This window comes from Lissotriton vulgaris, chromosome 4_1 (genome assembly GCF_964263255.1).
Source record: "Lissotriton vulgaris chromosome 4_1, aLisVul1.2, whole genome shotgun sequence".
In the NCBI taxonomy this organism is placed as follows: Eukaryota; Metazoa; Chordata; class Amphibia; order Caudata; family Salamandridae; genus Lissotriton; species Lissotriton vulgaris.
This window is the reverse complement of record NC_141691.1, coordinates 2,017,578,345-2,017,866,702: the sequence shown is the minus strand read 5'-3', so window position 1 is coordinate 2,017,866,702 and position 288,358 is coordinate 2,017,578,345. Positions and strand designations below refer to the sequence as shown.

The following is a 288,358-nucleotide window of genomic DNA, read 5'->3' as shown; positions in this document are numbered from 1 at the left end:
CGAAACCATATTGTTCAATATCGACTGGCCACACCGAACCCCAAGACATTTTGTATTAGAATGTTGTAGATTGGCCCTTATGGAAAAAATTTTCCAATACAAAAACACCCACTACCTCCAGCAACATGGAACATCTATGGGCAGCACCTTTGCGCCTAGCGTAGCGGGTCTGTACGTGAGCACCTTCGAACGGACCTACGTACACAACGCTCACAACCCCTTCTCTCGTCATATACTCTTTTGGAAGAGATATATTGACGACATTTTCCTAATCTGGAGAGGGGATAATACGTCACTAACAGATTTCCATAGGTGGCTGAACAATCAGGATGAATGCCTCAAGTTCACATTCACATCCAATGCACAGAGTCTTGACTTCTTGGACATCACCATTTTTGCCAAGGAAAACAGCTTACAAACAAGAACGTTTTTCAAGTCCACTGCAAAAAATAGTCTACTATCCTTCAACAGTTTTCACCCCCGCCCGCTAAGAGAGAACCTTCCGTACAGCCAGTTTTTACGGCTAAGAAGAAATTGCAGCTCCATAAAAGACTACAAAGTTCAAGCAACAGAGCTCTGTGAAAAACTAACAGCCAGAGACTACCCAAAAAGGATAATCAACTCCTGTGCGAAACGAGCCAGAAACCAACCGAGGGAATCCCTCCTCGAAAGTCACCCAAAACAGACTGAAGACAGGACTACGTGTGTAACAACCTATAGCCCAATAACAAATCAGGTGAAGAAAATAATCAACCGCAACTGGAAGATTATAACATCAAACACCCTGACTTGGCCAAAACCAAGATTTGCGAATAAAAGGAGTACCAATATCAAGGATCTGCTGGTCCATACCAGACCTCCACCAAGAAAAAAGAAACAACAACTAGGCTTATGGAACAATCCTCCAATTACTGGACACTACCCTTGTGGTTCCTGCGTAGTCTGTGCCACCACAAAACCAACAAAAGAATTGCAATTACTTCCAAACCTGTTATGGAAATTGAAAAAACACACCAACTGCAATACCAGTCACGTGGTGTATATGATTACATGCCCTTGCAATATGAGATATATTGGGATGACATGTCGAAAAGCGAAACAAAGACTCGGTGAACACAGGAGTAATGTTAACTGTCAAAAAGTACAACAAAGATGTCATCACACTATAAAGAAAAACAACACACTGCCAATGACCTCCATTGGGTGATCCTGGAAAGCCTTGAGACAATCGACAGAAACGCGGAAAACATACTGTTCGAGAAGGAACAACGTTGGGTCCATAGGTTAAAAACAGACACCCTAGGCCTGAACGACTCTGTTCCATGGTTATCTCTCAACAGATGATCTGAGACTTCAACTCCCGATAATCCGCCTTAAATAAGGTACCCCAACGGCCTATTATCTCTGTTCATCTTTGGTGATCACCAAATATGCCCAAAAACCAAGCCCATTACAAAATAAAATCTCTGCATTCTCTCTAAAGCGCAACAATCTATGCGCCCACTCTAGCCCTTCTCATTAGATCAGACAACTGAAAACAAAATAACCATGTTTTCTTTATATACACAAACAACCCCATCTCATCAATTATGAACTGTTTACTAATACCGATTTGCACTCCCCCCTTTTTAATTACTAATAGAATGGTGAGTGTAATCTAAAAGAAACCTTCTACACTACACCTGAAGTATTTCTTTCCTTTCTAACGCCATGGAGTAAAAGTCGACCCGGAACCGCATCACGCTGTAGTTCCGGGTGAGGACAGGCAGAGTCAGCACATGCTGCCAGGACCGAGTAAGAAGGCACTAAGGTATTGGGTAAACCTAGGCACATTCAACACACGGAAAACCGTAAGTAAAAAAGCGCACTCGATAACTCCCCCTTTCTAATACCTTTTTAGTAAGGCCTCTCTCGATCAGCCTAAATCCCCGAGGGAGCAATTTCCAAAAAAAGACTAGGTACGCGTTTTTTAAGAGCGCACGCAGCGTATTGAGCACGAATGCAGCCACGTTAAACTAGCGACTCGTGGAAAACCTCTGTTGCACTATAAGCATGCTTATATTCCTAAAAACCACACACTTGGAATATTCGGAATGTCTGCAGTGCCTCTAGATAAAAACACAAAACGACCGCACTGTTGAGCATATTCCACTATAGATCACGCACAGTGATATTGTCAGAATTATGGGCACCTCACTACAGTATTATTGTCAGAAATATGGGCACCTCAGCATAAGTCGAACCGAAGCATGAGAATGGAAGAGTTGACGCCCGAAATGAGTATGACGGGAAGTATTGCCATTTTCTAGTTCCTTACAAAAACTAAGGTACTATTGTACATAATTATGTGTTTCTCCATACCCCATCTCCCTATTTGTCGTTGTCTGTGTGCGTGTTTTCTATTTTTGCAGGTACAATGAAACCTTAAAGTCACGAAGAATCAGGTCAATAACCCTTTATTCTTCTCACAATCTTCTCACTATTCACTAACCCCCATTGGTCCAGACGAAAGCCTATAGATCTGTTGACTACCAAGGGCTGAAACATGTTGACCTCTTTTTAACAATACTCTATATAATGCACTAGAATCCCTTACCAATTCGCAGAGTGCATCCGTAATTTTTAGCTTTAGTCCGAACCCAGACCTATTAAATTGTTTTTTGTCTGGCCGTCCGGATTTTTAATAATCACACCACCACCCCCCACTTTCCACGATCACTACTGCCTTAAACCTTAAGGCAAACCTCCTGGTGGAGGGTGCACAAGACAAAAAATGACTCCATGATTACGCACACACGTGTAGAAAAGCGGGGACACAGTATATACCGCAAAAGAGAGACTATCACTATCAATATACACGTGTATGAGAGTCATATATGTTTGGGAGATACCAGGTCCTTGACTTGTGAACCCAAGGTTTAAGCAGGACCAGTGATCCTTTCCCCCTTCTGATTATAAAAATGCTTATACTTTACAACTACAATCATGACTGTGAGACTGGGAATGATACAGTATTTTCCCTCTCTTAAACGTGCATTGTTTCCGTTGTGCGCTCACAATACGCCCAGGGGCAGCCTTAGGCATGTGCAAGCTGTGCACCTGCACAGGGCCACCAAACCCCAGGGGCAACCACACCAATATATATCCTTAATATATTAATCCTCTGAGGATGGATACATATTTGCGTGGCGGCCCCTAGCAGGGATTTGGCAGCCTCCGGCTCTGTTCCACTTCCAAACACCCAGACCCCCCCCCAATCCCCCTCTTCACTGGCCTCTGCGCTCCGCTCCGCCCTGCATGGACCCCCTCTTCCGGGGCCCCCTACCTACGCTCCCTGCCCAGGGCCGCCATGAGCCTAGAGCCGCCCCTGATACACCTTTCCACTTGAGCAATCCCATCTAGATCATCTAGCAGATTTACATCTCTCTCTTCCTGCCCAACACGCCCCTCAAGCACCCATTGGTTGAGGGCATGACGAGCCCCCTAGCAACCATCGAGCGGCTGCACCTCACGGTGCACGCACGCTGTGGTTTTCACTACTCCTAGCGTGAGACAGCGGGCGGAGGCTCAGTCTTCGAGCAACTCTGCTGCCTGACAAAGGTAAGAACGGAGCTGTTACATGGCCCCGTACCCTGATCACACTTAATTTAATCTTTGTTCAGGTCCCACATAGGCACCCTTTTCCTTGTTTAAATGTATGATATTCTATCTTCCATTTTCACTCGAGGTCGGTTGGCATCCACGTGTTTCTCTTGGCGCAGCTAAATCCCTGTGGATTTCTTTTATACATTTTGAGAGACCCCATTGAGAATCTAAATGCACTTTTTACACTGACGCTGGCCTATTTTCTCATCCATTTTTTTCGCCCACAATTTTGCTTTTTCATTCCTCTGCCTTGAGCCTGTTTTTATGTATCAACGGTACACACGCCGATCAGCGAGCATTATTTTACATGCAGTGCACCTATTACATGTAGTCTCCTGCACACTGTGCCTAATGAATACTCCACATCCCCACTTTGGGGGGCCTCTTGGTCCCCCACAGCAGGCATGACGACCTCTGAATAACGGAACTCCTTCACTTGTCCGTTGTTTGTAACACATCAATGATTCTGGCTGCCAGCAATCTTCCTTAGTTAATTTTCCTAATGTGTTTAACCTGTTAGACAGTACCTGACCCACACTGGGTTCTTCCCCACCATGATTGAATAGATATCCCTTCCTCCCTCAGACTCTTAGTCTAGTCTAGTCTAGTCTGGATATTTGTATTGCGCAGACATATCACATCCCGTGAGGGAGTCTCATGGCGCATGCGGACAGTCCCAGAAAAAAATGGTGAGTGATCCTGTAAAAGAAGGCCTAGCTAAAAAGCCATGTTTTCAACAACTTTCGAAAACTCATGTGTTCGATAGTTGCACGGATATTTAGGTGAAGTTTGTTCCATAGGAGTGGTGCCATATGGGAGAAAGCACGTCCACCATTTCTAGCTGTTTGAACTCTAGATGGCGTGAGTTGGAACTTAGAGCTAGATCTCAGTTCTCGGCCAGGCTGGTACCATGTCAATTTTCGGTTCCAGTATTTTGGTCCTGTGCCGTGCATATGTTTATGCACCAGACACATGGTTTTAAAAATGGCTCTTTTTTTTATAGGGAGCCAGTGTAGACTTTTTAGGCATGGCAGGGAAGGGGATCGTTTTGGAAGTCCCAAAATCAGACGAGCAGCAGTGTTTTGAACAACTTGTAATTTCTTGATATGGCACTCATTTATGGCAAGCAAAAGGGAGTTGCCATAATCTAACCTATTTATTATGAGGCCCTGAACTAGAACTCTGCGTGCTTCTTTTGGTATCCATTTGAAAGCTCTACGTAAGCTTCGCATGATTCCAAAACAGGTTCCAACAGTGTGGTTTACATGGTCCTTCATGGATAATTTATTATCCATGTGGATTCCAAGGTTGCAGACGGATTCTTTTGGGACAGGACATTCCCCCATTTCCGGGGGCCACCAGTCCTGGGTCCAGTGTACACTGGCTTGACCAAATGTCATTAATTCAGATTTTGCACCATTCAGTTGTAGGTGATTCAGACTCATCCAGTTTTTTACCTCTATCAAACATTTTTTGAAACGCTTTTTGGTATCGTTTATGTCATGGCCAAGGGTGACTAGTAGTTGCGTGTCATCAGCATATGATAACACGTCAAATCCATATGCCCTAATAAGATTGGCCAAAGTGGCCATATAAACATTAAAAAGTGAAGGGCTGAGGATAGAGCCCTGAGGCACACCCCTTGTAACTGGCCGTGTGCTGGCTAAGGTGTCATCTGTTTGCAGTGTGGTTGTTCGATTTGACAGATAGCTGATAAACCACCTTAAAACCTGCCCTTTGACACCATACTCCCACAGTCGTCTGACCAAGATGTGATGGGAGATGGTGTCAAAGGCAGCCGATAGGTCTAAAAGTACCAGAATGCATGACTGACGTTTGTCAAGGGCAAATCTGATGTTGTCAGTAACCTCGATCAGGGCTGTCTCCGTGCTGTGTGCAGCACGGAAACCTGACTGAGAGGTGTCGAGTAGATTGTTCCTCTCGAGATAGCCTATCAGCTGCTCATTTACAAATGCCTCCAACACTTTCCCTGAGAAGGGTAACAAGGAAATGGGGCGGTAGTTTGAGAAAGTGTTTACATCCGCACCGGGCTTTTTTAATAGTGGTTTTACTCTAGCCGCTTTCCAGATTTTAGGGAATTCCGCTTCTATCAGGGATGTGTTTAGAAGGCAAGAGAGGGGATGAACCAACACTGGAGCAAGGGTGGAAAATAGTTCAGATGTTAGGTGATCGCAAGGAGAGCCTGATTTAATTTTCCGTCCTAGACGTATAGTTTTTTCGTCGTCCAACAACTCAAAGGTGGACCAGTTAAAGGAAGAGACATTTATATGTATATCTTGATTCGTGTGTAACTTTTTTTCCAGGTGTTGAAGAGATATATTTTCTTTTTTGAACGGTTGACATATTTTTGTGATTTTATCGTCTAAGAACATAGAAAGGTCTTCCGTCCATTCCTTAGTTTTTGGGGTCTCTTGCGGACTTTTAACGGACGTAAGTTCTTTCAGAATGTGATGGAGCTCTTTGGACGAGTTTTCAGCTTTATTTATTCGTTCAGCTATATGAGTTCTTTTAGCTGCTTTTTTTCCCTCATATATTTGGTGTGTAGGGTTTGGTAAATTTTACGATCATTGGGGTTTTTAGTTTTTCGCCAGGTTTTTTCGGCATTTCTTGTTTGAGTTTTAAGATGTTTTAGTTGGTCAGTAAACCATGGTGAGGTTTTTTCCCTACAGTACACCTTTCGTATAGGGGCTATCTTGTCTAGTGTCTTATGGATGGCAGACTCCAGATGTATAGCTCCAAGATGTACATTTTCCTTAAGGTTTATATGATCTGTTATGAAGTTCTCAGAAAAAGAGGCCAGAGTAATTTTTTTCATGTTTCTACATGCTTTTTGCTTTTTGTTTATTATGGTTTTAAATCTATGGCTACTTATAGAGAATTTCACGAGAAAATGGTCGGTCCATAATAATGGAATGGGAGTCATTAGTGTGACATTTGGCGAATTTGTGAATAAAAGATCAAGCGTGTGACCTGCTTGGTGGGTGGGGCCGGTAACCTTTTGTATCAGGTTGAGGGTGTTCATTGCAGAGATCAATTTTTCTGTGTCAGCATTGGACTGATCGTTCACGTGGTAGTTAAAATCACCTAATAATAGAAAATAGTCTGACGTCAGTACATGCGAAGCGATAATTTCTAATAGGGTGTTGGCAAAGTCTCCTTTATTTCCTGGAGGGCGATATAATAAGGCCCCTTTCCAGATGTCTTCTTTTTCTGGCTCGCTAATTTTAAAAATTAGAATTTCTGAATCATTTACCGCTAGGCTGTCTATAATTTGAACATTTATGTTCTTTGTAGCTGCTATGAGTACTCCACCACCTTTTCCTCCTATTCTATCACGTCTGATTATGGAGTATTGTGGGGGAAAGGCTATGTGGAGATCAGGGGTCGCATGTTCATGCAACCATGTTTCCGTTATAAAGCACAGTTCTGGTTCTTCAAAATTAAGGAGACTCCATATCTCCAAAGCATGTTTTGGAATAGATCTGGCATTTAAATATATAGAGGTATATTTTCCCAATGTGGAACTAAGTTTGGTTTGGACACCAGCCGTCTTAATGCAGTCATTGGGAGCTTTTAAAAGATCGGTTTTTAGTTTTTCTGATAGTACCAGGGGGAGCAGTTAAAAGCCAACAAATCATGTCGTGCATACCTGATGGGGGTCGGAGTGCATGAAGCCATTTTCGGAACCAGGGAGAGTGTAGAGTCCGGTATAGGCAGAGGATAGTGACCGGGCAGCCGGCAGCGGTCTGGCGCGGACGGGTGCAGCGTGTCCGCGCCTCCCTTGCTATTAAGTAGGGAAAGGAGCCGGGTACATTAGCACGCTAACCTCTGCTTCCGTTTATGAAACCGGAAGTGAGTATACCTGCCGAGCGACCCTCCGCGTCAAACGGCATAAGCCGCGGCGGACCGGGGTCTGGCAGAGTTACCAAAAGACACTTTTAAAATCAGTGGCGATAGCAGTGCAAACTACAATTTAAAATATGTACTTTCCACACTGTCAGTGTTGTGAGGCAGAACAAACAAAGACCAGGTGAAAATTTTTAAAAAATGCAGGCGTTTTGGTAAATAGGTCAGCAGTTATATTTAAACCTTCAGCAGTTTTGATTTCGTTATAAAGAGATAGCAGCCTTCCAAAGATGACTCACCCTCTTAGTCAGGGTGCCGCTGCGCGCGTCCGCGCCTCCCTTGCTATTAAGTAGGGAAAGGAGCCGGGTACACTAGCACGCTAACCTCTGCTTCCGTGTATGAAACCGGAAGTGAGTATACCTGCCGAGCGACCCTCCGCGTCAAACGGCATAAGCCGCGGCGGACCGGGGTCTGGCAAAGTTACCAAAAGACACTTTTAAAATCAGTGGTGATAGCAGTGCAAATTACAATTTAAAATATGTACTTTCCACACTGTCAGTGTTGTGAGGCAGAACAAACAAAGACCAGGTGAAAAATTTTAAAAAATGCAGGCGTTTTGGTAAATAGGTCAGCAGTTATATTTAAACCTTCAGCAGTTTTGATTTCGCTTATCTGGATTCACCAGTGCCTGCATCGGGAGATGGATTCCACATGCCCTGCTAGACCATTAATCTATGCGAGTACACTACCACTCGGACTTTCCTATGCTTTGGAAATCCTGTCTTGACATGTACACTCACACACCATGTCTTTCTTTTAGTGAGACAGGAGCTTCATGAAAACCCATTAGGGATTGAAAGTTGCCCGTCCTTCCTATACACAAGTAGGTGACAGTCATTCCTACCTACTGTAGACTTTTCACCACACACAAGTGTATCAGTATTAGGTACTGAATTCTATCTATTACCCATAGGTGCTCATCTGTCCTGATGAAGACCCCGTTGTGAGTCAACCATTAACCCTCTTCGCCACTAGGGTCGAAACCTAGACCGTCTTACCAAACCTCCACATGCTCATGGATCAAAATGTTTGACTGAAGATGTACCTATGAGCAATGTATATAGGAACTAACTGACCTTTTACAGTCTGGAAAGGCCAATTTGTATATATTGTGTATTGTATTGATGTCACAAACACCTTACCCTGTCCCTCGCTCGTCAGCTCACTACCACTACCATAATTTCCACTTTCTTGCTTCCTACACCTATGAGCACTATCAATAAGTAATGCATATTGACCCATTAATGCTTTGACTGACAATTGCATTGAATGCTGGTGCTATATTGAAAATTACATTTCTGCTCTTTTTGTTTTCATGTGTTCTGTTTGCACTTTGATGAATATTTGATTTTTCTAACTACTCCGACCATTTGTGTAAACGTACTGTACCATGACCCAGGCCGGGTAGTTTTTACTTGGGCATAACCCTGTAAAAACTCAACATGTGCTTTAATAACAGCAGTTGGTGCCGGAACCTCGGGGGGCTCCGCCATATCCTCCCCCAGTAAGTCCCTGAGAGCATGTCTAAGTCTGTGAAATTGAAATTGTGCCAGGGGCGTCTGTACTACACCCCCCTCTGAAACATCCTCCCAGGAACGGGCAGTGCCCTCCGCAAAGAGGTCTCCCACGGTATGTGCGTTTAGTGTCGGTAATGCGGTTATGACTCCCCTGTCCTTACACGGAGCAAGCCAGTGGCACCAATCAAGATGGGCTATTGGAGCATACAGTATATTACCGACTTGAGCGCCCAGTATATAATGCCAAGCGTGTATGACCGAGTTTATAGAGTCTATTATGCCTTTGCGTCTATCCCGAGGCGCGAACAGCAGGGCTGGAAGAGGCCTGGGGCCAGCAACTATGGTTTCAATCCGTATGTGCGGAATGTCTGGGCGTCTGTGTATCCAGTGATATGCGTGAGAGCATTGAGCAGCTCTGTAATATAATTCCAAGTCGGGAGCTCCAAGGCCCCCCATCACATATGGCAAAGTCAATATCTTCTAAGCAACCCGTGGCTGCTTACCCGCCCAGGCCAGGCGCACCATTAGGGAGTGAAGGCGCTGAAAGAATATCCTGGACAGAACCATGGGTATGTTCGTAAAGAAAAAGAGAAAGCGTGGTAGCACAATCATTTTCATAAGGGAAACTCTGCTCATCAGTGATAAAGGGAGGCACACCCATCTGTCAACTTCCTTCTCAAGCTTGGAGATAGCAACTCCATAGCTCTCCCTGAGGACAACCTCTGAGTCAGTATGCAACCGAATCCCCAAGTATCGCACAGCTTCTGTGGTGCACTGCAGGGGGTATTCCGGCTTAAAGCGGACCATGGCTGGGGTAAGGGGGAACATGATGGACTTGTTCTAGTTTACTTTTATACCGGACAGGGAACCGAAAAGAACAACTTCACGCAAGACCGGAGAGAGGTTGGTCTCAGGTTCTCTAACATAGATAAGCGTGTCTTCCGCATACGTAGAGACAGTTAAACAATAGTTTGGGAAACGTATACCCCTCTGCCCGTGATATTCCCGTAGGGCGCAGGCCAAGGGCTCTGCCATCAGGGCGTATTGTATTGGTGATAGGGGGCAGCCCTGTCTCGTGCCCCTGCAAACTGGTATGGAGTCAGTGACCAGGGAGCCAATCAAGATGCGCGCAGTGGAAGAGAAGTACAATGTCGCGAGGAAAACCGCCCGACTCCTATGCGGTCAAGGGCCTGTCTCATGAAGGGCCACTCGGCCGAGTCGAAGGCCTTTTCCATGTCCAAAAAGAACGCAATAAGCAGAACCTCCGGTTGTGTGTGCTGTAGGGCAGCAAAAATGGTTCTCAGATTATACATTAAATTCCTGCTAGGCACAAAGTCAGCTTGCTCCGTTGCTACCAAGGTAGGGACAAGTGGGGCTAAATGATTGGCGAGCAGCTTCGCGGAGATTTTTCATCCACGTTCATGAGGGACAGAGGTCAATACGAGGCACACTCACCCAGATGCTTCCCCGGCTAGAGTATAGCCACGAGAATCGCCTCTCTTATAGTCGGGGGCATCGTTCCTCAAACAATGTAAATAAGTGTGGTAGTAGTAGGTCCATGAATGCCTTATAGAAGGCGACAGTAAGACCGTCACTCCCCGGCGCGCTCCCCGCTCTCATATCAGAGAGGACTAGGACTATTTCTTCCTGCTCGATCGGTCGCATCAGGAACTCACGGTGCAATTTGGACAGCCACGGAAGCTCAATGTGAGTCAGGTAGTCCAGTATGTGGTCGTCTGGGCTGTAGCCGCGGGAGTGGTAGAGCTCCGTGGCTGTGGGATGGTCGGAAGCAGAAGCGAGGAGGCCATATGGGGTCAATAGTGAGGCTTTTATTTGACTTTCAAACTATAATAGTGAGGAATACAGTCAGGACAAAGTATCACTGGAATGGTAAAAGCAGGAGGGCGTAGTAGATAGTCCTGAGGTGGGGACTCCTTTCTTCAGAGTGCTAGGAGTCTGTTATGGGCTTCTGAAACCTATTACGGGTTTCTGGTGGTCTATTCCGTCTGGAGAAACCTATTACGGGTTTCAGGTGTTCCACCCGGTTTCCGGAGGCACCTCAAATAAAAGAGAGTGGCGTCAGGGTCTATCCTTTTAACACTAGTGGATACCGTCACCAAAACCACGTGAGTAATAAAAAAAAAATAGTTTGAGTAGGGTGTTCTGGCAGGGAAGGCTCTAGGGGATAGTAGGGTTACTAGTCTGAGCACGGGCATGTGCTGAAAGCAGTGAAGTCTTTTATTCAGGCCAAATATCGGGAGACGTGTCAGGGAGAGGAGCGAGGCAGTTTATGCAGTTTGGACTTATGGCAATTATCAGTGTAAGGCAGAAACATAAAGAAACTTGCAGCCAAAACCCACCCTCTTAGCTATCTAGCCACTGCAGCATCCCTCCCCTTCCCTAAACCCTTGTCCCGCCACGTACTGCTAGTAGCCACAACTCTCCGGAGTTCTGGCGGCTCGTGCGTCCTCCGGGCTCCACCAGTGTTCGCTCCAGCTCTCTTCGTCTTCTTCGGTTTCTTCGTCTCGGCGTTGGCGTTCTTCCTCTGCAGCTTCAGGGTCTTCCGGTAATCTCCTTTAGGAAAAGGGGATTAGTTTCTTGGGAGAAGCAAGTGTCAATACTAGTGGTGAATTATCAGAGTAGGTGCGTGAAAGGATCGTGCATGTATGAATGTACTGGGATAAGTGTCGCAAAGCAAACCAGTAGTCATTTCTGGTGTGGATATTATGATATGCAGAATAATGCGTATACCCACCTTGGCTTGTATTCTGTGCCGCCACACATCACACATGTCTAACCGTATCAGGGACATCTCCACCACTCTAGCTGAGGAGGAGGGACGTCTGTCTGGGCTGTCCGACCTGTCTAAAGCCGGGTTCCTGACAAAATTAACCCCCCCCCCCCCCAAGATATGCTCCTGAGCGTATGGCTGGGTCAGAATTGTCAAGTTAGGATAGAAGTCTGGATGGTCAAAATTAGGGCCAGAGACATGTAAAAGAAAAAGTTCCAGTCCCTTCCCACAACATTTAGATAAGACAAACCTACCCTCTCTGTCTGTTTTCAAGGGCGTCAGCGTGATCGATGTCTTCGGATTTACTCATGTCAAGACCCCCCTAGCATGAGTAGTGAAGTAGTGAAGCCCGCAGCATGCACATTGCCCAGCAAAACTGGACTACCTGGGTGTAGGTGAGTCTCCTAGGTGAATCTCCTGTAGGAGGGCCACGTCAATGTTATGTCTGTAAAGATAGCTCCGAATTTTACAGACCTTCCTGTGGTCATTAAGGCCGCATACATTCCAAGTGAACAGGACCATCGAGTCAAGAGTGTTGTCAAGGCTAGTAAGCGGTGTATCTGTCATGAGAGAGTATGTAGTTAAGAGGCAGCAAGGTTGATCCCATCGGGACTACGTCACGGTAAAGCCTCATATGATGAAATGTTACAGCAGGGAAACCTTTCTGTACAAAAATAATCACAAGAGGCTTTTCCTTTTTCTAGGTGTGCTGCAGAATGCAGCACACCTAGAAAAAGGAAAAACAAGGAGAAATAAAGATATTTCTCCCAGTAGCGCCTCCCTTACGCCTCCCCTGAGGATGCGTAGGCTTTTGGCACTGCCTCAGATTTACGATTTCTTGTAAATCTGGGGCAGTGTCTAAAGGCCATGAATATTGATGGGAACACCCATTGCAGAACACTGCGTTAAAGGGACTGATATTTATCACTTTATCAAAAAGAGGGACAGTGGGGCTTTTTAAAGGGGTCCACCACCACCACCTACCTGTTGGCGGTTGGTCAACATACCTAAGTTAACTAGGCACCACGATTAGAGGAACAGCATCCACTTTTGCTTGAAGGAACTTATATTTATCAGGCAGCATTAAGCCAAAAAAAGGTGCCTGATAAATACCACGCAGGCTTCTGCGCCACGGAACGTCACAAAAAATGATGTTACGATGGTGCAAGGGCCTCATAAATGAGGCACTCTCTGCCTGGAGAACATAGCATTTTGGGCTATAAAAAGTGGGGCCAAACCCCTGAACTTCAGTACTCTTTTGGACCAAGAAGACTACTAAGAAGAAGAGCTAGTGAAGCTTCGAGGAGGAACTACCACTTTGCTGAGTGCTTTGTTATGTTGGCCTGCAATGGCTGCTTCTGTCTAGGACAGGGAAAGAACTGGACTGAACTCTCTGCAACCTACTTTAGAGAGTTTCTCCAAGGGCTTGAGGTAGAGCTTGCCCTCTGTTTAAGAAGTCAAGTTCTTCTGTCCTCAGCACCGGGGACTGTGTGTTTTGTGCTGCAACAGTATAAAAAGCAACTTGACGCCGTCTACGATGCCGCTGCTGACTCTGTGCCCTGAAGGTACCGCAGACAACACCGCCACGATGCGACACTGCAACCCTGGTCTCACCGACAATGCCTGCTGACGCCACCACCAAGCCGCTGCTCGCACGCGACCTGTGGGCACCACACTCTGCATCACCTTGCTTCGGGTGTTCCCGACGACAACGCTCCACGCTGAAATTGATGGCGCTGCTTGCACCGTGGTTCGAGGGCACCACTCATAAAGTCACACGAAGCACCGACCTCATCACGCACCGCAGCCTTGGCCTACCGATGCTGGCGACATCGACTCCAGTTCGCCAGCTGACGACAGCACTTCAGCAACAACAACGCCGCTGCTTGCACTGTGACGTGCCAGCATCGCAACGAGAACCACATCACTTCACACTCCCTCCCTGGTCTCACCGATGACACCATCTTACGCTGCCACCGAGCTGCTGCTTGCACCGCCACTTGAGGGCATCGCACGCCACACCGCTTCAATTCGCACTGCAGCGCACAACGCCTGCCAACGCCAGCACTCCTGACTTCAACCGTGAGGAGTTCGATCTGCAATGCGTGTGACTTCAAGGGCCCTACATCTCCTGCACCGACTTCTGGAACCAACGCCTGTTTTGCCGGTCTTCCCGACACTGTTGCTGGCCTGCAACGCCAGGGTCAGCCAGTGCTGTTTGGATTTGTTTGTTCATGACGCTGTGATGGCCCCAGAAGGAGCTATCAACTTCAAGGAACTGTTTTTCAAGGTCATTTTGTTAACTTAAGAGTTCTAAGTACTGTATTGTGGATTTTTAACATTTTTGGTCTTGTCTTAAGTCTATAAAAATATTGGATTTTTTTCTAAACTGGTATGGTATCCTTTTGTAGTGCTTACTCTGTATTACTGTTGGTTATGTGCAAATGCTTTACACACTGCCTCTAGAATAAGCCTGACTGCTTGTGCCTAGCTACCAAGGGGGCGATTGGGGGTTATTTTAGGAGTATAACTTCCTTGTCCTGATTAGGAAGAAAGGTCTCTACTTGGACAAAGGTGCAAGCCCTTGCCAACTAGAAACCCCAATTTCTAACATTGGTTGTCCGCGGTGAGGATAGGAGTTGTGTTTGCACTTGACTTATAGTGATTGGTGTGCACTACTACCATATCGCAGATCATCACCTACCACTACTTTGGTGGAGAAGTGTGGCTCACTGGTTAGAGTGGCAGACCCTGATGCAGAGATCTGACCCGGGACCAGGGTTCAATTCCCGTCGCGGCAGGGTCTTGGGCTCAATGTCCGCGGACCGAATAATTCTCGCCACGGTGCCTACTCTAATCATGGGTCCCACTTTGCAACTCTGGGCAATAGCTTGCTTAATCTCCACACCGGCCCTAATCGCGAAGGATGCCTGGCTTCACCTTGGGGTGCCCAGGAGTGGGCGCCTCACAGGACCAGGCCAGGATGGGTTCCTCAGTGGTACAGCGCGGGGACACACTGGCTAGTGTAACCAGGCGCTTTATAAGCTCAGTTACTTACTTACTACTTACATACTGTTTTTGCTGGTCTAATTTTGCGATCCTATTGTTTTGGATCTTTAACTTCCTACTGCATCATGCCTGACACAGCAGCATCATCACTTGCATCCCTAGAGGTGGCCTTTTAAGAGGACAGGTTGGAAGCCTACAACGTCAAGGAGTTGAAAGCCATTTGTAAAAACCTAAAGGTCCAAGTCAGAGGCCTCACCAGGAAGGAAGAGCTACAAAAGGCGCTGATGGCCTGGGTGGCAGCCAGACATGTCAGCGAGCTAGCAGTGGTTTGCCCCCAGAGGAGCTGGAGGACAGAAGGGAAACTGGGAGACATATGATAGAGCTTGAGAGGCTCAAGATGGAGTCACAAAGGATGGTTTTAGACAATTAGCGCGGGCTCAAGGAGCTGGAATTGAGGAGCAAATCCTGCACGGATGGTGGCAGCAACTCTTCAGTGCAGGCAGATAGGATTGTGTACATCCACAAGAATGAAGGTAAAGAGTACAAGAAGGGGGATGACATACAGAGGTGGTTTCAAGGGTACGAGTCGTCTATTCACATGAATGAGGTCCCTGAAAGGAATTGGGGGGCAGTGTTATGCCCTCTCTTTCAAGAGGAAGCAAGGGATACCCAGATAGCTTTGGGTAAGGGGCAGACCCTCACCTGTGCTGACATGAAGGACGCTCTCCTCACTAGGTATGGACTCACTCCTGAAAAGTACAGGAATCAGTTTAGGTCCAGTAAAAAGTCTGATGCCAACACTTGGTTGGAATGTGTAGATTCGTTCTGCAGGTCTCTGGATGACTGGATGAAGGGCAGTAATGTAACAGATTTTCAGGGGCTCTATAATTTGATTGCATGGGAGCACTTGTCTAGACTATGTTTTGCAGATCTGCGCCAGCACTTGGTTGATAGTAAGCTAACTGGCCCCAGGAAGCTTGCTATGGAGGCGGACCGCTGGGTGTGTAGCCAGGTCCACAAGAAAGCGTTTGGAGGAGACTCCGCCAAAGGTGGGCAGGGTACCCAGCAGAAAAGTTGTGGGGGACAAGGGTAAAGCACAGGAGTTCTCTAAAGGGCCCCAAACTAACACCCAGGGTAAAGGTTCCCATCCCCAGGAGATAAGAAAGCCGTGGTCTCTTCCGGAAAGCCTGCTGAGACCCTCTGCAAGTGTTTTGCATGTGATCAGGTGGTTCACTTGAAATGGGGTCCCAAGTGCCCCAAGAGGGCACAGCCACCCACCGGTGGGCAGTCCAAGGTTTTGGCTAGTGTAGAGCTTGGGGAGGAGGGGTGCCCACAGGAGGGCTGGGATCCTTTGTCTCACTAGGGGACAGTGAGATGGTCCCAGGAAACCAGGTGCCCGCCCCCTAACACAAAGAAATACAGCACCTCGGTGACCATCAATGGTAAAAAGGGAGAGGCTTTCAGAGATACTGGAGTACTGGAGCCAGCGTGACCTCAGTCCAGTGTCACCTGGTCTCTGAAGAGCAGGTAGTCCCAGGGGCATTCCACCAAGTAGTTGCTGTGGACAACTCGGAGCGCCAGTGTATGGTGGCGCAGGTTCCCTTTGAATGGGGGGGGGGGTATCAGGTCCCTTGTTATGTTATGTTAGGCGGATTTGTAAAGGGCACGGCTGCCCCAGCAAAGGGGGGTCCCAGCGCTGAAACCAGATTAGTGTCGCTGAAGACAACAGAATAACTTATAACAAAGGGAACAGGCAGATACAGCTGTAGACCACGCATGGAGAAGGGAAGGGAATTCCAAAGTCTAGATGCCAGCACTTGAAAGGAGCGGCCGCCAGCACGCGTCCTCCTCATCCTAGGGACAACCACCAGGTTCTGTCCCATGGAACGGGGTTGACGGGAGGCGGTATAGAAAGAAAGCAGGTCAGACAGAATGCTGGGTGATGAGGAGTTGAGAATTTTAAAAGTGATAAAAAGGGCCTTAAATTCAATACGTCTAGCAACGGGCAGCTGGTGAATAGCATTTGAAGTAGAGCAACGCTTTGGCAGGCCATGGAGCGCTCGGGCAGCTGCGTTCTGAACCCTTTGGGGTCTAGCAATCTCAGTCTGGTTCACCCTGATGTAGAGGGAGCTGGCATTGTCCAATCTGGACAAAACCAGAGCCTGGACAACAACCTGCCTGACTGAGGGATCAAAGAAGCCCAGAAGGGATTTAAGCCCCCGCAGCAGCCCAAAGCAAATCCCAGCCACCTTCTTAGTTTGAGTTCTGAAGTTAAGGGCAGTGTCCAGCCAGACCCCCAGGTTCTTTACTGCCTGTTTGGGGGCGGGTGCCACCCCCAAAGCAGTGGGCCACCAATGTTTACACCACAACTCTGGGTCTCTCCCCACCAAGAGAACCTTGGACTTACTAGCGTTAAGTTGTAGACAGTTTGCAGTCATCCACCCAGCGACAGCCTCGAGATCGCTGCGAAACTTGCAGGTGTCTCGAGTAGTATCGTTGGTGAGAGTGACTACCAACTGGGTATCGTCTGCATACGACACCACCGTGAGCCCTCTGTTCGTGGCCACCGCTGCCAATGGTTGCATATACAGATTGAACAGGGTGGGGCTCAAAGCCGAACCCTGAGGGACCCCCTGCTTGACGGCAGAGACTCTAGATGAGAAAGGAGGGGCGATCAGCTGGAAAGTCCACCCGGACAGAAAGGAGGCGAACCAAGCCAGCGCGCCATTGGCTATGCCAGCCTCCTCCAAGCGCCTGAGCAGAATCTCATGAGAGACCGTGTCGAACGCGGCACTGAGGTCAAGCAATATCAGTGCTGACGTGCGACCGGCATCTAAGGCCTATCTCAGATGTTCAGTCACTGCTAGCAGAGCAGACTCCGTGCTGTGACCAGGATGGAATCCGTTCTGAGAAGGGTCTAGAAGAATATTAACCTCCAGGTATTCTGTCAGAATAACATTGACGTGGACTTCAGAGATTTTCGAGACCCAGGGCAGGAGGGAGATGGGGCAGAAACTCTCCAACTTAGTGACATCTAAGTTAGGTTTCTTTAATAAAGGAACCACTTTAGCAAGTTTCCAAGTGCAAGGCACAGTCGCTGTGGAGAGAGAAAGGTTGATCACGTGGCACACCAGGGAGATGAGCACAGGAAGGATTCTCAACGCGTATGCCGGCATCAGAGGGTCAGACAGGGAACCAGACTTGACCTTCCTGCAGATGACTGAAAGCTTCTCCTGAGAGATGGCGGAAGAGTAGTCAGCAAGCATGAAGTAGAGGACCGGGCCATGGAGGCAGTAACTGATACGACCTGGGAGAAGGATTGGTAAATCTTCTCCACCTTCTCCACAAAGAAGAGGGCCAGGGCATCACATTGATCATAAATGACAACAAAGTTGCAGTCGAAACAATAGGTGATTGCAGAGCTCTCAGTATCGAAAAGATACTTTTCGATGGATTAGTGCTGCACTTGATCTCCTCCGCATAATAGATGGCCTGTTCTACTTGGATAGATCCATGGTATTGCTTAATAGCTGCACCATACAGTTTTTCCAGATTTGGGTCATAATTCCTTCTCCTTGCTCTCTCCAGCTACTTACACTCTTTATGCAAGAAAGCGAGCTTCGTGTTATACCAGAGACTGGGTCTGGTGCTGTGACCTTTAGTCCATTTTACTGGGACGAGTTGATCAAGTGCATCAGAGATCTAGACCGACACAGATTTATCAGCTCAATCACAGTCAGCTGGGAGATGAGGTAGAGTAGAGGAGAGAAGCTCTTGAAGATGCACAGCATCAAGTTTGTGCCAAGGCCACCTGAGAACAGGCTTACGAGGCATCCTGCATGCTGGTGCCACACCAGATAGTGTCATCACTATGAGATAGTGGTCTGACCAATGCAAGGGGTGGGGGGGGTGGACCGTCAGGAGGGCCAAGTTAGTGAGAACAGGGTCCAGCAAGTGCCCTGCAGAATGAGTAGACCCCAGCACCAAAATGCGCAGCTTCACACCGTGCCAGAGATTCCCTCCTTGAGGGTGGTTGTGAGCCCTACCATGCCTGTAGATTGTCTGCTCTGTAGCAAACTTAAACAGTCCTTATGGAAGGATGTATAGCTCAGGTATCACTTGGAGATGCTTGGGTTGCCAGAGTGGGCATGTGTGTCCACTTGGTCAAAGGTGGCCAGAAAGGGTGAACAAAAGGAACTGGAGCCTGAAACAGTGGCCCAGGTTCCTGCCAAGAGAAAGCCCCCTGACGTTCCCACAGACCAGGAGCAGCCTGACCTTGAGGGGGATGCCCGGGTACCTTCAGGGAAACAGGTAGCTGAACGGGGGGACATCTCTGAGCTGACCCATTGGCAGCAAGAAGGGGGTCCCACCAGGGAAGAATTCTGCAGGGAGCAAAAAGAGTGCCCTTATCTGGAGGGTCTGCGGCTGCAGGCTGCAGACCAGGCAGCTGGTGATCAGTCCGGATCACATTGGATCTACTGGGAGAGTGGTCTCCTGTATAGTGAGCCTAAGGTTTCTGAGCCTGGGTCAGCCTGTGTGCTGGTGGTACCCCAGTGCTTCAGGACCTTACTTCTGGGCCTGGCTCATGACGTGCCTTTGGCAGGACATTTGGGGTGGGACAAGACCTTTGACAGGCTTGTCACTTACTTTTTCTGGCCCCAAATGCAAAGGCTGTCGGATGGATATTGTAGGTCTTGCCAAATTTGCCAGGCAAGTGGTAAGAGTGGGAGGAAGGTAAAAGCTCCTCTCCAACCTTTTCCAGTTCTTGGAACACCCTTTGGAAGGGTGGGAATGGACATTGTGGGACCACTGGATCCCAAGACAGCGATGGGCAACAGGTACATCCTGGTCTTGGTGGACCAAGCCACCTGGTACTTGAAGGCCATCCCTCTCAGGACAACGGCGGAGCTAGTGGTGGGCCAGGCGTTAATGGGGATCTTTTTTCCTAACGTGAGGTTCCCCAGAGAGGTTGTTTCTGACACGGGAACCAATTTCATATCCAAGTATATGACATCCCTGTGGAAGGAGTGTGGTGTAGCCTACAAGTTCACCACTCCTTACCACCCAAAAGATAACGGTCCGGTGGAGAGATTCAACTAGGTTCAACTAGACCTTGAAGGGCATGATTAAGGGTCTAACAACCCATGAGGCGTAAGTGGGATGTCCTCTTGGAATACCTTCTCTTTGCATATAGGGAGGTGCAACAGAAGTCTCTTTGGTTCAGTCCCTTTGAGATTCTGTTTGATCATAATGTGAGAGGACCTCTGAGTTTGTTGAAGGAAGGCTGGGAGGCAGCTCCCAGGAAAACTCCCCAGGATGTTTTAGTTACATGCTGGCCTTCAGAAACCAAACTGCCCGCTCCAGGAAACTTGCTTAAGCAAACCTAGAAGCAAGCCAGGAAGAAATAAAGAAGTGGTATGACCAGAATGCCATTCTAGTTGAATTTCAACCTGGGCAAAAAGTGTGGGTCATGGCCCTAGTGGAACCTTGTGCCTTGCAGGACAAGTGGACTGGGCCGTTTGAGGTGGTGGAGCGCAAAAGTGATTCACCAATCTGGTGGATTTGCGGACTCCCAGGAACCCTTTGAGGGTCCTGCATGTGAACCGCCTCAAGCCCCACTTCGAGAGGTCTGAAGTAAGCATGCTCTTGGTGACAGATGATGGGGTGAAAGAGGAGAATGAACCTCTCCCTGACCTCCTGTCTACCAAGGAGCACAATGGGTCAGTGGAAGGTGTGATCCTCTCCCTCACACTGACTCCAGAGTAGCAGCGCGATTGTCACCAGTTGTTGGGACAGTTTGCCCCACTGTTCTCTCTGACCCCAGGTGTTACTCACTGGTGCACCAATGACATGGACACTGAAGACAGCCCTCCTGTGAAGCACAAGATTTACATGTTGACTGACTGGATCAGGGCCAGCCTCAAAGACGAGGTCTTTAAGATGTTGGCGTTAGGGGTGATAAAGCCCTCCAACAGTCCTTGGGCCAGCCCAGTGGTTTTGATCCCAAAGGCTGCTGCACCCGGTGCCACTCCAGAACTGCGGTTCTGTGTGTACTACCGTGGACTCAATGCCGTCATCAGGACTGTAGCGCACCCCATTCCCAGAGCCGATGATCTTATTCATCGGTTGGGAGCTGCCAGGTTCCTCAGCACGTTTGATTTAACGTCTGGGTACTGACAGATTGCCTTAACCGATGGGGCCAAGGAGAGGTCAGCATCTTCAACCCCAGAAGGACATTACCAGTTCCGGGTAATGCCCTTTGGGTTGAAAAATGCCCCTGCCACCTTTCAGAGGTTGGTCACTCAGGTGTTGGCTGGACTGGAGGATTTCAGTGCCCCCTACCTAGATGACATTGCAGTGTTCAGTTACAGCTGGGAAGAACACTTGCAGCACCTCAGGGAAGTGTTGAGGATACTGCAGAAGGCAGGCCTCATGATCAAGGACAGTAAGTGCCAGATTGGGCAGGGCTCTGTGGTGTACTTGGGACACCTGGTAGGAAGCGGCCAGGTGGTGCCCCTACATTCCAAAATTGACACCATTCTGGTTTGGGAGCCCCCCAATGACCCAAACGGAGGTGAGAGCCTTCTTAGATCTCAACAGGCACTACTGGAGGTTTGTTAAGGTCTACGGCACGATTGTTGCCCCCTTAACAGAGCTGACTTCCAAGAAGCAGCCCAAGAAGATGATCTGACCTGAGTCCTGCCAGAAAGTTTTTGATGCCCTGAAGGCAGCCATGTGCACGGTGCCCGTGCTCAAGGTACCCAACTTCTCCAAGGAATTTGTCATGCAGACTGACGCTTCAGAGCATGGTGTGGGAGTGTTGCTCTCACAACTGAATGATGAGGGCCTAGACCAGCATGTAGTCTTCCTTAGCAGGAGACTACTTCCCCGGAAACAGAGGTGGAGTGCCATAGAAAGAGAGGCTTTTGCTGTGGTCGGGGCACTGAAGAAGCTAAGACCCTATCTGTTTGGGACTCACTTCCGAGTTCAGACAGACCACATGCCCCACCGGTTGTTGATGTAAATGAGGGGTGAGAACCCATAACTGTTAGGGTGGTCCATCTCCCCACACGGAATGGACTTTATGGTGGAACACCTCCCTGGCACAGAAAACGCCAATGCAGATGGTCTGTCCAGGTTCTTCCGCCTTAGTGAAGAGATCCCCATGGAGGTTGGGTAGTTCTTTCTACTTTCAGCTAGAGAGGACATCTGTTAGACTTGACAAATTGTGGTGTGTTTCTTCTGCCTTTTTGCTTTCTTACCTCCTGGTTTTGACTCTGTTTTTGCTGGTTTAGTGTCTCTGCACACTTCCTCACTGCTGTTCATTGTTAAAGTGCAATTGCTCCTTTTGTAAATTGTGTTATGGATTGGTGTTTCCATGATTGGCATATTGGATTTACTGGTAAGTCCCTAGTCAAGTGCCTAGTAAAGTGCATTCAGTGATAAGGTCAGCTGTCATCAGAAGCTAACCTCTTTGTTTTTAGCTGCTTTTAAAATCATGTTTATTTCGTGCATTGCGCCATGGTTTCTACTTATTTGGGGGGGCTAGTTAATTGCAAAGGTAACTGAGTTTCAACTGTGTATTTTTATGCTTTTGAAAGGGTGACATAGGGAAGATCTAGAACGCCTACCTTATTCTTTGTCCGGAAGCTTTAGCATTTCCTGCGTCTGCTCCTCAGTCCACCACAGCATTTGCTGATTGTGTGGAGGGAGCGCTGACGCAATGTTTCCCCCACTTCTGGTGGGACAGTCTCGCCCGCCATTTCCGCTCAAGAGACGGTCTAGTCTCCGGACATAGCGCATAATAACTCGCCATAAATGTAGGGACGGGCGTTGATGCACTGCTGGACGCACCAGAAGCGCACTAAAGGCAAGCCCGTCTGCGCCCGAAATGCGACCAGCGCCAGACACGCTGCCTGTTTACAGCCAGGTAGTATGCTTCCAGCGAAGTATTTGCATGTACTAAATCTCAATAAAGATTGTGAACATTATATGGATGTGGATAGAATTAAGGGTCCCATATCATGTTATAAATGCAAATTTCAGATATCATTCTGTGAGTCGAATAAAGTAAAAGAAGAAGCAAAGGGAGACGGATACCGGACGCATATTAGGGGAGGTTTAATTAACTCACGATCATTAGGCCAACATGCCTTAGATGTTAAGGAATTGATTATGGATAATGACTTAGACTTTCTATGTGTAACAGAATCCTGGTTAAAAGAGGATTCCCATCCAGATATTGCGGTTGCCTTGCTACCCCATTTACAATATGTAAGGGAGACAGAGAGAGCGGCATGGGGGGAGGGGTAGCCATATTATATAGAAAGACTTTACAATGGAAAGTCTTTAAACTACCTGGACTTAGAGGAGCAGAACACATGGGGTTTTGCTGTACTATCAATATTTCCTTTTCCTTTTCCGAGGTTTTGATATATCGCCCTCCATGCAACAGTAAGGCATTCCTGGACACAATTGGAGATGCACTTAGCAAAGCTATGCTTAGATATGCAAACTTTTCGCTACTTGGCGATGTCAATCTCCATTTAGAATGCTGTGACAGCCCAGGGGTTACATCCTTCCTGGAAACGGTTAACTTGCTGGGTCTGAAGCAAATAGTCCAGGGACCAACACACAGGGCAGTGCATACCCTGGTTGCTGTTTGTACCAACTTTAGCCCACTTCAATCAGGAAATCCAATTCCACAGGTCTGGTCTGACCACTGCTTCATTCTATTAGACGTTCCGATTCCCGATACGGATAGTAGGGCAAGGAAGACAGAAGTAGGGGCCCCAAGGAAGGAGTGGCATTGTCTAATTACTAATTCCTCTTTGCAAACAGTTGCACAAGATAAGGTCCCAATTCTCATAAGAGAACCAGGAGAGTACTCTCGCGGGTTTCACAGTTGGATATTGTCTATAGGCGAAGAACTGCTCCCAACTGAGCGTCCGGTCAGATTGAGCAAAAGGAAAATTCATAAGGACCCTTGGTTCTCAAAAGAACTAGAAGGACTTCATCTGCAGTATAAACAGTTGGAACGCAGATGGAGAAAGGGATATGATGCATCTAACCTACAGACTTTACATTTTTTTTGTAAAAGATACCATCAGCTATTAAATCAGCAAAAAAAGAATATTTTCATAATCAAATAATCCTGGCAAAGCATAATCAAAAAGAGATTTTTACAATGGTAAAATCCTTTACAGATCCCAAGGGCGTACATATAGAAATCCCTCCCTCCCAGAAGCTATGTGATGAATTTGCAACATACTTCGTAGATGAGATCAAGGCCATTCAAAAGAACTTTGTGACTCAGGACTACTCGAAGCTTATTGAGGGACAGGTGTCTGAAAAAGGAGATGATAGACCTGGCTTTCAAGCCTTTCAACTGGCAACGCTCCTCCAGAGCAAGGAGGCAATATTGGCCTGTATATCGGGCTCTCCACTGGACGCCTGCCCTCCAATGTTATTACACCATATCATTGACATTGTCAACCCGGTGATCAATGTTATTGTGACGTTATCACTTGATATGGGGGCTGTGCCAGATGAGTGGAAAACCCTTGAAGAAAAAATTGAACATCGATCCCTAAAATCTTACTAATTACAGGCCCATATCTCTCTTACCTAATAGTATACAAGGAACTTTCTAGTTACTCAGAGTCAGCACAGATTTTCCATCCCTGACAATCCGGTTTTCGACCAAAACATTCGACCGAGTCTGCGTTACTTGAGATATCAGACACCATTACATTTATAATTGATAGTGGCAAGAAGGCAGTCTTAATCCTTCTAGACTTGTCTGCCGCGTTTGATTCCATCTCACATAACAATCTGCTTGCCAGATTGAGATCTTGCAGCATATCTGATTTTGCATTGGCATGGATTACATCTTTCCTGTCAAATAGGAAGCAGGTGATTTCGCTGGGATCCTTCCTGTCACCTGCACGAGCCATCTTCACTGGTTTGCCACAGAGGGCTTCTTTAAGTCCTCTCTTATTTAACATCTATATGGCCCCTCTTATCTCGTTGTTTTTGAACTATGGGATCGAAATCACGTCGTATGCCTATGATACCCAATTGATCCTGTCTTTAGACAAGAATTCTACCGATGTGGAAGAAAACTTCAAATTGTGTTTTACAGCAGTAATAAAATGGATGAATGATAACCATCTCTGCTGTAACGCTGATAAAACAGGAATAATACAATCTTTTTCAGCCAAAGGACTGGTGTCCAGATAATACCACAGACCCCCCATCAATGGTGGAAGTTGCAAAAAATCTAGGCATGTGGTTTGATTCTGCCCTCTCATTTAAACCCCATGTCCTGAAAATAACCGGGACCTGTTTCAGGCTTATAAAAATTTTGAGAAAGTTTTTCAATCTGATCCCACTGGCCGCTAAGAAGACAGTGGGGGTGGCTCTCATATTATCGTGTCTGAACTACTATAATAGTCTCCTTGCAGAAATTAATAAAACCGTCCTCAGGAGACTACAGGTAGTCCAGCACGCTGCAGCTAGACTGCTCCATGGGCTGCATTGAAGACCCTTCATTGGCTCCCAGTCCATAAAAGAATTCTGTTTAAACTTTTACTGACGTCTTTTAGAGCTCATTGTCATCTGTGCCTAACATATCTTTCAGTAAGATTTAGGCCTTATACCACTGTAAGAACATTGAGATCCAGCACTAAAAGCCTGCTCAAGGTCCCGGGCTCTAAATTAGCTACCAGAGGCGGAAGATCAGCCACTGTTCTGGGAGCAAAGGCCTGGAATTGTATGCCAAAGGAACTTAGAGTAATTGAACAGTAGGGGCAGTTCAGAAAAGCATTAAAGAAGTGGATCTTTGGAATATCTGATGCCTGCTGTCTAGACCTTATCAAGGTCTTGTTCTATACCGCTGATTCTTGTCACTTACCGCGCCAGGAGACTCCGGTGGAGTGGCAGTTGCGCTATAGAAAATCCACTTTTCATTTAATTTCATGAGATTGCCAGGTCCTGTAAACCCAATGCTATTAGTGGGCTTGCAGCACGGATTGTGCCACCCACAGAAGTAGCTGGTAAAAAGGTAACTCAGACCTGCCACCGCAGAGTCTGCACGCAGTTTGTAACTGCCAAGTCGACCTGGCAAGTGCACCCACTTGCCAGGCACTAAACCTTTCCTTTACTACATGTTAGTCACCCCTAAGGTAAGCCCAAGGTACCCCTGTGGGCAGGGTGCATTGTATGTGAAAGGTAGGACATGCCCTGATGTGTGTGGCATGTCCTGATAGTGAATTACCGCCAATTTCGTTTTTCAAAATTGAAAGGCTACCTCTTCCCATAGGAAAGAATGGGGAGTTTGTTTATAGCATCTTATAAACATAACTGGTCAGTGGGAACTAGGTAGAGAAATAAAGTTTAGTATGCCTGAACTCAGAATCTAAAGATGCATCTTTTAGTGAAGGTGATTTTTACATTCTGGGTGTGAAAATACCACTTTTAGTAGGTATTTTCTTGCTCAGCCATCCAGTAGGCCTCTGCTGGGTTTGTGGATTGGCAGTCTGGGTTTTGGATGACAGGGGCTGGAGAGCAACAGTGGCACCAGAAGTCTCAGTCAGGGCAGAGCTGAATAGACTTGGGCTGCATTTAGAGTAGAGGGAAGAGATTTCCTGAAACCTGAAAGGGCCTGGTCTGCCTCTGACAATGCCGTCTCCACCCCCTGCCAGGAAGCTACATCCGAGAGGAAAGAACTGGTTCTGGCTGGGCACAGACACTCTCTGCCTGAGAGGGGAAAGGAGTTTGGGCTATAAAAAGTGAGACCTAGACCCCCTGAACTTCAGAACACTTTTGGACCAAGAAGACTGCCAAGAAGAAGAGCTGGAGCAGCTGTGAGGAGGAACTACCACTTTGCTGAGTGCTTTGCTGTGTTGGCCTGCAGTGGCTGCTTCTGTCTTGGGCAGTGAAAGGACTGGACTGAACGTTCTGCAATCTAGTTTTGTGAGCTTCTCCAAGGGCTTGAGGTGGAGCTTGCCTCCTGTTCAAGAAGTCTCAGGAACAGCAAAGACTTCAAGTTCTTCTGCCCACAGCACTGGGGACTGTGTGTTTTGTGTTGCAACAGAAGAAAAAGCAACCCGAAGCCGTCTACAACGCCCCTGCCGACTCTGTGTCCTGAAGGCACTGCAGACCAGGGTCGGTGTGACCCTGGTCTCACGGACGATGCCTGCTGATGCTGCCACGAGCCGCTGCTTGAACTGCAACCTGTGGGCACCACACTCCACATCGCCTCGCTTCACGATGCAGCCTTGGTATTCCCGACTACGCCGCTCCAGGCCTAAATCGGTGTCGCTGCTTGCACCGTGGTTCAAGGGCACTGGTCGTAAAGTTTCACGACGCACCGCCCTAATCCCACACAGCAGCCTTGGCCTACTGACGCCGCCGCCATCGACTCCAGTTCATCAGCCGACGACCGCTTCAGCAACGACGACGACGCTGCTTGTACCTTAATCTGCCAGTACCGCTACTAACACCGCATCACTTCGCACTGTGACCCTGGTCTCACCGACGACGCTATCTTACGCCGCCATCGACCCGCTGCTCGCACTGCGAACTGGGGGCATTGCACACCGTACCCCAGCACCTGACGCCTGCCGACGCCAGTGCTCCTGACTTCAACAGCGAGGAGTTTGATCTGCAACGCCAGTGACTTCAAGGGCCCGGCAACTCCTGCACCGACCTCCGGGAACCAATGCATGCGGACGTCGTGCTTTCAGAAGCTCAATGAGAGGTCGCCGACGCCCTGCATTTCTAAAGGTACTGCTTTGGGGGTGTTCCCGACACTGTTGCTGGCCCACAACCCCGCGGTCAGCCAGAACTGTTTGGATTTGTTTGTTCATGACGCTTTGATGGCCCCAAAGGGAGCGATCAACTTCAAGGAACTGTTTTTCAAGGTTATTTTGATAACTGAAGATTTCTAAGTACTGTATTGTGGGTTTTTATCATTTTTGGTCTGGGCTTAAGTATACAAAAATATTGGATATTTTTCTAAACTGGTGTGGTGTCCTTTTGTAGAGCTTACACTATTTTACTATTGGTTATGTGCACATGCTTTACAGACTGCCTCTAGAATAAGCCTGATTGCTTGTGCCAAGCTACCAAGGGGTGCACAGGTGTTATTTTAGGAGTGTAGCTCCCTTGTCCTGACTAGCAAGAAGGGTCCCTACTTGGACAAAGGTGCAAGCCCTTGCCAATATGTCAATGACATTTACTTGACAGATGATGAGTTAAATCCTCATCTTGCATGGGTAGATTGTATTATCACACGTTTTGCCACTTTGGGTTACAAATTCAACTTTGTACAATCTCATATCTAATTTTTGGCTATTCTTTTCCTTGGTTATGAGTTGAACAACGAGGCAGGGGGTTGGCACCCCACGCTTTGGAGAAGTGCGCTCAATTGCAACCTCTCACTAACCTCAAGAAATTACAATCATTGCTGGGTTTCTTGACTTTTGGCAGGACTTAAATTCCAGATTATGGTCAACATATCAAACCGATATATGCTTTGATATATCCTACTTTTTCACCTTCCATTTGGCTCAAGGAACACACCGCAGTACTGCGCTCTTTGTAGTCTGACTTGCTTGCAACACAATAGTTACATACTAGAGCGAATACTACCAATTTGGTCCATATGGATTGCTCCAGGAGAAATTGGATTCACTTACGTGACTGTTCCGATTGCATATAAATCGCATTTATATACACCCGCTGTGGTACGGTAGGATCGTTCTGCATGGTTACCCCCACAATGTACCTGGTGCTAAGCTGTTTTTGACTAGTCTGACTGTGATCTTGCTAATCAGGATCCCAGTCTCTCTGCTTTTTCACTTAAATTGTTGTGTTCAGTACTTAGGTACATCCCAGATTGGATACTGGGGTAGCCTGATCAGTCCCTAGTATATGGTACTAAAGTAGCCCGGGCAAAGGTCCCCCAGAGGTCCCCCATGGGCTGAAGCATGCATTATGCCACCCATGGGAGACCATTCAAAATGGAACAACAGGCCTGCCATTGCAGCCAGCGTAAGCTGGTGCGAGCACCACTTACTACAGATATTGGTATCCTATAACTGGGGGTCACTTCACTTAAAACCTATAAGCACCCCTATAGCAGGCCTTATCAATCCTGAAGGCGGGGTGCTTGGTTCGAAGTGTGAGGGTGCCCCTGCATGAGCAGAACACCCCTACAGCCTATGGAGTCCATTCTCCAAGGTTGCAAGTGAAGCAGCCATATACTATACAGAGAGGCACCACGTAATTACGGGACTGACCATCTCAAAAATGGCTACAACTAATCCTATCATGTTTGGTATCAAACATGTTGGAATCATACCTCCCACACCATAAACGGTGTGGGAGGTATGATTCTAGGCACTGGAATAGCCCTTAATTAGGCTCTCAGTAATCCCGGTACCAGTCTTCTTGACTCAGACAGCACAGAATGGTTGCTGCCGACCTGAGACCCGATTCTGCCCTTCTGCTGCTGAGCCAAGCTCGAGCAGGGGAAGGCAAAACAATAGGCATCCTGTCAAAGAGAGGTGTGACCACCTCTCAGACCGGATTTATTGTTTCGGGCAGGGTGGGTGATCTTGTCAGCGCCACTCAGTCGGCATGAGGGCCACATTTGGTATCTCCATGCATAGTCCAATTCAAACCAGCCCTGGGAGCTGTTGGCTCTTGCTCTGGTGCGAAAATAGACTAAGTACATGGGAGTAACCTCCCTTGGGAGGGTCCACTGAACTGTCCCAACCCTTTCCTGTGGGCACTTAAGGGCTTACCTGTGGGTGGGTCCCTAGAATCGCAGTGGGAAAAGATTCAGATCAGACACCACTTCTTTTACCGTCTGGGCACTCTGGACATCACTGGACTTTGTTTAGGCTCGACTTTGTCCCCCTTCTTGTCTGCTGCATCCTCTGTGCCTGTGCACCAAACAGGAACCTTCCAAGGCGCGTGGGCATCAAAGACACCTGAAGGAAGCTCCCTTGGAGTGAAGAAGTCACTCCCCTGCATTACCAGGCACTGCAACTAAGTCAACAGGTCTGCTGATCCTGAGCTCCTCCGGACTTTGTAAGGTTATGCAACACAGATAGTAGTTTTCCACAGCTTCCGAGGCCAGCCCTATTGTCTCACCAAGTTTGAGGCCATTATCCCTCGTGGGGGTTGCAATAATCAAACCACTATGCACCGCGTCAACTTGCAGTTGCAAAGGCTTGTTGGCATTCGTCCAAGAAGATCTTCTGGCTCCAAGTAGCCCCAACCTTGAGCACCTCCAGTGACCAGAATCTTCAGCTACACCGCATCGTGTGCATCATGGTCTGCATCTTTTGGTGAGCTGCTTTAGGTCCTCTCGCAACTTCAGTGCCTACGGCCGGTGGGTCCATTTGAGGATCATCTTTGTTTTTGGTGGGCTCCTCAGATTTCTCTGGGCCTGCCCTGACTCCCCTGCTTGTGGTGAGTCCCCTGGACCTTGCTGGTCCCGACGTTGCTCCTCCTTCAATTCCTGCATTGGTTGCATTTGCCAAGGCCTGTTGGTGCGCCTGCTGAACAACGACCCCTAAGCACGTGACATACTTTGTGGGACAGCTTGTGCATGTCTCCTGGGCATCTTCAGCATCGCCTGTTCCTCACAGCTGCAGAGTCAAGGTCATCGTCATCCATCCTGCAACACACGACATCGGAGGGCATTCGTCTTCCAAGTCTCTTGGTCACTCCTGAGTGACATACTGTCCCCTCTGCTTGCAGGTACCTCTCATCTAGAATCCATCCTCGGATTCCACCGGACACTTTCTCCTTCTTCAGCAGCAGCACTCTCCTGAAGTCCTCCATTGCGTTTGACAGCGGTTTCTGATACCACTTCACACCTATGAACCCGGCTTCCCTGGTGTAAGTAACGTGGGTACTAGGGTATCCACAGGTGGGGTGGCTCTCCAACCTTCTGTTGCCCATGGGGTTTCTTCAGGGTCCACTGGGAAGGGTCCTTAATCTTTAAAATTCCAACTGGGACTTACATGTACAGTTGTACGGAGCATGCAGTCGTGTGCCCACACTGCACGCGCTCTCCATGGGGTACCTATCTACTCACCTTAGGTGGTTCCTTGCATCCTCTCGAACTTGTCTTGACCAGAGTTCTGGTTCTTATACCTTTCTTAGTATATGGTTTGCCCTCCCCCCCAGGGTCCACTGTGTATTCTGTGCTATTTGCTTTGTTTCTTTGCAAAGTATTGTATGCATTGTGATTATCTCCGGGTAGGAGATATCTAAACATGTAAGAGAGTATTATATAATAAATACATATTTTTATAAATAGCTTGTGTGGTTCTTTTTCACTTAATCTATACTATAAGCTTGCATTCTGGTAAAACAAGCTGCTTTACACTCTTCCTGAACTAAGCCTGAAGGCTGCTCTCCACAGCTACCACTTATAGAGCTTTCTAAGGTTGTCTAAGACCTCTTAAATCACCATGAGGTTTGTCTGGACTGGTGCAAGGTGCCCACTGACATTAGAGGACATCATAAACCAGGCCAGCTTCTCACACTGTCAGAGTTGCGTTTTTCTTGCACTGAAAAATATTAATGGCTGGGCAGATGGCGATTCTGAAGGAACGTCCTCTAGCTGAAGGTAAACGCATTTTTGTTGTCTCACCGGTGCCTGCCTTAGAGGCAGTAATGAAGGAAAGCATACCAAATTCTAAAGCTCTACATCCTTGATGGATACAATGGGCTACTTTCTTAACATCGGCTGATGTAAATTTTGTTTTTGATCCTTCTTTTCAAACATAAGAATTTCTTCAATATGAACATGTTCATCCTCTTCCTTTTTCAGTTCTTCCGTTGCACCAGCATAAATGTAGAATTTACACTGATGGTTCAGCTCTAAACAAGCTTATTCTGCAGCTTGTGCAATTGTGGCAGGTATAATTGTGAATGGTGAATTTCAGTCTTCGTTGGTTCACATGAAGTCCCTCATGGATTGCACAGCACAATTAGCCGAGTTACAAGCTCTACTTTTAGCTCTTGAATATGCTGATCCTGAGTTGGCTACACTTGTTGTGTGCAACTCTTTTTTCTATGTACAGTCTTTTAATGACAATTTGTTATTTTCAACACAAAATGATTATCGAGATTCTGTAGGGAATAGCCCTTAATTAGGCTCTCAGTAATCCCGGTACCAGTCTTCTTGACTCAGACAGCACAGAATGGTTGCTGCCGACCTGAGACCCGATTCTGCCCTTCTGCTGCTGAGCCAAGCTCGAGCAGGGGAAGGCAAAACAATAGGCATCCTGTCAAAGAGAGGTGTGACCACCTCTCAGACCGGATTTATTGTTTCGGGCAGGGTGGGTGATCTTGTCAGCGCCACTCAGTCGGCATGAGGGCCACATTTGGTATCTCCATGCATAGTCCAATTCAAACCAGCCCTGGGAGCTGTTGGCTCTTGCTCTGGTGCGAAAATAGACTAAGTACATGGGAGTAACCTCCCTTGGGAGGGTCCACTGAACTGTCCCAACCCTTTCCTGTGGGCACTTAAGGGCTTACCTGTGGGTGGGTCCCTAGAATCGCAGTGGGAAAAGATTCAGATCAGACACCACTTCTTTTACCGTCTGGGCACTCTGGACATCACTGGACTTTGTTTAGGCTCGACTTTGTCCCCCTTCTTGTCTGCTGCATCCTCTGTGCCTGTGCACCAAACAGGAACCTTCCAAGGCGCGTGGGCATCAAAGACACCTGAAGGAAGCTCCCTTGGAGTGAAGAAGTCACTCCCCTGCATTACCAGGCACTGCAACTAAGTCAACAGGTCTGCTGATCCTGAGCTCCTCCGGACTTTGTAAGGTTATGCAACACAGATAGTAGTTTTCTACAGCTTCCGAGGCCAGCCCTATTGTCTCACCAAGTTTGAGGCCATTATCCCTCGTGGGGGTTGCAATAATCAAACCACTATGCACCGCGTCAACTTGCAGTTGCAAAGGCTTGTTGGCATTCGTCCAAGAAGATCTTCTGGCTCCAAGTAGCCCCAACCTTGAGCACCTCCAGTGACCAGAATCTTCAGCTACACCGCATCGTGTGCATCATGGTCTGCATCTTTTGGTGAGCTGCTTTAGGTCCTCTCGCAACTTCAGTGCCTACGGCCGGTGGGTCCATTTGAGGATCATCTTTGTTTTTGGTGGGCTCCTCTGATTTCTCTGGGCCTGCCCTGACTCCCCTGCTTGTGGTGAGTCCCCTGGACCTTGCTGGTCCCGACGTTGCTCCTCCTTCAATTCCTGCATTGGTTGCATTTGCCAAGGCCTGTTGGTGCGCCTGCTGAACAACGACCCCTAAGCACGTGACATACTTTGTGGGACAGCTTGTGCATGTCTCCTGGGCATCTTCAGCATCGCCTGTTCCTCACAGCTGCAGAGTCAAGGTCATCGTCATCCATCCTGCAACACACGACATCGGAGGGCATTCGTCTTCCAAGTCTCTTGGTCACTCCTGAGTGACATACTGTCCCCTCTGCTTGCAGGTACCTCTCATCTAGAATCCATCCTCGGATTCCACCGGACACTTTCTCCTTCTTCAGCAGCAGCACTCTCCTGAAGTCCTCCATTGCGTTTGACAGCGGTTTCTGATACCACTTCACACCTATGAACCCGGCTTCCCTGGTGTAAGTAACGTGGGTACTAGGGTATCCACAGGTGGGGTGGCTCTCCAACCTTCTGTTGCCCATGGGGTTTCTTCAGGGTCCACTGGGAAGGGTCCTTAATCTTTAAAATTCCAACTGGGACTTACATGTACAGTTGTACGGAGCATGCAGTCGTGTGCCCACACTGCACGCGCTCTCCATGGGGTACCTATCTACTCACCTTAGGTGGTTCCTTGCATCCTCTCGAACTTGTCTTGACCAGAGTTCTGGTTCTTATACCTTTCTTAGTATATGGTTTGCCCTCCCCCCCAGGGTCCACTGTGTATTCTGTGCTATTTGCTTTGTTTCTTTGCAAAGTATTGTATGCATTGTGATTATCTCCGGGTAGGAGATATCTAAACATGTAAGAGAGTATTATATAATAAATACATATTTTTATAAATAGCTTGTGTGGTTCTTTTTCACTTAATCTATACTATAAGCTTGCATTCTGGTAAAACAAGCTGCTTTACACTCTTCCTGAACTAAGCCTGAAGGCTGCTCTCCACAGCTACCACTTATAGAGCTTTCTAAGGTTGTCTAAGACCTCTTAAATCACCATGAGGTTTGTCTGGACTGGTGCAAGGTGCCCACTGACATTAGAGGACATCATAAACCAGGCCAGCTTCTCACACTGTCAGAGTTGCGTTTTTCTTGCACTGAAAAATATTAATGGCTGGGCAGATGGCGATTCTGAAGGAACGTCCTCTAGCTGAAGGTAAACGCATTTTTGTTGTCTCACCGGTGCCTGCCTTAGAGGCAGTAATGAAGGAAAGCATACCAAATTCTAAAGCTCTACATCCTTGATGGATACAATGGGCTACTTTCTTAACATCGGCTGATGTAAATTTTGTTTTTGATCCTTCTTTTCAAACACAAGAATTTCTTCAATATGAACATGTTCATCCTCTTCCTTTTTCAGTTCTTCCGTTGCACCAGCATAAATGTAGAATTTACACTGATGGTTCAGCTCTAAACAAGCTTATTCTGCAGCTTGTGCAATTGTGGCAGGTATAATTGTGAATGGTGAATTTCAGTCTTCGTTGGTTCACATGAAGTCCCTCATGGATTGCACAGCACAATTAGCCGAGTTACAAGCTCTACTTTTAGCTCTTGAATATGCTGATCCTGAGTTGGCTACACTTGTTGTGTGCAACTCTTTTTTCTATGTACAGTCTTTTAATGACAATTTGTTATTTTCAACACAAAATGATTATCGAGATTCTGTAGGTAGCACGATTAAGCATAAAATGCTTTGGGTCCAGGTGGCCGCTCTTAAGGACCGTTTGCCACTAACACATGTTATCCATACACTAGGACATCAGCGTGAGGGAGCACACGCTGTTGGTAATTCTATGGACCATGAAGCTGCCAAATCTGCAGTAGCCACGTGTAAAGTTGCAGCTTTTACAAGGTTTGTGAGTAAGATTGATGGTGATATTTTGGTAGCTATAGCCGCAACGAAGGAGGGTACGTCATTTCCCCAGGGTTTCCCTTCACATTTTACGTATCAGTTGACTACTGACAAGCGCCCTTTGTAACTATTTCTACAGTTGGTGATCGTTTGATTCCCAACAAAGACCGCAGATGTTCACTAATTGTGGCCAACTATGAAGGCATGGCTTCTGCTCATGCAGGAGTGTTAGCTACAGTTTAACTTTTACAACAACGCTATTGGTGGCGCGGTTTATACCAACAGACTTGCAAATATGTGTTTTCATGTGACATTTGTCAACAAATCAAGTGTTCTACTGTTCCGCGCCCACCGCAGACTCATCTCTTCATTTCCAATCATCATTGATCATTTCAGTTCCTTAACATCCGATAATGCTTTGAAATTTATTTTGGTTGTAATGGATTCATGCACTAGGTTCCTCTGGGTTTGGCTGCAGCGCTCTGCTGACACTCTTACTGTTATAAAAGATTTGCATGCCGTTGTAGGAACTTATGCCTGTGGCACCTTCCATTCAGACCAAGGTCTGGCTTTTGCCTCTAAGGCTTACAGTGATTCAATGAAGTCTATGGGAATATAGGTGCATTTCTCGTCTCCATAGAGGCCCGAGGGCAACTCTGTTGTGGAGCGGATGAACCGTGACTTAAAGCAGTCTTTAACAGCAAGGGTATTTGGTACGAGTCGTGGCTGGTTCACTCACCTCTATGGGGTTCACCGTGCACTAAATAATCTCCCTCTAAGATCGCTGGATGGGCAGACCTCGTACAAAATGCTCTTTGGCATTAAGATGTTTGTGCCAGACCTTGACAGTCTAGACGATGTGGTGGCTGCCACAACATTTGATGTAGATAACCACTGTGCTATGTTACAGCAACTACAAAAGCAACAAGATGCTCTGGCAAAAGCTCATTTGCCCTCACCTATGGATGCAGCTGGGCTGATTCCTATTGCTGACTGGCTATCGAAAATTGGTGATCTGGTCCAGGAGAAAGTGGCCAACAAGAAAGAATTTGGTCCCTCATACCGTGCTCCGGTACCTATCCTTGACCTTAAGGGCACCAGAACTGTGATTTTATCTCCACTACCTGGATCTAAAGGCAATCGATTTATTTCCATTGAGCATGTCAAGTTACACAATATGGCTGATACTCAACAGTAAGCCTGCAAATATCCCACCTCAGGATGTTTCATTACAGCTTATGAACTCTGTTAGTACTGATTCTCCCAAGCTTCCAGAAGGGGAGGTCGAGTCTTCAGTTGACCAATGATCAATTTTACCTTCTGCATATTCGACCATGGAAAGAATTATACTTCCCCGCCTGTGGAATTCCCATATATGCAACTCCATTCAACTTCTAATAGTGAATAGTTCCCATTGTTTCACCTCATTCCAGAGGTTATTATATCGACCGAGATAATTTTTCTTCAGACACCTCTTTGTTGTCTTCAGTTATCTCATTGCCTCCTGTACGGATTTGTGTTTTCATCACTGGTTAAAACAAATGTATCTAGTCCCGCCATGGACTTACATCTGGATAATTTTTTTGTTTCGATTGTGTTCCTCTTCATGTGGATTGGATTTGTGACTGTGTTTTTCCTTTTGAATAATGGCCACTACCTACCCGAACGCTCTCCAGTGGAACTGGTCAACTGAGTATTTGCTCCACATTCTCCCTCCCACAAAATGAAAAGAGACCAAGCCCTTGTTATCATTTCAGCAGTCAAAGTCACTGATGGCATTGTTTGGGATAAAGTGCCATTGGATGTATATGGTCCTACTGAGTCCCTACAGATACCATATGTCTTCCATGTTTCTTTAGGTGATGTTATTATACCTGGATTGCATTCAGATGATTGGGATATTAATGCTGTCAATTTGTTGTTTTCTGATTTGCAATATTACACTGTCTTTGATACTGAGGATTTATACATGAATTCAGCTAATACGCAGCTTTATTTTGTTACCAACATTATGGCATCACTTTCTTCATAAAACAAGCACTCAGCATCCAGCTTTTAATTATAAACAATGGGAATATTGCCTTACTCCATCTAAGCGAAGTTCTAAAACACAAAAAAGGAAATATACATACTTCACTGGTTACAACCTTTCAGACCAAACGTCTTATTACTTCAAATTGAATATCTCTAAATTGAACAAATACATGCTTACTAAGTTAGTTTATTCTTCATCCTTCACTGCAGACTTGGCACTGAGATGTTATGATTATTGGAGGGAGAGTATTGAGTTGAAATCTATATGGGGCAGTAAGTTTTGGCAAGTGCAGGAAATTGAGTCCTTCACCGTGCTTGTCTGATACCTACCCAAATTATATTTCTTAATCAGATGGTCCAACAAACTAATTGCTTTGGAATGGCAACAGTTAAAAATTTGAATACAACCACTAATCCGTCCTAGCCTTTAATGAGACATGGCAAACAGATACCAACTACACTACAAATCACTTGACTTGAATGATAAACCAGCATTTACAATGCAACGGTTTCGCCTTTGGAAAAGTTAGAGCTATTGGCATTGTAAATGACAAAATTTGTATTTATGTGTTGGTTTTGAAAACGGCCTTTCTGGCCTACCACCAACCGTCCCTTTATTATTGTCTTTATCACTAGGACAACCTATTGGTTTCCTCTTCAGCAGTACAAAAGAGTCTGCACTAAGAGAAATACCATTATAAAAGCCAGTATGACCGTGAAAAATACAAATCATGCGGTTATAAGAACACTCATGCAGTAACAGAAATTTATTTGTTTAGTAGATATTTAAGCTGAGCAACTAGCGTGATTAGTCAAACTTTTAAGGGACTTTTCTATATACAGAGCACAACGTACTTTTTAAATAAACGATCAATGCTCGCTTAAAGAAACCCATAATAAGAACAGTTCTTGAGACACCACCAAGAGTTTTCTATTTATGTAACAACATTTTGTATTATGCATACATTAAACAAGAGAAGCAGAGAACCTCACCCTGGCCATTCTATACATCACAGACCCCTCCATATAAGATTCATCCATTCAAACATCTATCCTATCTTCCCCCACTAGAGCACCATGGTTAGACTCTACCAGAGTCAAGCGTCACTCCCTCAGCCCCTTCCCTACCCAGCCTCTCCCCACACTGTACAGGATCTCCCCCATTAGACTGCTTCCTCCCAAACCTTCTGATCCACGAGCTCACTGTCAAGAGTTGCTCACTGTACTTCGTCCTTCCGAATCCTCATATTCCAGCCTCTCCCACTCAGACCCAGACTGTCAGTCCCTCCCTGCCAGACCCCTTACAGTCCAGTCCCTCCCTCCCAGACCCCTTACAGTCCAGCCTCTCCCTCCCAGACCCCTTACTGACCAGTCTCTCCCTCCCAGACCCCTTACAGTCCAGCCTCTCCCTTCCAGACCCCTTACTGTCCAGCCTTGCCCTCTAAGTCCCCTTACAGACCAGTCTCTCCCTCCCAGACCCCTTACAGTCCAGCCTCTCGCTTCCAGACCCCTTACTGTCCAGCCTCCCCCTCCCAGTCCCCTTACTGTCCAGCCTCGCCCTCCAAGACCCCTTACTGTCCAGCCTCGCCCTCCCAGACCCCTTACTGTCCAGCCTCTCCCTCCCAGATCCCTTACGGTTCAGACTCTCCCTTCCAGACCCCTTACTGTCCAGCCTCCCCCTCCAATCCCCTTACTGTCCAGTCTCACCCTCCCACAACCCTTACTGTCCAGTCTCTCCCTCCCACAACCCTTACTGTCCAGTCTCTCCCTCCCACAACCCTTACTGTCCAGCCTCTCCCTCCCAGACCCCTTACTGTCCATCCTCTCCCTCCCAGACCCCTTACTGTCCATCCTCTCCCTCCCAGACCCCTTACTGTCCAGTCTCTCCCCCAATACCTCTTACTGTCCAGTCTCTCCCCCAAGACCTACTACTGTCCAATCTCTCCCCCAAGACCTCCTACTGTCCAGTCTCTCCCCATCACACCCCTTACTGTCCAGTCTCTCCCCAAGACCTCCTACGGTCCAGTCTCTCCCCCAAGACCTCCTACTGGCCAGTCTCTCCTTATCACACCTCTTACTGTCCAGTCTCTCCCTATCACACCTCTTACTGCTCGGTTTCTAGCTCACTGTTCAATCTCTCCTTCTCAGACAGCTTACTGTTCAGTCTCTCCCTCCTAGACTCCTGCCTGCAGTCCCCTAACGACTCTCCACTGTTCAGCCTTAGTATCCATCTCAGTTCATTTTCTCTCCTCGTACCTCACTGTCCATTCTTTTCCTCTCAGATTCCTCCTAATCCAGTCTATATGTCTCAGGCACCTCCCTGTCCAGTGACTCCCAGGTCGCCAACTGTACACTCTCATCCTGTCGGGCCCCACTACCTCTGCCTCAAAACCCCTCACTGTCCAGCCTTTCCTTGTTCCGCCCCCGGAAGAAACCTAAAGGTACTGCCACGCGAAGGTAAGTCCACTACCATAAACCCATAGTTGACCAGTCCACCCCTCACACCACACCTTATGACACTACTCCTCATGCCCCGCTGTCTAGTCACTCCACCCTGAGAATGCTGTCAGGCCATCACACCTCAGCCAGCCACTCCTCTCCAGACTAATCCATGGCCAGCCTCAGGTCCTGTAACCCTGTTTATCCCTTGGGAGCCACTCTTATCCCGTCTCTTCCTCCCACAGTACCAGAAGAGGTGTCCGCAGAGACTGATCACCGCGTCCCGGGCCCTGTCCAGGCAGATATTGCATTCGAAGGTGGCTCCCGCGCTGCCACCCGCGGCCCCGGCCCATCCGGGCTCTCGCTCCCCTGGCTGCCCATCACGCTCGGTTCCCGACTCCATCTGACCAGACTGATATCTCGGTTCCAGTAGCTTCGCCCACTGTTACCGAGTGTTTGTGTCATTGGACGTATCACAACGATCATGCCCCTAGTGCCGTTCTACGACGAATAGGAATGCACGCTCATTGAAATGAGAGTGAATAAAGCATCTTGATTGGTATAGTCACAAGTCGGCCTTCTCCGCCACTGTCCAATTAAAGACACACCGACGCGGCCCTTGGACGTATGGTCTCGCCCTCTGATGCACGGGCGCAGTAGGCCCAAAACAAACCTGTGGCTCTGTCAATCAGTCGCGTAGGCACTCCCACCGGAACCCATCGCTACCTGCACTGGCTTTCTCTCCAGAGGCCCCGCCCACGTGACGTCACCCGCCACACAGCGGGCTGGTAAAAGATGTTCAGATGGTAGAGGTGGAGAGAGGACAATGCGTGTGGGGGTCAAAGGTAGGTTTGGAAATACAAGGCAACAGTTGCGCCATCCTTTGATGGAAAATGTAATATTTCCCAAGTCACATGAAAGTAATTTACAAAGCTACTAAGGACACACAGCACAAGGAGGGAGGGACGGACGGAGAGTGGGAGAGGGAGAGAGATCCGCTGCGGCAGCCAGCCCTGGAGGGATTCGGGGGCGTGTTTTTCGTGCTCTCCCCTTCCCATTGGCTGGAAGGTAAAATTCCAGCCAATGGGAAGAGGAGAGGGTGGGACTTAAAAGACCCAGAAACACCCCCGAATCAAGTTCCGACGGGGAAATAGTGACGGCCAATCTCTTCCAATGGCTAGCCTCCATTTATGGAGCTAGCCAATGGAAGACAGAGGCGGGACTAAGCCCCACACTGTAGGGACATAAGATTTCGCCTGGGCGGAGCTAGTGCTCCGGCCCAGGCGAAACCTAAAAATGGTACCTTTACTTCTTCTAGGATTAATCCAGAAGGGTGGGTATCATGGCTGACTGACACAAATGCTTGTCATTTGCGTTTGATGAATACTAAGAGTGGGTTTACACAAATTAGACCAGATCCACGCTAGGCCACATTTAAATATAGTTATCACTTATTCAGTTGGTAAATTGTGCCAACAATGGTTGTAACATTCCACACTGTCTTCTGTAAAAATACCATCTTTCCTTTTTATCAGGCGGTATAGACCTTTCCGACTTACTTCTCAGGGCCCAAGGTCCCCTTGTGCTAATTCTTTTGTTTATGCAGCCTATAATGAATTTTGGAAATGATCACAAATGGAGGCTGCTGTATGCTTACGTAAAATAGATCAAGATAATTGGGAAAAATGTTCTTGCTGTTGTTGATAAAAGTACAAACTCGTTATCATCTCGTGTATATACACCTTGGATAACATTGTGTCCTCTGTTATGATATTGATCAGAATGAAGTGTCTACTTCGATCTTTTATGCAATTTGGATGGACGCTACAAACACTTAAAACGGAAGGGTACCATGGGATTACTTTTATGCATCAGCATTATTTTTACCCCTTAATTTGACGGACAAACAAAAATGAATGGCCATGAAAGATGCTACTTACACTAAACTACACATCGAAAAACTAGAATAGTTACCATTCACTGTGGCAGAGACAGATTCAGCGGTATGGTTAATATGGGGTTATTTCATTACCAATTTCACCGTTCCTATTTACAGCTTGCATGAAACATTATCCAGTGGGTAGATATGAACCGGTTGGGAGCAGTTACATGCGTTAGTTATGGTCCTTGCAATTCGCCTTTCATTGTCAGCGTGCAGAGAAAGAGGTGTTTCTTACAGGAGAGGATTGTTATTCGACCATCGACCATTCCCTTGTATGCCGGCAAGTGAAGGTTTATGGGGCCTGCAATGTTTCTGCACGTAATTTGGCTTGTTTTTTTAAAGGAACCCCTGTTCCATCTATTATTCCAACTCTTAGTTTTCTTTCCAATGGCAGTAATTTCATCCTTAATAATCAGAACGGCTGCGGTTTGCCGGAAGGCATCCCGTACATTGTAACCGTTTCACAACAAGTTACTTGTTGCAGCAACGTCCTGTTACACCCCCCACCCCCCACACCATGGGAGTGTAGATAGTTCACTGTGGCCTTCCATTCCAACTTTGAAAGCAGATTTCAACAAGCTAACAAGCTAAGCAGACTCTAAGCATTATTGTTTCAAGAAGAAGTGACTCTCTTGTCAGCTTGTGAGACCTTCGAATTGCAGGTGGTGAGAACATCAAGTTAAATACAATCAATGTGAAACACAAATCTCCTCCTGCGCTTTGGAGAATTTATTCACCAAATATTCAATGCTTCTTATATGGCGGGCCTAGCCCACTTTTTCAAACTTGTGGGATCCGGCCTTGTGACTTCTTTTCAAACTATTTTTGGAGTAATACCTGCCTTTATTCATTCCATTTTTCCTGTGTTTTTAGAGGGTTCCCTCTGCTGCTCTTCCTGGTTTGTGGCATTCTTATTCTACTACTAGTTTTCCGCAATGGATGCTCAGTCTTTGGTTCTACCAAGCCTAGAACAGCTGCAGCTGAACCGTGATCAGATGCGACAGCTCTTTGGTTTGGTGCAATTGGGAGCTCTAGAAGTCGATTTATGGCTAACCTTCTGTTATGCCTACTTCACCTGGGTGCAACCTGTGTTTTACTGCATCCAGTGCCCCTTTCAGTGGGCCCTGGATGTCTGTCTTGCTACCACGTTACACACTCCCCTGGATTTTGAACAGTTGATGGGTCTGTTGATGTCCCATAGCCAGGACTGTACCCTGATATGCAGCTTGTGTACAATACTTCACAGGGGCCATCGGCTGAAGCGGGAACTTGTGCTTGTGCACAGCGCCTCTTGGATCTGAGCTTCATCGAAATAGACACAGGCTGTCCGGGAATGCTCCTAACGCACTCTGGATATGAGGAGCATGTCTGTTCATTTGAACTGCTTAATTGGATGCCAATACTTTTCACTTTGGTAGGTTCCAATGCCTTGTTGGAGCTCATGGCATTCCATTTGGCGAGCTATATATTGGGCCCTAAGGATATGCTGTAATTGGATCTATTTTTAAGTACAACATTTTTTCGACCTGACCAAAGGGAGGGTGTTATATACGGGCATTCTCATTTTCCCTATGTTAGCATGAGCACATTGCAGACTGTCTGCTGCTTTGCGGATGTTACTACATAAATTAATTTTGCTTGTGCTATTCTGAAACTTTCACATAGAACCTACAGTTGTTATATTTTTTGCTCTTTCCTGGGATTTAGTCTGAACATTGTGAACAAGGTTGAACAACAATGCCCCTTGTTATTCTGTTATGGTCATGCCCTAGCACCTAGACAAAACATGCAGATGCAGTAGTTATTTGGGAACACGTACATTATTCATATGAGGGTACACGGATAGGTAACACACACTTGGAGAGGGATCTTTCCAGGGAGAAGAGCATGATAGCACCTGTGATGTAAATCTACCATCTATTAGACCTTCTAATATATAATCTGTAGGAGAGTAGGGTCTGCAATCCTATGATCACCCAGATTTTTTGCTTTTGTTTCACTGGTTTACGACTTTCTCTGGCTGTGGGCCTGCCAATCAGACCCACAGCCTGGCTGTTCTCTTTCTAAATTACAACATGTGCCCTAGGTGCATTTACCAATTGGTACTGGGCCACCTTATCAGACCCTGTAACTCAGGGCATAGGTGTACCCAGGGCCGCCAGGGGCTGCAGCATGTATTATGCCACCCCTGACTGGCCTCCTAAATTTGACACAACTGGCTGCATGACAGCTGGGGCAAAGTCGTGTAATCACCCTTTGCTTTAGGTATAGTAGCTCTATATCTAACCATCCAATGGACACCCGAGTTCCTATCAGTCACTCCTATGGCAGGCCTTGACAATCCTGAAGGCAGAGTGCATGGGCTCGTGTGAACTGTGTTCTGGCCCGAGCCGAGCCGGTTGCAGCTTGCGGAGAAAAGACCCAATGGCTGTTCCATGATAACGCGTGCCACATCGGTAACTTCGGTGTCGCGTTATCAAGACATGTCGAGTAAGGTGTCATACGGATCGGGATGCTGCCCTCTCACCAACTCTGGCGACGAGGTTAGCATTCCGCCCTTCTAGAGGGACACGACATGTACGTAACTGTGAACCCCGGTTAAAGTTAACGAAAGCCTCAGCTCCACAAAATGGATGCTGCCACCACAGACACGAGTCTGACCTCCTGCTGCTGGGAGTCCTTCCAGCGAGGAGCACTTGGACAAAGGGTTTCCTGTCGAGGGCGGTGTTCGCACCGTCCCAGACAGGGTTTGTGTATTCTGGGTAGGTAGGGCTTTTGCGAGAAGGTGACTGCGGAGTGGCACCCCGGTGCTCACTACGCATCTGCCGGTTAGAACCAGTTCCAGGGGCGACAGCCCTGGCCTGGGGAAAGTCCGGCAGGGGAGAGGGGTGTAACTACCCCCCTTCCTGGTCCAACCCTTAGGGCAGGACCTAGTCATGTAACCGCCCCTTTCTTTAGGATAAAGGCCGGAGCGGGGACCCTTCCAAATTAGATCATCTTTGAATCAAGAATACTTTCTACGAAAGGACTTCAAGACTCTTCTCAAGATTTCTCCCTTGTGGCTAAGGAGTAGTCACCCTGCATCAGCGGGCACCATCTAAGAACTCTGCGGTTTGCTGTAAGTCCTTCCTCAAGGAATCCGACGGCCCAGCTCGACGAGAACCGGCTTCCCTGGCACCTCTGACCTCTACCCACGTCATCAGCTCAGCTGTGATCTGTGGGTGCGACGAGACCTCGAGGGACCGGCCATCATCAGAACCTGCACGCTCTTAAAAACCAGCACGACCATCGAGGTAACTCTCTGGTGAGTGCTCTGGGGTCCGAGAAGCCCCGACCCTGAGCCGCTCCAGCACCGAAGTGCAGTCTCCCAGCATCTCCACGATCTGCGTGGGGCCCTTCTGCTCGCTGCTCAGCACGTTGTCTGGTCACTAGCCGCTGGCTTGTGTCCTTCTGTGACGACATCCGAGAATCATCACTGCCGGTCTGGTTGCTCCAGACTGGCCCTTGCTTCCATCTTCTCGAGAAGCACCCCGGACCCTCCTGGTCCACTCAAGACGCCGACAGCGACATCCGTCGTGGGACAGCTCGCACCTCCACCGTGGTCGCCGACAACGCCTCCTGGTCCGGGAGACTGCAGAGCCTAGCGTCGCCCACTCACCTGGTCGAGGTGACGGCCAACCGGTGCCTTCCTGGTACCCTCTGACTACTGGCTAGTAGTACGAACTTGGTCCCCTCTGCTTTCAGGTTTTATCAATCTCCGATCCAGGCTTGGATCTCTACGAACTATTCAGCACTGGTCGCCGGCCAGCAACTCCTTTTCTTCCGGCTCCTGGCTCGTCAGCGAAGACCCCGACGCCTGTAAGACTTGTGCAGCCGCAGCCCTCGTGGCTAGGTAACTTGGCATTTCAGTGCCCGCATAGCCTCCTTACTCTAGGGTCCCGAGTCCCTCGCTTCCGACTTGCCTTAACCTTTCCGTGTCCTCGGACACTTGTTTTAACTGTGCACTTAAAGTATTTGCTAAAGAGATTTGGTTTGTGCTAAGTACCCTGTCCTCATAAAGAGTACAGGGCTGTTGTGATTCTTAATAAATATACTGTTTATTTTCATAACACTTGTGTGGTGTCCTTTCACTGGGTGTTCAAGGGGTACATGTGTGGTAAACAGCTGGCTTAACACGCCCTCTCGAGTCTTGAGCCTTAGACTGCTCGTATCCACGCTACTAGGATAGCTGGTCTATAGGTTGACTTACAACCAAACACCATAAGGGTCGTTGGAACGATACATAGCGGTCGCTAGAATAGCGAACGTTGCATATCGGGCCAACTTCTCACATTGGTGGCAGCGGTGGGATTTGAGCTTGCTGTTGTTTTACCACACGTATCCTAAGAATATCTTGTTGAAAGATCGCGCAAGTACTGTTAGTACATATAACTAAAGCTTAGAATACTCTGAGTTCTACTGAACCAGCTGTTGTAGCTCCTCAAGGCTTAGCACACCTTGGCTACAACTCTTAGCAAGGGATCAGTAGGAAAACACATAGTGTAGGTAGGTGCATCACTTACACCACACTAGAAACAGTATGTCGGGCCAAGGAGGAAACTCTGAGTCTCCCCTTGTGTCAGTTGACCCTCCACAGGTCATCCCTTCAGGATATACTGTGCTGAGCTTCAAGGAGTTAAGACGATTGTGTCACTCCCGGAAGATTCAGCAGGGGTCTAACCCCACAACGTCCTTTCTGATTGGTCTCTTGGAGACTTATGATGCCAGGAGAGCTGAGAAACTTCGTAGCTCTTCTAATCCAGAAGGAGACATGCCTCCCCTCGAGGGAACCCGGGACGATCCTGACCTCATTCACCTCGCAACCGAGAACGAGGATGTGGAGGAGGATGAGGATGAGGATCTCTCTGGGGACGAGGCAGATAAGGGACAGGTAGAAGTCGTCAGACTAACACGGTCCAACTTAAGCAGACACGATAGTGGTACTGGGGGAACCCCGGCGCTGCTGTCGGTTCCGCTTAACCTGGGGAATGGACGAGCCCGATCTCTGTCAAGAGACTCTGGCAGATCCCTTCATACCAACGGCTCTCACAACTCTTCTCAAAGAGGGATGACGTCCCCTCAGAGGAGAGTGTACGAAGCAAAAGAAAGGGCAGCTAATCTAAGGATCGAAAGGGAAGAACTTGCCCTGGCCAAGGAAAAGCTTGCTTTCGCTAGAGAGCAACAGTTAAGTGGGGCAATCCCCACTGGTGGCAGCAATGTACCTAGTAATAGGGAAAAGAGTTTCGATACGAAACACCTTGGGAAGATAGTGCCCCCCTTTAAGCAAGGGGACGACATCCACAAATGGATTACTGCTTTGGAGAGGGCCTGCACTGTGCAAGGCGTTCCCCAGAGTCAGTGGGCAGCTATCTTGTGGCTCTCCTTTGAAGGAAAAGGAAGAGACAAGCTCCTCACCACAAGGGTAGAGGACGCTAATAATTACCAAGTCTTGAAGAATACACTCGTTGAAGGGTTCGGCCTAACCACTGAGCAGTACAGGGTGCTGTTCAGGGATACCCAGAAAACGCAGGCTCAAGACTGGTCTGATTTTGTCGATTGTGCCACTAAGGCTTTTGAGGGCTGGTTGCTGGGCAGTAAGGTTACTGATTACAAAGGATTGTATAATTTGATGATGAGAGAACAAATTTTAAACAATTGTCAGAACCAGTTGTTGCATCAGCATCTTGTCGACTCGGATCTGACCTCTCCCCAAGAATTGGGACAGAAGGCAGACAAATGGGTTCGTACGAGAGTTAAACAGAACCAGGGCCAGAATCAAGGTGGTCAGAAGAAAGCAGACCAGAAGGGTAAAGATTCTAAAGGGGAACAAAATGACCAGAAGTCTTCGACAGGTCCCCAACAACCCAAAGAGGGTGGGGGTCAGGCTCCCCAAAAGAAGAAAGAAGGCCAATCCAAAAGATGGTGCCAGTACTGTAAAAGTAAATCTCACTGGTTTAGTGAGTGCACCAAGAAAGGAGGAGGGCAGACTCCTGCCACTGCAGCCCCTAAGGCACCTGTGCCCCCTAGTACAGTCAGCAGTGGTAGTGCGCCTCCCAAGGGTTTAGTAGGGTTAACCCTGGGTTCTGAGGGGCGTGACAACTTAGTTGGCACACTCACTCAGGCTGTCCTTGTCAGTACGGGGGACGCGGACGTGTCCCCTGACATAAGTCCCAATACGCTGGGCAAATACCGACAGACGCCTTTCATAAATGGAAAGATGGCTCAGGCCTATAGGGACACTTGTGCCAGCGTCACCATGGTGACGCCTAACTTTGTGGACCCTGGACAGATCATGCCAGGTACAGAATTCCTGGTGACCAATGCAAGCAATGTCACTACCAATCACAGTATGGCAATTGTAGCTTTCTCCTGGGGAGGGGTAACTGGCCAAAAGAAGGTTGTAGTTAGTCCAGACCTCCCAGTGGATTGTTTGTTGGGCAATGATTTGGAGTCGTCACAATGGTCAGAAGTGGAGCACCGGACTCACATGGAAATGTTAGGTTTGCCAGCACATGTGTTCGCTGTGACTAGGTCACAGGTCAGGAAATGCCCCACTGAACAGGTGCTGGATCCTGGAACAACGGACCAGACACCTCCCAAGAAAAAGAGCAGTAGGGTTAAGGCTGCGCCTTCCCCCTTGCCCCAGGTCGAGGATCAAGTCTCAGAGGAGGCTGACCTACAGGAATTGAGGGAAACTGAGCCTCGGGAGTTCGAACTTGATCAAGTTGAATTCTTGGGCTCAGGGGGACCCTCAAGGGAAGACCTGGGGAAGGACCAGTTAGACTGCCCTTCTCTTGAACCCCTCAGACAGCAGGCTGCTGCTGAGGCTGCTGGGAACGCCACAGGTACCCACAAGGTATACTGGGAAGATGGACTCCTGTACACTGAGTCAAGAGACCCCAAGCCTGGCATGACCAGGAGGCTGGTCGTCCCCTTGTCTCAGCGTGGTTTCCTACTTACCTTGGCCCACGAGATTCCCTTAGCAGGTCACTTAGGCCAGACGAAAACGTGGGACAGGCTTGTCTCGCACTTTCACTGGCCTCACATGAATGAAGATACCAAGGAGTTTTGCCGCTCCTGTTTCACTTGCCAAGCCAGTGGTAAGTCAGGTGGCACGACAAAGGCCCCCCTTATACCAATGCCTGTGGTGGGGGTGCCCTTTGAACAGGTGGGGATCGACATCGTCGGTCCCATGGAACCACCAACAGCATCAGGGCACAAGTTTATACTGGTGGTAGTGGATCATGCCACCAGGTACCCTGAAGCTATTCCCCTTAGGACCACTACAGCACCTGTTGTGGCAAGAGCCCTAGTTGGAGTATTCTCCAGAGTGGGCTTCCCTAAGGAGGTCGTCTCCGACAGAGGTGCAAACTTTATGTCGAGCTACTTAACTGCTATGTGGAAGGAATGTGGTGTCAACTACAAGTTCACCACACCCTATCATCCACAATGCAATGGGCTTGTTGAGAGATTCAACAGGACCCTAAAAGGGATGATTCATGGACTACCGGAAAAGCTTCGGCGTAGATGGGACGTCCTGATCCCCTGCCTCTTGTTCGCCTACAGAGAAGTCCCACAGAAGGGGGTTGGCTACAGCCCTTTTGAACTTTTGTACGGGCATCCTGTAAGAGGACCCCTGTGTTTGGTGAAGGAAGGATGGGAGAGACCTCTCAAAAAGCCAGCAACCAACATAGTGGACTATGTGCTCGGCCTCCGCTCGCGGATGGCTGAATACATGGAGAAGGCATCCGAAAACCTTAAGGCCAGCCAAGAACTCCAAAAAGCTTGGCATGACCAAAAGGCTGTCTTGACTGTTTACCAGCCCGGACAGAAGGTGTGGGTGTTGGAGCCAGTGGCCCCAGCAGCACTCAAGGACAAATGGTCCGGGCCCCACACCATCCTGGAGAAGAAGGGAGAGGTCACCTACCTGGTCGACCTGGGAACTCCCCGGAGCCCCCACAGGGTGCTTCATGTCAACAGGCTAAAAGCATATGTCGACAGGAAGGACATGAGTTTGCTCATGGCCCTAGATGAGGGACAGGAAGAGGAGAGTGACCCTCTCCCCGACCTGCTCACTCAGAATCCTGACGATGGCTCGGTAGATGGTGTTGTCTTTTGTGGCAGCCTCTCCGAACATCAACAGAGCGACTGTAAACAGGTTCTTCAGTCGTTCCGACATCTGTTTTCTCTGACACCCAGTCAGACCGATTGGTGCACCCATGAGGTCGACACTGGTGACAGCTTGCCCGTAAAGAGTAAGATCTACAGGCAGCCTGATCACGTTAGAGACTGCATCAAAAGTGAAGTGCAGAAAATGTTGGAGCTGGGAGTCATTGAACCCTCGGATAGCCCTTGGGCTAGTCCCGTAGTTCTAGTGCCGAAACCTCACACCCAGGGTGGTAAGAGAGAGATGAGGTTCTGCGTAGACTACAGGGGTCTCAATGCAGTCACTAAGACTGACGCCCACCCAATACCAAGGGCAGACGAGCTTATTGATAGGCTGGCTTCGGCCAACTACTTAAGTACGTTTGACCTGACAGCTGGGTATTGGCAAATCAGGTTAGCTGAGGACGCCAAGCCTAAAACAGCATTTTCAACCCCTGGTGGGCATTATCAGTTTGTGGTGATGCCCTTTGGTCTGAAAAATGCACCTGCCACCTTCCAACGGTTGGTGAATCACGTCCTTACTGGGCTGGATGACTTCTGTGCGGCGTATCTTGACGATATTGCTGTCTTTAGCTCCACCTGGGAGGATCACCTGGTCCACCTGCGGAAGACATTGGAGGCGCTGCAAGCAGCAGGCCTCACTATCAAGGCCACCAAGTGCCAGATAGGGCAGACACAGGTTGTATACCTGGGCCACCTTGTAGGTGGAGGTCAGGTTCAGCCACTGGAGAGCAAGATACAGTCAATCAGGGACTGGGCTCCTCCAACCACCCAGACTCAGGTTCGAGCTTTCTTGGGCCTGACTGGTTACTATAGGAAGTTTGTCAGGAACTATGGTTCCATCGTGACACCATTAAATGAACTGACAAGTAAGAAAATGCCAAAAAAGGTTCAGTGGACAGCGAGCTGTCAAAAAGCATTCGATGACCTAAAGCAGGCCATGTGCACGGCGCCTATCCTCAAGAGTCCGGACTACTCCAAACCATTCATTGTCCAAACAGATGCTTCTGAGTTGGGTGTGGGAGCTGTTCTTTCTCAACTGAATTTTGATGGTCAAGACCAGCCCATTGCTTTCATAAGCAGAAGGCTGACCCCTAGAGAGAAGAATTGGTCAGCTATCGAGAGGGAGGCCTTTGCTGTGGTTTGGGCCCTGAAGAAGCTGAGGCCATACTTGTTTGGCACTCACTTCAAGATTCAGACCGACCATAAGCCCCTCTTGTGGCTAAATCAGATGAAGGGTGAAAACCCCAAACTGCTTAGGTGGTCCATTTCCCTACAGGGGATGGACTTCACAGTGGAACATAGACCTGGTACTGATCATGGCAATGCCGATGGGCTCTCCAGATATTTCCACTTAGAACAAGAAGACTTACCTGGTCAAGGTTAGCTAGTTGTTCCGACGTTTGGGGGGGGGGTCATGTAGGAGAGTAGGGTCTGCAATCCTATGATCACCCAGATTTTTTGCTTTTGTTTCACTGGTTTACGACTTTCTCTGGCTGTGGGCCTGCCAATCAGACCCACAGCCTGGCTGTTCTCTTTCTAAATTACAACATGTACCCTAGGTGCATTTACCAATTGGTACTGGGCCACCTTATCAGACCCTGTAACTCAGGGCATAGGTGTACCCAGGGCCGCCAGGGGCTGCAGCATGTATTATGCCACCCCTGACTGGCCTCCTAAATTTGACACAACTGGCTGCATGACAGCTGGGGCAAAGTCGTGTAATCACCCTTTGCTTTAGGTATAGTAGCTCTATATCTAACCATCCAATGGACACCCGAGTTCCTATCAGTCACTCCTATGGCAGGCCTTGACAATCCTGAAGGCAGAGTGCATGGGCTCGTGTGAACTGTGTTCTGGCCCGAGCCGAGCCGGTTGCAGCTTGCGGAGAAAAGACCCAATGGCTGTTCCATGATAACGCGTGCCACATCGGTAACTTCGGTGTCGCGTTATCAAGACATGTCGAGTAAGGTGTCATACGGATCGGGATGCTGCCCTCTCACCAACTCTGGCGACGAGGTTAGCATTCCGCCCTTCTAGAGGGACACGACATGTACGTAACTGTGAACCCCGGTTAAAGTTAACGAAAGCCTCAGCTCCACAAAATGGATGCTGCCACCACAGACACGAGTCTGACCTCCTGCTGCTGGGAGTCCTTCCAGCGAGGAGCACTTGGACAAAGGGTTTCCTGTCGAGGGCGGTGTTCGCACCGTCCCAGACAGGGTTTGTGTATTCTGGGTAGGTAGGGCTTTTGCGAGAAGGTGACTGCGGAGTGGCACCCCGGTGCTCACTACGCATCTGCCGGTTAGAACCAGTTCCAGGGGCGACAGCCCTGGCCTGGGGAAAGTCCGGCAGGGGAGAGGGGTGTAACTACCCCCCTTCCTGGTCCAACCCTTAGGGCAGGACCTAGTCATGTAACCGCCCCTTTCTTTAGGATAAAGGCCGGAGCGGGGACCCTTCCAAATTAGATCATCTTTGAATCAAGAATACTTTCTACGAAAGGACTTCAAGACTCTTCTCAAGATTTCTCCCTTGTGGCTAAGGAGTAGTCACCCTGCATCAGCGGGCACCATCTAAGAACTCTGCGGTTTGCTGTAAGTCCTTCCTCAAGGAATCCGACGGCCCAGCTCGACGAGAACCGGCTTCCCTGGCACCTCTGACCTCTACCCACGTCATCAGCTCAGCTGTGATCTGTGGGTGCGACGAGACCTCGAGGGACCGGCCATCATCAGAACCTGCACGCTCTTAAAAACCAGCACGACCATCGAGGTAACTCTCTGGTGAGTGCTCTGGGGTCCGAGAAGCCCCGACCCTGAGCCGCTCCAGCACCGAAGTGCAGTCTCCCAGCATCTCCACGATCTGCGTGGGGCCCTTCTGCTCGCTGCTCAGCACGTTGTCTGGTCACTAGCCGCTGGCTTGTGTCCTTCTGTGACGACATCCGAGAATCATCACTGCCGGTCTGGTTGCTCCAGACTGGCCCTTGCTTCCATCTTCTCGAGAAGCACCCCGGACCCTCCTGGTCCACTCAAGACGCCGACAGCGACATCCGTCGTGGGACAGCTCGCACCTCCACCGTGGTCGCCGACAACTCCTCCTGGTCCGGGAGACTGCAGAGCCTAGCGTCGCCCACTCACCTGGTCGAGGTGACGGCCAACCGGTGCCTTCCTGGTACCCTCTGACTACTGGCTAGTAGTACGAACTTGGTCCCCTCTGCTTTCAGGTTTTATCAATCTCCGATCCAGGCTTGGATCTCTACGAACTATTCAGCACTGGTCGCCGGCCAGCAACTCCTTTTCTTCCGGCTCCTGGCTCGTCAGCGAAGACCCCGACGCCTGTAAGACTTGTGCAGCCGCAGCCCTCGTGGCTAGGTAACTTGGCATTTCAGTGCCCGCATAGCCTCCTTACTCTAGGGTCCCGAGTCCCTCGCTTCCGACTTGCCTTAACCTTTCCGTGTCCTCGGACACTTGTTTTAACTGTGCACTTAAAGTATTTGCTAAAGAGATTTGGTTTGTACTAAGTACCCTGTCCTCATAAAGAGTACAGGGCTGTTGTGATTCTTAATAAATATACTGTTTATTTTCATAACACTTGTGTGGTGTCCTTTCACTGGGTGTTCAAGGGGTACATGTGTGGTAAACAGCTGGCTTAACACGCCCTCTCGAGTCTTGAGCCTTAGACTGCTCGTATCCACGCTACTAGGATAGCTGGTCTATAGGTTGACTTACAACCAAACACCATAAGGGTCGTTGGAACGATACATAGCGGTCGCTAGAATAGCGAACGTTGCATATCGGGCCAACTTCTCACATAATCATCTTGCTTCTAAACAAGGGGAGGGAGGTTAGGCTACACTACATTCACCATGACAGCTCCTTTTATGATTTACGGACTGCTTGCTATGCTGACCGTATTTGTGTTAGGCATTTTGCTGATGATTGTGGCACATATACTGCATACTAGAGCAGATTAGTTAAAATAAATATTTTAAACTTGTTTGTGTCTCTGTCAGATTTTATTGTGGATGAGTACAAGAGCGTGAGCGAAAGGGTGTGTCTTGCAACTGCGATTCCTGAGAGAGTCGGGAGTGTTGTGTTCTTGGGTGTCTAATCACTTGTTCCTCTGAGTGAGTAGGAGGGCAAGTGAGGCACTATAGCTAGTTGGTCCCGGGCTCATGGGCACGAAGGTGGTAGTTCCTGCCTACTGAGGTCCCATAATCCCAAGCATTGTTCTGTGTTGGCGCAGAATCCCTGCAACACCACTCCTTCCCTATCTCAAGAAGACTGCTTCAGGGCTGTCTACAGGAGGCGGAGAGCCTGGGAGCACCCGAAGTCGAACCATGTGGGGTGACCAGCCGCAGAAGTCATGAGTAGTCCGGAGACCGACCGGGCGATAAGGCACAGGAGCTTAAAACCTCCTCGCCAGGCGCTAAAGGGTCCAGGAAAGTTAGTAGCTCCTGCTGGCAATCTGCATCTATTTGCGACCAGTGTAAGCTCCTCTCCATATCAATTGGAGATAAAGTTCTCGGGGGCTTATGAGAACCCTCCGAGTTGTTCCCTACCCCCTCCATGGTCACAGACTAAGGGTTATGGTCACTGAAGGGGCTATGTAAGATATTAAAGGAAGCAGGGGGCCAACCTATGTAAGCTGAAACAGAGATGAAATCAATGATCGTGGTGCACCCCCTTCCATTGTATGTGGGGGGGTTGGTATTTAGACGGGTTAATCAGCTTGCCTAAAGTAAAAACCTGATTGTGAGTGTGAAGGAAGCTATTTATTTCAGCATGTTCTATAGCATGCTTCATTAGCATGTCCTCGGAGATTGAGCAAGATTGTATACTGGGTGATGAGTGTAGAAAGTTTGGGCACAGGTGACAGTTAAAATCCCTGGTGAAAATAAGGTTCTCGTGACTGAGGCCCCCCCCCCCTCTTTAATAAGACCAAGGCAACCCTTAAGGCTACAGAATTTGAGGACCGGCAGTGCCCCCTTTCTGCATCATAGAAATTGATTAGTACCAGAGGGAGAGATCTCCTGACATGCAGTTTTAGGCCTGGAACACAGGGGATTCACACTTCATGGTCTTCATGGAGCCACAATACCCAAGAGCTACAAAAATAATAAGCCCCCTCCCTCGATCTACCAGTGCTAGAACCCACCAATGGACAGAAGATGGTGTTGTACCCCTCAAGAAAAAAAATGTTCTACACTTGCCTCATCTCTTGTGTTGGACCCGGCCCATTAGGCAGGTTCACCCCTAGACTTTTTGCGTTTTCCTAGCCTATTTATGGAACCTGGTATTGGTGATTTTAGGCCTCTGCGCACTTTTTCACTGTGGTACAGTGTAAAGTGCTTGAGCTCTCTGTGGATGAATGGTGAGTGACCTGCCCTCCCATAGGAATGAATGGGGAATCTGTATGCCCATGGTAGTTCCTGATGCGTGGGGAGTGCAGGGGCGAGTTTGGTATGAGAGAACTCGTGAGAATGAATGCTGCAAAATGATGTATGCAGCATGGCTGTGTCTAGTCTAGAAGTCCTACTTTTGGAAGTTGGCATATTTGTGCAAGTTGGTGCTAGCGTGTGATTGGCTGGTGAGCCTGGCCCAGAGTGCATGGGCCTGCTTGTGGATTGACTGTCTGGTTTGAGGATGACAGGGGCTGGAGAGCCCAGGAGGTTGTCTGAAGTCAGCCCATGGATGAAAGGCAGCATCTGCTGCCAGGGAAGTGGGAGGAGATGGCACCTGATAGTGAAGGGCTGTTCCTGTGTAACTACAAAGCTGGCTCCACCTCCCGCTGGGCGACTGACACCTCTGTCCCTGATACTGAAGGGGACTTCCCTCTAAACCAGTCCAGCTGGTTCTCACACTGCCTGCTTCAAAGGACTTCAAAGGTTTTGCACTGTATAAAAAGGGGTTGTATCCCCTTCCAAATTGTTCTTGTTTTCAACTTGAATCTGCCAGGGGCTGCTGCTGCTTGAGCTCAGGGGAATCCCTGGCTCTGCCCAGCCCTGGGCACCTGATGGACTTTCCTGGACTCCTGGGGGACCCCTCTGCCTTGCTGGGCTGATGGGGGGGACTTTGCTTTGCCCCCTGGGACTCTCTGGACCTTTGTGCAGCATGGTGGAGCTGCATTGCTGGAAGGACCCTTTGTACTTTTTATTCTAGCGCTTTGGGAGCGCTTTATTGCCCATAGCGCTTTTGAGCGCTTTATTTTTGATTATAGCGCTGAGGAGCGCTTTGCCAGCCTGGCGAGTGCCCACCTCGCTTATTTGCGACTATATTTAAATTTCGGCTGCCCACGCCGATATCTTTAATGCCTGCCCGCCTGCCTGCCTAAAGGAGAAGGGCCGCTGCGCTGCCCGCAGCGACCCGGAAGTACCTGGCCGGCCGGCCAATCTCAGCACGGCCGGCCGGAAGTCCCGCCCCCGCAGCCCGGGTGCCGAGGAGTGGCGACCGCGAGGGGAGAGAGAGAGAGGAGGCAGCATGGCGGTCGGATCGCAGGGCTCCCGTGATGCGAGGGAGCCCTGCTGCAGGAGGAAGACCGGCAGCAAGGAGAAGCCTGGCGGTGCGAGGAGGAGGGCAGCTGCAGGCGGGGCTCCGGTGTCATGGAGAACCCCGCGCTGCCTCACGAAGAGCCTGCCGACACCAGAGGAAGATTGCCGGTGAGTGGGGCAGACGAGGGGGAGGGGCGCCGGGACACATTGTCGGTGTCCGCCCCCCCCCCTTCGCAGTAGCGGGAGCTTGCGCTCTTGCGGGTGTGAAGCCACGAGGGCTTCAAGGGCGGCCCCAGATGGCAGTGGGCCGCCCCAACGTTGCAGAGTGCCAGCAGGAAGCCATGAAGGCTTCATGGGCGGCCCCGGTTGGCAGTGGGTCGCCCCAACGTGCACGGAGCCCGGAGAGGCTCCCCGCCCCATTTGTGGTTGTATTTCGTGCCCTGAGAGGCGCTGGGGGCATTCTATGAAGTGACTGGAGAGTCAGGGCGGCCCCGGATGGCAGTGGGTCGCCCCAACGCTGAGAGAGCCTGTGTGGCTCAGAGGGGCCATATGTGTTTTTAAGAGCCTGTGTGGCTCCAACGTGCACAGTGTATGTGTTTTAGAGCCTGTGTGGCTCCAGCCTGGGCGCAGTTTGCTCCTAAGGGCCAGTGAGGGCCCTGGCGCAGTTCTTTTGTTCTCCAGGTGCCCAGCACTTAGTGGGCACCTGCCACGTTTAGGCTTTTTGAACTTTAAGACTGGCGCTGCATGGCAGCGCAACCCTGACACTGAGACTCAGGGCGTCTGAGCCCCAACAAGGCCCTTGGCCTAGGGACTGCCACAGGTGGTGGCTTATGGGAGTCTGCGCAATGGTATGGTTATTGCACCTCTGAATGTGATCTTTTGCATCATGTGGTATTCCTGCACCTCTGAAGGTTCTTAGGCCTCATGTGATTTTTGCGCTATTGCTTTACTCTTGACACCTCTGAATGTTTGATGCATTATGTGTCTTCCTTTCCATGCGCTGCACCTCTGAATGTTTAGTCATCATGTGTCTTCTTGCGCTGCACCCCTGAATGTATTTTATTGCATCATGTGCCCTATTCTTAACACCTCTGAATGTGTTACTGCATCATGTGTCTTCCTTTCCATGCGCTGCACCTCTGAATGTTTAGTCATCATGTGTCTTCTTGCGCTGCACCCCTGAATGTGATTTTATTGCATCATGTGCTCTATTCTTAACACCTCTGAATGTTTAGTCATCATGTGTTTCTCCTTATTACTCCTCTGAATGTGTTCATGCATCATGGGTAAGGTGTTCTGGTTTATGCCCCTAAAGGTGGTTATTCTTAGGTGGTTGTCTTTTCTACTCCTCTGAATGTAGGTTTATTGCATCATGAGTAATGTACTCTTTCTTAGACCCCTAAATGCTGTGTGATACTTAGGTGGTTCTTCTTTCTTAGTACAGGTGGTCCTAGTAAGGTCCTGGTTCCTGTTACCAGTGGTTACTGGTTGTTATCTTTGTGATTACCATTTTATGTTTTACTATTTCATTCTAGAAGTGATTTTATATTCTACATTTTATCTAGAAGTGCTATATCTGAATCTGACAGTGGCCCTTGTGGCCCTGTCTTGTGTACATAATCCCTGTGAATATTGCCTGTGCCAGTTGGCACAATGTATATGTGTGATTTTATCTGATGTGTTTTTACAATACAAAAGTTATTTTTATAATAACCTTGTGTGGAGTCTCTTCTGTGGTGTGCCTAGTATGTTGTTGCTGTTGTGCGCTGGCGCAAATGCTTTACACATTGCCTCCGAGTTTAGCCTTACTGCTTGAGCCAAGCTACCAAGGGGGTGAGCAGAGGTTATCTTGGCGTGTGACTTCCTTGCCCTGACTAGAATGGTGGTTTCTGCCTGGCTTTGGCGTCAGCCTTAGCCTACCAGAAATAGCCAGTTCTAACATTGTTGGTCAGCGGTGCGGATTTTGGACTTGTGTTTGCGCAGTGCCATAGCGACAACTGGCTACATTACAAAACTCTGCAATTGTTTTTTTTTTCAGATAGTCACATGTTTGGGATTATTGTTTTTGATTTTTTTCCTCAAGAGTGTCATTTTCAAATGTGTTTCTGCGCTTTATGGGTAGTGGCAGATGAGAGAAAGTGACAGGGCGGGACGCCATTAGAGGGGAAAGGTTCCCATAGATTAGGAATCCCTTGCTGGGTCCAATGTCCAATCCCAAATCCTGTCCCTGTGTGGGTAGATGGAAGAGAGGGAGTGTGAGGAGAAATGACTTGCTCAGGAGGGTGGTTGTTCCCTGAGTGTAGTGTGTGTCTGGATTCCCCAGTGTGGTAGGATCCAGTGGTGGCAGCTTAAATGTGTCCAGTGTATTTATTCCCATTCCCCGCTCCCAGAGTTTGGTACCTGTGTCACGTGTGGTCAGGTTGAGTGATCAGGGGTGGTGGAAACTGCCTTACCAGTCCGAGGGGGGGGAGTGTGCGAATGAGTGATGTGCTGAACTGGAGGAGTTGGTGTGAGTTTTCTTTTTGTTAAAGAGCTTGCATGAGAGGTGTACCTCTGGTGGTGTGCAGGAGGTCCTGCAGAGGCACTGGACAGGAAGGTGGATGTCTGGCGGTGTGCTAGATGTCTTGCAGAGGCATTAGGGAGTGGTTCCAAAAGGAGTGGCTTGTGTATCTGATGATCCTGTAAAGGGGAAGAGGTTCATGTGTAACCCAGCTTGGTCCCAGTAGTATGGTAGGGGTGTAGGGGCTCACGCCTGTCTCAGTGGAGGCGGAGTGAGTGTGGGACGGTGTGTCCCACGTTGGCCTGAAACCCTATCTCAGGGCCTGGAGGGTTCCTTAAGGGAGCGCCAGGTCAGGGGCCTAAGCTGTACATAGGTCATTTGAGGAGGATCTTCCTGTGTCTAGAGGACGGGGAGTGTCTGTAACCAGAACTCCGGCGGTCCTAGTGTTGGGCAGTACCGCTTCTAAGTGGAGGGTGCAGAAGTCCTGGCTCGCTGAGCATTTGACCGTCTAGAGTGCTTGACCATTTGTGGGGCCTCTGGAGGTCGTTCCCCGAGGAGGGGGGAAAGCCGGGTTGGGGTGTGGCCTGACCTGGAAGGAGTACTGGAGGAGAGTGTGTCGCTGATACGCCGCTGGCGTGTGCTCTGTCTAGCCTGAGTCATACTGGAACTGGAAGGGGGTGCAGAGGGACGGTGTCCTTACTTCTGACCCCGGTGTAACCTGAGGGTTTAGATCTTAGGTTGGGAGATTAGGAAACTTCTAGGTCAAGAGGAATCTCTACCAAAGTGGATCAGCTGAAGAGACTGAGGGGGCTGCCCTTGCTGTGTGTTCTGGGGCTCACCTGCAGTTTGTTGTTTCCACCAAGGTAGAGGAAAGGGGGCTTTGCTGTGTGCAGTGTCCCCCCACCTGCTTGAAGAGTAACTGTGCTGTGTGCTTTTACCTCAGAAGTGGAATAGTTTCCAGGTGGTAGACCAGTGATGGAGTGAGGTCCTGATCTGGTAGGAGAATTGTGTTCTGGTGAAGTGCTTTTCTGTGAGGGTGCGGAAACCCAGAAGTAGAGGTAGGGTGGGGCATTCTTGCCCGTGACCTCTGGTCAGCTTGAGGGTATGGTCCCTAGGTTGTTGGATCAGTGGTGGTTGTAGCTACACTGAGAGAGAGAGTGGAGAATGGCTATTGTATGCCAGGGGTTACTACCCCCCACTCTGTGGATTAGTTAGGACCTGTGATTTGGATGGCCTATGGCCTGGTCTTGGCTGTGGATGACTAGTGTGTACCAGTGGGGTACCCTAGTTGAGTCAGAGAGTTATTATTTGGAGGAAACCATGTAGGTTCAGAGTGGCGCAAAACTGGACGGTGTCCCTGCTGTGCGAGGCCGTGTCCGTGGTTTTGTCGCCCAAAGCAGTGAAGCCCATCAGTGGTGTGATTGGTCTACCCTGCGTTTTGGCTGGAAGGGGGTTGTGTTGGACCCGGCCCATTAGGCAGGTTCACCCCTAGACTTTTTGCGTTTTCCTAGCCTATTTATGGAACCTGGTATTGGTGATTTTAGGCCTCTGCGCACTTTTTCACTGTGGTACAGTGTAAAGTGCTTGAGCTCTCTGTGGATGAATGGTGAGTGACCTGCCCTCCCATAGGAATGAATGGGGAATCTGTATGCCCATGGTAGTTCCTGATGCGTGGGGAGTGCAGGGGCGAGTTTGGTATGAGAGAACTCGTGAGAATGAATGCTGCAAAATGATGTATGCAGCATGGCTGTGTCTAGTCTAGAAGTCCTACTTTTGGAAGTTGGCATATTTGTGCAAGTTGGTGCTAGCGTGTGATTGGCTGGTGAGCCTGGCCCAGAGTGCATGGGCCTGCTTGTGGATTGACTGTCTGGTTTGAGGATGACAGGGGCTGGAGAGCCCAGGAGGTTGTCTGAAGTCAGCCCATGGATGAAAGGCAGCATCTGCTGCCAGGGAAGTGGGAGGAGATGGCACCTGATAGTGAAGGGCTGTTCCTGTGTAACTACAAAGCTGGCTCCACCTCCCGCTGGGCGACTGACACCTCTGTCCCTGATACTGAAGGGGACTTCCCTCTAAACCAGTCCAGCTGGTTCTCACACTGCCTGCTTCAAAGGACTTCAAAGGTTTTGCACTGTATAAAAAGGGGTTGTATCCCCTTCCAAATTGTTCTTGTTTTCAACTTGAATCTGCCAGGGGCTGCTGCTGCTTGAGCTCAGGGGAATCCCTGGCTCTGCCCAGCCCTGGGCACCTGATGGACTTTCCTGGACTCCTGGGGGACCCCTCTGCCTTGCTGGGCTGATGGGGGGGACTTTGCTTTGCCCCCTGGGACTCTCTGGACCTTTGTGCAGCATGGTGGAGCTGCATTGCTGGAAGGACCCTTTGTACTTTTTATTCTAGCGCTTTGGGAGCGCTTTATTGCCCATAGCGCTTTCGAGCGCTTTATTTTTGATTATAGCGCTGAGGAGCGCTTTGCCAGCCTGGCGAGTGCCCACCTCGCTTATTTGCGACTATATTTAAATTTCGGCTGCCCACGCCGATATCTTTAATGCCTGCCCGCCTGCCTGCCTAAAGGAGAAGGGCCGCTGCGCTGCCCGCAGCGACCCGGAAGTACCTGGCCGGCCGGCCAATCTCAGCACGGCCGGCCGGAAGTCCCGCCCCCGCAGCCCGGGTGCCGAGGAGTGGCGACCGCGAGGGGAGAGAGAGAGAGGAGGCAGCATGGCGGTCGGATCGCAGGGCTCCCGTGATGCGAGGGAGCCCTGCTGCAGGAGGAAGACCGGCAGCAAGGAGAAGCCTGGCGGTGCGAGGAGGAGGGCAGCTGCAGGCGGGGCTCCGGTGTCATGGAGAACCCCGCGCTGCCTCACGAAGAGCCTGCCGACACCAGAGGAAGATTGCCGGTGAGTGGGGCAGACGAGGGGGAGGGGCGCCGGGACACATTGTCGGTGTCCGCCCCCCCCCCCCCTCGCAGTAGCGGGAGCTTGCGCTCTTGCGGGTGTGAAGCCACGAGGGCTTCAAGGGCGGCCCCAGATGGCAGTGGGCCGCCCCAACGTTGCAGAGTGCCAGCAGGAAGCCATGAAGGCTTCATGGGCGGCCCCGGTTGGCAGTGGGTCGCCCCAACGTGCACGGAGCCCGGAGAGGCTCCCCGCCCCATTTGTGGTTGTATTTCGTGCCCTGAGAGGCGCTGGGGGCATTCTATGAAGTGACTGGAGAGTCAGGGCGGCCCCGGATGGCAGTGGGTCGCCCCAACGCTGAGAGAGCCTGTGTGGCTCAGAGGGGCCATATGTGTTTTTAAGAGCCTGTGTGGCTCCAACGTGCACAGTGTATGTGTTTTAGAGCCTGTGTGGCTCCAGCCTGGGCGCAGTTTGCTCCTAAGGGCCAGTGAGGGCCCTGGCGCAGTTCTTTTGTTCTCCAGGTGCCCAGCACTTAGTGGGCACCTGCCACGTTTAGGCTTTTTGAACTTTAAGACTGGCGCTGCATGGCAGCGCAACCCTGACACTGAGACTCAGGGCGTCTGAGCCCCAACAAGGCCCTTGGCCTAGGGACTGCCACAGGTGGTGGCTTATGGGAGTCTGCGCAATGGTATGGTTATTGCACCTCTGAATGTGATCTTTTGCATCATGTGGTATTCCTGCACCTCTGAAGGTTCTTAGGCCTCATGTGATTTTTGCGCTATTGCTTTACTCTTGACACCTCTGAATGTTTGATGCATTATGTGTCTTCCTTTCCATGCGCTGCACCTCTGAATGTTTAGTCATCATGTGTCTTCTTGCGCTGCACCCCTGAATGTATTTTATTGCATCATGTGCCCTATTCTTAACACCTCTGAATGTGTTACTGCATCATGTGTCTTCCTTTCCATGCGCTGCACCTCTGAATGTTTAGTCATCATGTGTCTTCTTGCGCTGCACCCCTGAATGTGATTTTATTGCATCATGTGCTCTATTCTTAACACCTCTGAATGTTTAGTCATCATGTGTTTCTCCTTATTACTCCTCTGAATGTGTTCATGCATCATGGGTAAGGTGTTCTGGTTTATGCCCCTAAAGGTGGTTATTCTTAGGTGGTTGTCTTTTCTACTCCTCTGAATGTAGGTTTATTGCATCATGAGTAATGTACTCTTTCTTAGACCCCTAAATGCTGTGTGATACTTAGGTGGTTCTTCTTTCTTAGTACAGGTGGTCCTAGTAAGGTCCTGGTTCCTGTTACCAGTGGTTACTGGTTGTTATCTTTGTGATTACCATTTTATGTTTTACTATTTCATTCTAGAAGTGATTTTATATTCTACATTTTATCTAGAAGTGCTATATCTGAATCTGACAGTGGCCCTTGTGGCCCTGTCTTGTGTACATAATCCCTGTGAATATTGCCTGTGCCAGTTGGCACAATGTATATGTGTGATTTTATCTGATGTGTTTTTACAATACAAAAGTTATTTTTATAATAACCTTGTGTGGAGTCTCTTCTGTGGTGTGCCTAGTATGTTGTTGCTGTTGTGCGCTGGCGCAAATGCTTTACACATTGCCTCCGAGTTTAGCCTTACTGCTTGAGCCAAGCTACCAAGGGGGTGAGCAGAGGTTATCTTGGCGTGTGACTTCCTTGCCCTGACTAGAATGGTGGTTTCTGCCTGGCTTTGGCGTCAGCCTTAGCCTACCAGAAATAGCCAGTTCTAACATCTTGTAGTCAAATGATGTTAAAAGACTTGATAAACAGTATCCACAGTGCGTCAATGAAGTTAGCGGACAAGCCTGTCACATTCCAGAGACAAGTCTGAGGTCCATCCTGGGTCTTTGTGTGGAGCCTAAGAGGGAAGTTCTATTCACAGCTGGCTGGCAAATTAGAAATCCGCAAGATATGTGAACTACCTCGGCAATGTTTTGAACTTGAGGGAGACAGGTTAGCTTTGAGGGGGTAAATCCCCGTTATCTACTGAACCCTTTGATGGTGTGCCCAATTGATGGGCTCACAGAATGTTTTTCCAATCTGTCTCTAGGAGTCAATCCAGATCATTAAGATTCGCTATGGGGGCATATCAGTTTAACCCAATTCGCTTTCTGCGCCACCATGGCCCAACACTTAGGGCACCCAGGAGGGGGGCCTGTAAAAGAAGCCCAAGGGGACTGGTTTTATACAAGTGTATGGAAGGTAGTATTTAGAAAAACAACTCAAAATCCTCTGTGCCTTTTCAGAGTATCTGACACTAATGATTACACAATCTCCCTCAAATGGTTTCCTAGAGGGCTTTATCTATGAGACCCTCCATGCCGTCAGAATATTTTTATGGTCCCACACATTATATCTTGGGTAATTACCTAACCAATGAGATACCTTGTTAATCAATTGGCCTGTGGTTTCCAGATTGTAAGAGGTGAGCCTAGGGACCCCAGTCAAGACTACAGTGTAGGGAAAGCAAGCTGGAGGAAGATGATTATTGTTAAAGGGGAGCCGGTGTCTGCCGGAGTACCAGGTTGTGCTACGCAAACAAATGATGGATAGAATGCTGAATGAATCATACATTCACCCCCAGTCAAGAGATCTGCATTAAATCCATTGTTCTTTTGCTCATCCTGCCACCCAAATTTTGAAAAAGCCATAAGCAAATCAGTCTTGACCCTGTGCCTCATGGGAACAGTCCAGGCCAAACTGCCAAGCCAGGTCTTCACTGGACCGGAAACAAGCATCCTGGGAACGGTTTCTGGGTATTACCCTTCATCAGCCAAGCTAGCTTGAATCCAATGGCACAGTGAGCAAGGGACCTACGTCTGGGCATACCCATCCCACTTAGGGTGAAAAGTGCTACGCAAACAAATGATTGACGGAATACTGGGAGAACCTGGCCTGGCAGTTCGGGCTGGATTGTTCTCATTGGGCGCAGGGTCAAGACTGATTTGCATATGGCTGGGTCCAAACTGGAATGGCATGGTGTTAGAATTGGAGGTCTCTGGTTAGCATAGGTAGGTACTTGTGACAAGCAGGGACCCTCTCCTCTAGACAGGGCAAAGGAATTACTCTTTCAAAATAACCCCTGCTCACCCTCTAGGCGGCATGGCGCGAGCAGTCAAGGCTTATTTCAGAGGCAATGTAAGTTAAGCAGTTGTGACCACATACAGTAACCCAGTGACAACACTACAAATGGACTCCACACAGGTTTTATATAAAAAATAAGTTATATTTTATATAGAGTTACCACAAGACCAATAAACGACAAAAGGAATCCACAGTACTATCAAATTTCAAGAGTTCAGGTTTAAAAAGCTTAGTTGAAGGTTCTGTGCGAGTCGGTAGCCTTGTCCGGCTACAGCATTGCTGAAAAGAACACAGAGTCTAACAAATCCAATGGACCGTGGCGGTCCGGGTCCATTCAAATATCGACAGACTCCGTCACAGTACCTTTTCCTTGGGGTGGCCGGCACGGATGTGTGAGCCGGTTCCGGGGTTCATCGCGGTGTAGGAAAAGAAAGCGTTGCAGGTCACGGTGTCCTTCCAGTCGCGGTGCAGGCTACGGCTCATTGATGGAGTCGGTGAGCTCAGAGCTTGTGTTGTTCGAGGCGCATGCTGCTCGTTGCGCTGCTTCCAGCTTTACGGTGCGGCGAACGAGCAGGAGTTCAGTAGCCGGCGTCCATCAGTCCGGACAGCGATGAGAGTCTGGCTGTGCGTCGCAAAGCGTGCGAGGCGGTGGCCAACTCCGGTGCGGTCACAGGACTCGAAATCAGCAGCTGGGACCACATCGGTCAGACTAGTTTGATTTGGTGTAGCGAGGCGTTGCACGTTGCGGTGTCCTTCCAGTCGCAGTGCAGGCTACGGCTCGTTGACAGCGTCGAGACGGAGTCGGTGAGCGCAGAGCTTGTGTTGTTCGAGGCGGACGTTGCTCAATGCGGTGCCTACAGGACACCAGGCCGGTGGTGAGAGTCGGTCACAGCTCCCTGCCACTGTAGCCACTGAAACAGCAGCAATTCACAAAGGCTGGTGAAGTCCACTGGTCCTGGGACTTCAGTCAGGGGGCAAGCTCTCTTCCAAGCCCTTGGAGAGCTTTGTACAAGTTGAAAATTAAAGGTAAAGTCCACAAAGTTCTTTCTCCTCTCTTTTGCAGTCAAGCAACCACAAAAGGCCAATCCCCAAGCAGCACTTCAGCTTTGGAATAGTCTCTCCCCAGTTTCTTCAGGTTCCTTCTCCTCAGCAGAGGTTTCGTCTTGTCAGTTCCAGGAGTGATCTAATTTCTTGGGATCATGGTCCTAATATTTATACCCCCAAATCCTTTGTTCTCTGAGGGGAAAGAGGCCTGTGCCCAGTCAAAACCAGTTCTGAAGCACTCTGTTTACCAGACTTCTTCTTTCCTTTCACAGTGCAGGGCAGGCACATCAGACGCCCCACAGGAGGTGGAGCCAGCATTGTGGAAGGCAAGTACAGTCCTGGAGCACTTTGTTGACAGACTTCCTTCTCTTCTTTCAGTGTAAAGGGCAGAGACATCAGACCCACCACAGGGGGTGGAGCCAGCACTGTGGAGGGCGGGCACAGTCCTATTCAGGTCCCAGGTGCAACTCCTCCCTCCCATCTAGATGCAGATCTCTCTATTCACCACAGGTCTGCCCTAGCCTGTCTCCTGGAATTCCCCAGCCCTGTCACACACAAACCCAGACAAGGAATACACAACCTCGCAGAGGCAGGCTCAAATGGTTAAGCAAGCAAATACCTACTTTCTAAAAGTGGTATTTGCAAACACAGAATATTAAAATAATCTTTACTAAAAGATGTATTTTATTATTCTGAGTCCAGGCACACTAAACTCGAATTTCTACCATGTTCTCAGAGTCTGCTAGGATTATAAACATGTAACAATCCAGTAGCCTTTCTGGCTAATGGAGAACAGGTAGCCTTGCAATAGTGAAAAATGAAAATTAGGCCCTGATGTCCTAATGCCACACACATCAGGGCTTGTCCTACCTTATACTTATAATGCACCCTGCCCTTGGGCCTACCATAGGGGTGACTAATATGAAGAAAAGGGAAGGTTTAGGGACTGGCAAGTAGGTGCACTTGCCCAGTCAGCATGACAGAACCAGACTGCACGCAGGCTCTGCAATGGCAGACCTTAGACACATTTTACAAGGCTGCTTCTGTGGGTGGTACAATCAGTGCTGCAGGTCCACCAGCAGCATTTGGATTTACACGCCCTGGGCACACTCAGTGCACTGCACTAGGGTCTGACAAGTAAACCAAATATCCAATCATGGAACCACTAATCAATACATACATTAATTTACAGTAGGGAGAGCATATACACTTTAGCACTGATCAGCAGTGGTAAAGTGCCCAGAGTCATAAAATAGCCAACAACAGGTCAGAAAAAATAGAGGAGGAAGGCAAAAAGTTCAGGGATGACCCTCTAAAAAGGACCAAGTCCAGCACACAGTGAGCAAAAACACTATGGATTTAGACCCAGATCTCTGTGCTGGGGTGAATGTATGACATTGTTCTGCATCCTGTCCATCAATTGTTCTTTTTGCATTTGTCACCCCGAGTGGGACAGGTATGCCCAGACGTGGGTCCTGTGCTCTCCATGCCACTGGAGTCATGCTATCCTGGATGATGACGGCTGAAAGCCCGAAACCAGTCCTAGGATGCTTGTTTCCAATCCTGGGAGGACCTGGCCTGGCATTTCGGGCTGGACTGCTCCCATTGGGCGCAGGCTCAAGACTGATTTGCATATGGCTGAGTCCAAACTGGAATGGCATGGTGAGCAAAAAAACGATGGATTTAGGCCCAGATCTCTGTACTGGGGTGAATGTATGACATTGTTCCGCATTCTGTCCATCAATTGTTCTTTTTGCATTGGACTACCAGGTTGGGAATCTACTATGGGGCGGCTGCGTACGAGGGGAGGCTGGTTAGTGGAGGCTAAATCATTGGCAAAGTGGTGGGGTTCAGGGTGCCCAGTGAGAGTATTATGTCTTGTTGCAGCCAGGGACATAGAGCTAGCAGTACAAGCTGTCTACAACTAGGGCGATCAGAGATAGGAATATCAGTAGGCGTGGCCTGGATCTTTGGGAGTAGGGAGGGGGAACTCTATCTGTGGCGACTAAAATTCTCCCAGTTCTACTTAACAGTTCCCTAGAAACTGCCTCCAAATGATCAAGTCTGTCCTAAATAGGGGACAATAAATCATTAACTCCATGGCTGCTAAGGCAATTCCCCTCCTGTGCTGGGAATTGCTATTTTCCTTATTTTATGACGAGCTGGGCTCGTCATCAGTGTATGAGGAGGCTACACCATGACGAGCCCAGCTCGTCATGAGTGTGGAAGGGGTTAAAAGAGACTATGGGGCATATTATCAAGAAAAGGTGTTAAAATTATCGCTGCTTTAGCGGCAGGAAACTACCGCTAAAGCTGCGATAATGGGCTTGATAATATGCCCTTGTGAATTCCCATAGAAGCCCATGTTCTGGTGTGAACATGGGCTTCTATTGGAATTCTCAATGGCATATTATCAAGCCCATTGTCGCCGCTTTAGCGGCAGTTTCCTGCCGCTAAAGCAGCGATAATTTTAACGCCGTTCTTGATAATATGCCCTTGTGAATTCCCATAGAAGCCCATGTTCTGGTGTGAACATGGGCTTCTATTGGAATTCTCAATGGCATATTATCAAGCCCATTATCGCCGCTTCAGCGGCAGTTTCCTGCCGCCAAAGCGGCGATAATTTTACCGCCGTTCTTGATAATATGCCCCTATGATTTCTTGTAGTACAGGAGCCAGATAGCCCTCAGGGCACTTGCTCGCAAATGCACCCTGAATCCCCTTCCGTGTGTCCGGTACGTCATCTGACTTTTTAGCCTTCCGCTTCGGTTTGAGTGCTGGAGGGATCACCACGTCAGTGCTGGGAGATAGAGGTAGGGGGGCCTGGATGTAGAAGGACCTGGATGAATGATCCTCAGGAGATGGAACCACTGGCTCAGACCACTTTACCAATAGTGCGTCCGTCATCAGAACCTCCGAGGGCAAAGGCAATGAGCCTCCAGATCCGACAGAAAGTCGCCTTTCAGCCACGTCGATTTCTTAAGAGATGGTCCCCCATGGCTTTTTCCGAAAATTAGTCAATGGTTGTGAGGCTGGGGCCCAGGTAAGGCTTTCCTTTTCCACATGGGTGCAATATGGTGAAAACAACAAGAAAAAACAGGGGGCAGTGCACAGGCTTCACAGGACTACAATAATGGAAGTAGACATCAATAAGGCAATTACTTACTGCGCTGACCCTTGAGCACGATATGCTTCTAGTGCTGCGAGCACCGGATTTAATATGCAAAAGAAACAATTGATGGACGGAATGCTGGACAATGCAAACATTCACCCCCAGTCACAAGGATCTGGGTTTAATCCATCATTCTTTTGCTCACCACACCACCCTAGTTTGGACCCAGCTATATGCAAATCAGCCTTGAACCCTGTTCCTTGTGGGAACAGTCCAGCTGAACTGCCAAGCCAGGTTCTCCATGGACCAGAAACAAATATCCTGGGACCGGTATCAGGGCATCACCCTTCATCAGCCAGGCTACCTTGAATCCAGTGGCGTAGTGAGCACAGGACTCACGTCTAGGCATACCCTTCCCACTTAGGGCAACATATGCAACAGAAACAATTGGTGGACGGAATCCTGGACAATGCAAACATTCACCCCCAGTCACAAGGATCAGGATTTAGGCCCAGATGTCTGTACTGGGGTGAGTGTATGGCATTTTCCTGCATTCTGTCCATCAATTGTTCTTTTTTCAGTTGTCTGGGATGGAGCACTGAAAGCTTTGTGGTTACTGAATTTGTACTGTACTTTTAGTTATTCTATGAAGTCTATACAGCATCCTGAATCCCTCCCAGGAGAATTCATACTGCGCTGCTTCTTATTCATTGATGTCTATACAGAATCAGACCTCATGCGCTTACCAGCGTTCATGCTTGTCACAAAGCGAACAACCCTCTTACAATGCAGCCGGCTCATGAGTGAACTTTTAGTCCAACACATTTTACACTTGACTACAAATGGATCAATGTGAAACTCTTACAAAACATACTTAAGCCTCCTGATGCTCTGTTTACCTGCTATGCAAACAACAGAAAAAAACAGACGGCTCTCCCGGTAAGGCCACTATACCAATTATACTCAAAGAGGAGAAGAATTGTCTAGAAATAAAAAATGATCATCCCATTTCACTTATAAATATTGACTGCAAGAATTACCCAACAATATTAGCAAAAATATTAGAAAAACTGCTACATCTTCTAAACTATTCTGTGCAAACAGGGTTCTCAAAAAGGAAGAATGATTTGTGACACTATAAGTCTATTATGCCATGTTCTGGAAAAGGCAAAACTTATACACATCTTTTCAGGCTGACAAATTCAGTGGTCAATGAGGTCGCAGCTGTGTCAGGTTACTCACTGAACAAAGAAATAAAGCTAAGTGTTCCCCCCTAAACAATCTTTGTTCCTTCTACATACGAGGCTCAACTGGTGTAAAATGGCAACATACTCACTTGGGCATTTGGTCTGGTAGCGGCTTCATGGAATAAGAAGCATACAATGAAATAAAAACAAGGATCAGAATAAAAGAAGCAATAACACTATGGTCTTCATATTCACGACTTGATGGGGAAGAACAGAGACCATCAAGATGAGGGGGGACACCCTTAAATAACCTTTTTACTGATATGATCTCAATCTCCCCAGCTCCAAACTTCGGCAAAATGATAAATAACTAAATTGCAGAGTTCCTTTGGAATACAACCTCTAGAATATGTTTATCAAAACTAAGACTAAATAAAAATAAAAATCTCCCAGACGACTTTAAGTGATCCCAATTGGTCTTCTTCATCAAACAAGAGGCACGGTGATTCAAAGAGGATATGGAAGCGAGGGCCACATGTATGTAGTGACTTTTTCGATTTGCTGTTAGGAAATTGTAAACACCTATGTACAAATGTGTCCTTGATACATTTAGCGATTCCAAATGGGGTTGCAATTGATCTACCTCATTTATATTCATGAGGGGGGTCGCAATCCATTGGGAGTCGCTAACCAGCATTGGCATAGCCAATAGGTCTCGCATTTGGGACCTTATAAATGTTTAACCATGCAACAGTTGATATTGTTGCACCAAGGATTTTGTGCTGGGTAACTAAACACTTATAAGACCCCAAAGGCGAGACCTATTGGCTATGCCAATGCTTGTTTTCAAGATGTAGTTTACAACTTAGCTCATGAAAGGACAAAAGCGTACAGAACTTGGTCTACACAAATATTAGTGGTGTGATGGAGTTCTGCCAAGGAGAATCATGCCATATGAGGTGGGCAACAAGCTACTTTAATGAAGTTCCTACAGAGTAGCCATGCACACCCCACAATGTGATGATTGGTTGCCACAGCAATTGTTCTATATTTCATAAGCTTTTAGGAGCGACAAAGCAGGTCATATCCCCAGTCTGAATGATGGATTCCAGCATCCATTGAGGTTGGAATGAAACGTGTGCTTGTTGTTTGCTTTGACGATCCCGAGAACAGGATTTATTTGAGGCTCATTACAGGCCAGGTTCTGCCATTTGCAGGCCTAGGCATGTTCTCTACGACACTGCCTGTGTCATGTATGAAGTCTCACAGACTGTCCGTCCCAGTCCTGGCAGTTAAGTTGGCAGTAGCAAGGTGGGAGGTAAGGTGAAGGGAACTGTATGGGCCAAGTTAACATGAGTCAATACTTCAGGAAAGCTCAATTTGTTTGCATATTTTGTGTTTTTATTTTTTTATGGACCCAACCAGGTGATTTCCAAAGGCACTGCTGCTGAAGGATAGGACACATTTTACTGTACTAGGATTCCCAGGTTTCATTCCAGTTCCCTGTATTGAGTTCACGGTCTACACAGTGATAATTTGCATATTCGAAGATCTTCCTAGTCAATAACCAACGCGCCACCGCAGTCGGGAAGTAGCACCTCCTTTCCCAGGTGTGTATGGTCCACCAAACAAAACTAGCAAGGCTGTATTCCTGCAGGAGGAAGCTGTAGGACAAAGGGGGCAGCGCAGAAAAGAGCTAGGGTGGCACTAAATCATGGAAGGGAGGACGCTGAGGCCTCAAGAGAACAGTGTAGGAGATGATAAAACGTGATGAGCCGATCGAGGGGAGTCTAAAGTGAAACCAGTGCTTGAAATGGGAAAATAGAAGTGCAGGTACTCTGTAGCAGAGTACCTGCTTGTTTCTGAGAAGTACCGGTACTCTCCCTCTCAAAATAAAGAAGTACCGGTACTCAGTAGCGGACAGTACCGCCTCATTTAAAGCACTAGTGAAACTATTTCGAGAATAACCATAGGGGGATTTGAGAGCGCACCAACAAGAATGCAGGTGCTGACCCTGAAACGTTGAACAAAGGGGCGTGAACTGTACTGATGAGTGCACTGAGAGGCTCCCTGGGCGACAGCCTATGGTACCAGGGCAAGAGGATCGTCTTCTGAAGGGCACGTGGTGCCTCTCAGCATGCATGCCCAAGGGGGTGATCCGTTGTCAGAGTTCAGAACTGAGGCCTCCTTTGGAACTTCGCCTGCTCTCAGCGCGTGGAAAGACCACCCAGTGACCTAGAGCAGTCTAATGTCACTGGGACTTGTAAATACCTAGAGCCGCCAGGTATCAGCTTTTACTGCCTGTTGGGTGCAGATCCCACTCTCAAAGGTGAAACGTGCTGAAATTATTGTTCTACATCTACAGGGCGTCTGTGTATGTGATCAATAAATCAATATCTTGAGAAAATAGAGAAAACCTTATGGGTTTCTAATGCTTCTAGAGCTAGTGCGCTGTCTCTACCAAGGTAAACAGAGTCAGACTGTCTCTGAAAGCATTGTGAGGAAGGAAATGACTTGACGCGGAGGTTCCTAGTGGAATGCCACACATTCCTCATGCACCAACAGTAAAAACAGATCGATGATCCTGACAGGAGGTGCCCGGCTCCGGGACAGCCTCCGATGCCATTCACTAACCATTACAGACTTTTACTATCATGGCGTGGCCTACACGAGAACATGAATTATACAACAACACTATTTAGAAGCGCTGTAGTAGATGTTTAACACGCTCCGGATATTTGAAACCGCTTATTATTGGCTCATGTGTAAGCCTCAATCCACTGCAGTCTATTCACTGAAGCCTTTACTAACCAGGTTAGAGGCGCTCCGTAGATACCGACTGTAAAAAACAAGAGGTGATAATGCGATCTTGTATTATCGGGTATGAAGTGAGACCTGCAGTAAACGCACACTGAAACGATAAAAAGAGAAAGGAAAGTCAAGAGATGTAGAAAGATGTATAGAGAGAGGCATGTAGAGAGCCATGGGATGCGTGTGAACTAGAGGTATAGATGAGGGCATGAGGAGATGCACTGTTATCCGCATGTCATGCGCACATGCAAATGCAGACCTGGTGTAGGAGCGAGAGACGCTTAAGAAAGATAACAAGCATTGGCTGCGCGACCTGGCGGAGAGTTGTGTGCGCGTGCAACAATTAAATAAAAATAAAAAAACATGAGTGGTGACGCTAGTGGTGCGCACGGGAAAAAGTGCTGTGCAAGTCGGCGCACCTGTGCTCGTAATAGCAAGCTGGTGGCCGGCCGGGTAGTACTTTTGAACCTCCTACTAAATTTCTCACCAGACAGCGCATGCGCTGGCTCTAGCGAGACCTAAAAACACAGGGAACACTATCTGCTCTTACAAAATGTTTTCACAACCATTCAGAAAGGGTAAAGAGTGGCCTGGGGACCCCTTCCAGTTTGCGACTGGATTACCACCCTCAATGTTTTGCGACAGCATTTTGGTCTCAAAACATTTGTACATAGCACTGCAAGTTGCTATTAGGAAGGGACGTTCATTACACGCCCCTTCCTAATACCAAATCGCAAACTAATTTAGTGATCCAGTAGTAGTTTACTGTATCGGGAAATAGGGTTCTGTACATACAAAAAGGCATTTTTGTTTGGGGAAACTGCCCGATTCTGCGAATCAAGCCATTTGCGACAACAAAAAAGCTGCGTACATGTGGCCCCAAGTCCCTTATGGTTTCCCATAGTATACAAACTCTTATTACCACTCACTCCTTGTTCCTCCCCGACTTCCAAACACATCAAAGTTGATCACTCATACATCAGAATTAGTAACCCTGTGAACGTTCTTAATAACTAGATAAAAAGCTTGAATATAGAATTACTAAATTGAGGTATGCCTCTTCATGGAACAACCATAACATCAAATAGACAGGAAAACACTCTTCTGGAATGAGTGGGCAGAAGAAGCCATTTTATCAATCAAAGACACAAAAAACGGGGACATATGTTGAAATTCAACCTAAATACAAGCCTTCCCAACTAGAATTTTTGTAACTTCATTAATCCAAAGCCACCCTAATTGAAATGGGGAAAACACATAGATCAGATGTACCCACTTTACTTATTACGTTTGTAAAATCAGGTCATGTAGCGCCTACAGCATACAATGTACTAGCATCAATTAAATCCTCTCTAAACTGTGCAACAACAAACAAATGGTAAACCTACTAAATTGAAGATAACCTACCAGTTCCTCCAACCAAATGACCTAACATCTGGAACTCTTCTTTTATTGCCAAAATTCCCACCATTACCTGAATCTAGATTCTGGATCCCAATACACTAAACAAATTGTGCCTACTCAAACCAAACAAATGCTGGAACTGTGGGGATGCGAAAGCTGGCTTGAGCCGTATGCTATACAAATGAGTCCAAGTTAACCCATTCTGAGATGAAGTACAACGCTTGATGCAACAAATCTTTCACATAAAACTTGGGTTAAGCATTATTGTAGTAGCTCTAGGCATATTTGTGACAACTCCTACCCCAACTTTAAAACAACCACACCTCCTCCTAACTGATACATTCCATGCCTCGGACTTTAAAAAAACATAACTTTCCAAATGTAAGTACTTACCAGCCCACACTTGGCTGACCTGTGCTTTGCAAGGAATACTGACAGTATTCTCCCACTGCAAAAACTCACTTGATTCACTCATCTAGACAATTCTGGAACAAACTCTACCTATATCTATGGAAGGACAAACCACTATGAATACATCATGAATCAAATACATTTACACCGTTCGCTCCTATCCAGCCAAACACCTTTTCTACACCCACCTCTTCTATTGAATCAAATGAGGATCTTAAGGGGGCCCTAGAAGTGACTCCTTTCACTGTCCACACAGACCATGACCTTGCGGCATTTCAGTACTACAAGTGGCTCGTAACCGAACGGGATAGTATTGAACCTATGAAATCTGTTCGGGCCCACAGAAATAAAGCACTGGTCCCTCAGTTCCCTGAAAATCTCAGGTTAGTCATCAACAGGAATGTCAGTGGCGTTTTGAGCTGGATCTGTTTGAAAAGACTAAACACAGCCTATTATTGCTGGACTATATACATGGTATTTTCAAAGTTAAATTGGAATACTTCACTTTTAAGAACAAATTCGCTAAGGCACTTTTTGAAACGGTCATTGACCTGTTGAGTCCGCTGAGTACGTCTTATGGTGATAATACTCAATCTACCTGCAACAACAATGTAGCCTTTTTTCAATCTACAGTTCTTAAGGTATACTCTGAATTCTCCAGTTCTCTTGAATATGGGCACTCTCATCTGACGCCCAACACCAATATATACTATTATGTTTCCGGTTGCTCCTCTTTTCCCTCTTTGTCGGTGTCAGTATCACAGGTGGATAAGCTTCTATCAGGGATTAAATCTGGGTCCCCCTTGGACCTCTGTCCCCTAACAATTCTACAGAATGTCTCAGACGCAGTGGTGGAGCAGCTCACACAGATGTGCAATGCGGCAATTAAAGCGGGTCGCTCCCTAGTACTTGGAAATAAGCGATTCTCATTCCTTTACCGAAGAAGCCCAATCTTGACCCGAAAGATCTTAAAAACTATCGGCCCACCTCACTCTTGCCCACCCTGGAAAAGACTTTAGAAAAACATCTAAATCATTGCCTTATGGTGTTTATTGAGAGACAGGAGCTCTTGGATCCATCGAAGGTAGGTTTTAGAAGCGAACATAGTACGGAATCAGCCTTGGTATCAGCAATGAATGATATTAGATCGGTAGTGGAAGGTGGGAAGGCAGGCGCTCTAGTCATGCTGGAACTGTCAGCTGTCTCCCCATCTCCCCTGACATCTTGCCTTGCCCAGTCTGCTGAGGTCTCTTATGGGTGACAGACGTCAGGTGGTTAGGAGTGGACACAGTGGTGTAACACAGGCCCCTGCAGCCCCTGTGGTGCAGGGGGGGTCGAGCTGCAGGGGGCCCCCTGAGCACAGTACTCTGATCCCAGAGCTCCTGATTAAATCCAGAGTAGGGGCCTCTCTATGCACCTTGCAGGAGAACCCTTCAAGTTTTGTTACGCCACTGTGTGGACAGCTACTGCTGAATCTTTTCATCTTCCCTGTGGGGTTCCACAGGGCTCTTCTCTAAGCCCCACACTCTTTAATCTGTATTTGTCATCTCTAGGTAAACTGATTCAATTGTTTTGTTTTTGGGTGTTATCATATGCTGACAAAACACAGATTATTGTTACCTTGACAGATGATGTCTTGTCAATTTCTTCCAGTTTCGATCTTGCCTGCCAGAAGTTAGCTGGTGGATGAAGAACAACTGCCAGGAAGTTGAATGCTGATACAACCGAGGTCTTTGGCACTCACCACTCAGTGTGGGCTTCAATAGGGTGGCCGGAAGAGCTGGGTCATCTTCTATCTCCAGTCCGCTAGGCCAGGAATCTTGGGGTGACCTGGATGATCAGCTCATTTGTCCGACCAGCAACTCTTGTTTAAAAGTCATTTGATCTTTTAACACCTTCCATGCTCATCACGAGCTGAGCTCGTCATGCAGTACACTGCTTGTGTGCTCATGACGAGCTGAGCTCGTCATGAACAAGGGGATTCAAGGGAGTTCAGCACCCAGGGAGAATTGCTGTAGCATTGAAGGTGTTAAAAAGGTGGTTCCTTTCATTCTCGTTGATCTGCTTCAAGTGGTTGTTCTCGCCTTGCTATCCTCACATCTGGAATACTGCAACCCGTTGTATCTTAGCATCAACAAAGTCTCCATTATTAGATTACAGGTAACCCAGAATGAGGTGGCCTGACTCAAACTTTCAGTCAGTAGCTGAGAAGCCTGCGTTGGCTTACCATCAGGAAAACAATTATGTTTAAAGCCCTTTGCATAGACCTTCAGGCTCTTTAGAAGCAGGCCTGGCTTTCTTAGGGCTATGTTCTACTGGCATGTACTCCAAAGGGTGCTGCGATCTGTCAACAACAGATCTGTTGTGCCCAAAATTCAGAAAAGTAGATGGATGGCAGATCTTTCTTTACCACAGCTGGACTGTGGAATAAGCTGCCTGCCACATTGCATGGTTTGAAGATCATTACCTATTTCAAAGAGATCTCAAGACGTGTCTTTTTTCTGCTGACTTTGGGTAGGGTTTTTCACTCTTTTATATTACCTCCCAATCACCCTCCCCCCGCTTCCACTCATTGCTTGTTTTGGGCTTTTTAGCGCCTTAACACATTTGGGTATTCAGCGCTTTATAAATTCTGTGACACCACACTAAAACTAATTTACTACTGTCCGATAAGCATCAGATCTTCTTTTTCTCTCTTTCTCTGTTCCCATTTCCATCTTTATCTCTTCAGTACTATCGAAACCATCTTTCTTTCTTTTAGAGACATTAGACCTTTAAAACCATCACATCAGAATACTTTTCAAGCACAAAAGGAGATGTTTTATACAAGCCACCACACTGTCACACCACCACTGCTCCCAATATTACTTACACTATAGACTGTTCTGACTAATTGTACAAGCAAGTACGAGATTACTAAAATGGTTCTTAACTTATAGACTGGCACACCATAAAACACTGCCTTTGTACCACCATGTTATACAACAGAGAAGTCATGTCGATCTATACATCTGTCTTGGTTCCTCTTCTGCCATCTCTACTTTTTGGAAAAGAATAAAAAATGTATGAAAGAAAAAAAGAACGGTCAAACGCTCAGCAACATAAAGTGTAAATGTATGTTTTTTTTAAATGTTCATTTGATGTTTAGTATGTCGAGGACTAGACCAGATGAGTGTCAGAGTGCATTACATTAGAACAGATTCAATACAATTTCATCTTGTTACATCCGTATTACTGGTGATACATTTAATGTTACAAGTTACAGTCCAGCAGGTTACGTTACTTTAATGCAGCTTCTGTAGCTTCCATGCCCTTTCTTCTAGATCTTTGGCCTCTCCATAGTAAACCAGTTGGTTCCTCCAGATTTGACACAAACTCTGAGAGGCTGTAGTTTTTTTAGGCACAATGTACTTTAATGTAGGTCTGAGCAAGAACGATGGTCCACCTGTGTGGGATGCACTGCAATGATGTACGGCCTCACTGAGCTGGTTTTTATTCCCTGCTCCACTCCTTTTCGACTGGACCCACTGAGCAGGGGTGTTGATGGGGGCGATAATGCTGGCTAAAAAATAAAGAATGAGGGTGTCCAGGCATTCAGCCTGCCTCCTTGCTTGGTGGGTGCACCTGTCATCATGGGACCACCGCCAGTCCTTCCCCGGCTCACCTGCCACATGAGCAGACATACAATACCCCTGGGTCCAGTAGAGTCACATTCCACATTTCCATAGTGCCAGGCTTTTCAGGAGCATCATGTCAAAATGACATTTCTTAATTGACCTGTTTACCTTCTCAAATAAAAGTTGTCACTAATAATGCTGGTGATTTTTCAAATACTGATATTTAGGAGTTGCCACCACAATTTAAATCAGAAGGAAAGGATCTGGGGTCACGGCCAGACCTCTTGAATTTGGAATTGGGGCGCCAGGTTTGAATCTCCAGGGGTGCTACAAGGGACTTATTTGAAACAGATTTCAATTCATTAATGAGTTGTACATATGTAACACACTCTTATGTATCCACAGGATAACCGTCTTGTTTCAACTGTAACAAATATATTGGTGGAAGGCGAAAGGAACATATAGAGCAAGAATCGTATTCAGTGTTCAAAAAATTCTTTATATTGCAACAGAAGTAGGGAGACAAATACAAATAAAGTAAAGCAAAAAAGGTCATGAACAGAGATCAATCAAATTTTCACTACAGTTCATAACTCAAAACATCAACTCCAGATATTTAAAGACACAACCAAAATTAATTAATAAAGAAGGGTTGCGAATTGGTGACAGGGCAACAAAACAGGAGATGATGGAGTGTCGACGTTTCGGTCTAGGTAGCAGTCGTCAGATAGACCATCATCAGGACGGTGTTTTTTATGCAGGAAAAACTCCCTTGAATCCTCAAGTGGATTTTTTATGAGCACGGAAACAGCAGTGGCATATGGAAAAGATGTCGCATATGAGTGCGGGAACAGCAATGGCGTGTGGCAAGGATGTCCGACACGGAGCTTCAACTTAAATTTAAAAGAATACGCGTTAAGGCTGGTTGCCAGATTTCACGTAAGGATATAACTTCAAAAGTTCTTGAAACAGCGTTGAGAGCCGGCAGAAGGACGCGTCGTCGTCAGTTGTTTGGTAAACATTCGTCGTTTACCAAACAACTGACGACGACGCGTCCTTCTGCCGTCTCTCAACGCTGTTTCAAGAACTTTTGAAGTTATATCCTTACGTGAAATCTGGCAACCAGCCTTAACGCGTATTCTTTTAAATTTAAGTTGAAGCTCCGTGTCGGACATCCTTGCCACACGCCATTGCTGTTCCCGCACTCATATGCGACATCTTTTCCATATGCCACTGCTGTTTCCGTGCTCATAAAAAATCCACTTGAGGATTCAAGGGAGTTTTTCCTGCATAAAAAACACCGTCCTGATGATGGTCTATCTGACGACTGCTACCTAGACCGAAACGTCGACACTCCATCATCTCCTGTTTTGTTGCCCTGTCACCAATTCGCAACCCTTCTTTATTAATTAATTTTGGTTGTGTCTTTAAATATCTGGAGTTGATGTTTTGAGTTATGAACTGTAGTGAAAATTTGATTGATCTCTGTTCATGACCTTTTTTGCTTTACTTTATTTGTATTTGTCTCCCTACTTCTGTTGCAATATAAAGAATTTTTTGAACACTGAATACGATTCTTGCTCTATATGTTCCTTTCGCCTTCCACCAATATATTTGTTACAGTTGAAACAAGACGGTTATCCTGTGGATACATAAGAGTGTGTTACATATGTACAACTCATTAATGAATTGAAATCTGTTTCAAATAAGTCCCTTGTAGCACCCCTGGACCTTAATTACTTTGTGCCCAAGCCTACAAGGGTTTATTGGGTTTCCCCTGCCTTTAACAAGGTTTGAATCTCGGCGGCAGCTCAACAACCTGTGATTTTGGGCAAATCACTTAATCTCCCCGTGCCCAAAAACAATGAATGTGACCGCATATAACGGAACTGGTGCCCATGAAAAGCACGCCGATACCTTCGGGTCAAGTTCACAGGGTATAAAACTGCAACAACAACAACAAAAATCCACAAAAAACATGTTTTTGCTCAAAGCAAAAATGCACTTGCCAGTCAATCAATAGTTGGCAGACAGATCAGGTATATTGCCTTCTTCCATGTCTACTTCAATAAAGTTACCTCTATCTTCCACCCAAATAAAGTGCACTGAGGATGGAAATCAAAGCTTCCGGATAGAGTGCTAGGGCCCCTCCATTTGAGCCTACTGCATCTCACAGCAGCTTTACAAACCAGTAAAGGTAGAGCCTGCAAAGGGCTGTAAAATAAATCCTAGGCAGCATTACTGCCATTGATGTAACATGCAGAGGACATTTTAATTAGATAAATTATTGAATTACTTGGAAAGGTTACCTCACAGCGACGGGGAGGTTTTGTCCTCCCTGCACCTGCTGCTTAAAGTAACAAAAGCTTAACCACGTCACTGTATTCTAGAAGCTTCCAATAATATCTATAAATGTGTTTTCTGCTGAGCCTCAGTGAGATGCTCTGGGGAGGAGGGGAAGACAGCCAGTCTTACATTTCACATAAAGCTTCGACCTGCCCAAAATGCCGTATTTGATTGCGGCGTTACTTCATAACTTCATCATGATTCGTTTGGACCCCACTGGTTCCAAGTTGTCAGAATGAAGGCACGTGATGTAATAACCCTAATATTACCTATCTAAGGGTCCCAGCAAGAAAAATGATCTTAGATTAGAAATATAGGGGCATATTAACAAGGGATTTATCTCCGCTTTTTTGGCTTTAAAAGCGAAAGAAGCGGAGATAAAAATATCGCCCTATCAACAACAGGGTGCTAACATGCAAAATCGCATGTTAGCTCCCTTTTCCACTACGCTTCCCTTTGCATCTCTAATGAGATGCAAAGTGGGCGTTTCAGAGCAAAATAATAGGACATTTCTCCTATTATCAAGCTTCACACTAACCGTGTTAGAGACAAAAAAAGCAGCACTAACCACAGTTAACGCAGCTTTTTTCCTCTGCTAATTTTCAGACTTAGCCATGTAATCCAATAGGAGGTGGATTACATGGCTAAGTCCACCATGGGCTACCAACAAGGATATCCCTATCCTTGTAGTTTTATCGCTGCGTTACCAGCGATAACCTCCCAAAATGCCGCTATCGCTGGATTTTTTATCGCCTAGGCGGTTAGCATTGTTAACGCGATAACCAGGCGACATATACAGCAATAGCGGGCATTACAAAAATTAACGCTAGACACCCTTACCATTAATTTTCCCTGTTCTTTGTTTATATCCCCTATAGTGCTATGCACATCATGGGCTTTGGAGAGGAGCAAGTGAGGAGTCTCTGCCTGGACTCTTTATTATATCAAATGCCACAAGGATGGGTACACCAGAGAGCGCTCCTTCTTCATATCTTGTATAAATCGGTCTGTGTGCCTCCTCTTGCTATTATCGGCAAGTTTTACAAGGCGGCCATTTTTGCACCTAGAACAGTCTACCATATCCCACAGTTTGTTTGTCTCCAACACAATTTCTGACATCTTCCTGAGAGTGTGCTGCCTTTTCTAGGTCACTGGTCCTCTCACACACCTTCATCGTCTTCCCTCCTACATGTCCATCCTCTGTAGCTATTTTGGGTCCAAGGATATCCCCACCAGTGATGCTGCAGGCTTTTTCAGCATGGCCACTGAGTCCTTTCTTCCACTGCTGGTAAGAGGGTAGGTACTGCTCGTTTCTGGGTCTGGGTAGCAGCAAGCTAGCAGAATTTACTTCAACACCAGCAAGAGTGAGCTACTGGGCTGACAAACTGGTGTTGATGCACTCGAGCCCAGTAAGTGGTACAGACACCTGAGAAGACTTTGGGCCTCATTTCCAGCACTCCCAAAATGACTTGTTGCGCTCTGATTTATTTTTGTAAACAATAAAATACTGTAGCAGTGCAAATTTAGTTTCATTTGTCCATTCCTGACCATGGCTTACAGTTAGATACCACACAACAGTAAAGCACCCAGTTGTATAATCCAATGTCTTAGTTTCATTTACTTACTTGTAACTCTACAGCTCATATATAGCAATGTAAACTATCCCCAACTGTTCCTCCCCACCATGCTCTCCCACCCAGGCGTGTCACATTTAGTCCCTTATCTATCTTGCTGATTCAAAGACATTCCACTCCTAATTTTGTTGATCACTGGTACAGAACTCAATTAGTATCTTCACAATTAAAAGGGGTATGCCAATCATGGGCCCACTGCTTCTGTTAAGTTTGGTACAGGGGAATCAATCATCCGTATCGTGGACCTCTCCCACTTGGTCTACCTCTCCCATATTTTCCATGTTCTTTAACAAGTCCAGCAACACTACCTATACAGACGGGACCGCCTTAAAAGTGCCAGCCGCGGAGACCATATACTGGCATCCCGTCAAAGTCCCTGGCTCTGAGATTCCCTCCATTCAATGTTTTCTTATTGCTGCTGTAAGGGCTGTGTGTAATAGAAAGTCTCCTCCCAGTATATCTTAGCGTTCCCTAAGATCGTTAAATGGGATCAAATTGCCCTCTTCAGAGGTCTCCCATTGTAGATATTCCTAGGTCTCCCCAAGCTTCTAATCTACGCCAGTCACCTCCATGAGGGAGTGCCTCACACATAATCAACTGAATTTCTGGTGCGTAGGGGAGTCTAATCGTGGATCGTCTCAGGCTCCTGTTCCAGTATTTACGTGCTGTCCTCATGTCCGTGGGGATGTCTCGGTCTTTGTAAGGAAGTCTCTCGATAGAAGTCGCAAGCTTGGGGTCCCATTCCTCCGCTCTCCTGGCCCTCTAAGTTTGTCCGCCACCCAGTTTGTGAGCCACTGCAATTGTGCTGCTATGTAGTAGTTTTCAATATCGGCAACTGCTAACCCTCCCTCTGCTCTCGGACTCATAAGGGTGGTGAGTGCTACCCCAATGAACATCTTCACCAGCGATTTAAGTTGGTTAAACATTCGCGCTGGGATCCAAACCAGCTGCACTCCGTAATAATACAGTAGCCTTGGGAGCATCATCATCTTCAGGAGGGCAACTCTACCCACCACCGACAGAGGCAGGAACCCCCAGAAGTCAAAGCTTCTCTTAACTCCTCTCATGGCTCTCCCTACATTCCCTTCCAATAAGTCTCCTTGAGAGTGATATATTTGGGTGCCTAGGTAAGTCAAGCAGTGAGATTCCCACCATACTCTTGTGGGCCAGCTCTATCCGCTCTGACAGGAAAGAGAGATGACTTTGCCCAGTTTACTTTTAGGCCCGCCACTCGCCCCAGCCATGAAGAGGTTCTTTCTCCCCTCTAAGCACTTCTCCCGCATCTGCCAGGAATAATAGCACATCATCCGTGTATAATGCAATATGATGAATCCGACCAGCCTCCTCTAAACCCTGGAAATATTAACCCATACGGGCTCTGGCTTGTTGCGCTCTACTGATGAAGGAATGAATCTAGAAAAACTTGTCTAGAGTTAGACAGTACAGGCTGCACCAACAAGGGTGGAAATTAAAGACTACTACTGAGAGTGTTTTCATACTCTGCATTTACCATGATACATCGGGGACAAATTGAGTGCTGGGATGTGAGACAGTGTGCTCCCACTCTCCTACCAGCAAGGGTATAGTGTTGATTAATCCTCAAGATGCAAGTTGTATTAGAAGATTTATTTAATGCAACCTGGGCACCCGTCCAGATGTGACCCTAATGCCCAACTGACCTTTAAACATTCCAAACACGAAATAAAGTGCACACAACACAGAAAATGGAAGAAACCACAGTTTTAAGAAGACAGGTTATGGTGGAACTTGCAAAGCATGAAAAACACACTGCAACATCATCCTCCTTAACCTCATGCGCGCTAGCGGAATTCCGCTCGTACGCTGAGATTTTTAAAAGCGCATGTTACGTGACGAGCTGGGCTCGTCATCAGCGTGCGAGGAGGCTACGCCATGACGAGCCCAGCTCGTCATCAGCGTGGAAGGGGTTAAAGGAACATGAATGTCTCAAGAACATAAAGAATAAACATAGTATGCCAAGAATTCCAAACAGTAGAGGCAATGCAATTACAAAAACCTCTACAGAGTATAGGTCAATCTAATTACATAAAAGAAGAGAGAAGATCATAGACACAGAACTACCATGAATTAAATAAACTAGATTAGATAGGTAAATAATTATATATGTTCAGGATGAAATGTACTTCCAATAAGGACTGTATGTAAATGGTGTCTAGAACGGCTATGCACACTTAATCACACACCATCAACAAATCTTTTGGGTGGCCTTATCTTTGTCTCACGATCAACCATCCCTTCTGTATCACAAATCAATGTATTGTTACTCTCATCCTCCTCCTACTGAACTATACCACTAGACAAAATCTTCATCCACAACATCACCAACACCACTACCAAGTTCACTATGTCCATGTACATCCATGATCTTACGCTTGACATCCTTCCCCACATTTCAGCAGCACTCTTAAACCACTGTCAGTATTTGCTACATCACTTTTAACCATTTCTCTCACTAGTTAACTATTTTTTTACTTTTTTATACTCCAGTTGGATGTACATTCAAAATCCTCATTGTTAAGACTAACATGATTGCACAAGATAACGTGATTCAAGTGCCAGCTTTTGCCTCATTTAACTGGAGTATTCCACCAAATTTTACAAGGTCTATAGAACTTACTTTTATCCCCAGGCACCTTGCTAGCTTTCTTCACCCATTGGCCAACTATAAAGGCCACATCCTGAGTCTTGATTCTTGTATAAAAGTAGTTGTCAACAGCCTGGTGCTTCCAAAAGTACAAATGATCCGCACACACTGGCAAGAACCTCTCTGCTCATCAAGGTGGTGACATCTTTTTTGGTTTTGTAGAACTAACCACCTACTTGGGCCATCTTCCTAAGGCGGTTTCTCTCATAATCCAATCGAAGCACAGGTGTGAGGGTCACAGCTCTAGTGTTCCAACGGTCGACAGCAGAGGTCATATTGTTGCAAGTTGACAACCAACGATACCTTACCCTACACGAGTACACATAAACCATTGTGCTTTTCATAAAACAGAGCACCTAGCAAGGAACTTTATTGTTGGCACCATACATAGAACCCTTCATAATACAATGAAGCAAGTACTGCGCGAAGTAACCCGACATTCCTGCAAGAATATTATAAAGAGGCAGATAAACCTAGAAGTGGTGCCAAAGCCCCTTTCTCTATCTTATCATGTTCTCCTTTTCTCTGCTATGCTTCCAGCTCCAGCATCAGTTAAAGATGTCTGTTGCCAAACCTTAGAAGAGGGTGTGAGGGGCAGCGGGATCTCCCACAAGTGTAAAAGAAACCACAAAGAGTGGGTTGAAAAAAGCTAAACACAGGTATGGTGCTTTGCAAGGAGCAGTAAACCACATTCCCTATGTTTAAATTCCCAAAAGGGATCATTTTTATTTTAAGCGCTGCATTTAGAAAAAAAACGTTTTCTTTTTGGCTCATAAAATGAATTTAGAAGATAAATAAAGCTCTTTGTGGTTGGTATTTGTGATTTTGTGAATCAATGGGTTTCCAACTGCAGAATGCCTCTGTATATCTGGCACTATGTCAGCTAACCCACTTGTCCCCCTCTCCGGTGACAGATCACTGTGCAGGCACAGGAAGATTTCCTGCTCATCCAAATGGATTAAATAACACGCTTGGCTTCATAATTGTGTATTACCATCTCTACATGCCTTTCCTGCCAATGGCAAACACAAGATGGGTTATAACCAACAGTGCAGCATCACCAATAACTCAGCTCCCAGTGGTGTACTGCTTGGTCTTTGGCTTGGTAGCTCTAATAAGAATTTAGCAGGCAGACTCCTACGTCACCATATTGTGTGGACTGCCATCGGCCAGGCGGCAACCTTAGGTGTGTAAATGTGCCTCTTCAACAAACAGGAAGTCAACGAGTGTGGAAAGGCTTTCAGTTCGCCCATGCACATGTGCAATGTCGGTCAGAAAGCAGAAGGCCATCTTGGTGAGGTGGTTTCTCTCCTGATCCATTGGGAGCACAGATAAGAGGGTCACAACTCTAGTGTTCAAACGGTCCATAGCAGCATTACATTGTTGCAAGTTGACAACCAACGATGGCTTACCCTGTGCGAGCACTCGCAAACCATCGCTCCTCTCACAAACAAGGCGCCCAGCTAGAAACTGGAATGACTGCACTTTACATAGAACCTTCATAATACACTGGGGCAAGTACTGGGCGAAGTAATACAACACTTTCCATCTAGGCTGCTATAAAGAGGCAGACACATCTATAAGTGCTGCCAAAGTCCCTTTCTCTATTCTATCATTTTCTCCTTTCTCGTGCCTTGACTCCAGCTCTGGCGAGAGCAAAAGATATCTCTAGCTCAACCAAAAAAGAGGTACGAGGGACAAAATACTGAAATATGTATGGACAGGGTTATAAAGTGCACGGGATGAGCGTGAGGGAAGATCCCGGATCGGGCTGTCGAATGCTACCTTGAGTGGAGCCGCAGGATGTCTGTCTGTACAGCAATTTGAGTTGCAGTCTACTGAGCCCTACAGACTGCCTGCAGTGGGAAGGAGGGTCCTCGGTGTGGGGGGGGGGGGGAGGGGGGGGGGGGTTTGTGCTGTGTGAACGGAGCACTCCTGTGCACGGTGATGGGCATTGGAGCCGGCGGCGGAGGGGGGAGGGAAAGTGAAAGTAAGCAGCAGGCTTGCAGTGGAGACAGGAGATGGGTGTGCGCACGTGTGTTTCAGGCATGCTGTCTGCGCGTGGTCCGTGCCGATCCGATTGCTGAGCCTGCGCGTGCCCGTCTCCTGGGAAGCAGAGCTGGCGACTACAGGTCTCTGGCGAGACAGCGCTTTCGCGCTGCAATCGCCACGAGACCTAAAAAGGCATAAAAATGACCCGCCATCTCCCATTCATTCATCTCAGAATTCTGTTTTAGACTATCTTGGAAGAAGTTTGTGGTCTTCAACCCTTTATGTCTGCAACTAATGAGAAGCTAATACAAATTGAGGACAGATGGATTATTATGGAAGGCAAGGTGTCGGAATTGGAACAACGTGTCAGCAATCTACAGGATGTACCAACAAAAATTCCATTACTAGAACAGGAAATTCATAAACTAAAACTCCACACTGAGGATCTTGAAAATCGTAATCATAGAAATAATCTACGCCTTTATGGTTTACCGGAAAACGTTGAAGGCCCGGATCTGGTGTAATTTTTACAAAAATTCCTTCCAGAACTTCTGGACCTTCAACCATCAATAAGCCCACTTAACTTACAGAGAGCTCATCGTCTGGGTCGTCTAAATACTAACGCTACAAAACCTCGTGGAATTATAATGCTCTTTCTAGAATTTACTGAACTAATGCAAGTTTTGAAGGCTGGTAGACTCAAACGCCGTCTCATTTGGTCTGGTCATAATCTCTTCATCTCTCAAGATATATCCAATGCAACAAATCCTCGTCGCAAAGAATTTCTTGCCCTACGTCCTCAGATGAGACACTTAAACATCCAATATGGCATCCTCCATCCATGTCTCTGCAAGATAACTCATAATGGTAGATCACGTTCATTTGAGGATCCGGAAAAACGTACACTTTATCTGCAACATTTTTCATCACCTGGAATGGACACTAAAGTTTGATAGTTTTTATTTATTTTTAGGATTGTTCCTTTATCCTTGCTAACCATGCTAATTCTTTGTTCTTAAAGTTTGTGCTTTTTCTCCTCATTATGAGGTTCCTTTTTCTCGTTGCTTTTATCTCTTGAGGTCCATGCCCTCTGGCGTCACTGTGTCCTACCTCTTTTGATTTCTGTTTACTCGCAGATCTGGATATTTTTCCTTGATCGGTTTTCTTATTTGTTCTTTCTTCTTCTTTTCTCTTATCTCTTTCTTTCTCCGCTTTCCTTTTCTCTACCTGGTTCACTCTTCCTCTTTCCATGTGGTAACCTTCTTGCTCTCCCTCTTCTCTTAACTTGTTATTTAACTTTTGTCATTTACTTACTGTTAATATATCTCAGTATTGTGGGTCTTTTTGTAGTTTTTTCATTATGTAATGTTTTCTTGTGTTTTCTCTTGTAGTTTTATCCTTGAAGTGTATCTGCTCCAAATGTGCTGTTCCCTCCCTTCCCTCCATTATGTGTAACTTTGTCACGTGGAACGTTTGTGGTCTTGGGAGTCCAGTCAAAAGGCAAAAGGTAAAAGGTAATGTCTCATCTTTCAAAACTCAACTATCAGATTGCTTTTCTTCAAGAAACTCATTGTCATGATGTGGAGTCTCTTAAGTTGAAACGGCAGTAGGTGGGTCAAGTTGTTTTTTCTCCTGCATCCCATAGAAAGGGGGTGTAGCTATATTGTTTCATAAAGCTTTGGCAGTACAAAATTTATCCACACAAAATGACTATGATGGACGATGGGTAATGGCAAAGATTGTGCTACAAAAGAAAACTTTAGTCCTGTTAAATATTTATGGTCCTGTGAAGCCAGATCCTAAATTTTGGAATTACATTAAAATTCTACTTTCCTCAATTGATTGCCCTAATAATATTGTTGCTAGCGATTTTAACCAATGGTTAGACCCTTTTTCCGATAGATTGTCCAATTGTACATTTCAACCTGATAAATCTCATAAAGCTTTTCAATCGGCCATTGCCTCTCGTTCATTGTATGATGTTTGGAAGACTTGTAATCCTGACTTGCTTGACTTTACTTTTTTTCCAATGTTCATCACACCCGTTCTAGGATTGACTATATTTTGGTCAGTAAATCTTTGCTTCCCTCTATCCAAAAATCTGAAATTGGATCCATTTTCATATCAGATCATGCCCCTGTTCACGCTGTTTTGGACCTTTCCCTTACCTCCTCTCAATTTAGTCGATGGAAATGTAATACTTTTTTGTTATCTGACATGATTTTTATCAAAGAAGCTACCACTTTTATTAATGAATGTTTTAGTAATATCAATGACCCATTGGACACTTCTATTCCTAATAATTGGGATGCTTTCAAGGCTACTTTTCGTGCCTTCACCATTTCTTATGTATCAAAAAAAAAGAAAACCATAAAGAAAAAGGATGATGATCAGCTACAAAAATGTAAAGATTTAGAACATACATATTTTACTTCTCACTCATCTACTACCCTTCGCGGTTTGATTACAGCAAAAGCTGAACTCAACAAATTAGCAACGATCGAAGCTTGTAATATTTTGCCTAAAATTAAATCCAAATACCATGGAGGTCAGAATAAAGCGGGCAAGATATTAGCTAACTATTTAAAAATTAGGTCCGAACGTAAGAACATTGGCCCTATTCTTAATGAATCCACTAAACAACTAGTCTCATCGGATAAGGACATTGCTGAAGTCTTTCATGAATATTATAATTCTCTTTACTCTGATGACACACTCCCCACCAACCAAAATTTAAACACCTTCTTTTCAGGCCTCCCTTCACCTCCATCTCTCCCTGATGAATTTAATGCATTAGAGAAAGACATCACTCTTCAAGAGGTCCCCGATGCTATCAAATCTCTAAAAACATCAAAAGCCCCGGGACCCGATGGTTTATCTGTCGAGTTTTATAACACCTTTAATTCCATTTTTGTCCCCAAGCTTCTCCAACTCTTTAACTCCTTTATTGCTGATGCCAAAGCATCTGGTTCCTTTATGGATGCCTTAATTGTTATAATACCTAAACCTGATAAAGACCACTCTTATTGTAAAAATTACCATCCCATATCATTAATTAATTATGATTGTAAAATGTTTGCCAAGCTTCTTGCATCCCGACTTGAAACTATCATTCCTCTTCTAATCAAAACTGATCAAGTTGGTTTCATAAAAGGCAGATTGGCATCTGACAATGCTCAGATGTTTGCTAATATAATTTCTTATGGCAAAAAATATTAAATCTCCCCCTAGCAGCCTTATCTTTAGATGCGGAAAAGGCATTTGACCGTATTAATTGGCAATTTATGTTTCAAACTCTCCAATGGTTTGTTTTTGGGCCCTCTTTTATTTCTTATATTAAAATTCTATACTCTTGCCCTCGAGCCAGTATTTTTGTTAATAATCATTTCTCCAAGTCTTTCTCTTTGTCCAGAAGCACAAGGCAGGGTTGTCCTCTCTCCCCTTTATTATTTATTCTATGCCTTGCACCATTTCTAGAATATATTCGTATTAATTCCCAGATCAGTGGTTTCAAACATAACTCTGTAGAAACTAAAATATCTGCCTATGCAGATGATATATTGATTTATATGTCTAATCCGGTTTAATATCTCCCTCATTTTATGAATGAAGTTCAATTATACCCTAGTATTTCTGGTTACAAACTCAACCTTTCAAAGACAGAAGTCTTGCCCTTAAATTCTATATGCTACCAATTTATGTTTAATGATACTAATTTTGCTTGGTGTCCTTCAAAAATTAAATACCTTGGAATTTGGTTCTCCTCATCTTTAAATGATACAATAAAATTCACGTTTACTGCATTAACAAATAAAATCAAATCACTCCTCCTTACCTGGTCCCCCTTGTATCTTTCTTGGTGGGGCAGGTCAGATACTATTAAAATTATGATTGTACCTCATGTTTTATATACATTGTCTATGCTTCCTATCAGAATTCCCAATGCATATTTTTATCGAATTAACTCTACATGTATAATTTTTTTGTGGAATAATAAACACCCACGTATTGCATTAAACAAACTCATTCGTCCTAAGAATGAAGGTGATGTGCGTTTCCCAAACTTTAAAGCTTCTCACTCAGCTTTTTTGATTAAAAAATCTTTTGCATTAGCTTATGATTTTGTGGACATTCCTGCCCCAGATGGATCCTTTTTGAACGCTCCTTATTAAAAGATTTTTCTTTTGAACATATAATTTTTATGTCAAACTGCTCCTTTTTGTCCACTAATCCGGTTTTAAAATACTCCCAAACCTTATTATATAACACATTTTCTAAGGATTTTACTCCACTTCAATGTTTTTTATCCTCCACTGTATGGTATAACACATTTCTTAAATATAAAGGCAAATCTTTTTATTACAAATACTGGAAAGAAAAGGGTGTTATTTTTGTTCATCAGTTACTTCACAACTACTCTATTATTCCCTTTCATGCCTTACAAACTCGTTATCCATAACCTGACTCTTTTCTCAATGAATATAGTATTTTTGTTAATGCCATACAATCTCATCTAACTACTTTTCCCCTTCCTCCTCACACACCATCTATATCCCCTTCTACTCCTCTGTGCCCCTTATTTTCAACCCACAGACCTAAAGCCGCTCTTGAATATAAGTTACTGTTATCAAATATTTGTTATTGAAAGAACTAAGTCCCATAATGAACTTGCATGGGAAACAGATTTGTCCGTTTCTTTTCATATAACAACATGGGATAATCTGTGGTCCAAGCTCTTTAAAACTTCTGCTGCCCGTATAACCCAATCTTGTATTTTATTTACCATAGAGCTATTATTACTCCAGTTAGTATTTACAAATTCTCACCAACTTCTTCTCCACTATGTTGGTCATGTTCCACTGAAAGGGGCATGTTAATGTTTTATCCTTTTGTAACTCTGTATGGACCATTTGCATGGACATTTTTAAATTCAATTCTATTTTAACGTTACAAAATGTTTTTCTAGGTTCCTTATCACCTGATGTAGATGTTTTATCTTCTTTTTCTAGACTGCTTGATCTTTTTATAGCATTAGCTTTTAAAGTTATTTTATCATCCTGGAAAAACAATTCTGAAATATCTCTACTAACCTGGCGGAATTTTATTTGTGATGAACACAGGATTGCCACTGTTTCCTCCTCTTCTATTTCTCAAAAAATGTAATCTGATCTTCTTTGGCTTCTTTTCACTACATATCTTTCTTCTCACCCTCTTATACATTAATTATTTTTCTATATATAATCTACTACTCCATTTTGGTTCTTCCTCTCATTTCCTTCTCTTTGTCTTACTTCTTCCTCTTTCTCTCTTTCCTACTTCCCTTTTCTTCCTCTCTCTCTTTAATTATGATATTTCTATTTTATCATTGGTTTCTTACCTGATTGTATTATTTTACCAATGTTAGCTATGTTTTATTATGACTCCTACCCCTTCCACATTTTATTGTTCCCATGTTTTCTCTTCTATTCTTATGTATTTGAAAAACGTAATAAAAATTTCTTAAACACAAAAAAAGTGGGTGGGATGGCAGAGCGGAAAATGAGGTGGGGGGGGGGGGGGGGAGTTCATCATCTAGTAAGGAAAAAAGGCAGCAAACAATAAGACAAAAAGAGGAGAGAGATGTAGGGAAAACCATGGAACGGAAAACTGTCTTAAAAATAAAAAGGTACTCAAGTCCCTGAAAGCAAGATGGGATGAATGGGTGGGACCACTAAACAACAGTGGCTGGATGGATGCGCACATGTCCCCGATGGTGTTGGTAATCTCCTTAAGACTTCGTCTTATCCAACTAAAATATTGAAACAGGTCACAAATGACACACCTGTGCCTGGGGTAGGCAGGTATGCACACAACACCTACTTGCTGCCCGGAGACACATGGCAATTTCTTCCACATGATCTGGTGCTGTCCAGTCATCACAGAGTACTGGGGAAAGCTTTTCAAACCTTATGTATAGTTATTAGAGGAGTCTGGGAGCCCTCACCTAAGGTGGCACTATTGGGCATCGCAGATAACACGAGAGGGAGCCGGGGAGACCACAGTTTGGTGGGGATGCCAAATGGGACATAGCCAGACACTGGACGTGGGCATGCCCCCTGAGGTTGAAGACCAGGCAAGCCATAAGGCACTGGTGTGCTAAGCTGGAGGAGCCAACATAGGCTGCCAAGGGCTGCCTGCAAATATATAGGACAACATGGGGGAAATTGTGGTCCCTAAGAGACGTATCATAACATATCCCTGGATCATGTTGTAACTTGTATGCGTCGCTCAGGATGGAACATGTTTTATATTGTAAAGGTACATGTGCTCTAAAGTGTATTTGTTGTTCACATAATATAAATAATGAAATTTGTTTATTACAATAAATAAAGATACTCACTGTGAAAAGAAATATCAAAAGAGTAAAACAATGTATAAAAATAGAAGTCCAAATTAGAAGTAAATCAAATATGGAGTGGAAAATTCACGAGGCACATTTATCAACACTGTCTGATGACAGCGTTTAGGAGATTTCTGTAGAGTACAGATATAACAGAATAGGAACACTTAATCCATCAAGGATGATGTATCACTCATGCACTCCACTCTGGAGCCAAACTTTATCGCACACTCAGAAATAGGTTTATGGGCGACTAAGAGAACCATCGCTCAAGGAACTTCATTTAGCCATCTACAGAGGGCTGGCTCCCTTGTTTTCACCCCTGAAACACTGTTTTCTCACACACCGGGTCTACCATGGAGACAAAGTGGCTGACCCGTCCGTGTCTGACCAACCTTTAAAGCATAATTCATGCAAGTATTATAGCCCTGCAGTGAATGCCAGCTGACCTTGAAAGAGTCTCCCATGTGTAAACATTAGTGTAATGAGCATTCTGCAGTCAGTGACCTAAATATGTGCTGTTGTTCAAACTGGGGTGGTTACTACTATGCCATATTACTTTAGCACAGGTGTTTTGGCTGGCACCACAGACTGGGGTGAATACAACTACCCAACAGTCCCTTTTGTTGGAGGTTGTGGGTTAAGAAAGTGCAACACCCTATGTGGATGACGGTGCATGTGGTGGTCGCAGCTCATAACTGGTAAGGGATTAAACCTGTGCCATGCACTCGTCTTAGTGTACCTTCATGAGCAATGTACAAACATTTAGGTCCTTGATCACGGCTCAGTTTGCTAAAGTTGGGCTATAACGAAGGACTTTTAGGCAGAAGCCTTGGTTCTGTGGTAGCCCTGTATTAAATACTGATGCAAGAGGCATCCATTAGCCACAAAAGCAACAGGGGCTACTGCAGATGTCACATAAATGCTTCCTGTGGCGTCTAAATAGGAATAACTGGCCATATTTTTAATAAATGGATGCAAGGAATGGATACGCGATGCCAGCGTCAAAAATTTCGAGATTGTTAGATGAAATAACACCATTTTTTCGATATGGTCATAACTCGGTAGTAAAATGACTGAGCACAACAGGTGGATGCAGTGTCTTCGAGCCAGGGTTGCGCTTTGTGCCAACAAGACAGGATTGCTCAAACTCTCAGATAAACGGTATTTTATAGCCACTGGAGGACACGAGCAAGCACCTAGTGCTCTGTCTTAACTCTGGTGTTCATGCTACTCCGGAGGGCACTATCAAGTCTGGAGGGCACCCAACTCTGGTGAACAGTATGGGTGATGGAAAAACTCAAGTATGGAGGATTCTACCAGGTGTATGATGTCTGGTGTTTACACACTAACCGGGAGGGCATGAGCAAGTCTGGTAGACGCACGCAAGTCCAGAGGACATTACTAAGTGTATGATGGACAAGCAAGTCTGGTGGAGCAGGTCTGGTCCTCACAAGCAAGTATGATGTTCACATGCATGTCTGGAGGGCACTAGCAAGACTGGTGCACACACGCATGTTTAGAGGGCCCTAGTAAGTCTGAGGGACCCTACAAGGTGTATGATAGACAAATAAGTCAGGTGGAGCAAGTATGGTCTTCACAAGCAAGTATGGTGTTTACATGCAAGTCTGGAGGGCACTTACAAGGCTGATGGACACACGCATGTCCGGAGGGCACTAGCAAGTCTGAAGGACCCTACCAGATGTATGATGGACACGTAAGTCAAGTGGAGCAAGTATAGGCTTCACAAGCAAGATTGGTGTTTATACGCAAGCCTGGAGGGCACTAACAAGGCTGGTAGACGCACTGAAGTCTGGTGGAAGAAGAACTGTGTCTGCTATTGGTAGCTATCACTCTTTACTGTTGCACTGTATGGAAGAAAAACAAGGCCAAATGACCTGAATTCCAATATGTGAATACGGCCTCACAAACAAGAAAAGCTAAGCCCAGTGAGGCTTCAGGGCTGCACTCATTCTGTAAAGATATGCTGGCTACGTCACTGGTGGCCAAAACGCCACATAAGCCAAAAAAGTTAAGACGACAAATGGAAGTGGTAGTATGATTTGGGAATTTGTTTACGCTTATGACGACATGAAGAGAACAGCTGGAGGGTCACCTTGACAGGCTAACTTAACACAGCTGTTTGCCATCACAAATTCTAGAAGCCCCGAGCAAATTGCTGGCAAACCGGCAATGAAAATTGAGTAACGTGCCAATGACAAGCAAATGATACTCCAAGTTCTCTAACATTAACACCCACAGGTTGTAGCAGAAAGCTACAAAACCACAACTAAAGTCTTCCAGGTTTTGTCATGTACAGACGCGCACACACACAGAAAAGAATGGTAAAATCAGAAGCCCACTTACTAGTCTGGATGATTTCACTAATGGTCAGAAGACCTCGGTCACCAAAGGAAAATCCTAACTTATTTCCAAAGGTTGCACTGCAATCAGGTGGTTTGATATCCACCATATTTAACACGCTATAACCAACCAGAAACAAGTGTGTCAAAAGCGACCCCATAACCTATGCCAGCATAAATTGTGGTTCTCCAGAAGCATCAACTCAAGACATCTGAACATAGGCAAGTGGTCCATATATTCAGCTACTTCTTTCAGATATCAGACATTCTTTAAGCAAGCTTTTCCAGTAATTCAATACAATAATTGAAAAGGTACGGGGTGACCTGACTTGCCTCTTGTCCATTGTTTACTTAGTTACTATTTCTCTATATCCCCCCCACACAACCTCTTCCATCAGAGTGCCCTCAGAAAGTGCTTGACCACACGCTTTGAGGCCTTCAACACATACGACAGAACATGACACGACACATGCAGGAACTTCTTTAAAGACCACCGCATCACAATGAAGTACCAAGCCATCTCCGTTCTCAGAACTTAGCTACTCCACCAATTACTCATTGACTGCATCTTTGCCGTTGACTTAATAAAACGGCAAAGATGCAGCCTCACCACTCCCACCTTCACCCGCAAGAAGCACGGTGGTCTCAGATTCTCTTTCCTTGCCCCCTCCTTTTGGAACTCCCTCCCCTTGGAACTAAGATCAACCACGTCCTAACCCCATTTCAGATCCCGCCTGAAAACCTTCTTGTTCTGCCAGGCCTTTAAGTAACCCCTCGCTTTCCTTTCACTTTTCTCCGCTGCCTCCCGTTCACAGCGCCATAAAAACCGTCTGGTGTAAGTGCGCTCTAAAAGTAATTTAACATAACATAACACATACAGGGCTTTGTGGCCTTTTGGCTAGGTTCACTCTACACAAACACAACATATTCATATACATACATGAAAAGGCTCCTCTCTAGGGCAGAGACATGGACAATAACACACCAAAAATGCCAGAGGGTAGTTAAAATCAAATCACACAGCCCAACGACATCTGAGACTTGACGTTTTGTCCCACTCCTTATGCCTCAACAGATTATTATTTCCTGAGGGGTGGAAAGCACGGAAAGTGAATAAGACTCATAGTGCGAAGTTCGTTTTCTGGTCTTGCTACTGCTTTCCTAATACCGGACACTAGGGCGGTCCCAAAGGGCAAGCAAGGGTTGTAGCTGCTAAGCCTATAGTTGCTACTATTCTTGCTATGTTGCATGTGATTTCTCTTATAAACAGGCTGATGCCTCTATATGGTATTGTTCTTAGAACGAGGCTTGTACAGTTTTGCTATGTGTTCTAATCTTGAACTCTTCTCCTCATTGCTAGAATGTATGTTGGTATTCCAGCTAGACTCTCTAACTCTACAAGGACCAATGATTGGTAATCATTGTTGCAACAAAAAACAAATTGGCAACAGGGACAGGATTGGCAGTACCTTCAAGACGCTTTCCAGGTCTGGCACCAGCACCTGTACTAGTGTTTGTTCTAGCAATGTCGGAGTGAACCTAATCAGACCCCAGCGCCTCGTGCTCACCATGGTCGTATTCCTTGCAGTGGGCACGGAGAGAAATGCATCCGCGGTCCAAGTAGTTCCACCAACATATTCTGGTGAGAGTCCAAGGAGAACATCAGTGCATAGACATGAGGATGCGGGACCCTCTCTGACAGTGGTATTTGTAAGAGCTCGCATATGCATGCAGATGCTTGCATGAGTGATGCAGGACCCTCCCTAACAGTGGTATTTGTAGGAGCTCGCATGTGCATGCAGATGTTTGCATGAGTGATGCAGGACCCTCCCTAACAGTGGTATTTGTAAGAGCTCGCATGTGTATGCAGGTGCCTGCATGAGTGATGCAGGACCCTCCCTAACAGTGGTATTTGTAAGAGCTCGCATGTGCATGCAGAGGTTTGCAGGAGTGATGCGGGACCCTCACTGACAGCGGTATTTGTAGGAGCTCGCATGTGCATGCAGATGTTTGCATGAGTGATGCAGGACCCTCCCTAACAGTGGTATTTGTAAGAGCTCGCATGTGTATGCAGGTGCCTGCATGAGTGATGCAGGACCCTCCCTAACAGTGGTATTTGTAAGAGCTCGCATGTGCATGCAGAGGTTTGCAGGAGTGCTGCGGGACCCTCACTGACAGCGGTATTTGTAAGAGCTTGAATGTGTATGCAGGTGCCTGCATGAGTGATGAAGGACCCTCTCTGACAGCTGTATTTGTAAGAGCTCGCATGTGCATGCAGAGGTTTGCAGGAGTGATGCGGGACCCTCACTGACAGCGGTATTTGTAAGAGCTTGCATGTGCATGCAGATGTTTGCATGAGTGATGCAGGACCCTCCCTAACAGTGGTATTTGTAAGAGCTCGCATGTGTATGCAGGTGCCTGCATGAGTGATGCAGGACCCTCCCTAACAGTGGTATTTGTAAGAGCTCGCATGTGTATGCAGGTGCCTGCATGAGTGATGAAGGACCCGCTCTGACAGCGGTATTTGTAAGAGCTTGCATGTGCATGCAGATGTTTGCATGAGTGATGCAAGACCCTCCCTAACAGTGGTATTTGTAAGAGCTTGCATGTGTATGCAGGTGCCTGCATGAGTGATGAAGGACCCTCTCTGACAGCGGTATTTGTAAGAGCTCGCATGTGCATGCAGAGGTTTTCAGGAGTGATGCGGGACCCTCACTGACAGCGGTATTTGTAAGAGCTTGCATGTGCATGCAGATGTTTGCATGAGTGATGCGGGACCCTCTCTGACAGTGGTATTTGTAAGAGCGCGCATGTGCATGCAGATGTTTGCATGAGTGATGCGGGACCCTCTCTGAGAGCAGTATTTGTAAGAGCTTGCATGTGTATGCAGGTGCCTGCATGAGTGATGAAGGACCCTCTCTGACAGCTGTATTTGTAAGAGCTCGCATGTGCATGCAGAGGTTTGCAGGAGTTATGCGGGACCCTCGCTGACAGCGGTATTTGCAAGAGCTCACATGTGCATGCAGATGCTTGCATGAGTGATGCAGGACACTCTCTAACAGTGGTATTTGTAAGAGCTCGCATGTGCATGCAGATGTTTGCATGAGTGATGCGGGACCTTCTCTGACAGTTATTTGTAAGAGCTCGCATGTGCATGCAGATGTTTGCATGAGTGATGAAGGACCCTCTCTGACAGCTGTATTTGTAAGAGCTCGCATGTGCATGCAGAGGTTTGCAGGAGTGATGCGGGACCCTCGCTGACAGCGGTATTTGCAAGAGCTCACATGTGCATGCAGATGCTTGCATGAGTGATGCAGGACACTCTCTAACAGTGGTATTTGTAAGAGCTCGCATGTGCATGCAGATGTTTGCATGAGTGATGCGGGACCTTCTCTGACCGTTATTTGTAAGAGCTCGCATGTGCATGCAGATGTTTGCATGAGTGATGCGGGACCCTCTCTGACAGTGGTATTTGTAAGAGCTTGCATGTGCATGCAGATGCTTGCATGAGTGATGCAGGACCCTCCCTAACAGTGGTATTTGTAAGAGCTCGCATGTGCATGCAGATGCTTGCATGAGATGCAGGACCCTCCCTAACAGTGGTATTTGTAAGAGCTCGCATGTGCATGCAGATGTTTGCATGAGTGATGCGGAACCCTCTCTGACAGTGGTATTTGTAAGAGCTCACATGTGCATGCTGATGTTTGCATTAGCGATGTGGGACCCTCTCTGACAGTTATTTGTAAGAGCTCGCATGTGCATGCAGATGTTTGCATGAGTGATGCAGGACCCTCCCTAACAGTGGTATTTGTAAGAGCTCGCATGTGTATGCAGGTGCCTGCATGAGTGATGCGGGACCCTCTCTGACAGTGGTATTTGTAAGAGCGCGCATGTGCATGCAGATGTTTGCATGAGTGATGCGGGACCCTCTCTGAGAGCAGTATTTGTAAGAGCTTGCATGTGCATGCAGATGTTTGCATGAGTGATGAAGGACCCTCTCTGACAGCTGTATTTGTAAGAGCTCGCATGTGCATGCAGAGGTTTGCAGGAGTGATGCGGGACCCTCGCTGACAGCGGTATTTGCAAGAGCTCACATGTGCATGCAGATGCTTGCATGAGTGATGCAGGACACTCTCTAACAGTGGTATTTTTAAGAACTCGCATGTGCATGCAGATGTTTGCATGAGTGATGCGGGACCTTCTCTGACAGTTATTTGTAAGAGCTCGCATGTTCATGCAGATGTTTGCATGAGTGATGCGGGACCCTCTCTGACAGTGGTATTTGTAAGAGCTTGCATGTGCATGCAGATGCTTGCATGAGTGATGCAGGACCCTCCCTAACAGTGATATTTGTAAGAGCTCGCATGTGCATGCAGATGCTTGCATGAGATGCAGGACCCTCCCTAACAGTGGTATTTGTAAGAGCTCACATGTGCATGCAGATGTTTGCATGAGTGATGCAAGACCCTCCCTAACAGTGGTATTTGTAAGAGCTTGCATGTGTATGCAGGTGCCTGCATGAGTGATGAAGGACCTTCTCTGACAGCGGTATTTGTAAGAGCTCACCTGTGCATGCAGATGTTTGCATGAGCGATGTGGGACCCTCTCTGACAGTTATTTGTAAGAGCTTGCATGTGCATGCAGAGGTTTGCATGAGTGATGAGGGACCCTCCCTGACAGCGTATTTGTGAGAGCTTGCCTGTGCATGCAGATGTTTGCATGAGTGATGCAGGACCCTCCCTGACAGTAGTATTTGTAAGAGCTCGCATGTGCATGCAGATGTTTGCATGAGTGATGCGGGACCGTCCCTGATAGCGGTATTTTTAAGTGCTCGCATGTGAATGCAGATGTTTGCATGAGTGATGCTGGACCCTCTCTGACTAGTATTTATAAGAGCTCGCATGTGCATGCAGATGTTTGCATGAGTGATGCGGGACCCTCTCTGACAGTTATTTGTAAGAGCTTGCATGTGCATGCTGATTTTTGCTTGAGTGATGCGGGACCCTCTCTGACAGTTATTTGTAAGAGCTCGCATGTGCACGTAGATGTTTGCATGAGTGATGTGGGACCCTGTCTGACAGCAGTATTTGTAAGAGCTCACATGTGCATGCAGTTGCTTGTATGAGTGACGTGGGAGCCATTCCTCGACCACCGAAGCATAACAGGGCTGACTGAAGGAGTAGTGATATCACTACTGGGTGTCCATGTGGACTACAACTTTAGAGTAGTAGTATTCATAGTGACAGTTTAAAAAAAATACCAAAACAAATATTTATTTAAACAGACATACAGCAGGCTGATCAAAAGGTGAAATATTGTATCTGCAGCACAACATACTTAAAGGAAAGGCACTCTTTACTCTGATGCTCCAGGGCCGACTTACTAAGGATCCTGAGTAACTGGGTCAGGAGCCCCTTCTGCACTTGACTCTCAGGGCATGCGTAGCCCGAGCAGTCCAAGGCTCCTTAGGCGAGGTGGAAAGGCTACAGATTAGTGAACACGGGCTCACAGCTCAAAATGCATGCAGCAGCAATAAATCATTGTCAAGTCAATGCTCACTTTTATGAAAAAAGAGAAGTTTTTCAATTCTTGGGGCTTTTCCTGCAGTGTAAGTGTTCTTCTGTCCCCTCCCATGGGGGAGTTGGCTACCACAATCCTATTCTGGGTCCCACCCTTGGGTTGCGGTGCCTATGACATCCAAGGTCACCACTGCTTACTATCCACAGGCTCTGGCCCAGTCAACACAGCAAAGTAATCCACAGCTGCCCCTACTGAAAAAGGCGTCAGCTTCTTACTGCACTGCAGTCTTTGTCACAGTGCCCCTCTTGGCATACGGGGTTGCTGCACCACCATTGCACATGGCTTCAGCCTTTACCGCATGGCAATCTTTCAGACTGCCATCTCCTGGCATACAACGGTCGCCAACTCCGTCCTGCACATGAGCAACGACCAGATCAGTATAACGGCTGTTTCTTGACACCTTCCACAGGGCTCCCCACTGGACCTTGCTCCCTCCAACGCTCTCCACTTCTTGACAGGGCACACTGGTCTTGGCAAGAAGGCAGGCAGTCTTGGATTCCCTGGGTGATGTCCCCTCTTCCAGTAAGGAGAGTAGCAGGCCTTGGGTCCTCACTCAGCCGGTCTGGCTGCTTGGCATATGATACTTTTCGAGTCTTATAGTCCATTTCCAGACAACAAATGTTATTTTGAAGTCTCATGCTAGGGCTCTGCTTCTTTTGAACAGCCTACTGACCTGCTGCGTCTTCTTCTTGAAAAGCAGTGTCATAGCAGGGATGTCTCCAAAGTTCATAATGCCACCACACAGGCCATGGGAGTGACTAGGGTTCCCACCTGGATGTCAGCCATAGTGATATATATACACATCAAAAGGTTATATCCCCAGACCTACTCTTTATAATTCTCTTATTAGCCCAGTCTCCGTCCTCGGATGTGCCGAGGCCCCTTCCTTGTGACCTCTCATTGAATCAAAGAGCATCCTTTGAAGTGTATGCCTGGTCCTCCCATCTAGTAATCCACAAATCTGTTGGGGGGCGGGGGAGTGGCAGGGGGATCCCTCTACCTCCACTCCATGTTTCACCATGGAGGCCTGGATCTCCCAAAATGGAATTCAGGGCCTTCAAAGTATTGCACCATTCACAGGCACATATAAACCCAGTGCATGTACAGAGAATACCCATAGTGCACAGTACTGTATTCTCCAAGTACTGTACCATTCACATGCACACACACATCCAGCACTTGCATTAAACATGCATGCACTGCCCAGCACTATATCCTTTATGTACTGTACCACTCATAGGCACACATACACCCAACACTTGCACTTATTATGCATGCACTGCATCCTTCCAAGTACTCTATCACTCTCACAATACACCCTGCACAGCACTACATGTTTATGGTACTGTACTATTCTCAGGCACATGTGCCATCAGCACATGCATACACCATGCAATCACTACTCATTGCTACATTATTCCTGTATTCCACCCTCCCCAGGCACACATACACAGAGTGCAGTTACACTATTTCTGGATTGTGCAGCACATCACACCAACCTGATGTAAGCCAAGGGTGAGCTAAGCAAACAGCACTGGAACTTTAAATAGTGAGTCAGCCTGTAGGCCTCACTCCATTGACATGGATTAAAAAGGTCCTGTTCACTACTACTGATCATTTTGTGGCGTGAAGCCACCCGCTCATTCTTGCAGTTTAACTGCTGTCGAAGATGGTAGCCTTCCACCACTCTAAGGTGAGCACTTTAAGCGCCCCTCCCGGTCCAAAAACAATGCTATGTCGTGCCACACATTCATGATCCATATTTGCCAACAAAAATCAGCATTAGGGATCCAGACATCAGTATAGCTAGGCACTCAGGGCAGAGGTGCACGTCTGTTACAATGCAGACTTTTCAGCCCCAGCAACAGTTGTTTTCCACTCCCTTTCTTGGTATTATTATTACATCGTAATTTTGTATTTCTATCAAACATGCGGGATCAGGTCATGGCAAGCATAAACCACCGTCCAACCCCCAAACACTATTATTGGAAGGACCTGAAGAGTCACCAATCAGAAGGAAACCATGGGGTACCACATTCTATACATATTTCAGAGCAATGGGTGGTCCTAGACACAGCGCAAAAAGGCAATAAGTTACGCTATAATAAGTTGAGGGAACCTCGATTTTGGAAAAACCAACAGACTCAACATTGTGGTTATCTGCTTTACTAGTGGCACAGAAGAAAATGGGGGACTGGAGGTTTTGTTTTCACTTAAGTAGTCTGAGACATAAAACATAAGTTCATGCAGACTGTCTAACCAGGATTGTTGATATCATTGCCAAGTTAGGAGGGTCCATTTTTTCATGGAACTTGATTTCTTAGTAGAAGACTATTAATCAGAACAGGATGAACAGTCCTGAAATTACACTGCTCCTGTTGCTTGGAGCGGAACGGATCAGCTTAAGAGGATGCTATTTGGGTTTGCCTAAGCATTCTTCCTAGTCTATACATTTGAAAGGATGACATCCTCAACTGAGTAACATGATGTCATTTTAAGCAGCATGGTGAAGATGTGTGATAATGATGGGGTTGCTAAATGAAGTAAATGGGAGTTTGAAAAAGTGTTAAATACTTGGGCCACATAATATCTGACAAAGGGGTAGAACTGAGACCAGCTTTTCTTGAAGCGATTGTCAAGGCATGGATAAACAAGAATCAGCTTAAATAGTTTTAATGATCCGTGAGGTTCTATGCTAAGATTTGCAAGATTCTGGCACCCAGAACAAGTTTGAAGAAACTAGATATGTAAGATGTGAGGTATGTAAAATGTAGGAAGAGATTCTGTTGCAAAGGCTTTGCTTACATTGAATTCACTGGTGACCTGTTACATCAGTAGATTTTTCATGGATTGATCATTGGCCTTTGGTGTACATTCTGAGAGGTGAAGTTGTTAGGAATGTGACCCCAAGGATAGCACGTATAGCTGTAAAGTTACTGCAGATTCAACTTGAGGCCGAGTACATTCCAGAAGGATGTATCTGTAGGATGAATTGCTTGTTGGTTCCACATGTGACAAAAGAAGGGATCAATCAGAGTGAGAATGAAGAAGAAGGATCCTGTGACTGATGGTTTTTGGTTGCCCTCTATTGATTCACAGGTTGAAAATCTTGTCTTTGTCACTTGTGCACCAATGCGGACACTCAGATGAATACTTCAGGAGTTGCGTTATCACTAAACATGCGATCCATTACCTAGAACCATTATGGAGTCAGCCGTATCAACAGTGTTATGCACTAGTCCTGCATGACTAATAAAGTAAGTGGACAGATGTGAGATAATTACATGAACTCAGTTCACAGGAGGTTGTGAAATCCATGGAAGGTATTATTTCATTGCTAGGGTTTACTACATAAGTATTAACAGATAATGGGCATAAATTCCCAATGAAAAAGACAAAGGAATTCTCTGATTTACTGGAATGTACTCTGATTTACTGGAAGGTGGTGCTGTTGGGCGGCGGATCCATCTATGCCGCCTTTGTAGATCTAAAGTCGGCCTTCGATCTTGTGCCAAGGGCTAAACTGTGGGCTGTCCTGAAAAACCTGGGACTGCCGCCGGAATTGCTCGACCTGGTAGTAAGACTAAACGAGGGCAACTTTGCCAGGGTGAGATGGGGAGGCCAAGGGCAGGTGACGGATTGCTTTCCCGTAACCCAAGGCGTCCGTCAGGGTTGTGTATTGGCACCCACGCTCTTTTTGCTGTTTATTGACCAGGTGGTGAAGTTCTTTGCTGACACCCCCACTGATGCTCCTTCACTGGGTGGGACTAAGTTACCCATGCTCATCTTCGCCGATGACACCCTGCTCCTCTCAAAGACCTGTAGTGGCCTGCAAACTGCACTAAACCGATTCGACGAGTTTTGCAAGGCTAACGAAATGAAAATTAAAGTGAGCAAAACCAAATTTATGGTTTTAACTAAAAGCCGCCCCATTAAAAGTTCAGTGAGTATGAATGGAGAAAGTCTTGAACAAGTAGAGGTCATGACCTATCTAGGAGTAACCTTGGATCACCGACTTAGCTGGAAACCACAGGTTGACACACTTCACCTAAAATTTGCACGCCTTACTGGTTGTCTCCTGCAGGAGCAAAAAAGGTCTCTGACAAAAAGGGTTAAACCCGCTCTTAGGATTTATGATACTAAGGTCAGCTCTGCAATTTTATACGGGCTGATCTATGGGGGTATATGGACCTATCAACCCTGGTAAAAGTCCAAAACAAATTCATGCGCAAACTGGTTGGACTTCCCCAATCCGCTCCGACCAAACCACTCTGCTTGGACCTGGGTTGCAAACCTATCAATGAGCTGGCCCGATATCGGCTAGCAGCTCTGTGGAGACGCATTTGGACGTCCCCAGATTTAAGCCTCTTTGCCAGGGAATTAGAGGAAGTAAGATCTGTTTGGGGGTCCAGCAGTATACCCTGGATGCGCGAGGTCAAACTAATTTTGGAAGACATGGGTTGTAACCAGCTGCGGGCCTCTCCAGGGTCCACTATCTTTCCCTCCAAGCAAGATTTCAAAGCACTTTACTGGGCCTTTGTCCGACAAGAGTCTGTTATTAATTCAGATGCTACTAGCTTAACAGGTAGATTCCTGTCTCACAAACTGGATCCCTCTTATGAGAATTATTGGGACGTAATAACCAAGTCACTTGATAAAAAGCTGTACCATCAGTTTCGAGTTGGGTCTCTGCCTTTAAGGTCTTTTACCAAGAAGTGGTCCCCCCTTTTAACTGATTCCTGCCCATGGTGTACTCTCCACAAGGAGAGTGCTGGTCATTTTTTATTTGCATACCCTGCCTATCACGCACCAAGAAACAAATGGATTAGGCCCATTTGCCGCCACCTTAAAGTTCGAGGGAGTGCTGAGGCTTTGTGGGCGCTATGTGCCACCACCTCAGAGGCGGTAGTCGTAGGTGTTGCCAAATACCTGGGGTGGGCATGGGTTATCAGAGCTAGACATTTGCAGGTATCCTGATCCTATCTTCTTTTTTTTAAAATGGGTTTTCAAAATAGGAGGTCTTTATTATATTATTTAATTCTCTATTAACGATGAAATGTTCTATGTAATTACGATGGTCTTAATTTATTATTTTTTAATGTATGTTTTATATTGTCTTGCCATAAGCTGTCTTTAATGATGTAAAAATCGCAATAAAGACTTTAAAACCTGAACCTGAATTTCTAAGAGGATCAACCACCAAAAGATTGCTCGCACCCACAAGTTATTGTTAGTCGACAGAATGAGCTGAGCAGTGTTAGAGTAATGTAATGGTTGAGAAGCAGGGGAAAAGGAATTGAGAAGTCGGTCAAAAGTATGTTGTGGGCATGTAAAACCATGGCACATTATACCACGGCACACCCCATTACAGATGTGAGAAAGAATATCACCTACTCAACTATGCACATTGAGGATGAGAAAGGGGTCTGAACGGAGTGTTGAAAAGTCCAGGTTAGATGCTAATATTTGAAAGTAAGCGAGTGAGGCCCAAAGCGACAGAAAGGAGAGGTTCGATAGTCTGAGGAATTTGAAAGGAAAGGGGATGGGTGATATGATATTAATCAAGAATCACTGGAATGGTAGAGAAAAAAAAAAGGAGGAGGTAGGGTTTGTATACTAGGATTCAGTTAATGTAGATAGTTTTTAGAAAAACAGAAATTGTGTGGTAGAATTTGTGGAATCTGAAGAGGGTGATGAAAGGAAGAGGAAGCTCTACCTTTGATTCTTGGCAGGAGGTGAATGAATTGCGCTCAAGTGGCGACAGAGGTGTAGACCCATTAAGCTAGCAGATGGTGCTGAAGAAAAATATGCTAGTTTCAGAAGGAGCACTAGAGTTCAAAAGTTCCTGGTGCGGTTCCCAATATGGGTTTTTATACTGTGGTACCTTCTCTAGGTTTCTTTAAATACTGTTCTCAACTTTCTGCATCTCTGGTCCAACATGGGGTGGGATTTTCCTTCCTTGCTTGGGCTTGTCTAAAGGGGAAATATGTTGCAGTGAATTATTCTCTTGGTACGTGTGAGTGCACCTGCCTAGCCAAGAAAATCTCAGCAGTGGCAATTTTGAATCAAACTTAGCAAATCAAAGTTAATTTTATTGAACAGCCACTCATGGTCCAAAACCAACGACCTAATGTCCCACTAAAAGCATGCTAGCTCCTCATGAGGTTTATGAAGTGCTATATAAATGCAATGCAATTACATCTGTATGTCGCAGTAAACTAAATCCATTCATCGCCATTCGAACAGCGATTGGGGAATCAAAAGGCACGAATGTCCACTGCCGTGTCTTCCACAGGCATAAAGGAAAACACCAATTATCTGCAAAAAATGGATACAAGTATTTGATTCTCACACATTATATCCCGTGTACTACAGTAGGTTCATCTGAAGGCCGCATATTTAAAATGAACACAGTTGAAGTACTTTGGTGATCCCACAATATAATGAAAAAGCACAATTATAGGGATTCACTTTGGCATCTAAAGTTGACTAGTAAAGTAGACTGCTTCTGGCGGGCGACCCAGAAAATGTTTTGCCTCAGTTCAGGGTCTCCAGATCAGCAACTGAGTTTCCACTGGCATAATGTTGAACTAGATAGAGCAAGCATCTTAATCCCACGGGAAAAAACTGTTCAGAAGAACAAGCATTGACAGAGCTTGTAGGACTGGCTTTGAATTTGTATATGAAGACTGGGATTTAAAGACATAATGGGAGTGCTGCATGATAAGATGGAGTAGAAATCAACACCAATCATTAAGTGGCAAAGAAAATTCATTTTGCAGTCAGCTCAACAAGGTATGTGCTTGCAACTGACATCTGATGAACCTGCAGGCCACAAGTGTGTATCCTGATAGTGCCAACTCAGCCTTTTGCCTTCTGCCCTTCTGGGGGTCAGTAAACTGATTAACATTAAATGGAATGGTTATTACTTTATCACAGCTCCTGTAACAAAAATATTCTCTGGAAAGAGCTTGCCTGCACCTTAGAGTGAGAGCTGCTCTATATCAGAGAACTAGATGTGTGAAATAGGATAAGGATTCAGTAAGAGTAAGGTTTTACAAATGTGTTCCTTAAATCTGCAAACATCCTAAAGACATTGAAAGTTAACACAGCAGCATGTAATCCGCAGTAAACAAGTTAGAAGGGTAAATACATATGTGAACTTACAACTGCACAGAGATGAGAAAGAGGAGAGATTCTGGAAGAGAGATCCCAAATATATTTAGATTAGCCATACATGCAAATTCAGGAGAGAAGGGATCACAGCTGAGGAGTCTTGTAAATAGTATCGCCATGAGGGAATACAACTTGCATTATCTGCAAACTATTGACTGAAAAATTAATTTCAAAACAGGATAAAGGAGTATGAGCAACCAAGTTAGGAGATGTTTATTTTCATCCACAATTTGTTCAACCCAAGCGTTTACTTCAACTTGTAGACTACTCGGAATGGAATTTTGTTGTTCTAGGTGTTCAGGACTTTCTTGGACCCATTTCCTACGAATCAAACCTGAAGTCTTACTATCAGCCCCAGGCAGGCAACAAAACCTATCATCATGTAGTAAGCAGGATTGAAGAGCAGACACGCTGAAGGTTAGCAGGTAAGGTATTTATTGCAGCACAGAAGTAAGCAGGACTGTACCCCATCTGGCCAAGCTCTAACTGCCACCAGATGGAACAAACAGGAGCATCACAGGGAGAATGTACAAACAATCTAGAAGGCTGACAGGGAAGAGAAGCTAAGCAAAGCTAAGCAATGTACAACATATCTTCCCCCTTAGACAACAAAAGAAAAGAAACAAAACAAAGAAACCAAAAAGAGAAAAAGGCTCTCAATGAATGTAATCATTTAAGTAAACAGGTGGGTGACGAGAGCGAGGACTCCTCAGATTAATACTTGAAAGAGAGGAATGAACAGGAACCGAAACAGGGGTAGAAGCTCCAACTCCACATGAGGAAGAAGAAGCATCACCACTACCCACCTCCTCCCGTACAACAGGCAGAGAAGAATCACTTGAATCTCCCTGAGAAGATAACATGTAACCATTGCAACTTTTATCAACGAGACAGGAAGAACCCCCCCGTGAAACCATTCCACGCTTTTGATAAAGCGCCACTCGCCTGTAATTCCATTTTTCCCCGTTATCAAGGAGCACAAAATGAGTATAAGTTTTCCTAACGCCAAAGGGACCCCTAAATTTAGAGAGACCCTTAGCACACCGACCAGGCTTGACCTTAACAAGATCACCTACTGAGATCGGTAAAGAAGCTAAGTCAGGCGAGGAAGATTGACGGTCACACCCTCTCAACCACGCAGGAGTCAACCTCGAAACAGGAGGACAACCACGCATCAACTCAAAAGGGCACTTTCCCCCTTGTTTGTGAGGAGTTGAGCGATAGGCCCACACAAGCTCCTGAACACGCTCATTCGAAAAACATCCACTCGCAACAAACATCTGGATCACGCCTTTCACCAACCGATTCACCCTCTCACATAAACCATTGCTCTCTGGATTGTAGAGACATGTGCGATGATGAGCGATACCACACTCCCGCACAAATGAAGCCATTTTCGCAGAGGTTAATTGGGTGCCGTTGTCAGTGATCAGCACAGACGGGAAACCCTCATCCATAAAGACAGATTTAAGAAAACTGATAGTGGAGTCTGTAGTGATCTCTTTCATGAAGCGAACCGTCAACCACTTAGAGAAACAATCAATAACAACTACAGCAAAACGTTGATTAGAGGGTAACTCATTCATTGGACCAATGAAGTCTAGGCATATACTATGCCAAGGCACATTTTTGAACGAGATGTTACCAATAGAATGAGAACCAACCACCTTTAAACGTTTCTCTCCTTCCTTGCAAAGGCAACACTTAGTAACACAATCAATAGCATCAGCATCAATTTGCGGCCACCAAAAACTCTCCTTCACACGCCGCTGGGTGAGGGTCTGGCCCAAATGACCCTCATGAGCAAGATTGAGAATCCTATTCCTCAAGGAACAAGGAGGGATGAAGCGATCCCCTCTCATCAATACGTTCTTACCACAAAGAGATAACTCACCTAAGACTCTAAGAAAAGGTCTAACTGAAGGCTCAAGAGTACTCTCCCTTCTTGCACCCTTAACAAGATCAACAACAGCCTTTAGAACAGTATCCTCTTCCATGCCTTTTGACCATTCCTCAGCAGAAAAGTAACCCTCCCCCAAAAACAAAACATCTTGTAGGGAAGCAACAGCAGTATCATCACACACAACATCCATTGAATCTTGTCCCTTACCAGAAGGCACAGGAAGACGTGATAAGCAATCCGCCTGAATATTTCTCCAACCATGCACAAACTCAAGTTCCAACTGATAATCTTGTAAACGAGAAGCTAGCCTAGCAAGCCTGGGCGAACCCTTGCCAGTTCCTCCAGGGGCCAAAACATTGAGCAGGGGCTTGTGGTCAGTACGAAGAATAAAACGTGAACCCCACAAATACGTTCTAAAATAGTTTGCACCCCACGCAGCTGCAAGAGCCTCCCGTTCTATAACAGAATAGTTGGATTCGGAAACAGACAACGGTCTAGATGCAAAGGCAACAGTCTTCTCTACCCCAGCATGTTTTTGAAGAAGCACCGCACCAAGATCAACCCCACTCGCATCTACCATCAAAATGGAAGAGCGCTTAATATCAAATGGGGTAAGTACATTAGCAGATTTGAGTTCTGCTTTAATCGCATTAAAGCATGATTCCTGCTCACAAGACCACAAAAATTTGGCACCTTTCTTTAATAAAGATCTTAAAGGAGCCGTTTTTGAAGAGAAATCTCTCACAAATTTAGAATAGAACTCGATTAGTCCCATGAAGGATCTGAGTTGCTCCTTGTCAACCGGAGGAGGTGCTAATTCAATAGCCTCTAACAGGTTCTTTTTTGGTTTAATACCATCTGCAGAGAGACAAACGCCCAAGTACTCTATTTCTTTAACCAAAAACGCACATTTCTCACGACGCAAAGTGAGCCCAGCATCTACCACCCTGCGTAAAACACTTTGCAAAATATTGTTGTGTTCTTCTAACGTATCACCAAAAATGAGGATGTCATCCTGGAAGAAAATCACCTTGTCTAAACCCTTAAACACTTCCGTAATCATTCGTTGAAAAACACTAGCGGCAGAGATGAGCCCAAACGGTAACCTAGTGAATTGAAAAGTTCCTTCACCAGTAATAAAGGCTGTAAGATGCTTTGAACTTTCATTCAAACGAATTTGATGATATGCATGTTTCAGATCCAACTTGCTGAAAAATTTCGCCCCCTTAAGTGTGGAAACTAACTCACCAATATTTGGCAATGGAAATACATCGGCTACTACACACTTGTTCAGAGAACGTAGGTCAACACAGAACCTACTTTTGTTGTCAGGTTTCTGTGAAATCACTACAGGAGAAATCCATGGAGAAGCCTCCACTGGCTCAATAATTCCTCCCTGAAGCATTTCCTCCAAAACAGATTTTACCTCATTGCGTAAAGCAAAAGGAACCCTCCTAGCCTTGTGCTGATCTGGAACACTGCCTTCTTTTAGCATAATTCTATGAGAATATCCCTGCAACTCACCCAATTGTTCCCTGAAGACATGACTGTGACTAGTGAGTATATCATCCACAGAAACATTGTCAATTACTAGAACGGGTTCATCAGCTCTAGGGTTAACAACAATATGTAAGTCATATTGATGAGAACGTCCCAATATAGCAGGACCATATGCTGACACATACACTTTACCCCAAGTGGATCTGTTCTTAAAAACAATTTCCCCTTCAAAGTAACCAAGAAGATCAATTTTTTCACCCTGGTAACCAGAGGGAAAAATGTCACAAACCTCTAGACATCTGTCACCCCATACATCATTCAACAAAGACACAGGAATGATGGTCCACTTAGAACCAGTGTCGACCATCAGGCTGATACACTGATCATCGATCCTAAAATCAGCCTTAGGAATCCGCTCCCTTTTTTCAAGACAAGAACAAACTGAGTCACACAAAACCAGAATTTTGTTAATATCACGTTTTAGCTCACTGTACTCATTGACGACAGTAACTCTTGGATTTGACTTATTTTTGCACATCTTAGCAAAATGACCTACTTTGCCACAGCGTAAACACTCTTTGTTATTCGCAAAGCAAAATTTTGCTTCAGACGCATGCGAATAACTACCACACCTGGAACACATCCTTGACTGTGACTTGTTAAAGGGCTGAGATTGAGGCCTGCTAAAGGACTGTTGAGAGACATTCTTCTTCTGCAAAATATAACCCTTTTTCCTTACAATAGCAACAGCAGCCGCTTCATCATCGCTGTTGTCACTATTGAAAGACTTCTGTGACACTTCAGCAACTTTAGAATCTAAACCACTCTTCTGTAGTTGCACTCTCTTCAACCACCTTAGCCAACTCAATCGCTACTTTGAGAGTAGGGTTTTTAGCAGCCCATAATCGTTCCTGAATTTTGCGATTATTCGCTTGTACAATCAGTTGATCCCTAATGAGTTCATCCGTCATCTGTCCAAAGTTACACTTGACAGATAGTTCACGTAGACGGGCAACAAAATCGTCTATAGTCTCATCTTCAAGTTGTTTGTTTTTGTAAAACTTGTATCTTTGTAAAACTAAATTGTCTTCTTTTCCAAACCTAATCTCAAGTTTTGCGACAGCCTCCTTGAACTCATCTAAAGGCTGTGAGCCAGAAGACAAAACTTGCGGTAGAAATTTGAATAAACGCTGTCCCTCTTTTCCTAACGTCGTCATCAGAAGCGCTTTTTTCCTTTTTGGTGAAAAGTCTTCTCCATCTAAGGCCTCTATATAATTATTGAACATTATAATCCAATCCTCCCAGGCAGTGGAAGGATTACCAGGTTCACTCATGAATTGCGGGGGAAGAGCAACGTTGACTGACTGTGCCATGACTGTTTTTCACATAAGTACTCACAGCAGAAATAAAAATTGTTTGCACAGTCTTGAACCACTTAATATATATATAGATTGGAACTGGTAGGTAGAAGAGGCAAGTCAATGATGAGCGCTAAATGAAAATAGTAAAGCGCTAAGTTTTACTTTTAGTGAAGCTCTAAGTCTTACCTTTGTAAATTCAGATGAAAGGTAAATGACACACAATCAGCGTTAATAATAATGCGCGCTTATTTGAAGAAAGGTTAATAACCTGAAATCTGCGTTAATCCTAACGTGCGCTTACTTGGTTTGAGAGTGAGTCTTCATTGAGACGCTTCTTTCACGCTCAGCAGTATCAGCTGACTGAAAGACTTTTGACTTCCCACAAAATGGCTGTCAGCGTCAGACGTCTTCCAGGTCACGTATTCGACCTCACGTCTATGACGCTTCAGGACGCATTAATATGCACCAGAAATCCATTTGAGGTAGCTAGGCAACAGAAAGGATTCTGTAAGTGACGTGAGATCCTTGCAGCGTCCTTCGTTACTAAGGAAACAGGCGGCGTTCTCCGTTACTAAGGAGACAAGACAAACTCACCAGGCATGAAACGACCAGTAACTGACATCACTCTCCCAAATCGACAGGAACGTAGTAAAGGGTGGAAAAGGTCAAAAATTCAATTGAGATCGTTTCATCTGGATACCGCTCGATGCATAAAGCGGCAGGGAGTAAAACGCCTCTCACGGTGGATTCTTTGGGGACAATATGCTGCTTCTTCTGTTAACTTCGACACCGCTGCACTTCTTGAAGTCCAAAGGATGGCCAGACACATCCCATCACCAAGTCGCCAAATGTAGTAAGCAGGATTGAAGAGCAGACACGCTGAAGGTTGGCAGGTAAGGTATTTATTGCAGCACAGAAGTAAGCAGGACTGTACCCCATCTGGCCAAGCTCTAACTGCCACCAGATGGAACAAACAGGAGCATCACAGGGAGAATGTACAAACAATCTAGAAGGCTGACAGGGAAGAGAAGCTAAGCAAAGCTAAGCAATGTACAACACATCACTTTTAAACTCTTCTGCTCTGCCTCTTTCTTCAGAGCACATGACCAAGATATAAATACTGATAGAGGCAAACAAAGAGTTAGCTCATAGAGGACGCTGCGGAGGTCAATTACTGTTCAAGATGCCTATTTATAAAACATATATCATCCCTGCTCGATCCTTCCAGACATTAGCCATTCTCACGGGAATACTGATAAGCTTTACACTGAAATACTTCTATTTACAAGCGCTGCACAGGTCCATGATCACTGCTGAGTTGAGACATGATTATGAAGACCATTGATCAACCAAGACATCAATGGTCTGGAAATCAACAAAGGATCCATTTATCCTTGATTCAGGACAATGTCAATGGTTATACACCTAAAGCAGGTCAAGGTTGAGCGTCCTTAAGGATTTCTGAAATGCCAGCATTCCTACCAGCAGGATGTAGTTCAAAGTATCCTCTTTCCGTAGTAAGAGCAACCAATCTATCTCCATCGCAGAGATAAATCCAGCCACGCTTATCGCAACACTGCCCAAAACCCCATAGAGGTTCCCAACAAGAACGGATATGATCAGAATCCCAACGGAGACCGCCAGAGTCATGGAATGGCCCACCATGTGCCGGCTCTCTGGGGTGAAGTAATCGAAGAATGTGGCCAGCAATAACCCGCATCCAAGGAAGAGATTGGCAGTGGAATGGTCACCAGACAACCAGTGGAATCCGAAGGCAAGGAGCGGAAGGCCGATGACAGATGACACCCAAGCACCAGTCTCGATAAGACTCTCAAGGTTCAGCCCTAGAGGAACGAGAAGAAAGCCAGCTGCTCCCAGGGCTGAGGTGACGGCTTGCAGGAGGAATCCTGCTGCAGCCCCTCGATTGACCTACATGGTAAAGACAAGGAGAGAGAGTTGGGATCATTCGTAAAGTACCAGGCAATTAAAAAATATTTACAAATCACTGGGGTATAAAGAAACATTGGATCATGTACCTCACTCTTCTGGGCAGGAATGAAAAATATACTTTGGAACTCAACGTGCACCAGAAACAAAAAAATGCAAATGTTCAAGTCGGGAGCCTGAAATATGTATTATCTTTATTTGGATTAAGCTACAAGACTCGAAGTACATGTCATTCACTCTTCACTTGTGACCACAACTGTGTAACCTCAATATCAGTGCATACACCGCCCTACATGTACATGCCTACAGAATGACGTGGATATCATTTTGTTTTACTTTTCATTCGCCGATCTTAGATGGCAGGCGCCACTTAGATCAAAAGGGAAAATACCAACCTGCTTTTGTGGAGGACTGGCAGAAATTTGCTGAGTTTAAAAAAGAATCCCAGGTGTGGGGTGGCAACGAACAGAGGAGCGGGCAATGGGTGGGGGCGGGAGATAAATTTAAGATGATGCTGTGGAAAAGAGAGAGCAACACTGGGGAGACACAAACATGCAGCACAGGGGACAGTGTGGGGCAGCACATGGGAATGAAAGCATGTAAGAGCATAAAAGAGCACATAGGGGGCGCGGGAAGAAGCAAAAGAGGGAGAAAGCTGGAACACACTTGCACTCTGATGCTGTCCTTACCCAAAAAAATAAAAAAAGATCTGCAAAAGTGAGCAGTGGAAGAAAACAAGTCAGCCTGTCAAGATGATGTTAAAGGTGCTATGCTGCAGGTGAGGGACAAACACGCTGGAACGGGAAAGCCACAAAATAAGAAGCAATGAAGTGAGAATACCAAAAGGCAACCAATGGCAAGCAATGAGCGGTTCCTAAGTCCGTATATGTTCTGATTAAGCTCACAATAGGCCAAAAAGGTTGACCTGTCTGATAGGCTACAATGGATCGCGATTGGAGTAAAGTTCTACGTTCATGTCAAGGTTGGTGTAAATCTGTTTCAGCTGTTTGGGCGGTAAATGGAAGCAACATTTCTTATGGGAAGTGAAGTATGAACACACATCTTATTTTCACCCCTGCCTTTAAGTTTTCCTTTTGTGGATGGATCTGTATGATGCTTTAGACCAAGGGACAACAAACAGATAGGAAAAAGCAAGGATAGAGAGTTACAATCAAGATGAGCGCGAGCTACCACAGTTCAAAAATGGATAATGACAACTCGAGGCAGCCAGGGTCTAGTCATAAGAGTTAAACCAGTCGGTTAACCTAGACCATACCATGCCTTACAGAGACCCAGTAGAAATGATCTAAGAAAATAGTTTAAAAACTAGTGTAATAAGTTTGTGTGACAGTCTCAAATTACAGGCCAAAATGAGTGGCCAAAATAACAGGTGAAGTTTGAAGCAACACCACAGAGGCACTGCTTGAATACAGTTTAATTGCTGAATCAAATCAATTCCATTAATTCTTTAAAACATCTCTTTTTTTTAGTAACTTCATATAAGCGTCCAGTTGAACTTGTATCCAGTGTATCAATACATATGTGGATTTCTGTTTATCAAACAATATCTTAATTTTCCACTGTTAATCATGTACTCCAGTCAGCTCAACGTATTTCTGTAAAGGGTCCTTCATCAGGGGTACACTTGAAGTTTCTTTTGTTGGAGTTTTAGCCGTAAAATTAAAATATATGCACAAATCAAGAAGCCTTAAATATAATAATGAGTATATCAAATTTAGTACATGTTAAATCCACACGCTCTTTCACTTGTACCGAGTCCTATCACATTATTTGCTGTACACTTTAGTGATGTTGAGTCATAAATGAGTCACTATATTGTTGCATGGTGGAATACACATTTTCTAACGTGAAACACAGCCACTTTGATCTATTTACCAACTGCAGAAGAGGGAAAAGAAATGATCAGAACTGATTTGTGAATGACAAAGTTCTTCCTTTTTTTAAATGAGTATTCTAAATAAGAACCAAAGCCTGTAACGACTCAGGGACTGATCACAAGTTCCTCGTCAGGCGCGCAACACCCATTGGGCTCACGGGCTTCAGCCCCCCCCCCCCTCTGTCGTGTGAGTTAGCCCGGGCAGAGACAGCTTTGGGGGCTGGCGACAATCTAATTGCAGTCGCACCCGAGTACTTATCAGGTCTTTAACCACTTCGATGCTGATGATGAGCTCAGCTCGTCATCAGGCTTACCAGCCGTGTGCTGATGACGAGCTGAGCTCGTCATGTAACGCAGTAATTTCAAAAATGTCGCACACAGCGGGAAAAGCCGCGGCATCGATACGGTTAAAAGACCATTAACTTGTAAATGAGGCTTTTGTTTTATTTTCACCCCATCTTACAGCCACTCTGTCTATGGTTCGAACAATTAGCCCCCCCCACCTCCCCCCGAAATATTTTTCAGACCCCCCCCCCTTCCCCCCCCCCCCCCTTCCCCCCCCGAAATTTGGCTCTAGTTGCCCGGATGTTCCTCGTCATACTCCAAACCAAGTGCAAACTCCTGTTTACGCATTGGTCGGAACTTCGAGCTCCAAGGTATTTAACGCATCTAATATTTATCAGATATATTGAATAACTCCACCTTCGCTCTATTGTAGCAGACAAACCTGACAAAATTCAACAGAAGGAAAAATATGGTATTTACTGTATCATGCGTGTTTTGGTGCTTTAAAACAGTAAACAATAGGTAGGTCAATCGAGGGGCTGCAGCAGTATTCCTCCTGCAATCCATTACATTCTGTTGGAAAGATATTTCACTGTTATCAGTTCATGCTTGGTGGTCATGGGTTATTTTCACAAGAAGAGGAGCTCAGTTATCCTGGTCTGGTATTAATCATAATTCTAACTCATCGTTCTTTTTGGAAACCTGTTGATATTTATTTATCTTCTTAATTATATAGTTATATCTAGCTTTTTTATTTTATTATTATGGTAGACTAATATCCTCAATATAGTATCTCTATTTTATAGTTAATGCAATATTATTATAGCTGTTTTCCTTCCCTCCCCCTTTTTATTTTATAAATGAATATTTGTAATGTTTATACCTACTATAATTCAATTGATGTTCTTTTATCTCTATATTGTGATTAGGTATTTTTGCTCAATAATATCTTTTCTGTATAGTCTGTTTATTGCTTAATATGAAAACTCAATAAAATATTTTGAACACAAAAAACTAAACACCAAAATATACGTTATTCCCCATGAACTCGTAACTTGGTGTAATAGATCACACTCGATAAATAACATACCCTGTAGTTTCGTCATATATCAGGAGTGATAAATAACAACTTAGCTCGTAATAAGGGCATCATTATGGTGCTGACTCCAAAAATTCTCATATCCACAGTAGTGTGTACCATTCAGGTCTTAACATTTATTATGGACATTGACATGAAGTTAATTAAAAAGAATGACAGGTTTCAAGGATTAATGGAATTAATTTGATTCAGCCATTGAGTTGCCGGCAAGCAGAGCATCTCTCTTGTCGAAACCATTTGTGGCAAAAAAAACAGGAGCTCAAAAACCAATGAATGAAACTGTTAATAAGAATAAAACAACGCAACATCGTAAAGCACTCTCCTACCCCGCGCCCAGGGTCTTGGCGTGCTACGGAAAGAAGCAATATAAATAGTGTCCTAAAAATCAGAGTTTTCCTTAAGACTGTAACATCCACGGTCACTATTTCTGGTGATAGGAGGATGGTGGACACAGACCCCATGAGTGGTCCCACACACTATGAAGGAGCGGGCAGTGCAGGTGACTGAGGTATGGTTTGCTGCTAAGTGTGATGTAAAAGGCATAAAGTGGGTGAGGGTGAAGGAGAAACACAAAAGTCATGGAGATAGAGAGGGCAGGCCTGTGTAGTCGGGTGTCAAGCCAAAATGCTAATGGTGAGACAACAGAACCAGGCCGGAGGGAGCAGGCGATGCAGTCGAGCTGTAGACAGTGGGGAGCAGGGCCAGTACAAGTAAAAATAAAAAAAAGAAAGAGCAGATAAGAGGTTAACAATGTGTATATCTGTGTGCCCACTTGAAGTAATGGGTGAACAATAAAATTATCCTTAATATGTACTTTGTAAAACGTGGCTAAAATAAACAGTAAGAATTATGCAAATATAAAATTTGTGATTTTACACATTAGTTGTACTGAATGTATTATTTGGTTATATCGTTATGAATGGAATTTACATTTCAGAATACAACCTCCTTTAGCAAACCCAGACAGTTGGCATCGAAGAAGTGAAATATGGAATCATTCCACTAATACTGTGCATGGATAAGGTGCAAGTGGAATTATTTAAAACATTTCACTTCCACCTTTTCAATATCTATCATGATAATAAACATCTATTACTCTTTATACAATGCTTCGCCTACCTAGTGATCTAACTTTCATCTCAACCCTACGTGTTTTACCTTAGTTTCCTCTTTAATGTTACTCCATTGTAAACCGAGAAGTGCTCTGGTGCCAGGTAGGTTCATATACATAATTATACTGCATAAAATAATAAAATATGATTCCACACAAGAAACAATATTGTAAGAGTATCTGATCGCCAGGATAAAATGCAGCTCCATGTAAATGCCCCCATTTCTTTTATTTGATTTTTAGGTCTCGCCTTTACCATTCCGCAGGAATGGGAAATGGGGAGAATTCAAGTCGGCAAAATGCTCTTCAAACCAAGGGCTTTCAGCCCCGCGGTTTTCTTGCAGTTCACGTAAACATGCACGCGCATTCACGGCCAGGGCTTCTCCTCCCCTAGCAGCACTCTTCCCACACCAGCACCTCCCACACCAGCACCTCCCCTCTCTCTCCCCGCAATCACAGCCTTGCCCTAGCAGCACTCCTCCCACACCAGCACCTCCCCCCTCCCACACCAGCACCTCCCCTCTCTCTCCCCGCAAACACAGCCTTGCCATCTGGTTTACTTCCATTTTATTTGCTTCGCAAACACAGCCTTGCCCTATCAGCACTCCTCCCACACCAGCACCTCCCCCCTCCCACACCAGCACCTCCCCTCTCTCTCCCCGCAAACACAGCCTTGCCGTCTGGTTTACTTCCATTTTATTTGCTTCGCAAACACAGCCTTGCCCTATCAGCACTCCTCCCACACCAGCACCTCCCCTCTCTCTCCCCACAAACACAGCCTTGCCGTCTGGTTTACTTCCATTTTCTTTGCTTATGAAGGGGAAATCCCTTGAAATTCGCACGCAGAACTCCCAAGCTACCTTCTGAAGAGGCATCCGAGCTGACTGGCTGGCGGTCTGCCCTCTACCACTTTCTATTTTCTCGGTGATTCTGCGCTTCTCTCGCTCATTCACTTTCAGTTTCTCCATCGCCTCCCACGACCTCTCTCTGGTTGTCCTCGCTATCTCTCGCACTCCCACGTTTTTTCTTGTTTTACTTGTTATGGCAGAGTTTAAAAGTGCTGCGCCATCGAGAAGCCAGACACATTACTCCGAGCCATCACGCCTCTGTGTCCGAGTGGCAGCATTTCTAGGGTTACAGCTGCGGGTACAATAGGATGAATTTCCCATTGATCAACTCACTTTCCCTTCTCCCGTCCTCTCTCGGTATCAGATGCAGTGGTGACTATTTTTTGTGTGTGTGTGTCTTTTATGGAACGCATATAATCCTAAATCCTTATGTTTTGCAACTGGTTCTCATGTAAAGCGCTCTGACACCTTCGGGTAAAGTTTGCGCTATATAAAATCGCATTAAATAAAAAAAAATGTAAAAAAGTGACAGCATATTTGCATGAGATGTAAGCGGTTAGGTGTAGGGTTGCCAGGGTCCACGCCCTGGCTGTTCTGAGTCGGAGAGTTTAGAGCCAAGACTGCAGGAAATACACACTAAAAAGCTTTTTTTTCTCGTTCCCTTTTTTGGCGCCATGTTCTATTTCCGATCATCTGCCCAGTTTTAAGCGTACAAATCCTAGTTGAGTATGTACAAGCCCCCTCTCCGTCACCCCGCCCCGCCCCACCCATATCTGCAGGGACATGAACATTGTGGGACAGTGTGATAATGACCGTCGTCGGACAGGGTAGATATGCAGAAGGTTAAAGTGGGCGCCAAAACGCCTGCTTACGAAACTTTTTCAGAAACAGCCAATGTCAGAATACCGTCAAACCCGCCATTTTCGCGCCTACTTGTAGACGCCACATTTATTCTGAATTACAAAGGGCGCCATCACCGAAATCCCCGGCACCGACCCTGCTTAAAATGGTAGAGAGGACCGTCATTTCTACGCTGAGCACCATCATGCATAACTAACTAAGGGGCTTTGTTTTATCCCCGGGATCGCGGCTCATTTCTACTTCAAAGCAAACACCCAACCTGCTCACGGAGGTCGAGATGTCTCATTGACCGAGTGTTGCACACCAGACCTGCTGTTTCACGGATAGCAAGGGACCACCTTTTGGTGCTTGGCATTTTGGGCACCCAACAGCGCCGCACAGTGCTGTCACCCCATCATATATCCACGTTTTCAGTTCCATGAGTAACTTTACAGCATTTTAAGTGCACTTAAAAGGGATGACTTTTTAGTGCTTTTTCTGCGGCTCTTTGTGTGACTCACACGAAATAAAAAAACAATGAAGTTTCTATAATACGGATATGTTAATAAATTGACCCATTTTGATAACTAGATCTGGGCAACATGTTAATAAAGCAGAGTCGTTTCTGTAATTTCGTGTTACTTTTGTGACTCGAAATTGCAGAAAAGTACCCAATTATGCCCGCTGGCCTAATTAGAGGAAATGGGGCACAAAGGCCCACTGCAAGAGCACAGGAAGAGAGTGTGCAAGCGTCCCACAGTATAAGCATGCTTCCAATGGGAACCTGGTGTAGAGTTCACACCCTGGTAAAGCTGCTGAGCTGGAAACCCATGGACTAAGAAGGTTTTCAGCTCAGGGGTGGAAGCTTTGCAATGTCATAATCCATTGCATGTTTTTGTGTTCTCCCTAGAATATGCAGCACAGTCGCTGATGCCCTTATCTGCGCACTCGCCATGCGTGGATGTGTCCTTAGGTAGCTCATGGAAGCACTGGCACTTGGAATACTGGGCTACATAGGTCACACAGGCAAGGATTTTTGATACAGTGAAGAAGCGTTATTGAGGGAATGAATAGTTTTCAAACATGATGTGTAACATGGTACATGTTTAGGGTGACCAGAATGTTAAAGTAAAAAAACGGGACATTTCCCAAAAATAGAAGAAGGACTACAATTTTACTTCAAACCAGCGCACAGTGCTCCTTAGCCGAGAATTACAGAAGAGGCAGTAAGAACATACATGAAATGAAATTTTTAAAGCCAATTACATGCCTATTAATAAAAAAGCTGCTAACCCTGCTTTGAAAAACATAAAATGATACCTCCCACCGTTTTCAGCCTACTCTTTCTAACAAGCACTGGCGTTGCCAATAGGTCTCGCAGTAGGAAAGTTGGAGCTATTGGTTTTGTAAATGTCAAAGCCCTTTATGTTTTTAAAATGAAAACAAAAAAAAAGGCATTGTTATTTGCAATTGTAATAGCTCCAACTTTCCTACTGCGAGACCTATTGGCAACGCCAGTGCTTGTTAATTATTATTGTGAATATTAACAACACAAAGAGTTGTAGATCGTGCAAAGGACATAAGCCGAGGTGGCGGGACCATCATCAAAAGAACAAGGAGTCACTCAGACGCCAGCTCTAGTACAGAAATGTGACGTTTTTGCGCCTTCTTTGGCACTAGTGACTCTCGTAAGCTTAGCAGAGAATGTGCTGACTCCCCATTTTACGCAAAAGCATGGAGTTCGTTTCCTGGTAAATATTAAAGCAAATAAAATAATAATAGATGCAAAAAAATTCTAATTTAAGGTCTTTCCTGCCAGACCACACAAGTAAAAATACCTATATTCAGTTTACAGAAGACTTAGGTCCGCCCATTGTTCATAACAGGTTGGCTTTATTGTCACTCATTTTCTTTTTTTGTTTTTTGTTGTTGCCCTATGTCGCCTTTCGTCCGATATTTTTTGTATTTTCCCCTTCCTAATAGCATAGCCTCATTACTTGTACCTTTCAACCTATTTCTCTGCAAGTAGTACTTTTCTTCTTTTTGTTAAAGAACTCCATGAGACTGCATGTGTTTTTCAGCTATCTTCCTAGGATAATTCACTAGATATTTCCGTGGGCCTGTTTCTCTCGCTCACATGTATGGTTCTCCACCCCAATTCTATGTTGCTCTCTCTCACCCCCAGCCATGTTGCTCTCTCTGTAACTCCCTGCCATGTTGCTCTCTCTCTAACCCCCTGCCAAATGTTGCTCTCTCTCTCTCTTTCTAACCCCCTGCCATATGTTGCTCTCTCTAACCCCCTGCCATATGTTGCTTTCTCTCTCACTCCCACCACTCACGCCTTCCGTATTGCCTCCGTGCCAATTGCCCTCCGTATTGCTTCCCCAAGCCCCTTGTTGCTTCTTCAACACCCCCACCTGCTTTGCATAAACTTGCTTTTTGACCACTTCTTTTCTTTTTATTTACCGATCCGTTTAGGGGAGTGCTGTGCCATAGGCTTTTTTTTCTTTACCCTTGCTGTACATCATCGGAGATGGTGTACAGAATGGCTAAAACCCATTGGCAAAGACATCTTGTCTCAAAGATACGATCTACTGGATTCGCCTTTGCTGGTTTACACTACCATGTCCTACTGGGGCAAAAATACCCCGTGCTTTTGCAACTTGCACAGTGTAAATGGTACGATCACTCAGGTTGAACTGGCGGTGCTAGCCGCATACGCCATCACCAGGAAACTCAATGCAGTCTTATGAAGAACATAATTGGCTGGATAAATCATTTTGTTTAAGGGATGTTGCAGTTGAATGCTTTTGGGACCAAAACAATCTCCTCAAGTAATTCATTATATTTATTTGAAATTTCTCATTTTGCACAAAGTCGAACTTGCTCCCGGTTGGCAAAGAGCAGCAATTAAAGTGGAAATTGCATGTGCGGAGCGAACACACTACTATCTATGGCAGAGCTAGGAGCCTGCATGGAGTGAGATTGTGAAGTGCCTTGGACAGACACTCAGCCTCACTGCGCCTGCGCAGAGGAGTCGACCGAGGAGCTTTGCACTCACATACATCTCAGCGTGTGGCGCGAGGCAGTTGTTGCATCTCACTAATTGTGGCCCCGCGCGGACAATGTCATTGGTGGGCTTCTTTATGTCCCTGAGAGGACACCGTCCCACCTGCACTGGCACCGAGCGGTCAGCTGATGCCTCAGGTGGAGCCGTTCACTGCCCCCGGCCTATGGAGCCGCCTTGGTGAAATAAAAAAAGAAACCTTTGTAGGAACGACTTCTCACCTCAAAGCTCTCCTTCAAAGACACTTCCAAATGTAATTCACGCCCTCTCTATTATCTGAAGGAAGATCCTCCATTATAGAGAATCTTTTTCGCCATGACTATGGAAGTGCCTTCCCAGTGTGTTCTGCCAGTTATTGCAGTACTACCCTTCTACCTGTGTTTGGTACTCTTTTGTAACATGCACATGCCACTTTTCTCTTGTAACACACTGTTTGCTACCTCTTTCATTTTGTTTGCTTTAGATACTTGCACAAGTGCCACCCTTGCCTATGTAACGTTTGTTCTTGTGTCTGCCACATATTGCAGTATTACACCTCTATTTGTACTTAGTAGACCTTTGTGACCTGCACACGTGTCACTTTTTCCTCTTGTAATGCACCGTTTGCTACCTCTTGTATTTGTTTGATCACAATTGTCACTTTTGCCTCATGTAACTTTACGTTTGCTTTTGTAATTTGTTCACTTGTAATGTTCTCCTCATGTATCATTACTGTTCCTATTGTAAAGCGCTCTGACACCTTCGGGTAAGGAGGGGCTCTCGTGAGGAGAGAGAGCCCTGCAAGCGCCACTGCAGGTGAAGAGACCGGGGAAGGAGAAACTGCCCCCAGAGACGGTGAGTGAGGGCTCAATGGTACGGGGTGGTTCCGATCAAGGGACAGATTCCGAGCGGGCCCGCCCGAGGAGGCCATGCTTTCATTGTGCATGGGAGCGTAGGTGGTGACAGAGCCCCCGGAGGCTCCAACGTGGGATACAATCGCTTTTCGAGCCCAAGTGGCTCCAATGATGGCACTATTATCTTATGGTTGGCCCAGAGGGGCCCATGATTTTCTCCCGTAATTGCCCCAGCCTCGGGAAAACTTCATTTTAAAAAGTGCTAGTGCACTCCACGTTCTTGGGGGCATAATTTGTTCTACAGAGCCCAGGTGGCTCCAACGTTTGGCAACATTAGTGCTAGAGCCAGATGGCTCCAGTGTTTCAATAATTATTCATTGAGCCCCGAGTGGCTCCACCAAAGAGAGACACATTTGTCCTGAGGGCCAATGAGAGCCTATGCTGCATTTTCACTTTCACAGCTGCCCAGCAAGTAGTGGGCAGGTGCACCGGTTAGGTTCTTCTTTATTTCAGGGGACATGAGTTTTTACTTCAGGAGTGAGACGCACTCTTTTGCCCATCCCTACCTTGGCCTGCACAGCTGTGCAGCACTTAGTGCCAGCTACAACGTTTAGGCCCTTCATTGAAGATTCCCAGCTGTCCAGCTAGTAGTGGGCAGCTGCCACATTTAGGTTTGCGCCAAGTGCGCCCCCTGTGACCGTCGCTGCATTGGCAGCGCGCCCTGACTATTTGGACAGAGGGCAGTTGAGCCCCTTATAGATGGCCAGTTGGCCCAGGGGACTATTAGGTTTGTAAGGCGCAAGGCCCTAGTGTACTTTTTATAGGCGCTAGGAAATGTAATGTTTGTAGTGTGATTTATGCACCTTGATTTATGCTTATAGATGTGCTTTTATGCTTACTAGATTTTACCTACTGTATTATGTTTTCTACTGTGGTCTAGGTTTGATTTATTCCGTACTGCAGGTTATGTTACTAAGTTTAAGTTTATTTCCTAATGCAAGTAATGTTTAGGAGTTGTGGTCTACTAGATTTAGGCTTATGAGGTTGGTGCAGAATATAGTTCTTGCCTTATGTGCTACTGTGCCTGTTCTTTGATGTAATTATGTACGCGAGGAGCTTGTATGCTCGATAGGGCTGCAGAACTGGAGGGCTCCCTGATTATTGCAGAATGACTCTGAAGACTCCACGCCAAACCGGCCACTCACCCCCTCTGAAGACATGTGGACACTGGCCCTGTCCTCCTGCCGCTTCATGGCATAGATTACACCCGCTATGCTTTGGGAATTTTGGGGACCGACTGAACGTAACACCAATGTCTCAACCCCCCTGCCTGACCTCAAGTTGTCAGCCTCAGTCGGTCTCTCCACGATGCTCTAATGCTCCCGGACAGTAGAACTTGTCAGCGTCCTGAGCTTAACCACATCCCTTACCTGACTTTGATCTACCTGCTCTCCCTCCTGGACATGTACTCTGAACCTTTCCTCAACCGTAGAGGCCCTGCTATTTGTCCGATTGAGCTACCTGTTAGCTGATGAGGAGAGGAGTTGTGGATTCCCCCTCGGCTGTCACCTACCCAGCCGGATTTTGGGCAGACTTTCCTTCGTCTCTCTGTCGTTTCTCCCTCCTACCCTTTCACCCCACCCCCTTCCTCCTCTATGCTCCCTTCTTCTCGCCCTCTTCCCCTTTAATGTTTTTCTGTTGAGACCTAGCCATTCGACCGATGCCCGGTGGACCTACCTGATAGCTGAAGAAGAGATGGACCAAGGATTCCCCCTCGGCCGTCACCTACCCAGCCGGATCTTGGACTACCCCTTTTGCCTCACCCCATTTTCCTTTTCTTCTATGATCCTAAAAAGTTTTTTCTGGTATCTTTTGTAACTATTTTCCCCTTGTCTCTATGTCCTGTCTTCCTCCTACCCCTTTACCCGATCCTCTTACCCTTCCTGCTCCATTCACCTTGTTCCCCTATGTTCTTTAAATGCTTTTGTTGATACTTATATAACTTTTAACTGATGTAATTTGCAACATTATTGTACCTCATGTAAAGCGCTCTGATTCCATCGGGTCTAGCCAGTGCTATATAATAACTCAATAATTAAATTTGTTCCCATTTAGTACTCTTTCTCTCTTTGTCTACCTCCCTAGCTCCTATCCCCTCTCACCTGAATCTCTCACCTTACCTGCTAGTCTGCCTAGCCCCCTGTCCTTTGTGCCCTTTGACTAAGCACTCCATCTCCCCGTGTTGAGGAAAGACCCAATATTTATACTCTGGAGTCTCAGCGTACCCGCTGAGAGAGTCCACTGCGCCAAGGGAGCCACACACAGCTGAGGTATGGTATGGCACCCCTTGCCAAAGCACTCCCTCTCCCCTTTTTGGGGAAGGATCCAGTATGTAGGCCTAGAGTCTCAGAGACCCCTCTGAGAGAGTCCACTGCGTAAAGGGAGCCTCCTGCAACAGAGATAGGGAGGTGATACCACTTCCCCTGAAATCACAGCTTACTGGACTTTGGACGTTGCTTTGACTCGTCTACCGGTGTGTCCACGTCGCCCTTCCCCCTCCTCTTTCCTTGCGATGTCCTTCACTCTTTCCGCCTTCATTACCTATCTACTTCCCCAGCTCTTTTTCCCTCCCCTGAATCTTTCCCCTTGCTTGCTTGCTTTTCCCCTTTCGTATTTGTGCTTATTGTTTATCTTGACCTTACAAGTACTTATGTTGCCAAGCTCTAATAACTGTGAAACCTTTGTAACGATGTAACCTGCAACTACGATCTGATGCTCATGTAAAGCGCTCTGATACCTCCGGGACTAGCCAGCACTATATAAAACCTTTAAAATAAATAAATATCTTTTTCCCGTACTATATGTTTCCATTTCGTTACCAGTCTTTAACTTTACAAGATAAGAGTTTTGTGCCTGGTGATAAGGCTTCTTGGCACCTAACACACAAGACAGAAAACTCCCAGTTGTTCATTTATGTTACTTCCAGTTTCAAAGATTGATAGTAGCACACAAAACAAGAATTGGCAATACAAATAGGTCTCGCCTATAAGACCTTTCAGCTTGCAAAATGTCTTCTAGTCATTAGGTACAGCAATAAGGCTGCTGTGCTACACAGCTACGGTACAATGACATGGCCACCATGTCATTTTGTTCGTGTATGCATACATTCAACACAGGCTTTTTTTTTACCTCACTGATCTGAGAAGGGTCGGTAAATAAAAAAAAAGAATAAAAATGAAGCGTGAAAGCGCTCTTTTAAACCGTAGAGCAAAAACACTTAAAAAAACATAATAAAATCACGGGAAGGGAGTGGGTGGGGCCGAAACGCCATGAGATGGGAAATTAAGCAACAAAGGGGGGGTTGAACAACATGAGGGTGAAAGAGCAACGAGAGAGCAACACGAGCATTATATGCACATGGACCAGAGAGAGCAGAGTGCAGTGGGAGAGGATGGACATAAAAACGCAAGACACACACCTGGAATCACACAAATTGTCATGGAGTGCTTATACATAAACAAATAGTTCACTAAAAAGCGAGCAGAGGAAGCATAAAAGCCAGCCAATCGATGAAATGGGAATGAAGCTATGCTCCAGGGGAGGGACAGACATAAAATTGACAAAAAAGCCACCAAATAAGAAGTAGTGAAAGCGACAGGAAAGCTACGACCCTGTATAGTCTTGCTAAGCCGACGATATTGCTTTCAAAATCAGAAGCTTCAACCAAAGGAAGGATTGACAAAATAAAAATTCTACAAAAAAAAGTAAAAGAAATGATCATTTTAACACTTTTTTGACATAGAACTCCAACAGAAGTTACACCATTGGCAGTAAACATTGCCTTTTATTAAGACCTTAAATTCTTAATGTTTATTAAGCCTTTTAACGTTGCAAACGTATAACTTGTCTCAAGGTTTTCATATCTTAATATTGCTGAAGTCTTACTCAAAGAGTTTGACCCTCCAAAAAATTGCTATGAGAAGAGATTCGTAAAAAAGTGGTCTGGAGGCCAAGCGTGCTTCTTTTTAAAGCAGACTAAGCGCTTTTCACTCCACAATCGCAAATGAACACACAACCTTTTTCAGTGGCGGCTGCCACCAAGGAATACTGGTGAGGCAGGGGCGGGAGGGAAGATAGGTGGTAGAAAAATAAATAACATTTCTTACCTGGCTGCCAGCCACCGTCTCCGTCCAGCTCCTTCCTCTTCAGTTCATGCGGGAAGCACACACAGGCTCCCCATTGCCAACCACAAAGCTGCTGTCACCATGACAGTAGTGTCGTGATTAGTCGGAGCACCATGGTTCAGCGATCATTTGGGGACTCTGAGCCTGTGCATGTTCTCAAGCCAGGCTGTCATACAGCCTGGATGGTAAACATGCAAACTGCGCATGACTGTTGGCCGACCAAACCGTCATGCGCACTTAAGTGCCCGAACCACTCCTTCCCTGCTGGCTGTGATGACAGCACAGCCCCGCCTGCCCCGTAAATCTGCCCAACGGAAATATAAAATGATAATTTTTTTTCCTCCTTTTTCCACAGCTCAAAGAGCAGTGGGGCGGCACTCCTCCAACTTAGCGGAGAAGCTGCCGCTGGAACTTTTATCAAATTTGCCTCCAGCATTAAATAATGCTTATAACGGATAGCTCACTAGTTTTGTTCTAGAGCCCTTCAAAAGAACAGCTGCTTCCCTTCAAGAAGGAGAATGCATTTTGCCAATGGGGATTGGTCCCACTAAGAAAGAAAGAAAAAATCCAGGATCCATTTAAGTGAACTAATAATCGGCCCCTCACACCCTTTTTGGATTTTTACTCTTGAAAGACAAAGCTGGTCCCTTTAAACTGATCTGCTTTATTTCCCAAGTCTAACCAATCCTTCCAGCCCCTTTACATGTTCAGATTGCTCCACTATTCTCTTTGTCACTCTTGCTCCATGGGTGTCAATTTGGTCCATGGCCAAGCTGGCTCTGACCCCAAACCATTTGATGCTCCTCCTTTCTGCCTCCCTCGCTTCTGGGCTGGATGCGGGTGAGTTTTCTCTAAACTAAGTAAAGTAAGCAGAAGAGATTCTTTTAGGGCTTAAGCAAAGTGCGTCCCGTATCAGACTCCCTGCCTGTAGGCATATTCCTACACTGCCGATAGTGAATAAATCAGGGGGTTGCAATGGGCACGATCCACATATATCCTTATGCCTGCAGATCAGTAGTGTGGCAGATCAGTAGTGTGGCAATGTGAGACCCCATCTGAGGTGGGGGATACAGGACTGAAAGGCTAATGGGTGGTGATTGAGGTTGTTGGCCACTGACGTCCATCCTCCAACAGCTCTGCAAAGTGGGCCAAGTCTAACCTATTCCGCATTTCACTCTCAAGTATCAAGGGCGAGAAGTCAAAGCTTTCACAGGGAAGTGGAGTGGGAGACTAGAGCTCAGAACTCAAAAGCCAACAAAAAGACTCAAAGTATTGTCCAGCCAGTGCTAGTGTTTTAAGTAAAAGAAAGTAAGTTACACATGCATTACTAAATACTATATACACTCCAAAGGCGGTGCAGTTAGATCCTGTAGGGTGGTGTACAACCGTCTAACGAAATGCAGATATCACTGTGGGGGCCTCGTCCTCCCCATTCTTACTCTCGCATGATGAAACCTTCAATACTAAGCCACACTGTAAAGCACTTTCCTATATTGTGCCAGGGTTCTGCATAAAGAAGCAAAATAAATATAGTGTCCTAAAAATCAGAGTTTTCCTCAAGGTCTCTATTCTCTATTCCTGGTGATAGTACGCCATGATATGGAAGACTGGTTGGTGCAGGTGGTTGAGACAATTCTTTTCTGAAGTGTGATAAAAAAAGGCATAAAGATGGAGAGGAAGTGGGTTAGGGTGATAGAGGGAAAAAGCCCTCATGGAGAGACAGCAGGCCTGTTTAGCTGGGAGTCGCAAAGATACGGGCAAAGGGATAGATAGGCAAGGCATAGGTGCAGATCACTAGTGATTACTCCAAAGATTGAACTGTGGGTCAGTTCATTTGTCTTCTGGCCTGCAAAGGAAAGTGCAAGGAGCAACAGATTGCTCTGTAAGGAAATGCCTCTTTGTACATGATTACCCCAAGGTTTTGGACTGATGCTGCTAGTTTATCAACTCCGAGTGCACAGAGGCCTGCTCACCATACCTCAGTGCCAGTGTTCTAACCCCTTACAAAGTGTATGCTGAATTGGCTACTGCCAATTGGCATAAGCTGACTTACATATAAGTCCCAGGATATGGTATCAAGGATACCCAGGGCAGGTAAGACAGAGCGTTACCCCCAGGGCAGCAGCACTGATTGTGCCACCTTGTGTGGGCCCAAAAAAAATGGCTCCCAGCTTGCCACTGAAGCCTAGAAGAGCAGTTTTAAACTGCTAGCTCGACTCTGCCGTTTAAACCAATGGTAAAGCCCCCACTTCCCTTAACAATATATGCAAGTCTTCCCTAAGGAAGGCCTAGAGAGCCCGAAGGCAGGGAACTGTGTATTAATAAGTAGGACATACACTTTTGATATGTCCGAACAGCAAAACTTCTAAATTGCCATTTCTGCTGTAGAAAAGGAAGTAGCCCCATTGGCTAACACAGAGCTACCGGATGACCACTAAGCCCGGCTAACTACTAGATGGGATTACAAAAATGGGTACTTCAAGGTATCAAATTCATCATGGCATTAAACCAGACTTGATGCCCAAGTTGAATTTAATGTCACTTTTATGGCGAAAAATAACTTTTAGAAAGTTGTCTCTCTGTAGCCCAGTCTGTCCAGGTGCCTCACACAGTTGCTGACCACCAGACAGCTTTCTACCCTCCTGGGGAGTACTGTGAACGTCTCCTAGGCTAAGGAACAATGGTAGCCTACTACAGAGAGGTGTAACCTCCCCCTTGCAGGAAGCCACTCAGGGTGCTGGCCCAAAGGGCAAGCTTCAAAGGCCAAGCAGGCTTTAGTGGACAAATGGTGATCCTGAGGGGTTGCCCCTTTGTTAAGGAAGACAGACTGGCGGTGAGTGCCTAAATATTTTTTTCCGTGGGCTTGTAGCCCTCTAGGGTGGGGTACAAAGCTTCTAACATCCAAGGAAGGATTCAGACATCTTGGAAGTGGAGAGAATAGTGCACCATGGGATTGCTTGATGCCACACATAGCCGGAGGTCATCACAGGATGGGAGTCATCCTGGTAGCCCATTGGCTGCTGACCGTATCATCCCAGGGCACTTTCGAACCATAAATGTGATATTCCTGGCACCCTGAACCTCAGATCATGATGGAACTGGAGAAAGGACCGAAGGAGGTCTGCCCTGCTAACCCTGGACCTTGCAAGAGAGGCTGCACCGGCTGCAAGACTGTACCTGCGCACCATGGGTTAGAGAAGAGAGGACTGGGCCTGTAGCTCCCAGCTCAAGACGACGATGCTCCTAAAAAAGTTGCTACAAGGGCCAGTCGATTGACCCCATGGAGCCAGCACCAGGGCCATCAAAACTGAAGAAGCCCTATTCTGCAAGCTGGTATAGTCACATTCCTGGAATTGTTGCCAACCACCACAGGGCAGTTGAGAGACCACCACTCAACAGCCAAAAGTTGCACCGGAGTCAGCTGGATCTGGGAATGTCCGAGTCCAGATTAGTCACCCCCGAGGGACACAATCCTCCACCATAGGATACCGCTGGACCCACTCTGTACTGAAACAGGTAGCACAGCATCAGCTCGGCTTCTACTGGCTAAAAGAAGTCTTTGAGGGACCCCAGACTATGGCTAAAGTCACCCCACCTCCTCCGTGGACAGTGGAATACCCGCAAGGACACCACAGTTGACTGCACAGCACCCACAGCATCCTCAGCATCCTGCATCCCCAGCATCAGGATCACTCCATTATAGTCTATGGGGGGTTTGATATAAAGTGTGGAATAAGACTTGAGACTGCTTTGGTGACCAGGTTAATGTCTAAATACTGCTTGGTGGACCTCTGGACCTGGTCAGCCTACGTGTGTCAGAGGAGCCAAGCACACAAATGCCAAACTTTTCAAGTTTCTAAACTTTACAGAGCTTTGGATTAATAGGCTGAGGTTTTTGTTTTACTTACAAATCTATGCCTTCTGAATCCTCCGGACGATTTAGCTCCTCTTGGTGTCTACAAATTCGTAACAATATAATATATTTTAAACTTTGTGTCAGATTTCTTTCGTGTTGGGTGACTTTTTTATTTTTATTTTGTGTTCCTAAATGCTTTACACTAGTTCCTTTGTTTATGCCTTGCTGCTCAAAGTCACAGCTACTCAGGGTTGAGCTAAAGGTTTTTGCAAACAAGCCTGACAAGACCAAAGACAGTTTTGCAAATGTATTACAAAATAAGGCCATATGACCACACCATATAATGCACCACAATCCTCACACCCTCTGCTCGCATTGAGGCACAGTCTCATTTCCTGCAGACACAATACTACTTTACATGCTCAATGACACTATTAAGTCATAGGTGTGAGCAGGTGCGATGAGTGTCATCAAACTCTGGAGCTTTGGCGCCACAGTGGGAAACCACCAACGCCAGGCTAGCCCAACTTCAGTCAAGTCAAGTCAGAGAAATGTATTGAGCGCACACATCACCCAGAGGTCTCATGGTGCTAGCGTCCAACTCCTCTGGAGTTGAAGGTCAGATGAAAGCACGTTATAGATGATCAAATAGCCAGGTTTTAAATTCCTTGCGGAATAGTTTGTGATCTGTCATAGAGAGGAGCTCTGATGGAAGTTTATTCCAGAAAGCAGGTGCAAGGAAAGAGAAAGATCTACCGCCATTCCTGGGGGGTGCAGATTCTACGAGGGGTAAGGAGAAATTTGGTATTTGACCTAAGCGTCCTGTTCGTCTGATACCAGCTGAATTTTTTGGCGAAGTAGCTTGGCCCATTTCTGTATATGTTCTTGTGCACCAGACAGAGGACCTTGAAGCGGATTTGCTTCCTAACGGGAAGCCAGTGGAGAGTTTTCAGACTGGGCGCTGATGGAGACCTCGATGGGATGTTTAATACGAGTCTGGCAGCAGTGTTTTGCAAGACTTGAAACCTAGAGTAGAGCTCCTCGTTGATGGAGGCCAACAGGGCATTTTCATAGCCGATATGACTTATGTTTAGTCCCTTGACAAGTGGTTTGCTAGATTAATTAGGGATCTATTAAAAGATTTTGCGTGGATTGCGCATTATTCCATAACAGGTGCTGAATATATGATTTATATGGCTTTTCATTGACAACTGATTGTCAATCATTACTCCAAGGTTCCGCACCAGGGGTTTTGGAGATGGACAGGACCCAGGTTCTGAGGCCACCAGTCATTCGACCAGAACTCGTGTGCCCTTCCAAAGAGAATGACCTCTGTTTTACTACCATTCAGCTGGAGATGGTTGGTACGCATCCAGTTATCGATGTGGGTCATGCAGTTTTTTAAACGGATCTTGGGTCGGTGGGATCAGGGCCTAGCGTAATCAATAATTGTATGTCATTGGCGTATGACACCACATCAAAACCGTAGGACCTGATCACTTTGGCCAGTGGTGTCACAAAGATTAAAGAGCATGGAACTTAAGATGGAGCCCTGAGGGACTCCCAATTTTACTGTCCGACTGCAGGAGACCAGGGTGCCCATTTGTAAGGTGGTGGTTCTTTCAGTTAGATTGTTTCTAAGCCAATCCAGGGCCACACCCTTGACAGCCATCTCCCAGAGCCGTTGTTCTAAAATGCTATGGGAGATGATGTCGAAAGTAGCCGACAGATCCAACAGGGCAAGCATGGCTGACTGCCCATTGTCCTGGGCCAGTGAAGGATCCAACAATCAAAGACTCTCCGGGTGGGTGGTAAGCTGCTTTTTGACCAAGGACTCAAGTACCTTTTCAAAATAAGGAAGCCAGGAAATTGGGCGTTAATTGCAAGGTACTTTGGGGTCAGCAGAAGGTTTTTTCAGAATGGGCTTGACCCTTGCTGCTTTCCATCTAACAGGGATTACTTCTTGTGCGGGTCTACTGGAGAACCCGATTTGATCTTCGCCAAGGCAGTTGAAACTTCATCTGAGGTAAGTGTGGTGAACTCTTCTAAAAGAGGGAAGGTGGGGTTGAGGTGGATGTCAGGATTTTATGGCAAAACTGGAGGCTAAGATTATGCAATCCTCTTTATTGCTCCACCCCACAGCAGCATTTCCAAGAACATAGAACACAACAAAGTTCTTTAGAACATAACAAAGAGCCAGAACCTCCATAACTCTTCTTTCTTTTTGCTGCTGACCTAGAGATAAGTCTTGCATGTCTTCGCTCACTTAATTTTGAATGATAATTCTTGAATGTGTGAATATTATTATTATTATTGTGTTAGATGCATGTTTATAGTTGTCTAATACATTTAAGAAATGTTTAGTATGATTTGACTAGTATTTCTTTCTAGAGCATATATAAAAACTAAATTGAATTTTGAAAGTTTTAAACAATTTTACTTAGTTTAACTGGATACCAACCCGGAAATTTCTATCCTCAGAAAGAAAGAGGGAATTCACGAGGGAATAGGAGATCGAGAAGATCAGGTAAGACAAGACCGTTTTGTGACCCATGTAAAGTTGGGCGGCAGACGTGCCCAAGTTTATCAGAATTGGAGTTTGATAACAAGGGACCCATGGATTCTGCAGACGGTTTTGGGCTATCATATAGATTTCAAAGAAGAACCAAAGCAAGATCATTAATATCCAATGATAAAATCCGATTTGACTCTGTCAGAGTTGGTAGAGAAAGAAGTAAGAGAGTTGATAATGAAAGGAGCAATTGTGGAAGAATTGGAAAAGTGTGTGGGTTTTGTAAGCAATATTTTCTTAGTGGAAAAGAAAGGGAAAGGTATAAGGCCTGTGATAAACTTAAAAAATGTGAGCGCTTGGGTAGAGTACCATCATTTCAAGATGGAGGGTATGAACATGTTGAGAGACGTACTTCAGACATGGGATTGGATGACTCGACTGGATCTAAAAGACGCGTATCTTATAATAACAATATGTAAATGTAAATGTAAATGTACATGTATTTATATAGCGCAAATCCCCGACTCGGTATCTAAGCGCTTGCTTAGGGAACCCGTCCTGGTATTCCCCTGTGAGATAACCCCGGCAGGGTATCCACAAGGTGAAAGCCAGGCATCCCACCGCGAGGGGCCGTTGTGGAGATTAAGCAAGCTATTGCCCAGAGTCGCAGAGTGTGAACCCGTGAATCGGGTAGGCACAAGAGCGAGAAATGTCGAGTCCGTGGAATTTTGAGCCCAAGACCCGCCGAGGCGGGGAATTGAACCCTGGTCCCGGGCTGACCTCTGCTTCCAGGTCTGCCTCCTCTAACCAGTGAGCCACACTTCTCCACAAAACACCAGAGGTTTCTGAGGTTCAAATGGGAGGAAGGTTATGGAAGTTTTGTTTATCTCCCCTTCCTGCTCTCTTCAGCCCCTTGGTGTTTCACCAAAATGCTGTGTCCAGTTGTTGCCTATCTGAGAGAAAGAGGGATACGAGTGATAATCTATTTAGAGGACATTCTGATTATGGATCAGGAGAAGAGGAGAGTGGAGGATCACGCAAAACTAGCTGTGGATCTTTTAGAGAGTTTGAGGTTTGTAGTCAACAGGGAAAAGTCTGGTCTGTCCCCAAGTCAGGAAACAGTTTTTGGGGTTCATGCTAGACACTATTCAGGGCCAGCTGAGATTACCCAGGGACAGGATAAAGAAAATAAGAAAAGTAATACGAAGGGTTTTGTCTTTAGATGTTATCTCTTTGAGAATGTGGACAAGGATTATAGGTCTGTTGTCAAACTAGTCAAGCTATTTTTCCAGGACCCTTGAATTATCGTGCTCTTCAGTGATTGAAGAGCAGTCACTTAAAGCGTGGAATGAAATATTCTCAGGTGATTACTCTTTCTGGCGAGGCCAGATCAGAACTCAATTGGTGGCTAAAGAATATGGAGGTATGGAATAGGAAAGCAATTTTCAGCTAGAATCCGGAATTGATTATAGAGTCAGATGCCAGTTTATCTGGTTGGGGAGCACTTTGTTGTCAACTTCGACAGGAGGTATGTGGACTGTAGAGGAAAGGGAGTTACACATAAATTGCCTGGAGCTGTTGGCAGGGTCTTCTGCTATAATGAGTTTTACGAAGGACAAGGCGAAGTGTTCAGTGTTGTTGAGATTGGACAATGTCTCAGCTGTGAGATATGTGAACAAGTTAGGGGGTCCAAGATCCAAGGATCTAGCAGATCGTGCAAAAGTTTTTTGGGATTATTGCTTGAATCAGAATATTTTGGTTCAAGCGGAGTATATACCGGGACAGAAGAATGTACAGGTGGATTGGTATTCAAGAAAACAAATGGATTCCAGTGATTGGATTCTACACATATCAGCATTTGAGGATAATGGAGTTGTGGGGGCCTTGTTATGTGGATCTGTTTGCGAACTGGAGAAGTTTTTCAGTTGGCATCCAGATCCGGACTCAGCTGGGATAGATGCTTTCAGGCAGGATTGGCGGGGCCTTCGTCCTTATGCTTTCCCCATTTGTTTTAATAACCAGGGTGAGCTTGATGGTGTGCAAGTGGAAGGAGACAGTGGTTCTGATTACTCCCCTTTGATAATCTCAGGTCTGGTATTCCATCCTTTTGGAAATGTCGATAGATTTGTGGAAATTAGCAAAATTAATGTACCTAAGCGGCGTTCATTTGCCCTCTCCCGTCCCCCTCCCTGTAGGCACCACGTATACCCTGAAATGTTGACCGCATCAATCTGCCAATGAAAGCCCGTGCCCATATGTACATGACAGCCATTTTAGGCCATGGCCTCTCTGTCCGTTTTTATAAAATCCCCGGCTTCCCTCCTGCGCGCATTTGAGCACCCCCCTCCCACTCTCACATGCATAGACCATAAAACCCAGCACTCTGCGCGACCCTGCTATGAAAGGCAACCCTCCTGCTTGACCCAGGCATCCCCCATTTCCCTCTCGAAGAAGCATCCTTCGCCTCAGCTGACATAGCCCCCCAGCTGTATCTGACTGCCCCTGTTCTCTCATGTACGGGTCATAAGACCCCTCTCTCTCTGTGCGACTCTGACCCTGCGCGCGCCCTGACCCCCTCCCTCTCCCTCACATAGACAAGTCATAAACCTTCCTCCTCTGCAAGGCCCTGTCCTTGGGAGTCACGGCAGCGCCTGACCAGCACCTCCTCTCCTTTTATGAATAACCCCTCTGTCAGTAAACCCTCTCTCAGCGATGGACTGTCCACACATGTCCTAGGCCATCGCCTAAGCCGGAAGATACTGTTTATTGCCCTTTATTGTATGAAGTCACTCCTCTTCAAAGGATCTTCTATTGATCCTGGCCACCCCACCCCCTGGGCTATGATCAGGCGCACCCATCCTAAACAGTTGACGGAACACTCAGCTGCGTGATTGCCCTCCCCTCTTATCAGCAGGTCAAGGGTCCCTATTGTGAACACATGTGGGGTAGGATTGACACGAGGATTATGGGGATGTCTTTTTCTTGTTCCACAATATCGTGATTGTAATACCAAGTGATTTGTAAAGTATAAAAGACTGAGTCTCAGCTCACTTGTTAGAGCACCTCCTGAAAGACACCGTGTTTCGTGTCCGAAATGACAGGCTCTCCTCATGAGAAATAAACTCTGTTCTTGATTCCTGCTCCCAGCGCCCGTCTCTTTTATTTGGTAATTATTCAGAATGGGAACTAAGAGGCGTCTTGCGCCAGCAGCCCGGGCATCGATACTAGTATGGGCTCCTTTTTCACAATTGGCGTCCCAACGCGGGGTCCATCAGTGACATGAGGTCCAGTAAGAGAGATCCAGACGATGAGGTGAATATCTAAATGATCGGAGTATACCTGCCTTGGAGGGCCCTCGTCCGGCTGCCGATTGAAAGAACTTCACCGATTCCGAACGGACCTCTCTCGAGTGACCTACTGTCCTGACTGGAAGCCCACAGGAATGCTGCAAAGAGTAAGAGAACGATCGGGCGCTGGAGGGGGAAGACGAAGAACTGTCCGCATGGTCCGGTCCGGGTAAGATTAAGTAGGGTGTTTTTACGCCTGATTGGTAGGGTGGTTCTATCCACCTGATTGATTGTATTGGAATCGGTATTTGTATACTGATATTGTTGGTATTGGTTCATTTAGCTTTGGATGCTACTTGAAATATTGGTTCTCTTATTGAGAACGAGACATTCTCTGTTTGCAAACAGCGGCGAATAGGAACGTCGTCCCTCTTTGCAGATAGAGAAGGGTAGGTAATGCAGACTTTTGTCCCCGTTGTAATCCGTCATGCCTACTTTTCTCCCCACTGATTGTTTGAAATCGATTAATAATCGATTGTTGCTCTTTGAGATCTTCCCTGTCTACAAACTGAGACGAGTAGGAATATTCTGTCTTCCTTTTTGGATAGCGAAGGGCAGGTAATGCAGACATTTGTCCCCGTTGTAATCCGTCATGCCTGTTTTTCTCCCCACTGATTGATTGGTTGCCTGGACATTGTTGTTCCAGGAATTGTTTCGTTTGAGGTATTTTCTGCCTGCAAACAACGTGGAGTAGAAATATTCTATCTAGTCTTTGCAAGTAGTAAAGGGTAGGTTATGCCCATTTGTGAATTCGTCAGTCCTACCCACTCCCCACTGATTGGTTATTTGGGGGGTAGCTCGCATGGTCCGCCCAGGAGACTACCCTTATGGAGGACATATGCTCCCCACTCATGGGCCATTTGGTGGAAGTAGACCATCTGGTCCGTCCAGGAGGCTACCCTAGTAAGTGGAAGTACATTGCTTGGTCTGTCCAGGATGATACCCTAATGAAGGAATATATGTTTCCCTTTTGATCGATAATCTCGTTCCACCCCGGACCATTTATTGGAGGGAACTCGTCTGGTCCGTCCAGAAGTACCCCCTAGTGAAAAGGACACATAAAAATATGAAGTGATCACCGTTCCCTACTAACAGAAAGCTTTAGCTCGAAACACGCTAAGGAAGAGAAGGAAAAATAAAAAGAAATCAGGCTAAGTCAGTAACCCCCTGATGAGCTCTTGACTTCACTAAAAATAAGAAACATTAGAAAAAGTTCGTAATAAGAAATACAAAATGGCGGAGATTTGACAGCAAGACAGCCACGAGGTAGCTAGGTTACGCTGCCTACTCCTGCTCCAAACATGTCTGCCTCATTGCCCACCACGCCCAAATAACGGTCACATGAAATAGATACAAATCAATAGGTACCTACCCCCATTCCGGAAGCTCCCGAAGTGCAACAGGTCCGCGGTTACGCCCATCCGGAAGGCGAGGCCTCGAGGCATGCGGGGCTCGCCTGGCCGCGGTCAGAAGGAGATGCTGTTGGGCAGACGGCCCAAAGAATCATAAGGACCTCTCCTTCTCTCCTCTTCTGCTGCCCTGCAGGCCACGGGGGGGGGCTGTCTTGCCTCAGCCTCCGACCACCCCCCCCCCCCTCTCACTCTCGCCTGATCCGGTCCGCAAAGAAGGCCGAAGCCGAGGCAAGGACGGCGGCGCTTACAGGTAGTCCCGCCACATGTCAATACATGGACAATTGTAGGTAGTCCCGCCACATGTCAGGGCCTGGACAATTGCACGTAGTCCCGCCACATGTCAGAAGGGGGGGGGGGAATGTCTTGCCTCAGCCACCGACCCCCCCCCATCTTCAATAGCCGGCACGGCCAATACCGAAGCGGTGGAGCCGAGGAACGGCGCGGGGTCGCTGGAAGGGGGAGGCGGCGCGAACGAGCCTCCCCCACCTCCCTCCAGGTGGAGGCTTCCAGCGACACCCCAACGCTCTTGCTTAAAGAGGGTCCACATCGAAAAGCGGTCTTTTGCCCGGGACGGGCACACGCCCCATGCCTCCTCTCCTCAACTTTGAAGATTCTATGAGAGCCGGGGGGCGCCCCGACCCCTCCGCATGGGTGCCCCCGTCCCCCTCACTGGAACCGCGACATCGGCGCACTCCTGCCGGCGCCAGCCTCAGTTTGGAAATGGCTAAAACACCGCCAAGGTACAGACTTGTTCAGTTCCGGTGGAACACCAGAGTGACCCGGTAGGAAAATTGTTGCCGCCCTCCCCACTCTTTGACTAATGGTCCATATTGTTAGACTGTTACCACATTGCACAAAAACTTTTTGAACTGCCAACGGAAGGTTCTGGTCCAACCATGAATCATTGGAGGCATTCTGACTGTGCTGGAACTCGCCCGACCCCACCCAAAATGGCGCTGACACAAAATGAGACTTTTTAAATAAACCTTGTTGCACCCTGATTGCGCAGCTTTTTGTCCCGAGATATGTATGCAGTTTTTGGATAATGAAAGTAGATATGAAGGATATTGAGTATGTGCTTGGACAATGAACTGAACTAGGGTGGGTACTGATTATGATTTGGAAAATGAATTGGTGTAATTTAGATAATGAATGAGCATTGGATAATGAATTTATGAATTAGTTGAAAATGAATTACTGACATGCATCATGCTTGCTCTGTAGGGAAGTTTGATACGATTTTTATTGCACTGCTGCACTTTATGCAATGAACTGCCACCAACTTTGTTCTTCCTATGTACAGTTCCAATCTGCTCCGTGGCCGGTCCACTGGGTTGTAGGCCTGTATTTATACATCAACACTTTTTATTAAAAGTATTTTGAAAAAGAAAGCATAGTTGTAGCGGTTGCATTAATGAGTTTTGGATGTTTTGCTACTGTGAGCGAAGAATAAGTATGATGAAAACTGAAGGATAAAAAGAACCCGATATTTAGCAGCTACACTATGCGTCACAAACAGCCGGAAAAGTGTTTTAGACGCTTTAAAGCGACACCACAGAAATGCCACCTGATCGCCACCCTTGCCCCCAACAAAAGGGGTCGCGACCAAGTAACTCATGTAGATACGCAGATCGTCAATGATTATCTATCTGACCTTACTGGTACCTCTGGGCTTAAACGCCGAGATGGTAAAGAAATGCACTACGTGGAGATAGACCGAGTATGTGGTAGGTAAAAACATTTTCGGATTTATGCGCGCTGATGCGTTTTGAATGCTGCACCCCCCCCCTTTCTTCTCCTCCCTTCTGCAGGTCCCGTCGGAACGTCGGCTGAAGTATGGAAAAGCGACGATCGAGCGACCGACAAAAGGAGAAAAAGGGGATCTGAGCATAGTACTTGTGCTAACAAACTTTGACAGACATAGACGTAGATATGACTGTTCCGCCGTTAGAGCCTGACGACTGGGAGGATGGACTGACATAGAAACTTGACGGGTACTGTATGACGGCAATTGACTCGAAATTAGCACGCTAGATAACGCGATTATGACGTTTAATTAGATGGGGAAAGGACTAGGGAAAGTCCTGAGATAAGGGTACCCAGGCACCACCCGTCTGGGAAGTTAGAAATGTTGCTGATGTTCAAAATGCACTGCCCCCTTTTTCACACTCTTATAGATATAGCCAAGCTGTCCGACTGTTCTCCCGATCAAAACTTGCCGTTGCCTCAGCCTGGAGAACTTCCCACCAAAGGAAGAAACTGAAAAATGGTTTGAGATCCAACCATGGGTAAATAGCGCGACCAGGTTAATTTCTGATCGACTAACCGAGGTGTAAGTATTGGCAATTGAGAACGCTCGCAGAGATAACAAGCGAGAAGGAAAAGGAGGGAAGGGTAGAAAGAGCTAAGCATGTAGATAAATAGGATAGTAAAGATATGTAGGATATATTATGGATTTTGTTGGCCAACTATTGTTTTCTGTTTTGTCGTGAATGTCTTATATATGTAATACATGTACTGTCTTCCTCTGTCTGAGTTCGTGTATATGTGCTGTAGGGGTTTATGTTCTCCCTTTGTTTGCGTCTCTCCGTTACCTGAACCCCTGCTGTTCTGTGTCGTGAACGCACTAAATGACCTATTTTTATACACATCTCTCTGTCTCTCTCTATCTCTATCCCACCTTTTTCCTCTCTATATCTCTCTCCCTTTCTCCCTCTCTCTCTCTCTCTCTCTCTCTCTCTCTCTCTCTCTCTCTCTCTCTCTCTCTACATGTCGTACGTGTACCAAATGGCTCATTTAGATTGCGGACGACTCTCACTCTCTGAGAGTCTCCCTATTTCCTCTTCCTTTTTATGGTAAAACCGTGCCTCGCTGGCACCAGTCTGATTGGATACTTATTGAACGCGAAGGTGTTCAGCGAAATTGACCAAAACTCAAGTGATTGTATCTCGCCATATTACTACCTCTCCTTTCTGAAAAATGAATGAACTCGAATTGGCTGAGAAGGAAAGGACAGGTAAGACGACTAAGGTCCCCCAATCTGGCCATTTATAGGGGAACTGTATGTCAATGGCACCTTATTTTTCTGTTCATCAGAGACGAACGCCAACGTCTAGATTGACCCCCAATGCCCAGATCACCCCACCCCCTTTTGCACCCAAGCGCGAGCGCCCGAAGCATCCCCGCCCCATTTGATAGACCCCAGCTGCTGTCCCGGATATAAACATGATGACCATGAGTAACTGTCGTCCCTCGAGAAAAACCTGTTTTTACCCTGACTATCAATGATAGCGCCCCCGCCCTGTTTGAAAAGGTTAGCCAGCCTTAAAGGGAAATGTTCCGAAATATTGAATATGATGAAATGCACAGTTGATGGGAATCTTATTTATCATCACTTGAGTTATAAATAGGACGATGAATAAACTTGGCATGAACTCAGTAGGAATGCCGACATATGCACTGCTTGGTAATAGACCTCTGACTGTGACCGACGAGCGTATCTCCCAAATGCGTAGGATTAAGGGAGGAATTCACATGCATAGATGTCTTCGTCTACCAGTTCTCTAAAAACTTGTTTTGTACCTATTCAAAGATTCACGATCACCGAAGGAGAAGGGTCGGACGTGACGTACAGCCTGGCTGCAGATCTTGAGACACGTGTGACCTCGACCAAAGGTGGAGCTGCAGAGCAACAAGATACGGGATGAGACAGCACTTTCAACGTGGAAAATGAGAAATGACGGGCCACCCTGAAGCCCTCCGTCTGCTAACCCACGTGTGCCTGGAGTCTCCGTCCCCCTTCTTTGGGCCCGATTGATGGGCCTGCCTGCTTGTTATCCTTTGCTCCCTTGGTCCCTTTGTGTGTCCCAGGAACCCTGACCCAACTCCGCCCTCTCTCCTATCGACTATTTGAACCCCACACGCCCTCTTTTCCACGTGACTTGTTGCCAAAAGGAAGAATTGCATTCAAGTGGGAATAGGGTGTTGCCACGGAAATATAGGTGCCGAGCATAAGGCGCCGCTTAATGGATTGTTTAGGAAACAGGACTGTGGTCTAACAGCAGAGGACTGGCCGCACCCTGCAACGCGTAAGGATAGGCCCGAGCTGGACCTATAGCTCCACCGCCGGTGCTCAACAGCGCCAACGAAAGGACACGGACTAGAGCCTACCAGTGATGGCTCACTGCTAAAAGACACTGTGACGAAGAGATCTTGTGTATTGAACTGAATTCCGCCCTCAACTACTTGAACAAACTGTTCATTGGTCGCATTTTCAAGTCAGAAACATTTTATGCTATGTAGTGCTTTTTGAAATAATAGGAACTCGACAAATGCAATTTCCTATGTGCTGCCTTCTGCCCATCACATCAACTGTTCATGATTTTTGTGCAATATGTTAGTATTGACAAATGCTATTTCATCAACCACATGTTTATATGTACGCCCATCAACTAGGAAGGATAGGAAAATGAACTCGCTTATGTTAAAAGCGGCGACTGTGGAAATTAGCAAAATTAATGTACCTAAGCGGCGTTCATTTGCCCTCTCCCGTCCCCCTCCCTGTAGGCACCACGTATACCCTGAAATGTTGACCGCATCAATCTGCCAATGAAAGCCCGTGCCCATATGTACATGACAGCCATTTTAGGCCATGGCCTCTCTGTCCGTTTTTATAAAATCCCCGGCTTCCCTCCTGCGCGCATTTGAGCACCCCCCTCCCACTCTCACATGCATAGACCATGAAACCCAGCACTCTGCGCGACCCTGCTATGAAAGGCAACCCTCCTGCTTGACCCAGGCATCCCCCATTTCCCTCTCGAAGAAGCATCCTTCGCCTCAGCTGACATAGCCCCCCAGCTGTATCTGACTGCCCCTGTTCTCTCATGTACGGGTCATAAGACCCCTCTCTCTCTGTGCGACTCTGACCCTGCGCGCGCCCTGACCCCCTCCCTCTCCCTCACATAGACAAGTCATAAACCTTCCTCCTCTGCAAGGCCCTGTCCTTGGGAGTCACGGCCGCGCCTGACCAGCACCTCCTCTCCTTTTATGAATAACCCCTCTGTCAGTAAACCCTCTCTCAGCGATGGACTGTCCACACATGTCCGAGGCCATCGCCTAAGCCGGAAGATACTGTTTATTGCCCTTTATTGTATGAAGTCACTCCTCTTCAAAGGATCTTCTATTGATCCTGGCCACCCCACCCCCTGGGCTATGATCAGGCGCACCCATCCTAAACAGTTGACGGAACACTCAGCTGCGTGATTGCCCTCCCCTCTTATCAGCAGGTCAAGGGTCCCTATTGTGAACACATGTGGGGTAGGATTGACACGAGGATTATGGGGATGTCTTTTTCTTGTTCCACAATATCGTGATTGTAATACCAAGTGATTTGTAAAGTATAAAAGACTGAGTCTCAGCTCACTTGTTAGAGCACCTCCTGAAAGACACCGTGTTTCGTGTCCGAAATGACAGGCTCTCCTCATGAGAAATAAACTCTGTTCTTGATTCCTGCTTCCAGCGCCCGTCTCTTTTATTTGGTAATTATTCAGAATGGGAACTAAGAGGCGTCTTGCGCCAGCAGCCCGGGCATCGATACTAGTATGGGCTCCTTTTTCACAGATTGTCCAATCCTTCTTCCGATGTTCCCAGCTATCTTCAAGGGAGCGTTGCGGGAATACCACAAATTAGTTCTTTCAGGTCAGTTGAGTCTGATGGCATGGAGAATTTCAGGAGAGTCTGGGAAGTGCCAGGACTTTCAGGCGAGGCTTCTCAGCTTATCAGAGAATCCTGGGTGCCAGGAACGAGGAAGAGGTATAGATTGGATTGGCAAAAATGAGTTCGCTGGTGTTTGGAGAGGGATTTCGATCCCATTTCAGTGGATGTACTTTTTGGGGTAAATTATTTGGCATCTTTGTTTGCCTCAGGTTTAGCGTACAGAACTATCAATTTACATAGATCAGCTATCGCTGCTGGACACAATTTAGTTGACGGGGTCTCTGTAGGTCAGAATCTTTTGGTGAAGAGATTGCTGAGGAGTGTAAGAGTTTCCAAGCCACAGGTGGACAGGTATTCATCTACATGGGATGTTTCTAAAGTTCTAGAATATTTGGTGAATTTGGGGTGTAATAGCGGTTTAGATTTAAGAATTTTGAGTGGGAAACTGACAATGTTATTGGGTTTGCTCTCTTTTAGAAGAGTTTCAGATATACGGGCTCTAGATGTGGGAGCAAGGATTTTTAATCCAGAAGGTGTTTGTTTTTATCTGTGCAGAAGAACGAAGACAAATTCAGATAGCATTTTCTATCCTTATTTTGATGGGCATGAACGTTTGTGTGTTGTGCGTTGTTTAAAAGAGTACAAGAAGAGGACTTCAGTTGTTCGTCCAGCAAATGAAAAACAGATGTTAATTTCATATAGAAGACCACACAAAACTGTTTCAAGTCCAACTTTGGCAAGATGGGTGAAAGAGGTGATGAGGAATGCAGGTGTTGATGTAAGTAGATTTGGTGCACATTCTGTGAGGGGTGCTTCGGCTTCAAAAGCCTTAATGCTAGGAGGTGCGTTACAGGATACTCTTAGATGTGCTGATTGGTCTAATGACTCTGTGTTTAGGAAATTCTATTTTAAGCCTATGATGCATGCAAGTTCGTTATTATTAGAGAGGCTTTGAACTTGCATAATCTTAGCCTTCGGTCTTGCCATAAAATATAGATTTTCATCAGCCTAGATGAACAGAAAATCAGGATTTTATTAAAGACACAGAGGCTAATATTATCCCTCCTCTCCCTACCCATGTTGGTAATGGTTATTTGTTATTTTTCAGCTCTGGGACAACAATGAAGCAGGAACATGGATTCTGTTCAAATCCGGACTATGTGCTTTTCTGGTTTTAATGTGTATTTATGTTGTTTATATGCAGCACAAAAAAGAAGGAAGAGTCATGGAGGTTCTCGCTCTTTGTTATGTTCTAAAGAACTTGGTTGTGTTCTATGTTCTTGGAGATGCTGCTGTGAGGTGGCGCAATAAAGAAGATTTACTAGTGTCATGGTCTTCAATATAATCCAGATTTTCTGTCCATCAAGGCTGATAAAAATCTACATTTTTAGTGTGTCTACCCATTCTTGCAAAGATGGGTTACAAGGCTAAACAGGAGGAGGAGTAGTAAATTCCTTTAGTATTTTGTAAAGGTCCTTATTGGAATTAGCAGCTGTGTTAATCCGGTTAATAATATACAATTTTTTGGCCTGTCTGATATTGTATATATTCCTTCGATGGATAAGTCTATTTTTTTTCGATCTTCAATGCTTTTGGTTTTCCTCCATTTACGTTCGGCATTTCTCCTGGAGAGTTTTTCAATTTTCAATGATTCTGTGAACCAGGGTGATACTCTAGGCTTAAGCTTAACCTTTGACAGGGGGGCCAAGATGTCCAAATTGCGGCCTCAAAGGCTGTTGCTGCACGATCAATGTTCTTGGTACAAGATAAGGATGCAGAGCTAAAAATGGTCTGACAAAGTGGTAGGAGTGACTCTCCGCCAAGGTCTTCTCCATGTGGGTTCGCTGCTAAGGTAATTTTTGGTGGTGATTATTGGTAAGGAAAATTTCAACAGATTATGATCGGACCATAGCAGAGGGAAGAGGGGGCTCTACTTGGACACTGGCTGTGTAGGTAAATAGAAGATCAAGGGTGTGACCTCCAGAATGGGTAGGTACAGTCACCATTTGAACTAGTCCCAGTGTGTTCAGATTAGTGATCAGTTGACTTGTGTCAGGGTGTGAGGGCAGTTACGCATGATAGTTAAAATCCCCAATAAGGAAAAAGTTGTCAGCAGCTAGTACATGTAGGGCAACTGTCTCAAGCAGGTTGTTTGTGAAATTGGCTTTTGGGCAGGGGGGGTCTATACACTCTCCAGGTTCCCTTAGATTGTCTTTCAATTCTAAAGATGCATAGTTCAGACCTTTCCGTTGTTATGGTCTCTTGTGTGGTAATCTCCAGTCCTGCCCTGGCGTCTATTGCTATACCTCCTCTTCTCCTGCCGTTTCTATCTAGTCTGGTTAGATGGTATTCTGGAAGGTATGCAGTTGCCACATCAGGAGAGGCATGCTCATGGAGCCAAGTTTCAGTAATGAAACTAAGATCTGGCCTTTCTGTATCGAGAAGGCTCCATATTTCTAGTGTTTCTTTTGGAATTGAGCGGGCATTATAATAATGCCTGTTAAGTTGCCTAGGGTCTCGGAGATGTCTGAGTCTCAAATGCTCTCTAACAGGAAATGGGGAGTGGAACTGGCTCACTGAGGTTGGTTTTAGTATCTACTTTGGGAGTGGCTATAGACACAGGGGTGGTTAAAAGGCCCTTGGGTATGGTGGCAGTGTAGAGTTTATTTAATAGTTTAAGCTCTTGGCTTGAGTAGTGGAGTTTTGCCATTGCCTGGACAAAGCTGGAGTTGCCTGCAAAAGGTAAAGAAACGGGCAGGGGTCCTGGTCGCGGTTGGGCGCAGACGGGCTTGCCTTTGGCACGCGTCCACGACTTTCCTGCCTTAAATAGGCAGGAGTGGAGAAAAGCGGAGGCTGCAAGAGCTGAAAAGCTAACCTTTGCTTCCAGTAGGCACACCGGAAAGGAAAACCCAGGGAAGCGCGTCCCTCCGCTCAAGCGGCACAAGCTGTGGCAGAACAGGGACTAGCAGCTACAAAGGGGAATTAGGTAAGAGGGAGTGAGTGTACAAAACGGCGCATTTAAAAGAGGATAAGAGGCACTGAGCAACACGCCTGCCGGATTTGTCAGAGCAGATTTGTCAGAGGTTGCAGTCTAAGCCCAACATATGGGGGCATTCCTCTTCAGTATTGACCCAAGAGGCTAATGTAGCAGCTTGTCTCAGGTGGGCAGCTAAGGTGCCAGTAGCAGTATTAGGCACTCTGGGTTGATGGTCAAAAGACTGGACTGCACAGTGACAACTTGGTGAATATTATAATAATAATAATAATAATAATTCTTTATTCGGTTAATCACGAAGAAAACCATAAAAGAAACAGTCAGCATAAAAAGGTCCATACACATACAGGTAAAAAGACATTTCATAGGAACATTTGTACAGTAAGGAAGAAAAAACAGTTGACATATATTTAAAAAGATGAGGAGTTTTGCTTTTGAGAATCATTATTTTTTCCTAGTGCAATTTGCTAAAGGTTTTTTCTATGGTTCATGATACATTTTAAAAAGTTTAAGACCAGGTAACAGACTTCTTCAGACTCTAAAGTTTGTAGTCTAAGAAAGGCCGGTCGACATTGTCTGAGGCCCCATCGCCTACATAGCGGAAGTATCCAGAGTTTTCTGTGAGGTTGGTAAAATTTACAAAAGATGATGACGTGGATATTGGATTGGGTTGATTTCGCATCGCAGGGACACGGAGGCAGGTTTGAGTCCCAGGCCTTATTTAGAGGAAAAGCAACCAGTCTGAAAAAAAGGTTCAGTCTGAGCCTGGTGAGCAGCATCCTCTCATATGTTTTGGTGTATAGAGTAAGGTACGGTTGGATGCCAAAAGTTTGCTGAACTGTGTTCGCGTGAACCACTGAAGGTTTTACAGCCTCGGTTGACAGTCTTAGCGTTTCCAGATGTCGTAGTGCAAGTTCCTTGAGCTCTTTTTTTGGGAGGGCAACAAATCGATTCTGGATGAAGATAATATTTTTCAAGGCCAAGGTCAGTAAAAAAGTTTCTAATGTAACAGAGCCATTTTAGTCTGAAGGAGTAATCAAGTGACATTATGTCGGCCACTATCGACTGTGATAGCGTGTTAGCATCCGAAGTCCATATACGCCTCCACAAAAGCAATGGCTGGATTTTAAGGAGATCCTGCAGGTAAGGAATTCCCAGTTCCATGTGGGAGGCGTAGGTTGGTGAACCTTTCGGAGGGCGAGAAGAAATCTTATAAATAGATTTTCGATTTTTTGTAGGGCTCCAACGTCTGTATGGCCCCAGACCCCTGCTCCATAGAGAGCAATCGCTTGGCACTTGGCATTGTAAATTCTTAACAGTTCTGCTGGACACCTCCTTCCCAATTTCCGTGAGAAGGTCTGCAGAGCTGCTATTGAGCGCTTAAAAAGGTGGCATCTCGCTTCCACAGCTGGTTTCCATGTTAGCTTGTCGTCGATCATGATCCCGAGGTATGGGTATTGTGTAGTGATCTCCAGTGGTTGACTATCAAGGAAGATGTTTTTTTGCCTTTGTTCGCCCCCCCCGTGATCATGACGAACGTTTTTTTTACATTAACCTTTAGATCCAAGGCGTTCATGAAGGTGGTATATCTATTTAGTGAATGCTGGAGTTCGCGCGGCGTTCGGGCCAGGATGACGGCGTCATCCGCGTAGAGGAGCGCTGGAATCGGTCTCTGTTTCATTTTTGGGAGGTCCTGGGCCCCCCTCAGCATCTCCTCCTCGAGGCCATTTGTGTAGAGCGAGAAAAGGAAGGGGGCCAGAACACAGCCCTGCCTAACTCCTCGCTCCACGCCGAATGGTGCTGTCAGCTCACCGTTCTTTCCGAACCGAACTCTCGCCGAGGCCCCAGAGTACAGCTCTCTCAAAAGGTCCAGCAATGAAGGATCCACGTTCATTTCTCTTAGGACTGTCCATAGTTTGGAGTGTGCAACACAGTCAAAAGCGGCAGACAGGTCCACATAGACCATGTATACCGTCGATTTCTTTGCATGCGTGTATTTGGCCATTATAAGGCTAAGGTTAAGTGCCTGCTCTACTGTCCCAAAACCCTCTCTAAAGCCGAATTGTAGATCCGAGATAATGGCTTTTTCCTCACTCCACTGTTGTAGTCTCTCCAGAATGACGCTCCCCACCACTTTGCCAAGGGAGTCCAGGAGGGATATGGGACGATAGCATTTTGGGTCCTGTCGGTCAGTCAAGTCAAGTCAAAATATATGTTTATTGTGACCATAGTCTTTAAACAATGCAATGAGAATAGCACAGAATGGAGTATGACTTATTGTTTTTAAAACTTTGTCCATTTAAAAAGTTCGTACACACCATTATCAAAAGTACAAAAAATCAGTAAAATTTACAGTTATCTTAAAACTTATTTTGTCTAATAAAACCTATTCACATTCTTGTTACTCTGAACAATTTCATTCTGCTAAAAACCCATACAGTACTACATGTTATTCTTTGGCTCTCAGCGCACTCAGGGACACCTTTAAAAATTTCCCGAGGGCAATTGCAATATCGATGTAGGGGATTTCTGTTAAGAGACTGGCTGCCTGTGATCTTGTTTTTACATCATATTTTATAAAGACTGGACGCAGCAAAAGTTTCCTATGTTCTAGGAGTGTCAAACAGTCTAACAAGATATGCAACAGGTCTCCCTTAGTTCTCAAGTTACACCTGCAGTGACCTTCCTGATCTAACATTTTTAAATTAAGGTCTCTGTTTATTAGCCATGGATTGATCCCAATTCGAATTCTCAGGATCTCTTGCCTGTATCCACGATTGGGTAATCTGTCAAGGTAGGGGAACCAATTGTCAAGGGACCACGCATTTAGCATATGTACCACTGATTTTTTCTTTATTAAATAGCCTCTATCAAGCATTTTCGAGACTTCTTTCCCTCTTTGCTTCAAATCACCTTTAGTACTAGTGATTTGATATGAGCTCAGGTCCAAGTCGAACTCAAGTGTGTTACAGATTCCCTTCAATTTATCCCTACTGGACTTCGCCCATTTTCGCTCGCTTTTCTGAATTTCTTTGCGACACCAGTATGCCACTTTTTTTGTTTCAGGGTCTTCTAATCTCTTCCAGAATCTGATCACAGCCATCTGGGTTAATATCGCCCACGACTTTGTGCCTATTTCTGTTCTGATGGCTTGTATCATAGCAGATTGAGGAAGAGATAAGAGCCTTTTTATGCAATTTCCCTCTATGACGTCCCAGGATCCCTTACCGCTCAAATAAAGGATCTCTGCGCCATATAAAACTTGGGGGGGGGATCATTGCCTCAAAGGCTCTGAGCATTGGCCGATGTGACATCTCACCATATTCCCCATTGAACCTTTTAAGTCCGCATATGGAGGAGAGTGCCTTTGCTTTTTGCGTTTCCAAATGGGTGTTCCAATTTAGTGTCCTATCGAACCAAATACCCAAATATCGGTACTCATTTACTGTCTCTAATTTAACTCCATGGCTGCTAAGGCTTTTCCCCCCCTGTGCTGACTTATTGACTTTCCCATTATTCATGACGAGCTGGGCTCGTCATCAGTGTACGAGGAGGCTACACCATGACGAGCCCAGCTCGTCATGAGTGTGGAAGGGGTTAAGGTCACCTATGTACCAACTGAATCTGCTTAACTTTTTCCCGAAACATAGGATTTTAGTTTTATCCAAGTTGATAGTCAAGAATTTATCAGCACAGTAAGTATTAAAGGCATTAAGCTTCCTTTGGAGGCCTCTCTCGGTCTGATCTACTATCACCAGATCATCCGCATATAATAGGCACGGGATCTTGTTTCCATCCATTTTTGGACTGGCACTGCCCTCCACCTCCAAATAGGCCGGGAGATCTGACAAGAAGATAGAGAAAAGCTGGGGGGCCAGCACGCAGCCCTGTCTTAACCCATTAGCTATGGGTATTTTAGGAGTTAGGGAGCCCCCCGTATCTTTAATTACTTGCCCCCAGTTTTCCCTGTGTAGTTCTTTTATTACAGTCAGGAGATCTTTCGGGATATTTAGCCTCTTTAATGTCTCCCATAGGCAGGCCCGATCTACAGAATCAAAGGCTGCTTTGAAGTCGACGAAACAGCAGCATAGCTTGCCATTCTGTTCCGTCGACTTCCTCGCCATCGCCCATAGAGCAAACCCGTGGTCTATTATCGAGTGGCCTGCTCTAAATCCACCCTGTTCTGTGGGGAATATTTGGCACTCATCTACCCATGTATTCAGTTGTTTCAATACAATTTTAGAGAACACTTTCTCTCCATTATCTAGGAGGTTAATCAGCCGGTAATTTCTTGGCTCCTCTTTGCTCCCTTTCTTGTGTATCGGCCTAATTATGGCCCCCTTCCAGGTTGGAGGCATTACTCCATCTTTTAGCACTACCTGGAACATATTGGCAAGGAATCTTGCCCACCATGTAACCTCGGTCTTCAGGATTATTGCAGGCAGATTGTCTGGGCCTGCTGCCCGGGTTAGCTTAAGTTCTTTTATTGTGAGCTCTACTTGTTCTTCATTAAATTTGACAAGGAGGTCTTCAGAAATATCTTGCCATGTTTTAATCTCCATCTCCTGTCTGGGAGTCCTTGCCCCGTACAATTCCCTTATGTACGTATCCCATGCTGCCTCACTCACCACACAGTTTAATTCGCCCTCTGGTGTTCCGGATGCTGCCTTTACTAGTTGCCAGAATTGCCTTAGATTTTTATTCTCTATGGCTTCCAATAGTTCTAACCAGCATTTTTCTTTATGTAACCTTTTTGTAGAGAGTACCATTTGCTTGAATTCTTTTTTCAATTTTACCAGGTGATCGTGTCTCTCTTGTGTAAAGGTCTTTTTTTGTTTCCTCTGTGCTGCTCTTATCTCCCTTTTCTTGTTTTGGCATACTACTGAGAATCCTTTACCATAATTTATTTGTTTTAACCTTTTGGGATCTTCCCTTTTTAAATTTTATCTTTGGGTCCTGTCGGTCCCCTTTCTTGAAGATGGGGACCATGATTGATCTGGTCCAGGAATCCAAAATGCCCTCACTGGCTGCTGCTGTACATACTCTCGTCAAGATAGGTGCCCAGAGCTCCTGGTTGAATTTAAAAAGGTCCACAGGGACGCCATCAGGGCCCGGGGCTTTCCCTGTCTTACTTTTTTCCAGAGCCGCCAGGATTTCGGAGATGTCAAAAGATATTGGAATTGGATATTGTACTTCATTGTGGAGGTGGGATGGGTGGTCTGTGGTTCCTTGGTCTTTGAATATGTTTCCAAAGTGAGCTATCCAAGTTCCCTCATCTATAGCCACCTCTATCTTGGGAGAGTTGTTGTCCGAGAGGTATGGGGATCTAATCGTTCTCCAGAAATCCTTGCTGTTTTTTGATAGGGAGCTCTTGTCTAGGTCTTTCCAGAGTTTCTCTTTCATTTGTTGTAGTTTTAATTTACATTCCAGTTTATATTTTCTTCTCAGAAGTTGAATAAGGCCCACGTCTCTTGGTTTTTTATGGAGGGCAGATTTTAGGTCAGTTAGAGCTCTCGTACAGTTGTGGTTAAACCAACCTTTTCCTTCTGTGTGTTTGTTAGTTGTTTTCCCCGTGAGTAGTCTCTTGGCTACTGCCAGAATTTCTGCGAAATTCAGCAGGACCTCGGAATGATTTAGGGCTGGGTCCAGACAGTTAACAATGTGTGTGTACGCCTGGTTAACTAGTTTTTTTGTGAGATTTTGTGGGTCGATCTTTTCCCATTTTATGGAATAACCATTATGTTTGCGCAGTTGCAGGCTGTCTTGGGTAAGGGCTTTTGCTATATCTGTGATCTTGGATTTGTATTCTGATGGGTGGAATTCAATCTTTAGTGCATAGTGATCACTTAGTGTGTTATCAATTACTTGGTGATCTGTGACCATTGTAGCGAGGCCTTGAGACAGCAGGATGTAGCCCACTGTTGTCTGGTGGCCTCTAGCCACCTAAGCTGGATTAAACTGGTTTTTCTCCGCCTTCAGGGAATTAGCGATAACTAAGTCAAACTCTGACAGTGTGTTATTCAGCGAGTTGCCAGATTTATTGTGGACGAAATGGGCTAGTGGAACGTCGTTGTCGTCTACAAACCCGCAACGTTGGGTGCCTGCCATTTGGCATGGGTGAGTGTTGAAATCACCTCCCCAGATAAGGTGGATCATTTTAGAGTTGCCCTCCCGATGTTGAAGGGATCTTAGTCTCTCCTGCATATTTTCGATGAAAATCAGGAAGTCATTTTCCGTTAGGTTGTTGTATGAATTGACAAGAGTAATAGTGTCTTCATTTGCAAAGGAGAGAGAGAATATCTGACAGTTAGAGTCGGTGAAAAGATTGGTCACTTTTAGGTGGGATAGAGTGTTGGCGATGTAGATTGTTAAGCCTCCTTTGGGTCTACCTATTGCACTTCGAGTAGCAAGTGAGGAGTAGGTTTTGTACCCCAATAAATGGAGCTCTGAGGTTGCCCAGGTCTCTTGAAGACAAATTATTTTGCCTTGTTCTAAGAAATTAACGTCCACAGGGTCTTCAATCTTTGTTCGTAGACCCGCCACGTTCCAGAATAAAAATGGTATTGTGTAAGGGTTCACTTTCGGGGCTAAGATTGGTAGGGTCTTTACAATGTTGTTACTTAGGGGGGGGGGAATGTGGCAAGTTTGGGCTAGTATATTCTAGATCCCTTGATGGTCAATCCACCATTTCTAGAGGACTGTATCTGTTTGTTGTTGGAATGTTGTACCAGGGATCCCATCTGGGCGGTTCTCTGCGGGTCATCCTCTGCTGTTGGTATCCCCATTCTCCCCAATTTGCTCCCTGATGGCGTGGGTTAACTATTTGCCAAGGGTTTTCCTGCTCCCGAAAGCGAGAGGCGCCATATTGTCTATTCTCGTGAAAAGTTGGTTGGCGCTGAGGTGGTTCGACCCAAGGGAAAGCGGGGTCCTCAAAGAAGGTATTATTTGAGGATTGGATGAAAGGATAAAAGAATGAGAGGGGTTTAATTCTAATGCTTCCATTTAGATTAGGTTGTTCCCAGGAGGTAATATAATCTGCCACCCATGGGTCCTCAAAGGTAATAATGATGCAGTCCCCTGGATATTGTTTGCTGCCTTTCCCCACCCACGGGGTCCTACAAAGTGAGGAAATCCTACCATGGCAATTTGGTGGCATGGGGCGATTTGTCTGCAGCCAATGGTGTACTTTATTTTTTAGGGACCATGGCGGTTCCGCCGTGTTAGGAGGTAGTTCAGTTACTCCAATCATAACTGCTACGTAAGGGGCGGCCTCAGGGGGAAGCTCAGTATGGACTCTAACTTCTCCCGTCCCTCTTAGGGTGTTTCGTTGGGTTGGTTGGGAAGGGAGGTTGTGTGCCTGGGTCTTGGGAGGAACAGTTTTTCTTGGGGCTGGTTGTGGCAGAGTAGTTGTGGGTGGCCTATTTTTGCTTTGTTTTGATGTAGTTGGGCCTGCGATGGTAGTATTTAATGTGGTTTGGGTCGAGGTAGCTGGGGGTGTTGGGGTAGGAGACGGTACAGTAGATACTACTGACTGTGGTGTGGTTGTTTGGGGAATGGAGGATTTTGCGCTAACACCCAAGGGATTTAAGAGGGCATTGTGAAGAGGATTTGCGCTCGCTTTCTTCTTTGGGGGAGGCCCCTGGATGTGTTGTGGGGTCGAGATGAGCTTCGAAATCTGAGTTTCTATTTTTGTTAGCTTTTGTTCTACGGGTCGTAGGAGTTGTTTGAAGATTTCAGTTATCTTATTTATGAGAATAAGATTATCGTGATCTTCCGGGCCCTTTTTCATGGGAGGTTGGGTTGGTGAGTCCAGTAGGATAGGAGTAGTACCTTCCTGTTGGTCATGATGGACGATTGCAGTGGCAAGTTCTTGCTGTGGTGGTGGTAGAGGAGTTGATAGAGGAATTGGTGGAACCTCAGGAGTATTAGGAGGGGGGGGCAGTTTTAGGTGTAGTTGAAGTTTTTTTGGTAAACTTGTTTTTACTAATTGCTCCTTCTCTCCTTCCTCTAGCTTGAATATCTTCCGAGGGTGATATCTGAGTAGGGGATCGAGGGGGTAGCTCGGGTTTTTTTTCTAGTTCTGAACCTAACGGGGAATCTGCAAGGTCAGATACGGATAAGTCTACATTATTTGGAAGGCTGCGTCTACCTTCGTTGGCGTTCCTGGTGCTTTTTTATTTGCAGTCGGGACGGGAGTTCTAGCTTCAGCGAGGTTACCCAGGGAGGATCGTTTTGCGAAGTCTAAATCCAATGAGACTCTTTTTTCCATAAGGGTAATACTTTGGTCGATGAACGAGTTTGCTTTTGCAAGGAAATCGTCCATAGGTCCCAGTAGCTTCCCAACACTCCCTGGAGCTAGTGTTTTTGTCCCTCTTGTGACTACCATCTTGTGATGTTATGAGACGATGTAGTAAGTGATGTTTTCCGTAGCTAGAATAAATGTTACTTGGGTAACAAATGTGCAGAGGGAATGAGTAATTACTTACAGAGGGTGGGGCCCAGTCCAGTCTCTCAGTCTCTCTGGGCCTCGAACGGCCTCAAACGGCCCGCTCTTTGCCCGGTCTTCGCCCCGGACTGCGACCCGCACGCGTCGCGCGATGCGCGTTCCTGGAGTCGCCTTTACGTTGTGGTTAGTTGTAGGGTCGTGGCACTGGGAGGGGGCGCGGCTCACGCGGGAAGAGGACCAGCTGGAGCTGTTGTGTGCTGGTCCTCGCAGTCCCGGGGCCAGCACCTCACCCTCCTCTGCGGCCACGAGGTGTGCTGAGGCTTCCTAGCCGGTCGGCAGCGCTGGAACTTGTTGATGGGCTACTCCTGTAGCAGAGACAACGCAGGTAGGGCTGGAGACAAACAGTCAGTTTGCGAGTGGTGAATATTTTGTTGTGCAGCTCATGATGGGAGCTGCAACAGGGGAGCTGCAACAGGGGAGGGGGGACCCTGCAGACTCTAGGTCAGGTACAAATAGGTGCCACCCATCCTGTGAACAAGCTGGGCTTCTCCTCTTTGACAGTCTCTACACTAGGGGTGGACGATAAATTCCACTCCGCAGGCGGAGTTCGCACAGCTTTGTCCACTCCATGTTATGCTTGTAATGTGGAGTTCCGGCCAAACTCCCCAAACTGCCGGTTGGCGGATTTGTTTCTTGCGCACTGCTTGCCAATGGCAGCTTAGCGAGATCAAGCGAGAATTGCAGTCACCCTAGCACCATTTGCAGGCGCTAGGATGGCACCCGGCAAGAATTTTTCAAAGCAGGCAGTCACGACATATTGCAGTGAGAAAGCTGCTGCTCTAGTAGAAAATCTACTCAAGTGGCAGAAAAGAGGTGCAAAAAACCTGCTGATTCCCATCATCTCGCAAAACACAGAGGAATCTCGTAGATTTCATGTAACTCCGTGGAATTTCACTGATTGATTCTCTTTTTATTATGCCCACCCCACTCTACTCTACTCCTGCAGTGCCAGCCACTCTCCTTCTGTCTGAGGAGGCAGGTAGGCTTCTAGGAGCTTAAGGCGTCCCTTTGGTTCTGCAGTAATTTGTAGACTTCATGTGATGGCCCCTGCCGCCAGGGAGAGTGGCTGTTAGGCAGACACTTGCCCTGGTCACACAGCAGTCCTGTAGATAGTCTGTGACGCACATCCTTCCATGGCCACGAAGAACTAGGAAATGGAACAAAGGGGGTTTTATAAAGATTTCCAGACAGGGGATGTGGATCCACAGCCTCAGGCTACAGAACCGGTTTGAGACATTTCCAGTCATACTACCATATATGTACTACACGCAGTGCCCACACATACACGTGACATGCACGTGGAATGTCAGCTCAATGTTCTGGGTTTCAAATAGCAGAACTTTACACTAGAAGGATCAGTGATTGCGCTCTCACTGACACAGTGGTAAAGATCTGATTACACTATAAATTCCCAAACCGAGTGCTGCCACTCCACTTCACATGATGTACCCAGAGCAACAGCAGTAGTAGACTGCCTAAAATAAGGGTATGCTTGGAGGGCTCCTCCAGGTCACCGGACAGGTCCTGGGCCTAGCACTGCAAGGGACCGAGGCATATGTGCACCCTCTAGATTAGCAACCTCAGGACCAAAATAAGACTCACTATAACAGCTTCACAAGGAGCTCAGACCTCAAAGAGGGGGTACACGCTTGTTTACCGGGCAGTGCACATTCATGTCTGTCTGAAAGCCAAGTGCCGGCTTTTTCCAAACAGATATTAAAGTTATATTTTTTTTGTTTGCTCCCAAAGCTTTCATTGTGGGAATGTTAGAGTTTTTGTACCTTTAAAGTTGTGTACATCATCAATAACGTGCAGAACTTCGTTTTACATGTATTCATTGATATTGTGGCATGGTCTTTGAGCTTTTCTGACTCTTGTCAACTTGGTCTCAATTTGGGCCTGGTACCCATCTTTTTCAAAGCGGATGCTCACCGCTGCACATTTCTCTGTTCCCTATTTCTGCAGCCCACACTCGAGCAGAGTCGTGTTTATTTATTTCCATAGACACTGCTCATGATGAAAGCTTCCACGCCTGGCAACGATACATTATCTTTCCCAAGGACCTTCCATCAGCTCACTGTTCCCTATTCATTCATAATAGCTTGCTGTTGTTTATGTAACTCATTCTGTCCTGCTGTTTCCGGCTGACATTAGCAGAGAGTGGGCAGAATCAATATTCATGCAGTGGGATCATACTTAGGTATCAAAGCAACATAACAATTAATAAAACTGTGCTCGGATTTGCTGAGAATGTAATATTTGGATCATACTGCGATGATCCGACAGTTTTAGTGATTTAATATGTGAAAAAAGTGAATATATACCCTAAACTTAGGAGTGAGCCAGAAGACTTTCCTGAAGATTTATCTGCTGCGACTGCAGCTGTGCGTTTCTCTATTCTTTTTCTGGCCACCTGATTGTGCACTAATCTGTAATGTTCTATTTGCTGAGCGCCTTCATGGCAGTGGCTCTAAGCATTTGCATTCACTAATTCTGTGACGCATCTTTTTAACTTTTGAGTGGGCCCTTGTATTTTTTATGCGTTGGGAGGTGCTTTACCTCAGGGACAATTTGCCTCGTGAAATGAAGGTTTAACACCGTCTTCAATTCATCAAACTGTGGGTGGTAAATTTAAGGGGTGTAACACTTTCGTGGTTACAGAAAGGAAGCAGCTGCTGATTCCAGCTATGACTTGGGTAATGCAATACATTCAAATTGCATTCATTTAGGGCTATTAAGCAAAACTACCAAAGGCCTCCATATCGAGACCTCAATTCCTAAAGCACCACAATACTTGCCTATGACTGGAAAGATAGAGTCAAGAAATCTTTTAGCGGCTCTGTGCTGTAGCCGACACACGATTTAAATGTGCCTCTCTGGCAATTGCCTTCAAGTTCCAGTTTGTCTTACCAAGAAGGAGGCCTCATACAACCTGGTTTGCTCAGGGCCGAGCCAATATCACACCTTTTTCCTGTCCCTGCCCTGAAAGCAAACTCTAAATGGGGACAGAGGTCTCAGGACTAAGTCACTGAAATGGTGATCTATTGTTCTTTTGACTGTTCACACCAATGGATATGTATGGAAGAAAAATCAATCAATCAGGAGTTTGTTAAAGCGCAACTACTCACCCGTAAGGGTCTCAAGGCGCTAGGGGTGGGGGGTGCAGGTTCCATTCCATCAAGGAGGGGGTCTGTCGAAGAGCCAGGTTTTGAGGTTTCTTGCGAAGATGGGGAGCGATGTTGTCTGTCTGAGGTGGAGCGGAAGGGCGTTCCATGCTTTGGCCGCAAGGAAGGAGAAGGAACGGCCTCCCGCTCTGGTCTTTCTGGTGCGGGGGACCACGGCGTAGGAGAGCTGGGCTGATCGTAGGGTCCTTTGAGGTGCGTGGAATTTGAGCCAGCTGCTCAGGTATGCTGGTCCGGTGCCGTGGAGGGCCTTGTGTGCGTGGGTGAGCATCTTAAAGGTGATTCTCGCCTCGACGGGGAGCCAGTGGAGGTGCGCAGGTGCTGGGAGATGTGGCAGTGTTTTGGCAGGTTGAGGACCAGTCTTGCGGCGGCGTTCTGGATGTTCTGTAGCTTGCGGATGAGGTTTTTGTTTACTCCGGCGTAGAGTGCGTTGCTGTAGTCGAGTCTGCTGGGGACCAGGGCGTGAGTGACTGTCTTTCGGTGTTCGAGGGGGATCCATTTGAAGGTCTTACGAAGGAGGCGGAGTGTTGGGAAGCAGGAAGATGAGACAGAGTTGATCTGGCGGTCCATTTTGAGCTCGGAGTCCAGGATGATTCCCAGGTTGCGTGCCTGGTCTGTGGGGGTTGGCGGGTTTCCGAGGACGGTGGGCCACCAGGTGTCGCTCCAGGCGTCGGGGTTTGGGCCCATGATGAGTACTTCTGTTTTGTTGGTGTTTAGTTGTAGGCAGCTGTTTTTCATCTATTTGGCGACGGCTTCCATGCCTTCTCGAAAGTTGCGTCTGGCGGTGTTGGGCTCGTTGGATAGGGAGAGGATGAGCTGGGTGTCGTCTGCGTATGACACGATGTTGAGTCCGTAGGTTCTGACGATGGGGGCAAGTGGAGCCATGTAGACGTTGAAGAGTGTCGGGCTGAGGGAGGAGCCCTGGGGGACTCCTCAGGTGGTAGGTGTGGGGTCTGAGAGCAAAGGGGGGAGTCTGACCCGTTGCGTCCTGCCGGAGAGGAAGGAGCAGATCCAGTCGAGGGCCTTGTCCTGGATTCCTGCGTCGTAGAGTCTGCGTATTAGGGTGCGGTGGGAGACTGTGTCGAACGCCGCTGATGGATCTAGGAGGATGAGGGCTACTGTTTCTCCTTTGTCCAGTAGGGTGCGGATGTCGTCTGTTGCGGCGAGGAGGGCGGTTTCCGTACTGTGTTTTTTTCTGAAGCCGGATTGGGGAGAGTCGAGGATGTTGTGTTCTTTAATGAATGTGGCGAGTTGGCTGTTGATGGCTTTCTCAATGACTTTCGCTGGGAATGGGAGCAGGGAGATGGGTCTGTAGTTTTTGAGGTCGGTGGGGTCCGCTGAGGGTTTCTTCAGGAGGGGGTTGACCTCGGCGTGTTTCCAGTCGTCGGGGAACGAGGCGGTCGCCAGGGAGCAGTTGATGGTGTGGCAGAGCATGGGTGCGATGGGGTCAGCGGCTCTGTTGAAGATGTGGTGGGGGCAGGGGTCTGTGGGGGCCCCTGAGTGGATTGACTTCATTGTCTTCAGTGTGTCTTTGGAGGTGAGGGCTGTCCAGTCATCAATCGCTGGTTTCCGGGTGTCGGGGGTGGTTGGTGAGGGTTCAGTGTGTTGGTTGTCTTAGTTGAAGTTGTCGTAGATGCTCTTGATTTTGTGGTGGAAAAAGATGCTGAGTTTGTCGCAGAGGTCTTGTGAGGGAGGGATGTCGGTAGACTCGCTGGTGGGTTAGGCGAACTCCTTGATGATGCTGAAGAGTTCCTTGCTGTTGTGTGCGTGGGTGGAGATTCTGTCTTCAATCGCTTTTTTTCCTCGTTTCTCTGATGAGTTGATGGTGAGCGTTGGTGGCGGCTCTGAAGTTGTTGTGGGCTTCTGTGGATTTGGTGTTTCTCCAGTCCTTTTCGAGGCGGCGGCATGTGCGCCTGGACTCTCGAAGTTCGGTGGTAAACCATCTGGCTTTCTTGTCACGGGTATTGTTGTTTTTCTTGAGGGGGGCTATGGTGTTGGTGCTGTCCGAGATCCATCTATGCAGGGTTCGGGCTGCGGTGTTGGGGTCGTCGTTTTCTGCGATGGTTGGGGTGGAGTTGTTGAGTGAGGAGATGAGCTGGTCGTCGGTGATTTTGGTCCAGTTTCTTTGTGGAAGCAGGTGCTGGTGTCTGAGGATGGTGGGTGTTCTGAAGGTGAAGTGGACGCAACGATGGTCGGTCCATGGGAGTTCGGTGGTGTGGCTGAAGGTGATGGAGTTTCCTGTAGTGAAGAGGGGGTCGAGGGTGTGTCCTGCTGAGTGTGTGGGCTCGGTCACGATCTGGCAGAGTCCAATGTTGTGGAGGTTGTCCAGGAGGCATGTAGTGTTGGGGTCCAGTTGATTGTCGAGGTGGAAGTTGAGGTCTCCCAGCAGGGTGTAGTTGGTGGATGCGATGGCCTGCGGGGAGATAATGTCCGTGATGGAGTTGGGGGAAGGGTCCGTGGGGTCCAGGGGGTCGGTAGATAAGAAGCAAGTCTGAGCGTTTTAAAGACATTTTTGGGCACCAGAAAAGAGAGTGGCCATAGGCATATAGGACATGATTTTACTGAGATAAAAATTATGAATAGACAGAATTTCATAAATAAGAACCTCTAGGGGTAGACAATCTGAGAGGAGGTAACCACTGTAAAATAGTAGGCAGGATGGCTCTGTAAGAGGTTGAATATACAACTGAAGGCTTGCATGACAGCCTCAATTGCTCGCCAGTGAAACTGAAGGTGGACTAAGAGAGAGGAGAACACTTATTTTCCTCATATCAAGGCCACCAACCCCGGGATACATGCCCAACAAGACATCACATTAAATATGAAAGTATGTCGAGTCAAACTAGAAGATAACTCCCGGACTGTTGTAAGCTAACTTATCCAATTTGTATTGATGTATGATGAGATCGCGGACTACACTGGTAAAAGCAATAATAACCAAATGCCTGTAAATGTATGATATAACATGTCATTGATGCAATAGCAACTTGTAACAGGAAATGTAAAAATCTCAATAAACAAATGTAATAAAAAAATCAAGGCCACCAAATACTTTCTCTATGGTCCAACAACTGAAGAGTAAAATGTATATGAAAATGCGCTGTTATATGTGACATGACTTCCGTGGTGGTGGGAAATCAACTTCTGTGCATTCAGAAACTCGTCCAGCAGAAGAGATGGCAGAGGAAACAGGACGTGCATTCCAATATGCATTGTTGATGAAAGTTTTTATCATTACCCCCTCTTTTAGTTCGTTTTTTTTTGGCACCTTTTATTCCTTAATATAACCCTTAACCATGTATAGAGCTTCACTATGCAAATACTACATACATAGCATACAAGCATGCAAAGCGATTTTAAATTAGGAAGAATTGATGTATTCAAAAACAGATCTGTTGCAAAAGGGCATCCAAACCTCACCATGTTTAATTGAAAAAAATTGTTTACGTGGTTATGATTCGCTTCCTCATAAATATTTTCTACAGATACATTGTCTTTTGTACTGACTTGTATCAAGGGATCTTCCATCCACTGCCGCAAAACTCCTAAGATGTTATTTAAGAAGCAGCATTCTAGTGAGAACATCACATAAGTGTTTTTCCCAGACACCAACCCTATTTGCAGAAATACTTTCATAATTAGGCAACTAGTCAAGACATTACAAGATGGTTGAAGAAGCTTTGTATGCGTAACCAACGTCAGCAAGCACCCGCTTCTAGCAGAGAAGATGGTTAGGCCAATTTACTTTTGTTGCCAATGAAAGCTTCTTGTTTCATTGCTAGCTCATATCCCAGAGGGCGTCTTGTTGGCAAATAAATTCACTCTTTGGCTATTCGATGTACATGCCATTTAAGGGATTTTGCAGCAGTTAGGATCCCCAGTTTGACACCTGTAAAAGTAGTTCTTTTTTGGCACCTTGCTTGCCAGTTGCATATGTAGATGATGAACCGGGGCCAGAGGCACAGAAGCAGTGACAGGACACGAGCAATGGACCTACCAATAAGAAACATGAACAAGGACTGTTGATTGGTGTTCAGAGACTTGTGATTAACTTGACCAGAGGGCCTCAGCAGAAAACAGGTCTAAGAAGAACCAAGGTAGGGTAGGTAGGATGGGGCTGTCACTGGGAAGGAATGGTAAGGGAGAGAGAGGAGGGGGATGTGTTCTAGCTGGTTGGAAAGTCAACAGTAGGTGGAGAGGGGGAGGAGTATGTATTTCACCACTGAGAGGCAACGAAGGAGTCTGAAACTAAGAAGGCTGGAGGCAGCCAAGGGCATTTGAGGGGTGGGAAAAAACAAGACTGGCAAGGGGGCATTGATGGCCGACGGGTGAAAAGGCGCCTGTGATTGTAAATAGGAGTATGGCGGCGGTAGATGAATGGCTCTCCCTATCACAGCACAAGCCAGTTGCATGAAGATGGCCAATTAAAATGGGACATCAAAAAGTAGACTTGTGAAAACTGAAAGAGGAGGGATCTTTCCTACTTCACCTTCACTGATAAAGCATTTAGGTGCGATCAATGAGTTCGGAGCATGGCTTAGTTTGAGCTGGTGGTTCCCAATGGGGCCTACAGTAACTCGTTCTTGAGAACTGGCACTTATTCCTCCTAATCAGACATTGATCGAGAGCAACAGAGGAAAAACAAAAACAGTAGAAAGAAGGAGGAATAAAAAGATGATACACAGAAACAAAGGGAGAAAGCAGGAACCAAGAATGCTAGAGAGAGATAAAGGGGCAGAATGTGTCCGATAGATAATTAAAAAGGCCTGAGGTGGATTCAAGACTTTGCAACCTTGGTATTTATTGCGCTGACATTTAAGAACACTGGTCGCCTGCTTCTGAGCAGCCCTTTGGGCACTAGCACTCACTCTTTTACAAATTAAGCACTAGTTAGGAGCTACATAAATTCAATGAATGCGGACGTGTGCATCAAAATAAAAAAATATTGTGGAAACAAAGAGTAAAGGCTTTTTGCAAGTACATTATGTGGATGAATCGCCTCTGCATTTCTAATGACCTTGTCCATGTTCTGCACCACTGATCTGCTTGTTTACCAGAATATAGATGAAGTTTCCACATCCATACTTACAGGATGTCCCCAATCAAATAAACACATCGATTGAACATGGCAGACCACAGACCAGCAGCTTCAAAGGACGCTGTTCAAGGAATTGGCAGAGGGTTTTATGTCCTTCAGCATTTTACAAATTCTCAGTACCTACAGGGGTTGAAGAGGATGTGTTCAAGATTTCTTCAGACACGGCTCGTTGAAAGAAAGGGGCGTGGCCGACATTAAAGTTAAAGCGCCATATGGAGCGCTTTTACAAAATAATATTTGCAATACGACAGGTGTCCTCAAACTCTTGTATACGCAAGACCAATTTCATTGCAGAGAAGCAGCCACAATTGTCCCAGGCTGCTTTGAAAGTGAAAGCACGCATGGCGCTCTGAATGTTGCAGGAAAGCATGTCATGCCTGCAGTACTAAAAACTCATTGAAGAAAATAGTACTTGCAGACTAAATAAGGCATAACGTGTAACAACAGAAGTAAAAGGGCCAGTCCTCATGGGAGTTTACAAATTAAGACAAGGAGGTACTAAGGAGGGACTAACTAACAAGCCTATTAATGAATCAGAAGCCAGCATTTACGAAGGACAATGACAAAAGCCAATTAAAAATAAAGGCGGAGTTTGGGCAGAACTTCAATTCCATACTCGAATGAAGCATGCCCTGCAGAGCAGCGCATGCGCTGCCCAAGCTCAACATAAAAAGTGCTTCATTTGTGCTTTACTAATTCTGATATATTCTGAAAAATTTGCACAGTTCATTTATAGACATTTAAAAAGTGTTGTGCGCTAGAAAGATAGCATCATACAGCCTTTCCTCTCACATGGGTAACAAGCAGGATTGTCACGTGCATCTTCTCACTTTGTAGTCAGAGAAAGAAAAAGTAAACACCAAGCTCCCTTTGAAGACTTACCCTCACACTGGACCTCTAGCTTTGAATGCACTGCAAATGTGACAAGATAAGAATACAATTAAAAGGCCTATTACAGAAAGCAAGCACTCGTGGAAGAATACAGTAAATAGGCTATGCTTCACAGGAGGAAAGAAACTCAAGCTGGAAAGAACTCAAGCTGGACAGCCTAAATTAAACAAGCATTTACAATGCAATAGGTCTTGCAGCATTAAAGTTTGAGTTATTGGCATTGTGTATGACAATGCGTTGCATACATTTTTTAACAAACTTTGAATTGGTGAGCAGTGAGAGTGTGTGCAAGAGTATGCTGTTGCTCACAGCTGTTTTTATTCACACAGCTCTGATGATGCACCTCACGCACAGGGCTGACGCAGTTATTATTCACACAGCTCTGTTGATGCACCTCAGGCACGGGCTCACAGCTGTTATTATTCACACAGCTCTGATGATGCACCTCACGCACGGGGCTGACGCAGTTATTATTCACACAGCTCTGATGATGCACGTCAGTCACGGGCTCACAGCTGTTATTATTCACACAGCTCTGATGATGCACCTCACGCAAGGGGCTGACGCAGTTATTATTCACACAGTTCTGATGATGCACCTAAGCCACGGGCTCACAGCTGGTATTATTCACACAGCTCTGATAATGCACCTCAGCACGGGGCTGACGCAGTTAATATTCACACAGCTTTGATGATGCACCTCAGCACGGGGCTGCCGGCAGTTATTCACACAGCTCTGTTGATGCACCTCAGGCACGGGCTCAAAGCTGTTATTATTCACAAAGCTCTGATGATGCACCTCAGCACGGGGCTAACAGCTGTTATTATTCACACCGCTCTGATGATGCACCTCAGCACGGGGCTAACAGCTGTTATTATTCACACCGCTCTGATGATGCACCTTTGGCACGGGGCTGACACAGTTATTATTCACACAGCTCATACGTCCCCGACTTCACTTGCACCACACAGACTCGACGCTCAGACGGGACGAAAAGAAAAAAAAAGCCTGCCTCTTTATCAGCGCCGCGCGCCCCTCTGCAGACTCCCCCTGCATTCCAAGATGCGCGAATAGTCAGTCAACATGCCCAGAAGTATAACTGGAAACGTGCTTTGTGAAACTTTCCAATTGTACTTCTAGAAATAGTTAATTGCAGAAAGTAGTAAAATTGCATCCGCATGTAGATGTAAATATATGGTGTAGTGCAGATTTCTAAATTTTTGGTGAATCAGACCCAAGGTTTTCCACCAGCATTAAGTGGCGACTGTAACACTAACAGCTGTCTCTCACACAGAGAGAAGCCTGTCACTTAATTTGCTTTTGAAAGGAACATATAGTGCAACAGAAAATCCTTACCCCGTACTGAATGATAACCAATAATCTGCGACATGACACTGCATTACTCAGGAGTAATTAAGGCCTTTGAAGAGTACTATGGTGTCATTGTAAAGAGCTTAAACCGACGTGTTTTACTACCTCTGTGAGTTTTTTTATAGGTTAAAAGCATAGTACTATATACTCTATTGATACAATGGTTATTTTCATTTACAAAAAAAGTATTTTTTAATATAATGCTTCACTGTAAATCAATGGTCCTATTAATCAACTCAGACTATACGTTTTCTATTTATCTCAGAAGGATGAAATACTGAGATTTTCTTGCAGGTTTTAAAACCAGTGTCTAGGAAGTTACACATACATCACTGCAGAGGACACTCTACTCATATCCATCTACATGCGTCTGAATGCCATGTGAAACAAGGAGTATGATCCATAGAACGTTAGTAATTTAATCTATGTAACATTCTTTTTTGTCTTTTGGTTTAATTTAGGTTTCTTAAAGTGCCACCATTTAAAAACGGGTGTACAGCTGGAAAACAATAAATCAAATCCATAATTACGTGTAGGCTATTAGGGAACGCTCCTATGTTTCTGTTCTTGGGGAAGGTTAAATTGTCCTTGTAGTTGTCAGCGACTAACACCTGAAGGATGTGGCCGACTGGTCAGAGTTGCCGACTTTGGAACAGGAGAACTAGGTTCGAGCCTAGGCTCAACATACTGTAATTCTGGGTAAATCACTAAATCTCCCTTTGCTACCAAATAATGAATGTATCCGTACATAACGTAACTGGTGCTCATGCAAACAGCTCCAATACCTTCAGGTCAATTTCGCGCTATATAAAAACTGCCAAAAAAATAAAAAGAGAGATGAGGCAGAGAGCTGGGTCCACATGCTCATGTGAAGAATTCAAAGACAAATCCGTCGCTCCCTTTTAACACTGGGTGCTAAATTTGCGCTGTCCCTCCTTCTTATTCAAAATAGCAGGCGGCAGTACACCCTTGCCTGTCCAACCCATGACAGAAAGTCACCAGTTCTGTCTTCGACTAACAGAGCTCCAGCTCTCCAATGTGAGCGAAACCCTTTCATAAACTTAGGCTGGCTGAATAGGACAATGGCACGTGCTGACACTACAGTCTATCAGCTCTTCGGGACAATGATGCGCTAATATTGCCTGAATGTCTCCAACTTTACACATTACCAGTACCGCCCTCTCCCAGATAATCCTCAGAATGCGTTAAGCCGTGAGATTGGGTGTTAAGCGTCCATGGTTTCATTTTGGACACGGTCATCCAGAAAGTCCTTAAAACAACCACAACGTTCTGTAAATGCTCACAGAAGTTCGCAATTTTCCTTTTCATAGTAATACCAACATTTGTGGTCGCATAACAAACAATATGTATTGCAATAGGGTATCTTCAACAATACGTCCATGAGTTCACCTGCACCACACCGACTCAACGCTCAGAGCATTGCAAGCATTACCGAAATGTGTGTCCACTGCCTGCTGGCGAGTCCCACGATTAGTTTGCTCTATTTGCGGCGAGTGATCGTGCCAGTTGCTGCCCCTCCAAAATAAACCTTGTCCCGCTGTTACCACAAATACTCTAAAACTTGTCATGATATTTCATCTGTGGTTGCACCGTTAAAAAGAACTGCAATGCCCAGCACGTAAGACAGACATGCTTGTCATTGCATTTTTAGATCATATGGGGTGCCCTGAAAAATGGAAACTAATTTGGGAGGGAATTAAGCCCAAAAAAATCAATCACAGACTCAATGGGATCTTGCTATGCACACAGAGGCCTAGGTGAGAATGATCATTAAAATACAGCAGGTGTAAGGAGACACTGGCCTGAACTGAGAGCAGTAGTATTTTTCCAGCAGATCTCAGTGTTACACAATGTGCAATACAGTGGAAAGGCAGCTTGTACTGTACTGGTGCTTGCTACATCTTGTTGTATAGCATTTTAGGACACTAGTGTAATTTTCCCCGATTCATGCACTTATATAGGTATAAATCACCTTGTCCTTATATAGGCATAGAAATCATAACCATATTTAGACATAGCCCATGCAGTCCAAATACAGGCATGGATACTTCCACTAGTTCCGAAAAGCGACAGCGATTTCTTGGAAAACTCGGCTTCAGCAGTCAGGAACTTCCCTTTGCTTGAGTATTGATTTGTCCAAGAACTCATGGAGTTTTCAAAGAACTATGACTCTTTGATGACGTTATTATGTCCAACTTTACGTCAAACTCAGCACCTTCAATGTATAAATATGCCCACACTTGCCCTAGCAAACACACGGTGGTTTGGAGCAGTTCGACTATCTACTTGCCCGACGCAGCTCGCTACAGCAAGTGCCGAAGGAAGCCGACCCTCCAGCTGACGCACTGAGAGAGATGCTGTCTTTTCTCTTGCCGAGAAATCCAGCTCCAGTGTTTCCAAGCTCCCCTTGCGGGGTGTTGGGAAATCGAGTCCCGAGACAAAGAGATACCAGAACTCCTTCATTCTAAACCAAGGTACGGAGCTGATTAGACCCTAAGAGAAATCTTGGATAGATTCTTGGCAAAGAATACTAAACTTATGCTACACCTCACTTACTTCTACCCTCATACTAGACTTAGGTTAGGTTACATTATGGTAGGTGTATTTTAGAAGCACCAGTTTAGTACTTTTAGTATTTATTTATTAATGTATGTATTTTGTGGCTTAGAAACCATACCATGCTTTTACTGTATTATTTTATAAAACTCTTCTTGCTGTACGCATTATACTTTACAGCCAGTATTACGATTGTAGCAGTTAATTTCTTCTGCATGAGAAAGAAGACTGTTCAATAAATACTTTTATTGAAAACGCCCGTCACTCTATTTCTCTGCACCTCTTGTGAAACGAAGCATGCACGATTGACTGAGTAAAATATCTATCTATTATTCCACGACTCTGAAGATACGTTTTATCTTGGGGAAACAAAGTTGTCATGTTTATACGGTTGTCAGAAACGAATCCCTTCTTGTTCATTCTAGAAAGTTTCTAGTGACCTCTGAGCTAGCTGGCACTCACAATTAAGTCTAATATATTCGATAGAGACCTAGTAGACCTAAGTCCTACGGCACATCTATAGGATATATTATTCCAATGCGCAGAGCCTATTGGGAATATAGGAACTACACTACAATATGTAACCAGAAGTCCAATGAGACTTGAGCAAGATTGTGTAAATAGTACCAAACCATTGATCCAAAAATGAACAGCTTGTGTTCCTTGCATGGAAAACATGGAAAGGTCTGGGGCCGGCTTAGATAATCTGCCCGGCTGGTACTAGTTAGTTTGCATGGTAGTGCTAAACAGCACCTATTAGGAACCGGTCAGGTTGTCAATAAATGTTTATTTTTATAGTTTAGTTTCCCTAGTGCAGAAAAATGCCAATATTGATTTCAGTGGCTACACCACACTATTGCTCATCATAAAAAGACCAGGGCAATTTAGTTAACTGGCCCCAGCTCCACTCGACCAAAACGGGTCGGACTACTATGAAGCCCAAGGAACACCACAAGCCTGTTTTACCTTTTTTTAAGTACCAGCTAGGAATATGTTTCTATTCTACTGCCACGTTATCATTTGATTCCAACGTAATGATATAATCCGCACGACTATATCTAATTCTCAATCCATTGCCGAATTAATTCCCTTCCATCCATTTCTAAATCAACATTTCAGCGACAATAAGAAGCTGATATTTGAAAGGATGATACCAATGCTCCTCCTCCTTGTTCTCTCCCCCCCAAATCATCATAACAGTCGAATATAACTTTTTGTACTATTGTATGTCTCTCTCTTTTTTATTACAGATTGCGGAGAGCAAATTTCCATAACTGAGTGCCAGAAAGTGTAAATGTAAATGTAAATGTATTGGCATTTATATAGCGCACTACTTACCCGTAGGGTCCCAAGGCGCTTCGACCGCTGCAAAACCCTTCCTGGCTTCCCTGAGAGATGGTCCCTTAATGGGTATCTCCAGGGTGAGACCAGGCATCCCCGGCGGTCTGGTGGGGCCGTTAGTGAAGATGAGGCAAGCTAATGCCCAGAGTTGCCGAGTGTGATCGCTGATCAGAGTGGGCACCGAGGCGAGAGAATTATCGAGTCCGCTGACCCTGGTCCAGAAACCTGCCGCGCCGGGAATCGAACCCTGGTCCCGGGCCGTCCTCTGCTCTCGGGTCTGCCGCCTCTAACCAGTGAGCCACACTACTTCACTGTGAACACTCAAATGTACTACACGAAATGTGTGAGTAACAAATTTTCATGTGTGTTAGTCCTGACGAAAGCTCCATAGACCCCGCAGGGCCAAAAGGAGCTGAAACATGTTGACAAGCCTATTATAATACTAAAGAGATCCAGTAACTCGATCTTTTTGTAGTATCAGTTCATTTTATGATAGTAGAATCTCACCTCACATTAAAGCATAAGGGTGACTTTCTCTTTTTAACATCTTTCCTTTTCCAAGAATTCTTGTCTTGTTTTGTTCACATTCTTTGTGGGGGTAACCCTCAATCTCTGGACACTGCATTCTATACCAGAGGTGCCTCTGGATGAGGCTGGCACTGAGCACGTATTGGAACATCCAATGATAACTGCCACATCAATGTGGGGCGGACAAAACATATATACCGCTTTTTCCGAATAACATTGAGTTTTGAGGGTGTTTCATTTACTTTTCTAACCAATGGCTTAGAACTGTTACAAGTGTCCTTTTTCCTTTTGATTCATTTGATACTTACCATGGGGAAATAAAACGGACACAATTGTTTCCTCCTCCCTATCAGTTGATTAATTATTATAGTATTTTTAAAAGGACCTTTTATGAATTGGAAGCTAGTGCAGCTGATTAAGTGCGGCTGGTGCCGGACTCCTCCTAGTAGTTGTAAGATTAGTCTGGTGGCTGTATTCTGTACTATCTGGAGTTTACGAAGGAGGTGTTTTGTGCAGTCCGCATAAAGACTATTACAATAGTCCAATCTCGAGGGAATGAAAGCAACAGCCACAGTTTTCTGGGCAGCTAAGGGAAGAAAGGGAAGTATATTTTTTCAGAGATGTTAGGAGGTTGAAACACATGCCTGCGACTGCTGAAGCAAGACAGGTCAGTATCGAATTTGACCCAAAGGTTGCTTGCAATCATTACAGTGGCTTTGGGAAGGAGGAGCAGAATTTGACTCCCATTTCGTGTGGGAGAAACAGATGGATTTGCCAAAAAGGAGTATCTCCGTCTAGTCCGAATTTCATTTAAGTTAGCTGTCATGCATCCACAAAACAATGTCAGACAGGCAGTTCTGAAAGTTCATTTCTGAATTAATACCGTATGAGGCAATTAGTGAAATAAGTGGAGTCATGTCAATTTAAAAAAGAGCCAGGCTCAAAAAATAACCCTGAGGCACACCCATCGTGGATTGCTTTTCTGATGACAGAAATTGCCCAAGAGATACTGTTTGCCTTTTGTTGGTCAAGAAGGATTTTAACCAGGCTAAGGCATTGTGAGAATTTCATATTTTCTGAATCCGCTGCAATAGAACAGCATGCGAGATGATGTCAAATGCAGCAGAGGAGTCTAATAATGTCAGCACAGCATTATTTCCTGAGTCTAGGGTAATTTTGAGTGTTTCCGAGGCTTAAAGGAGTGCTGACTCAGTGGAATGTTGCAGCCTAAATCCTGATTGTCGGGTGTGGAATAAATCGGAATTATCAAATTGTAGGTCATAAATTGTTGATTTAAAATAGTTTTTCAAAGTTTTTCTTTGCATTCGAAGAAGAGAGATGGGCCTTAGCTTGGACAGAGTGGTTGGGTCCGTCAAGGGTTTCTTTGGTACAGATTTGACAATTTGCCAGTTTCCACTCGGAGGGAACTACTGCTTCCACAAGTGAAGTGTTTAGGATGTGATTAATAATGGGATGTACCACATCAATGGCTGCATGTATACAGATGGAGGGCATGGATCGAGCATAGATTCTGATTTACATGTCAAGATGTCTTGACGAGAATGTACTAAAGAGATCTCCAGAAATTGGATTAGTCCTACCTTTGGGATAATATTGACAACAGGTGTGGGGGCGGATCTTTTGAGAAGTTGTTCATTAAAGCTGAACTAAAGCCCTATTGGATGGTGGGTCTCTTACCTTAAACAAATGATGGGATTTTTTCACAAAGAGCCTGGGAGGGAGCAATATCCCTGGCAAGTGCTTTGCGTTGAAGAAAAATATTTGCGACATTAAAGATGGCTTTTGAATCGCACCGGGCCCTCCTCTATTTTTAAAGTGCTGTAGCATTTTTTGCTTCCTTGATCGCCTTGTGATATGCTTTTTTGGACAGCCCTAAATTGATCAAGATCATCTTGTTTATAGGCTAAATGCCATCTTCGCTCTAGTAATTTGCAGTAGTGCTTTGACTCAGGTAGTGGTGAAGAAAATCTAGGGGCTGACACTTTTGAACAACATTTCTTGGAATGAGCGACAAGCTAATCTTGTGGCAGAGTTTAGGATTTAGTTGTTAAATGAGTCAAGGTTCTAACCAAGTTTTCCAAGCGGGGTGGTGCTGATAAGACCGGAGACTAAATTAGGGTCAGCTTTCATTGCTCTCCACTTGCGAATCTTGAGGTTCATATCATTCTGATGCTCGTGTGAGTTATGTCTGATAATAGCCAGTTTGAATACAATTAGGCTGTGATCTGACCAAGGTTGAAAAATAGGGTCTTCCATGGTAGCCCAGGGTAATTTGAGTATATTTTGTCAAGAGTGTGGCCTAACAAATGGGTGGAAGCAGTTACCCTTTAGTAGATCCCTAGTATTCCAAAGCTATCTCACAAGTTGATAACTTCAGGGTTAGATGAGTCATCAAAATGAAAATTAAAATCTCCTAGAACAGTGATGGCCCGCTGCAGCTTACGACCTTTACATGTGGCCCCGGTGAACAGTAGCTTGAGCTGCTGTTCAGTTGTTAAGCACTAATATTCAGGACAAAATGTTAGATAAACGGGAAAGCCTTTATTAATCAGCAAATAAATGCTTGCCTGTTTAATTACCATGATTTCAGACCTCCTTACACAATCCCTGACCCGTCCAGTCCCCCTAAAGCCACCTTGCTGGCATCAGTACGGCCCTCGGTCTCACTACAATGTTCTTGAGTACCCATGTCCTAGAACTATATAGTTGGCGTAATGAACTAGGGAAGAAATAAATGTTTCCACTAGCATGGTGAGGAAAGATGTTCTGGGACCAGCAGGACCATGCAACCTGCAATCGACTGAGAAGGGTTGACTTTAAGGCAAAAGCCTAAGTTCTCAGCTCCTTTGAGGAGGACAAGGTCAAAGGAACAGTGCCATGTGTTCCGAAAAATAATAGCTATTCAGCCCCCACAGCCATCCTCTGTATCATGCTGGATCATTCTAAACCCCGGGAGGAGAGCAATCGCAATACCAGGATTAGCCCAGAGCTTTAACCATGTTTCAGTAATGAATAAAACTTCGAGTTGGTTGTCAATGATGAAGTTATGCACTTACATGAACGCATTCGAGAAAAAACATCCTACAGAAGGAACCATGGAAATCGAACATCCAATTATATGTACGTTTCATAGACATATTCGTAATTTGGAAAGGATCGAAAGAAACTCTATACAGCCAGATAACACAATTAAATGACGTGGATGAGAGAAGAACAGTGCCATGTGTTCCGAAAAATAATAGCTATTCAGCCCCCACAGCCATCCTCTGTATCATGCTGGATCATTCTAAACCCCGGGAGGAGAGCAATCGCAATACCAGGATTAGCCCAGAGCTTTAACCATGTTTCAGTAATGAATAAAACTTCGAGTTGGTTGTCAATGATGAAGTTATGCACTTACATGAACGCATTCGAGAAAAAACATCCTACAGAAGGAACCATGGAAATCGAACATCCAATTATATGTACGTTTCATAGACATATTCGTAATTTGGAAAGGATCGAAAGAAACTCTATACAGCCAGATAACACAATTAAATGACGTGGATGAGAGAATTCAATTCATGTGGGAAATTCAAGAAGACACCATCCACTTTCTGGATGTAGAAATAACGAAGAAATCAACAGGATTCACCACCACCATCTTCAGAAAACCAACCGACAGAAATAATATTTTGAGATACGAGAGCCACCACCCTCCGTCATTAAAAGAACATCCACCATATTCACAATTATTAAGGGTAAAGCGTGTGGTCTCGGAACCCGAAGCACAACAAACACAAATGAAACTCATGTTATCCCGTTTTAAACAAAGAGGATACCCCGAACAAACTTTGCATAGATCTGAACAAAGAGCACAGCTTAAATCCAGAGAAGATCTCCTTAAAACAAGCAAACACAAATCAGAACAACGCATTACATGCGTCTCTAAATTCTCAACCATGAGTGGTCATTTCAAAAAAGTAATTAGAAAGCATTGGGCCTTGTTGCAAGCAGAACCGGATTTTCAAACATCGTTTATCCGCGAACCATTATTTGCCCACACAACAGATCAAAAAACATAGGAGAACTACTCAAAACACCTAAAGACACACAAACAACAAAAAACTTCTCGGGAACTCAACCATGTCACAACTGGAACAATTGCAATAATATAATGAGAGGATCGGTCATCACACACCCTACCAAAGGAAATAACATAACACTCAAAGTTAATGCAACTTGTGATACTACCAACACCATTTACATGTTGAAATGCCCATGTGGCAAAGCCTACATAGGCCAAACTGAAAGAAAACTCAAGGTTCGTCTTAACGAACACAAAAGTAACATCAGGACAAAAATTATGAAATCAACCATAGCTTCCCATTTTTTAGAAGCTAATCACCAAATCAGTCAACTGAGAGCATGCATTATTGAGACTGTAGAAAAAAGAGAAGGCATGGACAATAAGAAAATGTTGTTGAAAAGGGAAAATCACTGCATTTATTTTCTTAATACGCTGAAACCCCATGGGTTAAATGAGCGGGTTGAATTTTTTGTGTTATTTGTAATCATGAGTAAATGTATTACCATATCTGATCCTTTCTGCACCCTACAAGGCGATCACCTAACTGTACTATCCATAAGCCATAATACATTCTCACTATACGAAAACCATATTACAACATGACATATCCGGCCGCCATACGGTTTCTCATAATTCCGTTCTGACATCCACTATCTATACTACTATCATAAAGAGAGAACACAAACCTTTGAGCCAGGTAAACTCTAAAAGTACACCACCAATCAAAACACCCAAGACATCTTTGAAAACCTCAGGGCAAGCAGAAGGACATAGGCTATTAAAAGTAAAAAATATACATTGTTTAAAAAATTTCGAAATAAAAATAAAGTAGTCCCTTGCAAGTAGCGCCGGCCGCGACGTCTGCGTGATGACATCATTTGCGTTTGCGCTCCCTGGCAACACTTCCGGAAATGGCGACCTGCTTGCTGCTGGGCAAGGTGGCAGCCTGTGCGGGCGGGGCGCATGGAGAGTGGCGGCCTGTGCGGGCGGGGCACCTGGAGAGTGGTGGCCTGCGCGGGCGGGGCGCCTGGAGAGTGGAGGCCTGTGCGGGCGGGGCGCCTGGAGAGTGGAGGCCTGTGCGAGCGGGGCGCCTGGAGAGTGGCGGCCTGTGCGGGTGGGGCACCTGGAGCGGGACCAGCGGCTCAGGTAAGGATCAGGCTCTCCAGGACACGGGCAGGAGGGCGCCGGGACGGGAGGGGGCCAGGGTGGGAGGGGGCCGGGGGCAGAAGTGCACGCAAGCCTCAAATGCTGCCCCCAGCCCCTTTCTGCCCCAGGCAACGCTGAGGGCGGGGGGGGGGGGGGGGGGGGAGATGGGGGGGGGGGGTCGGCTGCTAGTTTAACTATACACTTCCGTACACACGGCTCATGATAAGCCCATACACTTTTTCTTTAGACCATAACTTTATTAACTAACTCGACCCTGAACACAGGGATATCCTATCTCCATATCTACAACCCACGACGCCATAAGCGTCGTGACGTTCAGAGCGCGAAGCGTAAGCTGATCCTCGGCAGAGACGAACTTCATGCCGAACAGGGTAAGAGACCGCTAACACCTAATGAGAACCGTGGAAGAAACGGAAACCATTTCCAGCTTTTGGAAATGTTTAAACAATAACTATCTGTTTCAGAAAATCATTAGCGTTTAACATTCCCACACATACGATAGATAAGGCGGTTCCCCGACAGGAAAACGCTATCTTTAAAAACAAACAGCACGCAATCCCAACAGCAGGGGCATAATGCGGTAACGGGAGAGACAAACACCCAGGACACTATGATCACGTTTAGTGACCATTTCCATTGTACAGACCTCATAAACCCACCGATTATCATTCATAGAAACATTGTTTTTAAAGTAGCTTGACAATGATAGATATATGCATTTAAGGGTAGAGAATTTCGTTCTTGTATGTGTAATATTTGAATATATGCTGTTTGTTTCACAGATATTCCCTTGATAAAGGCACTGTGTTTGCCGAAATGCATTGGGATGGATGAATATAAAAGAAAGCAAAATAAGATAGCCATTTATAAAGGAATATATGGCACTTGGCTAAAAGATAACCAATGTGAAGCGGAACATTGAAAATAAAGAAGCCATTCAATTAAAGCAGAAAAGTCTACTTGTTTATTGGATCGCCAAATAACAGATCATAAATTAAGCTGGATACACAGCACCACTAACTAGTGCCCCGAGAGCCAGTCCAAAACGGTGTTTGAACTGCAACCCAGCGCTATATTGCATACACTCCTGAGTGGGGAGTGATTCCCAGCAGCACAGCATATCAGTTAAACCTACCATTTTGAAAACAAGGAAGTGCACGCCAATCACTTTTGAGTTAGTCTAAAGTAGTGTTACTGGAGTAATAAGTGTGAGCTAGTGGGGAATAGTGCTCTCCTAATGCCAAGATAGGCCTGCCATCAAACTAGGTAAATACCCAGAGGGCCTCTTTCTGTTGTCATGATGGATTCATAACTCTAAGCTTCCAAGACTCATTTCATTTACATTTCGAACCTTGCTTATGTTTTCACGAAGCGGTACAAAAGGGGATGGTGATGGACGGAGCACCTAAACCAATCAAACCCTCACACCCAGTCAACAGATCTGGGTTTAATACATCACCGTTCTTTAACCCACTCTGCCACCCCAGTTCAGACATGGCCATATGCAAATCAGTCTGACCCTGTGCCTCATGGGAACAGACCAGCCCGAACTACCAAGCCATGCCTTTTCTGGACCGGAAACAAGCTTCCTAGGACCGGTTTCTGGCATTTCAGCCGTCTTCAGCCAGGCTTGCTTGAATCCAGTGGCAAAGTGAGCAAGGGACTCATGTCTGAGCATACCCTGCCAAATTCTGGCAAACAAAGCGGAACAAAAGGGGGTGGTGATGGACGGAGCATCTGAACCAATCAAACACTCACACCCAGTCAACAGATCTGGGTTTAATCCATCATCATTCTTTAGCCCATGAGGCACAGGGTCAAGACTGATTTGCATATGGCCATGTCTGAACTGGGGTGGCTTGGTGAGCAAAATAACGATGGATTAAACCCAGATCTGTGACTGGGGGTGAATCTTTTGCCATTGTGCAACATTCCGTCCATCATCTTGTGTGTTTTGCTGTTCACCCTGTGTGGGAAGGGTATGCCCAGACGTGTGTCCCTTGCTCACTACGCCACTGGAGTCAAGCTATCCTGGCTGAAGACGGCTGATAGCCAGAAACCGGTCCTAGGATGCTTGATTCCGGTCTAGGGAAGACATGGCTTGGCAGTTCGGGCTGGACTGTTCCCATGAGGCACAGGGTCAAGATTGATTTGCATATGGCCATGTCTGAACTGGGGTGGCTTGGTGAGCAAAATAACAATGGACTAAACCCAGATCTGTGACTGGGGGTGAATGTTTTGCCATTGTGCAACATTCCGTCCATCATCTTGTGTGTTTTGTCTTCACTAAGCTATACTCGTGGAAGAGCTCCATCAGTTTGAGCAAAACGCGTGCCCAGAGATTCTACTGCACTGGTTCAGATGACCAACAATGGTAGTTACTGATGCAAAACCACAGAAAAAAGCATCAGTACTTTATGTAATTCACACATCCGCATGGATGTATTTCTACCATTAAAAAAAGAAAATATTTGCCTGGCTGGATTTGTATCTTTGAAGCATTGATCCTTTGCACTTTGAATACTTATAATTGGAGCTGCCTCAGCTTTCTTCTTTATTATTCATGTTTACATTTTTCAGCACAAATGTTGCCCACAAAGTAGGCATCCGAGCCCTGAGAGAAGAACAACAGCACTTAAAGGTGTAGAAAATAAAGGTGCAGTGAAAAGCCCAGTTTTCAGTATCTTTTTGAAACAGATGAGAGAGGAGGTCTTCTTGTCAGAGGAAGAGTGTTGCAGGCTTTACCTGGCAGGAGGGTGAAGGTGCAGCCTCTGGCGCATGTGCGGAAGGATGACCAGAAGAACGACAGAGGTGGATCTCAGTGGTCTATCTAGCAAGTTAAAGACAAACCAATCAACGAGATCAGACGGACCAGAGTTGCTTAAGGCTTTAGTGACCAGACACGTGTTTTATTCCAGCGCAGCTGCTGTTCTGCATGGCTAAAGGTTACTAGGGTAAAGGAGAGTGGGGTGGAGTGTTGTAAAGGGAAGTAGAGTTGAGTGTTATGGGCTGGTGTAGAGCCGAGTGGAGTAGAATATCTGAGTGGAGGAGAGTGTCGTGGAGTGGCACAGAACTTCGTGGTGTAGAGTGTTATAGAACAGAGAAGCACAGAGCGGAGTAGATTGCCGTTGAGTGGAGTGGCATTGAGTGGAGTAATATAAGAGAGTGGAATGGCAGAGTGGAGCAGACTGTGGTAAGAGTCGAGTGCCATAGAGTGCCACAGAGTGGAGCTGAGTAGTGCGTCATAGAATAGAGTGGAGTAAAGCGGCATGGAGTGACTTTGAGGGAGGTGCATAGAGCACAGTAGAGTGGAGTAGTGTTGCAGAGGAGCATAGAGTGGAGTAGAGTGTTGTAGATTGGAGTGTCACAGAATGGAGTAGAGTGTCATACAGTTGAGTAAAGTTTAATGCAGTACAGCGCCACATAGTAGAGTATTGTAAAGTGGAGTGCCGTACAGTGGCCTAGGGTGAAGTGGCATAAAGTACAGTGGTGCAGAGTAGATTGGTGTAGAGTGCAAAAGAGTGGAGCTGAGTAGTGCGTCATAGAATAGAGTGGAGTAAAGCGGCATGGAGTGACTTTGAGGGAGGTGCATAGAGCACAGTAGAGTGGAGTAGTGTTGCAGAGGAGCATAGAGTGGAGTAGAGTGTTGTAGATTGGAGTGTCACAGAATGAAGTAGAGTGTCATACAGTTGAGTAGAGTTTAATGCAGTACAGCGCCACATAGTAGAGTATTGTAAAGTGGAGTGCCGTACAGTGGCCTAGGGTGAAGTGGCATAAAGTACAGTGGTGCAGAATAGATTGGTGTAGAGTGCAGTGACAGAGTGCAATAGTTTTGAGTAAAGTGGCGTAGAGTGCATTGGTGTTGAGTGCAGTGATGCAGAATAGAGTGGTGCAGAGTATATTGCAGTGGCGTAGAGTTCAGTGGTGTAGAGTAAATTGTTGTAGAGTGCATTGAATTGGCATAGAGAGGAGTAGTGCAGGGTAGAGTGCAGAGGTGCAGTATAGAGTGGGGTGAAGTGCAGTAATGCAGAACAGATTAGAGTGGCGTGAAGTGATGCCAAATGTAGTGGCAAAGAGTACATTGGTGTACAGTGGAGTGGCCTAGAGTTGAGTGACGCAGTGGAACAGAGCGCAGTTTCATAGAGTACAGAGGTGCAGAGAGCAGTGGCAAAGAGTACAGTGGTGCAGAGTAGAACAGTGTGGCATAGAGTGCAGTGGCATACAGCACCATGGTTTATAGTGACATAGGATTCAGTGTAGAGTGGTGCATCGGTTTAGAGTAAAGTGCTGTGGAGTGCATTGGCATAGATTGCAGTGGTGCAGAGTAGGGTGGAGTGGTGCCGGGTGCAGTGGCGTAGAGTAGATTGTTTGTGTGGAGTAGAGTGGAGTGGCATAGAGTGCAGAGTAGATTAGGGTGCCACAGAGTGCCCTGGCATTGAGTGAAGGTGTACAGAGTAGAGTGTATTGGCGTAGTGTACAGATTGTTGGAGTGCAGTGTTGCTGAGTAGAGCGGCATAGAGTGGAGGGGCGCAGAGTGCAATGGTGAAGTAGCGAAGAGTGCAGTAGTGCATAGTAGAGTCGTGTGGGGCAGACTGCATTGGCATAGAGCAGAGTGGGCTAGAGTGAGGCATGGAGTGGTGCAGTAAGGTCTGTAAATGTCATCACCTAGTGTAGTGATTTGCTAATTCTGATATATTCAGAAATATTTGCAGTTTTTTTACCGACATTTAAATTGTTTGTGCTTGAGAAAAAAACATTGTACGCCTTCCTCCAGCACACCCCCAGTAGCCAACATGAATGTCACATAAATCCTCTCACTTTGAGGCCAGACAAGGAAAAGTAAACACCAAGCTCCCTGGAAGACAGAGCCTGACATTTGACCTTTGTCTTTGAATACAGAGCAAATATGGCAAGATAAGAACAAGATTTAAAGGCCCGTTTACAGAAAGCGAGGTCTGGTGGAATACAGTAAATAGGATTTGGGAAACGGAAGGGACGAACTCAAGCTGGACAGCCTAAAACAAATAGAGGCAGCAAACAGAAAACAAGCAAATGCGAGTTACCACCCACAAGGCCAATGGTAAGCAACAGGCGGACTGCATTCCCAGGGAAACTTTCAGAATGTCCACAAGATTGTGTTAGCAAAGGTAGGCTTTGGCCTAAAATGAATCAATTTGCAAGGGGCAGCCAGTGCAACGTAGCAAGATGAGGGGTGACAAGAGGCTCGGGGGAAGGAATAGGATGACGAGAGCAGTTTCATTCTGTACCATTTAAAGATAATGAATAAGAGGAGCTGAATACACTAGGTATAAAGAGTAGCATTAATCAAGCCCAGAGGTGATTTATTAGTGTGTTACTGTTCTTTGAATGTGCAAAGGAAGAAAGATAAAGACACTTTCGAGCACTTTAATCAAGAAAACGCAGATAGCTGCGACTTGGTTGATTTTTGGGGCAAAGGCCATTTTTAGTCAAATAGAACACCAAGGTTTTGGAGCAAGGGTGCAGGAGAGGGAAGAATGCCTAATTCTGGTAACCACTATGATGAGAACCAAAGTGCTGTGTCCTTACCAAAGTGGGTGACCTCAGTTTTATGGCCTTTGAGTTTCTACTGCAGTTATGTTATGTTATGAAAATATTTCTAGAGCGCGCTATCACCGATTGGTTTCTTGGCGCTGTGATCAGCAGTAACATGGACATAGAGGAGGGGTGTGTTTATTGAAATGCTTGTCTGAAGAGCCAGGTCTTCAAGGCTTTCCGGAAAGAGAGGAGGTCTTGACAACTCCGGATCTCCACGGGGAGAGAATTCCACAAGCAGGAAGCGAGGGTAGCAAACCTACGGCCTCCTGCGCGCTTTAGTTTGAAAGAAGGCGTCTGCAGGAGGCTCAGGTGGAGTGAGCGTAGGTTGCGGGAAGGGGTGTATCTGGAGATCAGGTGGTTGATGAATGATGGGCTTTTACAGTAGAGGGACTTGAAGATTATGCAGCCAGTCTTAAAGGCACAGCGCTGGGCTACTGGGAGCCAATGTAATTTCCTTAGGAGGGGGGTAGCTGCCTGGCGCCTTGGTTGGTTCAGGATTAGCTTTGCGGCATGGTTCTGTACCATCTGGAGTCGCTTAACTAGGTAGTTGGGAAGACTTAGGTAGATAGCATTCTCGTAGTCCAGATGGGACAGTACAGTGGAAATCACAACCTGGGTGATTGCCTCGGGTGTAAGCAGACGACGTACCTTCCTGATTTTTTTCAGTTGGAAGAAGCACATGGAGACCACCTGACCTACTTGCGTTTTTAGAGACAGGTCCACAGTGACTCCAAGTGTTTTAGCTGACAAGGAGGGCGTTGGAGCTTGGCCCAGTTCAGAAGGCCAGTAGTGTGGGCCCCAGTACTTGCCGCTATCGCCTGTCAGGACTAGCTCGGTTTTACCCGGATTTAGTTTGAGCTGGTTCTGGTCCATCCAGGTTTTAATAAAGCTCATGGTAGACTGGAAGTGCCGTATGGAGTCTTCGGTGTTGTCGATGGTAAAAAGCAGTTGTAAGTCATCTGCGTAGTTGAAGACTCTCACCTGATTGTCTCTTAAGGTCTGAATCAGGGGGAGTATGTAAAGATTAAATAAGTGGGGAGACAGGGAGGAGCCCTGTGGCACTCCGCAGGTGATGGCCTGTTTGGCACCCATTAGGTCACCAAGGCGTAGAGTTTGGTTACGGTCTGTCAGGAAGGATCTCAGCCAACAGGCTGCTAGGTCAGCCTGTTATGCTAGTTTGCGGTCAGCCAGCGAGAGACGACAAACAAGCCGTATTTCAATGCATCTTGCAGTAAAGATGATTTTCCAGGGATAATAAGCACAATGTTGATTATCATCTGCATATACAGTAATGAAAAAGAAGGTGGCAGGGAGTCTAATGTAGAGACATAAATTTTGAAGAGGGTTGGCTTGAGCAATGGCGATACTGGTGAAAGTGGTTGGATCATTGTTTTGAGAGACAGCTACATTTTGGGGAGCAACCATGGGATTGTGAGAGCTCACACTGGTCTGGTGATAACTCCTCGTGTCTAGATTATTAGGATTATGCCAATAATTGAACTGGATCAGGAACCCCCAAAAATGGAAATGGCGGAAGACTGAAAAGATGAAAGGGCAGAGGCCTCGAAATTCTTCTGTGGCGAGTTCTACTTTTGCTAAAAGAAAATCCCCTTCAAGCAAACAGTAAATGTTATCACTTAAAATAATGTCATTATCACTATCATTCTGACACAGCTGTACCAGAGAGGAACCCCTTAAAATGGGGACATAATATTGTTTCAGTAGTCCTTAACGCAAAGCATAGCTTCAGGGATGGATACTGCTTATTAGAGAGGGCACAATAATAAACACAGAGACACAGAAATGCGCACACAAACACATGCACTCAAGGCTCTTACTTGTCTCAGTTATGGATCCAGACCCACCTCTCCTCAGCTCCTGGGCTGAACCTGCACCCAACACACACATTTTCACTCTGGCTCCTGTAGCCAGCACTTCAATGAGTCGACAGTGGGTCCTACTCTAGCTACTGTTGGCAATCCTGTTGATCTGCCCATTGTTTACCCTCATTGTGTGACTGACAAGCAGGAGCTACAACATGACAAATCTCTGTGACGGCTAGATTGAGAGTGGAGACAGTCATGGGGCAGACCCAGAGAGCCTGCCCTGGGTTTGGCTGGTTGCCATTCTAAGGGTTTTAAGGTAAGCAGCGATGCCTTCTCTAAACAGCACATATCCACTCAATGAGGATTTGGCTTTAGCTCTGAGGGTTACTTCTAGGGTGCTAGAGAGCTACAAGTAGCTCCCAGGCTTCTCGTTGGAAACCCCATTGCCTGGGAGACTGACTGCAACCGACCGCTCAGAAAGAAGGCAAACCACTTGAGTGCCTTCAGGGGAATTTGTATCTCATGCAGTCTGGAAATGAGTGTGGGATGGGATGCTGAATCAGACGCACCATACAGGCTGAATAGAATTAGTGCTGCACGGCTGCCTTAATCAAGGTGTGTCAGATACGTTCAGTGGCTGCTAACAGTGTGGTTTTGGTGCTGTGCCCTGGGTGAAAACCACAATGGGTGCGGTTTTGAAAATTATTGTGCTCCAGATAACAAGATAATTGGCTGTTGACGCGTTTCTCAAAGATTTTGGAAGGGTAGGGCAGCAACGAGGTGGGATGATAGTTTTGGAGGAATTTGCAGAGAGTTTCTACAGTAAGAGATGACAATAGCATGCTCCCATTTGGACGACAAAGTGGCCGATGCTGAGAAAGCATCACAAATGCGGGGACAGGCAAGGTTGATGATTTTGGGGGCTAGGTTAATGGTGTGAGGAGGGAATGGGTCGAGAGGGGAGCCGGCTTTTTATAGCGAGAGGAGAGCGGTGACACATCCAGACTCGTCAAAGCAAAATTCAGGAAGGGATGGGCCCTGGAAGGGAGAGGCTGACTCTTCGATGAATAAAAAGGTTATCGGAAGTTCAGCAGAAACGTTGGCTTGAATTGAGATCTTATCATGCAAAAGGTGGAGAAGTCATTGCATCGATCTGCAAGAGAATGACAACATTAATAAATACAGAAAGCTGGAGAAATCTCCTGATGTTGGAGAAGACTGTGGGGAGAATTACTAGTTGCAGGAACTGTAAAGGAAAAGAAGATCTGTGAGCTGCTCTGGTAACTTTGTTATCTTTTGAGGGCGACATAGTGAATAGACTTTGCTTCAGCTCAGTATGAGGTGCTCCTCAAACATTCTAGGTTTTCGCAACTTCTCATAGCGATAGGAACATCTTCCATGCACCAAAGGAAAGAGGGCTTGGGTCGGCGAGGACAAAAATTATGGATGTGGTCAATTGTATTTGAGGCAACTGAGAATCACTTATTCTAAGAACTGGTGAAAGTGGCTGGATCATTGTTTTTAGAGACAGCATCATTTGGAGAGCAACCATGAGATTGTCAGAGCTCACACTGGTCCGGTGATAACTCCTCATGTCTGGATTATTAGGATTATGCCAATGGTTGTACTGGAAATGGAAGCAGAAAGAACTGGCCACAAGACCAGATAGGAGGTCAGCGGAGTGAATCTAGGGGGAGTTGAAGAAAATCTGATATGGGGTGTTTCCTGTGGGGTGGGTGGGGGAGGAAATCAAGTGACAGAGGGACTAATATTTCAACAAGCGCCATGGAGGCAGCATCATGGGGACTGTATGTGGTAACTAAAGTGCTTTACGGTGCACAAATTGCAGAATCTGAGGGTGTAGGGGGCTATGTATTCTGAAAAAGATGCTGCAAATTGGGGTTTGGGACCTGGATGGTGCAATGCCAAGGCAGGCGAGAAAATGGCGTTTGAATTGAAAGAAATAGTAAAGAGAAGACTTTTGCAAAAAGGGGTTGGAGGCTTTCGACTAGGGAAAACTTTAAGGAGGAGTGGTAGAAAATAGCTAATACACCATTCAATTTATCCTGACGATTGTACTTCAGTATAGAGTAGCCAACGGAAATGGCAAAGGGAATTTTCAGGTGGGAAGTGTCCTTTATGCAAGTTTCTGTGGGAAATTCTATATTAAGTTGTGCTGTTTCCAGTGGATCGAAGATATCCTAGTGCCTTCTGTAAAGCACAACTTAGGTGCCACCTTGTTATTTTTACCAGCGTTAATAGGGAATTTGCCATCTAGCCTATTTCATGCACTAAATTGCAGGACTTTCATTGGGGACCAAGTAATGGTGTGTGCCTGCCACTAGTTGTGATACACTGGTTACACATGATTTCTAGGAGAGGTCTGTTGTGTGACTGTAGATAGTGGGACAACAGAAGCGTGCCTGGAGGGATCCTTTCGAGACATGGATGACTTGGGACTGGCATTGGCCAAGCTGTACATGTTGACAATAATGATCAGGGAACGACGAGAACTAGATTGTGGCTGAATCTGATATAGGGCCAAACTGGATACTTGGTTCAAACAGACATATGGCCCAACTGGACATGCGCGTTACAGAAGACTCAAACATCTTGCTTTGTAACGTTACATTTAACATATATAGTTGTCATTTCAAACTTCGTGAACTACAACAGGGGCTAACTTCAGAGAAGATCTCAAACCGAAGGGCACTAGGTAAGAAATCCAACCACACTGCGTGTAGAATGTGGGGTCTCTTTACAAACTATATTATGAACTATTTGAACTCTACATTAAAAGCTGATAACGGTCTAGAATCCTCCCATTCATTCTGCTAGCCGCTCCTGCCACGGTCTTAAAGGACTCCACTTTTCCACTCACCTCAAAAGTGCGAACCGCTGAGTGGACAGCCACAGTGGACAAAAGAACATGCGAGACAGCAGTGGTCCATTCCGGATGGAGGCCGGACATGGTGGCCTGACAGCTGCTAGAGAAAAGGAGGACAGCAGAGGCTCACTCTACAAGAGGAAACAGCTGCACAAATCAATACAAACCCTTATTGGTGAATAGTAGGCCCTGTAACACACCACCTAGACATACAATAAACATACTGCCCAGTTAAGAAATGTTCTGTACCGGTTCCAGCGTAAAATCTCCTATTCAGTGTCTTTGAACTTACAGTTCTTCTCACTTTATGATGTCTAGCCAAAAGTAAAGTATATACAGATCTGTTCTGGGCCAAGAGAGGTGTATGTTTGGAATATCACACAGGAAGCCTGAAGTCATTTCTACTTCCCATGACCCACCCGCCCACATGTTGTACTTCTATGTCCCTCCAACCCAAAGCTTCCAATACACTGGACTTCCTTCTTCAATGGTTCTCATTAAATGCCAGTTCTTGCCCAGATGGAGGTGTACGATTCATGATCCACAGCCCTTCCCTAATAAGAATAACATGCTGAATCCTACTTGTGCCAGACCACACAGTTTTTTAAAACCACAGATCTTTCAGCACCTTAGGGCCAAAACCCCATCCTGCCAGCACCCCTGGGTCACTCAGTGAAAACGGCAAGTGAAGTATCCTCTACCCAAGTTACTTGATTACAAACAGGTGATAGACTTACACTTCACGCCCTTCCCTCTATGGTCCACTTTAACTAAATGCATTATTCTTTAAATGGGAGATATTTTCATTACCTTGTTTAATCACTCTTAACTCTAGTACTCCGGCACAACACTTCTAGAGTGGCGAATCCATCTTCATTCTGTGTCCTCACAATGCCCACCCCCCTTTTTTTAAAGACTTTCTTCCTTGTCTCCTGCTTATGTCACACTCCGAAAAAACACTTGCTCAATCATTTCTGGCCATCCTCAGTCTGCCGAAATATTATGGGGGTTTCTAGCCACGGGTAGGGTGTTTTACCTCTCTCCAAAAAGTAAGGCAGAGAGAAGAAACAATTGATCTAGTCCTGAAGGGAATCTTAGTTAAACCCCTGGAACTTAGGCACGCTTGTAATTTCCCTGTGGAAGAAGACATTTTCAGCACGTTTTCTTAAATTTGCATTCAAAGCTAGTGGTTTCAACATTTCCTACAGTCCATCGAACCCTCTTCAGGTGTTCCCTTAGCTCTTCTGGTAGACCATGATGGGAAGCTTCTTCGCCCTCACTGACGCACATTAAGTTGACTCCCATTTGGATGGTTAGAGGGGCTGACCTGGTCAGTTAGACAATTTGTCAACAAGAGACATAGAATGACAAGTGTCTCCAAGCATCCATGCAATCACCTCACTATGCAGTCTTCATCTCCTAAAACTGAAAAGACAATTTTTATCTTTGTTAAGAAAACCATCTTAACAAGAAGATTATGCCACAAGACAAAATGGTGGGACATCTTCAACTTAAAAAAAAATATGAATCCAGTATTTGTAAAGCGCAAACAATTACCCGAGGGTGTCAAGGCGCTGGGGCCGTCGCGAAGATTAAGTGACCTATTGCCCAGAGTCACAAGGTGCTGGGCTAACCTGCTGCTGGAACCGGGATGGAACCGGGAGCCCCTGTGTTCCGAATCCAGGCACCCTGGCCGCTGCACCACACCTCTTCCTCCTGTGGTCATGATTTCAAGACCACTGTTTTTTCGCCTAACCCTAACACAACTTGTCTCTCAATGAGTTTGCTGGAGTTCCGCTTCGAGAAGCTCTTTTCCTCCTCCCTTAGTTCCATGCAGTTCATCTGTGAACGAGAATATCGCTAGCAGTGAAGCTTTTCATCACTCCAGTTTGCCAGGTGATCTGCTATTGTTCTGATCACTTAAACTGATTACCGCTTGTCCAACAACACCTCACCACAGCCCAGATTTCGGAGGTTGGTGGCATCCTCTAAGACAGGAACTTCAAAGAGCTTTCTTTTGCCCACTTCCAAGCCTTCCCATCAGGTACTGAGACCGGGAGAGGGAGCTGAATGCCACCATCCTTCTGCAAACAGTCAAGCCACCACCAAACGGCATTTCCTACCACCTCATGGGAGGGTGGTCGGAGTGTAAGACTCCGCTCCACAGCAGAAACAAAGGGTTGAAGAAGTCCAGGATCAACATAGTACCACAAAATCATCCATCTTGCCCACCAAGGAGGACACAGAGGAGATAGAAACGAGGACGAAAAGCATTGGGGTGCGGCTGCCTCTACAAGTTTCCGTCTTGTCGGCGAGAAGGGTGCAGGTATCGCCAGCCCTTCATAGTGATCCGCGCTGGATGAATGGGGCTACACTTAAGCAGCTTGGAATTCTTCTGAATTCCTGTTTTTCTGAAGTATTTAATGTGAGAGTACGGGCTGGTACAATGATAAAGAGTTAACTACATCTTACAACTTTTCTGCTGTAAATGGTGTGCCAATTAGCCTAACAAATGCAACATTGCCAGGAGTTCTACCGCGCAACCAAGGGGGTCTCTACACATGTTGGGGCCTTCTGAGTCGCTCTGATAAGGATGATTTTTCATTCGTGCTCCCTGATCGGACTATATAGGCATGCCCGCTTCTGCCTGGGCAATATTAGATGCTGTGCTCTAATTTTCCAATGAAGACCTTCACAGCAATGCTGTCGGGCATTACTGCATGCCCTTAACCAACATTAAATTCACTGCTTGCTTAGCAGGAGACTGAAGAATGACCACCCCAATCCTAGATGCTATTTTAGCAGGATCATGATCTTACATGGGTTTGTTGAATGGGAGGGGACTCACTTTGAAGCCCTGCTTGCAAGGTTGAGGTCTCATCGAATGTGCGCTCCTTCGTCTCCTCCACATGCAGTGCCAGAGGGCATCAAGGAGCAACAGTAAACTCTGTAAACAGTTTTTTTGTGGGATAAACCCATGCATTACAACTTCAGGCCTGATATGGAGTCTCTCAGATGCTAGACCGTCGCCAAAAAGCGGTGGATGTCCTATCCGTCCTATTTAGACTGACTACATATCTATGCACTCGTAATAGGGCAGATAGGGTGTCTGACACCTAAAATGGCAGGTATCCTGCATCTGCCAAACTCTGAATCAGCCAAAGAACAACTAAGGGTTGGCTCTAATCAGTATGGCTGAGCCGTAATAGCAAATAAACAAAAGTTGCCAGTACTGATGTGAATAAGTGGTATACACAAGTTGCAACACAGCACTTGAAACAACATTCAAGACCGGGAGCTAGTCAATAGCTTTTATTGTTATTTGTAACTTTTTCAAGAAAAAACATATTTTATAAAAAAAAACTTCATACAAAATTACATCTTCAAAACGGACACATAATACATACTAGGCAGGAGCACAAATCAAGAATCATTCATCATATCAGACATATCACAGGCATTCAACAACATGCAACCAATCTCTGGGGGAGGGGGTACTATAACTACAAAAATGTGCAATATATATACAATGCAATAACAAGCACAAGACAAGGGGAAAATACAGAAGAAAAGAAGCCAAAGTCTGCGAAACAGTTTTTGGATGGTATTGCAGCAAAATTTCTAAAAAAGGTACATTCCTATATCAAATCTAAATATCCAAGAAACTTTGTTCAATCATTAAATAAAGGTAATGTACATAAATCAGCGATAAGCAAAAGAATCCTTTTAAAGAGCTTATCACTCTTGCAGACAGCAAAATGGCTGGGGCCTACGCGTTTCGAATCCCGCTGAGTTTCTGGGGATTCTCTCCAGGGCCTTGAGTAGTATCTAAACACAATACAAAAAGATGAAAACAGAAAAGGAAAAGGAAATGTAAGAATCTCAAAACATTCGGGTTTTTAAACAAAGTCAACGGATCAGCATCAGGTTCCTGTCTCAGGTCCCACCCTCTCCTCCACCAGCTTACCAAAAAGCAGGAATGTGGGGTGGATGGAAAGCCTCAAAGTTCTAAGGAGGTAGGCTGTGTCCAGGTCTGAAAAATTAATTAATGCATCGGTGTCAGATGGAATAGAAATTTTTGGGAATGGCGAGTGGCGGAAAATGGAGGGGAAGCTTAGTTTTACTTACCTTGTATATCAAAAAAGATTTTCTTAAATGCGAGCCGAGGGGGAAGAGTATGGCGTGCGTTTACCTGTTAGGGGAAAACAATGGAAATTTCAGAAGGGGATTCTAATAGTACTAGAATGTTGACGCTCTATAGAGTAGTAAGACTCTCACCTAGTTAATGGAGGCCGAAGGTTTCGGTATACGTAGCCGCGGGGTAGTAGACACTGGCACGAAGGTCTAAAGAAGTGAAATGGAAGGGAAAATAAATACACAAAAATCGCAGAATGGGTGTTAAGCCGAGTAAGACTAACAAATGGAATCTTACCAGAAAAACGGGAGAGGGCGAATCTGGTATTTAATACAAAGGTTGACGATATATATCAGTGGGTGCCTAGTTAATCTGAAAAAAGCCAGCCATAAACAGAGTAAGTAGTAGCTAGTCACCGGTTTGTTACAAGCTTGGCACTAGTCGTTAAAAAGGCTTACCATAATGGCTGATAGAATGCGTTGGCACCGCATAAAGCGGGTCACAAATACAGAGGAATTCAGGAGACCTTGAACGACATTTAAATAAGCGTTTTAGCGGTTGTTATTTTATCGGTTATGGCATAAAGTCTAACCGAGAGTTTCAAGAACTTACCGCCATGTCTGCAACGCACGGCAGAAAACAGTTTATTTGTAAAGAATGAACTGTAACGAAAAAGAAAATAGGGGCATTAGTCTATCTTTAAAGGACTGCGGCTAGCGGTGAAGGAAAGGAAATCTACATTCCATTACTTACATAGGATTAGTCTGACAAGACCTTTGGCTCGGCGGCGTTTCGGTTAGCACTATACCCTGGCTCATGCGCAGAAGCTGGCCGGGGCTAGGCTGATCTAACTATATAGGCTGACCAGGTGAACTGTCACGCCCTCAATTGGACGAAAAGAGCAACGGAAGACATGGACCGGAGTCTAGGTTTCATACATACGATCCATGTGATAAGGAGAATGGATACTCAAATTAGATGGATTTTCGAAGGGTCCAGTGTCCTCGCAGGCGACACTAAATTAAAGTTTAAAGATTTCGCTCAATTCATTGAGCCCGGATACAGCTGTGTCGAATTTGACTATGAGAAATGCTTCTCTTTTTGATAATGCCAAATTCTGATCACCTCCTCGAGGATTTTTTTCTATTCTTGAAATCACTGTCCATTTTAGCTCACTGACTTGATGTTGCATCCCCATCCAATGTTGCACCAAAGGAGCATTTTCAACTTTCCTTTTTAGTCTGGATTTGTGTTGCGAGATACGTTGACGTACCTCTTGGTTCGTTTTGCCTATGTATAATAGATGGCATGGGCATGTAATGCCATATACAACGAACTTGCTCTTACAGTTGCTGAATACATCATGCTTCCAGGAGATTCCATTATGTTGGAAAAGAGAACCCTCCAAAGTGGATTCACAGCACAAGCAGGTGCCACATTTGTGATATCCGAGGATGGGGGGCATCCCCATCATTTGGCGTAACGTTGCAGGTTTGGGAGCTGGCATGGCCGCTCGAACTATATGATTGGCAATGTTGTTTTCTTTTTTAAAAGCAAATAGGGGCACATTTACAAGACTATCATCTAGATCCTTCACTAGATGCCAATTCTGTTTTATAACCTTTTTCAATTGGTTGGCATTAGGGCAATAAGTGGTGACACATACTTGTCGTTTCAACTCAGGTTTGTTTTTTCGTTCCAGAAGTGTCTCACGTGGGGTCCATTGGGCTCTCTTCATACAGGTCTTAACAAGTTTTTTAGGGTAGCCCCTATCACACAGCTTGGATATTAGATTTTCTGAATGGTATTGGAAATCTTCTTTAAATGTGCAGTTTCTGCGGACTCGCAGAAACTGCCCATACGGGAGGTTTTCTTTAAGATTTCTAGGATGATTGCTGTTAAACATCAGGGACTTATTCCGGTCGGTGGGTTTAATATATAGTGTGGTTGCTAATTTCCCTTCAGATGGAAAGACCTCCACGTTAAGGAATGCAATCCTGGTTGTCGACTCAGTCAAGCTGAACTTTATGTCAGCGGTCCTGGCATTAAGCCATTGGTGGAATCGAGTAAACGCTGCTAGGTCTACAATGAATTTAGTGGGCACCCGCATAGGCCTAGGTCTGGAATCTAGAAAATGTGTAAGTACTGCTACAGCTTCATCTTGGGGGATCTGTGTGTACAGAGCAGTTACGTCTAAAGTAACTAATCTGTCTCTGTTTTCTGTGGTCCTAAAGAACTTGAATATCTAAAAATTAAACATCCTAAAGTGCCTATGTTCTACGTACTGCCCAAAATTCATAAAGATCCTGACCATCCGCCTGGCAGACCCATCGTGGCAGGATGTGGTTCGGTGCAGTTACGTCTAAAGTAACTAATCTGTCTCTGTTTTCACAGAAGTCGATGTTCTCCAATTTTTTGATAAAATCTGTAGTGTCCTGTAGGTAGGATTTAACCTGGGTCATGAATTTCTTTAGAAAACAATCTACGTATTTCGCTGCCAGCTCTAGCACCGAACCACATCCTGCCACGATGGGTCTGCCAGGCGGATGGTCAGGATCTTTATGAATTTTGGGCAGTACGTAGAACATAGGCACTTTAGGATGTTTAATTTTTAGATATTCAAGTTCTTTAGGACCACAGAAAACAGAGACAGATTAGTTACTTTAGACGTAACTGCTCTGTACACACAGATCCCCCAAGATGAAGCTGTAGCAGTACTTTCACATTTTCTAGATTCCAGACCTAGGCCTATGCGGGTGCCCACTAAATTCATTGTAGACCTAGCAGCGTTTACTCGATTCCACCAATGGCTTAATGCCAGGACCGCTGACATAAAGTTCAGCTTGACTGAGTCGACAACCAGGATTGCATTCCTTGACGTGGAGGTCTTTCCATCTGAAGGGAAATTAGCAACCACACTATATATTAAACCCACCGACCGGAATAAGTCCCTGATGTTTAACAGCAATCATCCTAGAAATCTTAAAGAAAACCTCCCGTATGGGCAGTTTCTGCGAGTCCGCAGACTCTGCACATTTAAAGAAGATTTCCAATACCATTCAGAAAATCTAATATCCAAGCTGTGTGATAGGGGGTACCCTAAAAAACTTGTTAAGACCTGTATGAAGAGAGCCCAATGGACCCCACGTGAGACACTTCTGGAACGAAAAAACAAACCGGAGTTGAAACGACAAGTATGTGTCACCACTTATTGCCCTAATGCCAACCAATTGAAAAAGGTTATAAAACAGAATTGGCATCTAGTGAAGGATCTAGATGATAGTCTTGTAAATGTGCCCCTATTTGCTTTTAAAAAAGAAAACAACATTGCCAATCATATAGTCTGAGCGGCCACGCCAGCTCCCAAACCTGCAACGTTACGCCAAATGATGGGGATGCCCCCCATCCTCGGACATCACAAATGTGGCACCTGCTTGTGCTGTGAATCCACTTTGGAGGGTTCTCTTTTCCAACATAATGGAATCTCCTGGAAGCATGATGTATTCAGCAACTGTAAGAGCAAGTTCGTTGTATATGGCATTACATGCCCATGCCATCTATTATACATAGGCAAAACGAACCAAGAGGTACGTCAACGTATCTCGCAACACAAATCCAGACTAAAAAGGAAAGTTGAAAATGCTCCTTTGGTGCAACATTGGATGGGGATGCAACATCAAGTCAGTGAGCTAAAATGGACAGTGATTTCAAGAATAGAAAAAAATCCTCGAGGAGGTGATCAGAATTTGGCATTATCAAAAAGAGAAGCATTTCTCATAGTCAAATTCGACACAGCTGTATCCGGGCTCAATGAATTGAGCGAAATCTTTAAACTTTAATTTAGTGTCGCCTGCGAGGACACTGGACCCTTCGAAAATCCATCTAATTTGAGTATCCATTCTCCTTATCACATGGATCGTATGTATGAAACCTAGACTCCGGTCCATGTCTTCCGTCGCTCTTTTCGTCCAATTGAGGGCGTGACAGTTCACCTGGTCAGCCTATATAGTTAGATCAGCCTAGCCCCGGCCAGCTTCTGCGCATGAGCCAGGGTATAGTGCTAACCGAAACGCCGCCGAGCCAAAGGTCTTGTCAGACTAATCCTATGTAAGTAATGGAATCTAGATTTCCTTTCCTTCACCGCTAGCCGCAGTCCTTTAAAGATAGACTAATGCCCCTATTTTCTTTTTCGTTACAGTTATTTCTTTACAAATAAACTGTTTTCTGCCGTGCGTTGCAGACATGGCGGTAAGTTCTTGAAACTCTCGGTTAGACTTTATGCCATAACCGATAAAATAACAACCGCTAAAACGCTTATTTAAATGTCGTTCAAGGTCTCCTGAATTCCTCTGTATTTGTGGCCCGCTTTATGCGGTGCCAACGCATTCTATCAGCCATTATGGTAAGCCTTTTTAACGACTAGTGCCAAGCTTGTAACAAAACCGGTGACTAGCTACTACTTACTCTGTTTATGGCTGGCTTTTTTCAGATTAACTAGGCACCCACTGATATATATCGTCAACCTTTGTATTAAATACCAGATTCGCCCTCTCCCGTTTTTCTGGTAAGATTCCATTTGTTAGTCTTACTCGGCTTAACACGCATTCTGCGATTTTTGTGTATTTATTTTCCCTTCCATTTCACTTCTTTAGACCTTTGTGCCAGTGTCTACTACCCCGCGGCTACGTATACCGAAACCTTCGGCCTCCATTAACTAGGTGAGAGTCTTACTACTCTATAGAGCGTCAACATTCTAGTACTATTAGAATCCCCTTCTGAAATTTCCATTGTTTTCCCCTAACAGGTAAACGCACGCCATACTCTTCCCCCTCGGCTCGCATTTAAGAAAATCTTTTTTGATATACAAGGTAAGTAAAACTAAGCTTCCCCTCCATTTTCCGCCACTCGCCATTCCCAAAAATTTCTATTCCATCTGACACCGATGCATTAATTAATTTTTCAGACCTGGACACAGCCTACCTCCTTAGAACTTTGAGGCTTTCCATCCACCCCACATTCCTGCTTTTTGGTAAGCTGGTGGAGGAGAGGGTGGGACCTGAGACAGGAACCTGATGCTGATCCGTTGACTTTGTTTAAAAACCCGAATGTTTTGAGATTCTTACATTTCCTTTTCCTTTTCTGTTTTCATCTTTTTGTATTGTGTTTAGATACTACTCAAGGCCCTGGAGAGAATCCCCAGAAACTCAGCGGGATTCGAAACGCGAAGGCCCCAGCCGTTTTGCTGTCTGCAAGAGTGATAAGCTCTTTAAAAGGATTCTTTTGCTTATCGCTGATTTATGTACATTACCTTTATTTAATGATTGAACAAAGTTTCTTGGATATTTAGATTTGATATAGGAATGTACCTTTTTTAGAAATTTTGCTGCAATACCATCCAAAAACTGTTTCGCAGACTTTGGCTTCTTTTCTTCTGTATTTTCTCCTTGTCTTGTGCTTGTTATTGCATTGTATATATATTGCACATTTTTGTAGTTATAGTACCCCCTCCCCCAGAGATTGGTTGCATGTTGTTGAATGCCTGTGATATGTCTGATATGATGAATGATTCTTGATTTGTGCTCCTGCCTAGTATGTATTATGTGTCCGTTTTGAAGATGTAATTTTGTATGAAGTTTTTTATAAAATATGTTTTTTCTTGAAAAAGTTACAAATAACAATAAAAGCTATTGACTAGTTCCCGGTCTTGAATGTTGTTTCAAGTGCTGTGTTGCAACTTGTGTATACCACTTATTCACATCAGTACTGGCAACTTTTGTTTGTTATTTGAAACTCTGAATCAGGGCGTGTTTTAATGAACGAGACCTGAGGTGGAGGAACAGAAGGAGTTATTGGACACAATAAATAGCTGTTAAAATGCCCAGTGGGGTTTTAACACGATGCAAGCGGAACTCGAAACAACTTCTGAAAGAAATGCAATTTGGCTGGTTTGAATGGAGGAGGGTTTTAACACTATGCAAGCAGAACCCGCAACAACTTCTGAAAGAAATGCAATTTGCCTGGTTTCAATGGAGGAGGAACACCTTTTCAGGCTGCATCACTTCTCTCTAGCAGGCATCATGTACCAAATGTCCTGCCTGCACCATCTGCATGCCAGCCGTCATCTGCAACACAACACGTACCTGCATTAGTTGCCTGCCTACAGTAGATCCCATCTCAGTTACGGGTGCGCTACACAACCCCTGCTTGCTGTGGTTGTCTGCCTGCACCAGATGGTTATTTTTTTGGGCCGTCTGCCAGCTACAATTAAATGCCCTGGGATTCCTGCCAATCAGCACACAATCCACGTGCCACAGTTACCTGTCTGACCAGCTCTTATGCCGGCTATAGCTGTCTGCCCAGCCAGATGTGCCAACTGTGGTTGTCTATAGATGTCTGTCTGCAGTACATCCAACTACCATATCTGTCCATATGCATCATATCTCAAGCCTGCTGAAACTGTCTGCCTGCACTGGTTCTCCCTTACAGCTGTCTGCACCGGATCTGCCTGCCATGGTTGTCTGCATCAGATCTCCCTGTTTCAGATGTGTGTCTGCATCATTTTGCAAGCCTGTTACATCTGTCTGCTCCAGATCCCATGCCTGCATTAGCTGTCTGCACCACATCTGCCTGCTATAGTTACGTCTGTATCAGATCTCGTGCTTACTAACGCGATATCAGTATCGCTACCTGACCTCATGCCTGCACCAAACATCAAGCATTTTGCAGACATCTACTAGACCTCATCTTACTGATAATTGCATCTATCAGATGCTATGCCTGCTACAGTCGTCTTTCTGCACCCGATCTACCTTTTACAGTTATCTGCAACAGTCCTCACACCTGCTAGTGGACCACCTGCCCAACAGATCACACCTGCTGTAGTTCCCTGTAAGAGACGTGCTGCCTACTATTGCTCTGCCTGTTTTGTGACTACCAGCTGCCACATGCTGCCATTCTTGGGTTTCAGTTTCAACTAATAGGATACATCTGGTGGCCCCTAATTTCTGTACACAGACTCGGGTGGACCCCAGAAGAGACACACGCTGAGGCCTGGAAATGGGGAGCCACCGAATGTGGCCCTACAACTGTCCTTACGAGATTACTGGCCAGTGGCAGTCACTCGTAGCTTTCAGAGGATCAGTATGGCTTCACTACGGAAGCAAGGGCCACCACCATTCTTCTTTTCCAAGTAAAAAGCAGCAACCCCTCCTACCGCTGAAACTTATTTACGTATTCATTTATAGATTTATTTTTATAGAGTGGACCATGTTGAGTCGATGTCATGCACTTGTTGTAGTGTTAATCACAATGAGAACAGTGTCAAGAAAATGAGTTTAATAGGAAAGACCTAATACCCAATATACTTAAAGAGTCCAGACTGTCAGCAAAACTCAAGGAGAGCAGCAAGTCGGCGACATAAGAGATACAAAAATTAGGATTTAATTCATAAAGATTGCATTTCCAGGGAGGAACGACTGCTGTCAAGCGTGAGGAGTCCACTGCTCAGGAAGGTAAGCCTTTCTTTCACACCCAGATTGTTAGGACAGAGAGGAAGTGCACAGGCAATGTAACAGTTGGACAAGAGCAATTCCATTCCTCTGTTTAGTGAAGAAAGAAGGGGCATTCCTCAGTTCTGAAGAATGTTATTCAATTCTATTTAAAATATTTATAAAGCAAGACAGCTGCCCCAGCCAAGAGGCGTCCTGGCGCTAACAGCAAATAGGCAACCACAATGCAGGGAGGAACTAGAGCAGCCTACACAGTGGGAAATAGAAAGGTTTTAATAGCTTTCCTAAATTCAAAAAAGTTGCTGAGGCCTCAAACATGGGGAGGCAGAGAGTTCAACATTCTACGTGCTGCCCATCAGAAGGACAGACTAACATTTTCAGGATTTCAAGCACCAGTTTTTCTTTGTTTCTGGAGTTTATACCATTTTTCAAAGATATTATGTTTCTCTGCTAGGTAACGGAGGGTGCAATAATTAAATGTACTGCCGGTTAGGGAAACTCTCCTAAGAATGCAGCGTAGCCTGCTTATGGGTTTCACAGCCAGTGTGGTATGCTCCGTTTTCTTCATATTTATGAATCAGTCACTCAGTAGAATTGTGTCACTTCTTTCGGGCAATATATTAAACTTTGGAAGGCCATTAACTCTTTCGCCCACCAGTAGTGTGGGTCGAACGCCTCTTCAGAGTATACAAATCGCTTTGGATCAGCCCTTTGGCAGCTGCAATTTTAGATGTGTTTGCCACTGCAGTGATATCAACTCCATTCCTGCACCTGTGTTGCACCCGCCTTCCTACTCATGGTTTGCCGGTAAGAGACCTGCCTGCCCCAAAAGCTATGAAAGCTGGTTTGCAATAATACTATTGTGCGTAATTTTAGATCTTACAAGTTCAGGTCATACTGACCATACATACCAGAGAAAAAACAGGGAAGAAATTCCATCAGTACGTCGGTCTCTCACCTGTGGGACATTTAGGATGTCCACCAAAGGGCCTTCCCCATATCAAGAGTGTACTAGAAACTGCTGTTTTGAAGCAGGGTCTTTGTTACTCACCTGCATACTACCAGCACCACCTCTAACACTTTCCAAGGGACTGACAACATCACAAAGCATCCAAGCCTGACACTGACCAAGACATTCACTAAAAAGACCCTTTATCTACTGCAAACTGCAACAGGAAAAATCACACTGGTCCAGTAACAATCCCAGACTCTTGGTGCTGTAAAAGGACTACAAGGTGACTAGAAGCATTTGAATGTCCAACCTTCTTTCTGCTAGGACAATGGATGCTGTTTTACTGTACCTAGCAGACTTTGCCAAGTTACAAGTTGGAATGATGTATGCATAAGAGAACTGAAGACCTCTCCTAGCACTGCAGAATCTAGGGAAGTGGAGTGGGAACATGGGTTATTTTACCTAGTAACAGGGGACCTGGAAGGTAGTCACTTTTGTGCCCTAGTGGCAACATGCAGATGGGTCACATTCTGAAAGATTGGTGTCTGTGCTGTTTGTTTGAAATGTCTGAGAGCTCAGGAAGTTGGTGATTAGAAGGCAAAGGGTTGACGCTCACAGACATAGACTCACTCTAATGGGACATTAAAAATGGACAGGTTGCCTTAAGCAGACCCCTGGTACACAGCTCGATCCTACCACTCATCTGTATGATACTGGCACAGATGCTTCCAGATGAAAGGTTGAGAAGAAAATGCCACGAGCTATTAGGCTAGATGTCAAGACTACCTTGGGATGTATCTATCACATGTGCAAACGTGTCATTCTAAGATGGTTCCTAATCGATATCCACTCGATTGGAGACATGAATAGGATGGACAGACACCAGCCTTTAGTTATCTTCTTCGCCCTGAAAACCAAAGCAGCCCATCCCATATTACTTTCGCCAGGTAAAGGGGAGAGTAGCATACGAGTCATGTAGTGTTCCTCATGGGCATTGTCTTCAATAGGTGGACTATTGCTTTTTATAGTAGATACTTGTAAGGCCATCCCTAAGGTGTGAGCAAACTCAACCATTACCATGCATGAACCGAGTCTGAGGCAAGTCACAAGGACTCAGTGTGCATGTAAGCACAACAGTGCTGGACTCCCAGTGTGCATGTATGAAGAGATGCTGTCCTCTCACTTTATGGATTTCGCTCTATCAAGAGGGCCTTAACAAATAATGATTCACACAAGTTGTTTAAGGCCAAGATGTTTAATTGCAGTAATGCACTGCTCATGCCATGCATCATTGGTGTAACAAATATGCAGGGACTCTCCGCATGCAGTTAGTTTACTAGAGGGGATACAGTTTCGTACTTAATCTAATAAAGATAAAGTGGACACACTGGATTGGTTGTCAGCATAAAGCAGGAGATTGAGGGTGCAATTAAAGATTCTGCTGTAACGTCCTCCTATTGAACTCATGACTTACTCCTGTAGTACTCAACTTATTCCTCTACACGAGTAAGTTAAGAGTAGCCCTGGCTTGCTCCAGGAATTACTGAGGAGTACTAACAGAGTAAGTCACATCACCTCACTGCATACTCTTGGTGAATCTGGCTCAGTGTGCATTGAGTACTGCGAAGAAAAAAGGGATGACATCTAATTGGCTTAGTAATGTACTACTCTCGTATTACCACTGAGTGTGTACCACCTGAACGGTTGGTTCATGTGAAAGGGAACAACTACTGGCCACGTAGTAGGGACGCTATTTAAGAATACAGGGCAAATGGATAGGTTCATTGCAAATGAAGGGCTTGGCACCCTATTAGCTTGACATGGATTCCGTCTTGTGTTGGCACCCCTACCTCGTACTATTGTGCGACTGTAACTCGTCAATTACTTGGCAGCGCTTTCCGTGTCACGGATTACTGCGTTCTGTAGGTGTGCGCTTCTACCACAGCATCTGCGTGCTATAGCAGCCTACCTAACGTATAACTCAGCTGCCAGTTCCTATGCATGCTATAGCAGCTTGCCTCCCTGTGCCAGATCTCCTGGTGTGTGCCCGCAGTATTTGTCCCGCTTGCTAATGCAGGGTTGTAGTATGGGTGTCTGATTAAAAGGTATGTATCTTTAAGTGTAGAGTTTATCTATGTCATTGCTGTGTGATTATTGTGGGGATTCTAGAATGTGGGGCTTGCCAGGCACTTCTTACCTAGCTTCCGCCTCAAGCTGCTGTGGATCCTGTACTTGGAAATAAACATCATATTTGGATATACTACTACTTGGGGTGCATGCACTAAGTTCCATGCCTGCCATGCTGTGTATCTTGTGCATCTGATGTACTGCTAACGCTGTGTGCATTGCACTCGATACCCTGCCGCGTGCAATGCCCGTATTTTAATTCCTGCTAATTGCTAGAGTTGGGTGTCTGCACCTGATGTCCTACTAACTTCTACAACTTCGTACCCTCCCCCCCCCCCCCGATGTCCAGCCAACTACTGCAGATGTTTGCCTGCAACTGCTATGATGTCTGTAGGCACCGTGACCTGGACTACTGGCTGCTATAGCTGTGATCTTGCACTGGATGTCCATCTGAAACTGTGCCCTCAACTTGTCTCCCAGTCCCATGCTTGACCCAGGCGGCCCTTTAACTCCCATAGGGTTCTAGCTGCAGGAGATTAGGATCTGCCCGTGTTCCCTCTCGGTACAGTGCAGTGTTCACCTGCACTCATCCCCCTGATGGTCTCTGTAACACAGCCCCGCACCCCTGGACGCTCAGCCCAAGTGCAGCTCACTCCCAGCGGCCTTTTGAATCCGCCGCCATGGCACTGAGATCCGCTGCAACCCCCGCCCTTCCTGCGGCAGAGCCCTGGGAGCACAGGAAGGAGCAGACGCCGAGCACCTGCACCCGCCGATCCCTGCATTCCCAACCCGAGCCCCCGCAGCCCACGGGGCTGAGGCCTACCGATGGGGATCACAAAGCTGGCCGCGGTCATCCAGGAGGCGGCGCCAGAGGCCGTCAGCAGAACCAGCCTGCAGGACTACGAAGGTGAGGAGGGGCCACGCGAGCAGGGTGGGAGCTGCAGGCAGCGCAGAGGGCTGCGGGACTAGTGCGAGATCCGCATACAACCAGCCTAGCCGCCCTCTTTAACCACTAGCCGCCATCTTTAAGCACCCCTATTCATGTCGACACTCCCAGAGGGTACAAAGTACCTGCAAGTAACTCTCTCACAATTCACATTTTACATGAAAAATGTATATTCCACATACAACCTGTCAAAAATATTAGCTTTATAAAAAAACAATTCTGTCCTAAAATTATCCTGATCTTCCGTTTGTCAATGTAAATAATTTACAGGTATTACAGAAAAAAAGAAATCATAAAATATTCCTGCTGTACGGCTTTCTTTATTTGTAGTTGTCCGTTGAATTGTCATTCCAACAAATCTGCTGTATTTACACTACAGCATCGCAAGCGTGTACACCCAACCAGTTCAGCTGGCGGCCATGTTGTATGTGCTTGTACCTTAGTCCTACCAGGAAGTATCCTCCTGGTATAACTAGAGCGGCCTGATGTTTAACCTGCTCTATCTCTGGTTGAACTGTTGTTCTGAATTGTTTTCAAAGAGATGTGTTACTTCTTTTGTGCAAATTTTACATTTAACAACAGATTGTATTTCCACATATCTTGCATTTTGAATTGTAATTTCTAATGCAACCATGGAAACATGTTGTTAGAACTATTTTAAAGCAATTCACTGCCAAGCGCACATCGTATTTTTTTGGGATATTCCTTTTTATGGCTTGTTCACTTATTTCTGTTACCGAGACACGCCCAGGAAGCATTCTCTAAAGCAGGTCTACTCAGAGTGTGGCTCTCCTGAACTTTACAGGTGGCCACCCATGAACAACACTGGGCTGGTATGTACTTGACTGAGTATGTACATTTAGAAAGATGTTTAAGAAACAACAAGCATTTATTTACAACGTAAATGAAGCAAGTGGAAAGAAGCAAAGAAGGTGTTCTGCAACCCTTATCTATAAGAACAATTGCATTGTTAAAGACATCTTGCAACGAGGGGCGTGGCTTGGATGGCAACACAGGCAGACGCCTAAGTTCAAGAGCTCCGCAACCCCGTAACAAACAACGGCGAGTTAAATAGCGAAACTACCCGGAATCCCTACAAAAAAGGTAGCGGCGGTCGGGGGAACACTTGGGGCACAAGGAGAGACGAAGCAGAACAATAAAGACGGAAGGGCGAAACCGCAAGGAGGCAAAAGGTGCCGGCAGTGGCGAGGTGAACAGCACAGCTAAAATGGCGGTGTAAGCAGGGGGAGAATACGAATAGACCGCCACACACTGCAAAACAATCCTCCAAGCAACGTGCAGAAGGACAAAAGGACAAAACAACCCGCAAGCGGAAAGGTAGCACCGGCAAGACAAGACGGGCCACAATACGGCGATCGATAAGTCCGTGAGCCTAAGGTGCGTACAAGGTGCGAAACTGAAACAAACCCCCACTACAAGGACCCAAGGCAGCTATCTTGAGTCGGGCGGCACACCAGCGACCAGGAGAAGGAGAGCGCAGAGAGGCAGAATAAGCACTACGAGCTTCGATCCAAACTCGGAACATCAAAGGTATAGAGCGGCACAAGGAGGAACTAAGGAGCTGGCCAAAATCTACTCCGCGGCACAATAACCGAAAAGAGACCCCGAGAGGCGGCCATCTTGGGAGGGGCAAGCACGGCCCAAGCACCTGTGACACGCCCACAGCAACACTGGATGAAGGAGGCTCCGGAAGACAGCCACAAGTTTCGTCGCGAAGGCTGCACAAACAAGGCGAGCCGGCGCTAGAACCGAGCACACGGGAAAGCGGAAGGTGCAGGAAGCGTGTTGTGCTGGCACCACACCAGAAAAGGAGGGGCAAACGAAACGAAACCGAAACTACATCCACTACTGGAGACGGCCATCTTGAGACCTCACCAGAGGGGAGTCCGCTCCGCGCAAACACAGCCAGGTCACAGGATAAAGATTAAGCTTGCTACGAGGCTTCGGTAATAAGCGGCATAACACGACAAACCCAGACGCTCCTCTGGGCAGCCAACCCACTGCAGAGACCTAGTAGCAGCTTCCACAACCCGCAATACACGCCGCCAACCAAGCAAAGCAAGGAACACGCCGCAAACATAAACCCAAGGCGAAGTCGGCTTGGATCGAACAAGCAGATTCTGACCCAATACAAACCAAGATTGTACGACTGCGCTGAGCATCGTAGAACGCAGCCAAACAAGGGGTAAATAGACAATACAACTAACGCAGAGGAAGCCAAGCTGAGCCACATAAGGCGGTCAAACAGAAGCAGCAGAAAACAAACCTAAGCATATCCCTCCCAGAAGAGCATGCAGGAAGACCACAACAATCAGCGGGTCGCCACAATAACAGTAGCAGCAAACACACAAGACGACATACAGCAGAAGCGCACAAAGGGAGTCCTGGCGTCCAGTAAAACCAGAATAAGAACAATAAGGTGGCCCAGCAGGTTCACTTTCAGCGAAACCACGAGAGACAGGGCAACCGAACAAACAGGCAGCAGCGGACCACACCAAAGAGGCCCACAGACAGGCCAACAGAAAAAAGACAGGTTGTCTATATACCTCGCGAGAAGAAGGTTTGACAAAATGGCTGGCAGGGATGATAAGATAGCCAGTGACAACAAGAAACTAAGGAAGGAAGTGTCGGAGTTGCCAATTAAGCTGAAAAACAACCCAACAAACGACGCAGCGATGGACATACTCCTCAAAAAAATCACAGAAGCCAATGACCTGGCCAAAGCAACAAAAAGTTCCATCGACAATATACAGCTAGAGCTAACAGCCATACGAGCGGATCAGAACAAAATTTCCAGCAGGGTCGATGTAGCGGAAAAGAGAATAAGTGACATAGAAGACAGCGCAGCCAGAACAGACAGAGACATGCACTACGTAGCTAAGGCGACCAACAACCTACAGAGAATGTTTGCAGAACAGGAGGACAGAAACAGGAAGGGGAACATCAGGCTCTTGGGAGTGCCGGAAGACAAGGAGGAAGCCGCAGGTTCGTGAGCGGCAATGCTGGAAATCCTACTACCCAAACTGCCGGCCTCAATTTCGACAGATCCTTCGAGACAGACAAGGCATATAGAGTACCAGCAACGAATCAACCGCAGAGGAAAGGTCCGAGACCCATCATATGCAAGCCAATGAGAGCATATCACACTGATGCCATTTTTGCCTTTGCGAGGAAGGGACAATCAGTGAATTGGAATGGCTACAAGATAATAATAACCCAAGACTTCTCGAAGGTGACGGTGGAAACTAGGAAAGGCTTCCTAGCACTCAGAGAGAGACTAAAAAAAGCTAACATTGCCTTCAGTTTTGCAGGCCCTGCAAAAATGCGCATAACTGACAGGAGAGGCACGCGTATCTTTGACGACCCAGCTGATCTACGAAGATACCTTCAGGGACCAGAACCAGAGGAAATGGACACACAGAGCCGAGGAGCGGCTAAGAGAAGAGCATCATCGGACGGCTCGGAAGGCGGCGCGGCAGGAGGACACTGAAAAGACAAACACGGCCAACAGGAACATTGATCAGGCATCACCTTAGACTACCTCAGACAACCTAGCTACCTAAAACGGTCACCTCGGCATGGCGCAGCCAAAACTGATCTACTCCTAAAAGTACTACGACCCTGGAGGAAGACACTGGAAAGACAAAACACGGCCAACAGGAGCATTGATCAGATACAATACCACCTAAGACTACCTCAGACAACGTAGCTACCTCAAACGGCCACCTTGGCATGGAGTAGCCAAGACTGAACTACTCCTAAAAGTACGATGACCCTCAGGGAAGACCAAACACTGCCAATCGTCTGGCATACCCATTGACATATCCTTTACTAAATGTTGGCAGTGCATACATGGGAGGGCAGGGTGAAGTGGACTGGGGGAGCGGGGGCGGGAGGACCGTTGCTGTCGCACGTTTACAGTATGTTGACAGGGGGGTGGGGGTGGGTGGATGGGGGGGGTGCGGGCAGGGCAGGGAGCTAAGCAGCACGAACAATTGCAGTCTTGTGGAGACACTTTCTCTCTTCTTTCCTTTCTATCTACAAACCTTTCCACACTCTAAATCAATCCCAAGGGAGAAGGACCGATAACAGACTGGGGCAAACAGTCAGCATGAGCACGGAGCGAGAAGCGTGGCCAAACTCTAGCATCTGCGCTAGAGCAAGCGAGAAACACAAACCACCATGACCACACCAACCCAAACACAAATAGCCTCGACATCAAAATAGTATCCCTAAATGTCAAGGGCCTCAACCACCCCATAAAACGCCGGAAAACACTAGAATATTTAAACAAACTCAAGGGCGACATATATGTCCTCCAAGAAAATAGGGTCTCAGTGGAAGACGCAAATCGCCTCAAGGCAAGATGGATAGGCGAGATAGTGTGCTCACCAGCGGTGAACAAGAAAGGGGGGGTGAGAACCATTATCAGCAAAAAAGCCAAACTCACACTACACAATACCAAGCTGACACAAAGGGAAGAAGGCTAACCACATGCCTTAAAAGAGGGGAAGAAACCATACATGTAGCCAACATATACGCCCGAACCCAGCAGACAGGGAATTCTGGGAGGATGTGGAGAATGAGCTCAGCAACATCCCTCAGGGAGAGCTGCTGATCCTAGCGGGAGACATGAACCAAACCATCGACAATGCCACGGACAGATACCCGCACAGAATCAGCCATACAGCACAAGAGCAAAACACACTCAAGAACATATGCGCCAAGCTAGAGCTGTCAGACCCATGGAGGCTACAACACCCCAGTGCCTGAGAGTACACATTCTACTCACACCCGCACAACTCATACAGCAGAATTGAATACATACTCGTGTCCTCCAACCACATACACCTCACAGATTCAACGGAGATCGGCCATATAACAATCTCAGATCACGCACACATAACCCTCTCAATCAGCGGGAAGCACAATGAGAAGCAAAGTCGTAGCTGGCGTCTCAACAGTGACATACTAGAAAGCCCTGCAAATATAACGGAGGTAGAAGGTGCTATAAAAGAATACCTAGCATTTAACGACACTGCGGAGATAGACACCACAACCCTTTGGGAAGCACTAAAAGCCACGATAAGAGGGAAGTTTCTGAGCATCAAAGCTAGGATGAACAGGAACAGGAACAAAAAAAATAATAGAACTAGAAAACCAGATAAAGGAGTTAGAACAGATCCACAGTGCGAACCTTGTAGACAGGAACACGCTCACTGCACTTACAAAAACAAAGTATGAACTTAACAAAACACTAAGCGAAAGGGCAGTTACTTGGATTAACAAGTACAAATCCATAAACTTGTGCTCAGCAAACAAGGCAGGCAAAGCACTAGCAGGATATCTGAAGGCAAAGCAAAGGCAACACTCTGTTGCAGCGATAACAGACAAAGCGAACAAAACACACACGGCCAACAAACAAATCCTGGAAACATTGAGGGAATTCTACAAGGAACTATATACGGCGGACAAATCACTGGCGACAGACAGAGGAGCTAACCTGCTAGACAAACTCGCACTCCCCAAACTCACTAATGAACAAAGAGACTCACTTGAGCAGGACATAACTGTAGCCGAGGTAGGGATGGCAATAGACTCCCTAAAGCCAAACAAGGCGTCGGGCCAGGACGGGTACACGGCCGCCTTCTACAAACAATTTCAGCACCTGCTTAAGGGTACCATGGTCAAAGTCTTCAGAACATGCGCAAACAGAGGTAGCATGACAAACTCGATGGCGGAGGCGAACATCATTGTCATCCCCAAAAAGGGGAAGGACCCACAGTTCCCGCAGAACTACCACCCGATTTCACTAATAAACGTGGATTGCAAAATCTACGCCAAAGTAATGGCAGCAAGGCTGAACATCTACCTGCCTCTCCTCATACACAAATCGCAAGTAGGCTACCTGAAGAAGAGACTCTCACAAGACAACACTAGACTACTATGCCACCTCATAAACTGCACTGCTAACAGCATGGAAAAGGCAGTAATGATTGCGCTAGACCCAGAAAAGGCCTTCGATAGAGTCTCATGGCCCTTCCTCGACCAATGCATGCGCAAATTCGGCCTAGGTGACAAATACCGAGGTATGGTGATGTCACTCTACCACAACCCCGAGCACGGGTAGTGGTCAATGCGACAACGTCGGCAGTGTTCACCCTAGAGAGGGGGACAAGGCAAGGCTGTCCACTCTTACCAGGGCTGTTCCTACTCGCACTAGAACCACTCCTCCACATGATTAGGAACTACCCACTGATAACAGGCGTACGCGTCGGAGACAAAGCGTTCAAACTGGCAGCGTACGCCGATGACATCCTAATCACCACAAATGACCCAGAAACCTCAATCGAAGCCCTGATGCAAACAGTTGAGGAATATGCGCACGTCTCAGGATACAGACTAAACTGCGAAAAACCTGAATGCAAGCCAGTGAACTGCCACACAACAAAAACAGGGCTAGGCACGTCTGGACTAGCCTGGCAAACGAAGCCCCTGAAATACCTGGGTCTCCTCTTTGGAAGAGACCAAAGGTCGACCCTGGACCACAACGAGGAGGCAATGCTGAAGAAGATCAGAAGCAAACTAGAGGCCTGTTGCCCGAAATTCATCAGCTGGTGGGGTCGAGTCGAGTCGATCAAGATGATGATCACACCAATGCTGAATTACCTGCTAAGTATGCTACCGCTAACCCTAACCATAGACTTTCACAAAAAAATAGACAAGGCAATCAGCTCATTCCTTTGGAGGGTAAAAAAAGCCATAATCAGCCTCTCGAAACTCAGACTGAAGAAAGATCTGGGGGGGCTGAACATGACTAACTATAAGGCCTTCCAAGCAGCATGCCTGGCGAAACAAGGTATACACTGGATCTCCCCTACGCCAGACTACACGCCAGTCTGGATTGATCTGGAAAGGGACATCCTGGGGGGGGAGCCGACCCACTAATGGCACTGACGGCAAACAAACACCCAGAGGCCAATAATGCAATCATCAGAAATACCAAAGCGGCGCTTCTCAGAGTAGACAGAGATATGGAATTTAGTATTAAAGGGTCGAAATGGGAATTCATCTGGCACAACTCCAGAATAACATACAGGGGGAAAACACTAGCGAGCAAAGAGTGGTATGGGAGGAGCATCACAACACCAGCCCAGCTGGAGATAGGGAACAACCCGCTCACATTCGAAGCGCTACAACGCACACACAATCTACCAAAACAGGAGTTCTACGAATTCCTCAAGATCAAGGCAGCAATCACCAAAGCCAACCTCTCAAAACACAAACCCTCCATCATACAGTACACACACAACCTAAACAAGATTGGCCATCAAACCGCACACATATACAAACTCATCACCCCTCGCACCACAACACTGAACAATAAAACCATGGCATTCTGGGAAGGGAAGCTAGAGAGAGAGAGACCTCTAAGTGAAGATGAGAGGGTCTCAGCCTTCAAAAACAAAGTAACACCGCAGCTAGCCCAAACAAAGTACTGGCTACTACACAGACTATAGTGGACACGAGCCAAACTTGAAGCAGTAGGTGCCAGTGAAACAAACTCTGCTGGAACTGCCACAAGGCAAAGGGTGACCTGTCCCAAATCCTATACGAGTGCCCCAAGGTTATGATGTTCTGGCGCAAAGTACACAACTTCATTGACACGCTCATAGGAAGTAACACAAAACGTGGACTACCTGGTCTTGCCACGGCCTTTATGGCCGCAGAGCTCCAATCCAAAGAAGACCGCAACCTAGTTGACCTCCTGCTAACAGCGGCGGCAAAAACAATTCTAGCTAATTGGAAAAACACTGGCAAAGCCACTTTCAAGCGATGGTTCAACTTGGTAACCTACCTGAGGGGGGCAGACAATATCACCGCAAAGCACCATTCAGCGAACCACACCGCCAAAGGGGGAATGTGGGCCGCCCTGGACGCTCACCTGGAGCGATAAAGCCCCAGCCCCCCCCTTTCTCTCTTTTCCTCTTCTCTTCTTCTCTCTCCACCGCAGCCAAGAATTTTGATATACTGCATTGTATTATACTTGTAAAATTTATTTTCAATAAAATACTTTGAAATTTAAAGACATCTTGCAACTATCAAGTAAAAATATGAGGACTCTTGAAAATCCAAAAACGTGTATTTCATTATTATGCAGAAGCGTTCCACCTTAGTACATCATAGTTTTCACACATGAACTTAGAAACATTTGTTAGTTTCTTGTTCTTAAAACAATGTCATTAGTGAATCCAGGCACGCATCCCTACCAAGTACCACAAATCAGGCGTTGCACTAACGGATTTTAATGGGGTGATCACCGCATTAAAAGCATTAATCACGCATGTGCGCACTGTGAGGGGTGAAGCAGTGTGGCAGTGACCGTCAGAGTTGCCTTTAATTTTAACCATTCCATAAACTTTATTTTGGTCATCATAGACAATAAAAGTGCATACACAATACATTTACACACATAAAACTATGTGCTATAAAACAGTCCCCATAAATTGCTATGCAAATTAATAGATTTACAGAGTTAAAGTGCATCACAGGGTTCACAAAGTGGAAGATCCGGGCAATTCATATCTGTAATCCTTCCTCACCCAACTACCAAGTGTATTCCCCCTATGTAGGAGCCACATGGGACATAAAACTGCTGTGCATGCAGTATTGTCAATAGTTAAAACTCAATTGATCAGCGGACTTAACTTGAAAGCAATAAAAAGAGTAAACATATAGATTAAAAAGTTAAGAAATACAAACAATACAGACTTCTAAGGCCGCAGTGGCGAGTTTAGAAACAATCAGCGAGTACGCCACATCGAGGTTAAAAATCGAGATGCAGCAAAGACAATAGGCATATGGGTATCATACTTCAGGACTCTAAATGCCTCCACACAAGCATAAACCCTAAATTCCTGCACAGTTGGAAAAGTCAGCGCTGTCTAGCTGATTTATAGCCAGGGTATAAGAAATGAAATGAAATGAATGAAACTTATATAGCGCACAACTTACCCTGGGGCATCTCCGCGCTTGCTTAGGGAACCCATCCTGGTATTCCCCTGTGAGATAACCCTGGCAGGGTATCCACAAGGTGAAAGCCAGGCATCCCACCGCGAGGGGCCGTTGTGGAGATTAAGCAAGCTATTGCCCAGAGTCGCAGAGTGTGAACCCGTGAGTCGAGAAGGCACCGGAGCGAGAATTATCGAGTCCGTGGAATATTTGAGCCCAAGACCCGCCGAGGCGGGGAATTGAACACTGGTCCCGGGCCGAACTCAAGCTCCAGGTCTGCCGCCTCTAACCCCTGAGCCACACTTCTCCACATGGAGACATGGAGCTCTGACTCTTCCTCACAGTGGCAGGCAGGGCACCCTCGAGGTGTGAGTTTAGACCATTTGTTAGAGAAAGCACGGAGCGGCAAGATCCCAAATCTAAACTGGACGTATAATTCCCTTGCCAGGGTTGATTGGATGTCATCCTTACTCGTCCTTGATTTTCAAGAATTCGGCTGTCAAGTGTCCTGTGGCTGAACTCTCCTGGATATCTGCGAGTTTATACATCCTGTAAGATCTTACCAGTTCAGATTGCGAAATTACAGGGCACATTTCTTCAGGATTACTCCATAAGCTTGGTTTACCCAGCCCACGACATACCTTCTTTATATGCACAAACCATGGTATTTTACCCACGCCCGGTAGACTCAGTAGCTCCTTTTGCTCTGAATGATAAACGGCCAATTCCGGGGTCACCCACAATCTGCGCCAAAAAGTTAGGGGTCTAAGGCCTATCTCATCCCCAATTGGTCTGATTCCTAGATTAAGGCATAGCGGGGGGTAAGGGGAGTGCTAAGGGGGAGACCTAACATCTGCCTCATGAAATTATTCTCTATCTTGGGGGCGTGGCTAGCAGCCAAACATGGTGGCTGTGTAAAAGAGGAGCTCCGTGGTTGAAGCGGACCCATCCATTAATCCGTACCACATATCCGTCGCAAAGCAGCCTCTGAAGGCTGATCCCAGGGTTGGAACCTGAGCGGCACCGTCCTGTGCAATCCCGGTGCATTTCCGACGCCCTGAGCAATAGATGCAGTGCGGAGTGCGGTGAGGCCTAACCACGCGTCAGCCGCACCGGTCTCAAGTTATCGCACGCCCGGGCGGAAGTGAGGGCACAGCGGCGACGGCAATCGGAACTAAACCCTACTCCGGCGGAGGTGAGAAGCGTCTGCAAGGTCACAGTCCGGAATAAAGTAACAGCGGACATAAGTTGTGCACCGCTGCCCGACCAGAGAAGACTTGGACCCCCACCGGCCGCTCACCTACCTGCAATAACGTGATAGAAGCGTAGGACGCGGCACACCACCCCGACTGGGCACGAAGCTTTAGTTGCCGAGAACGATCCGGCACAGGTCCGCTCCCTACGCGGCCTTCGCCGCCCCACCCTTCCCCCCCGCTGACACAACAGAGAAGCAATCGACGCGACGCCGGTCCTGGCGAGCGCACGAAAGACTCGCGGGGAGAGGGTATCGCGCTGAGGCACTGCCCACTTAGTAGACTGTCCTGCAGAGTCCTGTGCCCACGCTCCACGACCTGGCAGTGAAACAACACGCAAGCCACGCGGGGGAGACACCGATTCCAGCAACAGATGGCGGAGGCTCGTAGGGAGGCAGAAGGGTGAATGATGCATGAGAGCATCTGAAGAAACACACACGGATAGACTGTGCAACGACCCATAAGTGGTGACGAACGCCACTGCGCGAGGCCCTGGATCCGTAGTGACGTACCAACCGCCTCCAATACAGTAGGCCACATGGTTCCAGCGACGGGAGAGATGCTGAATGGGTAACTCCTGACATTACAACCATACCTACAACCACTGACACGGGCACACCTGTTGCATCCTCTCGGCGCTGAGACTGCTACGATACTACACCACTTTCAAGGCCTTACAGGAATCCTTCTCAGTACAATGGCTGTGGCGCAGAGTGGCTATTTCTGTGCGCACACTACTGAGACACCGCCCGCAACCGGAGGACTCACCATACCGACTGCCATGTCGGGCAGAGGGCCTAGAAATACCATGGCGCAAGCCAAACTAGACAAATACGCATATGATAAGGGCACCCCGCCGCAACAAGAAGGACACAACTCCACAGGTAAAAGCGTGGAAGGAGACGGGGCTAAGAAGATATAATGAAGACCTTATCTAGCGCAAACAACGGTAGGGTCCATATCCGCTGATGTGAGCCTACTACGGGCGGACTTTCACAAAATGACGGAGCGGGTGGCACAGGTGGAAGTGGTCACGAAGTCCCTGGTCCAAGATACCTCAGAGTTGCAACTAGCAATGGAGAGAATGCAAACAACCATTAAACAACTGCAAGAAAAGCTGGATGATCAAGAAGGGGGCTCAAGGAGAAATAACATACGAATTTTGGGAGTGCCGGAATCCGAAGGCAAACGAGTGATGGACCTATATGTCGAGGAACTGATCAAAACTAAGCTGCAACCCAAAGGTCTGTTGAACTTTTTCTCTGTGGAAAGAGCGCATAGAGTGCCTGGCGGGGCGCCTAAGCCAGGGGCGGCACCCCGACCAGTGCTAGCCAGACTATTCAACTTCAGGGATAGAGATGCCATATTACAGGCAGCAAGGATTTCTCCGCCGATTAAGATCCAAAACTCAACACTAGCCTTTTTCCCGGACTACACGGCGGAAGTGGCCCGTCGTCGTGGAACTTTCACAGAGGTCAAAAAAGCGCTAAGAGAGAAAGAACTGCCCTACTCGATGCTGTTCCCAGCGAGGTTAAGAGTAGTCAACAATAATAAGACATGGTTCTTCGACACACCTGAAACCACGCAGGACTGGCTGGAGGGTTGGCGACCGGGAGGAGCGCCCCGCCGCAACAACAAGGGTCAAAGAAACCAAAGACATGAACACCTACAGGAAACACAAACATCAAGACACAATAGCATGGAGGACCTGTCAGCGAGGGGTTCAGAGCAAGGCGAACACCAACCAGAATCATAACAGACTAACTCAAAGGGCTACGATGAATGACATCTGCTAATTAGGGCGTGTTGCCCTTGGACTCCACCTGGGTGAGGCTAAGGAGGGCTGATGGGGCGGTTGCCGTCAGGAGACTCCTTACCCCCGCAAGCAAGTACAATGGTTTGGGGTTGGGATAAGCACTCTGCTAAGTTGGGGAGGCGGGTGGTTGTAAGTCCGTGGGGCAGGGAGGCAGGGAGGGGGGGTGGAGGGGAGGAGTTTAATTGTTATTGTTCGTATTTCACACGTTATGGCACGACACGACGAAAGAATATCACACACCACGCAACGAGAAGGCATAGATACTGTACTGTTGGGGAAGAGAGGGCTAGACACACTCAAACCCACTCCATTATGTCGCAGACCTTACAATCCACAGCCCAGGATGGCATGACACGGCAGATCACGGTTCCGCCCCTCAGAATGTTGACATGGAATGTCCGGGGGTTAGGAGATAGAATCAAGAGGGGGCTGGTAATGCAAGCTATCAAACGGCAAAACCCGGCACTAGTCCTACTGCAGGAAACGCATCTCATGGGGAGGGCATGTCAGGCACTAGACCGACGAGGCTACAAAATGGTAACGCACTCGGAATTCACATCGGGCTCCAGGGGAAAGGGTATCCTGCTGAAGAAAACCTCCCCATTCATTCTCTTGCAGCACAAAATAGATGATCAGGGGCGATTCGCAGTGGTTCATGGGCAATGGGAAGGCCGACCCTTAAATGTGGTGTCAGTTTATATACCACCAGAACTTCAAACAGTGGCCTTACCTACACTGGGGGAGTTCCTGCTGGACCTCCTGGAGGGAGACATTATTGTTGGGGGGGACTTTAACTCAATAGCTGACCCACAACTAGATACATCTCAGGTACAAACCCATGCGTCTAACCCCACAAGCTTCCACGGTTTCTTAACAGCACTAGGCCTGACAGATATATGGCGACACAAACACCCCACTACGACACAATATACCTATCACTCGACGGTACATAACAGTCTGTATCGTATAGATTACTTTTTACTGCTGGGAACTGGGATGCACGCAGTTGACACCATAGACATACTCCCTATGTGCATATCAGACCACTCGCCAATGGTAATGACTCTCTTCAGCCAAGAGAAGACTAGGAAGAGAATATACCCCATTTACCCTAACTTCCTGAAAATCCCCAAAGTCAGAGCAGATCTTAAGAAGGCGACCAAACTCTACTTTGCCAAAAATGGAACATCAGTGTCTTCTCCCTTGATTCTTTGGGAGGCGTACAAAACTGTCCTTTGTGGACAAGCAATAGCTCCCGTTACGGGGCACAAGAGGGCGCAACGGAAGGAACTCTCGGAGCTGGAATTAGCATTACGCACAGCGAATGTAGCCCACACAACAGACCCCACGACGGACTCGGCGCATACTCTGCAAATACATCAACAGCGATATAAAGACCATATCCGCCTGCAAGTCCTTGATAATATCTCGGCTACGACCCACAAGATCTATGACGTGGGGGATAAAGCGGGCAAGATGTTAGCCTGGTTGGAAAAGAAGGGGGGGTGCAATAGAGCCATACAGAGATTACATACTACCGAGGGACACCTTCAGACACACCCAGAACAGATTGTGAATATACTGGCAGACCACTTCGAAAGGGTATATACCCCTGACAGTGAGGTCACAGAGGACGCAGCCCTAGACTCCCTTAATCGCATTGTGACTAGGACGCTTCCACAAGAGGCTGTCCAAGAGTTGGAAGCGGACCTCACTACAGATGAAATACAGCTAGCTATACGGGCAATACAATCTGGAAAAGTCATGGGCCCAATGGGATCCCCATTGAATGGTATAAACTCATGTCAGATACACTTGGCCCACCGCTGCTAGCTATGTACACGGAAAGTCTCATGAGGGCGGAACTACCACAGGATCAGCGAACTGCTACGATAGTGGCAATACCTAAGCCTAATAAACCACCGACCAACTGAGCGTCATACCGCCCCATCTCACTGATCAATGCAGAAGCGTAGATTCTCGCGAAACTGCTCGCCACTAGATTGACGACCCATCTCCCACTGCTGATCCACCCTGACCAATCAGGCTTTATTCCACACAGGAGTACCGCTCATAATCTCAGACGTTTACACGGAGTGCTGGCACGGGCTCCGTTACTACTGGAACGAGCCGTCGTCCTCTCGCTTGACGCGAGAATGGCTTTCGACATGGTAGAGTGGGGACACTTGTTCGCAGTTCTGACCCGCATGGGATTTGGCCCCACATTGATAGCCTGGATACGCCTTTTATATGCCAACCCAGTTGCGCATATAGTGGCCAACGGTCATATTTCGTGCACAATCCAACTGGCGCGAGGGACCCGACAGGGATGCCCCCTTTCGCCCCTGCTGTTTGCCCTGGTGTTGGAGCCGCTGGCTGCACTGATTAGAAGTACAACATTACTAAAAGGTATTAGCTGGAAGGAGGGATGGGAAGACCGTGTGTCATTATACGCCGACGATATGTTGGTGTATCTGACGGACCCAGAAAGAAGCGTGCCAGCGCTACTGTTGTTGTGCGACAAATATGGGGCGACATCAGGATGCACACTAAACTGGTCAAAATCAGTCCTGTATGTTCTGAAGGGACCAGCACCCGCACTCGACGGGGACTGCCCGCTCAAGAGAGCCACGACCACCTTTAAAACCTTGGTATATATATCACTGACAGTCAAACGGAATTTTATGACAGAAACCTGAAACCGCAACTAGACCAGCTTTGAAATGATGTGAAACACTGGGCACAGTTGTCACTCACGCTTCTTGGTAGAGCAGCACTCTACAAAATGATGGCCCTCCCAAGATTCCTATACGCCCTAGAAAACTCACCCTACCCAGTCACACCATGATACTTTCAACAAGTGACAACGTTGGTGTCTAACCTGCTGTGGAGTAACCGACCTGCACGTATTGCCCATGCCAAGCTGAATAGAAGTTGGTATGAGGGAGGGATTGCGTTGCCAAATCTGCAATCATATTACTGGGCAGCCCAACTCAAAATAATTAACCAATGGATCCATGCACCCCGGGATGACCCAGCTTACAGGGCTGACTGGGTTCAGCTGGGCACCGAAGGCATGCTTTCGACGCTCTACAATAGAAGTCAAGTGGCACGGCTATTGCACCCAACGAAACACACGATCGCGATATGGCACAACGCACAGGCGAGTTTTGGCTGGAAGGACACAATTACTAAACTTACCCCACTCTGGGACACCAAAGCACTAGGACAATTAAGAAAGAGTAAAGGGTTCACACAATGGGACAACATAGGGATATCAACGGTGGGAGACTTGTGGGATAAAGGGGCAGTAATCCCATTCGCTCAACTCCAACACCAGTATGAGCTAGGTCCAACTGAAACATACAGATATGTCCACATCAGACACGCACTACTGCAAGCAATACCAGCAGAGACTGGCATCCCGGAGTCTTCCCCATTAGAGGATAGACTACTCACTGACTACATGCAGCATAACGTAACTTCCCTCACTTATAAGAAATTAATGAACAACCTTGCAGACCCCACACTGAAATTGCGAGAGAGATGGGTGGAGGAACTGGGCGAAATAGACGATACGGAATGGAATGAAGCGCTGGCGTCCCCAAGGGAGGTGGGCATCTCGGCTAGATTTAGACTAGTACAATTAAAAATCCTGCATCGTATATACAATACAAGAACCACCTTACACAAACTTCAGAGGGCACTGTCTTCGGAACTGTGGTACAGAGGGTACCTTATTTCATACCCTTTGGGATTGCCCGTTCATTGCAGCCTACTGGCGCCAGGTGCTGCGCACAATATTACAAACACTGGGGGTGTCACTGACTCGGTAACCACGTAAATGTCTTTTGAATATCTGGGATCCAAATGACTTATCCAGGTATGGGTTAATATGGAGTATGTTGGCCCTCATGGTGGTAAAACGAGACATCGCGCAAAAATGGGACGCAGCGGAACTACCTACATTGGCCCAATGGGGCAGGAATATGGACTTACTAATGTTTACTGAAAGGGCAGTATATGTGACTAGGGCCTGCCCTCGAAAGTGGAACAAAGTGCTGTCTAAGTGGAATACCTATAGGGGGGAACTATGTGACCTGCTGCCAGAAGATGACACCATCTCAGATGAAGAAAAGGAGTAAGATGGGGACTGTGTCATTTGAACTGCTAACTATAATGGGTTACAGGACGAACTGCTTCTCATAGTAATGTCTTTATTAACCCCGATTATGTATGACAGTGTGTTTGGATTATGGCTGAATTATTGTCGTATTGATTGTCAACGTGGATAGTTAACTACAATGAAAATAATAAAAATTGTTTAAAAAAAATAATAATAATAATAATTATTCTCTATCTTACTCAAGCTACTAGAAGAGAAATAACCCAATAATTCAGCCCCATACATTGTAGCACCCCTTGCTTGCCATTTGTAGATCTCTGCTTTTGGCCCAGCTGGTTTGTAGGAGGAGTTTCTATATCATGTTGCAATACCCCCCCACAGTCTGGGCTAGGTTAAGACTTGCTTTGGCCATTTGCAGCCCCCACTCCAGAGTTTCTGTCATGGTGACACCTAGGTAATCAATTACCGACACCCTTTCAAGGATGGTGCCCTTCAAGCAAGGGTTAGAATGAGATATGTTTGCTGGGTTGAAGACTATAAATTTAGTCTTCTGCGTGTTAATCTCCAGCTCTCTGTTTTTTCAGAAGGCAAGAAAGCTATAGAGAATCCTCTAGATATCCATGTGCGACTTTGAAAGTAGGAGAGTGTTGTCCGCAAATATCATTGCTAGTATCTTACTGTGTGCTATCTTTGGGCATTGTTGTCCTTTACCGCAGTGAGTTGAGCGACCAGTGCGTTAATAAATAGGTAAAACAGGGTAGGTGCGAGCATGCACCCCTGCCTTACTCCTCTGTTAATTGGGCGTTTTAAGGTTAGTTCATCACATTTCCCATATCTCATTTGGGCAAAGTAGCCTTCATGTAATCTCATAAGCATGCTCAGGAGATAGAGGGGGATTCACAGATCTCTAAGTACACCCCATAATTTGACTCTGGGCACCAAGTCAAAGGCTGTCTTCAGGTCCACAAATATTAGTCACAGTTTTCCAATATAAATGTTGGAAGTTGTATAGTTAGTCAACAGTGGAAATGTTTTTTCTGAATCCGGCTTGGTATGGGCTCAGGATTTCATACTCTTCCATCCACACCTGAAGGCGATCAAGGAGTACCCATGCAAACAGTTTCTGGGTGACATTGATCAAACCAATCAGCCTATAGTTTGTAGGCAAAAGGGGTGAACCCTTTTTTAAAACTGGGACAATTTCTGCCCCAACCCAGTTTTCAGGTATCGCCATACCTTTCATAATAGCGTTAACTAATGCTCATAGGTAGGGTCCCCATATTTTTGGTTCTGCCCGAAAGAGATCCCCCGGTAAAGTATCCAATCCTGGTGCTTTGCCGAAGAGAAGCTTGCTTATTGCGTTTAATACATCAGTCAAAGTGATCCCAGGGGCCTCTTCATGAATAGTCCATAAGGAGATTATGTCATCAATTGGGCCAACTGCCTCTTTTGTAGTATATAATAATATAAAGCCTATATAAAACAAAGTATATTAGGCGCGCTGTATCACCATTTGGCGTTGCAGTGCTCGCAATGTAATTTATTTATTATTTATTTACTTAACTCCGTTCAGCTATGTGCCGGAGTTTACTACCCCCCACCCTGCACCACCCCCGCCCCACCTCACCGCTTGCAGCACTCCCTCGAGGAGCCGCCACTGTCAGAGCAGACAAGGGGCACCAACCTCGTCCATTCCCGACCCCTCAGTGCTGGTTGACCTGGTCTAACAACTGTTGTGTAGTCACATACATGATGCTGGGAGGGGGGGGGGGGGGGATCCCGCAGTCCTGTCTGACTGAGCTTATCTTAGTAAAATGAAGCCAATATCAGAGCATGGGGGCAGAGGAAAGACATGTCTGAAAAAGTTGGTCTTTCACATACACCTACATGTAAAATTACTCCACTTGTATATTGTAATGAAAGATAAATGCAAGTATAGTAATCTATTGGAAATGCAGTCTAACATTATGAAGCCACATAGGTTAATGCTATCACTGCATATGTCCGAGTGTGTGTCACAAAGAGAAACAGCTGAATTATGGCTATGCAGTGTCATACTGACTTGTGTATTTGTATTGCCTTCAAAGACTTATTGTTTAATATCACCGGCCCATAATTGTTTTGCAGTGCTATCATTCTAGAAAGGGGCAGTACATTAGTGACTTTACATTTTGGGGTTTTTGCAGCAGTTTCAAAATGTTTTTTGAGCTTCTCATTGCTCAAAGGATGTCATTTCTGATATTTATTTATTTCCATGGACTTCATTGCTTGGGTTTACATAAGGGAAAGTCCAGCTCTAAGTGTCACATTGAAACATATGTAGTCTGAAAACTTGGCAGCTCTGTGAGCCAGCTATCTTGACTGTGTAACTATCGGGTCCCACAGTGCCCTTCCATTTCTGGTGCTTTTCAGCAGTTTTAAGACCTTCTTAGCATTTCTCGTTGCTCAAATCTATGTAATTTCTGATATTTATATGTTTCCCTAGTCATCATTGCTTGATTTTTCTAGTGAGAAAGTGTCACTCATAGTCGTTGAATGTCACTCATAATTACACTGACATTATGAAAATGTCACACATAGGCAATATGAAACCTTGGCAGCTATGGGCACATCATTTCTCATGTGCCTCCTCTGAGTGACTCAGGTTGTTATCATACGTGGACAAACATTAATGTTTATTATATCAAAAACAAGAGAAGTTTTTGTACTCTGCACAATCCAGAATTCATGTATTTCAAGGTCTGTGAGAAAGTGCCATCTTTCTTGCCTTGGTATGCCCCCACTTTTTTCTGAACTGCTGATGTGCTTTGATTGAGTGTGCCCTGGGTTCCTGCCAACCAGGTACCCAGGGCCTGTGTTCCTTCCCTAAAACTGTGCTGAAACTAAAAACCCAATTGGCATCTCTGGCCACCTGTGAGCCCCTAGTAAATGGTACCCTAGGTACCCAGTTCATGGTGACCAGAGAAGACCCCTGAGGGCTGCAGCAATTATTGTGCCACCCTCAGGGGCCCTGTACCCTGGCACCCACACACTGCCTTTGAAGGATGAGTGCCTAAGTACAGAACTAAACCAAGAGTCGACATGGCACACATCCCTGTGTGCCATGCCCACAAAACCCACTGCCCTAGCATACTTCAGTCACCCCTCTAGCTGGGTGCCCTATGCCAGAGGTGTGGGCACAGGTGCATGAGCCCTGTGCCCCTACAGTACCCAGGGCCATTCATGGGCGCTGTAAGTGCAGTGATGCCATTAAGAGTATATGGTGCTGGGAGGTCGTCATTATGAACTCAACAGCACCATAATGGCTACACTGAAGACTGACAAGGTTGGTACCAAACTTCTCAGCACATTAAACCCGCACTGATGCCAGTGTGGGATTTATTGTAAAATGCACCAGAGGGCATCTTAGAGATGCCCTCTGAAATCCTAACCTACAATCCACGTCTGAGCTGAGTGGCTGCAGAGGCTGTCACATAGCAGACATGTTGCTGGACCCCTGGGTGGAGAGCCCCCGCTCTTCAGGGCCTGCAACAATGCACATCCTGGGCGAGGTGCTAGGTCTCCTCCCCCAGGCTGGGCAGGGGGAAGCTTCAAAGGCATGCCACCTCTGTGAGCTTCTCCAGACCATTTGCTGTACCCAGCGACTGGCCCCCACCAGTTCTAACCCCCAATCTGGCGGGAAGACTGGCGGGAAAACTACGTCAGGAAGGGGTGTGTGCCAGCCTGTGCCAAACCCACCCCTCAGGTGGGGACACAAGGTGAAGCACAACCCGGGCTCTGGCCATCTTGTAGCTGCCCAATCCCAGCTAGGCTCCTGCCCCCCTCCCACAGGAGAGGAGCAAACTAGGGGGTGCACTCACCCTAGGACAGGGACCCATTGGTCCCTGTCCTTACCCTACCTGTACCGCCCCTAAATTCAGTATTTAGGGACTCCCTGATTCTTCCTTCCTCAGATCCCGATACGAAAAGAACAAAGAAGACCATGAAGAAGAAGACCCGCCGTGCATCTGCTAACAACAGGACGACAACAATTGACTTGGCCCAAGCCCTACCGGCCTGTCGATCCAGGAACCTGCTCCTGCCTAATGCCGGCGACTCCCATCAGCAGAGGCTCTGCTGCAACAACCCACTTGGTGCCAACCAGGAAGCTCCGGACCAGCCCACTCTGTACCCGCCGAGCCCGGGCCGGGCCCAACCGAACCAAGACCACGAGGACGTCCCCCCGGCGACTGGGACCCGAAGTCCAATGCCCAAAGACCCTCCTCGATGAACCAGCCAACGCCTGCAGACTCCCCCAACCGCGACCAGCCATAAAAAGTCATATTGATAAAAGGTCGATGGGCACACAGCCTCCTCTGTATATCACAATCGGTCCTTTCATTATTATTATTATTATTATTATTATTATTATTATTATTATTATTATTATCAATTTGTAAAGCACAAATGTTTACCTGACAGGTAGCATGGCGCTATCAAACCACCAAAAACAAAAAAGAAACCTTTCTTAATGTTGCAACAGAAGGAACTGTGGATTAAATCCTCTGGTTTGGGAAGAGCCAGATTTTTAGGTTCTTTAAAAGTCCTACCCCTGCAAACTAGCAATATCTATGCCGCTCAAGCTAATCTATTAACCATCTGCATGAACTCACATGTGCCCCAACTAAATTTAACAAAGTACTCATAATCAATCCACCATAAAGAAACAGGAGTGCAGTTATGCAATGGTTTCAATCTACCACAAAGAAACAGGGGCACATGTGTGCAATGGTTTCAATGTACCACAAAAAAACAGGGGCCCATGTGCGCAATGGTTTCAATCTGCCACAACGATATGGAAGCACATGTGCAATGGTTTCAATCCTCAACAAAGAAACGGGGGCACATGTGTGCAATGGTTTCAATGTAGTACAAAGAAACAGGAGCACAAGTACAATGGTTTCAATCCACCACAAGAAACAGGGGCACATGTGTGCAATGGTTTCAATGTAGTACAAAAAAACAGGAGCACAAGTACAATGGTTTCAATGTACCACAAAGAAACATGGGCACATGTGTGCAATGGTTTCAATGTACCACAAAGAAACAGGAGCACAAGTACAATGGTTTCAATGTACCACAAAGAAACATGGGCACATGTGTGCAATGGTTTCAATGTACCACAAAGAAACAGGAGCACAAGTACAATGGTTTCAATGTACCACAAAGAAACATGGGCACATGTGTGCAATGGTTTCAATGTACCACAAAGAAACAGGAGCACAAGTACAATGGTTTCAATGTACCACAAAGAAACATGGGCACATGTGTGCAATGGTTTAAATGTACCACAAAAAAACAGGAGCACAAGTACAATGGTTTCAATCCACCACAAGAAACAGGGGCACATGTGTGCAATGGTTTCAATGTAGTACAAAGAAACAGGGGCACATGTGTGCAATGGTTTCAATGTACCACAAAGAAACATGGGCACATGTGTGCAATGGTTTCAATGTACCACAAAGAAACAGGAGCACATGTGTGCAATGGTTTCAATGTACCACAAAGAAACATGGGCACATGTGTGCAATGGTTTCAATGTACCACAAAGAAACAGGAGCACAAGTACAATGGTTTCAATCTGCCACAACGATATGGAAGCACATGTGCAATGGTTTCAATCTACCACAAAGAAACAGGGGCACATGTGTGCAATGGTTTCAATGTACCACAAAGAAACAGGAGCACATGTGTGCAATGGTTTCAATGTATCACAAAGAAACAGGGGCACATGTGTGCAATGGTTTCAATCTACCACAAAGAAAGAGAATCACATGTGTGCAATGGTTTCAATCCACCACAACGATCCTGGAGCCCACGTGCAATGATTTCAATCTACTACAAGAAACAGGAGCACATGAAATGGACACACACTTACAGCTCTTGTGTACGCTAATGCTATGCACTCCATGTAACGACAGATTGGTTTGAACTAGCCGTGTTTGCACATTGCACAGGTGTTATTTTCTGTAGATTGGGAACTGGAGTGCAGCAGTGCGAACAGGAAGTAGCATGCAACAATTGAACAGCAGATGCCTCCTGGAGAGGCATGTATGCATTACTGTGTATTGTATCTATATTTCTGTAACACATCGTAGATAACAATAAAGATATTGAAAAAAAGATACAGGAGCACATGTGTGCAATGGTTTCAATCTACCACGACGATACTGGGGCACATGTGCAATGGTTTCAATCTACCACAAGAAACAGAAGCACCCTGCACAGAATAAATCCTGCCCGTCAGAGAACACGGCGGCGGCAGGGTGAGCGGTCGCGGCACCTGTGACCCTCTTAGACCCAGAATCTCTCTTTAACTTTCTAAATGGCAGCATAAACTTTGTGAATATGTCTTAATGGACTTTCCGTGATAATTTATTTACTTTGGTTTGGCTCGGCAGGTCCTCCTTCTCCTACCTTATCTCCCGTTTATTCCTTGGCGCTGGCTGGTGGTCAGTCTGGATGTGTGTGCCGGTCTCCGTAGTTTCTGTAGAGTTTGCTAGGGGTATCGAATACCTATGCCTCGGAGTGGGGCCTACAGTACACTTTTACAAATGACGACGCTGACACTTAGCTACATGCTAGGGGCCGAAGACCACGAGCCGGCCCGGTGCCCGTTTATTTATACCTGAGGGCTTGACCCGCCCCCAGGCTGTATGCGTGCATGTGTGCGTGTGTGGATGGGCCGGGTGGCTCCGTCAGTACATCCCTCCAAACTCACAGTTCTTTAGTCCCAGATACTTGGATGTTTCAGCAGCACGGAGACCCCATGCATAGTCCTTGAGTCTTTGACTGGGGGTCGGGTTTGGTCGGAGATGGTACCTTTGACTTCGCTGCCCTCCTGCCATTTCTTCGCTCATTGGTTCTTCGGGATTGCGTGCGGGACTTGCCCGGGTGACACTTGGCTCTGTTGCTGGTCTGGGCGGCGATAGTTCCCGGTCCTGGTTGCTTGCCGGCGTCCCGGGGAGAATTGGGTCATCATCACTGCACTCCATATCTGCCGGCGTCGGTCCCCTCGGGGTCCCTTCTGTGGAGACACGCTTAAACCACGACACATTCCTTGTCACAGCTCTCGTGCCGTGGGAGGCTGATACCATTGTGCCGTGGATGTTCACGATCTCCCACACTTCGGGTTCGAACGTCATCTGATACTTCCAGTTGCGGTGTCAAGCCTTCAGCACCACATGGTCTCCAATCACCAGTGGTCTCACACGGGCTCCTCTCGCCCGGCTTGCTCTTTCCTTATTGTGTTGCCTCCTATCTTGGGTTGCCTCATGGTTTAGCTCTGGGGATTGCCACGCCGGGCTCGTTGGTATGCAGTCGCGTGGTGTCCTCCGAAACATGATATGCGCCGGAGCACATTTGGTGGTGCAATGTGATATTTGCCGGTAGGCACTCAGAAACTGCGCCAGACACTCTTCTGGCGTTTCCCCTTGCTCCACGCCGATCTGCAACGCCCGGTTCATTGTCCGCATGAACCTTTCGACCTCGCGGTTGGCTTGAGGCCACTGTGGCGTGAATTTCCGATGGTTTATTCCTCGCCTGTTTAGGTATGTCCTGAAGTCGCTGCCCTGAAAGGGTGGCCCGTTGTCTGACCTTATTTCATCAGGAAAACCTAGCATGGCAAATGTCCGATCCAACGCTGGCTTCACGTGGCTGAATGCGGTGAAAGGTATCACCTCCACTACCGGTAATCTGGAGCACGAGTCGATCAGCACCAGAGCTTGTCGCCCATCAGGAAATGAGCCAAAATCGATGCTTATCTTTGACCATGGAATGTCACAAGGGCCCTCCGTGATAATGGGGTGTGGCGCTGGCTCCTGGCTCGTGATGACACACGAATGGCAGTTGCGGATCTCCTCCTCCACAGCACCGTCGATGCCCGGGAACCACACCCTGCCGCGCAAACGAGCTTTCGTCTTGGCCACTCCCTGATGACCTTGATGAGCAAGGCGGACTACTTCCCGCTGTAGGCTCGAGGGGATAACAATGGTGGCCCCACGCAGGACCACCCCGTGGGGTCCCGTGCAAAGTTCACTTTGGGCCCGCCACATCTGTTGGCGAAATGTCTGTTCCTCCTGCGTTAGCGCGCTAGCCCCATCCAGGAAACGCTTCCAGTTGCAATTCTCGAGCGTGGTCTTCACCCGGCGGAGACATTCATCCCGGTCCGTGGCTGCCCCGATCTCTTCCAGCGTGAGGGCCTTGGGGCATGAATCTTGCGACATTACCCTGACAAACTCCTCCACGTCTTCCAGATCGTCCAGCTCTGATGCGAGGGAGGGGTGCCACAGATGGCGTGACAGGAAGTCCGCCGGGTTGTCTGCTCCTGGGCGGAAAATTACTTTGAACCTGTAAGTTTGAAGTTGGACGGCCCATCTTTCGATCCGGGGCGGCGCCAGCCTGGCCGACCCCCCGAATAGCGGCACCAGTGGTTTGTGGTCCGTGACGACCTTGAACTCGTGACCAAAAAGGTACAAATGAAAATGTTGACATGCCCATTTTATGGCGAGCGCCTCCCTTTCTATCTGTGCATAGCGCATCTCCGTCGCTGTCAGTGCTCGGCTGGCGTAGGCCGTGGGTACCCATTCTTGGTCTTCTGTTTTCTGCATCAGGACTGCCCCTAGTCCTACCGGGCTAGCGTCTACGACGACCTCCGTCTGTCTCTGTGGCCTGAAGTACGCCATGACCTTGTCGTCTATGAAGGCGTCCTTTACGGCCCGGAATGCCTCGTCCTCTTTCACGGACCACGTCCATGGGTGGCCCGATTTGGTGAGTGCACGCAGGGACTCCGATAGGGATGCCAGGTTGGGGATGAAGCGGCCACAGTACGTGGCTCTCCCCAAGAAACTGCGAACTTGGTTGCGGACGTCGGCTTGGGTGCTGCACGGATGGCGTCAGCCTTCTTCGGGTCCGCTCGCAGACCATCACGGGAGAATATGTACCCAAAGAACTCCACCGACTCATTGTAGAAGAAGCATTTCTCCCGGTGTAGCGTGAGCCCGTGGTCAGCCAGCCTTTGAAGTGTGGCCCGAAGGTGTCCATGATGTTCTTCTAGTGTCTTCGAGAACACCAGAATACTGTCACTTAAATTGATGACCCCCGGGAGCCCCAATAGTGTCTCTCTGATCGCGTTCTGGAACACTTCGGCGGCCGAAGAGACGCCGAAGCTCAGGCGCTTGTACCTGCGGAGGCCAACGTGGGTCGAAAACGTTGTGATATTACGGCTGTCGGGTGTAGCTCAAGCTGGTGGTAGCCCGCGTTTAAGTCTAGTTTAGAGAACCACCGGGCCCCATTTAGATCTGCCAATATATCGTCCATAGTTGGCGTAAGGTGTCGCTCCCTCTTGACTGCCTTGTTAGGGAGGCGCATATCCACACAGAGTCTTATGGCGCCTGGTTGTTTGGGCTTGGGGGCCACCACGAGGGGCGACACCCAGGGCGTAGGGCCCGATACTTTTTCGATTACCCCAAGTTCCTCGAGCTTTTTCAGTTCTTCTTCCACTTGCGGCCGCAGGTGGAAGGTCACTCTCCTGTGGTGCAATGCTGTCTGCTTCACCGTGTGGTCGATATGTAGCTTGAACATCTTCCCTTTTAGGTGGCTTAGTCCTTGGAAGAGCGCCGGGAACTCACTCAGCATGGCGTCCGCGTGTCGTTCATGTATCTGGTTGGCGAAAAATACTAATCGGAGGTCCTCCGCGGTGTGGCAGCTGAGGAGCATGCCTCGCTTGCCTCCGGTCACGCGAAATTTCGTGTTCATCTCTTGGCCATTGCATGTTACTGTCACGTCGATTACTACTCGCAGAGGCAAAGGATCGTTGCTGTCGTGCGTGTATATCCTGGCTTTTGAGGGTGACAGCGGCGGGCGGGGGGACAGTTGTTCATACTGTGAGTTATCCATCATGTTCACGGACGCCCCGTGTCAATCAACGCTTGTGACGGGGAGCCCTTGATGTGGACTTCGCACATTGGCGGGGGTCGTCTCCTCGATCCATCACGACCCACGAAAGAGACGAAAAATACTTCGTCGTCCTCTTCCTCGTCCATGCGGAATGCTGCTTGTGCGGTGTCACCGCAGGGTCCGGGGTCTTCGAGCGAGATTTGACGCACTCCTTGACTGACGCCCCTTCCACTGGGACTGGCACGTCGGCTGCCACTGCTGCGGCACACTTTCGCGAAATGATTCCTCTTTCCACAGTTGGAGCATGTTTTCCCACGTGCCAAGCACCGGCCATTCGAAGGGTGGTCCATTCCGCAGTTCCCGCATGTGGAGCGCGAGGCTCCCGGTTGCTGGTCTTTCTGGGCGGATGACATCGACATGCTCCTCCTTAACTGACACGTGTTTGGATGGCATCGCAGGTCTGTCCAATGCGGCCTGCATGGCTTCCGCTCGGGCATTTGAGAGCTCGTGCGACCTGGCCAACACCAGAATCTCGTCCAGGCTTTTTCGAGGCTGTCGTAGGATGAGGCGTCTCAGCTGAACCGACCGACAGCCTTGGATGAGCTGCGCTCTGATTTCCAGTGTTCTGTCCGGCAACTCACAGGAGGTTGCCAGTTTGCGAAGCCTCGCGTAGTAGACGTCGATTGATTCGCCTCTTGCTTGGCGGGCCTGGCGCAACTTGAACCACTCTTATTCTGGGTTTGCGTGGGGGTCAAAGTGGCGATTGAGCGCCGTGATTGCGGCCGTGTAGTCGTTGTCGTCCCCTCTGTCTGGTAGGGTTTCGAATAGGTCATACAGCTCGTCGCCTCCGTAGCACATGAGTAACGAGAGCTTGACTTTTGCATCTGTTTCTCTGACCCCAACGAAATAATGTTCCAGCCGGCCTAGCCAAAGGCGCCACCGCGCGGCGGCCGTGGGCGGGTCCGACAGCTCACTGAATGGCGGGAGCGGAGAAGCCATGGCATGTCCTGGCAAAGCTGGTGTGGCGTTGACAACTGGGGCAGGAGCCTGCGCATTTTGCGGTACCACCGGCTGTTGAGCTGGGGCTTGCAGGGTAAGGTCAGCCGCTGCATCGCCTGCATCTGCCTGTCGATTCATCCTTGGCGCGTGGTGGCGCGTGGGCTATGCACTGATGCCGGTGTGTGTGGCTGTAGCGCGTGGCAGCCTGCTGTGGTGGCAGCTGGGTGAGCCTGTCTTGTCCACCTGGGCCGAGTCTGTGTTTCCTTGGGGGCCTCCTTGCCCTAGCAGACTTTCCTGGGCCCCCAGATCCGGTGTGCTCGTCTCTGGGCGTGACCTGCCCTTCAAAACGTAGGAATCGATGGCTCCGCAAGATGCGTGAGCGTCGGTAGGGTGCGACTTCCGCATCCGCGAGATGCGTGAGCGGGAGCAGGGAGAGCGGCGAGGGCTGATTCAAACCCCCCGATAGACGTGGATCGCGTCGCCGCTTGACACTCTCCCCCCAGGCGCAGATGGGCAGGCACGCTGTAGTAGCAGAGAGGCGGAGCAGGGCCTCGTAGGTGCGCTGCAGGGCACAACCGCCGTCGTGAGGCAGGAGGCGGACGCCGGCACTCGGGAGGGCTCACCTTTGGCGCCACCACAGGCGTGAAGACACAGCAGGCCGCAGGGGGGGGGGCCGGACCGGCCAACTCAGCGGGGCAGCACCCGCGAGGTAACTGGGCCCCAGCCGCGGGCTCTAGCGCAGGCAGCGCGAGCGCGACAATCAGCACACCGCGGGACATGGCAATCGCATCCGCGGGGGCGAAGCGTGGGCAGAGTACCCGCCTCATCGCCAGTGTAGAGTTTGCTATGGGTATGGAAAACCTATTCCTCGGAGTGGGGCTTACAGTACACTTTTACAAATGACGACGCTGACACTTAGCTACATGCTAGGGGCCGAAGACCACAAGCCGGTCTCGCGCCCGTTTATTTATACCTGAGGGCTTGACCCGCCCCCAGGCTGTATGCGTGTGTGTGTGCGTGTGTGGACGGGCCGGGTGGCTCCGTCAGTACAGTTTCCTCCCCCCCCTCTGCACCGCCTCCAGCATCGTGGTGAAGTATTGCTGCCCTGGAGCTCTGAAGGGTATGAGCAGCCCGCAATCTTCTCTCGGCTGGTATCCGTGGAACCCGTGATCCGGCAGCTGTTGCCGCCGAGCTGGCCTGCTCTCAGTACATTAGCGGTGAGGCAATTTTTCCTTCTACTACGGTCTCTTTCACCACGGGGCCGGAAACCGGGTGCAAGGAGCCAGGGGTCTCGGGCTCTTCTGGACTGGAACCGGTGGAGAGTGTCCTGGAGAGTGTCCCGGTTGGAGGTGTACACGGAGGGTCTGGCGATTGTCGGCGTAAGGTGAGACCGGCTCTTGTCGCCACAATTGCTGCAAAGAAATCAAGGAAGCGGGCTGGCCAGCAATTTAAAACTCAGTCTTCAGGGGGGATTTTGAAATCTAGTGGGGCTGAGGAGCGGCTTTCTCCCGAGGCTATAGCAGCTCAGGGCCCTCAGGGAGGCTTATGTTGTGCGGGTAATAAGTGCTCTCCCCATCCCCCCCCTACTTGTGCCGGGCCCAGCACTTGTGTTGGTGCTAGATGAGAGAAAGGAGGAAAAAACATTAAACATCCCGCTATCTCCAAAACGAAATAACGCCTTCTTTAAGGTCGTACTACAAGGTACTTCCACAAGTGTTAGACCTCTCTAAGGGTCTTTTTATCCCGATAATGGAGGATACTGCTGACCCCTCGGTAATTGTATCTACTTTGTCCCTGAACGGAGAAAATTTGCCTTCCACCCCCATAGAAGATGTTGAGTTGTCTAAGCTGGGGGAGCAAAAGGCTGTGTCGATTCCTTTGGGATCCCAAGATGGGTGTTCAGCTCTCCCTCATCCTATAATGGAAAATCCAGGCAAGTCAGCGGATAAAGAGAAGGAGAAGAAACAGAAGCACATGTGGGCAATGGTTTCAATCTACCACGACGATACTGGAGCACATGTACAATGGTTTCAATCTACCACAAGAAACAGAAGCACATGTGTGCAATGGTTTCAATGTACCACCAAGAAACAGGAGAACAAGTTCAATGGTTTTAATCGACCACAAGAAACAGGAACACGTGCAATGGTTTCAATGTACCACACAGAAACAGGAGCACTTGTGTGCAATGGTTTCAATCTAACACGAAGAAACAGGAGCACATGTGTGCAATGGTTTCAATGTACCACAAGAAACAGGAGCACATGTCTGCAATGGTTTCAATGTACTGCGAAGAAACAGGAACACATGTGCAATGGTTTCAATCTACCACAAGATACAGGAGCACGTGTGAAATGGTTTCAATCTACCTCAAGAAACAGGAGCACATGTGTGCAATGGTTTCAATCTACCACGAAGAAACAGGAGCACATGTGCAATGGTTTCATTGACAACAGAAGACTAATCCTAATAACAACTGGATTAACTGCTAACCTTGGGTTCCAGGGTGGTGTGCTGCCTAGCGTAAAGTGCTTCTATGTTTCATAGACGTAGTAAGCACTATATAAATGTGATTATAATACAGTACTTAACCACCCAACCTGCTGCACAAACAGCTCTCACTCTGCTTTTAATTGAGAACTGCTTTGCGGTGTCCTGTACTCCATACTCTGCTCCCACACCTCTCTTCTACCTCACCAACACCTCCTACTGCACCTCTCATTCTTACCCACCTCTCATCTGACCGGCCTGACGCGTTCAGAGACGGTCGCTCCCCAAGCTTCCTGCTGTATTGGTATCGTTGGCTGTTCATGCTGCTTTCTCTGTGCCACTCGCTAACTGCTGTCTGACATAACGCTAGAGCGTATATAATTAATAATAGCGCTTTGTATTCCTCTAGCTGCCGCCTGTCATACCGCCTTACCGCTCGAAACATTATCGTGTGTTTATAATTAGCAGTGCCTGCCAGCTGCCGCTTGTCACAGCGCTTCACCATTTTCTGCATTATTGAGTGTTCATAACTAGTAGTGCCTGCCTGCCAGCTGCCGCGTGTCATAGCGCTTTACTATTTTGAAGCTTTGCCGAGTGTTTGGAGCTGCTGCTGACGATTTCCCAGACTTAACACTATTTGCATTGTTGTGCCCAGGGCAAGTTGCACATGCGCTGTTGTGGCTTTGACCCTAATTGACATCGTTGGAACTTCGATTTCTGTGGCGCTTGCTTCTCAGGGTGTTTATATCCATCACTTACTCGCTGTGCCCCATCCTGTTGCCTGTTTCACTTTAGCCGCCATTTTGTTGTTGTTGTGCCTCGGAGCCCTTCCCCTACGACCCGATCCCGCCTCCCAGCTGATCCTCCCTCCCACTGACCTTACAGCCTGGCCCCACCTCCAGTAGCGCTGTGACCGGCCTGACGCGTTCAGAGACGGTCGCTCCCCAAGCTTCCTGCTGTATTGGTATCGTTGGCTGTTCTTGCTGCTTTCTCTGTGCCGCTCGCTAACTGCTGCCTGACATAACGCTAGAGCGTATATAATTAATAATAGCTCTTTGTATTCCTCTAGCTGCCGCCTGTCATACCGCCTTACCACTCGAAACATTATCGTGTGTTTATAATTAGCAGTGCCTGCCAGCTGCCGCTTGTCACAGCGCTTCACCATTCTCTGCATTATCGAGTGTTCATGACTAGTAGTGCCTGTCTGCCAGCTGCCGCGTGTCATAGCGCTTTACTATTTTGAAGCTTTGCCGAGTGTTTGGAGCTGCTGCTGACGATTTCCCAGACTTAACACTATTTGCATTGTTGTGCGCAGGGCAAGTTGCACACGCGCTGTTGTGGCTTTGACCCTAATTGACATCGTTGGAACTTCGATTTCTGTGGCGCTTGCTTCTCAGGGTGTTTATATCCACCACTTACTCGCTGTGCCCCATCCTGTTGCCTGTTTCACTTTAGCCGCCATTTTGTTGTTGTTGTGCCTCGGAGCCCGTCCCCTACGACCCGACCCCGCCTCCCAGCTGATCCTCCCTCCAACTGACCGTACAGCCTGGCCCCCACCTCCAGTAGCGCTGTGACCGGCCTGACGCGTTCAGAGACGGTCGCTCCCCAAGCTTCCTGCTGTATTGGTATCGTTGGCTGTTCTTGCTGCTTTCTCTGTGCCACTCGCTAACAGCTGCCTGACATAACGCTAGAGCGTATATAATTAATATTAGCGCTTTGTATTCCTCTAGCTGCCGCCTGTCATAGCGCCTTACCGCTCGAAACATTATCGTGTGTTTATAATTAGCAGTGCCTGCCAGCTGCCGCTTGTCACAGCGCTTCACCATTTTCTGCATTATCGAGTGTTCATAACTAGTAGTGCCTGCCTGCCAGCTGCCGCGTGTCATAGCGCTTTACTATTTTGAAGCTTTGCCGAGTGTTTGGAGCTGCTGCTGACGATTTCCCAGACTTAATACTATTTGCATTGTTGTGCGCAGGGCAAGTTGCACACACGCTGTTGTGGCTTTGACCCTAATTGACATCGTTGGAACTTCGATTTCTGTGGCGCTTGCTTCTCAGGGTGTTTATATCCATCACTTACTCGCTGTGCCCCATCCTGTTGCCTGTTTCACTTTAGCCGCCATTTTGTTGTTGTTGTGCCTCGTAGCCCGTCCCCTACGACCCGATCCCGCCTCCCAGCTGATCCTCCCTCGCCCCTCCCTTCCCACCATCCATATATGACAGATGCTTTTGCGCGCAGCGGTCACGCCCCATGCGCGCCGAAGGTGCGCCAAAGGTAAGCCCGTCTACGCCCGTCTGTGCCTGGACCGCGCCCAGCGCCAGACCCCCTGGCCCCCGCCGTACCCAGCCCACTAGATTCACATATGATGCCGCAACTCTTGTCGCACTCAACCCCGGACGCACACCACAATGCTGCGAAGCCACCCCAGGACGTACCCACGGCCCATTCGCCTGTCACACCTGCAAGTTTACCTGCAAGTTCACCTGCTTCAGGACCCTCACCAAATCCACTTCCTCCAAACATAGCTCCGACTCTAACCACCTGAAGTGCATCCTGCTGAACACCCGCTCGGTCCACAGACACGCAACTGAACTCTGGGACCTACTCGTCACTGCGTCACCAGACATCGCCTTCCTTACTGAAACATGGATGAACACATCATCAGCACCCGACATCGCTATAGCCATACCGGACGCTTACAAGATCATCCGAAAAGACCGCACCAACCAAACAGGAGGAGGCATCACCATCATCCACAGGAACACCATCAAAATCACGACCAGCTTCAACGATAATCTTGCAACCGCCGACTATCTCCACTTCCAGATCCACACCGACCCTAGGACCACACTTAGAGGCACCCTACAGGCCTCCAGGAACCCGCACTCAATTCAGCGATGACATCACTGACTTCGTCAGCCCACATGCCCTCGCCTCCGAGAACTACATTCTATTAGGAGACCTCAACTTCCACCTTGAAAACAAACACGACAGCAACACCAACTCCCTTCTGGACAACCTGGCCAATCTCGGACTCAAACAACTTGTGGACACCCCCACCCATGTAGCCGGGCACACGCTCAACCCTATCTTCACCTCCAGCAAGCACATTTCCTTCGAGCGCACCACAGCTCTCCATTGGACAGACCACAGCTGTGTTCACTTCAGCTACAAAACCACCTTGACCCACAACCGCCCACAACCTATTCCTCAGAGAAACTGTAACAAAATCACCTCCGACCAACTCCTCACATCACTTAACCAAAACCCTCCCACCCTCTCATTGGACCCAAACCAAGCGGCCATCAAACTCAAGCAATGGATCACCCACAGCGCTGACGAATTAGCACCCCATAAAAAGCACCAGATCAATTCAGGCAGCAAAAAGGCTCCCTGGTTCAATGATGACCTTAAAAAATCCAAGAACCTATGCCGGACCCTAGAGAAAACATGGAAAAAAAAACCAACCACCGACAACATGGCCACCCTCAAGGCGGCCACCCACAAACACCACCAACTGATTCGATCCACCAAGAAATCAGCTTTCAAGGATCGTCTCGACAACAACGCCCACAACAGCAAGGAACTTTTCAACATCGTCAAAGAATTCACCAACCCCGCCGCAGCATCTTAACGACATCACTCCCTCCCAAGACCTCTGCGATGCGTTATCCTCCTTCTTCTACAACAAAATTGCCGACATTCACAACAGCTTCGAGAACACTCCCGGCGAACAACCCTCCCCACCCCCCTCAGATTCTACTCCCGGCGAACAACCCTCCCCACTCCCCTCAGATCCTACACCGCCAACTAACAACCTCAGCGCTTGGAACCCAATCACCACCGAAGACACCATCCGCCTAATGAACTCAATCCACTCTGGCTCGCCAACCGACCCCTGCCCCCACCACGTCTTCAACAAAGCTGACTCCATCATCGCACCCCATCTCCGTGATGTCATCAACTGCTCGTTTAACTCTGCCACCTTCCCAGAAAGCTGGAAACACGCCGATCTCAGCGCCCTCTTGAAGAAACCCACAGCAGACCCCTCTGAACTTAAAAACTACCGACCCATATCCCTCCTCCCCTTCCCCGCCAAAGTCATTGAGAAAGCCGTCAACAGCCTGCTCGCCGCCTTCCTTGAATCCAACAACTCCCTCGATCCCTCTCAGTCCGGATTTCGAGCCAAACACAGCACCGAAACCGCCCTCATTGCAGCAACAGACGACATCCGAACACTACTGGATAACGGAGAAACAGCGGCCTTCATACTACTCGACCTCTCGGCCGCTTTCGACACAGTCTGCCACAGCACCCTTATACAACGCCTCAGCAACATCGGCATACAAGGAAAAGCCTTGGACTGGATCATCTCATTCCTCGCCCGGAGAACTCAAAGAGTCCGACTTCCCCCATTCATCTCAGAGGCCACTGAAGTCATCTGTGGAGTACCACAAGGATCATCACTCAGTCCCACCCTCTTCAACATTTACATGAGTCCACTCGCCTCCATCGCGCGTCAACACAACCTTAACATCATCTCTTACGCCGACGACACCCAGTTAACCCTTTCCCTCACCAAAGACCCTAACACCGCCAAAACCAATCTTCACGAAGGCATGAAAGAAGTAGCCGAATGGATGAAACATAGCCGCCTAAAACTCAACTCAGACAAAACGGAGGTGCTCATCCTAGGATCCTCCCCCTCTGCCTGGGACGACTCTTGGTGGCTTTCCGCTCTGGGCACAGCACCCACACCCACAGACCACGCACGCAACCTGGGCTTCCTCCTAGACTCCTCTCTCTCGATGTCCAGACAAGTCAACGCAGTCTCATCCTCCTGCTTCAACGTACTTCGTATTCTCAAAAAGATCTTCCGCTGGATCCCCCTCGAAACAAGACAGACTGTCACCCACGCACTGGCCACGAGTCGAATGGATTATGGTAACACACTATACGCCGGAATCACAGCAAAATTACAGAAAAAACTCCAACGCATCCAAAACGCATCAGCGAGACTCATATTGGACATCCCTCGCCAAGATCACATCACCGGACACCTAAAAGACCTCCACTGGCTTCCCGTCAACAAGAGAATTACATTCTGTCTTCTCACTCACGCACACAAGGCCCTCTACAAACTAGGACCCGAATGCCTCAACACTCGACTGTCCTTCTACACACCCACCCGCCAACTTAGATCGTCCAATCAAGCCCTCGCCGCAGTCCCGCACATCCGGAAAATCCACCATGGGTGGCAGATCCTTCTCCTTCCTGGCGGCCAAGACCTGGAACTCACTCCCCACTCACCTCCGCCTTACTCAAAACCACATCTCCTTCAGAAAAGAACTTAAAACCTGGCTATTCGACAAAAATTGAACCCCCCTTCCCCAAGGGCCTTGAGACCCTCTGGGTGAGTAGTGTGCTATATAAATCCCTGAACTTGAACTTGAACTATACTCGAACTCATTTTCACCTCCATCCATCCATTGATTCATTTTTGAATCCACAACTCACCCATCTACACAAGCTCAAACTTGCCAATCACTGAATGCGCACTCTGATTAAAAAACAGCCAGCCACGTAATAGTCCTGCCTCTTTAAAGGGCAAATCAATTAATTTATTTATTGTACCATGAAAATTAGAAAAAAAGTAAATCCCAGTTGGGGACATGCAAACAACTGAGTTCACTACTAGGACTTTCTTGCAACGACTGTTGGTAAGTTTACAGACCTGTTGGCAGTAATGGCGGATCCACAAAGCTTTCTTCCAAGAGATGGTATAACTATCAGGAGTGAGGCAAGAGTAAGTCACACCCATACATGGGAACATCTGGGGACGTCCAAGAGGAGGTAGAAGACGTTTTGAGAGGGAGAACACTAAGTTTAACAGGAATTGACAGAGCTGATAGTTCTGACTTGAATTTTTAATTAGCTGACATTTTGGATTTGTAACTTTGGGCTATTCGCGAACATTTGTAATGCCTCACTCGATGCTCATTATAATTCTAAATGTACAGTTACTTTAAGCGAGAATGAAAATAGCTTCTATCCAACCACATCCAAGACAGTTATTAATTTGGATGATCTTCCCTTTGCTGCTGAAACTGAATCAACAGCGAGGACAGGCCACTAGTAACTACGTATCCTGAAATGGGTTCGGCCATTTCTTTAGTATTGAAAATGTGTTTATTGAGGTGAGTGTTCCGATAGTAGTTCAGAAGCACACGATGACCTGGTTACAAAGGATAGAACGCAGAGCAGGCAATTTGGTTGATAATTTCTGTAGACAGCAACATATCTCTCCTGGGGCTGGCCTGCTTGCATTGCCTACCTGTACCAGAGAGCGGTGTTATCAAAATAACCAGCTGAAAATTACACTGCTAGCAGAGAACCTGATTATTTGTTTGGGCTGATTTCCTCTCTGCTATCAGTGTTTTTGGTGTGCCCAGTGTAGTGCTGTGTTGTTTTTCCCTAGTTGGTCAACGTCAAGAAGCTTCTGCAAGTGCTTTATAGCACCAAATTAAAAAATAGAGCCTCCAGCAGCTCCTAGAATCTTCTACTGAAACCACAACGTTTTGCCAAGAAAATAAATTATAACTGATCCTTCTCTGGAATGGCTCCCAGGATCTGGAATGCTTTGCCTACAGAAACTAGACTGAACCCCTCCACTGCCTCCTTCAAAAAAGAAGTGAAAGCGATTCTCAAGGCAAAATTCATGTGAATTACTTACTTATTACTGTATTCTAATTATTAGTCTGAGCACCATATTGTAATTACTAGTTTGTACTTTTGAGCAACTTATATCTAATTCACCTCTAATTGTATGTTCTTATGCTTATACTTGTTTCTAATATATGGCATGTAAAGCGCTCTGATACCCGCAAGGGTCTTGTTTGCTCTATATAAAACCTTCAAAATAAAATAAATAAATAACCAATTAGCTAATCTGAGAATAATCTTGAAGCCAAGAAGCCCGAGGAGCCTTTTCAGCTACGATTCAAGACTTGTCCCCCTCTGCTGGCTGCATGATGCACTTTGCTACAGTCCAGATTTGCCTGAGGTCCTCTTGGTTGAACCCAAGTCCACTAGGAGACAGCATTGCGATGTTGAGCGGGAAAACGTTTGCGATATTTAACATGTCAGGCATTATATATGCAAGCACGGTAGAAGATGTGGAACAGAATTAAGCAGAAATGTTGAGTCCAGTACAAATTATAGTACAACAGGGTACAAAAACCTGGACAGCCATAGTAAAGGGATCCACCCTATCTGGGGCTTTAGCGAGTTATTTACCATTCAAGACCAAAATAAAGAATGCCTAGTTGACCTCTTGAGATAAATGACAGAGAAGCGTACCCATGACCAATACGTCCGAACCCGATTATCAGCTGCTTCAACAAGACAAACGAGACGAGGAGATCAACATGTAAGGAGTCACAATTGGTAGTCATCTACCCGATCATTGCCTGTTGTAGAAGCCTGTCACTGTAGTCGCAGAAGTGCTTGGAGAGTCAGTCTTCCACTAAAGATTGAACGCAGAAAGACACTGGGCTTCAACAAGATCCTAGCGCACTGGCAGAATTCTTTCAAATTCTTAGCTGTCTTCACCAGAGGTCTGTATGTAGTTTTTCCCCCGGTGAGCGATACACCTGATGATGTTCCATCTCGGATCAGTCCTGCCTTTATCCTGGTCCAGGTACACATTACTGAGCTACTTTCAATTGATCAATAGACAATGGGTGTAAAATAGCAGAGTCTTCTCCTTTAAAAGAGGGTGGATGAGAGGAGGTGGCAGGCACTCCAGGGTGGCTTCAAAAGCTGAAAACTTCACACAAAACCCAAGAGTTGCAAGTATGTGGCACTGATATTGAGCAGACAGACAAACCACAGTTTAATCTTGTTGGAGTCATCAAATTAGCCAGCAAATAAACTATAAGAACAGTGAAGAAGGGCTGACCGAGGGAAAATTAACTTGTGGTGCTTGACGGTCTTCTTGTGAGTCTGTTTCATTCTTACATATGCCAGGGGTCTTAGTGTTACAAATGGAAGGGTATGCTCACCTTTTCTTGGATGGACATTTTATTGATATATCAAATTTTTTCTGCTCAGGGCGCATTGTGGCTGTTGACACATCTGTGGCTATTTACCAGTTTCTCACCGGGATGCCGGAGATCAACAACCGTAATGGCGAGAACATCAGGTGGGTGTTTAAAAGCCTCCCTCAGTTCACTTGTGATTTTCGAGCCTTGAAACACAACTTGCCCAATCTGGCCCTTTGTTGTTTTCCAATCTAGACCTTTGCTGCTCTCACAATCTGGCCCTCTGTTGCTCTCCCAATCTGGCCCTTTGTTGCTCTCCCAATCTGGCTCTTTGCTGCTCTTCCATTCTGGCCCTTGTTGCTCTCCCAATCGGGCCATTTGTTGCTCTCCCAATCTGGCCCTTTGTTGTTTTCCAATCCAGACCTTTGCTGTTCTCCCAATCTGGCCTTCTGTTGCTCTCCCAATCTGGCCCTTTGTTGCTCTCAAGATCTGACCCTCTGTTGCTCTCTGTACTTAACATGTGCTTGGGGAGTAGGATGTGTGCGAGGAAGAGAACCACTGGAACTAGTTGGTGGTGTGTTAACTGGGGATCTGAATGGTTACTCCAGTACACAAGAAAGTTATAAGGAGTTGTTTGTAAACAATTATTCACATGGGGTTGCCAGTTGGTTAACCATTCCAATTCTAATGTTTGGGGAAAACTTTTCAAAGCTCTCTCACCATAACTCTCATGTCACTAAAATGAGCAGCTTTGGCAGGGCCTAAATGGTCTGATGCTTCAGTTACTTGTGTCTGAAAACTGATGACCAGTGCTGCCAGCCTGGACATGCCTAGCCTTGCAGATATACCATGCTGAGAATGGCCAACACCTCAGCACTGTTTGATGAATGTTTTCTAACCTCACTCTCCTAGAGTAGCCCACAGTAGTATCCACCTTTATAAGTGTGGGTCAACCTCCTGTAGCAACCTAGGTGTGCCTAATTGTCCTGCTGCATGCAACTACATTTGTCTTACTGTCTCCAGCCCCATGCTAAGCCTGGTCAGTCTAGTTCACCCTCTGACCCTGCTTATGCCATCAGCCATGGTCCAAATACTCTTAATCCAGCACAGCTATGCTTCACCTACCTTCTGCACACCGCAACATGATCGGAACCACTAGTCACCTATGTCCTTCATCCGCCATGCTTGGCAAGACATACACCAGCACAATTAGGCGTCACCTACCTACACCAGAGCTAGGTCAGAACGATGAGCCACCCACATCTTTTCATCAACTATGCTTGGTGAGACTGGCACACCAACCCGCCTGGGGACCAGAACATGGAGAGAACCACGACTCCCGCTACGGTGGCTGCAACTGGCCTCCTAGCCATGTACTGATTGCACCAACATAACTCCTTTCATAAATTCTGTTATTTGTTGAAAATGTGCTGAAAAGCCTACAGCATGCAGAGTTGCAAAAAAAGTGTGAAGATAACTAATAATAGTGAAAGCACAGCTACAACTCTTACCACTACTACCACCACTACTTCTTCTCTTTTACTACACCCTCTATTATGCCTACTGCTTCTGCAACTACGACTACCTCTACTATTACTATTACCACCGTCAGCCCCAGCGGTAACAATTACTCATATTACCAGTATTACTTTTAGTACCACAACTACAACCACACACCACTACTGCTACTGCCATGACTACTATGATTATTACCACTAATACTATTACATCAACTATTAGAAAATTGGTGACCAGGTCACAAGTCAGGCGCACAGCACGGGGTAAGATATAACAAAATGAAATGTAGTTTTAGTGAACTCCAAGAGAGAAGTGGGGACCGGTAACCATACAATCCCCAGAAAACCCTGGATAGCAATCCAGAGTTTGTCACAATATTACACAAGTATCTCCCTGAGCTCTACACAAATAAACACCAATGCAAACTCTGCAAAAAAGAACAGTTCCACTCTAGTGCAGTAGTAATGTCTCTCGTTCTTGATAATATATCCGTTGAAGTAAACAAATCCAATGTCTTGATTATCCAATACGTTTTAATGTTCGTTTCTTCAAACAGATCCTTAAACAAGCTTCTTCAAATCAATCCTTTAACAGCCTTTTACAGGCTTCTTCAAATCAATCCTTATACAGCCAACATGTGTTTCGTCAGATGCTATATAATTGCATCTAATGACTTCATCAGGGCTTTAAGTTATTAAGTCCTTCCCTGGACTTTTATTCCTAATATTCAAAGTATGAGACAAGTTGGGCATGCCTCATTACTCCCACATCTATAGAATCTTCGTATCCTACGTAAATAAATGTCATTCAGTGGTGTTAGGTCCGAAATACAGGATACACGTCTACATGTACCTGCTCGTATCTCCTTAGCTCCCTCGTACAAATCCTTCGCTTTCGACGAAACACGTGTTGGCTGTATAAGGATTGATTTGAAGAAGCCTGTAAAAGGCTGTTAAAGGATTGATTTGAAGAAGCTTGTTTAAGGATCTGTTTAAAGAAACAAACATTAAAACGTATTGGATAATCAAGACATTGGATTTGTTTACTTCAACGGATATATTATCAAGAACGAGAGACATTACTACTGCACTAGAGTGGAACTGTTCTTTTTTGCAGAGTTTGCATTGGTGTTTATTTGTGTAGAGCTCAGGGAGATACTTGTGTTATACTATTACATCAACCACCAGTTCTACAACCAACCAACTGCATCTGCTACCATTGTTATTAACACTAGTATCATTAAACCACCATCTTTGACACATCTCCTGTTACTCTTACTACAATTATGACTACTATTAATAATACAAATAACAATCATAAGCTAGGATACAGATTGTAAGGGCCAGGTTCTCCATGGTTCTAGTGTCAATGCTTCCCAGGTCCTGGCATGTCCCATCTCATGCTGCGCCTTGCTGCTGGCTGTAGGGTCTGGAGTCGAAGAACACCATTCAGCTAGGTGTAAATTTACCTTTTGACTGGTTACCGAATGCATGCAGTTTCAGTAGGCTGATGATTGTGAGAATGTGCACACTTATGATCTCACCTTGTCTGAAATGATTATCTGTAATTGCACGGATTGTGCTCTCCTAGAACCCTCTCCGTGATGTCACTGACCATGTCATGAATGATGTAATATGTGACATCATCAGCAGTGGATTGCGGGTGCGCGATATATAGTTATTGCAACTAACTATATATGGAATTTCATTGGGTTTTATGTCAATAAAATGTCCAGCTAACTATATAGGAGGAATTTCAGTGGTTTTTTATATGTTAATTCCTAACTATATAAGGCCTAAAACCTATGGTTTTTTTAGTGAATTTCATTGGTTTTTTTAAAGGCTAATTCCTAACTATATATAGTGTATAACCTTTGTTTTTTTTCAGTGAATATATATATATATACATACATATACATATATAAATATACATATATATATATAAAATATATATATATCACACGAGGGGTTACAGCACAAATGCCGCCGGTAGCAGCTCAGCATGCCATCACACATCAATCCTCTCAGGCCTTACGTATACTTTAATACTTACATGAAAACAAATATGCTTTTACCATTCATGCCTTTACAACAAAATTCTTTGTAAAAGGCATGCATGGTAAAGGCATATGCATTGTAAAATCCTGTGTGGGAAAGGTTGTACGTGTAAATGGTAAATGCCTGGTAACAGCCACGTTGTAACGGCATGAGTTGTAATGGCTGATTCCCCCATGAAGGTGACACAGTGACAGGTCTGTGAGAGTGTGCACATCCTAGGTTCCTCTGTTCTGTTATTCCCTTTCATGACCTGTTTTATTTGATGTTTAATACCTAATATTTTCTCTCCATCAGCCTCTTGCAGGGATTGTTCTTCCGGACGGTTACTCTCTTAGAAAATGGCATCAAGCCTGTGTATGTGTTCGATGGACGCCCGCCGGAACTGAAGCAGCCACTGGTTCGTATTGCATTTTATGAATCACTAACAATGTTGATAGATGGTAGATGGTAGACAAAGCCACACAGCATCACCCTATACTCAGAAGAGAAGCGAGGGGCAGTCTGTCCAGTGAACGCGTGGTGATAGAGTGGCATCCATGCAGCCTCTTAAAGGATAGAGGTTGCATGCTGCCACTGGCCAGTTTTAAGTAGGTGTTTATCCTCCCTCCTTATCACTCCTCAATTTAGATGCGGATTCATCAGAATTCCAGGAGTAGTGCAACATACACATCATTGTTGACCCTCCATAACCTTATAAGGGTAACCCATTGTCTGTCCTTCAGCCACTCACAATCCTCCTGTGTCATGCAGAATGAGGCGTGAAAAACATAGGCGCTGGGAGTAAGGGTGCCGGGGAGGGGTGTACCACAGCACCCCAAAATACTGGTATCCTGAATGTGAATGAGCAATATGCCTTTGAATCTTGTTTTTATCTTATTACAGAGGTCAATGGTAGGCTCTATCCCAGGGGGCCCACAAATTGCTGCTTTTTCTTTTGACATGGAGTTTGTAGTGTACTTTTCTTTGCCTGACTGCAAAGTGAGAGGATTTTGTAATGTGAACTATGTGACAATCTTGTCAAGTGTGAAAGACAAGGCTGTAGGGTGTTAATTGTTTTCAAACACAAACAGAACTTGAACTTTACAAACATTTCCAAATATATCAGCAGTTAGGAAAGCACAAATGAAGAACTTTCTTTTGTTATTCTGCATTGTGACTGAAACAAATATTTTAAAAGGATAAAAACAATCCAAGACCCTTGTTGATGCACAATTTATCAGTAAAATTGCACATCTGTGCACATATATTGGACATTTCAATTGACAATGCACTGTTTTTAAATTACAGTGCACTACTGTATAGTGCTTTAGTAGTATATGTATGACAATGTGCTCCAAAAATGCTGAATAGGTGGGACTCATATGCTACCCTTGTTACTTGTGTGATGGTTGCATTTTTCGCAATCTCTGTGAGTTCAGTGACGTAGCACTGATGGTAGGACCCCCACTCTGAAAAGTGTTTCAGCAACACTGGTGAAAATTACAAAATACTAAGAAGTGCTGTTGGAGTCCTGGTCACTTTCTGTGTCTGATACTGCTTTCCAGATCATTAGCACCAGAGGCAGAATAAGGCGTGCCAATGAAACCAGTGGCTCAGCCTGGAATGAGGACCTGTTTCTACTTAGTAGACGTTCATGTTACCGAAGAATCCCAAAGGTGGCAGGCCTCTAGCCAGGCAGACTCTCTTTGCCCACTAACCCAGCTAGTCTGTTACCTTGTACTCATCAAAGATATACTGAACCAATGGATGATACATAGAGCTGCGTAATATGCAGGTCCAGGGACGTTCTATAAATAGTGGAGGCCTGACTCACAAATGTACCTTTATTTTTTTTTATTTACACTTTTGAGGAGGATTACTACTTTTTTGCTATACAGAAAATCCAGGTGTAAATGTTTTTTTTTAACTTTATACTTCAGTTTTTTATTTTAACAGTTACAAAAAGAAGATCCCCCCTTAATTGGCATAGTTACAACACATGTACACAAATCGACCTTCTCATTATGGCACTTGTGGATATAGGCTTCACCTGGATATACTCTGACACATGAGGAATAACAGAATAACAGGTAAATAAATGACATCGTGAGGAAGCAACCAGGCCTCGCACACTCCCCGCAGTAAATAAACACTAGGAAACCCCCAATCCACGTGTAAATTTACTTCAAAAATGTAACGTACACGTCTCCGCCAGATTGAAGGGCCTGGGGGCTATTCACAAAGTGTTGAAGCTATACACAAAGTTTATTCACACTTTTGAGTAATGTACACCTATAATTTATTATTAAACGTTTAAGTAAATTTATTCTCTGATTTTGAGAATTGCCAAAAGTTGTGAAGTTACTCACAAATGTAAGAGTATACTACATCTGTAAATTACTCAAACGTGTAAGTTACTTTTGTGAATAGCTCCGGATGTTTGTGACTAGCCACCAGGCCCTTCAATTTGGAGGAGACATGTAAGTTACCCTTTTGGAGTAAATTTACACTCGGATTCTGGGAATAGCCAAGAAGTAGTACATTTACTCATAATTGTAAGTTATAATGTGAATCCAGCCCATAATGTGTATGGTTTCTACAGATAGCTTTTACATAAAGAAGCAGATCCTAACAGCTGCTGCCAGCTCCTGTACTGTTACACCATTGAGTACCTACTTTGATTGCATCCGGGTGTAATGTCATCATTTCTTTTGCCTTCCCCTTATACCGTAGAGCTCAGAGGAGTGGCAGAAAGGCTTCGTCTGTGGGAGGGGCCGTAGCAGGATGGGGAATGGTTACAGGAGGTACCAAGCATGTTTTATGTTACCTATGATACCTCTTGTAATGTCTTATTTTCCTCGTGTGTCGGTAGATCTCAGGGGGTGAAGAAGGCACCCGCGCCACATACAACACGCTGTTGCACACAGTTAAGGGTCAGTTAGGGAATATTTTTCATGATTGGTTTCCAAATGACAGCATAAGTAACACACTCTGTGGGGAAGTTCTTGTTGTTGATATTCAGTATATTTTATCTAGTGGGATAGCCACTCTCCAGCAGTGCTCTGGTACAGTGGTACTGTCATGATGTTAGTGCTGACTTGTGACTTGACGTGTTGCTTCTCTTGCAGTTGGCCAAGAGAGCTGAGACTTCCAAAGTCAGCAGGAGGAGTGTGAGTGCAGGTGAGTAACACTCTGGCCATGCTGTGCTTCCTCATCCTGTTGTATTTTTGCCTCCCATAATTTGCAGATTTCAGCTCAAACATTGGTTTCCAGCTCAAGCAGATAACAAGTTAGTAAAAATCGTGCCACACTTGTTGCTGCAAAGCAGTAGAGCCTCGACAAAGATGAACAAATCACCTTTCAAGTGGGGACTGCTGTATTCTGGTGTTAAACTGGTACTGATCAGGCGAAACTTCTTCCCAGACAATGCGACAAAATGATCGAATAGCAGAATAAAACTGCAACAGATTGTGCCGCATTATGCCACATTTGTTGTATTTTATTCTCACATAATGTATGTACCCCGCCGCATCATTTCTTCATCCTGTGCCGCACAATTCCCATGGCACTAGTTGCACTCTTGGTCATTCATATTTATGTGGACACACATATACACTCTACTGCAGGGATACTCAAAGTATGGCCCAGGGGCCACATGCGGCCCTCCTGACTTTTAATTGCGGCCCCCTGGTGTACTGCTGTTCACTTAACAGAGCAGGAAAAATCAGAAAGCTGTAAAACAAATGGGCATATTTTATTTACATGTTTTACACATTAGCTAAAGTGACCATAAGGAAGAAAAGAAAGTGCCCTAGACAACGTATCTTTAGGAACACCTTTAGTTTTAAATACACCTTTAGTTTTAAACTCTCTGCAAATAAATGTATTTTATTAACATGCATGAGAGTTTTAACTTAGTAGATCAGATTGTCGCTGCATGGAGAGGCATTTAATAGCAGTGATATTAAACATGATTTTGGAAACTTTCATGCCGCCCCCAGTCTGAAAAGAATGCTGTTAGTGAACCAAGAGGAAAGTAATTTGTCAGGTGCACCTTGTGTGTAACCTTTGTTGTTATATAATTGGAACACTATTATAGTTTATCAAGTAAATCATGAGAAGGGTTTGTACCGTACATATCCTATTCCTGAACTCTTGTTTTTTTAAGGGGCTCCCATATGTGTTAGTGAAGAAATAGCAGGCAAAGTGAAATTAACAAATTGCCTAGGATCCCCCAATTTCCTCAAGTGGGGAAGCCAGGACTGATGCCAGGTTTTCTGCTTTCACATTTTGCAATTCAGCCACCAGATGAGTATCTCTTTCCCTCTCATGTTTTACATTAAAAGTTAATGCTTTGACTTTAATTCTTTATGCATGAGAATAGAGCATAGGTGGCAGACAGAAGTCACGTGAAGGCCCGGTTTGTTGTCCACACATGCATCTGCTTGGCGTCCCCCTAATCTCACCTTTCATCACCCTGACCCTCCCATTCATTGGCCTCGGCACGGCCCTCGAGCATGTCACAGACAGTACTTTGCGGCCCTCTGGGAAATGTTTGTGAGCATGCTCTACTGTATTGTTTACCGCCTTGTGCCTAAAAGGCTCTCACTTTTAATATATTCAATTTGCATCTCTTCAGGAGCTGTTTCCAAATCCAGCAGCCTGGCGGAGCTTAGCGTGGGTAAGCCAATGAATACTGTTTAGGGTTGATTATTATCTGTTGTGGTTACTATCCTCCATAGCTCACAGTTCCTCTGCTTTTCCCTTTTCAGGCCTGGAACCTCTTCTGATTCCTGATAGAGCTGTAGAGAAGGACTTCGAGACCCTGCTGCGGCACTTGGGGGTACCCTGCATACAGGTAGAATCAAGCGTGCGGCTGGTTACTAGATACGGCCGCCCGCGGGGACGTGGTGCATCGTTTGCTATTAAGATCTAAAGATGCCTAGTTTGGGAGGATTGGATGATCAGTCGTTTGTAGGTGTCTCCAGGTTCAGTATTTCAGGTTGGTGAGACAAGTGTTCACTGTTGGAAAACTTCAGCAACTCTAAGTGTTGATACACGGATGGGGCCTGCTCCCCGCCTATCCTTGGGTGCGGCACTTTGTGACTGTCAACTGGTCTCACCCAGAAGACATTGGGGCTTTGCAGGTTCACATTTCTACATCTCAGGAAAAGGGACTGCAGAGGAGAAGACCTCAAGTAAGCCAAATATACGCGGCCTTCTTTTTCTTCAGATTGACCTATGTGGGTGTGCATTGCCGTCTGTGTGCAGTGTGGGCGTATGCCCTCCATTGTGATTACAGTGTGGTTGTACATCACGGGTGTGTTTGTTTTGTGGGTGGACATCCCACATTTATTATTGGACCCTGAAACTGGGCTGTGATCCACTTTAGAAAGAAGAGTATCTTGGCGGGAAGGCAGAAGCTAAGATCTGGGAACAGAGACTCCAGTTTACTCGATAAGAGAAGGCCCTGTAGCTCCAAGAAGGTGTAGCCATCTCTATCGCTATATGAATCATTACTTTGACCTCACCTGCAGAACTGTGCCATGTTTTTGAGATCACAGTTCCAAAGAGATCATCTGGAGAAGATTTATCAAGATGGTTCAATGTCCCACTAGAGGTCTTGTCATCATAAACGCAAGGAACCTAATCTATAGAGGAATGAGATGGGGATGATAAAGATACATTTAAATACATCAAGTGTGTAGCAAATTGCATCCTGATGTTGCAGCGAGACGTGCTGGTGGGAGCACAGAGGAAATCCAAGGAAGATTTCCACAGAACGGTCTGTATGTTCTATATGGATAAAGAGGAGTAGTAAATGCAGGGCAAAAGCAGAGCTAGAGAGCAAGTGATGCTGCAACGTGGAGAGATAAAGAATGATAATCCGCACCGAAGAGCTTTGTTGATGTCAATATGTATGACCATCTATTGTAATATCAGACAACCCTCATCTTTTTTAATAAAACACTGAAAATCAGAGGGACTTCTTGACTCTGGTGACAGAGATGTGATAATATCAGAAAACTTTCCTGTCAAGAAAATGACTGTGCTATCAATGGTCATTCCCTGGCTGGGCATGGAGTTGATTGAGGAGATGTGGGACTCGCTGGTGCTGGATTTAGATCATCATGTGACCCAGGTCAGCCTTATTTGGCTCCCTAAAGTTAAAAAAATCTTCTTGCTCTCATCAACTAAAAATGTAATTTACAACATATACTGTGATCCATAGTTTCATTTAGGAGGTTGGGGACGCGATTAATGAAGCACCCTCAACAGGCAGAGCATCAAGCTTTCTCTGAAGGCTAATTGCTTCATAATTTTCAGACCATCAGGTCATTAGTATAAAGGATATTTGGAAAGTGGGTGGAGCCTATTTGAAGTGAAAAGGAATTAACCGTTTGTAAAGCAGAACGGAGGTCGCCAAGGAGGACGCCAAGACAGATTCTTGGCACCAACCGTTCAATATTCCAAAGAGACCGCCAGTGGAATCTAATTTTACCTGTGCCCAGGTCGATGCATGTAGTGCCTGAATTCATGATAAAAGACCTCTGGGCATATTCCTGGATCATATTTTTTCCCCAAAATGGCCTCTCGTCACTTTATCCAAAGCCATGCAAAAATCTATAAAACAGCGATGCATCCTTTGATTTAGTTTGAGAGATTTCTGTGCGATTACCCATAGGGTGAATTCATAGTTAATGGTTGAATGGGCTTCACAGAACCTGCCCTGTTCAATAGGAAGACGACATTCACCAAACTAGTTAATATATAATTTGTTGGACACTTCCATCACCTCTTTTTAGAATGGGCTTCACCACAGAAAACCTACATGAATGCAGAATTAAATGCGTTTCGGCTGCCCATTGGAATGACTGCATAAATATTTTCTCCCACCAATCACTATCTGTCCCCATTGTGATTGCCGGAATATGTTCTGGGCCTGCTGCTCTGCCTAGCTTCAAAGCTGCAATTCTGTCTTTAATTGGTTTCAGTGAGAATCGATTGACTATTTCATCATCAATGCAGTGAGGCCGGGGAGTCACCTTGCATTGCAGGAGAGACTTCCAGGTTACCTAAATGGATAATTCACATATTGTCTACAGTCCTAGACAGGAGTACACCTGGAGAGCAGTTAATAATGCTATTCCCGAAGCTGAAGAGGTTGAGCATTGCCTGCTGAGAGAAGGCCATACAGCGATATCATATGACTTCCTGAAGCTATAACCTAACATGATCGCTTTGTGTCAGCTGTGCGCGATCCCTGCTTTCAGAGTGGTTAAGCAGAGTGGTTGTATCATTCAATTGTTGGTTGATAACTGGTGTGCTTTGCCTTTGGCGATCAGACAGGAAGATGACCAAGGAATATTCTGCAAGCCCCAAAAAACAAACTGATTCAATTACATGAAAGTTTGAACATGATGTGATCTGGTCATGCCTGCTGCTCCATATTAGCTGATACTCTTTCTAGAGGTGTGATAATATGAGTGAGTCCTTTTTTCTTTCTAGAGGTGTGATAATATTAGTGAGTCCTTATCTCTTTCTAGAGGGGTGATAATATGAGTGAGTCATTTTCTCTTTCTAGAGGTGTGATAATATGAGTGAGTCCTTTTCTCTTTCTAGGGGTGTGATAATATGAGTGAGTCCCTTTCTCTTTCTAGAGGTGTGATAATATGAGTGAGTCCATTTCTCTTCCTAGAGGTGTGATAATATGAGTGAGACATTTTCTCTTTCTAGAGGTGTGATAATATGAGTGAGTCCTTTTCTCTTTCTAGGGGTGTGATAATATGAGTGAGTCCCTTTCTCTTTCTAGATGTGTGATAATATGAGTGAGTCCATTTCTCTTCCTAGAGGTGTGATAATATGATTGAGTCCTTTTCTCTTTCTAGAGGTGTGATAATATGAGTGAGTCCTTTTCTCTTTCTAGAGGTGTGATAATATGAGTGAGTCCTTTTTTCTTTCTAGAGGTGTGATAATATTAGTGAGTCCTTATCTCTTTCTAGAGGGGTGATAATATGAGTGAGTCATTTTCTCTTTCTAGAGGTGTGATAATATGAGTGAGTCATTTTCTCTTTCTAGAGGTGTGATAATATGAGTGAGTGCTTTTCTCTTTCTAGGGGTGTGATAATATGAGTGAGTCCCTTTCTCTTTCTAGAGGTGTGATAATATGAGTGAGTCCATTTCTCTTCCTAGAGGTGTGATAATATGAGTGAGTCCTTTTCTCTTTCTAGAGGTGTGATAATATAAGTGAGTCCTTTTCTCTTTCTAAAAGTGTGATAATATCAGAGTCCTTTTCTCTTTCTAGAGGTATGACGATACCAGAGGTTCCTCATATCTTTGTGAACTGGTGTAGTAAAATCGGGTATTTTTGCTTTATTTGGACAGGTTTGATAATAGCAGTGCGTCCGTGGGTCTTTGAGAAGAGGTTAATAATAGCAGTGAGGCCTTTCCTCTTTTTTTTAGGGATTGCTGGTGCCTTTTGTTGCATAAATGTGTGTGTTGGTGTAATCTTATTTTTGGTATGGCAAGTTGTTCCCTAATACTGACATAAATGGGATAGGATGAAGCCACTATTCCTGCTTTCAGACATCTAAAGTAAGTACACAAGCTTGCTACAGGCTGCACCGGATACTCAATTTTCCAACCCTAGCTACGTGCCTCTGTCCCACTCAGCAGATGTTCATTTTAGTTATGTCAGTGTGATATCCGTGATCCTGTCTGTCCGTAGTGTTCAAGGAAGCCCCTTGCAAAGATTTGTTTTGTGATACCAACCCTGCATTTCTTCGATTTTGATCCTCAGGCCCCAAGCGAGGCGGAAGCAACCTGCGCTGCCCTTGTCGCCTCTGGTACAGCCTGGTGCACGGCCACCGAAGACATGGATGCCCTGCCTTTCGGAAGCACGCGACTGGTGCGACACTTGACTGCTGGCAAAAAGTGGTGAGTGTAGGGCAAGGATCAGGGAATGAAGTCACTTGATGTAATCACATTACTTTTCCGATAGGCTTGTATTTTGTTTGTGTATTTTATATATCTGTTTATTCATTTAACACCATTGTTAAAAGTCCAAATATGTACCCTTGCAGTCACTACTAAGCATTGTAAGGAAAAGTCCATAAAAGTGTAAAGGCCTAACTGGATGTAAGATGATACATGCCTATACGACAACACTCTGTAGCTACTCTTATCACTGCAAGCATTGGAATGAATGACTATCTGAAGAGTTCAGTCTTTGGGAGTTTGCTGAACCACACATAATTAATGTCTGCTCCTCGGCTGGAATTTAAGGCAGTCTAGAATTTTGGGACCCTCCAGACCCAGAGACCTGCCTCTGTCATTTGGAGGTGCGTTGATGGACGAAGTATATGTTCATTGATTGAGGAGTCCTAGCAGGAATTTAGTGTCTTGCTAAAAATAGCCACGTGATTTGTTCACACGCGCCTTGAGGATAGGATTTTGAATTGGCCCATAGAATCCACTGGGAGCAACTCTCAAAGACCCTCATTATGAGTGGCCCAGAAAGTGGGTCGGATTTTCCTCACCTTCAGAGTTACTAATGCTGAGGCTACAGTAAACTTCAAAGGTTGAGAAAATCCAGCCCATTATGAGTTGACCCCTAAGGGTCCTCTAAAAAATGAGGCGTTACCAGGAGATTTGTTAATTCCTGGTCGAGTTCCCACGGTAATTCATAATTTTCCCCCAGACTTTTACACTGAGACCAACTGTTTTCAACAGACAAAATCTACGGGTGAAAGTAAAAACCATGTAATCCTGGTGGAGCTGGTAATGATTGTTACTGGCCCCATCGGAATTCTGAGGCCACTCATAAGAAGGCTAAAGGGGTCTTTGGGAGCCTGTTATTTAGGTCAAATTTCAATAAGCCAGACTTCCCATTTTCAAGGGGCCTTGCAAATTCTACTCGAATATTGAGTTTTATTAATATAAATTAGTTTTAGAATATTGAAAGTTCTTCATCAATATTAGAACATTGGAATGTTGGGAGCTCCACTGAAGACAATAGAGTAGCTCAGGGCTTATAATAATGGCTGGTATAAGCCTGGAGCACCAACATTCCAACGTTTGTCTTCATGTTTCTCCCATTTCAATTTAGAACATTCTACCCTTAGTGGGTGGAATGTTCTAATAGCCTTATAGTTCTTCTGCATCGGGCTATACTGGATGTTAAAGGCCCTCGCCTGCAGCTTGGGTCTATATCTCAGTTTTAAGGTTTTTAACAAGCAGTATAGCTCTCGGCAGGTGACTATTATGCTATATTAGAACATTGGAAAGTTGGGAGCTCCATTGACGACAATGAGGTAGGTCTGGGCTTTTTAGTGCTGGTATAAGCTTTCTGCTTCAACATTCCAAAGTTTGTCTTTATGTTTCTCCTTTTTTGATGTAGAACATTTTACCCTTGGTAGGTGGAATGTTCCAATAGCCTTATATGCCTTCCGCCTTGGGTTGTACCAGTTATTAAGAGGCATCTCCCTCTTTATAGGCCCTTGCCTGCAGCCAGGGCCAATAACTCGGGTTCAGGGCCTTTAACAACCAGTATAGCCCTCTGCAGCGGGCTGTGAGGCTATTTTATCCATAGGTTTCCTATTTTGTAACATGGTTGTTGTCAGACACTCCTAAAACAGCTGTCTGTGTTAGTGCCAGTCAAGCAATGGGAATTGTTTTCATCCTATAAAACATTTACTCTAGGCATTCTTTTATTTTAGTCTGACTCTTAGGCCCTCATTATGATTGGCTGAAATCCACTGGGAGTGATAAATCCAGATGAAATTCTGCACCTACAAGCACAAGTGTCTTGAGCCTGGAATTATCTGGCCTGGTAACACTGTACCTATCTTATCAGCTATAAGGGTTGCAGGCACCAACACATCCAGGTCCCTCCACCCGACCCTAGCAGCAGAACCCCTAAAACAGACAATGCTCCAATAGACAGGCTGAACCCTGCCCTAACACCCTTCTCCCTTTACCCCTGCCATTCTCCTGACATTTTCGGCTTGCTCTGAGAAGGCGAAAAATGTCATATGGGTTTCGCTTCCAGAATAGGAATACGTACATGTAAAGGGCCGAGTATTTCCAGGGCCATTCAGTTATCCCCCACTCCACTGAGAACACCCTCAACTGCTGCAATGTGGTGTAGGGATCCCTACTGGAATTTGAGATTCTGGACCCTCTCCCCTGTCTCTCGACATCCAATTACAGAGATCTCATGAGGGCCTTAGATTTATTACCAAGCTGAGTACGGTTTTGAATATCACCAGAGTACATTTGGAGAGGTACCTGATGATGCTCCTGCAGTGGGTGCCAGTGGGAGGATTTAAATGTTTAACAGTAAGGATAAGACGGAGGACTCTATGGGACACTGCAAGGAAGCCTTCGTATTGACGAGTCTTCTGTTCTGATGTGCACTTGTTGGATCTTCTTGTGGAGGAAGAAGGTCATCCATTGTAAGGTCCATTCGTTGAATCTCTTTAAAAAGATCTCCTGGTCCACAAGATAATACGTTGCAGAGCGATCATGGGGAATTTAACCAACTTGTTCCTTTCGTCAACAATGAAGTGAAGATCTTGCACAATGTTTGGTAGCAAGTGTGATTTCTATCCCCCACAAAGGGTTGTGGGTTTGTGGGGTGATGGCTGCACTTGTTGTGTTCTTGTACTTGTTATTGGACTCCTATTCCATGATTTTGCTCATGACGGACAGGGCAAAGTTCAGCTTTACTCATAATCTTGTAAGCCATCTGTCTTTGGCATAAATTCAAGTAAGTGCCTAACAGGGAAATGTGTGGGAGAGCTTAGATTGTGAACTTTGAAATCTAGACACCTCTGTTTAAATACTTTCTTCACTAAGTGGTGGAACAGTGTGGCCCCTGGCAAATCACTTTGTTTCCTTGTGCTTCAGTTCCAACATCTGCCAACAGGAAGTGAGACAATAAGTGAGGATCATGGTGGATGTAAGAGGAAGGCGTAGATAGGGTAGGGGATGATGGTGCAGGGGGAGGAGGGAGGCTGTGAGTTGGGGTCAAACATGTAAACTGGAAGTAATCAATGGGAAATTAAGGGGGTGCAGAGAGGAGCCATAAGGTTTTAAGAATGGAGCAGACAGAGTGTACTGTCGGATAGGAGATGCTCCTCGTGAGAAGCAGAAAGAGTGTGGGGAGGACCGTGGAGCGTGTAATGAGGTAGATGAGAGACTATGAAAAGGGTGAAGAGATTGATAGGGGTCTGGAGAGTGAAAGAGCAGATTGTGGGCAGGTGCGGCGCATAAGTAAGGGAGGGGAGCGGGGAAGCAATCTGGGAAGACAGTAGACTATAAAAAGGAGTCAGGGAAGACCGGAGAGGAGTAACACTGTATGAGGGGATCTGGGATACCGATGGAGTGGAGGATGTGAGAAGAGGGCAAGCTTCACTGCTAGGGAGAAACTAAGAGAGGAGTCAGGGAAACTGTAAGAAGGGGATAAGGGAGAGTGTAATAGAAAAGCAAGAAGACTGTTAGCGGGCAGCAATGACACCATGAGAGATCAGACAGGGCGAGCCCAGGAGATGAGCAGGGAGAGAACCAAGGGGAGTTTGAAATAGTACGTTTGAAGTAGGGAGAGTGTAAGCTGCAGTCAGGCTGATGGGGTGCAGAGGAATGTTAAAAGAGAAGGCAATGGAACTGCAAGAGCAGAACAGGTAGACTGTAATTTGGAGGGTAGTTGCAAAATGAAAGTGTAAAGGATAGACATTTACTGATTAAACTTGTTTCTTGCAGTGAAATGGAGGAATATTCTCTCCCTATAATCTTGGAGAAGCTGAAGTTGAACCAAAGACAGGTAAACATGTCGCTGTCAGTCTAAGTGGGTGCAAGTTTAGCATGTCAGGGGTGGAAAATATTCAGACCATTATCAAAAGGAGAATTATTTCTGTGATCAATACATTTATCAATTGTGAAAGCAGATCTGGAATGACAATCAAAAACAGATTACTTGCTCTGATACATATGTCCACATCTCTTGTACCAAATAGCCAGTCAAAGGCATGATTATTTATGTTATTAAGAAATGAAAGTCTACACAGCCTCAGCCAGCAGTCTCTGGAGCCCTGAGGGTCCAAGTCACAGTGACACTCACCCCACCGTTTGAAGGGTGGGTGACCATCAATGGATTTCCCTGCCGGAGACCTCCATGCTAGACTTGTCGGCCCCTGTTAAGGAAAACCTCCAATTGCCCTGACGTGCGTGGAGAAAACTCCCTGCACATTAAGACATTTGTTTTTCTCATTTTCTGAAACAAACTTGCGGTGATGGATTTTTTTTCAGAAATACAAAAAGAATGCTGAGCTGGGTCAAAATATCTGCACTCCCTCAGTATTCTGCTCTTTCTTCAGGCATCTGCTGCCTTATAGGCAGAGAAACCCCCGCCAAGTACAACCAGGTAAATTTGTGGGATAGCTTAGGAGGCGGAGTCCAGAGCCTCTGCCAATGGGCTGGGCTTACAGGCCGCCCACCAAAGTTGAAATGCGACTCTTAGTGGATGAAGGGTAATTTTGTAATAGATTTTCGTAATAGATTTTATAATTAGATCCAACATTGGTCTTCAGGATAAAAGTCTAGATGGATATTTCATTCTTTTCTTGACAGATGTTATTGTGGGTCATAGACTGTGACACACCACCCACAAGAACAGCTGCTTCAATGACAAGACATAATAGTGGAGACCCTACCCAGAAAAAGTATTATGAGATCATGAAGGCAGGTTGTTGACACTGAATTTTTTTTCCATGGCAATATATTGGTTGTGGATTTATCTTCATCCGAAACCAGAGGATGAGTTAATCCTTCATTGTGTCCTACCTGAAGTGCGGCTGCTGACAGAGTCGTTAATTACTTCTACACTCACTGGCTCATGATTACAGCAGAGTTCCTCTTTAAAATCCTTAACTATAGTAACAATACCTGTGTGCATATATTGATATATTCAGGACACAAGGCGAGCCGGAGAACAAAGAATACTGTAGATTTGCTGCAGGCTCAAGCTTGGCAGATGGTTTGGCGTTGTGTATGTTTCATGGATTTTTTAGTGAAATTTGCATAACGCATATTTTTCATCTCACTGTAACAGTAAATGATAGATATTCACAAATTGGAGGCACATGGCCTTAGCTAATGTGGCTAGAACTATACCATTTTTTTACATTTTTGGTCTCCAGATGCCAAGTCAATAAGTTACTGACATCTCCCCTGGCTAACCTTAGACCCCCTTTAGACACCGTCAATCCCCTTTCTTTTGATGGCGCTGGGATTACCAGCTCAGTTTACCATACTCACCTGGGCCCATAAACATTCACACTTCGAACCAGTAATCCAACTTATCTTCCTGCCTATCAGAATTGTATTCCTCTTTATGACTTATACCTGTACACCATGACTTACCAAATCCTTGTCACTTGTGTTTTTAGTCCTAAATCTAGTGTATCAAAGGAGTTAGAATAATAGGTAGAGAATAACATTTACCTTAATAGAAATAACCACAGACTCGGAAACGTTTTAAACACTTTATCTATGCAATATTATGTGAGTCAGGTGCCACAGTAGTGAAATTAGGGACTTTGCAAGTAAGAAAATAACTATCAAAGCATACATTTTGCAAGACTTTAAGATAATATCTTTAGACATTGGTACCTGGGAAGGGTGAGAAAGGGAAACAGTACAAGGACATGCCAGACAGATTATATTTACCTGGAATGGGGCGAGGACCAACCCTGGCTACGGGCTGGGAAAGAAAGGGCTCTCGACTAACCAGGTGCCAACAGGACAGGACAGGTGCAAGACAGGCAGGCTACCTCCACTAAGTGCAACGCCAGCGTCACACCCCTCTCTGCAGCTACACTCGGACCCGACTAGGTAGATCGATTCTTCTCCCTCAGCTATAACCCCGAATCTTCTGTTAGAGTGCTCGACCATCCCTCTGCTCTCGATTCTCCTTCAGCATACATTGGGTCAGTGACAGGTCTGTGACACGTCGGACAATCTAACTAACTGAGCCTACCTTAGTTATACCATTTTCCAGGGCGTGTTGCGAATATGTGTATTCCCTTCATTTGATTGGTCAAGAAGACGAGGAGAGGTCATCACACCATACCAGTATGAGGTAATTTCTTTTAGTTCAATTGATCAAGGTTCCCGCCCATAATTTACTTTCCCATGATTTTTATTCCACCCAGCAATATTAGCTTCAATTCATATACAATGTATTAATGCAGTCAATATTTCTTCATCTTGTGGGGTCACAGGGTCAATTTCCCAGGAACATTGCTGGTAAGACAGGCCTTTTGCTGGAGTTAAATGACAGCGCTTCAAGGTTTTCTATGATCATCTGCACAGATGCAGCCTTTTCAATACGGAGTTTGCGACATCCTTCTGGCCCAAATACGAGCTAATAGTAAAGTCAAAGAGAGACATGTTAGAATATGAAAATTAATGAATGCACTGTATACCACTTATTTCTACTCTAACCCCATTACTTTATTTTAACTATAGCATTAGTAGTTAAGCAGGACATACAAGTTTTAGTTAGAGCAGGAGCATGTGCATTAGTATGTGAAGCATGAAGCGGCCATCTTTGACACTATTGCGCAGCTGCAAGAATTCCCACCAAAAGCATAGATACGTCACACAACGTAGATGTAGCAGACGCATGCACAGAAAGGTTCCTGTGTTTTCGGCGGCCATTTTTAGGACACTCAGGTTACTGGTAGTAAAAGCACATAGGACAGCTTCCCCTAGATACCAAAATGTTGTGGTGCAATTATTAGTAATCACAAAACATATTGGTTAATTCGTTACATGTTATTTCGAGAGGATTGAATCCAAGCAAGTTTCTTTACGTATGAAACCTTGCTCCATACCTTTCCACTGCTGTTTTATCTCCTTAGAGTTTTTGTTCCTTTGACCTTCTTTTGAAGAATGTATTGCTTGTTCATTATTATCACACATAAAATGTATTTGGACAATTAGTATTACTGTACTCTGTGACTCAAGTTCAAGTTCAAAAGTACTTTATTCGGTTAAAAACAGAGAATAACCATGAAAGTAGCATGTAAAATACAGTTTACAATGGGTCAGATGACAATTATTTAAAATCACAGAAAAAAGGCATATTAAAAAGCATGAATACAGCATAAGAATTAGTTCATACGAAGGGTTTTACGACAATTAAAAACCAGTTTAAGAAATTCAGAGAGTGACGCTACCATAAAAACAGTTTCCATTTTTTGAAGCTCTAAAAATGCTAGGCGGCATCTATGTACATTTAGATCTTTAAGAATTGGGATGATAAGTTTCCTACGATAGAAAGTATAAAATTTACAAAAAAATAAAATATGAATATCGGATTGCGTGGACACATCGTCACATGGGCAAGGACACAAGTCTTTCAGCCAACAATTCATCTCCGGGAAAGATAGTAACCTAAAGACAATGTTAAGTCTAAACCGGGTTAAAAGGAAACGTTCATGGTTGGACATGTATAAAGATAAGTATGGCTGCAGTTTCTCTCCAGTTATGATCGACTGGTGGGCAAGGACAGTCTTTTTTTTCACCTCCTCTAGTCGACTTTGTTCCTTGAGATGTTCGATACACAAGTTTTTTAATCCACTTCTTGAAATGTGTATCATAGATAATGGATCCTCAAAGTATTGAATACAGCTCAGTTCTTCAAGAAAATTTCTAACATAACATATCCATTTAAAATTGTTAATATTATCAAGTACTAATACGTCCTTTAAAATAGACCGGTTGACCACACAGTCATCGCTTGTCCAAACCCTATGCCAAAGAAGAATCGGCTGGATCTTAATTGTGTCAGTAATATACACCAAACCTACTTCAGCGTGACATATAAAAGTTGCAGTACTTTCTGGGATGGACAAAATGTGCTGTAAAAACTTATTTTCCACGGTTTGGATCGAACTGATATTTGAATAACCCCATAATCCAGAACCGTATGTAGCTACCGCTATACAGGTGGCATTGTAGATGGTTAAGATTTCCCTTATGGGTTTTTTCCCCAACTTTTTTAGAAAACACTGTAAAGCCATAACAGTTTTAGAAAACAACAGGGTTCTAGCATTAATAGCACTAGTCCATGAACCACTTTCATGAAACAAGATGCCCAAATACGGGAAAGTAGAGGTCTGCTCTAGGGGTTTGGAATCTATAAAAATAGGTTTCAAATGCCTGCGTGTTCTTGTCCCACAATACATAGAAAATGTCTTGGAGCAGTTGATTTTCAAGTCCAAGCTAAGCATGAAACTATTAAAAGAATCAACCAAAGTTTGAAGTGCCATTGGGGTGCGTGCCATCAGTACTGCGTCGTCCGCATACAATAGTGCAGGGACAGGTCTCCTTCCCACCATAGGCATATCCCTGCCCTCCTGCACGAGGCGATGCTCCAGGCCATTTATGTAAACTAAAAATAAAAAGGGCGCTAAAACGCACCCTTGGCGTACACCACGGCCTATCCCAAAGTGTCTGCTACATTCACCTTCTTTACCGTACCGTACCGTTGCAGTGGCCCCAGAATATAAATCTCTCAGAAAGCATATAATAGCTTTATCTACCCCCAGTTCAACCATTATTTCCCACAACTTATTATGGGACACACAATCAAAGGCCGACGATAAGTCGACAAAAGTGAGGTATAGGCGTTGTTTTTTAACCCTTATATACTTCTGTTGCAAAATAAATAGGTTTAACCCTTGCTCAACGGTCCCCAAACCCCTTTGAAATCCGTATTGGAAATCACTTATCACCCCATTTTCTTCTGCCCAGCATTGCAGCTTAGCTAAAACTACTCTCCCAAGAATTTTTATGGAGGAATCTAATAAAGAAATCGGCCTATAACATGTGCAATTCTGCCTGTCTCCTTTCTTAAAAATCGGAACAATAATTGATGTAAACCAGGTAGGGATTAGGCCTTTAGTCAGAGCAACATTAAAAAGCTGGACCAACAATGGCCCCCATAAATCAGTATTAGCCTTATAAAGGTCAGCTGGTATGCCATCGGGCCCAGCCGCCTTGCCCCCCTTAGTTGCCTTCAGACTTGCCAGGACTTCAGGGAGGGTCACGACCAAATCTTTTGATAGATTCATATTTTCCAGCATTGGATCAGGGCCTGTATCAAGCGCCAGTTCAGCAGTCATGTAAAGGGTGGAGAAATGGGCCACCCATTCATCTTCTGTAATGGCAATTTCCATGCGTGCTTTGTTATCATAAAGGAGCGGAGTATTTATAACCCTCCAGAAAGCAGCCTGATCCTTAGATTGTGACGCCGAACAAAGTTCGTCCCAAGCCTCCCTTTTTATCACATCCTTCCTGGCTTTCAGTACAGTATTGTAGTTCTTCCGTAGTTCTCTGATCAGAGTTACATCCCGTGGTCTCTGATGAATCGCATGTTTAAGATTTGTTAAGGCTTTAGTACACTTCTTATCAAACCATTTCTTATTAGTTTTTAGACAATGTTTACGTGTAATCCACAAAACCTCCTTAATTGTAGCAGCAATAATTTTAAAATGTGCTAAAATGTCATTACTCTCTGCATGTTCATCCAGGCAGATCAAAAAGCTATTCATACACTTATTCACCACTTTGGACAGAAAGTCATCCGGGACCACTTTACTCCATTTAAGAGTATAACCATTTTGGGCACCTAACTGCACATCCTGTGCTGTATACTTGGAGATTGGTACATTTTGGGATGAGACAAATAAGTTCTCCATTTCTACTACCTGTGGGAAGTGATCACTCAGTGCCACGTCCATTAAGCTAGAGGTGGTCAGTCTACCAGCAGAGCTATTTGTACAAAGGCTAAAATCAATAATAGACGAGGCCCCCCGTCCCACAAAAGTTGGAGCAAATGGCGTGGGGAGGTGGGCTATCTCATTCGTAAACCCAAAATCATAATTAAAAATCATCTCATTGACTAGATCTCCAAATAGGGTATGTTCAAAATGCGTTAAATTAACATCCTGTTCCAACATCAGGCCACATATACCCTTTTGACCCTTTCTACACAATGAGCAGTTAAAATCACCCCCCCATAATATCATTACTTCTCCCCTTTTTTTATCAATTTCAGATTGTATATCTTCACTGATCATAACAAGTACTTCCTTTATCATGCTACTAGGTAGGGTATTATAGAAATTTAAAAAGACAATCCTTAAACCCTTCCTTGTATCTATCACTATTTTCTGATAGTAACTGGATCCAGGGGAAAAAGAAATCCTAACACATACTAGCAGGTTAGATATATACGTTGTCAGTCCTCCCTTGGGCCTTCCATGTGAACCACCCACCGCAGGGGTAAAATAGGTTTTGTAGCCATTTAAGTGTATCGGTGCAATTGCCCAAGTTTCTTGTAGGGCTAAAATGGCTACGCCAGTAATTACGTCATCCCAGGAAGGATTGCAGATTTTTTGTTTAATGCCTGCCACATTCCAATAGACCACCTTACAGAATTCTCTTTTAGGCAACACCTCTACAACAACCCCTACTTGGCCACCCAGCATCCCTTGTGTTATCATGGGCTCCACTCGAGTTTCGTGTGACACATCATGCCCTGATGAGTTAATCTCCCCCAGGCTTACAGAAATAGGTGACTTAGAGACGTCTACAGCCTCTGGGAGTCAATCCACCATTTCGAGACAGTCAAAACGATTGTAGCATGGAATAGGTGGTGGAGGAAATTGCTGATGTCCAAACCAACCTGGATCGGGCCTTTGCGGAAAGAAATAAGGAATCCTTTCCCTACGTTTCACCACAGTCCACCCATCTTCATTCACCCCTCCCCATTGAGTATTATGCTGGTTCCTGTCATATCCTGCACCATTTCCGCCCCTTGGATAACGGCTGTCCCTAGTCCAGCTCCATCTGTTATCCGGATGTTCCCTGTGGGAGTAGAAATAGGGTAGTGCCCTGGCCACAATGGACAAGCCATTGTTTCTCGGGGCCCTCGTTGTGATGTACTCCGCAGTGCGCGGATTTTCAAAAGTTATCACCACACAATCACCCTGTGCCCTTTTTCTGTTATACCCAATCCATGGTACCCTTTCTACCATTAAAATATTGCTTTTAATACCTGGCGGGAGAGGGTAGTTGTCGTTAAGCCAATGGATAGTCTTATTTACAAGTGCCCCATTGGTTTCAGTGGATTGTGCACCCAGTTCCGGGACTCCAGTTAAAACCACGACGTATGGTGATGCTCTTGGAGGTAAATTTATACTTCTACGCACGTCGGGTTTAGCTGGTTGGCCTTTATCAGGTAGTTGGACAGGAGTTTGTGGAGCTGATACTTCCTTGACAGGTGGGGTTGAGCTTTTAGGTGCTGATTGAGTTTTTAATAGCTGTTTACTAGGGAGTTTTCCTTTTTCGGGATTAATTGTACTCAATGGGGTGCTATTTGGGACACCCTTTGCCAATATGGGGCCAGAATTATTAGATGTTGTTACTATAGCTTTGGCCTTGGGCGCGCTTAAGTCGGCTATTCGTTTGTCCAAATTCTGAAACTGCGTATGAGTGTCTCTCTTCAGATCTTGAATTTGTTTTTCAATCTCCTTGAGAAATTCTGTCAGTGGGGTTAATAGAGTTTTCATTAAGGTCTCCAGCATATATAACATTGTACTCTCTTTTCCCCTGCTAGTATTAACGCTTCCCTCTGGGGAGCTATCTCTAGTGCTATTAGAGATTAAATCAGCCATTGAATCATCCAAGATAGTGTCATCTAGAATAGCTAGGGGCAATATGTTAGGGGGCAGGATGTCTTCTCCCTGTAAATCAGTATCAATGGCATTAAGTACGTTGCTTGTATCTTTAGATTGTTCTTTACCATGAGCTTTAATAGGCTTATTTTGGTTTGCTCTTTTTTAGGAATTGCCCCTTCCTTTATCCCCTGTAACACAACATTTTTATCTTTGGGTGAGGCTGCTATATGTATCAAGACACTAGTTGATGCCTGGGGGGATGGTAAGGTATGCACTAGGGAAGTCTGAGTAGGGTTAAGGGGTTGAGAAACAGCTGTGCTAGTCACATCCGTAGATAATATATTACTCTCTCGTGTATTAGGGCTCTGTACATTAGCAAAATGGCCCATAGAAGACCGTTTTGCGGCAGCCAAGTCCTGCGATACCCTTCTTTCCATTAAAGAAATCCCCTAGTCTATCAGTGTATTTGTTCTTACAATAAAGTCATCTAGCGTGGCCGTTAATTTCCTCCCCCCCCGCTGCTGCCCTACTTCTTGTCTCACGCATCTCCATACTATTTATAATGAGTCTTTCGAAGTGACCGTCTCTGTAGATGCGGGCGCCTTTGTAAGACAGAAAAAACCCTGCTCAGTGAATACAGTGAAGTCAGCAAGATTACACACTACACGCTACCCACCCAATGTTGACTTATGGATAGCAAAGTGGCAAATATGTGTACCTCAACACTTTTAGTCCAGGGTTACTGGCCCAGTCCAGTCTCTTCTGGCCGATGAGGGCCGTAAAGGGTCCGCCCTTTGCCCGGGCTTTGCCCCGAGCGCTCCCGCGTGCTCCCGCGACGCGGGGATGTAAGCCGTTAACAATGCGCCTGGAGCTGTGGGCGTGGTGGAGGTCCGGCCCAGGTGTGCTTGGCCAGAGGGGAGTCTTGGGATTTGCAGTCCCCCTCAGGTATGCTGGTAAAACTTCCTCGCAATCAGGGCGCTGTGCTGGAAGAGAGTTTTCACCCGGTCAAATCCTACTGAAGCTCCGCGCAGTAAAGATGAATGCCCCACGTTTTCCTGCTGCCTCGATACACTTTCCACATCCAACTCTGCGCAGCGGCACCTCTGTGACTCAATTTGTCTATCTCCACACTGTACCTGTTTATCTGAGACTTAAGTGTGATCACCCAGAAGTCCTAAGTGCAGTGACCATGTAACTTATTAGACCAATACCGGCACACACTACAACTTCAATAAATGTTGAAGGAATTAACAGACCAATTAAAAGATGTTGTTTATCAACCTTATTCAAGATCCCAAGCAGAATTTCATTTCTTTAGCAAAATGAACTACATTTTGCAGGCGTTGGTAGGGTTAGCTGTATTATTTGATTCATTATTAAAAAAGTGTCACTAACTTATTTGTGAAACATTACTCTTTTATAGCTTAAATCTGTTTTATTATTGGTTATTCGATGTACACATACAACCACCTAGTTACAATATTTATCTGTTTTCCACAGATGATATTAGTTCCATGTCTTTAAATTTGTAAAAGTCCCGAAGATGGACTGTGCCATATACTCATTTTAACAATTGGTGTTATCCTTCAAGCTATAAAACAAACATCTGAGAATCCTTTATAATTTTATGTTTGTCATGTATTACCAGCATCCAGAGGTCAACTAATAGTTTTCTTGTATGCAGATGTGCAGCGTTCTGTAGTAAAGTTCGCCATTAGCACTTTTTAATCTGGAAGATCATTTTCTGCCAGTACACTTTAGTATTGACTTCATGCAGCCACCGTATTTGGTGGATTCTCCGTTACTGCAGTACTGTGCATCACCCCGCTATTGTCTTCATATTGGAAGTTAGGCATTACTTGCTTTGTGCATTTTGAGACACCTGCATGTGTGTTGCTTGTTTATGCAGACGAAAATCTCTGAGGAAGGTTGAAGTGTGTGAATGTGTTGGTTCATGTGTATGCAGATAGGAATGCCTGATGCATGTTGAAGTGGGTGATGTGTTGGTTCATGTGTATGCAGATAGGAATGCCTGATGCATGTTGAAGTGGGTGATGTGTTGGTTCATGGTTATGCAGATAGGAATGCCTGATGCATGTTGAAGTGGGTGGCTGTGTTGGTTCACGTGTATGCAGAATGGAATGCCTGATGCAGGTTGAAGAGGGTGAATGTGTTGGTTTGCGTGTATGCAGATAGGAATGCCTGATGCAGGTTGAAGTGGGTGAATGTGTTGGTTCGCGTGTATGCAGATAGGAATGCCTGATGCAGGTTGAAGAGGGTGAATGTGTTGGTTCGCGTACATGCAGATAGGAATGCCTGATGCAGGTTGAAGAGGGTGAATGTGTTGGTTTGCGTGTATGCAGAATGGAATGCCTGATGCAGGTTGAAGAGGGTGAATGTGTTGGTTCGCGTGTATGCAGATAGGAATGCCTGATGCAGGTTGAAGTGGGTGAATGTGTTGGTTCGCATGCATGCATATAGGAGTGCCTGATGCAGGTTGAAGTGGGTGAATGTGTCGGTTCGCGTGAATGCAGATAGGAATGCCTGATGCAGGTTGAAGTGGGTGAATGTGTCGGTTCACGTGTATGCAGATAGGAATGCCTGATGCAGGTTGAAGTGGGTGAATGTGTCGGTTCGCTTGAATGCAGATAGCAATGCCTGATGCAGGTTGAAGTGGGTGAATGTGTTGGTTCGCATGTTTGCAGATAGGAATGCCTGATGCAGGTTGAAGTGGGTGAATGTGTCGGTTCGGGTGTATGCAGATAGGAATGCCTGATGCAAGTTGAAGTGGGTGAATGTGTTGGTTCTCATGTATGCAGATAGGAATGCCTGATGTATGTTGAAGTGGGTGAATGTGTTGGTTCGCGTGTATGCAGATAGGAATGGCTGATGCATGTTGAAGTGGGTGAATGTGTCGGTTCGTGTGTTTGCAGATAGGAATGCCTGATGCATGTTGAAGTGGGTGAATGTGTTGGTTCTCGTGTATGCAGATAGGAATGCCTGATGCATGTTGAAGTGGGTGAATGTGTTGGTTCACGTGTATGCAGATAAGAATGCCTGATGCATGTTCAAGTGGGTGAATGTGTTGGTTCGTGTTTATGCAGATAATAATGCCTGATGCATGTTGAAGTGGGTGAATGTGTTGGTTCGCGTGTATGCAGATAGGAATGCCTGATGCATGTTAAAGTGGGTGAATGTGTTGGTTCTTGTGTATGCAGATAGGAATGCCTGATGCAAGTTGAAGTGGGTGAATGTGTTGGTTCTCGTGTATGCAGATAGGAATGCCTGATGTATGTTGAAGTGGGTGAATGTGTTGGTTCACGTGTATGCAGATAAGAATGCCTGATGCATGTTCAAGTGGGTGAATGTGTTGGTTCGTGTTTATGCAGATAATAATGCCTGATGCATGTTGAAGTGGGTGAATGTGTTGGTTCGCGTGTATGCAGATAGGAATGCCTGATGCATGTTGAAGTGGGTGAATGTGTCGGTTCTCGTGTATGCAGATAGGAATGCCTGATGCATGTTGAAGTGGGTGAATGTGTTGGTTCACATGTATGCAGATAAGAATGCCTGATGCATGTTGAAGTGGGTGAATGTGTTGGTTCGTTTTTATGCAGATAAGAATGCCTGATGCCTGTTAAAGTGGAGGAATGTGTTGGTTCTTGTTTATGCAGATAAAAATGCCTTATGCATGTTAAAGTGGGGGAATGCCTTGGTTAAGGTTAGAATTAAATATCACTGATGCATGCTTGAATGGGTGAAAATTTTGGTCCTTGTTTATACAGCTGAATATACCTCATGTTTGTTTAATGCTTATACAGCGGTACAACGCAGGTAAATCCATCGTATGCCTTTACCACACATTTTTTACCACGCATGTTTTTACCACGAATATGCTTCTACAATGCATGCCATTACCATGCATTGAGCCTAATTCACAAAAGTAATCTGACACAAAATCCTCATTTTACGACTTTCGGTATTCACAAAAGGCATTTAGGAGTAGTAACGGAGCAATGAAGCAAAGTCCTGTACGCACAAGACGTGGGACACAGGGCCAAGCACGGCATGGACCAAGCAAAGTGCGACTTAATATGGAGCTGTATATATTAAATCATAACAGGACCAGGTCTCACACAAGATACCAGAAATACAGGAAGACCAGGAGGAGGGCTGATTTGTTATTGACCTCAGATATATGATATTCTAAGAACCTCAGTGGAATGCTAAGTTACAATAATACATTTGGGGTCAAAGGAGCCACAATGGGGTTAAAGTACCCTGCAGATCATAGGAGTGGCCATGTGCATCCCTTATCTGCAACTTCTCTTGAATCTGTTATCGTCATTTTGGGCATAATTCTGCCGTTCTGCCCCTGAGGTATCACTCTCTTTCTGCTGTCTCCCTCCCATGTGCAGTTTGTGGACCTGTGCATCCTGCTGGGTTGTGACTACACTGGCAAAATCCGAGGTCTGGGACCCAAGAAGGCACTGAACCTGATTCAGAAGTACGGAAGTATCGAGGGGATCATGGAACACACCGACAAAAAGGTACAACACACACTCCGCTTGGAAGGTCCGCTTGCAGGCATGGAAAATAATGACCCATCCTTGTCCTGGGTGTTCTATCGAGGCAGCCCAAGTGCCCGTGCGTGAGAATAAGCATAGATAGACAATGATGGCTCAGTGATACACCATAAATGTAAATGTAAATGTATTTGAGCTTATATAGCGCACAGCTACCCACAAAGGGTTTCCCGGCGCTTGCTTAGGGAACCCGTCCTGGTATTCCCCTGTGAGATAACCCCGGCAGGGTATCCACAAGGTGAAAGCCAGGCATCCCGCCGCGAGGGGCCATTGTGGAGATTAAGCAAGCTATTGCCCAGAGTCGCAGAGTGTGAACCCGTGAGTTGAGAAGGCACCGGAGCGAGAATTATCGAGTCCGTGGAATTTTTGAGCCCAAGACCCGCCGAGGCGGGGAATTGAACCCTGGTCCAGGGCCGATCTCAGCTTCCGGGTCTGCCGCCTCTAACCCCTGAGCCACACTTCTCCACACCATCATACCAACTACCATGTGAAGGAACCTGACTCTGGATTCCATGGCCCCATTGGGCTCACCACACAAGGAATGATAGTAAACTATCCGTATGACTAGAGCTCACGTTCTGGGCAAGTCCCTTCGCCATCCAGGGCCATGACTCCGCTGTACTGTGGCTGAACATATAATACAGGCTATTGACTTTAGAGCAAGGACGCTACTCCAGCCTTGGCTCTCAACTCCGCTCCCATGGGCAGTGGAGCCTACACATACCTGTGTCAATTAGGGTTTTACCCATTGAGTACTTACCTTCACACGTCCCAAGGGCAAGTAGCACCAGAAATACACTTAGATAGACTACTGTGGTTTAGTTAATAGTTGCATCGTTTATCACATTGCACATTTAGCAGTGAGCAGGCCACTTACATCAACCATTGAGTCTTTACTGAAAGCTAACCAAAATCCTGTAAGCTAAACTGACTTTGGCGGTATGCACCTAAAAGCTGTTGAGAGGCCCGCCCACCCATCCGAACGATTCAGAAAAGGGGGGTGGTGATGAACAGAGTGTCTGAATTAAGCAGACCACTCTTACCCAGTCCAAAGATCAGGGCTTGATCCATCACCGTTATTTATCTCACTGCACCATCCCAGTTCAGAACCTGGCTATATGCAAATCAGTCTGTCCCTGGCCCAGAGCATCATGGGAACAGGGCAGACTAAACTACCAAGCCAATTCTTCACCAGAAAGGAGACAAGCTACCGGGGACCGGTTTCTGGCATTTCAGCCGTCGTCGGCCCGGCTTGCTTGAATCCTGATGGTGCAGTGAGAAAGGGACTCATGTCTGAGTATACCCTGCCACACCTATAGTGGCCAAAAACGATTCAGAAAAGGGGGTGGTGATGAACAGAGTGTCTGAATTAAGCAGACCACTCTTACCCAGTCCAAAGATCAGGGCTTGATCCATCACCGTTATTTATCTCACTGCACCATCCCAGTTCAGAACCTGGCTATATGCAAATCAGTCTGTCCCTGGCCCAGAGCATCATGGGAACAGGGCAGACTAAACTACCAAGCCAATTCTTCACCAGAAAGGAGACAAGCTACCGGGGACCGGTTTCTGGCATTTCAGCCGTCGTCGGCCCGGCTTGCTTGAATCCTGATGGTGCAGTGAGAAGGGTATACTCAGATGTGAGTCCCTAGCTCATTGCACCATCAGGATTCAAGCAAGCCGGGCCGAAGACGGCTGAAATGCCAGAAACCGGTCCCCGGTAGCTTGTTTCCTTCCCAGTATAAGAATTGGCTTGGTAGTTTGGTCTGCCCTGTTCCCATGATGCACTGGGCCAGGGTCAGACTAATTTGCATATAGCCAAGTTCTGAGCTGGGATGGTGCAGTGAGCTAAAAAACGGTGATGGATCAAGCCCTGATCTTTGGACTGGGTAAGAGTGGTCTGCTTAATTCAGACACTCTGTTCATCACCACCCCCTTTTCTGAATCATTTTTGTCCACCATAAGCGTGGAAGGGTATACTCAGATGTGAGTCCCTAGCTCATTGCACCATCAGGATTCAAGCAAGCCGGGCCGAAGACGGCTGAAATGCCAGAAACCGGTCCCCGGTAGCTTGTTTCCTTCCCAGTATAAGAATTGGCTTGGTAGTTTGGTCTGCCCTGTTCCCATGATGCACTGGGCCAGGGTCAGACTAATTTGCATATAGCCAAGTTCTGAGCTGGGATGGTGCAGTGAGCTAAAAAACGGTGATGGATCAAGCCCTGATCTTTGGACTGGGTAAGAGTGGTCTGCTTAATTCAGACACTCTGTTCATCACCACCCCCTTTTCTGAATCATTTTTGTCCACCATAAGCGTGGAAGGGTATACTCAGATGTGAGTCCCTAGCTCATTGCACCATCAGGATTCAAGCAAGCCGGGCCGAAGACGGCTGAAATGCCAGAAACCGGTCCCCGGTAGATTGTTTCCTTCCCAGTATAAGAATTGGCTTGGTAGTTTGGTCTGCCCTGTTCCCATGATGCACTGGGCCAGGGTCAGACTAATTTGCATATAGCCAAGTTCTGAGCTGGGATGGTGCAGTGAGCTAAAAAACGGTGATGGATCAAGCCCTGATCTTTGGACTGGGTAAGAGTGGTCTGCTTAATTCAGACACTCTGTTCATCACCACCCCCTTTTCTGAATCATTTTTGTCCACCATAAGCGTGGAAGGGTATACTCAGATGTGAGTCCCTAGCTCATTGCGCCATCAGGATTCAAGCAAGCCGGGCCGAAGACGGCTGAAATGCCAGAAACCGGTCCCCGGTAGCTTGTTTCCTTCCCAGTATAAGAATTGGCTTGGTAGTTTGGTCTGCCCTGTTCCCATGATGCACTGGGCCAGGGTCAGACTAATTTGCATATAGCCAAGTTCTGAGCTGGGATGGTGCAGTGAGCTAAAAAACAGTGATGGATCAAGCCCTGATCTTTGGACTGGGTAAGAGTGGTCTGCTTAATTCAGACACTCTGTTCATCACCACCCCCTTTTCTGAATCATTTTTGTCCACCATAAGCGTGGAAGGGTATACTCAGATGTGAGTCCCTAGCTCATTGCACCATCAGGATTCAAGCAAGCCGGGCCGAAGACGGCTGAAATGCCAGAAACCGGTCCCCGGTAGCTTGTTTCCTTCCCAGTATAAGAATTGGCTTGGTAGTTTGGTCTGCCCTGTTCCCATGATGCACTGGGCCAGGGTCAGACTAATTTGCATATAGCCAAGTTCTGAGCTGGGATGGTGCAGTGAGCTAAAAAACGGTGATGGATCAAGCCCTGATCTTTGGACTGGGTAAGAGTGGTCTGCTTAATTCAGACACTCTGTTCATCACCACCCCCTTTTCTGAATCATTTTTGTCCACCATAAGCGTGGAAGGGTATACTCAGATGTGAGTCCCTAGCTCATTGCACCATCAGGATTCAAGCAAGCCGGGCCGAAGACGGCTGAAATGCCAGAAACCGGTCCCCGGTAGCTTGTTTCCTTCCCAGTATAAGAATTGGCTTGGTAGTTTGGTCTGCCCTGTTCCCATGATGCACTGGGCCAGGGTCAGACTAATTTGCATATAGCCAAGTTCTGAGCTGGGATGGTGCAGTGAGCTAAAAAACGGTGATGGATCAAGCCCTGATCTTTGGACTGGGTAAGAGTGGTCTGCTTAATTCAGACACTCTGTTCATCACCACCCCCTTTTCTGAATCATTTTTGGCCACCATAAGCGTGGAAGGGTATACTCAGATGTGAGTCCCTAGCTCATTGCACCATCAGGATTCAAGCAAGCCGGGCCGAAGACGGCTGAAATGCCAGAAACCGGTCCCCGGTAGCTTGTTTCCTTCCCAGTATAAGAATTGGCTTGGTAGTTTGGTCTGCCCTGTTCCCATGATGCACTGGGCCAGGGTCAGACTAATTTGCATATAGCCAAGTTCTGAGCTGGGATGGTGCAGTGAGCTAAAAAACGGTGATGGATCAAGCCCTGATCTTTGGACTGGGTAAGAGTGGTCTGCTTAATTCAGACACTCTGTTCATCACCACCCCCTTTTCTGAATCATTTTTGGCCACCATAAGCGTGGAAGGGTATACTCAGATGTGAGTCCCTAGCTCATTGCACCATCAGGATTCAAGCAAGCCGGGCCGAAGACGGCTGAAATGCCAGAAACCGGTCCCCGGTAGCTTGTTTCCTTCCCAGTATAAGAATTGGCTTGGTAGTTTGGTCTGCCCTGTTCCCATGATGCACTGGGCCAGGGTCAGACTAATTTGCATATAGCCAAGTTCTGAGCTGGGATGGTGCAGTGAGCTAAAAAACGGTGATGGATCAAGCCCTGATCTTTGGACTGGGTAAGAGTGGTCTGCTTAATTCAGACACTCTGTTCATCACCACCCCCTTTTCTGAATCACCCATCCGAACAGCACTTTCTTCTCCCTGTTATCTAGATTGTGGTATCAATGCACCCACAACCCCCATGTCGGAGACTCCTTCTGCATAGTCATGAAGCTGATGTTGTTTTGTAGATGAACACTAGTGACAATTGGTAGATCATTAGTATCCACCACTAAGTGTTTGGTACATAAGCACAGGTGGTGCAAGCCTCTTCCACACTGCACATGTTCAGACCTAAGTCCTGCTGTTATATGCATATGTTCAAAAAGCAGACTGTGCATACTCAGTCTACCGTGAGAAAGGCAACAGGCATGTCTAGTTTAGCCATGTGTGAACGCGCCTTGCCATTTGATAAAAATATTTTTAATTCCCTGGTGTCATATGTCAGAGGTGAGATGCTAACTTGAAGGTGAAAGACATTCTGACCAGACTCTACACTGCAGAACATATGTGGGACCTGATGCATTAAGCTTTTTTGTGTTTTCAAATGGCCCAATTCACAGAATCGGCAAGTTTGCGGCTGCAAATTCTTTTTTTTCCAAAAACCAAATTGGAACACGATGCATTAATGTTTTTCAACGGAATTTAGGTTACAAAATAATAATTTACCGACGACAAACATGTAGTCGTAACCCATTCACAAATGGGAAGGGGTCCATTGGGTGCCCCTTCACCAGAAGGTAAAAAAAAAATTGTGTAGGCCGAGGCAGTGATCCACAAGCCCACTGCGTTTCCTAAAACAAACACAAAAAAATGAAAGAAACTTTTCTTTTTCAACACACCCTGTTCTCATTTACAGCAAAAGTTTGCATTAAAAAAATAGCTTTATTTAAAAGCAATCACAGAAATGGTGGTCTGCTAACCTCAGCCAGCCACCATCCCTGTGATGAAAGTTTTAATTTTAATAAATAATTCCTAGTGGGTCTCAAATTGAAACCTACCTAATTATTTTTCAAGCGATAGGTCGATTTTGAACCCACTAGAAATTATTACTTTAAAATTAAATCTATCATATGTTAGTAATTGCGGTTTCCAGATTGTGATTCAGTAAAAATCTCAATTTAGATATCACTATTGCTAATCTTGATGCATCTGGCTAGGGGTTCTTTCTTGAGCTGGAGGCTGAGACACAGCATCACACGGCACATACTTTAAAATCAACTTGCAGATCCACTGTTGTCGGAGCCTTCTTACTTATTTAAAAAAGTAGCCAGGTTGGCTGATATCATTTGTTTTATTTTATTTTTTTACTATTGTTTTGTTTCTTTGGTGATTGTCTTTGATAGAGTTGAAGTAACACGGCTCAGCCTTCCTCACCTCAATACATAATGGTTTTCAGCAGGTATGTTATTGAGTGAAAGTCTTGTCTTAACTAGTAAAGTATTGTCTCCTGTCCCACCACAAGGTGCAATGCTTGTTGGATAGGGGCATCTTCTATTGCACCACATTGTGTCACATGTGTAGAAGGTGTGTTCCAGAGTTAAAGTCTTCTGTTTCACTGTGATCTCTTACACAGAAGATGTGCCCTAAAGTCTTGTATCTTGCCACATCTTCTCGCACTTGAGAGGAGCTGTAGACTGAAAGTCTTCTGTCCCTGTTCTTCGACAGAAGCTTCCTCTCCCTGATGACTGGCGCTTTGAAGAAGCCCGAACGCTCTTCCTTCAGCCCAGTGTCGTCGATGCCTCGCGGGTTCACCTGGAGTGGACAGAACCAGACGAGGAGAAGCTGGTCCAGTTTCTTTCACACCAGAAGCACATGAAGTAGGTGGTCTCGGTTTCTCACTTCCCTTCCCTCTGTCCACCACTGTCGTTCATGAAATGAGGTTGCCTCCGGAATTGATGCGTCAGAATGGCCGCTGATGTTCTGCCCGTCCAGAGGCACAGTGGGTTATTCAGTGTGAGTAAAGGGAGAAATACACAATTTATAGGATGCTAAATCAAATCAAATCAAACAAAGCTTTATTCGATTTCTATAAGGAAAAAATCATAAAATCATACACAGTACTTTAAATCACATTTTATTTTAACAGTTGAGGTCAATTTTCTTTACACCCTTCTTACATGTTTACTGTGTTGAAAGATTAGAACTGTCACATTAAAATTGATTTCCTGCATTTTACTACACTTTTTAAAAACATTGATAAAATCCATGTTACTTATTCATTTTCTAAAAACTGTAGTGCTAGAAATACAAAGTGACATTGTCTAATACCAAACTTTTTTAAGAGGTAAAATCAATGTTTTCCTTTAAACATTATAGAATTTACCAACTAAAACCAAATGAAGTGTTGTTGCTCCGAGCGATCATCACAAGAGTACAATGGCATAACTTTTGACCAGTCGTTCATGCTTGGGAAACTGGTTATTCTATGTACATCCCAAGTCTAAATCTTGTCAATAAAAAATCTATTGTATAAACCACAGACATGTAAAAGATAAGGTTGCATATTAAGTATGAATATTGATTAACAAATTACATGCAAAGTACTGCTGCATATCACACAGAAGGAAGAAAGAGTGACTTCTGCGTTGTAGAGGATGTTAGTTGTGTAAGTTAAGTGAAGAAAAAGCTTCTGTGCCATGGCCGTAGCTTTGCTTATCAATGGTTGGCTGTAGTGCGCGGCTGAGGGACCTAAGACCATGTAATTGGGGGGGAGAGAAGGAGGAAGAGCATTGCTTATAACATCTTCCGGCAGGATAGAGGGAAGGGTAGGGGCGGTGGAGTAGCTGTGGTGGTGAGGAAGAACGTCTCCTGTTCTGTTCTCCCTCTGAATCCCATTGGGGGCTCGGAGTCCATTGCTTTCACGCTCAGACTGTCCCCGGCCCAAGCATTTAAGGGGCTGTTGGTCTATAGGTCGCCAGGCCCTATGGGCTCCTTCTTGGAGGATCTGCAGACAGCGATTTCCGAGCTGGCGTTGACTACACAGCACTGTGTAGTGGCTGGCGACTTCAACTTCCATCTTGAGGTGACAGGCGACCCGGACACTATCAAACTGCTGGACATTACATCTCCGCTGGGCCTTGCACCGTTTGTGTCAGGTCCTACGCATGAGAGAGGGCATACCCTCGATCAAGTGTTCTCATCAGTTCCGATTGCTGATGTAGAAACTCTGCCAGTGCTCTGGACAGATCATAGGCTGATCAGGTTTTCTGTGCTTGAGAATGGGCGGCCGGATAACATTGCTCCCATGCTACCTAGACCAGCCTCGAGAGCGTTGCATAGAGTGACATCTGATATGCTAGAGCAGGCGCTCGCGGAACATCCCTGCCACCTCTCGGGTGATCTGGAAAGAGACACGGAGGCTCTGCAGTCGTGGCTGATTGAAAGGCTGGACGATCTTGCCCCTCTGGCAGCCCCTCGGTCCACGGCATTACGGCAATCTGCGCCGTGGTTCACAGAGGCGCTGCGGGTGGCTCGCAGCCAGTGCAAGGTTGCTGAGCGGGCCTGGCGCCTTCAGTACAATGAGGAGGCCAAACTCGCCTACAGGGCGGCTATAAAGGCCTATCACCGGGACATCTTAGGTGCCAAGAAAGAATACCTTGCTAGGAGGATTGAGGTGGCGGCGAACTCCTGTAAGGAGATCTTCACGGTGGTGAAGGAGTTCACGACCCCCAGTTCCCACTCACCCCCACCAGTATCATCGGATGCGTGGGCGTGTGATCTCGCCAGCTTTTTCACCAACAAGATCAAGGCGATTCAGGCCTCCTTCTCGGAGAGCGTTGAGGAGGGTGGCTGTGGCCCCGGGGCGGGATGCGAGCTATCGCCCACGCCTGCCGCAGTGCTGACAGATTTTCCTGCTGTCACCAGCGAGGCGTCGCAGGTGCTGCTTGCCAGCCTCAAATCAGGCTCGCCACTTGACCCCTGCCCTGCCAAATTTTTGGCTGGGATGGCGGCGGTGGTGAATCCCCTGGTTAATCCCATCCTCAATGCCTCCCTGAGGGAGGGGAGGGTGCCTAGCACCTGGAAGAGGGCGATGGTTATCCCCCTCCTGAAAAAGCCGGGTCTTGATGCCGAGGTCTTGGCCAATTATAGGCCAATTTCACTTCTCCCGGCTCTGGCCAAGATCACCGAGAAACATGTCCATGGCGTCTTGTCGAGCTTTCTAGAAACCAACCATCTGCTCCATCCTTCCCAATCCGGATTCCGTCCCAACTTTAGCACGGAAACGGCGTTGCTGGAGGTCTCGGAGATTATCAGGGAGACCTTGGATGTTGGTGGCAAGGCCATGTTAGTCATGTTGGACCTGTCGGCGGCCTTTGATACCGTCCCCCATGCGGCGCTCCTCGCCAGGCTCCATGACATCGGCATTAGGGGGACGGTGTTCAAATGGTTCACATCCTTTCTTGAAGGCCGCCGCCAGACGATCTGGGTCTCCCAGAGCTCCGCCGAGATGCCGCCTTTGGGGGTTGGGGTTCCACAGGGCTCTGTGCTGAGCCCATCGTTGTTTAACATCTTTATGTCCCCTCTGGCGGCGGCGGTGGAGGCTTACGGGGCCCAGATCGTGTCCTACGCTGATGACACGCAACTCCTCTTCACATGCGGTAAAGATCAGCCATTTGACGGAGAGAGTATTCGGGGCTGTTTGGGCATGGTATTCGACTGGTTCCAGCACAACAACCTGAAGGCCAACTCTAGTAAGTCGGAGGTCCTATTCTTCGGCTGTGTCACCGACCCTGAGTGGCGGCAATGGTGGCCGTCTGAAATGAGTCCTCCCGCACAGTCATCTTCGGTTGCCAAAAATCTCGGTGTCAAACTCGACAATAAGCTGTCACTGAGAGCTCATGTCCTTGGTCTGGCCGGAACCTGCTTCGGCATTTTGAAGATGCTCTGCAAGTTTCTCCCACTGCTTTCTGCGGAGCACAGGCGGATTACCGTGCAGGCGCTTATTGGGTCCAGGCTCGATTACGCCAATGCCCTCTTTCTTGGCCTCCCCGATTACCTGGTCCAACGCCTACAGGTGGCACAAAACTCTGCTGCCCGCGCCATCTTTGGCCTGCATAGGCGATCACGAGCTTCTGGGCTGCTGCAGAAGCTCCAATGGCTGCCTATCCGTAAACGGATCATGTTTAAATCCCTTACGTTGATGCACAAAGCCTTGTTTGGCTCAGGGGCCGGGTATCTACGGCGTAGGTTGGCCTTCTACCGCCCAGCCCGCTCACTGCGGTCCGAATCTCTTTTTACTGCTGTGGTTCCACATGTGCGGAAGGCACGCACTGGGGGCCGTTCTTTCAGCGTCAAGGCGCCCCAGTTGTGGAATTCTCTGCCACTGGCGTTACGCAGTACCCCTAATCTGTTTCAATTTAGGGAAGAGCCTGAAGACTTGGCTTTTTAATCTCTAGTTGTTTTTTTGGTGGGTTTTTTCTCTTTCCTGTATTTGTTTTTCCTGTTATGTTATTACACACTGAGCCGCCTGTGGAAAGCGCTGGGACACTCTTTTAGAGTAGCCTTGCGCTATATAAACTTATTTTAACATAACATAACATAACATTGCAGACAGAGACAGGAAGGAAGGAAAATGAAAGAAGAGAAGGTGGGTGCAGTGACACTACAAGGATGGAAGGAGGGTAGTGGTGGGAAGGGAGCAGGCAGGAGGCTAGAGAAGATAGGAAAGAGAGCAAGGGCGTGAAACACGAGGGATTCCAGAGGGAGATAAAAGAGAGCCGTGATAAAGAGAACATTCAAGGACTGCAGGGAGATTGAGTCTCATGAGGGAAGGAGAAAAAGAGAGATGATAGAGAGGAGAGACAGGAGGGAAAGAATGCAGGGAAGCAAATGAAAATGGGAGGCAGGAAAGAGATCAGAAAGAGGGCGTGAGAGAGAGTGGGGCTGGAGAACACTGGGTGGAGAAGAAAGAAAGTAAGATTATCAAAGACTGAGACAAAGAAACAGAGGAGGCAGGCACATAGAAAATAGAAGAGAGGAGCTTTGGAAACTGGCTGCTTGTTATCAATGCTCTTTAGGTACTTCAATTGATGATAAAATGTGTCTTGGGTCTAGGGAGGTGCGTGTCCGCAGCAGAATGGAAAACATGCGTAAGACCCAGTTGAAGAAGAGGAAGGCCCTGGAGAAGATGGCGAGCCCGGAGAAGCGACAGAGGACGATGGGAGAGTTCTTCGCTGTCAAGAAGAGCGCCAAACCAGTGAGTATGGAGCAGGATTACAGGACATGGGGGAGCCATGGATGTCATTTAGCAGTGACCCATGGCTTGCCCTTTGCCTCGGAGGTGGCAGAATCAGAGCCAGGAACACCGAGGCAGCTGGGGCTTCACTACATTTCTTTCAGTCCATTTTTTATTACACTAATAGTGAGTAAATAAAATATATTATTCACTAATAGTGTAATAAAAAATAGAATAGAATAAGCTGGAATATGCCCTTTCATGGCTGCTGAGGTACGTAAAAAATGCTTTTAAATGTATGGTGTGTGCATGCTTGCGAGTGAGTGCATGCGTGTTTATGTGTGAGTGAGTGTATATGTGTGAATTTGTGTTTATGTGTACGTATGTGTGTGTAAGTGAAAGTGGAGGTCAAAAGGGCATGTGATATCACTTCCGCTACCCCTGGCATTTCGGTGAATTGACTTCCAAGGGGGAGCTCATCAAGAAAGCCACACACCAGGTCAAAATGAGTGCGAAACAGGGCGCGAGTACTTCTTCAACACAAAGTAGACAACTGTTGAAAGTATCTGTGAAACCTCCATCTGTTTGTGCAGCAAGAGGCCGGTTACTCAGCTTTGATACCACACATTGACCAGGAGCCCTGCTTCTACCAGTCCGGTCGGCTCTCCGCTCAACCAATAGCTGTAAATAACCCCCTTCATGTGAACGCAGTGACCAGTTGTTCATCTTTTGAGGATGGGTTTTCCCTACCAGAGTCATTTGGCAGAATGTAGGGGCAAGGAAGCATAACTTTGTCGTATTGAAATTCCTTTATCATTTTTTTTTTGCTATTGGCGAAGTTAAGAGTAAGCATGGGCTGAAAATTAGTTCAGCTCGCGGACTTTGCGGATTTTCCGCGATTTCGCAATCCGCGAATCTCACGAAATCGCGGTAAAATCCGCGAATCAGCGGGGACGGATTTTCAGCCAAACACTTACAGGGTTACAGCAGCAGGTGCAAAAGTTGAAGCAAATTTTTTGTAACTTTTTACATAAGGGTTACAAAGAAATTAACTTGATCTTGGGCACCTGCTGCTGTAAGCCTGTAAGTGCTTCCTGGGGCCTTGTTGCCTACTTGCAACTATTCTCTAACCCTGCTCTGACCCTTGAAGCAGGGTCAGAGAATAGTTACAAGTAGGCAATGAGGCGCCTGTCACGAAAATTAAACCTCAACAGGAAGCACTGACAGATATATAAACAAGCATTTGCAATGCAAGAGGTCTCGCATTAGGAAAGTTTGAGCTATTGGTCTTTTAAATGACAATTTTTTTAATTTATGTGTTGGTTTTGAAAATAGCTAAATTAATAGCTTTGTCATTTACAATGCCAATACTTATAACTTTCGCAAATGTGACACGTATAGCATCTGTAATGCAACATGTTTTGTATTTACGTGACTTAGATGTATTGATATTACAAATTAAAATGGCCATTAATTTTTTAAAATAATTAATACTTAAATAAAAGTGATTTTAATTTATAATGGCAATAGCTTAAACTTTTGTAAATAACTTTTGTGAAGATTATGTTCAGTGTATTTTATTGTGACGAAAATCCAAGAACAGAAGTGAAATATTAACATCTTTTTGTGACATTTGTAATAAAGCTTTAAACATTGAGAGAACATATTTGAACCATTTGTTGTTGAATGGTTGCGCAGATTGATGCTGGGGTGTCGCTGAGTGGTGCTGTGGTGATGCTGAGTGGTGTTGTGGTGGTGCTGAGTGATACTGGGATGGTGCTGAGTGTTGCATGTTGGGGTGGTGCTGAGTGGTGCTGTGGTGCTGAGTGATGCTGTGGTGGTGCTGAGTGATGCTGTGATGGTGCTGAGTGGTGCTGTGGTGGGGGGGCTGAGTGATAATGTGGTTGTACTGAGTGATGCTGTGGTGGTGCTGAGTGATGCTGTGGTGGTGCTGAGTGGTGCTGTGGTGGTGCTGATTGGTGCTGTGGTGGTGCTGAGTGATGCTGTGGTGGTGCTGAGTGATGCTGTTGTGGTCCTGAGTGGTGCTGTGGTGATGTTGAGTGATAATGTGGTGGCGCTGAGTGATGCTGTGGTGGCGCTGAGTGATGCTGTGGTGGCACTGAGTGGTGCTGTGGTGGTGCTGAGTGGTGCTGTGGTGGTGCTGAGTGATGCTGTGGTGGTGCTGAGTGATGCTGTGGTGGTGCTCAGTGGTGCTGTGGTGGTGCTGAGGGATAATGTGGTGGTGCTGAGTGATAATGTGGTAGTACTGAGTGATGCAGGGGTAGCGCTGAGTGAGGATGTGGTGATGCAGAAGGCAGAAAGGCACAAAAAGCAGGCTAACAAAGGGCAGAAGGGCAGAAAAACAAGGGAAAAACTAGTCTAACAGAGGGCAGAAGGCACAAAAAACGAGTCTAACAGGGGGCAGAAAGGCACAAAACGAGTCTAACAGAGGGCAGAAGGGCACAAAAAACGAGTCTAACAGAGGGCAGAAGGGCAGAAAAACAAGGGAATAACCGAGGGCAGAAGGGCAGAAAAACAAGGGAAAAATGAGTCTAACAGAGGGCAAAAGGGCACAAAAAACGAGTCTAACAGGGGGCAGAAGGGCAGAAAAACAAGGGAAAAAAGAGTCTAACAGGGGGCAGAAGCGCAGAAAAACAAGGGAAAAACGAGTCTAACAGAGGGCAGAAGGGCACAAAAAACGAGTCTAACAGAATGAATCCCGCCCTGCGTGTTTGTCCACGAATATGCCACCTTTTTGTGCAATACCTCTACTCAACTGGAGTTCTTTCTACTGTCTAATCAGTAAGTGCTCCCTCGTTGGCTAAATGTATAGGGGCAGATTTACAATAACTGGCGCATCCCCAGGGATGCGCCAGTTATTGTGCGCCGCAGTTTTGCCACCCATGGTGCGCCACATTTACAATGCGGCGCACCATGTGGCAAAAACGGCACAGATGCGTCACGCATCTGTGCCGTAAAAGCAGTGCATTGCTGGAGCTACGTCGCAAGCGCGACACACCTCCAGCAATGCTCTGGGGGGCCCCTATCTCCCCAATGCTGCGTCAAGCCTTGCGCCTGCTTCAAGTCTGTGCAAGGTTTTGATGCAGCATTTGCCTAAAAGTGACTGAGTGAAATCTTGTAGATTTCACTCAGCCACTTTTAGGAGGCGTTCCTGCGCAGGAACGCCCTCCCCTGCGCCGGAACGCCTCCTGATGGCGCAGGATCTCTCAGATGCATCACGTTGTTAATACCCAGCACCATGGCGCATCTTTTGTGCTGCGGCTCCGTCACAAAAGTGACGCAACTGTGGCGCAAAAGAGGTGCAAGCGGCTTGTAAATCTGCCCCATAGTGCTTTTACTACACTGTAGCTGCGTAAATGGCCAGAAGATGTGTCTCCAGTGACCATGTGTGCCTGTGCCTGTGTTACAGGCACACATGGTCACTGGAGACACATCTTCTAGCCCTTTACGCAGCTGCAGTGTAGTAAAAGCACTATACATTTACCCAATGAGGGAGCACTTACTGGATTAGCCAGTAGAAAGCACTTCAGGGCAAATCGCAAAACATTCCGTGATTTCGCAGGAAAATTTGCAAATTCGCAGATTTTTTTGCAATTTTGTGGGGAAATCCGCGAATTCACGGAACGCGAATTCGCAAATTTCGCTCATGCTTAGTTAAGAGAGCTTCATATCATCACCACTTGAAAACTAAGTTAAAAAAAATAGAGAAATTAAGTGAGTGATGTGTCACCCATGTCTTCCTCTTCCTGCAGGACTCCAAGCCACAAAGAGTTGACGTGCAGCAGACGCTTGTGGGAGAGAAGAACCACTCACATTGCCCGCAGCTCGCTAGTTCCTAGGATGACATCACTTTGGGTGTGACGCAGGAGGCGGCTCCAGTAAACAGGAACAGACTGGAACAGCCCATGGATGGAGGGGTGCTCTTGACACCACAATGGCAGTGCCAGACAGACATTGGTGCACATAATGAAGCAACCCCTTGTTTAATCTAGAAGTTGAAGAACCAGATGGTTCCAAAATCATCTTTTTTATATTTTTTTAAATGACTCCCATTTTTGAAATGGACTGCTTGTTCCTATTTTTTGCTGCTGGCCCTCCGCAGATGTGAAAGCACAAGCCAGGGGTGCCAAGGTTCCCATTGCATTGTTTACTTGGAGTGAATGGAATTGGGCACAGACAACGGCAGCGGGGGCACCACTGAGCTGCACACTGAGATGGCATGCAAAAGACTTGTACCTCACACAATCTGATGCCTCCTAGGTATATCGCAGTAGGAGATATAAAAGTGACAGGTGTGGTACATATCCTGCTGTGGAGCTACATTTACCCACCCACATATACAGCGTATTGAGTGCTAAGAACCCTCTAGAACCAAACAACACTGCACACACCTGCCATATAATTGGGCATCAAAATGCTTGCAGCGGTTCCAACAACACATACCATCCATCACCTTACAACAGTAGAAGTCTGAACATACACCCAAGAAAGCACGACTATACAGTTAACTGGTGATTAAGGATTCCAAGAGCACTTACCACCATCAGTTCCGTCCAACGCATAGACATTGGTGCGCAGTGGGCACCTGTATCAACAGAGGGACAACCAGGGCTCGCGTCGGGGTACCACGTGGGTGAACGGCGTTTCGCTACTTATTTTACCAGGAGCTCGATAACTGGAGCAAATGGAACCACCCATTCACTCTTTGGCCTCTCCGGGGCGAGATCGGAGCTCATTTAGAACGCTGCTCATGTGCTGGCTTCTCTGATGCAATCGCATCTAAGGGGTGAGCGAGGGGAGGCAATGAGTCTGATGGTGCAAGCCACCTTTCGTGACGCCACTTCCTGTCGTGACGTCAGCGTCCCCCCACTTATTTTTTTAGGACTTGTGCCCTGGGGACAACATAAGCAGTCTGGTACAGTGCTCCAACCTCACTCACTAAAAAATGAACTACAGATGTTTAAAACTGACATACTCGCCCTACTGACTGCCCACCTCCACAAAACAGATTCCCAAAAGGTACCACAGTGCAATATTTGGAACAAACTGGGTGCCTTACAATTAACAATACATACATCAAAGAACATATTTCATATTATGGTCATATTTAATTGTTTATCATGAAGTCTGCATGCGAGAGAAAGAGAGAAAATCAGAGGCAGAAGGACAGAAAACGACAATGTGGTACGAAACGCTATAACATCTGGGTGTCTTTCTATATGTTCTCATGTTTTTCAGCGATGGAAACCTGTAACTTATTGGAATGGCGAATGTATCTTACTTGTGAGTTACACGTCTTCAATCCACTGGTAATCACGTAATATAGCAAAATAACATATGAGGATAAGTGCACATTGTTGGCCTCAGGAAGAATCCAAAACATGATCCTCCAGCAGCTTCCGACCGTTTGCAGAGAAATCCATTTCCCTGATACTAGACAGATTGTCATGAGAGTCAGTGACTTCCTGGGCCAGGATGTGACATCTCTTGCCTGGATAAATGAAAGATACCCAGGTGTTCGACACAGTCAGTGTTTCTAGGTGTAGAAGGGTTGCTTTCAACTTTAAGCTGGTGGTCCTTGGGTACGTGTATGAGTGGTAGACCCAGCTTCACAGCAGTATATCTGAGGTATGCAGGAGTTTCCCATCAGCTTGTAGGGATGGTGCCTCAGACCATTTCTAGCAGATACAATCCATTGCACTTGACCCACACTGTGTCGTGATACAGTCCATCAGACCAGCACCATACTGGGCCATGATATATTCCAGCCCATAGTATGTGTATTGGGGTATATCTTGATACAACTGATAGAACCAGTGCCACACTGTGTCATGACATATTCTATGCCATCAGTACCACAGTGCGGCATAACACATGATATATGTTATCTCTAAGTGCCTATGGTATTGCAGACACATTCCTTGCTCACTTTAAGAAGTGCAGAGAGTGAGGTCACAGTGGACCACACCTACCTCTGGATTTGTTGTACACACCATATATAATGAGGGTTTGTATTAGACTGGTTGTCAGTTCAAGGTTAGTTGCCGCATGTAAAGGAAATAGCGCATCCCAAAATATTTTGGGTTGATGTTGCCACATTTATTGATGGTTAAGAGAGTTGTTGCTTTTATCACCTCGATCATAACACAGAAAGCAACATTCTATGAGGCTGCAGTCACAAACGTACTTATGACCATCTTGACCAAGGCAGTCCTTCCTGAATGATGGCAAAGATTCTAAAAATGCTGCTGGCAGCAACACTTGGATCGTCGAAGCACTTATCAAGCATTAAACCTAATGAGGGACCAGGATTGTGTCTGGCTGGTGGCTTCTTTAAGAACACTTTTACTCTGCGACCTAAGTCTCACCTTGATGAAGATGACCATAACATTCAAGTATCTGCTCCACAGAGCCATTAAAAATGGAAGGCCTGCTCATGCTAGCTTGGGCCAGCTCCAGTTCCAACCCAACTGACAAGTGTTTCCCTATAATGTTTTCAAAATATATCAAATGTAGTGGTGGTTGTTCATGTGTGCCAGCACAGACATGTGAACCTCTGTGGACTAGTGAAAGTCATGTAAAATGTTAGGATGTAATGTTTAAACTGTTTACAACTTAACTGTATAGTTTTCTAAATATTGCTTGTCTTTAATAAGGTAGAAACCTATGTGCTGCACTTAAGAATGGGTGTGTCGAGCCACTGTATCAGAATAAAAATATGGATGGCTCTTCAGATCAGTAAATAAAATAGGCAACTAATTTCCATTAAAACATTTTATGTACTTTTTGTCAATGCAATATTATTGTGTGTGTGGAAAACCTAATTGATGTTATTAGTCAGCCTTAGCTGTATTCTGTGCATGATTTTTCATGGATGAATTGCTACGTGTTAAAATGTACGGCCTGTAAATAAGCATGGACTCCCGCCTCCTGTCTGTTGAAACACGCATACATGGGCAGTTGACCCAAAGCAAGCACATGTCTTACCTTGGTCTGCCCACCTTACAGTGAAGACCCCTGGTGACCCCGGACTGAGGCTGATCACAAACTCTGAATAGGGCCAAACGGGCATGACTACTGCAACCAGTGCAGCTGAGGTTCACATGGACCTGAAGCAAATTGTTTGGGAATTGTAGTAGGGAGGAGACATTTTTCCAGTTGCAGTGGTTATCTTGAAGTTGAATAGTTAGGTAAGTGTTGAGGTTGCACACTAGTGATCTTTTAGATGAATCAAATGTAGATGATATTCCTCAAGGCATTTATTTCTTCAATCCTTTCTTTAATCCTGGAATTCCCTTGATCCGAATGTAGGAGCCGCCATTCAGTTTTGCTTGGCTTAGTTTCAGGTGCAATTCTTGCTCTCTAGATATCAGCATCTTCCTTCTAATAAGATCATCCCCGGGACATAGCTGTTTGCTGTGACTTGGTCGGAGCTTTGACAGCTCCCACCCAGCCATGACAAACTGTCCGCTTTCAGCAAGCGAGTGCTGTGAAAATGCT

General features: G+C 46.1%; 2 protein-coding genes across 3 annotated transcripts; one reads left to right on the top strand and one right to left on the bottom strand.

Annotated features, from left to right (window-relative positions):
* Window positions 1-108,547: 108,547 nt before the first annotated feature.
* LOC147724892 (transmembrane protein 276-like) lies at window positions 108,548-203,786 on the bottom strand. Of its 2 annotated transcripts, XR_015309940.1 has the most exons (4): window positions 203,657-203,786; window positions 188,106-188,211; window positions 114,182-115,051; window positions 108,548-108,730 (listed from the first exon to the last, which is right to left on the bottom strand). XR_015309940.1 is itself a non-coding variant. In XM_086966416.1 (3 exons), exons 2-3 carry the CDS (start codon window positions 188,193-188,195, stop codon window positions 114,548-114,550), a joined length of 594 nt encoding a protein of 197 aa, XP_086822542.1. In that variant the 5' UTR covers window positions 188,196-188,211; window positions 203,657-203,786; the 3' UTR covers window positions 114,010-114,547. The 2 variants fall into 2 exon arrangements, 1 of the variants encoding a protein (XP_086822542.1); XM_086966416.1 differs by lacking the exon at window positions 108,548-108,730 and having other exon boundaries at window positions 114,010-115,051.
* Window positions 203,553-287,640, top strand: LOC147724891 (flap endonuclease 1-like). Its single transcript, XM_086966415.1, has 12 exons — window positions 203,553-203,740; window positions 241,546-241,636; window positions 245,345-245,447; window positions 248,158-248,209; window positions 249,669-249,710; window positions 249,802-249,887; window positions 253,830-253,966; window positions 257,792-257,852; window positions 270,198-270,329; window positions 276,328-276,479; window positions 280,717-280,858; window positions 284,611-287,640. Exons 1-12 carry the CDS (start codon window positions 203,659-203,661, stop codon window positions 284,695-284,697), a joined length of 1,167 nt encoding a protein of 388 aa, XP_086822541.1. The 5' UTR covers window positions 203,553-203,658; the 3' UTR covers window positions 284,698-287,640.
* Window positions 287,641-288,358: the final 718 nt, after the last annotated feature.

Bases quoted from the DNA above. Each gene is read 5' to 3' on its own strand.
- LOC147724892 (XM_086966416.1), bottom strand. From the start codon at position 188,195: ATGTCCGGCCTCCATCCGGAATGGACCACTGCTGTCTCGCATGTTCTT. The intron at 115,052-188,105 runs GTGAGTGGAAAA...TTTACCATGTAG, and splicing joins CAGCGGTTCGCACTTTTGAG to GTCAATCGAGGGGCTGCAGC.
- LOC147724891 (XM_086966415.1), top strand. From the start codon at position 203,659: ATGGGGATCACAAAGCTGGCCGCGGTCATCCAGGAGGCGGCGCCAGAG. The intron at 248,210-249,668 runs GTGAGTAACACT...GCATCTCTTCAG, and splicing joins CAGGAGGAGTGTGAGTGCAG to GAGCTGTTTCCAAATCCAGC. The intron at 280,859-284,610 runs GTGAGTATGGAG...CTCTTCCTGCAG, and splicing joins TCAAGAAGAGCGCCAAACCA to GACTCCAAGCCACAAAGAGT.